The 257,454-nt window shown below is 45.6% G+C and overlaps 2 protein-coding genes across 2 annotated transcripts; one reads left to right on the plus strand and one right to left on the minus strand.

Annotated features, from left to right (window-relative positions):
• Positions 1 to 467: 467 nt before the first annotated feature.
• Positions 468 to 768, plus strand: LOC130487185 (NEDD8-like). The gene has a single exon (XM_056860614.1). The coding sequence runs from the start codon at positions 515 to 517 to the stop codon at positions 752 to 754; it is 240 nt and encodes a 79-aa protein (XP_056716592.1). The 5' UTR covers positions 468 to 514; the 3' UTR covers positions 755 to 768.
• A 44,937-nt stretch (positions 769 to 45,705) lies between these two features.
• CDK5RAP2 (CDK5 regulatory subunit associated protein 2) lies at positions 45,706 to 243,167 on the minus strand. Its single transcript, XM_056860248.1, has 38 exons — positions 242,998 to 243,167; positions 236,772 to 236,839; positions 233,331 to 233,398; positions 223,172 to 223,282; positions 213,147 to 213,223; positions 212,549 to 212,672; positions 210,007 to 210,161; positions 208,231 to 208,381; positions 207,320 to 207,373; positions 206,354 to 206,473; positions 203,456 to 203,548; positions 201,400 to 201,618; positions 184,014 to 184,187; positions 165,563 to 165,660; positions 159,413 to 159,540; positions 154,743 to 154,858; positions 153,295 to 153,423; positions 134,803 to 134,898; positions 131,798 to 131,976; positions 123,511 to 123,973; positions 120,274 to 120,517; positions 108,101 to 108,199; positions 104,454 to 105,045; positions 98,923 to 99,155; positions 95,389 to 95,437; positions 93,272 to 93,390; positions 88,298 to 88,423; positions 87,825 to 87,827; positions 79,737 to 79,853; positions 77,995 to 78,184; positions 75,881 to 76,002; positions 70,904 to 71,152; positions 66,319 to 66,399; positions 64,261 to 64,493; positions 61,581 to 61,727; positions 52,579 to 52,717; positions 48,620 to 48,666; positions 45,706 to 45,765 (listed from the first exon to the last, which is right to left on the minus strand). The coding sequence occupies exons 1-38, from the start codon at positions 243,048 to 243,050 to the stop codon at positions 45,706 to 45,708; spliced, it is 5,526 nt and encodes a 1,841-aa protein (XP_056716226.1). The 5' UTR covers positions 243,051 to 243,167.
• Positions 243,168 to 257,454: the final 14,287 nt, after the last annotated feature.

A 257,454-nucleotide genomic window follows, 5' to 3' on the forward strand; every position in this document is an offset into this window, starting at 1 on the left:
GCGGTTGTCGTCCCTGACAGCATTTCAGCAGTTGCAACACGGACGGTCAGGAGAGACAGTCGGGTTTCTGCTTCAGCTAGTTTTGCTACAATCTTCGGCAGGAATCAGGAGTTGTTTTCTTATCAATATAGCTAATTCGCAGGGCGGCCAGGTCTGCAGATAATTAAATCCACATACTGGGGATGTGAAAGACCGATCTTTTCTCAAAATGAAAAAATCCACAAATTCCCTTTCTGGAAGAAAGATCAGGAAATTCAGTACTCCTAAATCCAGGGAGGCCCTGACCTGGGGGAGAACTGGATAAGATAACCTACAATGATGACAATTTTACCCCAGTCTCCAATGAAAATTGACTAGAAACTAGCATGGCCTGGCAGGGTATCCACCGCTGCCTCTTAGACCATCTCCTGGTGGCAAAAGCACCTGCAGCAGCAAAGAAGACAGAGATCACTAGAGATTTGGAACTGTCTCCGGGGTCACAGGTGGGCGTGTGGTCCATGAAGAGGTGGTCACGATGCTGATCAAAGTGAAGTCCCTAACCGGCAAAGAGATCGAGATTGACATAGAACCCACAGACAAGGTGAAGAGAATGAAGGAGCACGTGGAAGAAAAAGAAGGCATCCCTCCCCAACAGCAGTGGCTGATCTACAGTGGCAAGCAGATGAATGACGAGAAAACTGCAGCCGACTACAAGATCCAAGGTGGATCGGTGCTTCATCTGGTCTTGGCACTGCGAGGGGAACGCCTGCGATGATGGACCCTCTGCCCCATACCGCTCTCACTGACTCTCCCCCAAGCCCCATGAAAAAACAGATCCCTCCCACCCCGTCTGCGCATGCCAGAAGCCGTTAGCGACCCTCCTGCACCTCTCCTGGTTCCAGGACGATGGGCTCTTCCAGGACGGTGGACTCTCCCTCCTGGGATGCTTCCACAAGCTATTTGAGGCAGGCGCTGTTGAGGATGGTGTGCCCTTTAGGGGGGCACTGCCCCCCCCCCCGTGGCCCCAATTCTCTTCCATCCCAGCAAGTTCTTAGGAGCTGCTTGTTCATCTTCTGTTTTTTGGCACCCATGTTGAAATGACACCCCCTGCCCCACATTGGAATGGCTGAATGCTCAATAAAAGTCTTTCACAACCTCAAAAAGAGAGAGAGAGAGAGAGAGAGAGATCACAAGAGAGAGAATCTGATCACTTCTTCAGTTGCCCTTCTTCACTCTGCAAGGACAGAGTGGAAGGACGCTGTGATAGGGGCCCATTGACACCCTGTGTCTGTAGGCCATGAAGGAGCTAGAAAAGATTCTTAAGTGTAAGGATGTGTCAGTGGCAACCAAGGTCAAGTTAATTCATGTCATTGTATTCCCTATTACTATGTATGGGTGTGAAAACTGGACAATGAAGAAAGCTGACAGGAAGAAAGTTGATTCCTTTGAAGTGTGGTGTTGGAGGAGAGAGTTACGGATACCGTGGACTGCCAAAAAAACAAAAACAAATCAGTGGGTTATAGATCAGATCAAGCCTGAATTGACTGTAGAAGCTAAAATGACTAAACTGAGGCTATCGTACTTTGGTCACATTATGAGAATACAAGAGTCACTGGAAAAGACAATCATGCTAGGAAAAGCTGAAGGCAGCAGAAAAAGAGGAAGACCCAACAAGAGATGGATTGATTCTATAAAGGAAGCCCTGGCCCTCAATTTGCAATATCTGCACAAGGCTGATAAGGATAAGACATTTTGGAGGACATTGATTCATAGGGTTGCCATTAGACATTTATACCCTGCTTTTCTCCCCAATGAGGGACCCCAAGTGGCTTACAATACTGTTCTCCCCTCCTCCGAGAGAGAATGGCCCAAAGTCATCCATTGGGATCAACCCGGATAACCTACAAGAACCAATCATCCATTGGGGTTCCCTGGCAAAGGACAGATTGGAACCTGGGCCTCCCAGATCCTAGTCCAACACTGTGATCACTACATTGAGGCCAGAGTGACTGGCCCAAGGTCACTCTGTGAGATTCTATGGCAGAGTGAGGATTCGAACCTGGGTTTCCTGGATCCTAGTCTGACAGTCTTACCACAATACCACACGGGGTCTCAATATGCAGCCCAACTAGAGCGGGGAAACTCTGAGCAGGCAAACGTTGTCACTAGATGTGGGTCAGCAGCAAATGCCTTGATCCAAGATGTCTCATTTGGGCCTAAAGGGGTGGGATCTAGAACCCAGAAGGTTCTTCTTCCCTACACTGACCCCTGCAGTATCTGCCTTGACACCGTGTCTCTATCTCTTTTCCAGGATAGCCACCGAAGAGGGTGTTTCTCCACGTTTAAGTAAAATATGTGCTATGTCTAAATCATTACTAGAAAGTGACCTAGATCTGGCATTCGGGGAGATTAAATTAACCCTCTGCAATAGCTCCATATTAAAAAAAATCAGTTAGATGTTAATAAATGGAAAGTGATAACGGCGTCAAAAGCCGTCCAATCTCCCTCTTGTGAGCCTTTATTGCTGGAATGCTTCTTTCCAGCTTGTTGCTTCTCTGGGTTTTATTAGCCCATCCGCATGGAGTAGATTTGCTCTGAAGTGATAAAAGCTGACTGTAATCAGTAAGCTTTTGTTATCGGCGGGCAACCAGTGGTAAATGCCACCTCAGAAGGCCTCCGTTCAATGCCTTTATTACAGTGATTAGTCTAAGACGCTAAGATAGCAACAAACTTCAGGCTTAACTGATAAGACTTTGTTAAGAGCACTATAAAAACCTTGCACGGGGCTGGCTCTCAAAGAGAAGGAAGTGATTATGGGGAAACTGAACTGCCACAATCTCCAGTTCAGCATCAGGAGGACATGGTCAATGCATGTTCTCTCTCTCTCTTTCTCTCTCTCTCTCTCTCTCTCTCTCACCTGATTTCCTCCTTCAGTCTAGTTTCTGTATAAAGCTGCCTGGCACCAAATCAGACCGAGTCCCTCGAGTTCAATAATCATCTACTCAGACTGGTGGCAGCTCTCCTGGGTCTCAAGGGGAGGCAAAGGTCTTTCCCAACACCTGCTCCCTGAGATCCTTTAACTGGTGATGCTGGGGGTTGAACCTGCATGCAAATCATGCACTGTACTATACCACTGAATAGGGTTGCCAACCTCCAGTTGCTAGCTGGAGATTTCCTGCTATTACAACTGATCTCCAGCCGATAGAGATCAGTTCCCCTGGAAAAAATGGCCGTTTGGGCAATTGGGCTTTATGGCATTGAAGTCCCTCCCCTCCCCAAACCACACCCTCCTCAGGCTCCACCCCAGAAACCTCCCACCGGTGGCAAAGAGGGACCTGGCAACCCTACTACTGAACTGTGGGCCCCAAATGAAAGCAACTTAAATCTATGTAACCCAGAATTTGTTTGAAAAACTTAGCATGAGCCATGAAGTTGATATATAGGGTTGCCAGGTGCCTCCTCTCCTCTGGCGGGAGGCTTTTATTTGTAATTGTGCTTGCCCAGTCAAACTAAGAGGTAAAGGCCCCTCGCAAGATGGAACTTCTGGTTCTAAACTGGAAGTGCCGCTCGCCGTATGCACACGCGTGTGCACGTTTGCCAGGTGGTCAGCGGGCAGAGGGGTAAATGGCCGGGGGTTTGCCTGCCACCAGCAGGCTCCTGGCAACCCTATTGATATATGAATGCTTCGAAAACTCTCCCTGGATTTGTATGTGTATGTAAAGTGCCTTCAAGTCACAGCCATCTTATGGAGACCCCTTTGGGGGGTTTTCATGGCAAGAGACTAACAGAGGTGGTTTGCCAGTGCCTTCCTCTGCGTAGCCACCCTAAACTTCCTTGGTGGTCTCCCATCCAAATACTAACCAGGGGTGAGCCTGCTTAGCTTCTGAGATCTGACGAGGCTAGCCTGGGCCATCCAGGCAGGGCCGTCTTAACAGCATTATGGGCCCCTGGGCAAACCAGTGTGCTGGGGCCCCTACGACAACCACTCACAGGAATAAAAAGTAAATGGTTAATAATATTAAACATATATTTATTTTATCGGCACTTCAACAAAACTGGTGTTAAAACATTAAAAACATGCTGTACAGCAGCAACTAATCAACATGATAAACATTTGAACAATACACAAGGCTTGAAAAACACAATAATACTCAGTAAACCACACAGATTAGAGTATGCAATTACTACGTACTTCTTATTATAACAAGCATTTGTGGCATTTCTTTTCAGAGAATTGCTTTATTATTGGCTTTGGTCTTCAGGATGTCAATGGACTTCAGGATGTCATTTTCCATGCACATGAGTGAAAGCCAGTTCAAACGATGCTGCCCCATTGTGCTACAAAGCAGATTTTTTATAAGTTTCAGTCTTGAAAAAGAACGTTCTCCTGTACAGTTGGTCACCATCATGCACATGAACACTCTGAGTGCAATTTCTACATTCGGGAATACAGATTTCAAATTGTCTGAAATTATTTTTCTGTACAGTGCAGGGAGAGTCTCACAATTTTCATCAAGAGCCATATAGTGCTTGAGATGCTCACATTCATTTAAAAGGTCATCATAATTCAGGTCTTTGTGATACATATTAGCCAGATGTTCACACTTTTTCTTTAGTGCATCAGAAGCAATGGTTTTCAATTCACTGAAGAAAGAAAACAGATTCCCAATCTGTGAATAAGCCTGTGCACGTTTTGTCAGTTCAAAGATTAGAGTGTCCAGAATAGGGAGGAAAGTTTCCACCCTGAACTTTTCAGTTTTACTGAAAAGTACCTCTTCTGATCCATCATATCTACTAAGACGCGCACTTCTTTTTCGTTCCCGTTTTTTCCCATCACTGTAATCTGTATCTGGACACTGGCTTTGAATTCATATTCACTAAATTTGTCTCTAGTTTCCAGAAAATAGGTTTTCATAGACTCAAAAAGATTCGTGGCAACAAGGATGTTCATATCCTTTGATTGCAGGACCTTGCTTGTTTTGTTCATTCTTTCTAGCATGTCATTCCAAAGAATTGTGAGAAAAATAGTTTCCAGGTTTTCCATTTTTTTGCTCAATCCTTCTGCCTCTCGCCTTGTATTCACTTGCTGTTCATTGTCAGCTGATAGAGAATCCAGTGCATGTTTTATTTTCTCGAAACCCCCATACAGAGCATGAACAGCATCAAAATGTGCTGACCATCGTGTGTCAGACAGACGCTTGACCACAAAATCTTTTCCTACAGATGATGTCAATACGTTCCAGTGATGAGTAGAACCAGCAAAAAATGAATACAGATGCTGAACAAAGTCAAAGAATTTTACAGTCTGTAGACAGCACTCTGCTGCTTTTACTCCCACCAAGTTCAGGCTGTGTCCAGCACAGGGGACATAGATGGCAAACTCATTGAGTTGATGAATCCGTGTTTGCAATCCAGTATATTGTCCAGACATATTTGAGGCGTTATCGTATGACTGACCATGGCAGTTTAATAGTGGAATGTTGTTCTCATTATGAAAATCCACAACAGTGTCTGTTAGATCCTTTGCTCCACGAGAAAAGATGGAGATGAACATCAAGAAACATTCCACAGGCTCACAGCCTTTAATGTATCAGACAGTAAATGTCAGTTGATCTGTGTGTGAGATGTCTGGAGTGGAATCTAAACTTATTGAATAATACTTCAGAGTAGTAACACTGAAGGACAGTGTCCTTCAGTGTTACTACTCTGAAGATGCCTGCCACAGTTGCTGGCGAAACGTCAGGAAAGAAAATTCCAAGACCACGGTTACACAGCCCGGATAACCTACAAGAACCAATGAACTCTGACCGTGAAAGCCTTCGACAATATTATTGAATAATACTTTGACTCTTTGACTCTGACTTCTTCAAGAATAGTACAAAGAACCTGTTGTCCCGTTAATTCAATAAATTCCTCACAAATATTTGCAAATAAATATGATGGATTCCCTTTTCCAGGATTTCCATACATTTTGAGATGTTCTTCCAAGAAAGGGTCAAAATCACTCAGCAGCTGTAGCATACCTAAATAGTTGCTATTTTTTGCTGACCCAATAATCTGATTTTCTCCATGAAATGACAAATCTCTGGAGGCAAGAAAGCGAATTACAGAAACCACACGTGTCAACACTTTATGCCAATATACTTACTCTGAGTGATGTTGCTCAAGTAATAAAGAATCTACACTTCCAGTTTCTTTATGCCTTATCAAATATACTGTCATGCACTTTTGATGTTCTTCTCCATTTTCATGTTCTACAATAACATTGTGGTGCTTCCAGTCATTGAACCCTGATGTAGCAAAGGGAGATTCTTTCTTGGACAATAGGCGACATACAAAGCAGTACAAATGACCTTGGGATGGTGAATAGAGTAGCCATTCAAGTTTTACACACTCGCCATTCCGCAGTTCACGTTTGAACACATCGTTTGATAAATACCTTGCCTTCATATTCTCTACTCCAGCTGTTTTATACACTCTCGTGAGTTTGAAAGGTTGCTATCATGATTCTGACATGATGAGGGCCCACTACGAATCCAGTAATCTATTGTGTTAGTATCATTAATGTTCCATAGCCCTGATCTGTCTTGGATTGCAAACTCCTTTACTGTTATAGATTTGGGTATTTCCTCTTGTAAAATGTCACCAGCAGCAGCAACAGGCAATGATGGTATGTGTGCTGAAACTGGATGATTGGTAGCAGGAATGGATGTAGATATGGATGCTATATCTGAAGGACTGGTATGAGTGGCTGTTGTTGCACCTGTGTTGAGCCACGATGTTAATTTTGAAAGTTTTCCTATTTTCTCCTTCTCCTCTGCAGCTCTCTTCCTCTTCTGTGCTCCACTCAAAACATTACGTTTCATTTCTGCTGAAAGGGTTATTCACCTGGAAATATATATCTTAAATATTTAGTATTTAGTCCCACACCAGTCCGATGTAGGGTTATATTATATAAGTGTGCTTGCAAGTTGCAACAAGACCTAAATATTTAAACATTCTGCTACCATAATGAACGTGTCATTCCTTTAATTGTACGAACAGATTTTATTCTTAATACAAACTCTCTACTGTGTGCTGATTCACAAAACTGCTGGACAAGACCTAGATCTAGCTTTCTGGCATAGCTAGGGTGTCTGGCACTGATCTAGCCTCATCTATGTATAGGTCTACCAGACTACATTCAACAATTTTCTCAACTTGCACAATTAAAAAGCTTATCCATTCATATATTCACAAACTATCAATACCTGGTTATTAGTACTGCATCATAAATTCATAATCTTAAATAACCACTACATGATTACCATACAAGTGTTCAATGTTGTGATTGAATCTCAGGTTCAATCACTAATAATCTATACATAGACCTATACCTGGGCTCATATACAATGTATAAATATAGCTAATAATCATGTCATTGCTATTAATAGTACTACAGTAGGTCTAATGTTAGTAATGTCAACTGAGTTTAAGTGACGTAACATATACGCTAAATTACGTTATACAGCACGAGATCCATACACATAGGCCTACATGCAAGTGAGGTGGTGCTGTGGCAGAGGTGACTGCAATACTAACCCAGGGATACTAAATCAGAGACAAATCACAATGTCCATTTGTAACACAATAGGGTTGCAGCAAATATGATTTTATAGTTTAGTATAGTCTAGACTACTGTGTAGTAGTATTTATTTATGGCAAGTCAGTTAACATACACAGATTAGCATAGGACCCCTAGTCTCGTGGAGCCCCCGGGCAAGTGCCCATCGGGCCCATGCGTTAAGATGGCCCTGTCCCCCTGAGTCTAAAAAGATGCAACCATTTCTGGACATGCCACCACGAGCAGGGATATTTGGACCTCGTGAAGATGGACATAGTAATTCCACATCTTGATCCACCGAGTCACAGCTGTGTAGTCTATCTATATGATTATCGTTTTTAACTTTAGGTGTGTTCCTAGTGGGGTTTATAACTTCCAGGGTAGGACATTTCCATATCACCACCCAACAAAAGGTCGACAGAAGTTCCATCCATGTTGGGGTTAAAGGAAGCAGCGGAAAGCCCATTTAAGGAAGTGATAGTGCAATTGTCCTTGTGCATATCTTGTCCATTCTGTCTTGTCAGACCAAGAATCTCAGCACATCCATGCCGCCCCTTGACACTGGCTTAGGGTTGCCAAGTCCCTCTTCACCACTGGCGGGAGGTTTTTGGGGTGGGGTTTGGGGAGGGGAGGGTCTTCAATGCCATAGAGTCCAATTGCCAAAGCAGCCATTTTTCTCCAGGTGAACTGATCTCTATTGGCCGGAGATCAGTTGTAATAGCAGGGGATCTCCAGCTAGTACCTGAAGGTTGGCAACCCTACACTGACCCCAGTCATCTGACCTCCCCTAAGGCATATGGTCCTTCAGCACCCTTGCTGTTCTCTGCATTCAATCCTGCTTTGCGGGCTTCAGCATTCCTGGCGGCGAGCGCGGCCTTCCTAACGAGCACATTTTGAAGAGTCGAGCATATTCTTAAGGCTCATCAGCTTCCATCTGCTATTTCTGACTTGTAATTTCAAGCAACCTCTCGAAACTCCTGCATGCCACAGCCATCTCTGTCTCTCTGTCTCTCTCTCTTTCAACCAGGGAGTGGTACTTAACAGGCGAAGAAAAGGGGGGAGAGAGCTAATGAGACTAATGCAGATGGCGACTCAGCTCGTTTGCATGCTGAGTCAGCCGGCAATTGCAGCGAAAAAAGAAAACGGCTCTGTGGTCTGTCCACAGGATACGTTTGAAAGTGCAGTTCTGCGGTCGCAGACGTCCAGTCTCAAAAGAATCATTGTTTATTAATGGCTCTTGCGGTTCCTTCTCTACCACGAAGGTCAGAATACGTTTGATCCTCAATTCCAGACAATGTCCAAGTACTCTTGAGCGCACAAAATGAAGCCATTGCTGCAATGGGTAGGCAGCAGGTTTTGAGAGCCAGGGGGACATAGTATAGGTTACAGCGCTGTGCTATGGCTAGGGTTGCCAGTAGGGTTGCCAACCTCCGGGTACTAGCTGGAGATTTCCTGCTATTACAACTGATCTCCACCCGATAGAGATCAGTTCACCTGGAGAAAATGGCCGCTTTGGCAGTTGGACTCTATGGCATTGAAGGCCCTCCCCTCCCTAAACCCCACTCTCTTCAGGCTCCACCCCCAAAATCTCCCACCGGTGGCAAAGAGGGACCTGGCAACCCTAACCCTCTTCACTACCGGCAGGAGGTTTGGGGGGCAGAGCCTGAGGGTGGGGTTTGGGGAGGGGAGGGACTTCAATGCCATAGTCCAATGGCCAAAGTGGCCATTTTCTCCAGGGGAACTGATCTCTATCGGCAGGAGATCAGTTGTAATAGCAGGAGATCTCCAGCTAGGACCTGGAGGCTGGCAATTAATTTCACAACTTTTGACTTGTCTCTTGTCTTACACTGTTGATGTATGAGCCTTTCCCTGCCATTATTTATATTTTGTTGCGTACCCTAAATGTCCTGGTACATACCCCTGAGGGGTATGTGTACCCCAGGTTGAGAATCCCTGCCTTAGAGGAAAAGAATGTGCTGTTGAGTTGCAACTGACTCATGGCAATCCTAACCACAAGGTGTACCAGGCAAGAGACAAGGGGAGGTGTTTTTCCATTGCCTTACAGAATCATAGAGTTTGAAGGAGCCATACCGGCCATTTAGTCCAACCCCCTGCTTAATGCAGATCAGCCTAGAGCATCCCTCACAAGTGCTTGTCCAGCCTCTGCTTAAAGACTGCCAGTGAGGGGGAGCTCACCACCTCCCTAGGTAACTGATTCCACTGTCGAACAACTCTTACTGTAAAAAAATTACTCTGCATAGCAACCCCAGTTGATGGGCTCCCATCCAAATACTAACCAGGGCGAACTCTGCTTAGGTTCCAAGCTCTGGTCATCTTGGGCTAAGCTGTGCTATTCAAGCTGTTCCTTAGAGCAAGGGCAGGGTAGTACCCGGCGGTTGGCAACCCTAATTACAGCTGATCTCCATACAGCTATGGGTGTCCCTGAAGGAAATGGCAGCTTTGGAGGATGGTCTCCATGGAACAGGTAGGTCAAGTCTCCCACTTTGGCAGGAAACCTCCTGCTGATAGCCCAATGACCACACTGCCACTTGCTTGGACAGCCGGGGGGGGGGGGTAGGGTTGGGAAATACTTGGATATTTTTGGGGTGGAGCCTAAGAAGTGCGGGGTTTAGAGAAGGGAGGGACTTCAATGCCATAGAATCCAACTGCCAAAGCAGCCATTTTCTCCAGGGGAACTGATCTCTATCGCCTGGAGATCAGTTGTAATAGCGAACCAAATTCTGAATTAGATATATGATGTATATTATAGAAGATGTGTGCACATGTTTGGGGGCGGGGGGGGCTGGTCCATTTAAAAAAAAGGAATAACCATTTTCATTGACAAATCTTCTGTTCTCATTGGTTTCATTTGTGGACTTTTTTATTTAGACGAGTATGATGCAAAAACAAGCAACACATTTTAATAACATTTTAATAACATTATTTTGTCAACTGGTCGAGAGAATAGGATGACAACGCTTTCGTTCCGAGTGTGAAGAAACAGTAAAAGAACTTTCAAATCAAACCAGTCTTGGTCACAAAACTTGGTAAGGTTAGTTTTTATATCTAGAGAGGCATGCGTACAACCTGCTGGGGCTCTTTATTCACTCCTGCACTCCGCAAAATTGGCAAGCACAGTTTCTGGGATAGTCCAGTTTAAGCCCTTATGGTGTCAATAATTTTGGATTTCCACACGGGTCACAAATGCCTTTTTTGTGGACTGTTAATTACCAGCAGCCTCATTACTAATGTCAATATATAATGTTTATTTCCTTCATAATAGATTTTTTAATTTTTCCTTGGATGGGACGAAACCTCCATACACATAAAAATAATGGCAAATATTAAAGTTGCCAGGCTAATGGAACCAGATCGGTCTTCTAATCCTAAATTTAAATGCATTACTGATCCCTGAAACATTAAAGGTCTGATAAGTTAAATTAGGTTCCTTGTAAGCATAATTAGTATCCTCTCTCAATGGAGATATTACAAGCCAGTTAATTTGAATTCCCCAAAGGCATTTCGAAAATTGAATTATAAGATAAAGCAAATATTTGACTTTTTACAGATAATTACCAAAGGGGGGGGAATCAATATGCAAATGAAAGCAGGCTTATTAACTCGTTTGGTACAAACAGTGTCCATGTATACACATTAGCACACAACATTGTTTTTTTATATATTGAGTCAGGCCATTGGTCTATCAAGCTCCATATTAACAACTTTGATTGGCAATGGCTCTCCAGAGACCCAGGCAGACGAAAGTGTTCCCCAGTATCTGTGAACTGGGACCCTTTAACCCAAAATGTCAGGGATTAGATCTGGAACTCTTCTGCATCTATCTGAAGCTGCCTCAGATCCTTACACCATCTGGTTCGTCCTAGTTCAGGACTGTGTGCTAGGGTTGTGTGTGTGTGTTAAGTGCTGTCAAGTCGCTTCCGGCTCATGGCAACCCTATGAATCAACATCCTCCAAGATGTCCTGTCTTTGACAGCCTTGCTCAGGTCTTGCAAACTGAGGGCCGTGGCTTCCTTTGTTGAGTCAATCCATCCAACTCTTGTTGGGTCTTCCTCTTTTCCTGCTGCCCTCAACTTTTCCTAGCATGACGGTCTTTTCTAGTGACTCTTGTCTTCTCATAATGTGTACTAGGGTTACCAACCTGAAGATGGGGCCTGGAGTAATTACAACTGATCTCCAGACTACAGTGAGGAAATAGCAGCTTTGGAGTGCAGACTGTACAGTAAACCATAGAAACAAGGAAAAACTAAAGGGGTTGCCGTAAGTCAGTTGTGAGTTGATGGCGCATACGTTAAGTGCGTCCTACCATAGGTAAGAAAACAGTGCCATTACTGTGTAATATTGGTTGTAGAATTTGCACTAATTCTCTGGGGAGCTTGCTTGTTCTTGGGATAAACAGCATCAAGTATACAAAAAGAAGCAGTAGGGGTCACTGCGGGGGGGAGGTAGTTGTGAATTTCCTGCATTGTGCAGGGGGTTGGACTAGATGGCCCTGGTGGTCCCTTCCAACTCTGTGATTCTATGATTCTATAAGGGGCAGCAAATAGTAAAGCTAGTCCGAATGATACTAGCCTTCTTTATTCTGCTAAATGTTGTTTCCTTGTTTTTCCCCAGAATACAACTCTCCAGTTTGCTTCCTGCTTCTTCGCATTCGATCTTTCTCTCTTCTTGGAGATAGAATTCTTAATGCCCACTCTAGCTAATAGGGATGCCGTATTCCCACTGGGGACAGATCTCCCATTCCCAGCTCCTATTGCTTGCTGCCACTGCAGTGGCCAGAGAGAGAGAAAAAATCACCATGGGTGCAATGGTGGCATGCCAGTTCCTGGGAACACCCAGCAGTGATGTCACTGTTCTCTAGGAATAACAGAAGACTCTTATCGTTTTACCATAGATTTCCAGCAATAGCTAGTGCAGAGTGGCATCGCTTCCAGGTTTCCCCAAGAGGTAATGTAATGCTGTCACGTCAACAATGCCCCTATATCCCTGCCCCACCCCAGACTCCACCAGTTGCCACGCACTGGCTGGCTACCCTAGCTATCTAGTAGCATAACTTTCCTAAATAAATACTTAGTTTTCTTTAACCTGCTATGCCTCAGAGTTAGGGTTGGCAGTCATAGCTGACAACCTAGGGGGCCCATCTGAGGGACAGAGACAATTTTGCCACACTAACATGTGATGTCACTTCCAGCACAAAACTGGAAGTGATATTATTGTGTCAGGGTGACACTCTAGGATTCATCCCAAACTCTATGGTTAGATCCTACAGTTTGGAGTGAATCCTAGAAACTTGTGCCAACACAATGATGTTACTTATAGTTTTGGTATAGCAGGAGACCTCCCCTTCTCCACAGTGTGGTTTTTTATGAATGAAAACGCACTTTGCTAACCCATCCAAGCCTTCAATCACACTAACAGGGCAGGAAATGCATCATCATTTCATCGTCTATCTTAATAATAAAAATCCTTAGCACTATCAGCATTCAAAGCACTTCCCATAATCACCTCATTGTGGTCCTGGCAACAGCCCTCAATACTATGCCAGTGTTGATATATTACTGATTATGACCGGGGGATCTGCATTGAGTTGCTCACCAAAGCCAACTAGTGAGTTTGTGGAGGAAGTGAAATTTGAACCAGGGACTTTTCATGTCAGAGTTCCTTCCCTTAGCCATTACGTTACACTAAGTATTCGGATATTGGTCAGGAATTCCAATAAGAAATAGCTAACCAATTCCAATAAGGAAGAGCTAACCAAGAAGAAGTTCCAGGTCAGGGGCAGAGCACAAGGTTTTGCACGCCAGAAGCCACAAGTTCTGTCCCTTAATGGGATTTAAGGCAGTGGGCAAACTTGCCTTGCCTCAGAGCTGCTGCCAGTCAGAGTAGAGAATACACAGACCAACGGCTTGACTCAGTGTACAGCATCTTCATACATCCAAGGAGTAAGGTGGGAGTTCAGGCATGTGGTTGAGCTATGACTCCACTGATTCCTGCTGGGAATGGCAGACAGTGTGTCTCCAGCTATGGGTCACAGTGACTGGGTCTGGCCCTTGCCAGTGTTGTACATAACTGTTCAATTGCCCTGTTGCATTTCTGATCTTCATGTTTGTTTTGCCCATCCGGGCTGTTGTGTGAAACAGTATTCTTGAGTAGGTGGGCCACTGGCCTGATCCAGCAGGGCTCTACTTAGAGTCTTATGTTCATCCTTGGCCTTCCACATTCGAGTCCAGGACACTGAAGAGCCAGAGTGGTTAAGAGCGGCGGACTTTAATCTGGAGAACCGGGTTGGTTTCCTCACTCCTACACATGAAGCCTGCTGGGTGACCTTGGGCTAGTCACAGTTCTCTTCGAGCTCTCTCAGCCTCACCTACCTCTCAAGGTGCCTGTTGTGGGGAGAGGAAGGTAAGGAGAGTGTAAGCCAGTTTGAGACTCCTTAAAGGTAGAGAAATTTGGGGTATAAAAACCAACTCCTCTCCTTCTTCTCGAATCCTGCCCATAATTCCAAATGTCAATCCAATCCCCCCCTTCCATCAGCCATGACAATTTTTAAAACCAGCATTGTTTAATTTTCTCTTCTTTCAATGACTTCTCTGCTCCCACCATGAGACCAAGGTCAACACCCAGCCATTGCGGCAGCTGTGTGTCAAGAGTTGTGCTTTTTCATGTACTACAGAGTCAAATATTCTCTTTTCCTCTTTCTTTTTATAGAATTCATTTCTGCAGATTTGGGCCAATTTGTCGCTCATTAGTGCAGACTCTAGAAATTTGTATTGGACGGGTTCCAGCCATAAAGTGCCTTCTTCGCAAGGAGTTTTTTTTTTCCTGGTATAAATCACTATGGGGACTTCTTTTCAGTCCTACTGTTCAGTCATTGTTCCAGAAAGCTCCCAGAGATTAACCCACACAGACACACACACAAAGATAAACTCATAAGCTGTCCCCGATTAAAGAAATGAGAGTCAATTAATTGGATGACTTTTAATGAATGAGTGAATTGAATCTGCATACATTTGCATAGAAGCAAAGAAAACATTCTTCCTTGGTTTCCTCGCTAATGTGCACATTTCATAGCAGGTACTTAGATGAGGCATTCCCTCGTATGTGAGATGGAAGGAGGAATGCCTCTTCCTCCAAGTAATATTAACAACTCCAGCTTGGGAAATTCCTGAGGGGAGTGACATGGGAGGGCAGAGACTGGGGAAGCGAGAGAGGTTGGGGGATTGGATGTCATTCTATGACTTCTGTTTCAGCCCTCTGAACCTGCCATTTCCTCCAGGGTCTCCGTAAGAGAGCCAGCATGGTGTAGTGGTTAAGAGCAGTGGTTTGGAGCGGGGGACTCTAATCTGGAGAACCGGGTTTGATTCCCCACTCCTCCACATGAGCTGTGGACTCTAATCTGGTGAACCGGGTTGGTTTCCCCACTCCTACACATGAAGCCAGCTGGGTGACCTTGGGCTAGTCACAGCTGTCTTAGAGCTCTCTCAGCCCCACCTACCTCACAGGGTGTCTGTTGTGGGGAGGGAAAGGGGATTGTAAGCTGGTTTCTCTACCTTAAGTGGTAGAGAAAGTCAGCATATAAAAACCAACTCTTCTTCTTCTAATATGGACTTCAGTTGTAATTTTGGGAGAAACCCTGGTTACTGCTAACAGTTCTTCCAAGATGGCACCCGCCACCTGCTACCCATAATTTTTTTCAGTCTGCTGCATGATTAATTGGGTCACCTTTTTCATGAATTATAACATTATTATTCAGCTGAACATTGCAGTTTTTTCTAATTATGCCTACTGTCACAAATATTTAAGCCAATTATGGATTTAGCCAGATTGGATGAGTGGGCCAATCACAAATCAACAGAAAGAGCATGTAGGCTTCAGAGCAGAGCTCTTCCAACTTCAGGTAATAGTTCTTTTTTCTCCTCACAGTGGATAGGCCACATACTCATGCTCTCATGAAGTCACCTGAGCCAATCCTGGCACTGGATATTGCTAGGCAGCAGTGTTATAATAATTTAAAGAACGTATTATAATCTGTTAAACCCTTGAAGGCATAGATATGTTAACTCACCACTGTATGACTATGCTGTCTGCTTGCTAATAGACAGGGATGGTTGGTGTCAGCGGTGGGATCTTGTCTCCTTGACAGAAAGGGTGATGGAACAAATCATAGCACTCTTGAAGGAACTAGAAGCATCCGAATGGGAATTTCAGCAGAAAAATTAAGAACTGTAAAGCCAGCCTGAAAGAAAAGGCATTGGGGTTCACTCAGGAAACCTTTTAATAGGCTCTTGCTCCATATCTATTGAGCTAGTATATATTTATCCTGACCTTCCGGCCATGAACTGAGAATGATCTCTTTGGTGCTCCCACTCTCATTCTGTCCTCACAACAGCCCTTTGAAACGGAGAGAGTGACTGGCTCAAGGTGGCTTCATAGCTGAGTAGGGATTTGAACCCGAGTCTCCCAGAGCCTAGTCTGAAACTAACCACTGTGAAACACTGACTTCCATACATCTCTGGCACACTCTCTCATCCAAAAGAAAGTAAATACTGGACTTAGGGTTGCCAGGTGCCCGCTGGTGGCGGGCAAACCCCCGGCAATTGCCCCCTCTGCCCGCCGACCACCTGAGGGTCGGCAGGCAAATGTGCATGCACACATACATACCGTGCGCAGCACTTCCGGTTTAGAACCAGAGGTCCCGCCTCGTGAGGGGCCTTTACCTCTTAGTTTAAGTGGTAAAGGGTCGCTTTACCACTCAAACTAAGAGGTAAAGACCCTTTGCGAGGCGGTACTTCCGGTTCTTAAACGCGAAAGCCTGCCGCCGGAGGAAAAGAGGGACCTGGCAACCCTAACTGGACTTCTCATTCATCAGGGAAGTGGATACCACATGAAGCTGCCTTATACTGAATCAGACCCTTGGTCCATCAAAGACAGTATTGTCTACTCAGACTGGGAGTGGCTTTACAGGGACTCAGGTAGAGGTCTTGCACATCACCTACTTGCCTAGTCCCTTTATTTGGAGATGCCAGGGATTGAACCTTACATTATATATGTGGAATCAGCTACCTAGGGAGAGGGTAAGCTCCCCCTCACTGGCAGTCTTTAAGCAGCGGCTGGACAAACACTTGTCAGGGATGCCCTAGGCTGAACCTGCATTGAGCAGGGGGTTGGACTAGATGGCCTGTTCGGCCCCTTCCAACTCTATGATTCTACATTTTTTGCATATTATCTGGCACAATATTTAACAACATACTTTTTGGACCTCAACACAAACTTGATTTTCAATATTCTTTGCATTTCATGTATAATTTTCCAATATTGGAAGGGCAAGTGATTTTTTTTCAATTAAAGCAGAAATGTGGTTAAAAGCCCACTGCGAAGGAACCCCTGTGTCGGCACTATGTTGGATTCAGGGAGACAGGAGGGTCACGGCTGCAGCTGGACAGCAAGGCATCTACAACGGCATGAGAAAAAAACTTAAGCACAATTCAGAATAACACCCTCCCCCCCTCCCAAGAAGTTCTTTGTTATTGTACAGACAGCACTGAAGGGCAGACACTGAAATGGTGCCGACCCCTCCCCTACGGCAGAGCCGAAGGGTTTCGGTTTCATGCCCCTGATCTGCATTTGACGATACCTTTTGCGTCTCACGCTGCCATTGCAAAGCAGCAGAAAATCTTGTTGTCAGAGGTCCAGCAGCTTTCGGTGATACTTCTCTCTGCATGACAGGATTGCTTCCTTCTGCTTGATGGCTATCTTTCATGCATGAAGACGTCTTCCTCCCTTTGTCCTTGGCAGGGCCTGATGAAGATAGGGAGGCATCGTCAGGTTGCTGAATGTCTGTTTTTGTCAGAATGCTGTTGCGGCGGAGGCTAACCCCAGAAGCCCGGGGGAGTGTTGTGGCTACGGGGTAGAGCACATGCACCTTGCATGCACAAGCCCCCCCCCCCATGATCAGTCCTCAACACCTCCCATTAAAGGACCTCAAGTAGCAAGAAAGGCTTTTCTCTGCCTGAGACTAGGGATGCTTGAACACCCACCAGTTTGGCTCACGTTCTGTTCGCCAGTGGAGACTTTTTTTTGACAGACGGTCCATCAGTTCTTCAACCGTTCAGGGCTGCCGGGCCCATGGCTTCAGCCGTTCCTTCCTAACAATGCAGTAGAGCGTGGACGGGGTTTTTGCGCATGCGTGTCTTCACACAGCGCAATGGAGCTCAACTTCTACATTTGGTTGTGATGCTTCTCCACGCAGCAGACAATTATTTAAACAGACCGATAAAGCAGTCGCTAGCGACATCAATCAGGCATAAACACCGTGATGAGAAATAATCTAACCGCTCAGTAATTGTCTACTTGTTTCTAGTCATGTTCGTGTTTAGTTATGTCTAGTGTTTTTGTGTGTGCGCTCTTTTGTGAAAATCTGATGCAAACTTGGTCACAACTTCAAAGTGCATTGAAAGTGCATTGAAAGTGCATTATTCGGCATGTGTGAGGTCTAAAACGCATGGTCCCTTAGCCCACTTTCTTCCCTGTTCCAGCCCACTTTCTTCCCTTGAAGGAGCAGGAAATCTGGCCACTGTGGTGCCTGTCATGGTTACATCTGGACTATGGGCTTTCACACAAACTGAATAACGCACTTTCAATCCACTTTCAGTGCATTTTAACGATGGCTTGTGAGTGGATCTTGCCATTTCACACAGTAAAATCCGGCTTCAAAGTGCATTGAAAGTGGATTGAAAGTGCATTATTCGGCATGTGTGAAGTCTAAAACGCATGGTCCCTTAGCCCACTTTCTTCCCTGTTCCAGCCAGGATAAAATGAACCCGGGATGGGGGGCGGGAACTGTACGCATTACTTTGAATGATCCGGGGCATTCAGCCATTCAAGAGTCAAGCGTCAGACCAAACAGACCAGTGATTGGCTTGGGACTGACTGGAACAGTTAAACATGATCAGTTTGACTGTCAAATACACTTGCCATGAAATTCAATACAGATATGGATGGAACTGTGGTATGACAACAGAAGTCAGTTTTGTATGTAGGAAGGGGGAAACCTACAGTACAGATTCTCTCAGCTTCTGCTGAGATAACCTGATTGTGTCTTGTTGCTAGCTAGCTTAGTAATAAACACACGAACCTGCCTTATAACACAATTGCTCAGGCCCATTGCAAGCATTCATGGGAAACTGAGTTTTCCAATGATTCTTGTGTACGGTGTGGACATTACAGACTGTGCAAAGTAAGTACTTTTAAAATTCTCCTGGGGGGCATTTTTCAAGGTAGAGTCACCAAATTTGCAGCGTAGCTTCATGAGACCCTCCTTGCGTGAACCCCAAAGTTTGGTAAATTTTGGGAGCTAATTTTATGAGCTCCAGAAGGGGTCATGCCCCCTTCTCCATAGAGATGTATGTTAAAGTTTACAATGCTTCTCTATGGAGGAGGGGGCAACCCCTTCCAGACCCCATAATATTGGACCTCCTGACACAATCTTCACCAAATTTTTGGTTCATGCAAGGAGAGTCCCTTGAAGCTACCCTGAAAAATTGGGAACTCTACCTCCAAAAATGGCTCCCCCAGAGCTGGTTAAAAAATTCCCATAGGGGAAAGCCTGGGGAAAGCCAAAGCTGGAAAAAGCCAATTACCTATTCGGCTAATTCGGCTATCCGGCTTTGGCTTTATTCCCAGATTTTGGTATTTGGTAAAATCAAAACCCGAATATAGCCAAAATGGCTAATTTTAGGTTTATTTTCGGTTCGGGTTTATCAATATGTACAACCCTACTCCTGCTACTTGGTGGAATGGCCTGCCTGAAGAGGTCAGGAAGACTCCAATGATCCTTTTGTTCCACATAAAGTGAGCTTGTGACTTTCTGCATGCCAAGCAGATGCTCTACCACTGCCGTGCCCTTTGTGACCCGGTCCAGTCAACATCCTGGCTGCAGCATTCTGCTCCAGTTCAAAAGTTTCTGAACGTTTAAAGGGCAGACTCATGCAGAGTGTGCTGCAGCAATATGGGGCACTTTCAGGTCTAAAACGCATGGTCCCTTAGCCCACTTTCTTCCCTGTTTATTCCCTGTTTCACCCAGGATCAAATATTCGTGAACGGACGGGACCTGATTTGCTGTTGGCTCAGCCCTGTGTCGACGCCAAACGAACCCAATTTTTGCAATTCACGAGTCAAAACGTTATTCCTGGCTCATCTCAGATAAACATGGGCTGAGTCTTCCTGTGTCACAACGGCCTGCCTGACTCCAAACCCCTGCTCTCTGCCTTTTTTTTGCTCTCGAAAGTTTATTTTTTATATATTGAAATATCAAAAGATCGAGAAAACGTTTTGATGAAAATTAACCCAAACCTTGTGTGGATAGGGACCGTGGATGCTCCCCTTGCGAGTGAGCAAAGTGAAAAAAAGAGTATTTTTATTGACAGGGGCTGGTTTGTTGAGAAAGTTCAACTGTCCCAGAAGGGGGGCATGGAAACGTCTCCTGCATTTTCTGTTTTCGTGGACGGATCAGCACACAGTTTTGCCCCGGATCATTCAAGGTAATGCTTACAGTTCCCGCCCCCCAGCCCGGGTTCATTTTATCCTGGCTGGAACAGGGAAGAAAGTGGGCTAAGGGACCATGCGTTTTAGACTTCACACATGCCGAACAATGCACTTTCAATCCACTTAGGGCTGTCAATTCGGTTTGGTCCGAACTGAAAATCAACCGAATTTCCCCTGATTCGGTGATTTTCTGTTCGGACGGATCCGAACTCAAAACTGGTGGGCAACCGGGGGGGCTGAATTCAGCAAGTTCAGGAGTTCGCGAATAAATCCGGCAAATTCGGGGCCCCCTTCAGGGGAGCCTGCTGAAAGGCGCGGGCTGCCCTTTAAACTGATCTGTGCCTCCCGGCCGGGAGGCGCAGATCAGTTTAAAGGGTAGCCCGCGCCTGTCCAGCGGAGCCCGCTGAAAGGTGCGGGCTGCCCTTTAAACTGATCTGCGCCTCCCAGCTGGGAGGCTCAGATCAGTAAAGGGCCCCCGCGCGCCTTCAGGGGAGCCCGCTGAAGGGGGGCGGGCTGTCCTTTAAACTGATCTGTGCCTCCCGGCGCAGGTCAGTTTAAAGGGCAGCCCGCGCCTCTCCAGCGGAGCCCGCTGAAAGGTGCGGGCTGCCCTTTAAACTGACCTGCGCCTCCTGGCCGGGGGCGCGCAGGAGCCGAATTTTCCCCCGAACTCCGGATCCCCCCGAATTACCGGGGATCCGAAGCGGGGGAGTTCGGACTTCAGCACGTACCGAACCCACAAGGGTCAAATTCGGCCGAATCCGAACTGTACCGAATTTTTTTTTGACAGCACTAAATCCACTTTCAATGCACTTTGAAGCCAGATTTTACTGTGTGAAATGGCAAGATCCACTCACAAGCCATCGTTAAAATGCACTGAAAGTGGATTGAAAGTGCGTTATTCCGTTTGTGTGAAAGCCCATAGTCCAGATGTAACCATGACTGGCACCACAGTGGCCAGATTTCCTGCTCCTTCAAGGGGAGCATAACCCCATCCAGGTTGGGTGCCACCTTAAATGCGTCCCTCCTCGGCAAGGACATATCATAGGAGCTGGCCATTGAGACAGCATGCCGTCTTTGTTAAATTGGGGTTTAAAGTTTTTGTTATATGTTTTAAATGCTGTCATATTTATGTGTTTTATGCTTATTGCATTATCTATGGGAAGACGCCCTGAGCCTGGCGATGCCAGGGAGGGTGGAGTATAAATTTAATAATCAATGAATAAAAATAAATAAAACAGAACTGTTCAGGAGAGTATTTTTATAAAGTGGATAAGGCTGCAGTTAGTGTCTGTTAAATTTAAGGTAACTTAATGTAGCCCCGTGGCACAGAGTGGTAAACTGCAGTACTGCAGTTCAAGCTCTGCTCACAACCTGAGTTCGATCCTGACGGAAGTCGGTTTCAGGTGGCCGGCTCAAGGTGGACTCAGCCTTCCATCCTTCCGAGGTTGGTAAAATGAGTACCCAGCTTGCTGGGGGTAAAGGGAAGATGAGTGGGGAAGGCACTGGCAAACCACCCCGTAAACAAAGTCTGCCTAGTAAACGTCGGGATGTGACATCACCCCATGGGTCAGGGGACCTTTACCCTAACCTTAATGTAGGGGCTTGCACAGGGGACCCTTACCTTAATGTAGCTTCATTAGATTTTCCTATCTTGTGATCCTGTTTTACCATTTTTATTACATTTTTAGTGTGGAGTTCTCTAGTTTTGTAATACAGATTTATTTTTTTGTCTGTTGCCTGCTCTTGCTACACTGTTTGAGGTGTCGTCCTCCTTGACTCTCAGCATAGTAAAAAATAAATAAATTAAAGTGCTGCTAAGCCGGTGGCTGTCGCCACATCTCATGGCTGCAGATCCCACCGGTGAATTCTGTGCTGTGCGATGAAATACTTCTTTTTATCCATCTTGAATCTACTGCCTATGAATTTCACTGGATGATCCTGAGTTCTAGAGAGCTTTCTGGAAGAGGGAACCCACAAGCAAACAAAGCTGAAGTCCCACCAATTAGCCTTTTGGGAGGCGGAGCCTGGGACTGGATGGCACTATTCATTTTCCTCTTCTTCTCTAAAAACTGTGCTTGATGAACTTCCAGGTTACTTAGCTAGTGCTCAAGTGAGTCTACCTTACATACGGTTGAGTAGGGTTGCCATCTCCGGGTTGGGAAATACCTGGAGTTTTTTGGGGTGGAGCCTGAGGAGGGCAGGGTTTGGGGAGGGGAGAAACTTTATTGCCATAGAGTCCAACTGACAACGCAGCCATTTTCTCCAGGTGAACAGATCTCTATAAGCTGGAGATCAGTTGTAATAGCAGGAGATCTCCAGCTAGTACCTGGAGGTTGGCAACCCTACTCATGAGTCCTCTCTTCATTTGGGGCTGCTGCCTCTTACTTCAACCTCAGCTGACTCCATTTTTCCCCTGCTATGAAAAACATTTAAATAGTCTGCCACACCGTCCCTTTCTTTTGTCATTATTACATGAGTGTTTTCTTTCTTGAGATGAGATGAGAATTGAATCTGGTTGGGAGAAATTGAATCTGTACAGTTCCCTAATCAAACCATCTTCAAACACTAAACTTTTCTCGTAGCAATTACCCTGCCCTCTTGAGAGAGAACCTTGTGGTCACTAGGGGAACAGAAGCCCACGCCTGAAAGGGATCACCGATTTATAAAACACGAAAGCACTCTGCAGGAATTTATTTCTTTTCTTGTTCCAGTAGGTAGAGTATGTGGCATTTTCTGTAGCTGAAATGCCTTCCGTTTGGTTGTTGCTGTTTATGTTTGCATCACGAATACTCAAGCTCACATCCCCTCTCCATGGGGTTGCCAGGTCCCTCTACACCACTGGCAGGAGGTTTTTGGAGAGGAGCCTGAGGAGGGCAGGGTTTGGGGAGAGGAGGAACTTCAATGCCATAGAGTCCAATTGCCAAAGCGGCCATTTTTTCCTGATGAACTGATCTCCATCAGCTGGAGATCAGTTGTAATAGCAGGAGATCACCAGCTGAGGGGGGAAGGAATTTTGAAAGTCCTCATTAGGGTTGTGCATATCAATATTCCAGAACTGAAAATAAATCCTAAATTAGCCACTTCGGTGATTTTCAGGTTTTGCGTTTACTGATCACCAAAACCTGGGAATCTGCCCGAAGCCGAATAGGCAATTCCTGAAAAAGCCAAATAAATATTTGGCTTTTTCAGGTTCGGTTATTCTCCTTTGCTCAGGTGCACGGCTGTGTGCTTTCTCCCATTTTTCTATCTTTTTTTTAACTGGTTTTGTTAGGGCTCTATAATTGGGGGCCTTTTGAGGTAGGGGTCATGTAATTGGAGCCACCTTGGAACCATCCAACCACACAACCATCCATCCACCACCATTAAGTGGGTTAATTTGGATAAAGCATAAGGGTTGTTTAAAAGATGGGGCTCACCAGTCCCGGACGGAGGGATATACCCTCCAACTAAAAAGAATCGGCTTCAACAGCTGCTCATACCACCAAGCTTCTGAAGAAGACTTCCTCACCCACACAAATGAGCAATCCCCTTCAGACAGCCCCCGTGGTTGAGACTTTGGCCGGTTCCAATTATCACACACACACACTCTTTCCACCAGTCCTCGGCAATGCTGAACTTCTGACCCTGAAAACCGATGGACAGCTCAGCTTGCAAATGCCTGGAGGATGGGGCGACCCCTTTGCAGGCCCATAAAATTGGGCCCCCTGGGTGTCTGTCTAAGGAGAGGCCCTTGCAGCCATGCTGCAAATAAGAGAACTCTACCACCAAAAATGCCCTCACAGGTGCTTCGGAAAAAATCCCCATAGACTATAATGGGCCCGAATTTTCCAGTAAACCTGATAATAAACTGAATACTGTTATTTACCAGTATGGGTATTTGGCCTATTTCAGGTTTACTGAAAAAAATTGAGCCCAATTAACCCGAACCCAACATTTACTGTTGTTGTTGTTGTTGTTTGGCACAACCCTGGTCCACACAGGCCCAGTTTGGCTGATGAATCACATGGGGGGGGGGGGTAGGGCCTTCCTCTCATGCCATTTTCCCAAGTTGAAATGGCCCCAGATGGGAGTAATTGGTGCCATTTTGGAGCTGAACATGCAGCCAAATTGGGAATTTAAAAATTCCTTCCCCTTCTGTGTGACTACGGGAAAAGCGACTCAGATCCAGAAAACCCATCAAAAATTTGTAACAAGTAGCTTGGCGCCAAGTCAATAAGTGTGGCCACAGCAGGCCTCCCTACAGAGTTTTATGCATGGCTGTTTCACTTGCCGTCACACCTCTGATGACTTCGCATCTTTGTTTGGATTATGCATGCCATTTCCGACCATCAGAGGCCACCTTGCTCTCCCCCTGCGTTTCCCCGCATTTCCCCGACATTTTCAGAGACCTGTTTTATCTCAAATTTGAAAATGCTGGCGAAACGCAGGGAGGAAGCAAGGCGACCTCTGATGGTTCGAAACAGCATGCATAATCAACACAAACACCTGAAGTCGGATGGGTGACTATGAATGAAACAGCCATGCATAAAAGGCCTTTGTGTCCCATGGTTTTTGGTTTTGAGTCACAATGCAGAGAAAGGTTTCTGGTGCGCCACCAGTTGTAAGTAATCATCTGATACTTGTGCCAGCATGTTCATCTGATGCCCATTGCCAGCATGTTCTTTTAGCATCAAGGGGTGTGCAAATGGAGAAAATCTACGAGGGTATTTTGCAGGAGGGACTCCTTATAAATACATATTAAATAAAATCTCTGTGAGTGATAGTGGCAATTACAATTTTGCTTACCGAGGCTGTCGAATTTATTACTGTAAGCTTCTGGTTATTTATTATATTAAAAATAAAGAATGGGCTCATGGATGATGAATGAACCCAGTTAATGAAAATAGTAACGATGCTAATTTTGCAGGAGACGTCTTGAGCCATTTGACATCGGAGATACACAAAGGAAAGCTGTTCAAATCCCTTGGCCATGGCTTAAAGCACTGCGCTTAACAGCAATGAGCATTTTCCGAGTTTTACTTCCAAGTGTCCAGCTGTTAAATGACCAGAATTTCTGTGAAGTGGGGGGTGGGGGTCGGCCCTTTTTTAGATGGTTGCTGCTGCCATCTGCATTTTTACACAGGGGTAGATTTGCCAGGTCCCTCTTCACCACCGGCGGGAGGTTTTAGGGGTGGAGCCTGAGAAGGGAGGGGTTTGGGGAGGGGAGAGACTTCAATGCCATAGACTCCAATTGCCAAAGCAGCCATTTTCTCCAGGTGAACTGATCTCTATCGGCTGGAGATCAGTTGTAATAGTGGGAGATTTCAACTATCATCTGGAGGTTGGCAACCCTACACAGGGGAGAAGTTAATTTAATCTACAGATCCTGTGCCTCTTAGATCTCTTAGGCTGCTTTCGCACACATTGGATAATACACTTTAGCAATCATTTGCAACCGGATTTTCCTGTGCGAAACAGGGCAATCCACTAGCAAATATTTGCTAAAGTGCATTGAAAGTGTATTATCCAATATGTATGAAGGCAGCCGTAGACTCAGAATACACAAGACACTGGAATGTCCACATGGTCTAATCTCTACCATATTTTCAGTGTAAATAGCAGCTGTGATTCAGATTAGGATCAGAGGATGAAGGAAGAAGGGCCTTCCTAGCACTTGAAGCTGGTATTTGACCCACTGGGGTGAAACATATAGGCTGCTTGTATGTTTCCTCTAACATTACACGTAGCTGCTTTGAAAGCTGTTGGAGGTTGAGAAAATGAGGCGGTGAAAAGAGTTAATTGTCCCTCACTGCCCATGATCTGATCTGTGGCTAGGGTTGCCAACCTCCAGGTACTAGCTGGAGACATCCTCCTATTACAACTGATCTCCAGCCAATAGAGATCAGTTCCCCTGGAGAAAATGGCCACTTTGGCAATTGGACTCTATGGCATTGAAGTCCCTCTCCTCCCCAAACCCAGCCCTCCTCAGGTTCCACCTCAAAAACCTCCCACCGGTGGCGAAGAGGGACCTGGCAACTCTATCTGTGACTCCTACACCAGGTTGCCCGCCAGTGACTGGCACCCAGTGGGAGACTAGTGGGGGTTTGTGTGTGTGTGTTTGTACATATGATGTCCATCAACGTATGTATAAAGCAGGGAGTGGTCAAACTAGATAGGACAGGGTGTGTATGTGTGGCAGGGGGTGGATTTCAGTCAGATCCCCCCTCTGGAGTCCAGAGAAGGCCAGCAGGGTGGATCTAAAAGCAATCCAGCCCACGCTGCCTCTCCAGAGCCCGGAAAAGCGGAGTGGGCTGCTTTTGGTCCTTATTTGGTCCTACTTTGGTCATTGAATGACTTCACATCAACAGTGTATGAGTTTCATGTATTTATTGATTTTGAATGACACGCCTATGATATAGGCCTTATGTTTTTAACTTTACTCTGCACCATATTAAAATTTATATATTTGTAATTTTAGTATTTTTTAGCTCAACCTTTTCAGTTTGGATTCAACATTTTGGTTGTTTAATTTGTCCCCCCCCCCCATTTTGTTGTTGTTTGAGGTTGGGAAGAAACCCTGCACAACCTCTTTTGAAACATAGACTCTTACTGCCACTGGGGTTTGGCAACTGAATTTCACACAGTGCCAAATGCGAAGCATAATTTGATGGTCCTGGTTAACATTTGCGGTGGAGATTTATACCTAGGGTTGCCAGGTCCCTCTTCGCCACTGGCAGGAGGTTTTTTTGGGTGGATCCTGAGGAGGGCGGGGTTAGGGGAGGGGAGGGACTTCAATGCCATAGAGTCCAATTGCCAAAGCGGCCATTTTATCCAGGTGAAGTGATCTGTATTGGCTTGAGATCATTTGTAATAGCAGGAGATCTCCAGCTACTACCTGGAGGTTGGCAACCCTACCACCCTGGCCAGCTGGTCTAGAAGAATACTGATACAGAACACTGCCAGAAAGTCCCAGAGATCCAGCAAGGGTGAGCTCCTAGTGTCTATTGACTGGCATAGGCCAACCAAAGGGGTTTCTATCCCATAACCACCTTAGATCCCGGCATGAAATTGTTCTAGATAGAGTGGTGTGATCCGCAAAAAGCAGGATATGCAAAGCCACAATATTTTCCAGAACTTTGCCTAAAGCAGGAAAATATTTAAATCAGTTGCCTCCAATATATTTTTTCGACAGAGGTCTCACTGCTGCCATTGAAAGTGAGAGGGGCTGACCCTTCTGTCTATGAAGAATTAATTATTCATGGCGCCAAATTAGGACAAACCTCGCTGCGCAGTCTACCTCTCCATTGCATAAAGAGTTGATACAGGGCTAAGGTGGCTGCATACAGCATGAAAGAAAGGGAGAATAGATGTAGGACCCTGAGCTTGGGTTACAAGTTCCCTCTTCACCACCAGCAGGAGGTTTTTGGGGTGGAGCGTGAGGAGGGTGGGGTTTGGGGAGGGACTTCAGTGCCATAAAGTCCAATTGCCAAAGTGGCCATTTTCTCCAGGTGAACTGATCTCTATCGGCTGGAAAACAATTGTAAGAGCAGGAGATCTCCAGCTAGTACCTGGAGGTTGGCAACCTTATCGCCACCAGCGGGAGATTTGGGGGGGCAGAGCCTAAGGAGGGTGGGGTTTGGGGAGGGGAGGGACTTCAATGCCATAGAGTCCAGTTGCCAAAGCGGCCATTTTCTCCAGGGGAACTGATCTCTATCAGCTGGAGATCAGTTGTAATAACAGGAGATCTCCAGCTAGTACCTGGAGGTTGGCAACCCTATTTATACCAATTCCTCTGACTGACTGATGAAATCCATTTTTTATTTAAGCCACATTCCACGACAAGAGCAAACCATGCGCCGGTCCTTACTGAATGGCTACAGTCTCTCTTTTTTTCTGTGTGTCATTCTCACCTGAGCATGGTATGGATTTTGATTTCCTTTTTTTCTTTTTTTGTAAATCCCCAGATGCTTAGCAGATGGGAAACTAGAAAGGGGGGAGAAATTCCCAAACCTCCAAAGCCAGCAAAATCCTGTGTTCACGAACCCTCCTATTCATTTCAATCTGCTGTTTTGCCTCGCGACTAGACTAATAAGCAATTACGCCAGCATCTTGAATGCTTATCTGGTGTAAGTGCATCTGTCAGCCAGATTCAACATCATCAATAAAGCTGCCAAATTGCTTTATAATTCAATGATATACGAGCCAAACATCTTTTTGGAATATAATTTAAAGACTGCAGTTCTATGATTCCGATATTACTGCGTTTGCGTTTGAAATACCTCCAGACGGGAGCCAAGCCCGGACACCCTGGCATTATCTTGGCTGCGGGCTACCAACCTCCGGCTTTGCGTGCAGCGGGCTTAGCTCAAACCGCTGTGAATTTCTGTTTCCACCCCGTTCAGTCTACGATTGCCAAGACGATTGACCCCTGTGATCAGACTCAGTTGTGTGTTCCCCCCCCCCCCATAAGGGTTATTTTCAGAAAGCCTACATCACAGACAAGAGCATGCCCTTTCTAGAAGAGGCAATCTGCAACGGCAAAGATTTACTCCCAACACAATCTTAAATTTCAAACACACACGCATACCAGTACTCTGGGATTTCTAGGAGAATTGCTTTTTGGAGTGTGGGAGATAAGATATAATCATATAGAGCTGGTAGCTATCTTATACCGTTAGGCCATCAGATGATCTAGTCCAGCGTCCACCTTTTTGGGCTGGCAATAGTTCCTCAGCCACAGGCAGAGACAGGTTTTTCCCTGCTCTGTTACCTGTGATCCTTTTAACTGGCAGGACTGAACCTAGGGGCTTCTACACAGAAAGCCTATGCACTGCTCTGATTGTCAATAAGTCTGCGAGGGTTGCCAACCTCCAGGTGGGGCCTAGAGATCTCCTGGAATTATAATTGATCTCCTGACTACAGAGAGAATGGCTGCTTTAAAGGGTGGGGTCTGGGGCCTTATACTAGGGTTGCCAGGTCCTTCTTCGCCACTGGCAGATGGTTTTGGGGGCGGAGCCCAAGGAGGGCGGGGTGTGGGGAGGGGCTTCAATGCCATAGAGTCCAATTGCCAAAGTGGCCATTTTCTCCAGGTGAACTGATCTCTATCAGCCAGAGATCAGTTGTAATAGCAGGAGATCTCCAGCTAGTACCTGGAGGTTGGCAAGATGCAGGGACAAAATTCTGACAGCCCTAGTGATTCATGGTAAAACTGTGATTTCATATCATGTTTGGGTTGGGTCCAGGTTGCATGAGGGTGGGCCAGAGGGAATCTCAGCCTGGAGGCCCAAGATGACTCTTGGCAGCCCTGCTCTCAGACAGAGACAGGTCATCCCCAATACCCGCTACCAAAAATCCTTTGCATGCAAAGCATGTGATCTCTCACTCTTGCACCAATAATCAACTTGGGAGGATTCTTTGCCCAATTTGTAGACACCAAAATCTAATTGGTGCTTTTGGTTCTTGTTTTAGCAGAGAGACTAGAGCTTCTCTTCTTCTGTTTCCAATTATGTAAACTATTTGATTTACATATTAGCCACCCGGTGAATCCCAAATATACAATTGTTTGTTCGGTTGCCTGAAATATATGTTCACAATGAACTTGTTGTCTTCCGATGAACTCTATGAGTTGCTCTCCTACTTCACTTCATGCTCCCAGCCCAAATCTTCCAACAGTATTAGATTCTGCTTTGTTTCCTACTTTTGCATTCCAGTCACCTATGATTATCAATACAACTTGTTTAGGTGTGTGATCAATTTCTTCCTGGACACTTGCATAAAAGATTTCAATTTCTTCCTCATCAGCAGTTGGGGTGGAAAAGTAATGATAGTTATGATGGTAGGCTTTCCATGAAGTCTGATTGATATGGTTGAGTCAGGCCTTGCATTTGTAGCCCCTGACTGCTTGTGCTACATCTCACCTCACTATTAGAGCTAATCCATTTCTTCTGTGTTTTGTCATTTCCCAAGAAAAACACTGTGTAATTCTCTGACTGAAAATGTCCTAATCCAGACCACTTTAGTCCACTCACTCCCAGGATTGCAATGTTTAAACCTTCCATTTCACATGTTATGACTTCACTGTGATTCATATTTCTCATGTTCCATGTTCCTATTATATGCATTGATCAGCTTTGGACTTTCCTTTTGCATCCATTCATCGTCCTTTTGGCTTTAGTCCAGTTGTGTCATTAAGAATAGTGCTGTCGTAGTTGTCCTCAGCTCTTCCCCAGTAGCTGATTGAGGGAAGGGGGAGGGGCTGTGGCTCAGTGGTAGAGCATCTGCTTGGCATGCAGAAGGTCCCAGGTTCAATCCCCGGCATCTCCAGTTAAAGCACTGGTTCCCAACCAGGGGTCCGTGGACCCCCAGGGGTCCACGAGAACTAAATTAAGGTCCTCGAAACAAAGTTATAAACCCATAATAAATTAATATTTTCAATTAAAAGTTCTCTATTATAATATATATATATTCAAATATTATTCTAAGTTTAATGTTTAACTAACAGTTATGATTAAAGTTTATTTTCAAATTCTCTGAATTTTTATTTTGAACCTTGGGGTCCCTGCACCGAACAAAAAAGTCCTAGTGGTCCCTGGTCAAAAAAAGGTTGGGAACCACTGAGTTAAAGGGACTAGGAAAGCAGGTGATGTGAAAGACCTCTACCTGAGACCCTGGAGAGCCGCTGCCGGTCTGAGTAGACCATATTGATTTTGATGGTCTGATTCAGTATAAGGCAGCTTCATGTGTTCTTTCTTTATTAAAAATACGGCTAACAGCCATACATATACAGAAGCACAAACAAATACAAAATACAATATGAATCACAGTGAAGTATGAATCACAGAGAAATATGAATCACAGTGAAGTCATAACATGTGAAATGGAAGGTTTAAACATTGCGATCCTGGGAGTGAGTGGACTAAAGTGGTCTGGATTAGGACATTTTTTATTATGGACAGGGAGTGAGCAGTATGATACAAATGGCTGAATATTGGGGTGTGACCCCCTCAATAATCTGAGTTTATTGGGCAGAACATTCCAGATTTCCTCTAGGAAATATAAATGACCTACCCTACTAAGGAGACACACTGTTTATCAAGGACAGGTAGTGAGCCATATACTACAGTTAACAGAATATTGGAAATATACATGACCTCCGTGTTAAGGAGGAATCTTCCCTGATCGGATATCATTTCCACAAAGCAATCTCAAGGAGGGGTACATTGAGTTGGGTCCCATTCTGTACCTATTTATTTTGTGTTTGTAGAGTTCTGTTCTTATCTACATTTCTCCCTCTCTCTTGTGAGGAGGTAAAAGCACATAATGAAGACAACACAAGCAGAATACTGCTATGAGCAGATGAGAACTGGACAACTTTGCTTTGTGTGCCTTGTGAGGTAGGTGAGGCTGAGAGAGTTCTGAGAGAACTGTGACTGGCCCAAGGTCACCCAGCAGGTTCCAATAAGTTGGTTTTTGTATGCCAACTTTCTCTACCACTTAAGGGAGAATCAAACTGGCTTACAATCACCTCCCCCTCTCCACAACAAACACCCTGTGAGGTAGGTGAGGCTGAAAGAGCTGTGACTAGCCCAAGGTCACCCAGCTGGCTTCATGTTAGGGAGTGGGGAAACCAACCCGGTTCACCAGATCAGCATCCGCCGCTCATGTGGAGGAGTGGGGAATCAAACCCGGTTCTCCAGATCAGAGTCCACTGCTCCAAACCACTGTTCTTAACCACTACACCAAGCTGGCTCTAAACAGGCACACTGAGATACTGCTTCACACATATTGGGAAATGAGGTGGCAATGAGCTGACAATGTCAAAGATTTGCAAGAGCCCCATGGAGCAGAGTGCTAAGCTGCAGCACTGCAGGGAAAGCTCTGCTCACAACCTCAGTGTGATCCTGATGGAAGTCGGTTTCAGGTAGCCGGCTCAAGGATGACTCAGCTTTCCATCCTTCCAAGGTCGGTAAAATGAGTACCCAGCTTGCTGGGGGTAAAGGGAAGATGACTCTATAAACACAGTCTGCCTAGTAAATGCCGTGATGTGACGTCACCCCATGGGTCACTAATGACCCGGTGCTTGCACAGGGGACTACCTTTACCTTTTTACCTTTATCAGACATTTCGGGACTGCTTAGTTGGCTCTGTTGCTTGGTGAGCTTCAGATGTACCATTCATGTGCTTCCAGGATTTTGAGGGACTGAAAATGATGCCAAGGGCAACCATCTACCAGGATCAGCAACTAACCAGTTTCTGTAAGCCTGCCATATAAGTAAGGTAAAGTCTGCCGTCGAGTCGCAACGTTGCAGCTCATGGGGTTTTCAAGGCAAGAGATGAGCAGAGGTGGTTTGCCATTGCCTTCCTCAGCCTAGCAGCCCCAGTCATCCTTGGTGGTGTCTTATTCAAATACTAACCCTCTTTAGCTTCTGAATTCTGACAAGACTGGGTTAGTCTGGGCTGTTAGGGCTGCTACAGCACAGAAATAGGGATGTACAACACTGTATTTTTTTCCCCCCATTTCATGCCAATTTTGTTTGGAAAATTTCCCATTGTTGTTTCTTCCTTTTATGCCATTTTTATGTTGTTGATGCAAAAGCAGAGGTTGCTTTGAACGCCCATCTCTATTGTCTTTCATTAACATGGTGAGGGAAAAGATGACGGTAGATTGTGAAGAATCGAAAAAAGAAAAGCCCCAGAGTTGTCACAAAAACAAGCATTATACGTCAATGGCAAAGAGAATAGGAGAGCTCTATCAATTTAAAGGGCCAGCCAGTGGCAAATTGCTCCCAGCACTGTTAAATCATCGATCGAAGGCTTAAGGCTGTGCAGAAAAACAATATATTTTCTGACCATTTCAATGGCAACTCAGGAAAATTGTTTTTTTTTCATGTTGGCATTGCAGGTAGGCCAAGGGCAGATCAGTTCGTACAATGTGGGATTGCTCAGTAATGGCACAATTTGGGCTTGATATCTGTGTTCCGTATCGACAACTCTCCCAAGCCTCATTACCACTTACCTCCAGGAATCTCCTAATGGCCTTTCACTCCAATACTATGCAACATTCGTTCAAGCCATGCCAAATGGATCCTACGTGCTGCCCTAATTGTAAAAACAATAGTCCTCCAGAACTGGAAACACACCATCCTTCTGCCAATAAGTGAGTGGCAGGAAGCAGATGCAGAGCAGAGCACTAGACAAACCCATCATGTATTAATGGCAGGGCTGTTACTTTGAGTTAATCAATTGGTTATGTTACGTGATTGACAAGTTTTTTGATTGGTTAAAACAGTAGCCCTGATTAAATCAGGCAGCAGAGGGATTTAAAAAAAAATATAAGGAATTAGAAAAAATGTAAATGTCATCTGGGAAGAGCCAGCGTGGTGTAGTGGTTAAAAGCAGTGGACTCTAATCTGGAGAACCGGGTTTGATTCCTCACTCCTCCACATGAGCGGTGGACTCCAATCTGGTGAACCAGGTTGGTTTCCCCACTCCTCCACATGAAGCCAGCTGGGTGGCCTTGGGCTAGTCACATTCTATCAGCCCCACCTACCTCACAGGGTGTCTGTTGTGGAGAGGGGGAGGTGATTGTAAGCCAGTTTGATGCTCCCTTAAGCGGTAGAGAAAGTTGGCATATAAAAACCAACTTATTGAAGCCTGCTGGGTAACCTTGGGCCAGTCACCGCTCTCGCAGAACTCTCTCAGCCCCACCTACCTCGCAAGGTGTCTGTTGTGGGGAGAGGAAGGCAATTGTAAGCCGCTTTGAGTCCCCTTAAAGGTAGAGAAAAGCAAGTTATAACAACCAACTCTACATGAAAACTTGGAAGCTGTGGTCTCTTTTCTTATATAGATGAAAAAGTAGATTTCTTCAGCTCTCCCTAAAAAGTTGTGGAGTGTTTTATTAATTTTAATCAAAATACTTTGGGGGAATTGAAGCTGGAAGGTCTTTCAAAGTATATAAGAGGTGAAGACCGGGCATTCATTTTCATGATATTAATTTTCCCCCATAGGCTAACCGCTTGCTTTCCAACACTCTAAGTCTGCTATTTGATTAATAAGAGAGATCCATATTTAATTTGACAAGTTGTGTGATATCTTTGGGGATTTTTAATACCTAAATAGATAATCTCTTTGGCTGCCATTTGCTGGCTGATGTTTAAAAGACCACTTGTCGGGAATTTGTTCTAAGGGGGCATTGCTCCGGTTTAGTCCAATTCACAATATATTCAGGCAGATGTAATCGGCTTCCTTTTTATTAAAAAAAAATGCCTAATCTCACTATCTGGTTGTGCTTAGTCTACTAGGGCAGCTGCAAGCAACTCAGAGACATTTAGCAGCATTTACTATTTTGACAGACAAGTTAGGGGTAGGTGTACAATCTCAGGGTCAGGCAATAACCAATTAGGAAACCCCTTACTCAATTGCATAGTAGCAAGACTGCTAAGCTTGAGTGAAGGGTTGCCAGCTACGGGCTGGGAAATACCTGGAGATTTTGCAGGTGGAGCCTGAGGATGGCAGGGTTTGGAGAGGGGAGGGACTTCAATGCCATAAAGCCCAATTGCCAAAGCGGCCATTTTCTCCAGGGGAACTGATCTCTGTCGCCTGGAGATCAGTTGTAATAGGAGGACGTCTCCAGCTAGTACCTGGAGGTTGGCAACCCTGGTCACAGATCAGATAATGGGCAGTGAGGGACAATAAACTCTTTTCACCACCTCATTTTCTCAACCTCAAACAGCTAGTTTCTCAATCTCCAGCTAGTATCTGGAGGCTGGCAACCCTACTCATGAATCCTGTTTTCATTTGACGACATGGGAGGGATTGAATGGTTGAACCCTACTCATGAATCCTCTTCTCATTTGCTGACCTGGGGGGAGGGTTGCCAGCTCCAGGTTGGGAAATACCTGGAGATTTTGGGGCGGAGCCTGAGGAGGGTGGGGTTTGGGGAGGGGAGGGACTTCAATGCCATAGAGACCAATTGCCAAAGCGGCCATTTTCTCCAGGTGGACTGATCTCTATTGGCTGGAGATCAGTTGGAACAGCGGGAGATCTCCAGCTATCACCTGGAGATTGGCAACCCTTCATGGGGGGAGGGATTGAATGACTTGAGAATGTTTCTCCCCGCACTTGCCCCATGAAGCATTCCTCTTGCCTGCTGCTCCTGGTCTATCTCCTTCTGTGGCTGTTTGTCTGAAGCCACTGCAGCCAACCCCTGGCTCAGAGGTTGTCCCTGCTCTGGGACGTAAAGCACGGGTTTATTCTGGTGGGAAGTACATGCTGAAATTCAAAAAATCTTGAAGTTTAAATTTGCAATGGCCCCTAAAGTCATGTTGTTAGGAATTTTGCCATGGGTAAAAGGGAAGCGCATGGAAGGACTGTTCGGATATACGGTGCTATTGCCATAAAGTGGAAACTGGAAGAATGTCCAGATGTAGAAGGTTGGAAAGACAAATTAGCAGAGTATGCAGTGATAGCTAAGCTGATGAACAATGTGAATAAAAGACCCAGCGAAGAGTTCAAGAAAAAACTGGAAATAATATAATGCATATGTTTCGTAAATTATGTAAAACCTGAAATGAAATTGTTTACTCGTATTACTATACAGGAACAGTATATAATAGAATCTAGAGAATATAAACTAGTTTTTGAGGGCCAGAGTCATGCGATGAGCACAGCCCGGGAGCTTGCAAACTAGGATAGCATTCTAATGCCATCTAGTGGGAAAAGATTTGTGGTGGGACCAGGAATCTGCATAACATTATATTCTTGGGCCTTGCTGTCATGGCTCAGAAGTAAAGCAAGCAGTAACCAGGGTGAGGGTCTTTCCCATGATTAATAAAGTTGCCAACCTCCAGGTAGGGTCGGGTTGCCAACCTCCAGGTACTAGCTGGAGATCTCCTGCTGTTACAACTGATTTCCAGCTGATAGAGATCAGTTCACCTGGAGAAAATGGCTGCATTGGCAATTGGACTCTATGACATTGAAGTCCCTTCCCTCCCCAAACCCCGCCCTCCTCCGACTCCACCCAAAAACCTCCCGCTGGTGGCCAAGAGGGACCTGGCAACCCTAAGGGAGGGCCTGGGGTTCTCCTGGAATTACAACTGATGTCCAGACTATGGATATCAGTCTCCCTGGACAAAATGGCTGCTTTGGAGGGTGGACTCTATGGCATCACAACCCTGCTGAGCTCCCTCCATCCGCAAACTCTGCCACGCTCAGGCTCCACCCCCAAATCTCCAGGAATTTCCCAAGTTGCAGTTGGCAAGCCTAATGATCAATAGGGTTGCCAGCTCCGGGTTGCGAAATACCTGGAGATTTGGGGGGGGTGGAGCCTGAGGAGGGCAGGGTTTGGAGAGGGGAGGGACTTCATTGCCATAGAGTCCAATTGCCAACGCAGCCATTTTCCCCAGGTGAACTGATCTCTATCGGCTGGAAATCAGTTGTAACAGCAGGAGATCTCCAGCTAGTACTTAGAGGTTGGCAACCCTACATGGGGGGAATCCCTATTGGATCACCATAAGTCGGCTGCGACTTGGCAGCACTTTCTACCACCAAGAAAGGCAGGCTAAAAACTGAGTAATAAACAAACACTTGATGAGTAAAACTTTGGAACAGGTACTGAATGAGCTACATTTGTGTAACTCTATGGTAAAAAAGGGAATTAGACAAATTCATAGAGGAGAAACAGTCATGGTGGCTCAAGGAAACCTCCAGCTTCAGAGGCAGTCTACCTGTAATACCTGTTGCTGAGGAACACAGCAGGAGAGGGCTTTTAATGAAGTCCAGCTTGTGGGCTTCATGGTGGGGCATCTGGCTGGCCCCCGAGGAAATAGGGTTGTGGATTAAATGGTCTGATCCGGCCAAGTTCTTCCGTCCACCTCTGAACACTCTGCAAATGGAGGTTGGACTGGAACAGCCATAGTCCAGCTATCAGATAAGGGCGCATCTGTTCGCTATTCTCTCACCATGATTATTTTCTCAGCAGCAGACATTTTTCTGGGTTTGATGCCTGGTGGTCTTTTTCAGCTTTTAATCATGGCCTTAATTGTGCATTTTGTCTATATTGTTTTGCAAGTACCCTAAGCTGTTTTGGATACTAACAGTGGGGAGAAGGGATAGAAATAATTTTGAAACTGCTTGCTTGCCTGGGGGGTGTAAGAGATATTATTTGTTAAGTGTAGCCAAAGCTGTCCTCACTAATAAGTGGCATGCTAATGGAATCCCTTCAGAGGCTTGATAGTCAGCTAAAGTTTGGGATGAATATGGCAAATTGACCAAGAAGCATAAGCCAGCGGCATTTGTGAGGGTTTGGTTACTGTTTGTAGCTCCTGTCAAAGTCAGATTCATGTCAACACCATGTGAATATTGCTCATCTTGTGCTTATTGGTTTGGAGTGGTGGACTCTGATCTGGAGAACCGGGTTGGTTTCCCCACTCCTACACATGAGCGGCGGACTCTAATCTGGTGAACCGGGTTGGTTTCCCCACTCCTATACATGAAGCCAGCTGGGTGACCTTGGGCTAGTCACAGCTCTCTTAGAGCTCTCTCAGCTCCACCTACCTGACAAGGAGTTTGTTGTGAGGAGAGGAAGGGGAGGTGATTGTAAGCCAGTTTGAGTCTTCCTTAAGTGGTAGAGAATAAGAATAAAAAAGAATAAAAGCAGATCCCAGGTTGGAGTTGGCGGTAAAGAACAAATGGCAAGTTGCCTGCCATCTGAGCCTTAAAAATTAACCCCCTTGGGGGATGTTTGTTTAGTTCTATTGGAGCTCAGATTCTTGTGTTGAAGACTCAGGCTAAAAAGAGGCTTATGTTTCAAGTATGTGCACATAAAATGTATAGAATGCTAATGGGGAAGTCTCCGTACAAAGTCGAGCCGCTCGTTCGCTTCACTTTAGCGTGGAGTGGGAACAACAACAAAAAAGTGTCTTTCTTCTTTGCATCCCTAATCGGGCAAACTTGGAAAAGCATCCCTAGCGGATCGGGCTGGCAGTAGGAAACCTCTATAGATTCACAGCAAGCAGGGCTGGCACTGCGGAGCCCCACTCCATACAAGGCAGACAAGATTACACAGTGTAGGGGTTTTTCCCCCCCTTAGTGGTGCGTTCTTCTTCAGATCAGATCAAGTTTACTGTATAAGGCCATAGGCCTTACCAATCTAAAACCATATAACAACAAGTTAAAATATACAAAACCAAAATCATTAAAAGAATATGGAGATTAAGAAATTAAAATACGCCCGTTCGGCTCTATCCAGCTTTACCACCTTTTGTGATTTGCTTTGGCCTGATTTTCTTGGCCGCTAGGCCAAACAGTGCCATTTTTCGGGAAATATAAGGGTCCATATCTGATAACAAATAGATTAATCTGTCAACATCAGATGATAATTGCAACGCTGAAAGAATGTTTGCAAAAACTTGTTCCGGGGCTCAGTGTATAAAGGACAGGCCAGAACATAATGGGGGAGATCTTCTACTGAACCACCGCATATATAAATGCGTTGAGCCAGAGGTTTTGTTTTGTTTTTTAAAGACAGTTTGCAAGTAGCTCCGTGGGCACGGTTTGGAAACGCAGCGATGTAAGGGCTGCTCTGAGGCTGTATGTTGTGATGTCTGCCAGGTAGGGGGCTCTAAAATGCTCTTTTTTATCAGTTTGAACCATGGGGCGAATTTCATATGGGCAGCTAGATGGCTATCGATTAACGCATCTTCTTTATAGACCCATCCTCGTAATTCCATGCAAGGCAGACAAGATTACACAGCGTAGGGGTTTTTCTCTTAGTGTGTAACTTCATTTCCCATCACAGAGGACAGGTGCTATCCTTTGACACTTGGGGCCCCATGCAAATCCACTTAAAAGGCCAACTTTCAAGCAACTTTTAACCTAAGTGCCAACAGCCTCATAGATACTTCTAAGGACTGCAGAAGCATCTGACTGAAGCCAGTGTTTGTATTTTAAAAGAACCTAATGAAGGTGAAGTTTAATTTTAGATTTCAGCTCGTCCAAGAGATAAAATAGTCAGTGTAGCACTCCATATTCTTCACACATTGTCTTCTCATCTTGTTATAAGTTCATTTTACTAAGTACCTAAATTATAGACACTCAGAGGTAATCAAAATGATGTAAATTCCAACTTTGAACATTAATCATGCCTTTTTTTTTTTGAGCTCCCAGCACCTGAAAGAAGTGGCTGGATCGCTATATATAGAGCTCGCCAATCTCACCCTGCTTTCCTGCATCCTTTATTCATACCATCTGTATTTCACATTCGCCGTGCTTGTCAGAGGCTGTGTTTTCTCTTAAACCTTTTCCCCATCCCAGCCTTCCAAAATACACACTGCTTCCCTCGCCTTCGGCAGACGTATCACTCATATGGCCTGAGTGACCATCTTTTAAAAAAAATGTATGGGAAGGGGAACCCTCCACTGCAACTGGGCCAGCCAAAGAGAGCTGTTTTCTTTCAAAGAAAAGAAGGCAAAGAGAACAAAGGGAACTCTTAAGAGGAAACTCTTAATGAAACAACCCATTTTGAATGCACAGTATATACCGAAAGCACCTTGCAGATGGACAAGCTGGCACAAAAAGACTTCCTCCTCTCCGGCAAAACTTTGATCCAATTAGTTTAAATAGATCTTTAAAAACAATTAGTGCACTAGGCAAAAAAAAAAAAGTAGGTTGTGCGAAGAGGAACATATGTCTAATGAGTACTAACCTGGAGTTATTTGATGTTTGGAGAACACAATGGTGCAATTACTTAGTGGGTTGCTCCTGGAACTGGGTTTGAATCTGGCTTGAATGGGGAGTCTGAAGCCTCAATTTGTTATCAGAATCTGCCTTATCACATGGTCATCACTGGCTGCCTTAATAGATGCTCCTTAAAACTGGCATGTATTGGGGCTCCTCCACTGTAGCCTTCCCCTGCCTTCCATCTGTCTGGCTCCCTTTCTACCAGCCATATAAATGTAGGGCCTCCATAGAGCCATATGAACACATTACGCTGCCATCAAAGTCGGTATTGTCTACTCAGACCGGCAGCAGCTCTCCAGGGTCTCAGGCATGGGTCTTTCACATCACCTGCTTGCCTAGTCCCTTTAACTGGAGATGCCGGGGATTGAGCCTGGGACCTTCTGCATGCCGAGCAGATGCTCTACCACTGAGCCAGGGCTCTTCCCCAGCACAGCCTGCTATGTATAGACAGGGCAGGAAATAGGGAGGCCCAGTGGATACGATGCAAGGGCATCTGATACAAGAGACCCTGTGCCACATGGTAGCCCATATCCAACAACCCATGGATGTTGCAGATTGGGATTTTCCTGCTTTCCCCTTTTGAGAGCCAGCATGGTGTAGTGGTTAAGAGCGGCAGACTCTAATCTGGGGAATGGGATTTGATTCCCCACTCCTCCAAATGAGCGGTAAACTCTATTCTGGATAACTGGGTTTGATTCCTCACTCTACATGAAGCCTGCTGGGTGATCTTGGGCTAGTCACAGCTCTCTCCGAACTCTCTCAGCCTCACCTACCTCACAAGGTGTTTGTTGTGGAGAAAGGGAAGGCGATTCTAAGCCGGTTTGAGATTCCTTACGGTAGAGAAAAGTGAGGTATAAAACCCAACTGTTCCTCTTCCTGGTGATCAGCAGACCCTGAGAAACAGAATGGAGGCCTGGGTGGGGTCTTAAGTGGGAGGGGGAATTTGGTGGGAATGGCCACCCTCTCTTCCAAAGGAAGCCTTTAGAACTGCTTGGCTGGATGCATGACAACATAAATAAATCCCATGTATCAACATAAAAGAGGCTGTCCTGAATGGTAAGAGAGCCAGTGAGGTGTAGTGGCTAAGAGCGGTGGTTTGGAGCGGTGGAGTCTGATCTGGAGAACCGGGTTGGATTCCCCACTCCTCCACATGAGCAGTGGAGGATAATCTGGTGAACTGGGTTGGTTTCCCCGCTCCTCCACATGAAGCCAGCTGGGTGACCTTGGCCTAGTCACAGCTCTGATAGAGCTCTCTCATCCCCGCCTCCCTCACTGTTGTGGGGAGGGGAAGGGAAGGTGATTGTAAGCCGGTTTGATTCCGCCTTAAGTGGTAGAGAAAGCCGGCATATAAAAACCCAATCCTCTTCTTCTTCTGCTTCTAAACCCTGAAGGAGGCACAGTTCTAACTTTCAATGGCAACCTATTCAAACGCTTCAACGTGATTGCCGAAGATCCCCTGGAATGGGCCAAAACGGACTGAACCTTTCTATGAGATGGAGCTGTAAGAGGGGCAGAAATGCAGCATGAGAACCTTCCGGGGAAGCATCTTTTAAAACGCCTTCATAAGACGATATGGCAAAGATGCTTTTGCTTTCTCAGCAAAAGTGGCAGGTGCAGATTGACAGGTCTTCCCCTTGATCCAGCGGGCCAAGGAAGCATGGACTTGTTCCCTTTTCTGCTTAGACTGACTAGAGCAGGGGAAATGTCAGTGGGTGTGAAGAGCCAAAATGCCAGACAAAAGCAATTCTGGTGATAGGGATGATTCTCAAAGAGCTTGCGAGGGGAACCTCTCCGAAGAAAACCAACGTAATAATTATAATGTGGTGGAAAGTGCTGTCAAGTCACAGCCAACTTGTGGCAACTCCATAAGGGCTTTCAAGGCAAGAGACGAGCAGAGGTGGTTTGCCATTGCCTGCCTCTGCGTAGCAGCCCTGGACTTCCTTGGTGGTCTCCCATCAAAGTACCAACCAGGTCTGACCCTAGTTACCTCCCAAGATTGGACTAGCCTGGAACACATGGTGTAGTGGATAAGAGCAGTGGACTCTAATCTGGAGAACCTGGTTTGATTCCCCACTCCTCCGCATGAGCGGCGGACTCTAATCTGGTGAACCGGGTTGGTTTCCCCACGCCTTCACATGAAGCCTGCTGGGTGACCTTGCGCCAGTCAGTTCTCTCCGAACTCTCTCAGCCCCACCTACCTCACAAGGTGTCTGTCGTGGGGAGAGGAAGGGAAGGAGATTGTAAGCTGATTTGCTTCTCCTTAAAAGGTAGAGAAAATTGGCATATCAAAACCAAGTCTTCTCCTTCTTCAGGGCAATAATTACATCTGGCATTTATTTCAGAATGTTCAAAGAGCTTCACACATGCTATCTGACTGCACATACTATCTTATTGCGCTTCACACATACTATCTTATTGCAGCCCTACATCCTGTAAGGTAGGTGGGTAATATTTCCCCTACATAGCAGATGGAAGGCTACAAGAGTGAAGTTCAGGGCAGGAGTGAAATATGAACCAGGATTTCCTGGTTGGTAGCTATGAACCACAGAGTAACTCCATCTTCAAAGTTCCTTCTTCCTTGCCTACGCATCCAATTCTCCCTGGCACACCGAGGAGCTCAAATTATGCACCATTTCCTTTTACTGGAGAGGCCATCGTAGCCTGGCGTCTGCCCACAGTCTTAGGCTAAATTCCCGAGCTTTGCGGAAGCCTCAACTAGAGAATGTCACACAACTGCTGATCCCGTTGGACTTCTCCTGGCATACAATTTGAAATGTAGAGATCCAGACATCTGTGGCTTTGCAGCAGCTCACAAGTTAAAAGGAGAAGAGAGTATGAGCCAGACGGAGGCAGAAATGGGCAGCAGGGGAAGACCGCACTGAAACAGTGTTGTTGTTGTTTTTAAATAAAGGGATCAATTTATTAAATCGGTATTTTGATCAGACACACGACATCTCTTTTGATTCAATTTAGGGTTTTTTTTTACATCCAACATCACATTGATATATACAACATGTCATGAACATCAGTTCCCACTTAACAAAACAACCACCTGTGACCACAGCAGCAATGCATGTACCGTATAATTCAACCTGATAAAGAAAGCTGGAGAATCCAAAACACACCTTATGAATGGTTTCTGTTAGGATGGTCATTTCCAGAGCCAGAATCCAAGAACAAAAACACCTGGTAGCTGATCTGGTTTATTCTACCTGACGCTTGCAGCTTGTGTTCTGCATCAGGCTATTAGTTTTTCTTTAAGACTAGATAACTCAAATTAGAGAAATCAATACTGGGCAAAAAGCAAAATCTTGATGACTGTTCTCTTTGTAGCATCTGCCTTTTGTTGATGAAAGATTTGGTGCCAGTTACGATTGGCCAGGGAATCACTGGATTAATCTTTTTTGTGGGGAATCTGTCTGCAAACCTCTGAGTAACACAGGACTTTGGTGTGATGAAAGAGTCCTGTGCATAGAGGATTTGAGCTAACAGAAGACATCAGGTTGGCTCCAACCAGCTTTTTTTCCAGTACAAAAGAGAGGAGGGGTCCCGTTTGACCCACCAAAAAGGTTACGTTGGGGATTCGTAGGAACTGGATGGATAGGGACTATAATATTGGACAGGTGCTGTAGTAAGGAGACAAAAGGTGAGTTTGAGACATAAAGCTGGCTGGATCCAACCCAGGGTTGCTTGTGTGCTTCTGGTTTCTACAGTAAAAACCCAGGACTTTGGGCCAAAAAATTAGAGAAGAATTCCCATCCACAGACTACTCCCTGTGTTTAGAAATTTGGGGAATCCAGCCTAGTAAACAGACCTTTCTCACAGGGCAAGCCCTAACTGGTTGGCAGTACTCGAGCACATTTTTATCCCAGTGCTTAAATCCCTTTAATTGCAGTGGCCCTTTTCCTAGATAAAACCTTCCAAGATCTAAAGGGACCACCAGTTTTAAGGCTACATCAAGATCAAGTCACTCTTTCTCCTACAACTGATCTTATAGTTAAACCATGAACACTGTGTTATTGTTAATTCTTGTGGATATGAACAGTCAACGGGTTCGCCGCATAGGACGGTCCCAGGCCAGACTTCTTCCTGGCCTTCCTCGCCCCGCTGCTTAGAATTTATTCTCTACTCTCGTGTAAAAAGTGCATGTGTGTATGTGCACCTGACCAAATGGCCTCAAACATTTCTGCTCCAAGAAATCTCTTCTGTCTCTAAGATGCCCCAAGCATCTCATTCCTCGGGGGTGCTTCACATGTTACTTTTTCCAAGCGTGATCTGAGATAAGAAAAGTGAAATGGGGGGGGGGGGCGGGAGTGGACGTTTCTGTAAATGTCAGTTCGGGGAAATATGCATATTCCCCAAAGTCTCCTATCTTTAATTTCTAGAAAAATTCTCCTTGGGGTGGTTTCAACAACAACAAATCATTCATTCAAGTTACATAAATGTAAAACACATGTATTAGACGTTTCATACTGCAGAAATATACATCTGCATTAGGCGCTGCAGCCAGCAAAAAGCATTGCTCACACCTAGTGAAAACTATGATAAAAGTCGGTTTGTAGAATTTATAAACAGTCTCTAAAAAGGACATCTAAAAAGCCTGCAAGTACACAAGAACTCCCTGGGTGAACCGTCCAACTTTTGGGGATCCATAGTTAAGAAGCGACTCCCCAACAACATTTCTCTGGGCCTGAAATAATCTTCTAATACTGGCCCCAACCTCCCCAAGTCCTATCCCATACCTATAACCGCAAAACTCATGAAAGAAAAAGTTCTGCTTTATTTCTGAAAAGTCAGAAATAGATCATACCGTGGTAATGGGCCTGTAGCCCAAGCAGGGACTCTCCTGGACCCTGATAGAGTGTACCTGTTTAAGAAGGTTCTATTACCTTCCCTCTCCAGCTGCATACCCATTTCCAGACGAGGGCAACCGAAGCGGCAACTCCTGCAGAGCACCACCCTCTCAAACTGAATTTTTTTTCCTAGTACTTTTTTTTTTTTTTTTAATCTGCTATTTCAAAATAAGCATCTGGTTCAGTTAACATTTTTCTAGCCCGGCATCAGATTGTTGTGATGATCTGGATTAGAAACTCGCCTGCCGCATCCGGCAGTTTTCCACTAAACCCTTCAAGCAAATAATCACAACACTTTAAAATATTATTCAAGGTTCCCCACATTCCCAAAAAAACCCATCCAGGCACAACAGACCTAAATTAAATTGCTGGCGCGCAGCTTTTGCTGCCGTTTCGTCGCACTGACAAGAGATCTGTGGTTTGCGCTGCAATTGCCAACATTAATAAACGTCGTACCTCGGCTTAAAAGAAAACCCCAAGAATCTTCTAGAGCAGGGGTTCTCAACAAGGGGGGAATTTTAGGGTTACGGGGGTGTGTGGAATTGGGACCACTATTCAGCAAATATGCATATTATTTGGAACGCACCTTTTGAGTTAGACTATCTTGGGAAGGGGGGAATTATATTCTGAACAATGGTGAAAGGGGGGAATGGAGCGAAAAAGGTTGAGAACCACTGCTCTAGAGGTTTTATTTTAAAAAATAAGAAAAAAATCAGAGCAGTTAAAAAAATCCTAAATAACCATATCCTATTTTAAAATCTTCTTGTCATCATTAACATCTGAATCCCAGTTTTTTTTAAAAAAAATCCGATGTAAAATAAGTTATTTTTTTCCCAAACGCTTCTCGCCGCACCCACAAAAGTGTAGGATGCAAATGTTATTCTGAGTAAACCAGTCTGAAAGATAATAAATTACAAGGCCCTGAGAGAGAGGAAACATCAAAAGGAGAGGGTCAGCGTGGAATAATGGCCTTTATTGGGGGCAGCGCTGCCTTCACAAAACCCTTTTCGTGCTGAAGCAGGCGGTCGAGATTTTGTTCTCAGCTGGCTGAACCTGGGGAAGAAAGCAACTGCTGAAATGGGCGGAAATGACCGCTACGATGCAACGCTGCGGGAGATGCTGGATCACTAGGGTTGCCAGTCCCTCTTGGCCACCGGAGGGAGGTTTTCAAGGCGGAGCCTGAGGAGGGCGGGGTTTGGAGAGGGGAGGGACTTCAATGCCATAGAGTCCAATTGCCAAAGCGGCCATTTTCTCTAGGGGAACTGATCTCTACCGGCTGGAGATCAGTTGTAATAGCAGGCGATCTCCAGCTAGTACATGGAGGTTGTCAAAAATCAACAGCACTATGGCCTTAACCTAGTAATTGAAGGTCCTACTTAATCTCAATGTATATTCTACAGTGAGGTTACAGTACATAAATCATATATTTTACAGCACGATTGCATTTTGCATAATTTGTTAGTACACAGAAGTTGGCAACCCTATGGATCACTTCAAAACTACAGCCTCACGCGAGTGGGAAACTCGTACTATTTCAAGACTCCAGGAGGAGGCTCTCATGAGTCATATGCAAAATGTCCCTCCACATAGAAAACTATCATGGCAGGGTTCTGGCCTAACTTTCTCCCTGACCTAATAGCTTTCAAAGTGCAGTGATTTGGGGGGGGGGGGAATAGGAGAGGATTTCATCATGAAATCCCATGCAGAAGGTCCCAAGTTCAGTCCCAGGCATCTCCAGTTAAAGGGACTAGGCAGGTAGGTGATGTGAAGGACCTCTGCCTGAGACCCTGGAGAGCCGCTGCCGGTCTGAGTAGACAATACTGACTTTAATGGACCCTGATGGTCTGATTCAGTATGAGGCGGTTTCATGTGTTCATGTGAGATTCCTGATCTGCAAACAGAGTTGGTACAACCTAGATATAGGTATGTCATGTCAGGGGGTACTCAATAAGAAAATATGAGGGGCCCAGGCCTATACCTGATCAATAGGGCTGGAAGGCCATTCTCTTCCTGTGCGTTTTGCCTACATTTTCCAGATTCTGGCTAAAACAACATCAGGAAAACACGGGCAAAATGCGCAGGGAGGCAACCTCTGACTGTCAGGAATGGCATGAATAATCCAAAGGAAGCCCCAAAGCAGTCGGTGGGAGTGACTGTGGGGAAACGTCCCTGCATAAAAGGCCACAGTTGGGAAATGGGAGATGTATTTGTCATTTTTCCAGGCCCATTTCCAGTGAGTTGGGGTGCCTAGGGGAAGGAGTTGACTGTGGTTCTCCCACCCTCCTTCAAGTCCCACAGTCAGAGCCAAAGAACCTCCACTTCACTGCACTTCTTCTGGGGGGGGGAGGAATGCACCCACACATAGGGAGGCTCACAGGGGGTCATTTTACCCAGGGAGCCAGCCTTGACTGGATGAAGATGACAGATGCTGACAAACAACTGCTTAGACTTGGACCAGCAAAGGAGAAGGTACACTGGGATGGGTGACTGAATCAAAGAAGTGGGCTTTGAAGTGTAACTGGAAGCAGGAAGGAGAAGCAGCTTGACCAGTTCAGGGAGAGGGTCCAACTTCATCTGCAACTAGGGTTGCCAACCTCCAGGTACTAGCTGGAGAGCTCCTGCTATTACAACTGATCTCCAGCCGATAGAGATCAGTTCCGCTGGAGAAAATGGCCGCTTCGGCAATTGTACTCAATGGCATCAAAGTCCCTCCTCTCCCCAAACCCCGCCCTCCTCAGGCTCCGCCCCCAAACCTCCCACCAGTGGTGAAGATGGACCTGGCAACCCTATGTGCAACAGAGGCTGCACTGCCCCCTTTCTCTCCTCTCCCGTCCCAAGAAAGCTCAGAGGTTATACCCTGAAATAATATTAGTGGCTGTGGGTAGGGTTGCCAGCTCCTGGTTGGGAAATATTTGGAGATTTTGGGGGCAGAGCCTGAGGAAGGAAGGTTTGGGAAGGGGAGGGACTTCAATGCTCTAGAGTCCAATTGCAAAGCAGCCGTTTTCTCCAGGGGAATTGATCTCTATCGGCTGGAGATCAGCTGTAATAGCAGGAGATCTCCAGCTAGTACCTGGAGGTTACCATAAAGAAACACCACTGTACTGTTACCATAGATTTAGGTGGCTGCTACACTTTGTATCCCTTGTGGCCACAGTTGGGAAATGGGAGATTGTATACCTACTGTAAGACGCTGTGTTTACCTAGCTTCCACTGGCATATTTGAGTCCTTTGAAACTATTGATTATTGCAAAAAGTCATTGTGCAGCTACAACTTGTATCCCTTTGAGGAACTTGTTAATTCCCCTTGTGGGTTAAGACTATGAGTTGTGATTGAAACAAGTGCATACACTCTTGGTGATATAATTGGGACTGAAGAAGACTTCGAAACGATCATATCCCATCTTTCCATCTTATTCTTCAGCATGATGATTACCATCTTGGACATCATTTGACATATAGTATGGACTTATATAAATTGTTGTATATATTGCATTGACCATTCACCTTTTGTATATAGCACTTCAGTATTATTTGTCTTCCAGCATTTAATACAATTGTTTTGCATTGTTAGTACCTGGAGGTTGGCAACCCTAGCTGTGGACAAAAAAAAAATCCCAATGGGCCACAGGGAGACAGGGAAAATAAAAGGCAGAGCCAGTTGATCTGGACACAGCCATTAAGGAACTCATCAGACTGCAATGTGAACATTAAATATTAAGGCCCGTTTGTTACTTTCAATGGGTAGAAACTGAGCTATCAGTGAAATGCATGCCCAGCCAATGCCCAGTCATTTTGCAAAGTATATGATTAACAAGGCTATTTATGTCGCTCGTATAAATGAACAGGCCGCAGCAGGAGGGAGGGAGAATGGCCCGAGCTAATTAACAGACACGGAGGTTTTACTCACTTCCAGGTTTCCTCTTGCCTTCTTTAAAACATCGTGAGTTAAGGCCACTGCAAAGAGAAAATACGGGGCAGAGAGTTTGCAGGCTGGTTTTCTCTTTAGCGGGGTTCTGCGCGCAGGGAAAGGACTTGAGGCGGAAAGAAGCAGGCCAGGCATGACGGTTGCAACCAGCCAGGACGTGCATGATTAAATTCAGGGCCCTGACACTGTTCCTCTGGGCCCAATACAAACTTGGAATATGTCCCGCGCCCCTCAGTATCACATCCCACTCATAAGCACAATTCTTGTGTGCAGTGGGGGGGGAAAAAAGGTATATTTCTGTCATGACAGCAGGCATGCAGCTTGTACGGTCCACCCACCCATTTCCCTCCCCCACCATGCTCATTTTGCATAATGTGCAGCCCCAATCTTATGCATGCATATTTATAAGGAAGGGAACTTCCTGCCTGTAAGTGTGCGTACCACTATGTTCTTTCTCTGCTTTTGTGTCTCATTTCAAGCCCCTGAACAGCCCTGGTTGGAGTTCTAAACCTTTTCTGGGCACTGGATTCCAGCATGTTCTGGTAGCTCCATTGATTTCCAATTGTGTCCAGCCCCAATTGTTTTGTACATCTCTATGTCACTGCAGTACATGTAAGTTCTCACTTATTTTCTGTCTGACCAGCTTCTTTCAAAACCCCTCTCTCCATATACTCTAACATACTGCTGAACTGGAGTTCCCACTCTGATTCATGAATCTGCAGGCCCAGGAACCTCCTTCCACAATACTAAGGGCCCTGGGAAGGGAGAATGGGGGAGGGAGAGAAGGACTCTTGGTAGAAAACACTTGACCCAGGGAGGATTTGTTGCCTTGGCCAACAAGAGAGATTCAAAACAGATAAAATGAAGCATTTCTTCACACAACACATAGTTAATTTGTGGAACTCCCTGGCTCAGGATGTGGTGATGGCTGCCAAATTGGAAGGCTTTAAGAGGGGAGTGGACATGTTCATGGAGAAGAGGGCTAGTCATGATGCATACCTATTGTCTCCAGGATCAGAGGAGCATGCCTATTATATTAGGTGTTTTGGAACACAGGCAGGATAATGCTGCTGCAGTTACCTTGCTTGTGGGCTTCCTAGAGGCCCCTGGTTGGCCACTGTGTGAACAGACTGGTGGGCTTGATGGACCTTGGTCTGATCCAGCATGGCCTTTCTTATGTTCTTATGTAAGAAAGTCCTTCACAGAAAGCATCCAATTACCCACCTGTGCAGTCTAACTCTCCAGGGATTAAAGAGTTAATACAAGGCAGAGGTGGCTACATACAGCATGAAAAAAAGTGAGAATAGACGCAAGACCCTGGGCCCACGCAGGGCTGCTTTAATTTCTAATTAGTGTTGCCAGGTCCCTCTTCGCCATTGGCAGGAGGTTTTGGGGCGGAGCCTGAGGAGGGCAGGGTTTGGGAAGAGGAGGGACTTCAATGCCATCGAGTCCAATTGCCAAAGCAGCCATTTTCCCCAGGGGATCTGATCTCTATCGGCTGGAGATCAGTTGTAATAGCAGGAGATCGCCAGCTAGTACCTGGAGGTTGGCAACCCTATTTCTAACGCTGGTGCGGTGCCCAGTGATTTGGGGCTCTTTTGAATAACAAATCATCACAATAAACAGGCCGCAAAAAACTCAAAAGCTCCTCCCCCATGCAGGGATGGAGATGGAGCCAATGAAGCCCATTTTTTTGAGCAGTTTGTTAATGGAGAAGTTCCTCTTTAAAAATAGGCTCGAAAGGACAAGCGGATGGGAAAGGATGCGTGTTAACCTTTAAAAATTGTATATTTGCAAGGTTTCGTGTCTAATAATTGACATCGAAAGCAAGGGCATGTTTCATTTCAGCGGCTTGAGTAACTTGCGACATTTATGCAGTTTCATTTCCGACACATTTCAGGGGAGGGCGCAAAGATGGCATTTTCAATTCCAGATTAATTACTCCTAAGAACGTAATTGCATGCTGGGCGAGTTCACTAAGCCAGTTTGTCCCTTCAAGCAGATGCCTTTGAAGAAGGTGAAAAATTCCTCCTATATTGCGGGGTGGGGGTTAGGAATGGATTTACTTTTTTTATCAAAGGGGTGCGGGAAAAGGAGCCCCCTTCTCTTCCAGACAACAAGCTCAGTGCCATGCTAGGCCCAAAGAAGGGATATTCGGCAGCAGCCTCTGGAATTCCTTGCCCCACAAAATCTGCCTTGCTCTACCTTTCCAAAAACCTATGCAAATAATTGTATGCAGGAAAGAGTTTTCTGATGAGATTACCTGACATGTCCATTTCTTTTTTTTGTACAGAAGAGGATGAAGATGAAGAAGAAGAGTTAGTTTTTATATCCTGACTTTCTCTACCACTTAAGGCAGAATCAAACCGGCTTACAATCACCTTTCCTTCCCCTCCCCACAGCAGACACTCTGTGAGGTAGGTGGGGCTGAGAGACCTCTAAGAGAGCTGTAACTAGGTCACCCAGCTGGCTTCATGTGTAGGAGTAGGGAAACAAATCTTGTTCACCAGATTAGTGTCCGCCACTCATGTGGAGGAGTGGGGAATCAAACCCGTTTCTCCAGATCTGAGTCCACCACTCCAAACCACCGCTCTTAACCACTATACCATGCTAGCTCTCAATATAATTCCTTTAATCTTTTTTAAAAGTCTTTTCACTGCTGCCCTATCATAAGACCATAAGAAAAGCCCTGCTAGAGCAGACCAAGGCCCATCAAGTGCAGCAGTCTGTTCACACAGTGGCCAACCAGGTGTCTCTAGGAAGATCACAAACAAAACGACTGCAGCAGCATTATTCTGCCTGTGTTCCACAGCACCTAATATAATAGGCATGCTCCTCTGATACTAGAGAGAATAAGTATGCATCATGACTAGTATTCATTTTGACTAGTAGCCATGAACAGCCCTCTCCTCCATGAACATGTCCACCCCACTCTTAAAGCCTTCCAAGCTGGCAGCTATCACCACATCCTGGGGCAGGGAGTTCCACAATTTAACTATGTGTTGTGTGAAGAAATACATCCTTTTATCTGTTTTGAATCTCTCACTCTCCAGCTTCAGCAGATGACCCCACGTTCTAGTATTATGAGGGAGAAAAGTTTCCCTGACCACTCTCTCCATACCATGCATTATTGTATAGACGTCTATCATGTCTTCCCTTAACCGCCTGCTTTCCAAGCTAAACAGCCCTAAGCGTTTTAACCATTCCTCACAGGGCAGTTGCTCTAGCCCCCTAAATTATTTTGGTTGCTCTTTTCTGCACCTTCTCAAGCTCTGCAATTTTTTAGGTGCAGTGACCATAACTGTACACAGTATTCCAAGCTTGGTCTCACCACAGATTTGTACAAGGACAGTGTGATAGCAGCAGTTTTATTCTCTAGTCCTTGTCTAATTATGGCCAGCATGGATCACTGATTTTATGCTCGACTGTACTTGTACTGTTGTTAGCTTCTGTTTTTACATCGTTTCAGGTGAGAGCTGTGTTAGTCTGTAGCATCGGGAAGAAAAGAAAGTCCAGGAGCACCTGTAAGACCAACGCAATTTTCCAGGGTGTAAGCTTTTGTGAGTCAAAGTTCAGCTTTGACTCAAGAAAGGTTATACCCCAGAAGTTTTTGTTGGGTCTTTAAGGTGTTATTGGACTCAAGTGCTAATTTTAGATCTTTGGCTTCTGAACTGCAGTTCAGAATGGAGAAGTTAACCTGCCTTTCAAGACTGGCTTTTGGCTGAATGGTCCTTTCTCAGGGAGTAAGATGTCCAGAAGCCGTTTCCCCCGATTTGTCCATTTCTTTGTTTCAGCATTGTTGTTTTGTTGTGCTGTTCTATTTTAAAGTGTTTGCCTCGATCTGCTGATGGTAACTGTAATTCGTGCTGAATATCGGGAAAGGGATTTTTAAACGAAACAGCAAATAAATAAAAGGGGAATGCGAGGGGAAGCTCACTCACGCTGGTTGATGATGACTTTCTCCATGTTCTCTTTGAGCTGGTTGGTCGAGCGCAAGCGCATCACCGTGCTGTGCAACGTCTTCTCCTGATCGGCCAGTTGCCTCCGGAGCTGACGCAGCTCTGCTTTCATGTTTTCATCCTACAGAAGGAGTAAAGACCAATGTGAACTTTCAGCCCCATGTTCCCACTGCAGGGTCTGCTGATGTATGTACACAGAACTCTGGGCAAATGGCGCTGCCCCACTCGCTTCAGTGCTGAGTCAGCCAAGCCGCAAGGGGCTAGAGCAGTGGTTCTCAACCTTCCTAATGCCGCGACCCTTTAATACAGTTCCTCATGTTGTGACCCCCAACCATAAAATTATTTTCGTTGCTACTTCATACCTGTAATTTTGCTACTGTTATGAATCGTAATGTAAATATCTGATATGCAGGATGTATTTTCATCACATAGGGAGACATTTTAGATGTTACGTTAGGTTTGCGTAAGGCAGCTAATTGTGCTCATGAACATTCAGCAATTCAGGGGAACCATATGCTCCGCCTGGGATCATTGGAGAAGCCAATACAGTAAATAAAAACAAAATACACCAGTAGGAAAGAAACACCCAACCCCAATTCGTTCACAATCAAAATCTCCCTGCCCTTGGAAGGAGTGAGCTGTGGAAGGTGAGCTGTGACTCACGAAAGCCCATATACCCTGCCAGAAATGTTGTTAGTCTTTAAGGTGCTAGATTCTTGCTCTTTTCTACTGCTACAGACAGACTAAGACCCATCCCGATCAATCTCCTTGGAGGTTTTGCAAACGCACAAACCTGCCTTCTACTCAATCAGATCCTCAGTATTGTCCACTCAGACTGGAAGCGGCTCTCCAGGGTCTTAGGTCAAGCCCTTTCACATCACCGAAATTCTGATCCTTTAACTCAGCTGTTTCCTAACTGTGCTTCATGGAGCACTTGGTGCTCCGCGAAACATCTCCTAGTGCTCCGTGAAGAGACTGGAAAGAAAAATGCTACTGTCATTGCTAGGTGAAAATTAATGACTAATTTCTCTCCTGAAAAGTGCTCCATGATGCAAAAGGTTTGGGAACCACTGCTTCAACTGAAAATGCCGGGGATTGAACCTGGGACCTTCTGCATGCCAAGCAGATACTCTGTCACTGAGCCATGTTTGCTCTTCCTTCCTGAAGTACCAAGACTTTGAACAGAATGTCCTGAGGGGTTGCAACGTCCCCTTTTGTGAATGCTGCCATCGCCCCCCACCCCCAAAGGCAGTTTTCAATGCAGAAACCGCGGCAGGGAAGGCAGAAACCAAGCACAAAAGCTGAGCCCGACCTAAGCCTCTCTCACGGAGCCCGCAACGGCTCCCCCTCAGACAAGAGACCCTGGGGAGGGGGAGGAAATGCCGGAGGGCTCCAATTTGCCCGTCTGAGCCGCCTCAGGGGGCAAAACTCATCCCCAGCGTCCCCAGCGCAGAGCAGCCTCCCGTCCCCCACGTTGCGTGAGGAAGAAGCCACCGCGGATCCAGCCAACTGTGCGGGAAGGGACGAGGGAGGGAAGGGGGGGAAAGGAACGTTGGCCTCACGTGACGCGGCGTGGCCAATGGCGAGGTGGGTTTCGGGCCTGGTGAGGCGGGAGGGGGAAAGAGTGAGAGAGCGAGTTGCTGACTGAGGCGGCTTCCTCCCTTTCCTCATCTGGGGAGCCTGAGAAGGGGGGGTGGGAGGGGGAAGAGCCCTATGCGGGGTCTGAAGGAGTTTTCCAATGGTCTTAGGTGACCCCTGTGAAAGGGTTGTTCGACCCCCAAAGGGGTCGCGACCCACAGGTTGAGAACCGCTGGGCTAGAGCAACTGACCAATAAGAAGTGGTGTTGGAGGAGAGTTTTACGGATATCATGGACCGCCAAAAAGACAAATAGGTGGGTTCTAGATCAAATCAAGCCTGAACACTCTCTAGAAGCTGAAACGACTAAACAGAAGCTATTGTACATTGGACACATTATGAGAAGACAAGTCGCTGAAAAAGACAATAATGGTGGGACAACGTGAAGGCAATGTCTCTCTGTGCGATTCCCAAAAATCACTTGTTCATTCAGAAATGTTGAAACAAGGTTTCTTTATTGGAAGTCACAATAGATACAGTCCACACACGTATAGAAAGTTGCAAGTGAGTTAGTCTGTAAAACTACCTGATTATATCCCCTACAGGGTGGCAAAAGGTCACACCTATTGTTATGGGAAGCTACAAGATAGATGGGCATAGTATAGACATCAATCGCCCCCAGAGAGTCAGTTAGGGTTATCTACATCCCAAGGCCGGAATTGGCAAGAGGGAGTGAACCAGAGCGCGGCCGGGGAAACACAGCAGGGGAGGCACTTGTGAGACATACCAGTCAGGTCTTGACAGATATGGTGCCTGAGACCAGGAGAGGCCAAACGGGCTGAACTGCTTTTACGAGTCCAGAGCAGAGAGGGGTGGGGGGATTGTGATAACAACACACAAGGCACACAGACTCTCACATTCTGCCCCCCTTAAGGCCCCCCTCCACCAAGGTCGGGCGGATGGGGCCGATCAGGATAAGCAGAGTGAAATTCCCGAACCAAACGGGGGGCGGCTACATGGGGAGCTGCCACCCACTCATCCTGAGCGGAGCCCAGGTGTTTCCAACGAACTAAATAGAACAATTTTCCCTTTTTCAGTTTCGAATTCAACACCCGAGAGATTTCCAAATGCGTCTCCCCTCCCACAACAGTAGGAATCTCAGGCTTAGGGAGGGGATGGAATTGAGGCGCTGGAACGTACGGTTTCAGCAAGCTGATATGAAACACAGGGTGTACTCCTCGAAGAGACTTAGGGAGTTCCAATTCCACAGTAACATCATTGATCACCCGGGTGATGGGGAAAGGGCCTACGTACTTGTCACTCAGTTTTTTACAAGGTCGCAGGGAGCATAGGTTTTTTGTGGAAAGGTATACCTGACCCCCCACTTTGAGTTCCCACCCCGGAGACCGATGTTTATCGGCTTGATCTTTGTATTTACGTTTGGCCCTTTCTAGATTTTCCTGTAACCAGGGCCAAGTGGTTTGTACAACCTGTACCCATTCCTGAACCTCCTGCACCCCTTCGAGCTCGGGGGTGATATTAGGAGAACCAAAGGGTCCAAAGTCTTTCCCATAGACCACACGAAAAGGACTGAAACCTGTGGAAGAATGGGGGGCATTATTGTACGCATATTCAGCAAAAGGCAACAAGTCCACCCAATCGTCCTGGTGGTAATTGACATAACACCTTAAATAGCACTCAACCACAGCATTGACACGCTCGGTTTGACCATCCGTCTGGGGGTGGTAAGCTGAAGAAGGTCCCTGCTCTTCCACCCCCATTACTTTTAGAAAGGCTCTCCAGAATTTGGCCACAAATTGAGCCCCCCTGTCGGAGAGGACCTTCCTCGGAATCGAATGGTGTTTTACCACGTGATTAACAAACAGTCTAGCCAGCTTCTGAGCTGAAGGTAGTCCCGCACAAGGTACAAAGTGAACCTGTTTGGAAAATAAGTCAGTTATTACCCACAACACAGTTTTTCCCCGACTAGGGGGTAAGTCAGTAATAAAATCCATAGCAATCACTTCCCAGGGCATGGTTGGAGTTTCAAGCGGTTTCAAGAGTCCGGGGGTTTTCCCCATTCGTCTTTTGGCAGTGGCGCAGATGGGGCAGCTGCGCACATATAGCTCCACATCAGTTCTCATGCCGGGCCACCAAAATTGCCGCCGCAAAAGATGCAAGGTCTTGACAAACCCAAAATGCCCCGCCAGTTTGGCCCCGTGAACCATTCCCAGGACCTCTTTCCGGAGTGCCTCCGGAACATAGATTTTACTCCCCTGTACCCATAAGGAGTTCTGTTGGGTGAGTTGTGCGGGGAGGACTTGCTGCTCCGCTTCCTTTAGGGAAGCATCTTGGAGCCGCTGCAGAAAAGCCTCCGGGATCCCTTTGGGGGGAGGGACTTGCTGGCACTGGGACTGGGAGCGGGTGGTGACTGCGAGTCCCGAGACTTCCCCCCTCTGCTCAGGGGTGAATAAGGAATCCACTGGACGATCGAAGTCGTTGCGGTACTGGGGAAGCCTAGAGAGAGCATCCGCTAACGCATTGTCTTTCCCTGGTACATGTTTTAGAACGAAACGGAACTTAGCAAAGAACTGAGCCCAACGAATCTGTTTCGCGTTGAGCTTTCTAGCCCCTTTTAAAGCCTCGAGGTTCTTGTGATCGGTGCAAACCTCGAACGGGGAGTCCGCCCCTTCCAGAAAGTGTCTCCAAATGGTGAGGGCATGTTTGACAGCAGCTGCCTCTTTCTCCCAAATGGCCCAGTTAATCTCTGACTGGGAAAACTTTTTAGAGAAGTAGGCACACGGTTTCAAATGGCCGTTCTCGTCCCGTTGTAAGAGAGCCCCTCCCATGGCAACATCGGAAGCATCCACTTGGACTACGAAAGGCTTATTACAGTCGGGGTGGGCAAGAACGGGCTCGGACGAGAAAAGTAGTTTGAGTGTATAGAAAGCCTGCTGGCAGTCTGAAGTCCACTGCAATCTAGCTGAAGGCAGAGCAGCGTTTGCTCCCTTTCCCTTAGTGCGCAGGAGCGAGGTGAGTGGGAGTGCTACCTGGGCAAAATTGGGAATAAAGTTCCGGTAAAAGTTGGCAAAGCCTAAAAATTGTTGCAAATGTCTACGCGTGGTGGGGGGTTCCCAGTCCATTACTGCCCAAACTTTTTCGGGGTCCATTTCCAAGCCTTGATGGGAAATTACATAGCCCAGGAAGGTGATGGAGGGTTGGTGGAAATCACATTTGGACACTTTAGCAAACAGTTTGTGCTCGCGCAGCCGCTGCAGCACTTCGCGCACCAGTTGGACATGCTCTTCCATGGTTTCAGAATAGATGAGTATGTCATCTAGAAATACCACCACCCCTCGAAACAATAAATCATGTAGGACTTCATTAATTAGTTGCATAAAAACACTCGGAGCGCCCGAAAGTCCGAAGGGCATCACTAAATACTCAAACATTCCAAAACAACAAGAAAATGCAGTCTTTGGTTCGTCCCCTTCTCGTATGCGTACTCGGTGGTAGGCCTCCACCAAATCCAATTTGGTGAAGATTCGGCCCTCCTTCAATAGCGCGAGAAGGTCTGGAATGAGAGGGAGGGGGTATGCGTTAGACTGAGTGACCGCATTCAGTCTACGGAAATCAATACAGAGTCTTAAATCCCCCGTCTTTTTCTTGACAAAGAATGCGGGAGCCGAGTAAGGAGCTTTGGACGGGCGGATGAACCCCCGCGCCAGATTGGTGTCCAAGTACTCGCGCAACACAGCCTTTTCGTTAGGGCTCATGGGGTATACCTTCCCTTTGGACAGTTTGCTATCCCCCACTATTTCAATAGCACAGTCCGTTTCTCGGTGGGGGGGGTAATTCGTCGCATTCCCACACATCAAATACATCGGTGAACTGAGAGTACTCACTGGGGAGTTGGGGCAGAGTAGTCTCGGGAAGGGGGGCTCCGACGAGGGCGGCTGCAGGGTTGCTGAGTGCCCTTTCTTGGTCGTGGAATTCGCACGGGTGGCGTGGAAAAGTGAGTGTTCGCTTCATCCAATCTATGGAGGGATTGTGCCCCAGCAACCAGTTCATTCCCAAGACTATAGGTGCTACAATGGGCGCAATAGTAAAATAAAGGCGTTCCCAATGCTCCCCTACAGACATGATAACTGCCGCGGTGCGGTGGGTTACGGGTCCCCGTTTAAAGTCAGTGCCATCCATCTGGGAAAAACGGATGGGTTCGGGCAATCGTTTCCGCCTAACTTTCAACAGTTTGGCTGCTTCTTCACTTATCATAGTACGGGCGCACCCCGAATCCACTAGGGCGGTGAATTCTAAAGTGGGACCCCCCTTGGGTAGTGAGAGTTTAACTTTTACATAAACATTCTCTTCTTGGGCGCTTACCATCAGCGGAGCTCCTTGCACAACGTTCGGTGCGGTCTGCTGGGGAGCTCCTCTTACAGCAGACCGGCGGCGTTTTTTGCCGGCAGGTCCCAGTCATCCTCCTCACTGGAAGAAGTGGTGGGGAGACTGGTAATCCGTGACTCCGATGAGTCAATGGTCCCTATGGTACTCCGTGACCCCGATGGGTCGGCGGTATCCGAGGTATCAACTCCAGAACGGGCGTGCAGGGCTGAGGGTGCGCTGCGTCGGTTTGGAGGAGGCGCGCCGCTCTGGCGGCGGGGTTGTCCTTCGGGAGAGGGTTTCTCCGGTTCGATGGTGGCCGGACGAGTCGGTGCCGGGCGTCCGATCCGAGAAGGGCATTGAGAAGCATAGTGACCTTTCCCCCCGCAAACGAGACAGGCCCCACTTTCGAAACGTCTACGACGTTCGGCCATGGAAGATCCGCTCCCGGAGGGAGCACGAGAGTCTTTTGGCCCTCCGGGCCTGTCTCCACGGGGTTTGATCTCTCGTCCGGTACGTTGCCGGGACAGGAGCAGCAGTTGTTTACGGTTCTCGATGTCGGCTGCATGTCAGATCCAGCCCTCCACGTCGGGTGGGTTGCCCTGCATGAAGGCCCAGTGTTGCAACTCCGGGTTCAAACCTTCGCGGAAACACTGCACTCGGGTATTCTCGCTCCAGTCCATAACCCGACTCGAGAGCGATTGAAATTCGCTTGCATACTGCGCAACAGTTTTAGTCCCTTGGCGCAGTTGCTGTAAAGCCACCTTCGCTCGCTCACCCAAGTGCGGGTCCTCGAAGCGATGTCGAAGGGCAACCATGAAGTCGTCAAGGCTCCGCAAAACCGGGGAGCGTAGTTCATACTGCTGGACCATCCAGGCGGCCGCCTCCCCTTGAAGGAGGGAAGCGACATACTGGACCCGGGAATCCTCAGAAGTAAAGGTCCGTGCCTGTTCACGCATAAAAACATCCACTTGCACCATAAAGAAGGTTAATTGGTCACTCGACCCGTCATACGTGGTTTTCAGGTCTCTGCGCGGTGGCGGAGCGAGGGGTACCAGAGGGTTGGGCGGCGGTTGTCGGCCTCCGTCCGGTGGAGCCGTGGGTGGGGGCTGGATCTTCAGCGCATCCATGGCTCCGGCCATCTCCAGCATTGCTGTCTGCATCAGGTCCATTCCGTCCAGTAATTCCTGGCGTTCCAACTGCCAGCGCTGCCGTTCTTCCTCCATTTGATGAACGAGTACGGCTTCCTTCCGAGCGGGATCGTCCTCGAATCCTACTCCGTGTAGTACAGTCCGCCTTGACTGCAGGTCGCCCTTCGGTAGCGACCAATGCTTGGGGGTTTCCAACCAGCTTTCCAAGCGGGTCTTCTTTGCCTTAGTCCCCAAGTTGGGTCGGTTGTCGGGAGCACTTGGTGTCTTCCCCGGTGATTTTCTGTCCGGCGGGGGTACGGTCGGCTCTGTGGGGACAGTGCCGTTCTTCTGGTCGCCCTCCTCCGGCTTGTCGTTGGAGTCCCCGTTGCCAGCCATAACTGTCCAGAGGCGGTACAGGAGCTGGACAACGTGGTAATGACTTGCAACTTAATGTGAGGGTTCCTGGTCTCTCTGTGCGATTCCCAAAAATCACTTGTTCATTCAGAAATGTTGAAACAAGGTTTCTTTATTGGAAGTCACAATAGATACAGTCCACACACGTATAGAAAGTTGCAAGTGAGTTAGTCTGTAAAACTACCTGATTATATCCCCTACAGAGTGGCAAAAGGTCACACCTATTGTTATGGGAAGCTACAAGATAGATGGGCATAGTATAGACATCAATCGCCCCCAGAGAGTCAGTTAGGGTTATCTACATCCCAAGGCCGGAATTGGCAAGAGGGAGTGAACCAGAGCGCGGCCGGGGAAACACAGCAGGGGAGGCACTTGTGAGACATACCAGTCAGGTCTTGACAGATATGGTGCCTGAGACCAGGAGAGGCCAAACGGGCTGAACTGCTTTTACGAGTCCAGAGCAGAGAGGGGTGGGGGGATTGTGATAACAACACACAAGGCACACAGACTCTCACAGGCAGCAGCCAAACAGGAAGCCCCTACATGAGATGGATAGACTCTAAAGGTAAAGGTAAAGGTCCCCTGTGCAAGCACCAGATCATTCCTGACCCATGGGGTGACGTCACATCCCGACGTTTTCTAGGCAGACTTTGTTTGCGGGGTGGTTTGCCAGTGCCTTCCCCAGTCATCTTCCCTTTACCCCCAGCAAGCTGGGTACTCATTTGACCGACCTCGGAAGGATGGAAGGCTGAGTCAACCTTGAGCCGGCTACCTGAAACCGACTTCTGCTGGGATCGAACTCAGGTCGTGAGCAGAGTTTGGACTGCAGTACTGCAGCTTACCACTCTGCACCACGGGGCTCCTGGATTGACTCTACAGAGTGGTATAGTGGTTAAGACCAGTGGTTTGGAGCGGTGAACTCTGATCTGGAGAACCGTGTTTGATTCCCCACTCCACATGGGCTGCGGAGGCTAATCTGATGAACTGGATTTGTTTCCCCACTCCTGCACACGAAGCCAGCTGGGTGACCTTGGGCTAGTCACAGCTCTGATGGAGCTCTCTCAGCCCCACCTACCTCACAGGGTGTCTGTTGTGGGAAGGGGAACGGAGGGTGATTGTAAGCCAATATGATTCTGCCTTAAGTGGTAGAGGAAGTCAGCATATAAAAACCTCCTCCTCCTCCTCCTCCTACTACTACTACTACAAAGGAAGCCATGGCCCTGAGTTTGCAAGACCTGAGCAAGGCTGCTAACGATAAAGTTTTGGAGGACATCAATTCATAGGGTCACCGTAGGTCAGAAGCGACTTAACACACACACACACACACAGAGCTTTGGTTATCCTTTTGCATGTTGTTATTGTATGCCATGTCGGCACTTTGGTGGAGAGTTTGGGATTTAGAAAAAGGTTTTCAACAAAGAAATAAGGATGGGCAGCTTGCACTCTCAGCTAAAGTGGTCCGCTGCTTTTGTTCCCCATACCTGAAGAGAGTAAGCGGTTTTATGGACAACTTTCATAGGCAAGGAGACTCTCCAGAGGAGCTTCAAGAGACCAGCCGCTTCTTCCAAGTTGCGCCGCGCAGCACAGATGGCTGAAGAATGTCTGTCCAGAGATGCTTGGCATGCAACCTGCATTGCAGAATTAAAAAAAGAAAAGTTTTCTATTTTATCCTAAAAAGATTATGAAAACATAGGCTTTAATTAATGGCATAAATCCAATTTGCTATGAATGTTGGATTCATTTTGATGAACAAGTGTATTGTGTGCCAGGCAAAACTAATTTATTAGGTTAAAAAGGCTGCTGAATTATACATTATTCAAGAATTTGGTGGGGGGGGGAATGGATGGCAACTTTGCCTAATCAATAATGGTAATTAATAAAAGGTTACATTTACTACATTTGCTGTGCCACTTGGAAAAGACTTTTCCTCATCTGATTTGCATTTCATGGCATGCTATTTGAAATTCAAATGACTCCCAACATTCATTTAGGCAATATAGATGTTTCCTCCTTAGCAGGCCCTTTAAACTGTCCCGTTTAATGTTAAGCTAACTGTTGGGGCCAAGGCAAAATGTTTTCTTATGCCGACAGATGAGAAAACAAATGGGCAAAGCTGCCAAGATGAGGAACGGCGAGGAGTGCACAGAGAGAAAATGTGGAGGGGGGACCAGGGCGGACTGGGATATATGGGGTGGGATTGCTTTTACAGGAATAAGAAACACCCTCTTTTTTCCCATGAGCCACTGAGAAAGTGAGGTTGCAGTCCGCAACCTTCAAGGCATTTTACTTTGATAACATTCTAAATTTTTCTTTGGATTGACAAAAAGCCAGTTGTGAGATGCTGATGTGAGATCCTTAAGCAGTGGCTGGACAAGCACTTGTCAGGGATGCTCTAGGCTGATCCTACATTGAGCAGGGGGTTGGACTAGATGGCCTGCATGACCCCTTCCAACTCTATGATTCTATCCTTTAAATTGGTGACAGCATGGATTCAGCCTGTAAGTGTAACCAAGCAATGGTTAAAGTGGTTAAAACGCTTAGGGTGTTTCGCTTGGGAAGAAGGCGGTTCAGAGGAGACATGATAGAGGTCTATAAAATTATGAATGGTACGGAGAGAGTGGACAGGGAGAAGCTTTCCTCCCTCTCTCATAATACCAGAACGTGGAGTCATCTGCTGAAGCTGGAGGAGAGATTCAAAACAGATAAAGTATTTCTTCACACAACGCGTTGTGAAATTATGGAGCATGTCTATTATATGAGGTGCTGTGGAACACAGGCAGGACACTGCTGCTGCAGTGGTCTTGTTTGTGGGCTTCCTAGAGGCACCTGGTTGGCCAGTGTGAACAGACTGCAGGACTTGATGGGGCTTGGTCTGATCCAGAATGGCCTTTCTAATGTTCTTATGACCATTGGTCCATTGTAATCCACTGTCATCTGTTCCGACTAACAGCACTAACACTCGTGTGTCTCTGGTAGTTTCAAGATTCTTGGAGATGCCAGCAGTGGAACTGAGCCCTTCGGCATGCAAGGCATATGCTATTCCACTGAGATATGCCCCTTCTCCAATGGCAAACGGGTGCACTTAAGGAGATTGTTGGGGTGACAATTAATCCTGGCTGCTGACCCAGTGGCAACAATTTTGGGAGAGAGAACATTTTTCACCTTCCCCTTCAACACTGCCAATCACAAACTGGGTCAGAACAATTGTTTTCTAATCCAGTATTTGGAGATAACGTTGATTAGAGATAACTCTCCAGGGCCTCAGGCAGAGAAAGGTCTGTGCCGGTGCCTCCTAAGATCCTTTGCCTGGAGATGCCAGAGGTTGCTTGAATGTATATCTGCACCTCATCCTATCCCCCCATCCCACTGTGGCTTCCCTGGATTACAACACAGCATGTCTGAGAAAAGGGGGCTTCCTATTATAATTCTCACCCATCTGGAAGGATAGTTGGTTGGGGCAGGCATTTCAGATGCTCTATCACTGCAGCACTTGGAACATATAAACACATGAAGCTGCCTTATACTGAATCAGACTCTTGGTCCATCAAAGTCAGGATTGTCTACTCTGATTGGCAGTGGCTCTCCAGGGTCTCAGGTATACGTCTTTCACATTACCTACTTGCCTGGTTCCTTTAACTGGAGATGCTGGGGATTGAACCTGGGACTTTCTGAATGCCAAGCAGATGCTCTACCACTGAGACACAGCTCAGAATCTTTTTTAAAGATTCTTTTTTAAAGATTCTGTTTTTTTCCCTCTTTTTAAAAGAAGGCTCTTCTCGTTTACTATGTAATCTAGTTACTCAGGGATCAGCGTAACATCACAGTGCCGTGTAGCCAATCCAATATGGCTACGTGATGACATCTCAAAGCAAAGTCAGGACAACGGTTGATTATTGTTTATAACAAGATTTTGTTTTGATATATTCAATAATCTACTAACCATCTAAAGAAAATTGGACACTTAATCTCCTCTCTCTTGGTCTCCAAATCTCCTGTCTTTAACTGTGTTGACACACTCTACTTTTAAAGTTGTGAGACATAATTTATTTCTGAAATTTATTTCAGAAAACTGGCTCAGTCACATTTCTCTGTTAAGTGCTTTATTGAAAGCACAATTAAAGGGCAGTCATGCCGATTCATGCTCGCAACCCTGCTGTATACCTTCACTCCAAGCTCCTGATGTTCCAGAGGAAGCTCCACTTCAGACAGCAGCTTTCGCGTTCCAGAGATCTGCTTCCGTAAAGAGTTATAGTCCTCAACCAAACCAAGGACATGCCTGCCATTTTTGTCCGCCCACACGCAATGGCCAGGAACAACACAAGGCTCATGGGATTGGCTAGCTGAGGAGCTGCCCTGGGAAGATCTGTCCGAATCATCCAAAGATAGCTCTGCATCTAATGCACAAGAGACCAAAGGTCAGATAATGTCTGCAGTCCTAAGCAACATGGCTAGCTGATGAAACCTGTAGCTCCAGTTCAACTCTTTTCTCCATCCCATTGTTGTTTCCCTGGCTTGCAACCCCTCCCCTCTGTTTGAGAAAGGGGTGTTCTATTCTCATAATTCTCTAAAATCTGGAAGAACTGTTGGGTGAGGGGGGCATTGCTATAGCTCCCCCAGGGGTATGCATGGTATGGAGTGGACAGGGAGAAGCTTTTCTCCCTCTCATATACCAGAATGTGTGACCGAAGGTAAGCTGCAGCAGCCATTTTGTGGCCAGCTCCTCCTCCCACAGCAGCCATTTTGACAGAAGTCACAGAGTTGGAAGGGTCCACCAGGGTCATCTAGTCCAACCCCCTGCACAATGCAGGAAATTCACAACCTCCCCCCACTTACCCACCCACCCAGTCTCCATGTCCAGAAGATGGCCAAGATGCCCTCCCTCTCATGATCTGCCTAAGGTCATAGAATCAGCATTGCTGACAGATGGCCTTCTGGCCTCTGCTTAAAAACTTCCAGGGAAGGAGAGCTCACCACTTTCCGATGGTGAGGGGTCTGGAGACCAAGTCCTATGAGGAAACGTTGAAGGAGATGGGTACGTTTAGACTGGAGAAGAGAGGACTGAGAGGTGATATGATAACCATCTTCAAGTACTTGAAGGGCTGTCATATAGAGAATGGTGCAGAGTTGTTTTCTGTTACCACAGAAGGTCGGACCAGAACCAATGGGAAATTAAACCAGGGCTGGCCCTGATTAGCAGCCAAGATCTGATGAGATTGGGCTGGCCTGGGCCACCCAGGTCAGGCAATGTGCCTTTAAGCATCCGAAATCATGCCTTTGGTAGGGAAGCCGCTCCAGGCAGAATTTTGTTCTCACCCAAGATTATTTATTTACTCGATTTTTGCTCTGTCATTCAGGCAAAAACGACGACTCTCAAAGAGTATAGAATTTAAAAAAAAAGAAAAAATAGAAGCATCAATTAAAATATCACTTTGAAAGCAACAGGAGGAAGGGGTTCTTAGTTATATCTTGCTTCAGGAGAGATGATCAAGCACCCTGCTTCCACCTCATTCCACTCAGGTGCTACTGGTGCCAGGTAGGAGCTGGGAGCTCACAGCTGGAATTGGATCCTGGCATGAGGGAGAGATGCCTGGCAGCTTTATGCCCTCTCTTTAATAATCTCTAGGATGGAGCTAGAAGGAGAAGGATTATCAGTTGGGCCTGGACCCTGGCTGCTTTTGTGTTCTTTCTCTGATGGGCTCATTAGAATTCTTTCTTCCTCCTTATGTTTCCAAAGCACAGTTTGAAAACGACTGAATTCAGCAGGCGCTTTCCAGGAGGCTCCACTACTGGTTTTTCCCTCGTTCATACTTTCCTTGCCCTTTCCGTAAGTGACATTCAGCAGTAAGAAAACTGCCTCATTCTTGGATTGTTTCTACGAGTGACCAGAGTGTAGATTAGCCAGGGTGGGGCTACATAATAAAATTATTTGTATTAGAAAAAGATGAGTTGGTTTTTATACCCTGCTTTTCTCTACCTTTAAGGAGTCTCTAAGCAGCTTACAATCACCTTCCCTTCCCCTACCTACAACAGACACCTTGTGAGGTAGGTGGGGCTAAGAGAGTTTGGAGAGAACTGTGACTAGCCCAGCAGGCATCATGTGGAGGAGTGGGGAATCAAACCTGGTTCTCCAGATTAGAGTCTGCCACTCTTAACCACTATACCATCTGACAAAATGGAACATGCGTTAAAAACTCAGAATTTTGCTATCTGTTGCAGTACCTGCTTTCAATGGCAACGTGCAGCACCCGTATTTCTGCTGTAAGGCAAGGACATTGCTGTCGGCCGTGGGGAATCTGAACTCTAGTTATCAAAAGAGAAGAGTGTCGGTAAGAGGGTAATGTCACAGCTGTGTGTATTCTACACATTCATAATTGTGTCTCAGGATAGTGGTGAAGGGCACAAGAACCTTGCAGAAAGCTGAGCGAGAGTGGATCTGGTCAGCACCTGGGCAGATCTCACGGGAACCCCACGTACAGCACCTGGAGTTCCATGAAAGGCAGGACAGAAATGCAACCAAATTACACACTCATTTCAAATGTGGAGAAGTTCATAAATCGAAACAGAGCTTGAGATCATTAGCTCCCTCTCTCTCGTTCTTTAAAACAAGCTCTAACCTTCATGGGCTGGAGGGCAAAGTCTGTAAAGGGTGGATAATATGAATTATCTGAGGTAGTTCAGGTAGCATTTGTCCTGGTTAGAGGGGTAAATCGTGCAAATCTCTTTGCGGCCTATCTTCAAAGCCTCTATACAAAAGAAAGGATCGCGATCCACTGTGAATTCACATTGACTTCAGTGGAGGAGTTAAGTATGGGTTTAAACTCCTTCGACTGAAACTGCTGGACTTTTAAAGTGCAGCCCTAAGCAGGTTTACTCAGAATCCTACTCAGGTCTATTCAGTGGTGCTTACTCCCAGGAAAGCATTCATAGGATTATGCTGTAAAGGGCTCAACTTTGGCCTGATATGTACAACATCTTTAAAACATTCACAATCTTTAAGGATGGCTCGCCTTACTGAAATTGCTATGTTACAATGAAATGGGATCATTGTTGACAAATGCTTTTTCCCCTGCTACACTCAGTGAGGAAACTGGCTCCCTTTTTGCACAATCTATGTGGGGTTGCCCTTGAGGATGACCAGGAAACTGTAGCGGGTACAAAACGCAGCAACTTGATAATTATCACAGGTTAGCTGGCAGGACCGTGTTAATGCTATTCTAAGATCCTTTCAGGAGCCCCATGGCGCAGAGTGGCAAGCTGCAGTACTGCAGTCCAAGCTCTGCTCATGACCTGAGTTTGATCCTGACGGAAGTTGGTTTCAGGAAGCCGGCTCAAGGTTGACTCAGCCTTCCATCCTTACGAGGTCAGTCAAATGAGTACCCAGCTTGCTGGGGGTAAAGCGAAGATGAGTGGGGAAGGCACTGGCAAACCACCCCGTAAACAAAGTCTGCCTAGTAAACGTCAGGATGTGACGTCACCCCATGGGTCAGGAATAACCCGGTGCTTGCACAGGGGACCGTTATCTTTTTAAGATCCTTTCACTGGCTGCTGATTAATTTCTGGGTACCTTTCAAGGCCTTCATAGTCTGGAGCCCACATATTTGAACAACTGCCTCTCCCTGCACATTCTTGTGAGGAAGCCTCATTCCTCCTAGCAGTGCCTAATGTTGGTCCTGGATTTGTCTAAGGAGCATCCTGCAATGGTGTGGGCTCAGACTTTTCAATAGCTTTTCCATGCTTGTGGAACAGAAGTCAGGGAGGTTCTACTCTTTGGGCTTTCTGGCAAGGCTACAAAACAGTTACTCCTAGGGTTGCCAACCTCCAAGTGGTGGCTGGAGATCTTCCACTGTTACAGCTGATCTCCATTAGACAGAGATCAGTTCCCTTGGAGAAAATGGCCACTTCGGCAATTGGACTCTATGGCACTGAAGTCCCTCCCCTCTCCAAACCCCACCCTCTCTTCAGGCTCCACCCCCAAAATGTCCAGATATTTCCCAACTCGGAGCTGGCAACCCTAGTTACTTCAGAGAAGAAGTGGTGTTGGTTTTCATACGCTGATTTTCTCTACCTTTAAAAGAGAATCAAACTGGCTTACAATCAGCTTCCCGTCTTCTCCCCACAACAGGCACTTTGTGAGATAGGTGGGGCTGAGAGAGTTTGGAGAGAATTGTGACTAGCCCAAGGTCACCCGGCAGGCTTCATGTGGAGGAGTGGGGAAACCGACCTGGTTCTCCAGATTAGAATCCACCGCTCTTTACCATTATACCACGCTGGCTTTTGGGGCAGCCTGAGTCTGGGCAAAGGGAGAATACTCTGCTGGTTGGGACACAAGGTATTTTAAGCTAGGTTATAATATGATTTTAATGTATGTTATATATGCTATTTTATTCTATTTTTTATACTGTTTTTACATTGTTGTTACCCATCTTGGGTCCTGAGATACTTGGGAGAAAGGCAGGTATTAAATATTACAAACAAACAAACAGGATTTTCCAAAAGGACAGTCACCACCTGTCTGAAATAATCTGATGACAAAAGAGACTTTCCCCACTGCTTTGAGGTATCCCAGCCTGGTCCTCTCCAAAGACTGAATCTAGTTCTTACAAACAAACCAAGTTTGTAATGAGAGACAAACCTGATTTGCCTCAGGCCGGCACGCTTCATCTTTCTTCCAGCGTGGTGCGGTGGTTAAGAGTGGTGGTTTGGAGCGGTGGATTCTGATCTGGAGAACCGGGTTTGATTCCCCACTCCTCCACATGAGCGGCGGAAGCTAATCTGGGGAATTGGATTTGTTTCCCCACTCCTACACACAAAGCCAGCTGGGTGACCTTGGGCTAATTACACTCTCTCAGCCCCACCTACCTCATAGGGTGTCTGTTGTGGGGAGGGGAAGGGGAGGTGACTGTAAGCCTGTTTGATTCTCCCTTAAGTGGTAGAGAAAGTTGGCATATAAAAATCAACTTTTCTTCTTCCTTTGTGCACAGTGTTGAGAGTAAAGACATCCTGACTTAGGAAGTCTTCAATCTAACCACAGTCAGTTGTGATGTCCAAATCCTTCCACTTCAGCAAAATGGAATTTGCTTCTTGCCCACAAACCGGGAGGTTTGCCATTATGATTTGTGGACAAGAAATAACATCCATTTGTGTATGTAAAGCACCGTCAAGTGGCAGCTGACTTATGGCAACCCCTTATGGGTTTTTCAGAGCAAGAGACTAACAGAGGTGGTTTGCCATTGCCTTCCTCTGCATAGCAACTTTGGACTTCCTTGGTGGTCTCCCATCCAAATACTAACCTGGGCTAACCCTGCTTAGCTTCCGAGATCTGAGAAGATCAGGCTATACCATGCTGCCTTCCCTCCTTAACACCATTTACCAGTGCTCAATTCAGATGTTGGGGGTTAGGCTGAAAACTTCCCAAATCCAGAAGTCTTTGAACTCGGTTCTGTGCTAGGACATAAGGAAGGTGCTCAACTGTGGAATAAACCAGGCTTCCTTTCATCTGATTACAGTCCAATTCTACTGAATAATTCCAAAATCAAGGATTAGCAAAAATACTCCCCCTCCACTGGCCCTTCAAACATAAACATTAGCGCCATTTGCCAACACCAGAAATATCTGTTTTCAATGCTGGAATTCCTGCAAAGGAAATTAAATTTTTACTGCAAATTTGAATTTTAAGATGAAACTGAAATGTCACAGGGCTGAAACAGCCACAACGAATTCTGCTCACATTTCAGCTATCTTAAGTGTTTCAGCTTAACCCGACAAAATCAAGCATATGAAAAGAAAACAGCAAATAGAGCTGTAGTATTTGTTTCTGTAGCATTTGGAGCTAAGAAGCATCCATTTATGTTCCACAGTGCTGCAAAACTCTGGATGTCCCCTTATGAGGCAGAGTTCCATGGCATGCAAGTATTTTCTGTCTTCCTTTACGTTTTAAATTGCTAGCGTCCTTCATTTAACAGCAATGCAAATAGAGGGAAAAATATTCCTCTGGGGTACAAAATTTATTCTGCTGATTTATTCACAGACCATCCAAAGCACATATTGATCGTTGGTGAGTAATGCGCTGCCTCCTGCAGCAAATGCTCTATACTCGTGCATTAAATAAACCATTCAGGTAAGCATAAAATGTGTGGAAACGTAATCCAACTGTGCTGTTAGACACAGTCTGCAAAACCGCCCCACCCCCAGCCCCCTTTAAGCAAATGGAACAAACAGTTGCAGGTTTCTGAGATAAAGACCAGCGAGTCGTTCTGAAAATATTGTCTCAACAGAGTTAAATTTGAGGAAGAGGAGGATGAAGAAGAAGAGTTGGTTTTTATATAGCTGCCCTGAGCCTGGCCGTTGGGCCGGGGAGGTCAGGGTAAAAGTGTAATGAATGAATAAATAAATAAATAAATCTTTCTCTATCACTTAAGGAAAAATCAAACTGGCTTACAACCACCTTCCCTTCCCCTCCCCACAATAGGCACCTTGTGAGGTAGGTGGGGCTGAGAGAGTGTGACTAGCCCAAGGTCACCCAGCTGGCTTCATGTGTAGGAGTGGGGAAACCAGTTCCCCAGATTAGCCTCCGCTGCTCACGTGGAGGAGTGGGGAACCAAACCCGGTTCTCCAGATCAGAGTCCACTGCTCCAAACCACCACTCTCAACCGCTACACCACGCTGGCTCCTGCACAATACACACACTGGCACAACAATCTATGGCACGCTCAAGTTCTCTCCTTGCCAACCTGCTTTTTGGTGGACCGGCTACGAGCAGACCCCTTTAAAGCAGTCACCCATTCAAATGTGTACTGCCCCGTACCATTGATCCCAGTGTAATGCTGCAGTTCTTGTTTCAAAAGGTAGTTGATATTCACAGTCGACCCTGAGCTGGCTTTCTGTCTCCTGCCTCTTGAAAGCTGCTCTTCGAGTTTTTCGTGCAACGTCCTGTTTGCCTGGATGCTTCTTTCAAGCTGTGCTCTCAAGTCCCGTATTTCAGTTAATAGTTCATGCAAGTCAAGTGGGCTGTTTTGATCTTTCCAGCACTCGTCTGATCCGTCACGGCTGAGATCTGAGGACGTTGAACAAAAATAAATCACCGTTGCGAACAATTATAATCGTCATTATTAAATGCTGAACGAGCGCGTTTGAGCCAGATATTAAGAACTAACTACAAACAGTAGGTAGATAATGGCCTGGGGGGAGGGGATCCACCAATCTTAATTGCTTCTACCCTCCAAAGATTTAATAAGAGCCAAAATTATTTTTCAATTTGTCTATAAAAGCTAATGTTGCATACCCAAGGCAAAATTATGGATAATATGGGACTGGAACAAAAAAAAGATTTGTAAATTCTGAAGGGCATTTGAAAGCATCGTTTAGGTGGGAAGGAAGAAAGAAAGAAAAGAATGGGGGGGGAAAGAAAGAAAGAAAGAAAGAAAGAAAGAAAGAAAGAAAGAAAGAAAGAAAGAAAGAAAGAAAGAAAGAAAGAAAGAAAGAAAGAAAGAAAGAAAGAAAAAAAGAAAAAAAGAAAGAAAAAAAGAAAGAAAAAAAGAAAGAAAAAAAGAAAGAAAAAAAGAAAGAAAGAAAGAAAGAAAGGACAAACTTGCACTTAATAGATGAAAATTAACATTGATTAAAAAGGTAAAATATAACAATATATCTGTTTGTAAAATATTCCAAGGAATGAACATTGATACCAATGTTAGCAAAAATATCCTATTTGAAACTGAGGGGAAACAAAGAGAATGTTTTCGCAACATGACTAAACTGCATGAGTGCTAATCATAGCAATCAACCCGTTCCCCTCAAATTTACCTACTCAGCGAATTTATATGCTGCCTTTCCATTTAAAAATGCTCAAGGCTGTTTACAAGCTAAAGGTCCCCTGTGCAAGCACCGGGTGATTCCTGACCCATGGGGTGACATCACATCCTGACGTTTCCTAGGCAGACTTTGTTTACGGGGTGGTTTGCCAGTGCCTTCCCCAGTCATCTTCCTTTTACTCCCAGCAAGCTGCGTACTCATTTTACCAACCTCGGAAGGATGGAAGGCTGAGTCAACAACAATGTAAAGTACAAAAAAGGAATAATATATACACAAGTGGGGACCTGCAAGCAACTTGCAGGGCAGCCATCCCATTCCTTTCATCTGTTTCCTCCCTCTCTTCCCCCACTTCACTCAGAGTCTCTCTCTCTCCCCCTCACATCCCTCTCCTTTCCAAGCTAAATAAATTAGGGCCATTTAGCTTGGAAAGAAGGCGGTTAGGGGGCAACATGATAGAGGTCTATAAAATTATGCATGGTATGGAGAGAGTAGACAGGGAGAAGCTTTTCTCCCTCTCTCATAATACCAGAATGTGGGGTGATCTGCTGAAGCTGGAGGGAGAGAAATTCAAAGCAGATAAAAGGAAGTAATTCTTCACACAACACATAGTTAAATTGTGGAACTCCCGGCCCCAGGATGTGGCGATGGCAGCCGACTTGGAAGGCTTTAAGCGGGAGTGGACATGTTCATGGAGGAGAGTGCTATTCATGGCTACTGGTCTAAATGGATACTAGTCATGATGCATAACTTTTCTCTCCAGGATCAGAGGAGCATGCCCATTATATTAGGTGCCTTGGAACACAGGCAGGATACTACTGCTGCAGTCGTCTTGTTTGTGGGCTTCCTAGAGGCACCTGGTTGGCCACTGCATGAACAGACTGCTGGACTTGATGGGCCTAGATCTGATCCAGCATGGCCTTTCTTATGTTCTCTCTTACTTTCTCTCTCTCCACCCGCCCCCCATGTCTACTGTCACTTGCCTTGATAGCAGCCACTCCTCTCTCACCTGCCAGCAATTTTGCAGCCTCAGTTGGCAGGGTTGATGGAGGAGTAACCTGAGGGGTTACCCAAGTTTGCAGAACTATCTGTTTTTGGTCGGTATGGTCCTGATCTGTGGATTTACATATGCGCAGACCACACTTGACTATTAGAATATATTTATTTGAAATCATGAGAAAACAGAGCCAGGGTGGGAAATGTTCTTAATGTGGCAGCTCCACCCCTGGGAACATCCTGGAAATGCCCCCCCCCCCCCAGCAGTACAAGCTTTCCCAGGAAAGCCCTGGCGGAGTAACTGCACTGGTGTCGGGTGCTGGTGGCACCTACGCCAGCATGGGGTCTTGCCAGCTCCAAAGGAGCTTTGGATCCCCTTCAGGAATGGGCTGTTGAACAAAAGACCCCTAGGGGAGCTACAAAGGAAATGGAAGCCTTACTATGATTATGCACAATTGTAATTTTTTAACTAGGCATTAGAATATCTAGAGCAAATACGTATTAGTTATGGATTGATTTCTGAATTACTATTTCTTGCTATAGATAACTCCATTAAGGTCTATACTGTCTTGTATTTTGCTAATACATATACTTAATATTAATGTTATACTGTTATTTAGTAAAAGTATAAGTTTTTGTACCGCTGATATGTTAATCATTTTGACTAGACTAATAGGAGGTCAGTCTAATAAAATCTTAGACCAGCTTGAAGGAGTAATATAATAAGAAATATATGTTTTAAAAATTATTAAGAGGTATACTATTTTTTAACTAAGGGATATTGTTGTTTTTTACTTCTTTTTTATTTAGTCCTTTCCAGTAATTTAGCTGATATCATAGAATACAGCAGTTAAATGGTGCTCTTTAGAAGGTCAGATATACTGTATGTATGGTTTTATGTCTGATACTGTGTTTTTGTATTGTCTTTTGTTATATATTTAATAAAATATATATTTTTTAAAAAAGGAATGGGTTGTAAAAAGCACTTTTTGTGCCTTGACTCCTGCTCTCCCCAACAAGTTCAGTGCCTCTCCACCATCTGATAAAAAACAACTAACAATCAGCATTATAAACCTGCTCTAAGATGACATTACAAGAGAATACCTATGCTATCCCTTAAGTTCTCATAGTTTCTTCCTCCTCCTTTTCTTCCAGTGGGAAAATCACCCAAACTGAAAAACAGGGCGGCAAATCACTAGAATTAAGCTACACCATAGCCTTGAAAAGAAGTCCACTAAAGTAAGAAGCCTACAAAAATTTTACTAGCAGATGTGAGTCATTTGTATCCTAAACCAGCAGATGCTTGTCATCTGGAAGAACCAACATTTATTAGCTCCCAGACGAGTGGCTATATTCTTAACAGCATGAAGAAATGTTAACTTGGAAAATGGTTTCTCTCAAGTGACACCAGCCAAATGTTACAGAAAGGCTATACCTAAGGTTGCTGTGCCCCAGATCAAACCTCTTACACTGGCATGGCTTCCTCCCATGAAGCAGAATAAGAAGAGTTGGTTTTTATATGCCGACTTTCTCTGCCACTTAAGGAAGAATCAAACCAGCTTACAATCACCCTTCATTCCCCTTCCCACAACAGACACTCTGTGAGGTAGGTGGGGCTGAAAGTGTGCCTAGCCCAAGGTTACCCAGCTGGCTTCATGTGTAAGAGTGGGGAAACCAGTTCACTAGATTAGCCTCCGCCACTCATGTGGAAGGGAATCAAACCTGGTTCTCCAGATCAGAGTCCTCCGCTCCAAACCACCGTTCTTAACCACTACACCATGCTGGCTCACAACTGAGGTAGCAGACAAACTTTGCGCAGCTGGGGATGATGGAACTGGGGGAGGAAAGGTCACAGGCGATGGGGATATTTGAGTAGAGAGACAATGGCAAGCAAGGCCATAGGAGACTCAGAAGGTAATGAGCAGCCTTGCTGCATCCAGGAGCAGCCAAGAAGTGGTTTAAAGATATAAGGTCTCAAATGGCTAGAATGACATGACAGAGGTAAATGACTTGGGTGGCAGAAACCCAATTTCAACACTCCCAACCCCCACTCAGCCATAAAGCTCCCTGGATGACCCTGGGCCGGTTCCTCTGTCTCAGCCCTAATTCACCTAATTCACAGGGTTGTTATGAGGCTAGTGGGGAAAGGGAGAACCAGCTAAGCTATCCTGAGATATGCAAAGGAATGGCAGGATATGTGATTGATATTGTAGGTGAGAGGGCCAAGAGGTCAGAATGAAAGCCAGAAAGGAGAAAGTTTTAGTCAAGACAATTATAGCATGAACAAGAGTTTTTGGAGAAGAGAGATGAAGAAGAGTTGGTTTTTATACCCCACTTTTCTCTACCTTTAAGGAGTCTCAAAGTGGCTTACAATCGCATTCCTTCCTCTCCCTACAACAGACACCTTGTGAGGCAGGTGGGGCTGAGAGAGTTCGGAGAGAACTGTGACTGGCCCAAGGTCATCCAGCAGGCTTCATGTGGAAGAGTGGGGGAATCAAACCTGGTTCTCCAGATTAGAGTCCACCGCTCATGTGGAGGAGTGGGGAATCAAACCCGGTTCTCCAGATTAGAGTCCACCACTCATGTGGAGGAGTGGGGAATCAAACCTGGTTCTCTAGATTAGAGTCCACCGTTCATGTTGAGGAGTGGGGAATCAAACCTGGTTCACCAGACTAGAGTCTGCCGCTCTTAACCACTACACCATGCTGGCCCACGGCCAAGGACCACCCATGAGTGGCTGGAAGGAAAACCATGCCAGCCTTAGGATCCTCTCTCTTCTTGGAACATCATATGTGCCCCCAGGCCCATTTAAAGTGGGCCGACCTCACAATTTCAAAGCCCCTGTGTTGAAGGCTGATCCAATAGCCATTATTTTTTCCAGTTAGGGGAAATGAAGCCAGCAACTGAAAACAGAGAACGGAATCCAGAGACAAGGGGGCTGCAGCAAGAAAAGCTATGGGCAAGATCCCACTGTTCATACCTTTTTGACTTTTGATTGTTTCGTCTAACTTTTCGTACACCTTGAGCTCAAGTTGCAGCGAGTGCAGCAATTTGTCGTTCTCCAACTGCTGGCGCTGTTTTGCGTTCAGTTCTGTCTGCAGCCTGTGACATTCCAATTCAGGAGATTAGTAAGTGCTTAAGACCCTGGCAACCTCCTAAATGTGATCTGGCTGTGCAAACGCCACAACTGTAACCCCTTTGGAAGGAAATTAGAATGGAAAGGCTGGAATTGACCGGGTCATACAGTTACACCTCCTGCCCTGAAAGGAGATCGTCATCGCAGCCGTCCCACACCACAGAAACCCAGATCGTGATCCCAACCTGCAGAAAAAGCATGATGGAGCACAGGGGCATCCCTGCAAGGCAGACAGCTCCAGAAACATACTGTAGCAGAAGATAAAGCCCCCAACGGCCCTAAAGGTAAAGGTAAGGTAAAGGTCCCCTGTGCAAGCACCGGGTCATTCCTGACCCATGGGGTGACGTCACATCCCGACGTTTACTAGGCAGACTTTGTTTATGGGATGGTTTGCCAGTGCCTTCCCCAGTCATCTTCCCTTTACCCCCAGCAAGATGGGTACTCATTTTACCAACCTCGGAAGGATGGAAGGCTGAGTAGACCTCAAGCTGGCTACCTGAAACCAACTTCCGTCGGGATCGAACTCAGGTCATGAGCAGAGCTTGGACTGCAGTACTGCAGCTTACCACTCTGCACCAACGGCCCTAGCCATTATGATCTCAAGGTAGTTTCAGATGGGTAGCAGTGTCAGTCTGCAGTTGAAGAGCAAGATTTGAGTCCAGTAGCACGTTAAAGACCAGCAAAATTCCCAGGGTGCAAGTTGAGTATCCCTTACCCAGAATGCTGGGGACCAGAAGTGTTCTGTATTTCGGATCTTGGAATATTTGCATATACCTAATGAGATACCTTGGGGATGGGACCCAAGACTAAACACAAAATTCATTTATGCTTTATATATGTTTTATATACACTTTATTACACATAGCCTGAAAGTAATTTTAAACCATGTTTTTAATAATGTTGCATGCATTGAACCATCAGAAAGCAAAGGTGTAACCGTCTCACCAGAATACCTGTATCAGCTGTTAAACAAGAGCAACAACAAACAAACAACGGCAGGCTTTCATTGTCCACCTACAATGCTGGGTTCACTGTATTTTGTTTTTTTTAGGTGAGAAGAAACACCAGAAGCAGTTGAGGGACCAGGAAGTGGGTCCTCTAGGGATGAGGAGGCATTCTGCTGGATGGGAGCTTGGAATGTTTAGTCTGGAGGAGGTTGAAGAGGGGACATGATTGATCTCTTTAAGTATCTGAAAGGCTGCCACTTAGAGGAGGGCGGGGAGCTGCTCCTGTTGGCAGCAGAGGATAGGACTTGCAATAAGGGGTTTAAATTGGGGGAGGAAAGGTACCGGCTGCATATGAGGAAACATTTTTTTTACTGTAAGAGTTGTTTGACAGAGGAATCAGGTACCTAGGGAGGTGGTGAGCTCCCCCTCACTGGCAGTCTTTAAGCAGAGGCTGGACAAGCACTTTGTCAAGGAGTCTCTAGGCTGATCCTGCATTGAGCAGGGGGTTTGACTAGATGGCAGGCATCGCCCCTTCCAACTCCATGATTGTATGGCTTTTTAAAATGTTTCCTCCAGTGTCATCTGCCTCATTAATGACATTTTTTGTCTTTAAAAGGTAAAGGTCCCCTGTGCAAGCACCAGGTCATTCCTGACCCATGGGGTGACGTCACATCCCGACGTTTTTTAGGCAGACTTTGTTTCCCTTTCCACCTCTTCCCCCATGTCTTAGGTAGATTATCTACTCTGTGTGTGTGTGTGTGTGAAGAGCCATCAAGTCGCAGCCGACTTATGGCGACCCCTTTTGGGGTTTTCATGGAAAGAGACTAACAGAGGTGGTTTGCCAGTGCCTTCCTCTGCACAGCAACCCTGGTATTCCTTGGTGGTCTCCCATCCAAATACTAACCAGGGCCGACCCTGCTTAGCTTCTGAGATCTGACGAGATCAGGCTAGCCTGGGCCATCCTACCTGGCTCTTATCAACAGAGACGATAAGCAACGATAGGATTAATACCTATTTAACTCATTTCTGATGTTATAAACTTCATGCGTCAGCTGCCCGTTTTCTTCCTCCCTCTTGCCCACTTCTTTTTGCAGCTTCTCGTTTTCTTTTTTCATGTACTCGAAGTCCTTGTGCAGGCGCTCAACAATAATATGCTTCTTTGAAAGTGATTCACGCAACTTTTCGTTTTCCTTTTGTTTGTCTGCAAGGGGAAGAACCTCAAATTGTTCAAAAGGGCCATGGTTGATCTTAAGCAACTCTTCTTGGGGAGTTCAAGATATGCTATGGACCTCCCCCAAGAAAACAAAAACCAAATCAAGGAAGGAGCAGCTGAAATGAGATACTTGTCTGATGCTTACAATTTTGGCACTCCAATTTTCTTGTGCACTTTTGAAAGAGAAAGTTGTCTGATAGAAACAGAAAAAAAATTAAACCCCCCCCATGGAATGCCTCAACTACATGAAGCCTTGTAGCTTGTAACACACTCTCTGTTGGAATAACTCAATTAGGTTCTCAGAAGGGAATGTCCTTTATCAAGAAGACTGAAAAGATAATCTTAGTGTTGGTAAACATCAGTTTGTGAGAACAGCTCATGGACATCAACTCCGAGTTGAGGCACACAACACTCAGGGCTAGTCTATAACTGACGCTCTTCATGTGGAATGACTGTGGATAGCCTTCACGTGGAAGCAATCCCTAAGTCTTCAAGTACCTGAAGGGCTGTCATATAGAAGATGGTGCCGAGTTGTTTTCTGTTGCCCCAGAAGTTTGGACCAGAACCAACAGTTTGAAATTAAATCAAAAGAGTTTCTGTCTAGACCGGGGTGTCAAACATAAGGCCCGGTGGCCGGATCTGGCCCCTTGAGAACTCTTATCCGGCCCATGAGCCAGCTGAGGCAGCCACTGCCCCACACTCTCGATTGGGCTGGCGAGGCATGGCCCTGCCTGACCAAGTGGCATTATTGTCATATCCGGCCCTCGTAACAATTCAGTTCGACACCCCTGGTCTAGACATTAGGAAAAAAATTCTAATAGTTAGAGCGGTTCCTCAGTGGAACAGGCTTCCTTGGGAGGTGGTAAGCTCTCCTTCCCTGGAGGTTTTTAAGAACAGGTTAGATGGGCCTCTGTCACCAATGCTGATTCTGTGACCTTAGGCAGATCATGAGAGGGAGGGCATCTTGGCCATCTTCTGGTCATGAAGTAGGGGTCACTGGGAGTGTGTGAGGGGAGTTGTGAATTTCCTGCACTGTACAGGGGATTGGACTCGATGACCCTGGTGGTCCCTTCCAACTCTATGACTCGATGATTCTACAGTTACTACCAGCCTCACCTCTGAAGGCTAGGAAGCAAAGAGCAGGGATTATTAGGGGGGAGATCAAAAGTGGCAGGGTATGTGGAGGCTGGAGATTATGCCATTCTGCACATTGGGGCAGAAGTGACCCCTTCTCCAACAGTGTACTATCTGTGCCATGGGGCTCTGTGGGACTGCTGATTATGCCAGCAAACGGGCGGGTGCACTCACACGACATGAAACCAAGCCTTTGAAAAAATAAATAAAAATAAAAACTGGTGTGCTCAAGAATCTATTGAATACAGCAGCTGCCATAATGCTTAACAGTAAAGTAACAAATATGCTGTCCTAAACATGCTGTTGAGAACTAAAACATCATGCTCTCATATTCTGTCTTGATTCAAATGATAAGCCTCCTCCAAATTTTGTCCCATCCCTTTAGTGTTGCATTTTCTTATCTTACCTCGAGATCCGTTCGCCAGCATTATGTTCAGCAGCTGATTTTGCTTCCTCAGGAAATGAATTTCAGAAGTCAGGGAATCATGTTGCTCTGAGCCATGGATACAAACGTTTGCGGGACCTATAAACATATACATAAGAAATGATTTATGAGTAATCTCCAGGTCACTAAAGATTAAACTTTCCTAGACAAGAACAATTTAAACAATGCCCGGCGGGGGGAGGTGGAGAGAAGAACACTGCACACTATGAAAGCTATTTATCCTTTATACATTCTGAAGGTTATCATCACTACAGAGAGAGGTAATTCAGGTGGACTCTGAGAAAGCCATCCCAACGTCGCTTCTGACGCCAGGCTAATATCAACAAAATTGCAAATTATCCCTGGCAGATAATAGCTTTGGGTACCGACACTGCCACCCTTATCTTGGGCCTCCAGCCAGAGATTGTGGAGAGACAAATTGCAGGCATTTTCAATACCTTGTAAATTACTGCGTTTTCAAAGCAGAATGCGAGTTCCGTGCTTCCTAAGTCCCGGCCGATCTCCCTGCTGAAGTGGGATTGTGTCTGCTCAGGCGGCGGCTGGACAGACTTTGAGCGGAGCGTGTCCCTGGGTGAGAGATCCCCTGCTACACTGCTAATGAGGTGATCTTCAGCATGCTGGAGCCGCTGACTGGTATACAGCTGTCAAACCAGTGGCTCCAGCATGGCAGTACCCTCAGTACCAGTTTGATTCCCTGCTCCTCCACATGAGCGGTGGACTCTAATCTGGTGAACTGGGTTTGTTTCCCCCCTCCTCCACATGAGCGGCAGACGCTAATCTGGTAAACTGGATTTGTTTCCCGGTTCCTACACGTGAAGCCAGCTGGGTGACTTTGAGCTAGTCACAGCTCTCTTAGAGCTCTCTCAGCCTCACCTACCTCACAGGGTGTCTACTGTGGGGAGGGGAAGGGAGGGTGATTGTAAGCTGGTTTGAGTCTTTCTTAAGTGGCAGAGAAAGTCAGCATATAAAAACCAATTCTTCTTCATAAATCCTGTCTGATCTCCCTGCTGAAGTGGGATTGTGTCTGCTCGAGCAGCAGCTGTACAGACTTTGCGTGGATCGTGTCCCTGGGTTAGGACTTGAGAGATCTCCTGCTACGCTGCTAATGAGGTGATCTTCAGCATGCTGGAGCCAATGGTATCCAGCTGTCATACCAATGGCTCCAGCGTGGCAGTGCCCTCTTATGGCAGTACCCTCAAGCATCAAGAGGGACTGTGGAGAACATGGTTTGTCCCTGGAGTCTCCAGTTAAAGGCTACTGGGTTAGGAGAAAGGCAAAGACCTCTGCCTTAGACCACCTCTGTCCGAGTAAACAGTACTGGGCTAGATGGCTCAGTGGCAGAGCTCATGATTTGCAGGGGATTCTAGTCTCATCTTAAAGGATTTCAGGTATCAAAGAGTGAAAAGGCTTCTGTGGGAGACCTCAGTGAGCCAAGCAGACCATCCTGGACCAGTACCATGATTTAGAATAAAACATCTTTATATGGTAGGGGACATGGATCAGCTGTGGAGCTTAGAACCCAGAACATCCCTGGCAGAATTGATTGCATCTCCAATTAAAGGCTCTCAAGTTGGAAGGCTAGGAAAAAAACTATTTCTTAAAAGCCCAAACAGAGAAAAGCTGATGCCCATAAATTATAGGATGGGCCATAGCTCAGTGGCAGAGAAGAGTTGGTTTTTCTATGCCAATTTTCTCTACCTTGTAAGGAGAATCAAACCGGCTTAGAATCTCTTTCCCTTTTCTCTCCCCACAACAGACACCTTGTGAGGTAGGTGGAGCTGAGAGAGCTCGAAGAGAACTGCGACTAGCCCAAGGTCACCCAGCAGGCTTCATGTGGAGGAGTGGGGAAACCAACCCGGTTCTCCAGATTAGAGTCCACCGCTCTTAACCACTGCTCCACGCTGGCCTTTGCTTGTTTTTGTATCTGGGTCTTCTGACTGGGCCTCAGATTTGGTTGAGCCCGTCAATTAAGTTCTCCCTTCCTTTTTCATCTCAGTCCTGAATACTGCCAGGTGCAATCCACCGAAGTCAGCTGGAGTGGTGATTATCCTTGAAGCAGCTCAAACTCTTTTTTTTCCCCTGACTCAGTTTGGGAGCCTTGGTCGGTGATAAGTAACAGCTGACGATTCCAAAGTGCCGAGACGCCCGGCTTTTATTTATAACAAGCGAGCCAGTGTCTAGGCTTGCAGAGATGTTTGAAGATATTATGGATGAAAGTGACAGTGGATCAAACTGGGTCCAAGGAAAAGCAGCTCACATTCACTGTGTTTTTCAACTGTCATTATTTCAAAGGGCAGTTTCTCAGCTGTGAGCTTCAGCGGTGGAACAACTTCTGAAAGCCCAGCTTGTATTTAAAACTGCGTTCTAAGACAGATAGATAACTCTGTGTGCATGCATGCATCTGTCCTTACATGTGGGAATGATGCAATTACAAGAAGCCTATTCTAGATTCTGAGCATCTTCACATTTGGCATAAGAGGAGGAGGAGGAGAAGAAGAGTTGGTATTTACCGTATTTTTCGCTCCATAGGACGCACCGCTCCATAAGACGCACCTAGTTTTTAAAGGAGGAAAACAAGAAAAAATCTTGTTTTCCTCCTCTAAAACTTGTCTTATGGAGGGTGCGTCAAGATGGCGCGAGCCCGCGTTCCCCGCGCCGACGGCCAGCTGGGAGGTGGGCAGGGCCACGCAGAGCACTTTCCAAGACCTCCCCCACCCCCGCCCGGCTTCTAGAGACTCCCTGGAAGCCCGGCGGGGGGGTCTTTAAACTCCTCTGCGCTGCCATCCCAGGCAGCACAGAGGAGTTTAAAGATCCCCCTGCCCGGCTTCCAGGGACTCCCTGGAAGCCCGGCGGGGGGGTCTTGAAAGTGCTCTGCGCTGCTATCCCAGGCAGCTCAGAGGAGTTTAAAGACCCCCCCGCCGGGCTTCCAGGGACTCCCTGGAAGCCGGGCGGGGGGGGTCTTTAAACTCCTCTGCGCTGCCATCCCAGGCAGCACAGAGGAGTTTAAAGATCCCCCCGCCTGGCTTCCAGTCCCTGGAAGCCGGGCGGGGGGGTCTTTAAACTCCTCGCTGCCTGGGATGGCAGCACAGAGGTGTCCAAGCCGGCTCCCGGGGCTGCCTGGCTCTGCGCCACGTTGCCACTACGCTGGGTGGCTGGGAGCCCCGGGAGCCGGCTTGAACGCAGCCAGCCAGCTGGGGGGGGTGGGAGGCCCCTCCCAGCCGCCCAGCGCAGCGGCAGCGGGGCGCGGAGTCAGGCAGCCCCGGGAGCCGGCTTGAACGGCGTCCCCAGCTGGCTGGCAGCAGCCGAGCCGGCACCCGGGGCTGCCCGGCTCTGCGCCCCGCTGCCGCTGCGCTGGGCGGCTGGGAGGCCCCTCCCACCTCCCCAGCTGGCTGGCGCCATTTAAGCCGGCTCCCGGGGCTGCCCGACTCCGCGCCCCGCTGCCGCTGCCAGCCAGCTGGGGTGGGTTGGAGGCCCCTCCCAGCCGCGCAGCTGGCTGGCTGCGTTCAAGCCGGCTCCCGGGGCTCCCAGCCACCCAGCGTAGTGGCAACGTGGCGCAGAGCCAGGCAGCCCCGGGAGCCGGCTTGGACACCTCTGTGCTGCCATCCCAGGCAGCGAGGAGTTTAAAGACCCCCCCGCCCGGCTTCCAGGGACTGGAAGCCAGGCGGGGGGATCTTTAAACTCCTCTGTGCTGCCTGGGATGGCAGCGCAGAGGAGTTTAAAGACCCCCCCCGCCCGGCTTCCAGGGAGTCCCTGGAAGCCCGGCGGGGGGGTCTTTAAACTCCTCTGAGCTGCCTGGGATAGCAGCGCAGAGCACTTTCAAGACCCCCCCGCCGGGCTTCCAGGGAGTCCCTGGAAGCCGGGCAGGGGGATCTTTAGAGGGGCACGGAGCCGGGACGCCAGGGCCGGCATCGTGAGGCCCCTCCCAGCCGTGCAACGGCAGCAGGGTGCAGAGCCGGGCAGCCCAGGGAGCCGGCTTGAATGCCGCCAGCCAGCTCCAAGCCGCCCAGTGCAGCGGCAGCGGGGCACCGAGTAGGGCAGCCCCGGGAGCCGGCTCAGGTGCTGCCAGCCAGCTGGGGGGGTGGGAGGCCCCTCCCACCTCCCCAGCTGGCTGGCGCCATTTAAGCTGGCTCCCGGGGCTGCCCGACTCCGCGCCCCGCAGCCGCTGCGCTGGGCGGCTGGGAGGGGCCTCCCACCCCCCAGCTGGCTGGCAGCAGCTGAGCCGGCTCCCGGGGCTGCCCTACTCGGTGCCCCGCTGCCGCTGCACTGGGCGGCTTGGAGCTGGCTGGCGGCATTCAAGCCGGCTCCCTGGGCTGCCCGGCTCTGCACCCCGCTGCCGTTGCACGGCTGGGAGGGGCCTCACGATGCCGGCCCTGGCGTCCCGGCTCCGTGCCCCTCTACCGCTGCGCTGGGGGGCTGGGAGGGGCCTCCCACCCCCCCAGCTGGCTGGCGGCATCCCAGCCGGCCCGGCGACCCAGCTCGGCACCCCGCTACCGCTGCATTCGCTCCATAAGACGCACTGACATTTCCCCTCACTTTTGAGGAGGAAAAAAGTGCGTCTTATGGAGCGAAAAATACGGTATATGCCGACTTTCTCTACCGCTTAAGGAAGAATCAAACCGGCTTATATTCCCTTCCCCTCCCCGCAATGGACACCCTGTGAGGTAGGTGGGCCTGAGAGAGCTCTAAGAGAGCTGTGAGTAGCCCAAGGTCACCCAGCTGGCTTCATGTGTAGGAGTGGGGAAACAAATCCAGTACACCAGATTCGCGTCCGCCGCTCATGTGTAGGAGTGGGGAATCAAACCTGGTTCTCCAGATCAGAGTCCACCGTCCAAGCCACCGCTCTTAACCACTACCAGCTCTTAGACCAGCTCCATCCACTCTGGTTCACTGTTTCCCATAGTGGCCAACCAGATAATGTATTTACTTCAGAACGTTTACATCCTGCCTCTCTGTGAAATTTTTATCAGAGGTAACTTTCAATGTAAAACAATCGAAGGATTCAAAGAAGCACAATCATTAATTTTAGAACTAATGACAATAGGCAACATTAAAATGAGAAGGTCATAATTAGCTTTAAAGTCAGTCTAAAATCACAAATAAAAAATATTAAGAAAGGATTTTTTTTTTTTGGCCATCAAGATGAGGGTACTTAAAGGACCATCTTTTCCCATATGAGTTTCCTCATCAACTAAGTTCAACTTCAGAGGCCTGGCTCTGTGTTCACAGGTAAGCTGGGTGAGCACCAGAGCACCAGGCCTTTTCAGCTGTGGCCCCTCAATTATGGAATCCCCTCTTATACTGATTCACCTGGTACTAGGCAGAAATATTTTTATTCTCCCAAACATTTTGTTGATATGGTTTTGGTTGGTTCTCTGCTGAGCTCCCACTACCTCCTTGCCCTGGATGAATTGTTTATTTTATCTTATCCCCTGTGTTAGTTCCCCTGGCTACTTTCCCATTCAGTTAAATATGGGATAACTCTTGTTGTCATGACCGCAAAAAGCTTTGTACTTCTCACCTAAATAAGCTTTTTATTTCTACTGAGAATTAGGAAGAGGCACTTACAATAAATGATGGCTGAAAATACCAGGTGCCACAATGAAATTTCTGGGTGCTATGGTGCCCAGACACCTGCGATTTGCTGAGCCCTGCCTTAAGCAAATAAATAAATGGTCTGGGACCATCTCAAGGGCTACCTGCACATGAATGATCCTGCTTGATCACTTATGCCATTTTTTGAGGCACTGCTGTACAATCCACCACTATTCCCAGCATTTTTAAAATGCTATTATGTCATTAATTTGCACAGAACACTTCTGTCAGAAATGGTTGATTGATTGATTGATTGATTGATAGAGCTCGTTATCTGTGGCTGAAGGCCATCACAAATCACCGTACAAAACATTAAAATAACATTAAAATATTATAAAATAACATTAAAATAACTTTAAAACAGTCTGACCCACAAGAAACTAATATTTAAATATGTTAAGATTTCTGGTTAAAAACAGCTTTAGCTCGGATTTTCTCAGCTGCTAAAGCAAAGAGTGACACTTTGTAGGAAACATGTGGATTGGTGTCTGATAAGAGAAAGAGCAGCTTTTCTGGATCTGGAGAAAGATTTAGGCCCTTTAGACTTGCTCCGAGGAATTTAAGTCTGGGCTCTGTATAAAGAGGACAGAATAAGGTGTACTGAGTTATGTCAGAAATGGGTAAGCGTAATTTTTTATTCATTTTTTGCTGGTCAAGAAAAAAAAACGTAAAAAACAACAACAGATGAAACAATAAAAAGCAGTTGCAAAGCTATGAGCTATCTAGCTTAGGGAGCTTCCCAGACCTTGACCAGACAAGCTCAGGGACTACACAGCTTCCGCTCCTCCCAAGGCTCCAATGCATCCTTAAACATGTCCTCAGTTTTCACCTGGGCCTTAAAAATCTCCTTGGGTATCTTTGCCTAATTTTGTCTGAGCTTTTATTTCTGTCCAAAATGGGGGGAAAGAATTACACTGAAAGCAGATTCTACAGATGGGCTAAAGCGCATTTTAAATTCCGAGTGGTAAAAGAACATCCCAGGAAATAGGGGTTGATGAGTAATTCATCCAAAAATTATGAGCTACATAAATTCCTATTATACATTTCAGTGACATCACTAGCTTTCTCGTGTGGCAGTTACTCCTACATATGCAAGAAGGTTAGCAGCCAAATTGAGGTCAAACACATTACTGCACTGGAACTGGAACCACACATCTGCTACTTGATCTAGCCACATGCTCAGAGCAAGAGGGTCGTCTCTTACTTATCATTAGTAGCCCTGTTCCTTTTCCTCTCTGAATTTTTTCCCATCAAACAGTGATAAATCTGCTAAAGTAACAGAGAGATGGAAGCAAGGCATAAGATAATATACGCTTGCTGCATTAACAGACGTTTTTACCCGGAATCTTTATGAAGCCATAAAGCAGCTGGAACCATTTCAGGTGTGGTCATTTTGTGAGAACCGTGTGCCTTTCCAACAGCGTGTAAATACTTCACGAATAAAATCAGGGGCATTTATATATACTTTTCCATCAGCGTAAATTATTCCTGTGAGGAACTGTCATTTGCAGGCAGCGACCATTTAAACAACAAAAAAATTGGAGAGGCGATGCTGAAGGGCTGCAATTTTTTTTCAACATCAGTAGGGGTAAAATAGGATAAGAGTGGGGCTCACTTCTGTATGCATTTGGGCCCCTCCTCCTGCTAAGGGGTGCCATAAAGGCCAAAGGCTGGCATAAGAGCAAGATTCTGCTCCCCACAAAGTGGACGCCTCTCAGAGGTTTTTGGGATCCATCTTGTGTATCAAGCCTGGGCAGGAAGGCGGTTGACCACTGAACTTTTCCCCTGGCCCTAAGGTGTGCCTGGCTGGACAATGGGGCCAGCTAATTTCCATTGTGTCACCCTAAGGTGATTCAAGCAGTGCTCCAAGAAGACCATTACTTACCCTATCGGCACCCATCCCAGCAATCAATCAGTATTCAGGACAATAGCCCAGGCATTCTCTTGGGTCCTGATGACACATCAGACCTCTCCTATCTTTTTGTTGGATCTCCAGAAAAGCAATCAATTCTTTGTCTTTCCTGCCAGCTTACCTCATACCCCCTCAGAACCCATTTTGGGGTATAAATATTGGCCCTTTGGCCATTCATAGTGTGTGTGGGTTCTGGATCCATGCGCACATCCCCACTTGAATGGGGACTCTTTCCTTTGCTCCTGGAAACACATCATTTTCCTCTTCAGTGCTGCTTTCCCTGGACTTCCCTTCAAGTCTGGTAATCCCTGAAACCCTATCCAACCCTATTCTCTTAGTCAGGTCTTGTATGCTTTGTGTGTTCATTGTTACAATATATTTCTTGTTTTGCTATTTTTATTCTTTAATAAAACCAATTTTAATTATACAACAGCCTGCTCATTTGAGAGTTTTCACCCAGGACTATCCTAGTATACATAGGTTGTCAATCCCAGTTACTCCCTCTCTGTCCTTCACCAGCTAATTCCCTCAACCAAAGTGGAGACTGCCTACTTAGGGTAACACTTCTGTCTTCTAATGTAGGCAGGGTTGAAAAATCAGTTTTCCCTTAGGCATTCCAATGGATGTATTATTGTACCACTCCAATAAAGGGGTTAAAATTTCTGCCCTGCATTATATGGTCGCAACAGGTGACAGTACTTTGGGACTAAACATCCCAGGCCCTTAACATTTATTTTAACGCCATTTGCCTGCCCACCTTTCTGTCAAGCAGCTCAATGCAGCATGCATAGAGTTTCCCACTAGTTCCTCATCCAGGCAATGACCAGATCTGAACCTATTATTTTTGTAAGGGGGCTGCATCACATGCTTTCTGTCCATGCCCTGGGTCCTTACTAATTTGACTCTGGCACCTGTACAGCTAACACTGTACATTCTGAAACAGGCATTACATTTTATCTCTCCGGGAGCCCATCCTCTGCATAGCTCTGCTTCATGCCATGGTCTTGAAATGTGTTACCTTGGTCCGGGGCGGAGTCGGCCACCTGCTGCTCCAGCTGCTTCCTCAAGCGATCGTTGGTTTTAATGGATTCTTCGAGCTGGTGCCTCAGCATTCGAATTTCTTGGAGATGCTCCATTAACAGTTCTAAACGACAGCAAACACATCACTTAATGGCAGACAACTATTTCCTGTCCTGAAAAGTATATATAACGCTTCTTTAGCACCAGCTTGTGAATTCCAGTTGTACATTCAGTTCTCCAAACCTCTCTCAAGGATTAGACTATTTGGGAAAACAGGATTCCTGTGAATGGATCTCCAGGCTCCTGCAATCTCCAGTCTCTCCAAATTTGTATTGTGGCACTGTATGCATATATGTTTAACCCTTTCCTCCTGCACTCTTTCTGCAATCTCAGTTGGCTCCTGGGAGTCAGTTTGCCCAGTGGGGAAAACAAACAGGCACCCATGTGGTACATGTATTGCTCCCCACCCACCCGGAACAGGCAGAAGCCTGAGATTGTGAGTGTTTTTACCATCAAGTTGCAGCCAATTTATGGCAGTCCCATAGGGTTTTCAAGGCAAAAGACGTTCAGAGGTGGTTTGCCATTGCCTGCCTCTGCGTAGCAATCCTGGACTTCCTTAGCGGTCTCCCATTCAAGTACTAACCAGGGCTGACTGCTTAGCTCCCAAGATCGGACTAGCCTGGGCTATCCAGAGAATAAGAATGGTACATGGGTTAAACCCCCACCCCCAGCACTGAGCTTAACTGCCCCCGCCCAGTCATTCATGGCAATGCATCGCTACGTTCATACAGAGCCTTCCATTCCCACGTTATCCTTACAACAGCCCATCAGTTAGGCTGGGCTGAGAGACTGACTGATCCAAGGTCACTCAGTGTGTTTTGTGGTTTAGCAGAGATTTAAGCCCACAGCTCTAGGGTCAAAATGCAGAAATCTAGCTGCTACACCATGCTGGCTCATAACCACGCAGCCTTAGGCTAATTCCTGCTTTCATGGAACTTTTTGCATGCCTACATAACCCAAGGCCTATTGTTGATCTCTTTCAGATTTTTTCCCCAGATTTAGAATTTGCACATAAAATATCCTTGTATTTAACGAGTGTTTCTGATAGAACCTTCCAGGTTAAATGTACTTCTTGTGCACAATTTTCATGAAGACATTTCCATGAAACGCTTTGGTTTAAAAAAGAGAGAGAGAAATACCAATAGAAACCCTGCAAAAGGAAAGCAAAGGAAGAAGGTGAAAACCCTTCTAAACAATGGACGGTGCATCCTACGTGCCCACGAATTCTTCCTCCGGCCCAACCATGCTGGTAAAACAGTCAGCTGCGGAGACAGCTTACTTTCTATACTAGGTAAGTCTCTGGTGTTGTCCCCACGCCCAGTGACCTCCCTACTTCTCCCTGCTCCGAATCCCTTGGAGGCACAAAGGGAAGAAACCAGCCCCTGACAAGTCCAGCCACCGGCCAAAGCCCAGCTTCTTCTGCTGAAACTCTGGCTCATTTCCCATCCTGGTCGCTGCCATCTCCTCCTCCCATTATAGTCACAGGAACACATGAAGTTGCCTTATACTGAATCAGACCCTTGGTCCATCCAAGTCAGTATTGTCTACTCAGACCGGCAGCGGCTCTCCAGGGTCTCAGGAAGGGGTCTTTCACATCACCTACTTGCCTAGTCCCTTTAACTGGGAGATGCCAGGGATTGATCCTGGGACCTTCCGATTGCCAAGTAGATGCTCTACCACTGAGCCACAGCCCCCTCTCCCCAGTCCTTTGGCCTCAGAACTCCGCTACCCAATATTTTTGCCACTCTCATCTTAGACCATGTGACAGCCCCCTCCAATCCCTTCACTGCCTCAGATGCAGATCCCTTAATCATTTTTATATCACTCCACGGCATTTTCCATTCTGCCTGTGACTGTCCTTGGCCACCTACAAGTCCCCTTCTCTTTTAAATGGCTCTGTCTGCTTCCCTATTTTTGGAACTCCCACTTGCACGGTTACGTACTAGCACCTCCCTCTTTCCATCCAAGCCTGGCTTTTCTGTGAACCATTTGGTTCAACCGTCTACTCCTCGTCTCCTACCATCTCAAAGCAAAAGCACATGTATAAAAGTACCTTGCAACGTCTCCATTCCTTCCCTCTCTGTCCATCACACTTTCTTCTTCCCCCCATTGAAGTTTAATCTGTAAGATCTTTGGCATAGGGGCCTATTTGCTTATTTTACTCTGACAGAACTATAAAAACTAACAGGTTTAAAAATAAAAAACAATACATATTTGATTTGCATAATAGCCAAGAATGAACTTTGCAGAAGAAAGCCTGCTCTACCGGGTTTCTGGAACATACCTGCAATCTTCCGTTTGGTAGGCCTACAGGTTTCCCCCCACCTGTTGTACATTTCTGCATCGCTCAGGAGCTCATCTGTTCTCTGCCCATTCTTATTTGGCAGCAAAGCTGGTGGGGAGACGGCTGCTTTACTTTTAATAGTGCTTTCGGAACGCTGCCTGCTTTCAGCTGAGCCTCTAGCAGAACAGACCGGCAAGCATCAATTGCGCAGAAAGTGTATTTCCAGGTCAAACCTCACTCCCTCTATTAATTATGTAGCATGCGCTAATCCCAAGGAAACTCTACACCTGCCTTTCAAAAGCCAGAAATCAGGTAATTTAATCATCACTTGCCAGTGGTCTGTTCTTCACGTCTTTTGTTTTTCTTTTTAAAGATCACCCAGAAGACTGGTTTTAGAAAGAGAGAGAGAGCATGAAAGAACAAAGGTGTGGGATGAAAAACTGGCCTTAACACATATTTTCTTTCTGATTGGAAGAAAAAGGCGGGGGGGGGGGGCAGGGTTGGCCCCCCTCCTACTTGAGCAACAGAGCCTCAGGATAGCTCAGCAGAAAGGAGAGATCCTCCCTGCTTCCAGGTGTGACGCCAGCTTTTTTTGCACCCGAGAAAACAGCAAACTGTGCAAACTTGCACGTCAAAAAGTAAAGAGAACAAAAGACACGGGGAGATAGGGAGAAGATATCCTTAGGAGCAAACTGGCTTGCTGCCTGATCTACTGTCTGTTCACCCTTTGCAAAGCAAGGAAAAATAGGGAAGAAGAAGAAGAAGAAGAAGAAGAAGAAGAAGAAGAAGAAGAAGAAGAAGAAGAAGAAGAAGAAGAAGAAGAAGAAGAAGAAGAAGGGGAGGGGGAGGGGGAGGGGGAGGGGGAGGGGGAGGGGGAGGGGGGAGGTTTTTATATGCCGACTTTCTCTACCACTTAAGAATCAAACCTGCTTACAATCACCTTGCCTTCCCTGTGAGGTGGGTGGGGCTCAGAGAGCGTGACTGGCCCAAGGTCACCCTGCTGGCTTCATGTAGAGGAGTGGGGAAACCAACCCAGTTCACCAGATTAGCCTCCACAGCTCATATGGAGGAGTGGGGAATCAAACCCGGTTCTCCAGATCAGAGTCCACCACTCCAAACCACCGCTCTTAACTACTGCACCATGCTGGTCGACACTTCACAACCAGAAAGGAAAATTCACAACATATCCCATTGTCCATTCTCTACGGGTGGGAGGTGGGCAAGTGGCACGCTGCCTGGGGTGGGGGGATTTGGGGCAGTTGCAGAAGCAGCTGCAATGTTTGCTTTCCCAAGGAAGCCTCTGCTGAGACAAAAGAGTCTACACCTTCGTGCTTGACAAAGGTGTCTACTGAAGACCAAGCAGCTGCCCCCACAGCTAACCTCGATGGGGATGCTCCTTTGGCCTAGGTCTTGATGAGTAAATTGTATCTGCAATTTGTCACATTAGACTGTAAGTGATCAGTACTCTTCCCTGCAAAACATGCCTTGTGCACAGAACGTGAGCAATCAGGGAGAAAGCTTGGATTCTTTCCCCTGACAACTAGGTCAGCTCATCCTTGGACAGAGAACAGGCAGCAGTGTGCTAGATGAACCAATGGCTTATCTCACTATTGCCCAGATTCAGATGGTCATATAACTCATTGGGAAGGGCTACGGCTCAGTAGCAGAGCACATGCGTCGCATGCAGAAGGGACTAGGTGCGTTCCTTGACATCTCCAGTTAAAGGAGCTTTGGTTGTAGATATTAGGAAAGACCTTTTCTCTACCTGGAAAAATCAGAACAGACAATGCTGAGCCAGCTGGACCAGTGGTCTTACTTGGTGTGAGGCTCTTATGTGGTTCTGCCCCTGTACACAGTCAAAGCTCAGGGTTTCCCAAAACATGGGCTGAGCCTTGTGGGATGACTTGTCCCAGATCATTCACTGCTGCAGGCCCAGATGCAACAGGTGGAGATTATGTTAAATCGAAAGAGTTTCCGGCTAAACATTAGGAAGAACTTTATAACAGTTAGAGCAGTTCCTCAGTGGAACAGGCTTCCTCGGGAAGTGGTGGACTCTCCTTCCCTGGAGGTTTTTCAGCAGAGGCTAGATGATCATCTGCCAGCAACGCTGATTCTGTGAATTTAGGCAGTTCATGAGAGGGAAGGCAGGAAGGTTTGATTCAGTGTTTGACTCTCATGGCCCTTTCTTGCATACCACGGGTAGTGCCGATTGCCACATTGGGGTAATGAAGCAATTTTTTCTCCAGGCCAGATTGGCCAGAGATCCTGGAGAGATGCTTTTTGTTTTTTGACCACCTTCTGGGCATGGAGTAGGGGTCACTGGGGGTGTGAGGGGATGGTAGTTGTGAATTTCCTGCATTGTGCATGGGGTTGGACTAGATGACCCTGGTGGTCCCTTCCAACTCTATGATTCCATGTATCCAAGGACCCAAGCAGTTAGATCCAATGTGGATGAGAGGTGGTATCTAGGAAATTCTGAAGGCATCCTGGAGCATAAGAAGCCGTAGTTGAATGAAACCTGAATCGAGAGGCATCGTAAATCTGCAGTTCAAAATGACAGGAATTCTCAGTCGGCTCCTTCCTGACCTCCGCGTGTACCACTCGACCTTCAGTAGAAACAGTAGTTACCTGGGGGAAACTTGGCTGGCACAACGGCCTGCTGCTCCCTTGCCTGCTCGACACCTTCTTGTTTACGCTCCAGTGAGTTCGAAATGGGCGACTTTTCTGCCATCTCAAAGTTGGACAGGCTAAGTGGGAAAAAGAGAGAGAAGTCCTTACTGTGCGTTTCCATACTGCTTAGTGAGAAGGCATTCTTGACCCCTTTGGGAAAGAACACTACCATGGCACAAGAAACAAGGCCCAACCCCGGTATCCAGCTCCTCCAAGGCTTCCTGTCCTCCCAGAGCAGACTGGAAAAAGTAGCAATCTCATCTACGATGCCTCAGTAAGGAATGAAGCCAGCATGGTGTAGTAGTTAGACTAGGATCTGGGAAACCAAGTTAAAATCCTTACTCTGTCATGGAAGTTCATTGGGTGACCTTAAGCTTTTTCTCAACCTAACCTACAGCATGGGGCTGTTATGAGGATAGGGTTGCCAGGTTCCTCTTTGCTACCGGCGGGAGGTTTTGGGGGCGGAGCCTGAGGAGGGCGGGGTTTGGGGGGGGCTTCAATGCCATAGAGTCCATTTGCCTAAGTGGCCATTTTCTCCAGGGGAACTGATCTCTTTCGGCTGGAGATGCGTTGTAATAGCAGGAGATCTCCAGCTAGTACCTGGAGGTTGGCAACCCTATATGAGGATATAAGGAAGGAGGGGAAAGTGATTTTGTAAGTCGCTTGGGATCACCACTGAGGAGCAAAGCGGGGTCCGTATATTTAAGTAAAAGGAAACAGAAACCATGCCAATGTAGCAATCATTAGTCGATGAAACGTTGAGTTCCTCAACCTGGTAGAGGTGATCACCCTGTCCTTAGGTATGCCTTGGAGTTTGCGAAAGGAGAAATTGATTGCCCCAACTAGGAGGAAGAATGCAAAAAAACAACTAGGGAAGTGGGTGGGGGACAGACGGACATGAATCTTAGCGCTTGGCTGCATGTGCAAACCATCTCCTACAAAGGCTAACTGTGATACTCCATTAATCCTCCTGGGGGGAAATGAAGCCCTCTGGGTCTTAGAGCTGACTGGTATCAGGAACACTGGAGCTTATCGACTCAAAAAGCAGAGATTGGTGCAAAGGTAAAAAACCTATTTAATAGGTAACGGGGCATGTTAACTATTATATAAGTTTTTTTCCCTTGTGTCAATCTCTGCCTTTTGTTTCCATTTGTTTTTGGTGCAGCCCTCTTTCTTGTAGCTTATCGACTCCCCCAAGCAGACTAGCCCGCTGAAGACCGTGTGATCCCTTTTGGATCAAGGCTACATCAGAGCCCAATTTTTCACAGCCAGCATTTCTATGCAAAAAGGGACGAGGACATGGCCGAAGTCCCTTTTGACCACTCTCCACTGCTTGTGTCATTTGCTCCTGCTCACTACTACTTTGGGCATTTGCTTCCGCCCTTTTTTTTTTTTTTAAAGAAAGGGTATCTCTTCCCACAGCTACATGATCCAGCTCATCAAGTATCATGATATCATGGTACCAGATCTGATTTTGCATGGTCTCATGCAAAATCAGATCTGGTGGCACGATGAAATCATTAAGCCAAGTTAAAGCAAGGGCAACGCTTCCTGTGCTCACTCTGAAAGGGAGAATGTCTTCTATTGAACGGTGGTCATGCAGACACAATCTCCTATTGACCATGATATTTCTATTATTTTAATGATATATTACCTTTAAATCCAGCCTTTTTTTTCACCTTGAAACTCAACGTGGCAGACACCGGGCTCTCTGGAGCCCTCCCATAGGAGCACAGACCCAACCCAAACCTTCCGATCACACCCTGTGATCCTGTCTCATTTGTTATCCAGATCTATCCCTTCAGAGTCTGCAATCAGAGGGCACAGAGGCAGTGATCTGTAGCATCCAGGAATGTGCTAAGAGTCCAGGGTCAGCATGCCCTGGAGGAATCCTAAATGGCTGGAAAATGACGGTCAGTAAAAGGCAAGCTGTGTGGTCAGTCTGCAGGCTGACTCTCCATCCCTTTCTACCTTTTTGTATTCAAAGTGCAAATGCTACAATACACCTTGAATTCTAAGAGCAGGATAGGCTGTCTATCGGAATCACTATTAGCAAAAACAAACAATGCGCTTACCTTCGGGCAACTCTGCAAAGTTTAGTCATTTCATCATCTAATGACTCTCCTGCAAAAAGGGGAAAGATGGATGCCCTTCAAAACAATGTCAAGATGATAGATTGTTCATGGAAGTGACTTCAGTTAACAGAGCAAAGAGGAAAAGAAGGGCTGGCGAGTGACCACCAAAGCACAGCAGCCACAAAAGAGGGACTGCTAGCCAAAGGGTCATAGTCTCCGGCAGGATTATAGGATCTGGGGTCTAAAACTGACTACGAGGTTGCCCATAAAAGCAATGCACAGAAATAATCCACGAACACATATTGTACCAGCACAACGTATGTGGCAGTTCCATGGCAATATCACTGTGAGCCTTAACTCTATTGCTGAGCTTGGTGAGTGTCAGCATGGACAACCAAGGAAGGAAATTTGGGAATTGGGGTTGGGTTTGAAATAGAAACATTGGTGAACAATGGGCAGTATTATCACTGACCCCCAAAATGTTTGCCTACCCTTGCTTTAAATAGGGAGAATTGGGGGGTTGATTGGGGACCCACAAGTTCCCTCAGCAATGAGTTGTCCTTTGCCCTGGACAACAGCCCCTGCCACGTTTCGCCTTGCGTTCGATCCTGGTTGAATCCTGGCTGAAACAGGGAATAAAGGAGGCTAAAGAGACCATGCGTTTTCGCCCATTGAGGCTTTTTTAAAAAAAATTGTAACCTTTCTCATTAGGAGGACAACGGATGTTCAAAAGAAAGGAAATCAGAGCCCAATCTGCACCTCCAACAAAAATTTCTAGTAAAACGTTGGGCCGGCGCTGCTCTTCCTTTACAGCCTAATTTCATCGAATTCTTCAATATTCTCCTCAAGCGCTCATTTTATTTTTAACTTGCGGTTCAATGCAACCCTGTTGTGCAAAGATATATTGAATTGTCTCAGTTGTCAGCAACTTCATTAGTATATATGATACCATCTGCTGATCTGAATGGAAAGGCATTTTAATGTTTATTTGCTCGAGAAACTTATTTGTAATGCAAAGAATTTGATATATGATAATTGAATACACTCAGCCTTTTGAGGATATTGCTAGGACATGCTAGCGGTAATATTGTTTTGCAAATTGAGCTCCCTTGGTATCAGCAACCCAAACTACCTCAGACCTTGAATCATTTGCCCTTAACGTCATCCAGATTCTGTGGACCCAATGGGGAGTACTGTGGAGTACACATTCTGTCATGTTGCTACGTGATGGAATTACTCCACACGATGTAGCCGGGGTCCTGCCCACCACCACCATTCTGTGCTACATGAATATGATTATACTATCCTGCAGTAGTGAAGGAAAAGACCCTCAGGCTTCAGATGCCAGCAAGAAAATGAAGAGAAACTGGGAGGAGATACCTCAAAAGCATCACAGCAAAGGGGAGACACTCCTGCCTCCAGCCGCTGGACTGAGAATCATAGAATCACAGTGTTGGAAGGGGCCATACAGACCATCTAGTCCAATGCCCTGCACAATGCAGGACCAGCCTAGAGCATCCCTGACAAGCGCTTGTCCAGCCTCTCCTTAAAGACTGCCAATGAGGGGGAGTTCACCACCTCCCTATGAAGTTGATTCCACTGTTGAACAACTCTTACTGTAAAAAAAATTCTTCCTAATGTCCAGCTGTTACCTTTACGCTCATAATTTAAACCCATTATTGCAAGCCCTAGTCTCTACTGCCAACAGGAACAGCTCCCTGCCCTCTTCTACGTGACAGCCCTTCAAATAAAGAAAGCAATCATGTCCCCCTCAACCTCCTCTTCTCCAGACTAAACATTCCCAAGTCCCTCAGCCTTTCCTCGTAGAACAAGCAGCTGCAAGAAGTGCCCCTCCAACGCCATAGGGTGGAGCCATTGGCTCAGTGGCAGAGCATCTGCTTGGCATACAGAAGGTCCCAGGTTCAATCCCCAGCATCTCCAGTTTAAAGGATGAGGTAACAGGTGATGTGAAAGACCTTTATTTGAGACCCTAGAGAGCTGCTGCCAATCGGAGCAGGCGAGGCTGACCTTGGTGGGCCGATGGTCTGATTCAGTATAAGGCAGTGCCATGTGTTCATGTGCCCCATTGCCAGAAAGAACTCTGCTCCAGCTGAACTGCACAAGCAAGAATGAGCAGGGACACTCATGCAACAGCACTCCAAAACAACCCCGATCTTTAGGAGGGGAAAGCAGTAGCCAGTGGGGGATAGTGGTTAAGAGTGGAGGTCTCTAATCTGGAGAACCGGGTTGGTTTCTCCACTCCTCCACATGAAGCTAGCTGGGTGACCTTGGGCTAGTCACACTTCTCTCTGAACTCTCTCAACTCCACCTACCTCACAAGGTGTCTGTTGTGGGGAGAGGAGGGGGAGGTGATTGTAAGCCAGTTTGAGACTCCTTAAAAGGTAGAGAAAATCTGGATATAAAAACCAATTCTTCTCCTTCTCTTTCTTCAAAAGGAAGCCAATAAGATTCCATCACATATTTTAAAGCCATTTTGCTGCTCCACAGCAACAATGGAAGAGCCTCTCTGCAGGCTCTACAGAGCAGTGGAGTGGCAGGGATAAAAAAATAAGACACAAAGAAAATCAAAGCACATGAAGAGAAAGGATAAGGAGAGTTGGTTTTTATATGCAGACTTTCTCTACCACTTAAGGAAGAATCAAACCAGCTTACAATCACCTTCCCCTCCCCACAACAGACACCCTGTGAGGTAGGTGGGGCTGAGAGAGCTGTGAGAGAGCTAAGAGAGCTGAGAGAGCTAAGGGAGCTATGACTAGCTCAAGGTCACCCAGCTGGCTTCATGTGGAGGGTTGGGGAAACAAATCCAGTTCACCAGATTAGCCTCCGCCGTTCATGTGGAGGAGTGGGGAATCAAACCCAGTTCTCCAGATCAAAGTCCACCGCTCCAAACTAGTGGAAGCAAGGCTTTAAGGGAGCTAAAGATACCTCTCTCCCAAACACGATCTTGGGGCAGTGGGGTGTTTTCCCCCTTTCCTCAATGCACTTAACTGCTTCCAAGACAGGGACAGTTTCCATCTATAGAGGCTGTCTTTCTGCTGCCACAGAAAGAGAACGATAGGGGACTAATGCAAGGATGGCTATTCAGCACCATCAGTGCAATCTGGGAAGATTCTAATTCCTAATTTTGTTGGCCTTGGCTGTAAACATCTACTCTGTATGGTCAGTTTCTGTTTTACCTGTTTTATCTGGCATACTAGCCGCAAATAAAATTTATTTATTTATGAGAAGGAGGGCCCCTTGGCCATCTTCTGGGCATGGAATATGGGTCACTGGGGGTCTGGGGGGGGAGGTAGTTGTGAATTTCCTGCATTGTGCAAGGGGTTGGACTAGATGACCCTGGTGGTCCCTTCCAACTCTATGATTCTATGAAGACAGGGGAGAGAAGAGTAAATCCTCTCTCCAACTCATGGCTCAAACAACACTTTTAGAAGAGGCCGCCAGTGATAGATGAGTCGGTGCGCTGCTGAGATCTGTACAGGCAGGTCTAATTTAGAAGAAGCCCCAGCGACCCACCGTACAAGCACAGCTTCTCCAGCCTCTCGAACAGCTGGACGCTCTGATTGAGCTGCTCGCGGAAGCCCTCGGCGACATAGCAATCCACTTCACTGGCCTGCAGGAGTTCCTCAAACGCTTTGATCAGGTCGGAGAGGTGCTGGCGGTAAGTTACACAGGCGCCGTGGCTGTCTTGAAATTGCTGGTGCTGGCCGGAGGACTCGTGCTCCAGCGAGAGGGTCGGAGGGTTGTACCTGAAAGGGGGAAGGGAGGGGGGTTCAAGTGGGAAAGGATTTCTTTCACACTTCGCTTGAAGTTGATCCAAATTCAGTTGGAGGACCTGGGCTCTCTTTTTAAAAGGATCTGACTACACACCCGCTGGGGCTCTGGATCAGCACTTGCACCCTTATTTTATTACAGTAGGCCTGTTTCACTTGAAGAAAAACCCCGTGTTATTCTATCATGAGTGGACTGATTATGAGAGGTTTTTAATTTGTTGATGATGTATAAACTGCACCCATGTGATATATTTTTGAACATATGCAGAAATCATTGAAGTAAGTCATATACTGTGGTCTCTTGACTTTTAAAATTATTTTTTTCCAGTTTTGCATATGTAATCTCAGCCTGTACAGGTAGGTAAAAGGTAAAGGTCCCCTGTGCAAGCACCGGGTCATTCCTGACCCATGGGTTGATGTCACATCCTGACGTTTACTAGGCAGACTGAGTTTACGGGGTGGTTTGCCAGTGCCTTCCCCAATCATCTTCCCTTTACCCCCAGCAAGCTGGGTACTCATATTACCGACCTCGGAAGGATGGAAGGCTGAGTCAACCTTGAGCCTGAAACTGACTTCCGTCGGGATCAAACTCAGGTCGTGAGCAGAGCTTGGGTTGCAGCACTGCAGCTTACCACTCTGTGCCACGGGGCTCTCAGGTAGGTAGGTAACTTAAAAAAAACCCTGTCAATCTGTAATTTTTCTTTCCGACCATGGACTGTGCAATGCTCCTGTAAATAAACAGCAACTCTGCTTGACATCAGTTGGAGGCTATAATTATTTAAACCAGGAGTTCTCCTCCCTCCACAACCTTTTTGAGCCCCCGGGCACCTTTGGAATTCTGACATGGCAAGGTAGGCACAGGCAAACGGCTGCCATAACATGCCTGCCGCAGCTTACCTTCAACCACACAAAGATGATCCTCGTACTGCGGTAGCAGCTGCGGCCAAAGCAGCCTTTTAAAAAATTGGCACGCTTTCTCAAAACACCTGGCGGGTACCAAGAATGGTGCCGGCGGGCGACATGGTGCCCAAGGGCACCATGCGGGGGAGCCCTGATTTATACTGTAAGGGGGCAACAGGGCTGAGATCCAAAGATTGGCTGCATGAGTGGAATCCGCTTCCACTCAAACAAGGACGTCATTGATTTAAACCAGTGGTTCCCAAACTTTTCGGGCTACTGCCCCCTTGGTTCCACAAATTCAACCACAGCGCCCCCTACCCTATCCAACAACACAGTTGAAGGGGCCCATCTCTAGCGCCCCCTGCTGCCCCCTTGCCTCTCAGTCCCCCCCCCAGGTAATCCCACAGCCCCCCAGGGGGTGGTACTGCCCACTTTGGGAACCACTGATTTACACTCTTCTGCCACTCCAGTTGCCAAATGAAAAGCTACTATATTTGAGAAAGGGTTACCAGAAGTACCTCAGAAGGTACTTTTGGGGAGGGGCCCTGGCTCAGTGGTAGAGCATCTGTTTGGCATGGAGAAGGTCCCAGGTTCAATCCCCGGCATCAGTTAAAGGGTCTAGGCAAGTAGGTGATGTGAAAGTCAACTCCCTGAGACCCTGGAGAGCCGCTGCTGGTCTGAGTAGACAATACTGACTTTGATGGACCGAGGGTCTGATTCAGTATACAGCAGCTTTATGTGTTCATGAGTGACATCTTTGATTTACCCTCTTCTGCCACTCCCATTGCCAAATGAAAAGCCCTTGCATTTGAGAAGGGGTTACCAGGACTGCAGAAGGCAACTTCCTTGAGTGAACACAAGGGCCTTCCATTTGTGCAGTGTGATATTTGAAGCCAAGCCAAAGTCTTGCCCTTGTTTTGTTTTTTTTAAAGTCCGTGTCTAAAGATTTCTAAATTCTTTAAAAGCCAAACATTTGTTTAAAAAAGATATATTATCCAGAGTCCAGGATTTGCATATTTAGACTTCCTTGCTGCAGAATTAGGAGTTTTGTTTTGTTTAAACAAAGCATAAGCAGCTTGGTGACATTTTTGAAATTTGAAGAGCAGCCAAGCACAAGAGACCAGTCAGCTCTGGGCAACAACCCGAGCTGCATGTTAGAATTTAGAGAGAAGTAAGTTGCAGCAGGAAGGGATGGGGTGTGTGAGAGAACTCCCAGAGTCCATCACACTGGAGGGATATGAAAGACCACAATTCCCAGCATATTGGGGAGAAGGGAAAATGATGCTCCCCCATATTCCTTGGGTTTTGTGACCATCATGAAATCAATATATCGAAATCTCAATGTGACCAAATCTGTGGATACTTAAATCCAGAGATTGGAGCCACAAACAGACAAAACCATGCTTTCTAAAAAAAAAAAAAAAACCCTGAGAAAAGCCAAGTTTGTAGAAAGATATGAAATCTGAAAACAAATACATTGGGAAATTAAAACCCCCAAAATAATAGAAGCCTTTACCTTTAAGAAAGGTGATCTCAATAGTCACTGTTGAGATTGTCAGGCAACCACAACAGTATTGCCAGTCTTCAAGCCTTGTTTTCTGTTACTAAAAGGGAGAGGGCAGGCCTCTTTCCAGAGCTGTTTTGGCCTTTGAGAGAAGGCTCATGGGGCAAGACTCAGAAGCCTTTTCATCCTGCCAATCCACATAACTACCCTTTTTTGTTCTCCCCTCTCCTGTCAGCTTCTCTTTCTCAACCCTTTCCCTCCTTCCTTCCCTGACAGAAACCAAGGCTTGGAAGGTTTGGCAATATTGTTGCTGTTTAGCAACTTCCAAAATGGCCAACAAGATTTCAAAGCACAGTCACATGATATCTCAATGGACATATGTCTCTTAATGCTATAAATACTGCTTCTATTATTTTGAATGTTTTAATCACCCCAATGGGTATTTTTTTAAACAAAGATTTCAGATTTTTTTATGAACATTTGGTTTTTCTCAGGTTTATACGGGAAAAAATCCCACCTATCTGCCCCTGGCTCCACTGTGTGCATATTTGATCCACACAGTTCAGAATTAGATGTAATGATAACTAGAATGGATGCCAAGAATCATTTTAAAGATTGTTCTGATTTGCTTGATTTTTCACAGAGATTTTAGGAGCGAGACAACTGTGCCTGAAATGATCTTGGGAGATTGCATCATTAAAACCCACTTGATGGCCTGGAGAAAATTCCCTCTAAATTAAACCCTCTAAAGCAAACATCCTCTAAAGTAAAGCCAAATATGTTTTCACTATTCTCTCAATTTTATCAGAAGAATAAACAGAGCAAGATTTGCCAATAATGCATTTCATGAAATATTTTTCACCACCTTATGGACATTTCTGCTATCATTTACAGCAGAGCTTTCCCCCCCATCATATTGTGTTCAACGATTCTGACATATACTAATAAAAATCTAATTTTCCTAAACCTAGATGAAGCAAATAAAAGACTGGTGGGAAACAAAATGGGTACACAGAAGTAGCTGTTAGGTAGATGAGGATTTTTAGAGGATTTTCTTGTCGTCCTTGTTCAAGCTGGGCCCTCTTGCTGGTAGGGAAGTTGCCACAACTAGCAGTGAAGATCCATACACATTTAGGATTCTGGATCACAGCCAAAGTATATTAAAATTTGAATGTTGCTTGTACATTGGTTTAGCACCTGCATACAATCAACCCATAGTATCAGCTTCTCCAGGTTGCAGGTAAACTGCACACCAGCCATGTACCAGCATCTGCCATGGCAACAACCAGTAGATTCAGACCGGCCAAAACCATCTCTTCTGCCAGAATTAGCAGGATTTGGTGTTGGGTTGCCAGCAGATCACCCCTTGCCATGTTATGTTGACTTTAAAAGACACAAAGAGTGGGAATGACACACACTTGATCACCCCTCTAGGTGACCTCTAAAATTTTCCTGTGGCTTAAAGTAAGACACGATTGCTCCAGTAATTTCTCCAGCCCGTTCATCATTTGGTCCACAACCCTGAAGGGTGGGGAAGGAGGTCAAAGCATGATCTATGGATTGGTAGAAAGGGAGGGTTCACTGTCAGTCTGATGATATGTTCCAGCTCAGAGGAGCAGGCCTATTATATGAGGTGCTGTGGAACACAGGCAGGACAGTGCTGCTGAAGTCATCTTGTTTGTGGGCTTCCTAGAGGCCCCTGGTTGGCCACTGTGCGAACAGGCTGCTGGACTAGATGGACCTTGATATGATCCAGCATGGCCTTTCTAATGTTCTTATGTTCTTACCGCTGCTACCTTTGTAAACTATTAACTGTAAGTTCTTGTAGGTTATCCGGGCTGTGTAACCGTGGTCGTGGTATTTTCTTTCCTGACGTTTCGCCAGCAGCTGTGGCAGGCATCTTCAGAGGAGTAACACTGGCGAAATGTCAGGAAAGAAAATACCACGACCACGGTTAAACAGCCCGGATAACCTACAAGAACCAATGAACTCTGACCGTGAAAGCCTTCGACAATATTTTATTAACTGTAAGTCTAGATCTTCATTAATTATAACACATGTAACGGTCAGGTTGTAACCTCTAAATTCTGGAAGCTCCTTCCTAAACACGTTGAGAAATCTACCTCTTTGCTGTGATTCAGAATGGTTACAAACCATTATTTGTCTAACACACATTTGATTGATTTGGGTTCTTTCTGCGAGGTGTAGTTTAATTTTTGTTTGTTTTTTCTTAGTATCATATTTTTAAATTGTGGTTTTACTATTGTAAAACACTTTGAACTATTCTAGAAAAATGGAATACAAATGTTGGGTTGGATCCCATGGTTCCTTTCCTTTAAGTGAAGGAACATTCTTTGGAGGAAGATTTTTATTCTTCCCATCAGGGGAAGAAGTCCTTCCTCCAACAGAGGATTCTTCACTCATTCGAAAGGAACCATTGGCTCTTAAACAAATACATCCATCCATGTAACACAGGGGAGCTGGAAAACACTGAGCATGTATTTTTTAGATGTCCCCTCTACAAGTCAGCCCGCTTCAATATTATTGACCCTTTGGTTAGGGAAATGGGCTCTGGTGATGAGGGTGAATGGACCAAAAGGTTTCTGCTGGGAGACAGCTCACCAATTACCAGCCAGGTTGCAAAATATTGTGCAGTAGCAATGAAGCTACGTCGCCTTAATGTACATCCTTAATTTGTGGAATTGTAAAATTGGGTGATTCCTAATTTTGTTGGCCTTGGTTGTAAACATCTACTCTGTATGGTCAGTTTCTGTTTTACCTGTTTTATCTGGCATACTAGCAGCAAATACAATTTAATTAATTAATTAATTAATTAATTACATCCATGCACACTTCCATACACAACTCACCTCAGTGGCAAAACGCCTTTGAGCTTGCTTTGTAGACGGTACACTTCGTCCAGGAGGTGCATATTTGCAATCTGCTCTTTTTCCAGCTCAGCCTCATTTTCCAGCAGCAGCTCTTGAAGCTTCTCGACGGTGACTTCGTTCTGATTTTCTGTGGCTGGATACGTCAGATTCTCAATGTGGATTTGATAATCGATCTGCTGGAGGCTGCCAAATAACACCTTTGCGTCCGGCCTACCAACGTCTAGCATTGGGAGAAAGTGGCTGTCCTTGGGCAACTCTCCGTCCCCGTGGACGATATTGAAAACATCCCCGGGGAGGAGCTGCTTGGCAGGCTGCAAGTGGAGCAGCAGCGCTCTGTACTTTGCCAGGTCGGCTTTCAAATCCTTAACTCTTTGTCGCAGTTCCTCAACGTCATCGATGGCGTCCCCGTCAAAAGCATCGGTGCTCGTTACGCTCAGCTTGAGGGAGAGCAGGCTCTTGGACCCGGAATATGTAGTAGCTGAATCAACATCGGGTTTATCCAGGAAAGAAACCTCTTGATTTCGCACTTCCAGGGCGCAAGGATAAGGCTCATGTTCGGTAGCTTCTGTTTCTGAGGGGGGGAAACATGCACATGCCTCTATTTAATTAGATATTTATATTCTGCTGTAATTAGATATTTATGTCACAATGGAGAGCCCAAATGGCGAACAACATCACATGAACACATGAAACTGCCTCATATGGGGAGCCAGTGTGGTGTAGTGGTTAAGAACGGTGGTTTGGAGCAGTGGACTCTAATCTGGAGAACCGGGTTTGATTCCCCACTCCTCCACATGAGCAGCAGAGGCTAATCTGGTGAACCAGGTCGGTTTCCCCACTCCTACACATGAAGCCAGCTGGGTGACCTTGGGCTAGTCACAGTTCTATTAAGAGCTCTCTCAGCCCCACCTACCTCACAAGGTGTCTGCTGTGGGGAGGGGGAAGGTGATTGTAAGCTGGTTTGATTCTTCTTTAAGTGATAAAGTCAGCATATAAAAACCAACTCTTCTTCTTCTACTACTGAATCAGACCCTTGGTCCATCAAAGTCAGTATGGTCTACTCAGACTGGCAGTGGCTCTCCAGGGTCTCAGGCAGAGGTCTTGCACATCACCTGCTTGCCTAGTCCCTTTAACTGGAGATGCCGGGGATTGAACCTGGGACCTTCTGCATGCCAAACACTGAGCCACGGACCCTCCCTTCCTCTATTTTATCCTCACAAAAATCCTGAGAGGGAGGTTAGGTTACGTTAAGAGTGTGGTGATTGGCCCAAGGTCTCCCAGCAAGTTTCCACGGCAAAGTGGAGATCTAAACCTGGGTCTCCCACATCCTAGTCTGACATCGTCACTACTATAACACGTTCCCATAGACAAGCAATGCTTTCATTTTATATCACAGAGAAACTGTGAAATTTATTCGTCCATGTTAAATCTTTGCTTATTAAAATTAATTAGCGGCAGCCAACTTGGAACAAAATCCCTTTTTTCCATCCCTTAATTTGCCCATATTCACATTGCTGCAATTCTCTAAACATGGTTTCTTTGACAGAAAAGAAAGCTGAAGATCGCCACTTGGAAGTTATCAGAAGCTTTGCAGCAGTCATTAGTGTATGAGTTAATTTATGGTGTTCTCCACTTATATTTATCATAAACCCACCACATTTAAAGATTTTCAAAAGAAACCCCTCATTTCTGCTATCTAGGGCTAAAACATTCTTACACAATCTCAGCCAAAATCTACAGCTAAACCTAACACTCTCATTATTTACAACCTTCGACCTCTGCTTCACCTAGTTACTTGACCCTAGAAAATCCAATCAATTCTCTCTTCAGTGCCAACCAAAATGGCTTAATTGGGCGGAAAAATAATTATTGAACAATACATTTTGGACTACATTCCATGCATCTGATCAGTACTTGTGGCAATCGCGCTTTATTTTGCCAAGGAGAATGGAAGAATTGCCTTGGTGTTGCCAAAGAAGCCAGCCTGATGCTTCTAAAAGCTCTCAAGCAGGTTGGGAAATGTGATGGTCACCCCCAGTTACTTGTCCCCAACAACCAGCGCTCGCAGGTATACCATATACTACTACCAGAACTAACAGACCGGAACCAACGGGTTGAAATTAAATCCAAAGAGTTTTCAGCTAAACACTAAGAAGAACTTTCTGACAGTCAGAACGGTTCCTCAGTGGAACAGGCTGCCTCGGGAGGTGGTGGGCTCTCCTTCCTTGGAGGGTTTTAAGCCAAGGCTATATGGCCATCTGTTAGCAATGCTAATTCTGTGACTTTAGGCAGATCATGAGAGGAAGGGCAGAAAGGTTTGCGTCAGTGTTTGGCTCTCATGGCATGCCCAGGGTAGTGCCGATCACCACTTTGGGGTCAGGAAGCAATTTTCCTCCAGGCCAGATTTGGCCAGGGTTTGTTTTGGTTTTTTGGCCATCTTCAGGGCATGGAATAGGGATCACTTGGGGTGTGGGGGGAAGGTAGTTGTGAATTTCCTACATTGTACAGGGGGTTGGACTAGATAACCCTGGTGGTCCCTTCCAACTCTTATGATTCTATGATTCTAACTCACGCATGGCGTTTCCATTAAGAGTCATGGCTAATACCAGTTGAGAGATCTAATCTCCAAGTAATTTCCTGATTCCAGTGCCAGTAAAAGACAATTTCATTCAGGCAGGCTGGCAGTATTTCTAGCCTGGTTCAGAAGGAACAGCAACCCACAGTTTGCCATTTAGTGAATAAGCCTATGGGGGATCCTCAGGCTTGTACCCTCCTTCTCCCCCTCGGACATGGCAAGACATTGGTTTATTTCTGGGTTTCTGGAAACCCAGTTTGTCATTACATCTGAACGGGCATGTCATGCTTTGCACTTTCCAGGCAAACCAGAATCCAATCATGTTGTGTAGGGAAAGAGCAAACCACAGTTTATGAAGTTCTCTTGCTGTATCTAAGCACATTCCCAACATGGCAAAGCACTTATATCCCACAGTGACATTCAACGAATCTCATTCATTTCAAGAGGGATTTTACCACGAATATGCAACTTTTTCAGTGTCTCCAGATAAAAAGAACACCGAAGGTTTCACATTAAAACTCACAGCATGGTCATTAAGCTTGTTTATACCTGCATTAAGTGATGCAGTTCCATTTAAGAGACTCAAACAGTTTGAGATGATTCTGATTTGAGGGGGAAGGGGGGTGGGGTGGGGGGAAAGCTGGCGTTCCACGGCTTCAGAAATGCAAGCCATTCCGAATATACTCATGAACATTTTTAATTCTCTGGCAGGATCAGAGAAATTCTGTCGCACTGGGTGAAGAGGGAGTTGGGCACACATCTCATTATTTTTATTACAAACTGTGCACATAAATCCTAGTGACCCTTCCGAAAGAATAACTCTAAAGGGACTACCCTGGGATTCTCGCAGACAGCTCTTCTGAGCTAATTAAGTAAACAATATTTAAAAGTGGCGAATAATGGTAAAAAAGAGGCAATTAACACCAATAAACAGCTAGATGCCATTATTTATAAAAGCAACCAAAAACAGTCCGTTTTGAAAACTTAGACTTTACAAGCAAGGGCTTCCCTCCTCCCTTTTAAAAAAAATGGCTGTGGAGTCATCTTTTACTTTGGGTTCTGCTCTGGTCCTTGCTCGTCTCTTCTTTGATGTCACCACTGACCGAACTATCGCCTGCTTCCGAGCAATCCAGCTGGATCAAGGATTCAGCTAGAAAAAAGAGGGAAAGAACAGAAAGAATAGGATATGCATCTAAGCGATATACATATATACATTTGAAAAAGAGCGCGTGAGAGAGAGAAGCAACTCAGCAATACACAAGAGCAACATTTGTCTGCATAGGCCAGGTTTTTTTTTTTAATTATAGCTATACCATGTATACAGGTTGTTTCCCAGGTTTGCATATGCCTGGGATGATCAAATCCAGAATCCAGAAAATCATGATCAAATCATAAGTGATAACTTGCTGCCAACTACAACACTAATAATTTCACAGCTGTGAATCTTGTAATTCTCGCTCCCAGGGAAATCTCAGTGGTGCCCCTGTTAAATTTTTACTGTTTGGGGCAATCTTTTAAACTACCCTATTGCTTAAGAAGAATTGGGTGAACAAAAACATTTGAAGTTGATATGTTCTAGATCCATGTTGGTGAACCTATGGCACGCGTGCCGCAGCCGGCACACCGAGCCCTCTATGTGGGAATGCGCGGACCTGTCGCGTCTGTGCCATGTTGCCGTGGTGAGGGCGCTGAGGGCGGTGCTCCTTTTCCCCAAGCCCATGCTCCCCAAGCCTGCGCTGGCACCCTCACTCTCCTTGCACCCGGGGCAAGCCCCTCCCTCTCTCTCAGCTGAGCTGCGGCGGCAGCTCAGCTGTTTGTCGGGTGCCCTGCCCGTCTTCAGTTTGGACCGGGAGGCTGTGGCCGAGCACCTTGCCACACACCCCCTCTCAGCTGAGCTGCCCCGCAGATAGATAGAAGGGATGCCAAAGGACAGCACAGTTAGTTCTGAAAATGAAATCCTTAAAGTGTGGAATTCTCTGCCAAATAATTTTAAGTCAATGAAAGCACTTGGGATTGCTTTCCTTACTTTGTTTGGATCATCTTATGCTTGTGAGCAGCTGTTTTCAGCTTTGAATTATATCAAATCTGACACCAGAAACAGGCTAACAGATGACCTGAGTGCTGCATGTGTTGCTCTCAAACTTACAAAGTATGAGCCAAGGGTAGACAAATTATCAGCATGCACACAACAGCAAAAATCACATTAATAGTTCAAAATATTTGACAATGTCCTCAAAGATGTCCAAATTCACAAAAATGGTGAATTACATCATGGCTCGTGCTCTGAATTGTCGACAGTTTCAAGCACTTCTTGAGGAGGTTCAGGCACAGTATAATTGTTTACTTATGTACAGTAATGTCTGGTGGCTGAGCAGAGGATGAGTCCTGGAGAGATGCATGCCAAATGCAAACTTTTACCTTTCAATAAAAAGTTGTTTGTATCATTGAAAGCTCTGTTATTGTGTTTTTCTTTTAACGCAAAATATGTGAATGTATGCGTTGTTTTTTCTAAACCAAAACCTCAGTATTCAGGTTAAATTGCCGTATTGGCACTTGGCGATAAATAAGTGGGTTTTGGGTTGCAGTTTGGGCACTCAGTCTCTAAAAGGTTCACCATCACTGTTCTAGATGGAGGAACTGTCATTAAAATTTAAAAAACACTGTTAGTTTTGCCTCTTTTAACCCCAAACTAGACAAACCATGGTTTGCCATTATGACAACGTTTGAAGTCCGTGGATTTGCACGCTTCCCCTCCTACTAGGAATTTACAACCGAACAGACCAGCTATGCAGCCTTACTGCACTCCGCTTGGGATCTTTCCCCCTCCTTTCACCATTCCTCATTAAACCACGGTTTGGAATCCTAGTTTGCAGGCAAGAGAAAAAACAATTGTCTATCATTTTGTCTGATTCTGACAAATCACCCTCCCCGCCCCCCTGCCCTTCCTCCAAGGAACCCAGAACAGCTGTATGGTTTTCCCCACTTCCATTTTATCCTCTCAACCCCATGAATTTGGTTAGGCTATGGAACACTGGGAAGAAAGGAAGCATGGGACAGCCTGATCTCGTCAGATCTCAGAAGCTAAGCAGGGTCAGCCCTGGTTAGTATTTGGATGGGAGACCACCAAGGAATACCAGGGCTGATATGCAGAGGAAGGCACTGGCAAACCACCTCTGTTCGTCTCTTGCCTTGAAAACCCCATAAGGGGTCGCCAAAAGTCGGCTGCGACTTGACGGCACTTTACACACACACACATGGCACACTGACTGGTGAGCTATATGGCTGCATGCAGATTTTAACCTGAGTGTCCTGAGTCCTGGCCTGACACTCTATTCACTACACCATACAAGCTCTCCATTTAGATTTCACAGCAAACTTGCTCAATGCCATCTAGAAAGTCTTCGATATCCAAGCTGCATGTAAGGGCAAGGGAATACTCAGATTAGGTTTATTTGGACAACACCATACATCCCGCCTTCAATTCCTGGTCATTCCAGATCACGAGTCTTGGCCTACCAGGAATTCAAATACACCTCCCTGAAAACCTGCCAATCAGAATAGACAATACTGAGATTAACAGACCAACTGTCTGACATGGCATAAACCAGCTTTGGCCTCTTGAAGGTATGCATATAGAATGCTAGGAACCTTGAGGCATCCTATAATTTCCCAAGAATCCACATATCAGCTGAATGCTGCAATAGCGATGGTGGTGGATCCTTCAGATTTTCTTTTTCTTTGCCAGTTCTGATGGAGAATGGCTTCTTTGTTTGGTCTCATCTTCAGGCTTGTCTCACCATGGTTTCAGGAAGGCGTGCTAGCCTGGCTTTCAGAATGGCCTTAGGCGTGAGCAGCTTCCCCATTAGTATGGAAGTGATGATTGTTTGGGTTTATCTGAGCCAGTCATGAAGCAACGATCCGGCAGTGCTGAAGGTGTTTTTTCTTTTGCTGCCCATTTTGTTGTGAAATCCAGCCCCTGCCTATTGAAATGACAGCACCCGCTTTGAAGAGGTGGCAGATGAGTTGCCAGGGGGTAAATCCTGTTCCCAGAGAACTGTTTTAATCCAAAAGGCTCTTTCTCTGCGAGCCTCAGAAGTCAACTGTTGGCAGTTTGCGCAGGTAGACACATTATGCCTTTCTCTGAGGCAGATGACACGTTTATGGCGCTTGCTTCATTGGGCTACTTTCCCACCACAGCATGCCGAGAATTCTTCTGTAAAGAAATATCTCTCTGTGCCATTCAGCACTGAAAACAAGCGACTGTCACTCTTCTGGGAACTCAGAGCCCTCTGGCTACAAACAGTATCTGGCTGTGAAGTAATTAGTTCTCAACTGATAAGGAATACACAAAGGAGATAAGATTGGTCAGAAGACCAAATAAACAAGGGAGCAGGGGGAGAACTCATTAAGTAAAAAATAAGATGTTTGTGACTGGAAAATCAAGAAGGATTACTGAGATGTGGCAGCAAAGGCAGACCTGGGCATTAGGGTGCCATGAGGGAAAGAGTGAGGAAGCATCTTTATCTGAGGGGAGGCAGGAAGAGCCTTGCACACTTGAGCTGGCTTGGAGATTCTAGCAGGGGAGCGCAGCGATCATGTACCCTTGACCAAAGAATGGTACACTCCATCTATCTGGGGCGGTCGTCCTCTTCCACCGAGCGGGCAGCTTCGGGAGGGACGCACATGGAGCAGTGAGGGAGGTATGGGACACCCGCCTACCCAGCCAAACCAACCCTGGCTACCAATGGGGTGACAGGTGTCACAGCCGGATCACCCTCACGTCCAGAGCCTTGCACGCTTGAGGGAAGCGCTGGAAGGTTCTGCAGCTGGCCAGCAGCTGTGCAATTTGAAATATGGCCCTGAAGAAAAGCCAGTCATTCTTGTCAGGCACCGAAGGATGGGCACAGTTTGCTGAGTTCCAGGGGCCCATGGCCCAGGCTTCAAGCCGATTATCATTATAGGATCTATTTATGATATTTCAGCAATAAAACTGACAATTTCTTTCTCGTAACTCATGAGACTGTATGCATGGAATGTACTTGTGGGGATTCTACAAGTTGGTAGCAGGCACAGACATGTGAGCCCTGATCCCTGGCCCTTCTTTACATGCCAAAATAAAACAAACACAAGCCATCTTGTGTTGACTTCCTCTTCCTTTCTTTAATGGTCAACTCATTTGACCTAATGTCTCAAATCAGGCCACACTGAATTATTTGTATTTATTTTTATCATCATCATAGGTTTTATTATATATATGTTTCTATATATTGTAAATCCTACTTTATTTCTAAATTAGGAATTAACCCTTTAAAAATTTCTTAACCTCATTATAAAAAAAATAATCTTTTCCTTCCACGTCATCACCACTGAGAAGAATTTTGCCACGGCTGAAGTAATTTTCAAATTCTCATCCTTTAATTAAAATGGTACCATCTTCGTTCTATCAACTGATACTGAATTCCTCAGGATTGGATCTAACCATTTCACTCTATATAGGTCATACCATGGACAATACAAAATCGTATGATCCAGTGTTTCAAGCTTGCACATCCACAATATTTCTCCTGGAATGCGATCTTCACATAGCGGCCCCTTAGAATTGCTGATGGAAGCGCATTCATCCTGGCTAGAAAAAAGTCTCTGTAGGTGGGAACCGTTAGAAATTTCAAACAGGCTGGCAGGGCAAATGGAGGTTGGAGACCAACAGAAAATAATGAACAAACCCTGCATGCTCTAGACTGGATGCGCTTATCCTCTCTATATCTACTATTCTCTTTTTCAGAAAGGAGACTGCTGTAACTTTACCCAACTCTTACAGGTTTCCATTTCTATTCCTAGCATTTGTATTTTTTCATCAATAAGTTGGAACCAACTGCTCCCATATTGGTCTTGCTTTACTCTAGCTAATAGGCCAAAGCCATATATAGAAAAGAGAACCTTCATTCTCATATTCATGGCTTGGAGCCAGGCTCCAGCAATTTCGACCCAAGCAATCTTCCCCCAGAGCAGTACTGGAAATGCAGTTTGGAACCCCCAGAATCCTTTTCACAAAGTGGGTTAGAGGTTGATTGATTTTCTTATTCACTTCCTCAATCTATACATCTGAACCAAAAGTTACTTGTGGAGTTACCGTACTTTTGCCTGAAATAAAGCCAGTGCTGAAGGGTCATAGCATCCTTGTAGCAAAATCTTGAGATAGCATTAGCTGTTATTCTGCCCTTTAGAGCTAATGTCTGATAGTGTTTCCACCTTAAGTTATACCTAAAAAGGATCCCTAGGTATTTAAATTGCTGTACCTACTCCAAAGTCTGACCATCCATTGACCAATTAACTTTATTGAGGCATGCACAACAAGTCAACATCATTACCTTTGATTTATCATGATTAATTATTAATTCCTCATCTTTACAGAATTTTGAAAAAAGACCTTAGAGCTCAGCATAAGCCAATTTCTGTCCGAGAAAGCAAAAACCACATCATCTGCTTACAGCAGAAATGTGACCTCCCGATTGGCTAGTATGGGGAAATGGTGACTCTTATCTCTGAAGTAGCTTGGAAGATTATTGATGTAAAGGGTGAATAATGTTGGAACTAGCATCGAGCTTTGCTGTACTCCTCTATCCTGCATAATCCTATTTGACAGGTTACCATGAAACCCTCACCTTCATCTCATCCAAATACCATTATGAAGTTTTTTTCTTTAGCCGGAAGAGCCTGCGACTAATAGAGGATTTCTCCAACTTATCCCACAATCTCTCTCTTGAGATTGAATCAAAGGCACTATGTAAATCCATGAATGTTGCATATTGGGTATTGACGTCTAAGATGCTCAGACTTGGGGGCATTGTCCTGTGAATATAACAAGGGGGCCAACACCCACCCATCCAGTGAACCGTGAACTCGTCCTGTGGCTTAGTAAGCTCCATCTGCTGATACAGAACATTGTTACACTGTGTAGGGCGCTTATGACAAGAGTCACTGGAAAAGACAGTCATGCTAGGAAAAGTTGAGGGCAGCAGGAAAAGAGGAAGACCCAAGAAGAGATGGATTGACTCAAGAAAGGAAGCCACAGCCTTCAATTTGCAAGATCTGAGCAAGGCTGTCAAAGATAGGACATTTTGGAAGACTTTCATTCATAGGGTCGCCATGAGTCGGAAGCGACTTGACGGCACTTAACACACACACACAGGGCTCTTACTGTCAACAACACAGAGACATAACAGAAATGAAGGCTGATGGTGTGGTGGGGGCAGAAGGGATAGGGAACAGTTCCGGGGAGGGGTTATTGCACAGCAGAGGTGAGGCTACATGAATGCAACAAACAAGATATCATCAAATGTTAAATGGGCAAAGGAAAAGGTGTATTTGGAAAATGCTACTTGTCGACTGAAGGGTGCATGCATATGGACATAATTTGAGCTATACATATTGGGAGCCAGCATGGTGTAGTGGTTAAGAGCAGTGGTTTGGAACGGTGGACTCTGATCTGGATAACTGGGTTTGATTCCCCACTCCACCACATGAGTGGCGGACACTAATCTGGTGAACTGGATTTGTTTCCCCACTCCTACACATGAAGCCTGCTGGGTGACCTTGGGCTAGTCACAGCTCTTAGAGCTCTCTCAGCCCCATCTACCTCACAAGGTGTCGGTTGTGGGGAGCGGAGGGGAAGGTGATTGTAAGCCAGCTTGATTCTCCCTTAAGTGGTAGAGAAAGTTGGCATATAAAAACCAACTCTTCTTTTTCTTCTTAAAGGCCTGTCACGGAAGCACACTCACTACATTTCACATAGATGTACCATCTCCCCAGGACTGAAACTGGGGGAAAACATTCTTTTTCTAGTTGGAATCAGAACTTGGCTGTGCAAAACACTGATTGGCTGGCTTTGGTACCATCACGAAGCCCCATGCCTATCCCCTCCCTGGTGCATTTCTAGTTTTGGGGGGGGAAATACTGCATCCCCCCCCCCCCAGTAGCAAACTAATATTCAATTGAAAATGTTCACACTGTGCTTTAAAAAAGGATATTAAAGTACTGGGCAGCCTGGATGGAATGGGTAAGGAGGAGAGCTTGCATTCCAATCATTGTTCATTTTTCATTTGCATTGTGAAGGCTGGGGCGGAAATTGGTTTGCTCCATTGAAGGAAAGGGCACTGCAGTGCTTGTTTTCAAGTATGGCTGTACACACTCTCAAAAAACCCCAAAAACGTAGAGCAGTGTCATCCCAAAAAGATTTGGCACACCCTTCTCTCTAGCATTTACAACTTGGGGTGATTACCCCCAATCAGTCCCTTTACAGTCAAATCAGTCCCTTTACAGTAGCCAGATCACATCTCAACAACATCGGTACAAATGAGATGTCCTACAAAATAGAAAGCCATCTCCTCAAAGAGATGGCAACCACAGCAGAGGCTTCTCCTCAAAGAGATGGAAAGCACAGCAGAGGCTATTGCTGAGCTGAGTGACCCCAGAGAGACCACAGACAATGAGTCCACGACATGAGGAAATGGCATAGAAAATCATAACATGCAGAGGTGGTCTCTGCCTAGCATCCCAGGGGAACAACTGAAATAAGGAGATGAGTAAGGAAATCTCTTATACCTTCATTTGTTTAGCTGCCGTATCTGGGAGAAGGCCCCTAGGGCTTATGACCATCCTCCTGCCAAGGCCTTAAGTAGAGGCACTCGGCTAGCAAGTTTGTGTGTCTTTCAGCAGCAGGTACACACCCAGGACTGTTCCTTCCACACTCCCACACACTTCTGCTAATACAGGACACCAAGACACCCTTCTGTGATGTTGCGAACAACTTTGCCATTTGTCTTTGCAAGGATTCTGTTGCTCATAGTACTGGCCACGGGGCCCCAATAAAATGAACTTCCAGTATCCAAACAGTCAACTGGGATGAAAAGTAGAAAAGAGCAAGAATCCAGGAGCACCTTAAAGACTAACAAAATTTCTGGCAGGGTAGGAGCTTTTGTGAGCCACAGCTCACTTCTTCAGATACAACTAGAATGTGAGTCCATCTAGCCTTAAGTAGGGACGAGTGAATTAGACACACAATGGCAATGTAAATGTAAAATGCAAGTAAATGAAATAAGCAGGCATGATTGGATTAGATGTGGTATGCAGAGGGGTAGTAGGCGTGGGGAAATTAGCATTGGTAATGAGACAGGAATCCCAGATCTCTGTTAAGTCCAGGAGAATGCATAGTCTTGAGATTCATTATTAGTTGTAACTCATAACTAATAACAACTAATAATGAAGCTCAAGACTATGCATTCTCCTGGACTTAACAGACATCTGGGATTCCAGTCTCATTACCCATGCTGATTTCTCCAGGCCTACTACCTAGGGCTGTTGATTTTAAAAAAATTTGGTAAAATTCAGGTTCAAGTTTATTGGCCATATTTTTCCGGGAAAGCCCGAATGCCGAATTTCCTATACCGATAAATGTAGGAATTCAGCTTTAAATTCGGGTTTCCTGAAAAATTAGGCCTATGGGGGCTTTTTGCAGCTTTCCACAGCTCTTGGGGGGACATTTTTGCGGGTAGAGGTCCCACATTTTCGAGGTTGCTAGAAGGGACTCTCCTTGCAAGAACCCCCAAGTTTGGTAAAGATTGGGTCAGGGGGTCTGGAATTATGGGGTCTGGAAGGGGTCGCCCCATCCCCCTCCATTGAAATGCATTGGCAAAGTGGCTGTGTTCAGATGCTTTAGTGTAATCTTTGCAATGTATCTCAATGGTGGGAAAGTTTGCCCTGCACCTCCATAGAGATACAATGTATAATAATACTACATTCCAAAACATTATATCCCCCCTCAAACCAAATTAATCATATCCCATTTCATAATTTATACTAGAATTCATTCATTTCCCGTAACTGCTATAGAATTAAGCCAAAAATTAATTACAGTATATCATTTTTCAACCAGGAAATAATATCACACCCTACTGTACTTAATAACTTGCAATTAGAAAACTACATAATATCTTAATATAAAAACAAAAACTGGCCACTGTAAACTCTATAGCCCTGCCAGAAACTTGGTTGGTCTTTAAGGTGCTTCTGGACTCTGGCTCTTTTCTACTGCTAATGACAGACTAACACGGCTACCCATCGTGATCTTTCTCTATGGGATGAAAAGGAAAGAAGAAGAGTTGGTTTTTATATGCCGACTTTCTCTACCGCTAAAGGGAGACTCAAACCGGCTTACAATCACCTTCCCCTCCCCATAACAGACACCCTGTGAGGTAGGTGGGGCTGAGAGAGCACTTAGTAGAACTGTGACTAGCCCAAGGTCACCCAGCAGGTTTCATGTGGAGGAGTGGGGAAACAAATCCAGTTCACCAGATTAGCCTCCGCCACTCATTTGGAGGAATGGGGAATCAAACCCAGTTCTCCAGGTCAGAGTCCACCTCTCCAAACCACCGCTCTTAACCACTATACTATTCTGGCTGCTGCATGAAGCTGTTCCCCTGTGATTATAAGCCTCAGCTTAACCTGTCCCCCTTCTTGCCCATCTAAGCACGGGACTCGGGCACTCCCACCTCACCCCCACCACTAAACTGCCTGATCACGAGGTTGCTACTTGGGACCATCGGTTCCCTTTTGGCTTGCTATCCCCGATTCTCAGCACTCCACTCTTCCACAACTCTTTTCCCATTCTGGAGCAGGTGCACATGCATGCATGCGCACGCATACATTCTCACAGAAACAAAAGTTAATACGAACATCTTATTTACTATGAACGTTATCAGGTTCTCCAATGCACTTTCCTCACGGAACAAGTGGTACATGAGAGAATACGTGCAATAAATAAGACAGTTGCGGAACACTAAAACTTTTAAGGAAATGCTTGCCTGAAGGCAGATAAAGTACATCATTTTAACGCTGCAGATGGGGGACAAAGGATTTAATGTTTTCATTCTGCAAGAAGGAATGGAGTTGTTACGTTCAAAAAGTAAAGTGGATGACTTGGGGAGCAGTTGCACGAGCACTTTTTACTGGTGGTTGGCTACACGAATTTCTAATCCCACCGCAGGAGGACTGGCAGTGTTTCCCCAGTCTCTGCTGGGCATTTAATCCAATCTACAGCCCACTCCTAACAAAATTTACATGGACATTTACTGGCAACAGGCAGCTTGTTTCCCACTGCCACATACTGCATAACTTGTGCCACAAGCCCCCTTCTGCCTTACTACTTACTGATCTCATCTTTCAGATTCTGCAGTTTGATCAAGGGACTTCATCGGTGAGCAATCCTGTATTGTGCAAGCAGGAGAATTAAGACTACTGATGTCTCTTCTAACTCTAATTTATGTGGTTTGGGACACAAATTCGAAAGTGTCTCCTCACATCCGTGTTCCTGGAATGCTTCCCCCCTCAAGTGGGGGGGGGGACCCTACTGATGGAAATGAGAACGAAATGTTAAACTGTGAAACACCGTGGCACACTCAACAGGAGCCCTGTAATAACCACAGTCTATGGACCCCTGATAACAAGGATCTAGACCAGGGGTGTCGAGCTCAATTGTTACGAGGGCCGGATATGAAATAGATGTCGCTTGGTCGGGCCGGGCCATGCCTCGCCAGCCCAGATTTAGAGTAGGGGGTGGGTGGCTGCCTTGGCTGGCTCGAGGGCTGGATAAGAACTTTCAAGGGGCTGGATCCAGCCTGTGGGCCTTATGTTTGACACCCCTCATCTAGATCTTAGGCTGCAGGTGCTGAGAACAACCCTTCCCCACCTGAGACCATGTAGATTGAGTACCAGATGGAGCAGAAAATACTGAGCCACATGGACCAATGGTCTAACTCAGTATAAGGCAGCCTCCTAGGTTTGCATTGGATATGATGGGTTTACACAACATGCAACATGGAAGCTGTATATGGAATTCTGCCCATGAACAGTGGCCCAAATAGATACCAGGAACCACCACTACCTCCCCAGTTTTTGTAACCCCCCTCCAAGGCATTTAATCAATGGAACCACACGCCTATGTGCTTTTGTGATCTCTCCACGCCTACTGCCCCTCTGCATATCACAGCTGCTAATGCCATTTTTACTTGCTTTTGACATTTACATGCTATTGCCATTGGATGTCTGAATTCATTCTTCTCTATTTAAGGATAGATGGACTCACATTCTAGCTATATCTGAAGAAGTGAGCTGTGACTCACGAAAGCTCATACCTTGCCAGAAATTTTGTAAGTCTTGAAGGTGCTACTAGACTCTTGCTCTTTTCTACTGATACAGACAGATTAACATGGCTACCCATCGTGATCTATCACACACCTAGTATGTTGCGTGTAGCCTGAGGGGCCCGCACAACAGCAAACAAGAGGAAATATTTTAAAAAGTGAGTTCATCTGCAAGGAACTAATGGTAGTTTAAAGGTAAAGGTAGTCCCCTGTGCAAGCACCGGGCCATTCCTGACCCATGGGGTGACGTCACATCCCGAAGTTTACTAGGCAGTCTATGTTTACGGGGTGGTTTGCCTTTGCCTTCCCCACTGTCTACACTTTACACCCAGCAAGCTGGGTACTCACACACACAAACCTTTATTGGCAGAATTACAATGCCATAATCATAAATCCATATAAAATACACTTAAAGCATAATATAGATTGGACAGATACAATAAAATTCCATATAAACGAAGATATTATAAAATATGCTAATTAAAAGCAGTTTTAATCTTAAGCACTTCTGCGAGATATTGGGCCACCGTCTTAATTATTTCAGGGATCGAATCATTCAAAAGAAACTGAAAGCTGGGTACTCATTTTACCGACCTCGGAAGGTCAGAAGGGTGAGTCAACCTTGAGCCGGCTACCTGAAACCAACTTTGCCGGAATCAAACTCAGGTCGTGAGCAGAGCTTTTGACTGCAGTACTGCAGTTTACCACTCTGGTCCACGGGGCTCTTTTTGGCCTCTTCTTTACCAAGTTAAAAAATAATGTAAAAGACTTACTGACCCATGGTGAGGCTCCCCATTTCTGTCAACAAACTTATGCTATTACATACAGGGCTCCTAATGGTAGTGTACCCATATCAATTTGCACAATGGGGGGTTGGACTAAATGCTTCTGAAGTTCTGCAACCCTAAAAACAAACTTGTTATCCTTGATGTTACTATGGAACCCAAAAGGGATGTAATAAGTCCAGGAAAGGAAAATATCCAGAGGATGCTTTCGTTATCACTTCGAACCATGCAGGCTTCCTTACCTCCTACTAATACCCCTTCTTGTTCAGGTCTCCCATTGGCAGCTTTGCTCATCTGTGAATCGTCTTGAAGTGACTTGGATTGTTCACAGTTGTCGTTCAGATCTTCATCCAAGGTGAGGATGCGATACTGAAGATACATGTCGGGCTTCTGCGTGCGGATGCTTAAGGGAATGTTTCCCAGCGACCTCGACGATTTCAGTAAAATGGGCAAACGGGATTTATTGGCTGGATGATTAGAATCGCTCTGAATGAGACAGTAAAACATGCATGTAAGTTCGAGCAAAAGGGATTTGTAAGTCTATCAGGAAACCCCCCCCCTCAAAAAAACCGTAAATATGCTCCATGGAAAGAGAGTTCTGCAGCATGTTCTAAAAACCACCATCACTGGCTTGTGGTATAAGGCTTAGTAAATTAGGTTTCTAGAGTTATTAAAGAGTAATTCTTACCTAACATTATCTTTCCAAAAACCCTGTAAGGATAATATGGAAAGGAAGTATTTCTTCATGCAATGCATCATTAACTTATGAAATTCATTGCTATATTGTATTGTGATAGCCATGAACATAGATGGTTTAAAAAAATGGGTCACACATTTATGGAATATAGTTCTATCAATGGCTTATTAGCCATAATAGTGAAGAATGGAACCTCTGTAAGTGGAGGCAATATTATTCTGATTGCCATAAGAATATAAGAATTACCTTGCTGGATCAGACCAAGGTGGATCTAGCACAGGTTTCCACCAGTGGGTGGACAGAAGTCCTATCCAGGGTGAAAATAATCTGGAATGACAGTCTCCATCTGGCACAGGGCATCTTGCTAAACATGTTCACTACCTACTGTTAGTCTCAGTAGATCTTTTGCTGATTCAGGATCATTCTTATGATCTTATGAGCTGGGTATGGCAGAGATAGATTGCCTGGCCTTGAGGTCATCCCATGAATGAGCAGAGCTTTGAACCTGGGTCTTTCTTGTTCAAGCCCAACAGTTTTCAACTGGTGGCTTGAGGCCTATAAGTGGGTCATATCCTAATGTTAGGTGGGTCACAGTAAATGAAACTTCCATGTCCAGAGGGACTATATCGGGGTGGGGGGTAACATTAGAGGATGGTGGTCACCATCACGGCCTTCTTGTGACCTTCCCAGAGGCATTTGGTTGTCCACCAGGAGAAACAGAATGCTGGATTAAATTAATCCTTGACCTGATCTAAAGGGGTTCCTGTTATATTCTTATCAGGACCACAGTGCAGGGAAGGAAGAAAAGAGAGTCAATCCTTCTGTCCCACTGGGTTTTGCTAATCATAACAAAACTCGAAAGAAACAGGCAACCATCTTGTCTTTCCGTATCTTTTTTTCTTTTAGGAAAAGAAGAATTGGTTTTTATACCCTGCTTTTCTCTACCTTTAAGTAGAGAAAAGGCTTACAATCACCTTCCCTTCCCCTCCCCACAGGAGGTTACCTCGTGAGGTAGGTGGGGCTGAGAGAGTTCTGAGAGAACTGAGACTAGCCTAAGGTCACCCAGCAGGCTTCATGTGGAGGAATGGGGAATCGAACCCCATTTTCCAGATTAGAATCCACTGCTCTTAACCACTACACCACACTGGCACACAGAGTGGGGAAGCAGTTTTGATTCACAAAACCCTATTGTCGGAGAGTAGTTCCTCCTCTGGTCTCCCCAACATTACAGCCCAAGTCCTAATCAGGAACTCATGTGGCTGCAATTTACCTGTTTTGTTTTTTACATCACTGGGAAATCCAGTCACGGATCTCCCAGTACCTCACCTGTTTTGACCCTAACTGCTGGGAGCTGGAGGTGACTTCAGGCAATGCTACTGTTCTCTAGCCTCCTCAAATTCCCTCCTCTACCATGATGGGGGGAGAGGGAGGGAGGGAGGGAGGAGGAGGAAGAAGAAGAGTTGGTTTTTATATGCTGACTCTCTACCACTTAACAAAGAATCAAACCAGCTTACAGTCCCTTCCCCTCCCCACAAAAGATACCCTGGGAGGTAAGTGGGGCTGAGAGAGCTCTAAGAGAGCCTTGACTAGCCGAAGGTCACCCAGCTGGCCTTATCTGTAGGAGTGGGGAAACCAACCCAGTTCACCAGATCAGCGTCCACCGCTCATGTGGAGGAGTGGGGAATCAAACCTGGTTCTCCAGATTAGAGTCCACCGCTCCAAACCACCGCTCTTAACCACTACATCACACTGGCTCTAGTTGATGATGTTTTAATATTATAATTTCTTTTAATACCATTTCACACAATACCATCAATGGGGATAGGAAAAGACAGCATAGTGAACAGCATCTCCAGGGACCCCATGTTCCAATCTAACCTTCAAGAGCTGCTTTTGACTTGTCCATTGAAATTGTGCAAACTGAGCCAAGACTACGCTGCTTCCCAGCAGTGGCTTGTCAGGCGATTTGGCTGGTAGACTATCATGGTTCACCAGTGAACACCACTGCATGGGGAAGCAGGACCTTAGCAGAGGATACTGCAACAGAAGGGCAGAGGCATGGAGGGAGGAAGTTTGACAGTTTTGACAACTGTTGAATTGATACACAATATGCATAAAGCCACCAAGGGCCACCAAGGAAGCCAGCGTGGTATAGTGGTTAAGAGCAGTGGTTTGGAGCGGTGGACTCTGATCTGGAGAACCAGGTATGATTCCCCTCTCCTCCACATGAGCAGCGGACGCCAATCTGGTGAACTGGATTTGTTTCCCCACTCCTACACATGAAGCCAGCTGGGGGACCTTGGGCTAGTCACACTCTCTCAGCCTCACCTACCTCACAGGGTGTCTGTTGTGGGGAGGGGAAGGGAAGGTGATTGTAAGCTGGTTTGATTCTTCCTTAAGTAGTAAAGTCAGCATATAAAAACCGACTCTTCTTCTTCTATCTGCTATCTAGAGACAACACCCGCTCCCCTCCCCTTCTCCCTGCACTTCCACTACAACTGGATCAGAGAGCAGAAGTTACGTGTTAAATTCAAAGGCCTTTCCTTCCGATTCCCTTGGAGTGGTCGCAACTTCAGCTAACTGGGTAGCCAGCAAAGGACACCACAACCCATGAATACCTCTCCACAGCAGAGCAAAAGTTTGCTGTTGCAATGCACAGCTATCGGCGATATCTCTGACCTCCCTTCTCTTTGGCTCATTTTTCAAAACAACACAGCCCTATTAGAAATTAACTGTTCTTTCATCTTCCAAGTACTGGCTCGACGATCTTCAAGAAACTTACTTTATTTGTTCTGCTCGTGAGTGGGAGGTTCTCCCGTCGGTTGCTCTTCAGATCTGCCGTCTCTTGCCACAGCTCCCACTTCCGGTTTAATTGTGAAGATTTGCCTTTGTCTTCAGAGCCTGCGATATTGCCTTCATGTTTCAGTCCCATGCCTTTACCCTCAACAGCCGTTGTCTGTGTAGCCGATTCTTTCACTTCTGCTTTTGACAATTCAATATTTGCATTAATCCCCAGCTCTGGAGTGGGATCAAGCAGTGCTTTCTCTGCCAAAGTCGGCTTCAATTCCACACGCTGCTTTAAGAATTTATTTACTTCTGTGCAGTGCTGGAGTTCAGCCCTCAGTTGAATAATCAGTTGCTTAAGGTCTTTCTCGTCTTTATTCTCCAGATCCTCACTCAACCTGTCTTGCTCAGTTGTGCTTAGATGATCTAAGAGTTTGTTTGCAGATTTCATTTGTTCTTGTCTGCTGTTACCATTGGGTGGAAATAAAAGAAAAACAACCATAAGAAAACAAGATTACCTTCTACATGAAATACCTTTGTAGAGTCAACATCAAGTATAAACCCTTAATGCATTCTTTTTATTTTCATAATTCCAGACACTGTCATACAAAGCAAATCCAGAAATAGGGAAGTCACAGAAAACCAAACTGATGTGTCAAAGAAAGACACTGTCATAGCACCGCTGCTCCTTTGAAGTAGGAAAGGAGAGAAGGGAGGCTGTTTTGCAACAGGATCAGAAGAGTTGCACTGCAAACCTAAATTATACTTCTGATACCAAAAACGACAGTCAGGTACTACCTTTTTATTTATTTCCTTTTATTAGGACCGAGCAAAATATCACAAAATGGCAAAGGTTTTGAGGTCCATCACACGGGATGTTCAGTAAGTAAGTAAGTAAGTAAGTAAATATTTATTATGGTCCTAGACCAAATGCTGTTAAAGGTAAAGGTCTTCCCCTGTGTAAGCACCGGGTCATTCCTGACCCATGGGTGACGTCACATCCCGACGTTTACTAGGCAGACTGTGTTTATGGGGTGGTTTGCTATTGCCTTCACCAGTCGTCTACCAGCAATCTGGGTACTCATTTTACCGACCTCGGAAGGATGGAAGGTGGAGTCAACCTTGAGCCGGCTACCTGAAACTGACTTCCATCGGGATCGAACTCTGGTCATGAGCAGAGCTTTTTAGTGCATTACTGCAGCTTATAAACACAGAATTAAAAGTGTAACATAGGTTATAAATATCATATCATCAATCAGACTCCATATGATTGATAATCATTGGTCATCACTAAAAAGTAGAATAAAACTAAAACAAATGAAAATGAGTAAAAGAGGATATAATAACTGCTTACGATCCTTCCTGAACCAGTGTAGACCAAGATTTCCTGATCTTTAAGACCAGCCAGCCAAATTTTGCCACCTTAAAAGTCATCTCCTGATTCTTATCTGATAACATAGTATAAAGGCAAGACATTCAATTCTTCCCTAGAGAGCCCTTCATTATAGGAACAATCAAAGCATCCCAAATACGTTTGTAGATTTTACAGTCAAAAACAATATGTTCTAAAGATTCAGCATGCCCTCTTTCACAATCCTCAGAAAAACAAAAGCAAAAAAAAGGGGGGTGCATATAATGGAAAGAGAAATGCCCAGGTGTAGATGGCTTGGAAGAGTAAATTGGCAGATTATGTGGTGATGGCGAAATTGACAAACTATGTAAATAAAAGGTCAAATAAAGAATTCCAAGAGAAATGGAAATTGTATTACCTATATAAAGGTAAAGGTCCCCTGTGCAAGCACCAGGTTATTCCTGACCCATGGGGTGACATCACATCCCGACATTTACTAGGCAGACGGGGTGGTTTGCCTGTGCCTTCCCCAGTCATCTTCTCTTTACCCCCAGCAAGCTGGGTACTCATTTGACCGACCTCGGAAGGATGGAAGGCTGAGTCAACCTTGAGCTGGCTACCTGCAACTGATTCCAGTCGGGATCGAACTCAGGTCGTGAGCAGAGCTTGGACTGCAGTACTGCAGCTTACCACTCTGCGCCACGGGGCTCCTGGTATTACCTATACTCTTCTTGAAATCTGAATTGAAGGCAAAGATGAATCTTAAGAGAAACGTAATTTATTTGTTGAAATTTTAATCAGTTGAGATTAATGTCATAAATTCTGTTCATAAATTGTAAACAAGATGTTCTAAACTTGATGTGAAGGTAATGAAAAAAATGTAGAGGATTGTAAACACAATGTAATACCCTTTTAGATTAAGAAAATCCAAAGTAGTAAGCTGGATCTATTGAAGAATGTGCTGACGGTGGTGGTTAGATAATGTGAGGTTAGTTGTTTAACTGAATATATAGTAATAATATTAACATGCTATATTAACTGTATGTATCATTGGAATCTCAGTTTGATCTCATTTATGGGTCTTTTAAAACTTTTATATTCTTTCTTGTCTTCGTAAGTTTTGTATCTTAAATATTTCTTTTATCTTTCTGTATTTATCATAAAAAAAAAATATGGGAAAAAGGAGGCGCATGCGTGGGAAAAGATGTTTCAAGGCATGTGGGAGAAGCACCAAGTGTTTCCCCTCCTCCCCCTTTGTGTTTTTCTGCTGTGGACCACCAGTCTGTGAAAAATTCCGGGGAACTCAGCAACTTGCTACTTTGTGATGTTTCGGTTATCCTAATGAAAAAAGTATTCCTCAATCTCTACAGACCCACATAGGTCTACAGTGTAGTTCCAAGATACTGGCATTAGATTTCCAAGGGCCAGCCCCTGCAGTGCGTAAGATGCGCTCTCTCACCAGCTTCTGCAGTGCACACGACACCTCCGCTTATCAGACGGCAGCATGGGAAGGACAGCCCAGACGTCAGAAAATAGTACACTGATGCAAGAAACCTCACAGTACATACTGTTTTTCTTTTAACAGGGCTTCTTCCCACTTAGCAATATAGCACCGAAACAGAAATAAAAGAAGAAATCCTTTGGCAAGATGCATGATGGGCTTTGACCGGGGAAGAAAAAGCCCAGAACTGTTTCCATTCCTAACATATTCAGCATAAAGTGGGCAGCTCTCTCCCTCTCTCCTCTCTGCATGTTAACTGACGGTGTTAAGGGGCCAAGGGAGCGCAATGATTCTTTTGACAAAGGCTAGCACACTTCTCTGGGGACTAGGTTAAAGTTCTCTCCCCAGCATGGTGTAGTGGTTAAAAGCGGTGGTTTGGAGCGGTGGACTCTGATCTGGAGAACCGGGTTTGATTCCCCACCCCTCCACATGAGCGGCGGACACTAATCTGGTGAACTTGATTTGTTTCCCCACTCCTACACATGAAGCCAGCTGGGTGACCTTGGGCTAGTCACAGCTCTCTCAGTCCCACCTACCTCACAGGATGTCTGTTGTGAGGAGGGGAAAGGAAGGTGATTGTAAGCCGGTTTGATTCTTCCTGAAGTGGTAGAGAGAGTCGGCATATAAAAACCAACTCTTATTATTATTATTATTCTCACACACTTTCTCCCCCATTAAGCTCACTGGGTGACTTTGGGTTAGACACACTCTTGCAGCCTAACACACTCCATAGGGTTGTTGACAGAATAAAATGGGGTGGGGGGGAATACAGCGTACACCACTCTTAGATCCTTGGAGGCAAGGAGGGATAAAATATATATTTTAAAAATCCAAATGGTAATCACGCACCTTCTGTTTTCAGAAGAACATAAGAGCAGAGCCTTTTAAGTAGCTGCTCCAAGTCTGTGGAATGCTTTCCCCCAAAACTGCAAGTTATCCCACCTTTCGCCTCTTTTTAGAAGCAGATATATCTCTTTTGCCAGGCCTTTGGATAAGCCCCCTCATTTTACTCAATATCCCTATTTGGTATGAATATCAGCACGTTTATTTATACTGCTATTTACTGACGAATCCTGCTATGCTTTATTGTATAGGTATTATATATGTGTTGAAGCCTATCTGAACAGGCAAAACTGCCTTTTCTCACCGTGCATCAATCGGGATGAAACTCGGGAGCATCCGTCAGAACACGACAGCCAACTTTGAAAACTTCCAGCCAGGCCTTCCCATACTGCTAATGGCTCACAGACCACAGCTTGAAAACAGTTTTACAACCCGACAGAAACTAAATAAGGGACGTTACACTCCAAACAAATCCTGCCATTAATTTCACGTGTGTCAATAAAGAAACATTTCATGCCATTTAAAATACAATCTGGCACTGAAAGCAGAGGCATTTAGAAGGCTGGCATTTGAGAGAGAAAATGCTAAGTGTGCTTTTAATGCCTTCTCCCTGGCATCTAATGCCATTTGTGAGAATTAAGTTACCCACCACTATAGCCTTGGCACCAATTGAGCTCGGAAAATTTACACCAAAACATTAGAAAGGACTGCACAGCTGAATGCTAAAAAGAACTGGGGGGGTGGGTAATACTGCTTGTTGTAAAACTTTTACGTGAGCTGGAGAACTAAGAAAAATATTCTAGATTATTAAGATGGTTAGATGGTTAAATAATTAAAGGGTTGGAGCAGTTTCCCTATGAGGAAAGGCATAAGACTCTGGGCCTTTCCAGTATAGAAAAGAGAGTCCAGGGGGAACATGATAGAAGTTTATAAAACTATGCATGGGGTGCAGAGAGTAGAAAGCGAGAACTTTTTCTCCTCTCCCAAAACACAAGAATTCAAGGACATCCAATAAAGCTGATAGGCAGTAGATTTAGGATGGACGATAGGAAATACTTCTCTTTTTTTTTGCCGTCAAGTCACAGCTGACTTCTAACAACCCCATAGGGTTTTCTAGGCAAGAGAAGTTGGGAGATGGTCTGCCGTTGCCTGTCTCTGCATCACGACCCTCGTATTCCTGGGAGGTCTCCCGTCCAAATACTAGCCAGGGTTAGGGCTGAGAGTGTGTGACTGGCTCAAGGTCCCCCAGCAAGCTTCCATGGCGCGAGTGGGGATTCGAACCTGGGTTTCCCGGATCCTAGTCTGACACCTTAACCATTACACCATGCTGACCCTCTACACCACTTCTTTATACAACGAGTGATTAAAATGTGGAATATGCGACCAGAGAAACTAGTGATGGCCGCAGGCATAGACAGCTTTAAAAGGGGACTGGACATTCAATGGAGGACAGGTCCATCAGTGGCTACAAACCATGGGAACTAAAGGAAACCTCCACATTCAGAGGCAAGAAGAAGAGTTGGTTTTTATATGCCAACTTTCTCTACCACTTAAAGAAGAATCAAACCGGCTTACAATCCCCTTCCCCTCACTGGCAGTCTTTAAGCAGAGGCTGGAAAAGCGCTTGCCAGGGATGCTCTTAGGCTGATCTGCATGGCCCCTTCCAACTCTATGATTTTATGATTTTAGCAGCTCTGCTGAGGAAGGTTGAGATAAAAATGTGATAGAGATGTTACCAACAGATGAGAAATGTATGTGAGACTGGGGGGCTCACTCTGGGGATACTTCCAGAATCATCTCCAGCAACTGACAGCTTCCATTTCTCAGGGTTCTGTCAACAGCCATCAGTTCTAACCCAGAGGTGGTCATCTAGGCTTCTCAGCTCATTTTTGCTGAGGTGTTTTTCTAGGAAGGAAACACTCCTCATTTGGACAGGGATGTCTTCGGGCTCTCATTCTGGCAGCTGCTGGAGCATTTGATGAAATTTCGTGCAGGCGGAGAGAACTATACACCCTGACCTGGACAGCCCCAGGCTAGTCTAATCTCATCAGATCTTAGAAGCTAAGCAGGGTCGGCCCTGGTGAGTATTTGGATGGGCGACCTCCAAGAAACAAGAGGGTCGTGACGTGGAGACAGGCAATGGCAAACCACCTCCAAACGTCTCTTGCCTTGAAAACCCTACGGGGATGCCATAAATCAGCTGTGACATGACAGCAAAAAAGAAAAAAAGAAAAAGAACTATACATCTGAGCACTGATTATTATTCTTTGAGAGTTCAGCAACTGACTTTAGTGAAACATACACAGAAAGAATAATCTGGCTGATGTGGTGACAACAACGCGAGAAAGGCATGCCATATAAATGCACACCCACGTGCTTGAACTGTGTGCTGTGATGAATTTTGATGGTTAAGCATTTCCCAGAGGCCGTTTGGCCAGAAAGCAGGGTATAAACCTAACGAATAAATGAATCATGAACAAGTATGTGTGCAGATAGGTTTGTTCACATAAAAGACAATTTGCTTGCGGTCACCAAATGCTGACCCTTCTTTAGAATATGGAATACTTATGCCAGCTTCCCCTTCCTCCAGGAGCTTCCACCAACAGTAACCTGAACAAGCCACCATGAAGAATAATCCCATTACACAAGTCAATAGCATCCATCCTCTCCCATTGGCTTGAGTCCCTTATCCAGCAGCTCCCTCCCCCATTTACAATATGGAGGAGGGTTGTTAGTTTTTTTGCCATCTTCTGAGCATGGAGTAGGGGTCACTGGGGTGTGTGGGGGGAGGTAGTTGTGAATTTCCTGCATTGGACTAGATGGCCCTGGTGTACCCTTCCACCTCTATGATTCTATGAATGCTGGGTTTCCCTGTGAAGAAGAACAGGCTGAAAGAGAGAACACAACTAGGTCACTGAGTGAGCTTCATGGGTGAGTGAGGATTTGAACCCAGATCTACCCTGTCATAATTTGATACCCTAACCATGATATCTGTGCTCTGCCCATGCCCGGACACAACTAATTTAGAATGGGACATGTGAGGGAACATGGAATGGCGCAAACAGGACTAACAGTGCAGTCCTGAAGGGTGGGGCCGAAAGCTCTCAGGAGCCGAGCCCTACGCTGTCGTCCGTGGCACTTGTACCATGCAAACTGGCACAGATGCTGGCGTTGGGGCACTTATGCCAGCCCCCCTGGACCAGGGCAGCAGCGCAGCCCTTGGACGCTAGTATTCTCCCAGCACAAGTCCCCATGCCGGTGGCCAGGGATACGTTCCCGGGGCATTTCGGGGGGCTGGGAATGCATTTCGGGGGCTGGGAACCCCCTAATGCAACAGCGTTGCTGCACCACCTATTTTGGTGAAGCAGCATTGCTGTTTTCAGTAAGGCCTTTTCCTCCATTTTCGGCTTTTTTTCTATTTTTACCCCTTTTTTCGCCCCGCAGTAGCCGCAAAACCGCTCCATCCGTGGCCGCTCCAGCTTTCAGGAATGGGCTGTAACAGCGCTGTCCTAAGCAAATCTATTCATAATCCTACTCAGATCTATTCAGTGGGGCTGACTCCCAGGAAAGCGTTCTTGGGACTGCATGGTAAGGCTCCTTTCAAGGCTCCTTCACCGATCGTCAGACCATTGGCTGACATTACCCTTGAACCAAGCCAATGATACAACCAGCTCCATCCCAAGAGCTTCCTGGCCAATTTCAACCCAGGGCTGCCGTATCCCAACTCAGTATAGGATTTTAAGAAACTCGAGGCTGTTGAAGAAGAAGGAGAGTTGGTTTTTATATGCTGACTTTCTCTACCACTTAAAGGAGAATTAAACCAGTTTACAATCACCTTCCCTTCCCCTCCCCACAACAGACACCTTGTACAGTAGGTGGGACTGAGAGAGCTCTAAGACAGCTGTAGCTAGCCCAAGACCCAGCTGGCTTCATGTGTAGGAGTGGGGAAACCAACCCGGTTCACCAGATTAGCCTCCGCTGTTCATGTAAGGAGTGGGGAATCAAACCTGGTTCTCTAGATTAGAGTCCACCGCTCCAAACCAACGCTCTTAACCACTACACCACGCTAGCTCCCAAAGGTCTAAAAAGACCTTTCACAGCTACAGTAATACACTGGTAAAATGTGATGGCAAAGGGCAGTCAGGAACCAGGTAGCAAAAGAGAGAGACGCCAAAAGGAATATCGCTCCTCCCTGGCTTCCCAACTGATTGCATTATCGTAACCTTGCGGCTCCAACCAATCCAAGGCGACCTTTTTATTTGCTTAGTGAGTATTTGGTGATTTTTACCACGCCGTTTTGTACGACTGCCTGAGCCCTTTTACCCTCCCGAAAGCTCCTTGGCGGAGGAAGCTCCCCATACCTACTGCTGCCAAGGAATCTTCGCTCATAACTGCTTTCTCCCACTGAGCGTTATGTCTCCTAATTACCTAATTGCATGATAGACTGAAAGGGTTGCGAAGGAGGCTTGCCAATCTCCCAGGTAAATTAGAGAGCTCCATTATCTAAATTCACTTTCAAACACAATTGCTTCCTTCTCTCTTTCCACCAGAACTCCTGTCAAAAGGGCTGTGTCTAAGCTGACTGCTTACCGAGAGTCAAGTGCCGATGCTTCATTTTCATTTAAAAGAGACACCAGCGAACTCCTTTCTTGAGCTTCGCATTTGCCCACCTGGCTTCCTCCTAAGCAATCGCCAACAGCTGGATCACGTTCAAACACGAGTTTATTGGAATTCCAACTCTGTCTGTCGGAAGAGTCTGAAGGAATTACCTGCGGGAAAGGGGGGGAAAAGGAGTTGTTGTAGGGTTTAGTTTTTTTAAAAAACTTAACAGGTATGCCACGTTCTGTTTCCTTTGAGGCTGCAACCTGTGCAAAATCAGGCTTGATCGTTTTTTGGAGAGTCTTAATCTACATTACAAAGGCAGCTCCTGCAGTCGTTCCACAAACTATTCATTAGCACATAGAAGAATGAACATCAGTTGGATAAGGTTAATTCCTATTTTTCCTATTACATAACAGTTTCTTAGAAAATACCTGCATAAGAAACATCCCCCCTCCAAATGACAGCTCCAACACTTAGGTGGCATTTCTTCTATCTCTAATAAAACCTTGACAGCTCAGAAAGGCATATTATATGCCTTGCTCATTTTAGGTTTTGTTCAAAATAGGCTTATTCAGCTCAGCCTTGCGTACCCCTCCTGCACAGTCGTTTCAACTGCAAGAAAGTTCAAAACAGCCCCAGCATTTGGAACACAGGCAGGCAGAGAGATGCTGGGCATCATCATGGATGCCACGGGTGCCGAGAGGCGACCCATTGATGTCTGGACTGAATAAAAAAATCCAAGAAGGATGACAATACACTTCAAGTTGCCCTCTTGGATTTTTCTGGTACGCATGTTTGATACCAACATACACTTCCAAATATCTAAAATGATTATTAAAAATTGTTTTCATTTACTTATTGTATTTAGAAGAAGAGTTGGTTTTTATAAGCCGAGTTTCTCTACCACTTAAGGAAGAATCAAAGTGGCTTACAATAACCTTCCCTTCCCCTCCCCACAACAGACACACCCTGTGACGTAGGTGATTCTGAGACAGCTCTAAGAGAGCTGTGACTAGCCAAAGGTCACCCAGCTGGCTTCATGGGTAGGAGTGGGGAAACCAACCCGGTTCACCAGATTAGCATCTGCCACTCATGTGTGGGAGTAGAAAATCAAACCCAGTTCTCCAGATTAGATTCCACCACTCCAAATCACCACTCTTAACCACTACACCACGCTGGTGTAACTAATTAAAAGGAGCAAAACCCCAAACTGTTCATCATCATAAATTAATGGATCAAAATTACAAAATCAAACAGTGAAAACCAAAGGCCCCAAACAACCACAGGTCAACAGAATCAATTATATGGATCCGTTTCGCCCACCAAAGGCTTGTCTGAGACAAATCTGTTTTCACCAGTTTACAAAAGGTCAGCCAGGATGCTGTGAGATGAACACAATAGTCTAGGGAGACAGTTCCCAAGCTCTGAAATGGCCATCAAGGACCTCCCCCCCGGCTCCCCCCACACACTTCAAGCGCAGGCCAATCTTCCCCCTAAAAAAAGAGGGCAGCTTTGCACAGGGCTTCTCTTTCCAATCACAATCTTCAGGGAGATTCAGTTGGGAACAGGCACCAGCACACTTTTCAGAGGACTGAAACAAATGTAACAAAAGCTGAAGTTTGCCTTGATAGGAATAAACCGTGGAAGTCCTGAGGGTCACAGACTGTCCCCCACATCATCTTGCCCTACCAACAGCTGAGAGATTAAAGATTCTCTGGTTCTTAACAGGCAAGTTTGTCATGATGTCCAAATCAGATGAAATGGCAAACTGTGGCCAACCAAGATTCCTGCCAGGATTAAACTGTGGTTTCAAATCCTGGCCTGTATACAGGGCTGTCCCACCACTGAATGCCAGCGGGAGAGGATATCAACTGAGTGGCAGTTGTAAGGGGAAGCAGGACAAACTTTGCCCACAGTCGGGCACAGACCCCAATCTCTGACATGCTGCATGACCGTTAAAAGGATGATGAGGGCCAAGGAAGAGGTGCCCCTTCCGGGTCACTCCTGGCAGCTCAGGCTGATAGGAAGAGGAGGTGTTGGGTGTGATAACCCCGCTCCCCTGCCCAGCTGATGCCACAGAGGGGGTTGGGGGGCAAAGCTTGGGTGCCACCCTCAGCTTGGAGGCAGCAGCTCAGGGGCACAGGAACTCTCATTCCCTGACAAGAACACTGTACTTTCCTTCAAGGGAGGAGGAGGAGAGGAGGAGGAGGAGGAGAAGAAGGAGGAGGAGAAGAAGGAGAAGGAGAAGGAGGAGGAGGAGAAGGAGGAGAAGAAGGAGGAGAAGAAGAAGAGTTGGTTTTTATATGCCGACTTTCTCTACCACTTAAGGAAGAATCAAATCGGCTTACAATCACCTTCCCTTCCCCATTTCTAAGTTACATGTGAAGAGAAGATGGGAAAAGGGAGTATGCCAAATCCAAAGGCTTCTAAGGCTTGTTCCCAAAGTGGCAAATTTGGGTTTCTCTGATTGCAGCCATGTAAACCAAGACACAGGTTAAATTAACAAATAAAACCAACCCCAAGTAACACAGTTTGGACTGGGGTCCCCACCGTGGTGCCTGTGGGCAGCGTGGTGCCCGCCAATGCCCTTTCTGAAGTCCACCAAGTGTTTTTAAGAAGTGGGAGGAGCTAGGCAAGGCTTCTGACTGACAACTGGAGATTTGATTGGCTGTAAAGATGTTTTAAAATGTTGCTTTGGCAGCAGCTGCCACCACAACACAATGATCTGCACTACATTACTGAAGTTAAGCTGTGGCAAATGTTTTGTGGCAGGCTCCGCCTCCTGTGGCAGCCATCTTGTTGCTGCACCCACCATGCTGTGTCAGAATTCCAAATTTCCCCACAGGCTCAAAAAGATTGGGGACCCCTGGTTTGAACGATAATTTAAATGTACACCTTGAGGAGCAGGCCCCCTCCCCAATACATATCACAAGGAACGTTGCTGTCATAAAATCCACCCAGCCACAACCACACAACTATCGACAAAATCCCACCTTACTGTCCTCCTCAGGTTGCTGGGAACTCAGGGTGCTCATCTCTTCGTCATAAGCTTCAGTTTCGGACCTGCTTTCTTCTGTTCTTTTAAGAAACTACACAAAAGTATGGAATGATATGAAAATGTGGCGCTCTCAAAATAAAAGCAGGTGACATGAAACGTGTACAAATCAGTGTGTCTTTTTAAAAAAGAAACGAAAATTTCAAAAGCCTGCAACAGAGTAACAAACGTTCAGTTTAGCTTGTGCCCATGGGGTCCCAAATGATGCAAACACAAAAGCAACGGATTCCGATTCATGAACATTTCTACTGCCTCGTTGGTAGCAAGATCCCCTGACACTCCAAAATGTGATATGAATACATGGCTAGAGGGGAGAACGTGCCGTGCTTCTGCACTCATCCCTTTTCGGAAATTTGTACCAATGTCCCAACAGAACAGAGACCAGGAGCCACCATGCGGAGTGAGGACTAGCTGGGCTATGTGACAAAGTCAGGCCCCTAACACCCACCTGGGCTCACCACAATAATTGTGCTTCAAGAGAAAAGTACCAAACACACATTTCAATTGATAAACATGCTGGGCCCCTGGAGGGAAAAAAAAGTTAAAGAAAGAAGTCAAAAGCCTGCAAGAAGCAGAGGGAGTAAAAATCCACACAAGGGCTAGAGGTGGGAACGTGTCAGTAGAGGAGCAAGTGTGGCGAGAACCAGAGTTTCCCCTACAGAGTTTCCTGAATACAGATCCGTTCTCTGGACAAGGACCTGTGACTGCACCCAGGGGGTCCTTTCAAAAATGCCAAAGTTTTACTGACCAGCTGTTTGATGGGGACAGCAATTAGGAGTTAAAGAATCTGGCTCCCGGCACCTCCTCCTCCTAAATGGCTGGATTTGTTACCCCCCATCCAACCTCCATCCCCAGGGAAAAGTGGGATTTTAGTCAGTTGCCCGGTCATGTCGCTTCAACCTTTTCCAAGCTCCATCTCAACCCCTCTCAGCTGTCCAGTGGTCTTCTGCTCCCACTAGCAGCTTCAGGCCTTGCTGCACCTTATGCCTGGAACCCCTTCCTAGAACGGCGTTAAGCCGCTCCTCACTTCCTTCAGCCAGCGCGGTGTAGTGGTTAAGAGCGGTGGTTTGCAGCGGTGGACTCTAATGTGGAGAATCAGGTTTGACTCCCCACTCCTCCACATGAGCGGCAGACACTAATCTGGTAAACTGTGTTGGTTTCCCCACTCCTACACATGTAACCAGCTGGGTGACCTTGGGCTAGTCATAGCTCTCTTAGAGCTCTCTCAGCCCCACCTACCTCACAGGGTGTCTGTTGTGGGGAGGGAAAGGGAAGGTGATTGTAACCCTTTTTAATTCTCCCTTAAGAGGTAGAGAAAGTTGGCATATAAAAACCAACTCCTCCTCTTCTTCTCCTCTTCCTCCTCCTCCCTTCCAAATGTGAACTGGGGTGAAACTTTTGGTACAACAGCTCAGTCCTCGGACCCTACTGAAATTAAGCCTTGGGCCTGGAGCAAATGCATCCTCCTTCCTTATCTCCCCACTCCTCTTCCTTTGTGGTGCTAATTTTTACATTATAAGTGCCTCTAGGGCAGGACGCTTTCTTCTTGCACTCCAAAGCATCATACATATTGATGGTGCTATAATAATAAATGAAACTATTTTGAAAGAGCTCCCACTATGTGCTCCTTTGGAGTACTAGTCTTTCCCTGGGATAAAGACGTTTCACGGCAGTGGCTGGGTTTTTAATTCCTTCCCATACGTGCTGCTGCTTCTCCAGTCTGAGGCAGCGACCCAATCCAAAGCCCATCCCTTTGGAAGGGCAACCTGCTTAAAATCATCCCACAGAATGAGAGGCACAGGCAACATCTTTGGGGTTTTTTTTGGTTGGGAGTTCTACATCCAGACAATGGGCCGCAGATGTTTTAAACAATGCCATGTTGATGGAGAAAAGAAAATGAGGAGAACAGAAGCGCTCTGATGAAGCAAGTCCTCTCTCCATGGCAGCAAAGAGAGAACTGAAGGAGGAGTAGGGTTGCCAACCTCCCAGTAGTAGTGGGAGATCTCCCGCTATTACAACTGATCTCCAGCTGGTAGAGACCAGTTCACCTGGAGAAAATGGCCACTCTGGCAATTGGACTCTATGACATTGAAGTCCCTCCCCAAACCCTGCCCTCCTCAGGCTCCGCCCCAAAAATCTCCACGTATTTCCCAACTCGGAGCTGGCAACCCTAGGGAGGAGCTGGCAACCCTAGGGAGCCCCGCTCTTGGCTCAAGATGGAGGGGAAAGGGAGCGCTCCAAGCGTTCTGCAGCTTCTGGAAGCTAACTAGTCTGTTCTCCACAGCCGCCCTGCGCCTGTGAAGTCCCCATGTGGGACTGCACTGAAGACGACGATGAAATGTATTTTTCCAAGTCAGGGTTTCCACAAACTGATCACCGCTGTCTAAAGCGGGTCCTGGGTGAAGTCTGGTGACAATCTTATTCAGTTCACTTACTGATAGTGTCAGTTTTGCCTGAGTTCTTCAAATGCCTTACAGCTGACATAGTGAGTCAGTTTATTTAGATCAATGATATTGTTCCTCCCAGTCAGGCTCTTTATGGCCATTCTGAGCCAAAGATACTCTGCAGATTTCACACTTCTCTTGGCAGCTGCATATAAAACATCACTGAGAAATAGTGAATCTTCTCCTTTTGGTGGCCTCATTCTTCCTTTCCTTAGATCAGGTCCCACAAGAAGGTTGGTTAACAACAGGAGTGTGCCATTTATTCCACTGAACTGGTTTTCAGGTTCGGGGGGGGGGGTGATACTTCCTGGGAAACTCAGTTGCCAGCTGGTAGTTTCCAGTGGCGGCAATAGTAATGGGAAATGGTCGTTCTGCTTGGAAACAATCAGGTGAGCAAAAGACAATGTAGCATAGTGGTTTGAGTGATGGAGCGCAACCCAGGTTCCAATCCACACTCAGCAGTAAAGCTGACTGGGTGCCCAATTGACTGAGGGCTTTCCCATCCAGAGGGGTCTGGACCCAGGTCTCTTCTGCTTTTGCCAGCAGAGCTTTTCCTGGGGTATTTCCCTGCTTCTCCCGTCTTAGTGATCCCAGGGATTAGAGCTGGGGTGTCAAACAAAAGGACCGCGGGCTGGATCCGGCCCCTTGAGAGCTCTTATCTTGCCCACAAGACTGCCGAGGCAGCCACCACCACTCCCACACACACACTCTCAGTCTGGGCTGCCAAGGCATGGCCCGGCCCCCACCAAATGACATTTATGTCATATCCAGCCCTCGTAACAAATTAGTTCAACACCCCTAGATTAGAGCCTCCACATGTGCATTAGAGGGCTGAGGGAGGGGATTAACTGCTGCCCCCCTTCTCTCACTAGGTAAATGTGTTTGATTGAGGCACAGTTCACAATATAAAGACGTTTAAGACAAAGTTAAAAAGTGCATACATGGTCCATATACATAGCAAATGATCCCCCTGCATTTATAGCACCTCAACCTTCCAGATATATTGTAGCACCAGCTGCATATTTATACTCCCTGAAAAGGAACACACATAGGCGGGCCTATACACTGGCCAGATGTGCAGCCCTACTATCTGCCATATTAGAAGGGAGATTTAAGAAGATCCCCAGGGTGGAGAGACTTTGCCCGTGTAACACAGGGGAGATGGAAATAATTGAGCATGAATTTTTTAGATGTCCTCTCTACAAGTCAGCCAGCTTCAATATTATTGACCCTTTGGTTAGGGAAATGGGCTCTGGTAATGAGGGTGAATGGTCCAAAAGGTTTCTGCTGGGAGGCAACTCACCAATTACTACCCAGGCTGCAAAATACTGTGCAGTTTGTGCCCGTGGCCGGGGTTAAGAGACTAAAAATTATAAGGAGAAGGAGTGGGGCTAGGGAGGGGAATGGGAGGGATGGAAGGGAATGAGAAAAGTACGCTACACAAACAATGTATGTAGAATAAGAAATATATATTTGAAATTTGTATAAAAAGAAACAATTTAAAAAAAAGCAAAATACTGTGCAGTAGCAATGAAGCTACGTCGCCTCAATGTACATCCTTAATCTGTGGAATTGTAAAATTGGGTGATTCCTAATTTTGTTGGCCTTGGTTGTAAACATCTACTCTGTATGGTCAGTTTCTGTTTTACCTGTTTTATCTGGCATACCTGCTGCAAATAAAATTTATTCATTTGTTTTAATGATGTCACCCGCCCTGAGCTGGCTTGCTGGGAGAGCGGGATACAAATTTGAAGAAAAGAGAAAAAAGTGCATAGCAACTGATCAAGGATTAAAAAAAAGGTGGTAAAAACCACCATCCTCTCTCCCTAACACTGTTCATACACTCAAAGGTGGTTAGAATAGGCTATCTATGCTTGAAGCTGCAAGTTTTGGAAATCATCCATGGTGTAGGTTTTGCCTCTTTATTCAGCAACACATGGTTATGGCTCCCATTGTGATGGAGCTCAGGGATGAGAGATCGTTCCCAGTAAGAAGGCAAGAGAGCTTAGAGAGCTCCCTTCTCATGGTCAGGTATTTTTATCGTCTCTGCCTCTCCTCCCCTTCTTGTTCCCAAAGAAAAGTTGACATTCTATCATTTGGGCCCCCCAAGTTCCGTGGCTCAGGTGGTGACTTTCCTATCCTTTGTTCTTCCCTGGTAAGCCATCCGTATATCTACGGAGCTGGACGGCTTTTGTGATGGGAGGCGAGTCCTACCCACCCTGCTTTCCCCCTGGTGTACATGATAGCCTGCAAAAGGTGCTTTAGCACTCTCTGACCATATTCAGAATGCACACCCTGTGATAATAGTGACACAGGGGTGTAAAGCATTTCGCCACACCTGGCCATAAAATAATTTTGTCAGGCAGGTATGAATTTTTACCATATGTAATCTAATGCTTATAATTTAATCATGTAAACATTTAACAGTCTACCTCCCTAACTAGGTCTCACTGGGCAGCAGTCCAACCAGTGGACATTCTCTGTCCTGCTCACCTTCTTGTCAAACCTCCGTTTGCAAGTTGCTCAGGGCGTGTTCCAAAGAACGTACAGCTGCCTTTCCAGGCCTGATCCAATTTATCTAAGTGACGGTCGATTCAACACCAGCTCCTAAGAGAAGCCCACCCTGACAAGAGGAAATGTTTGCGGCTGCGCTGGAAATTTTGGACGTTCGCTTCTGACTGATGGAGAAACTATCTTGCCCCCCGAGGAGCAGACTTTAATGTTTGAACAAAAATATTAAATGCAAAGTAAGTGGCTCAAGGCCAGGAGAAGGTCTACTGAGAATAAGCTGGCTCTTGCAAATCTTCCCGTGGCGGCGAAAAACCTTGAGAATGTGTTTTTCTTAAATGAACCGCTGATATGCTTGGTTTGCAAAGGTCCCGGGGGCCCTAGAGGCAGGACTCAGCAATGTGGCTACACTGGCTGAAAGCAGATGTTCAAAGGACAGTTCAAAAACAATCCTTTTTATTTCTCTTTTGGAGCCCAGAGCTGCCCCTGACTACTTGGAGCAGCTAACCTAAGGGAGACAGATGCCTTAGAAAGGATGGAGCTTAGCTGGATTTTGTTCCTGTTCCTATCGATGCGAAGGTACAATTTAACAGTAGCAAGGAAACCTTGGGTTTTGTTATACTACCCTGAAGTCCTAGTTGTCCTAAGCTGCATAAAACAGACACATTCCAAGTCGAACACTTGGCAAAACACTAGAATAAGCCCCAAGATCTCCTTACCTGAGCCTCCACAAATCCAGTATTATATTCTTAGTATGTTTTTAGCCTGGTTTTTCAGAGAAAAGGGGATGCTTTCAAAGTAGTTCGCAACAATTAAAATTCTGGAGAACTAAAAACAAAGGCCCCTCAATATCTAAACTATGCCATTTTTTTTCTCCTTCAGATGAAACAGCTTTGGACAGAATGAGGGCAGAACTAGTTCTTCAGGATATGAAAGGCGCTTTTGGCCTTAGGAAGAAGCACGAGGTCCATTCTAAGGACCACCTCATCATCATGAAAAATGCACAGTCCCCTATTTACAGAGAAAGCATGCAGCTCAGAAACCCTATAAGGTGAAATAGTACAGTGCTGATAGTTAATTCCTTGAGTGGACAGGTACCTAAGGGATCAAATGGAGACAGAGTTTACACAGACAGAATGGTGTTCAGATCCAGTGTGAGGCACCTGTGTGGAGTAAGAGGGTTAACAAGCAATACATCTCTCAAGAATCTATGGACTTGACCGAAATGGGGAAAATGTTTGCCCTTACTATGTCCCAATATGGGGGACATCTATCAATTCAATGCAGTAGAGCTGAGATTTTTATTTAAACCATCCTGTGGGAATTCAAGTGGCAAGTCTCTTGGGATCTAACTGCTTAGCTCTGCAATATGAAGAAAATGTTTCCAAACAGAACTGCATATCCTGTCTGAGGAGGGCTTGTGTGAAGTCAGTGTTGGAACATGGGTTGATGTCACCCTATCAGAATATCTTTGCTGAGGTTGCTGCTCAGCCATCAGGTTGTCAGTAGTAGTAGCTCTGGTTGGGGATGTGGTAGTAGTCCCTTCATGGAGAAAGGCTGTAAGGAGATGGCTGAGAAGGTTTGGAAATCACTGTCTTCTTGACCAATATGGTACTATTAGAATTACTATCACTTTCTTGACTATCATGGCCCTGAGGATTGTATTGATGGGGGGTAGGCATACATATCGGCCAATCACATGTTATTTACACTTGCCTGGGGACACCTGCAATAGGTAAATAATCTGGGCAACTAGAGGTTGTCCGGCAATGTAAATTTAGCCATTCCAAATCAATTGTAGATCTGGTTGACTATCAGGAGATGCAACTGCCACTTCAATCTGGTCCAATGTTTTTCTGCTAAATTAGTCCACTGTGATGCCGACTATGAGTTCAGCTCATATGGACTTTGGAAGTTGCTTTGCTTGGGTCAGAATCCTTGAGGCTTCATCATGAAAGCAGTTTGATTTTGTGCCCCCCTACCAGTAAGCTTCTCCTGACATGTTGTCCACATACATCAGAACATCTACAGCCACTGTCTTTAATTGAAATGCTTGCAGTACCAATAGAAGTACTCTTCGTTCCAGCCTATTTATGCTGTGTGTACTCGGCTGCTCTCCAGATGACTTGCACTCTTACTTTTCGGAAGCGAGTTCCCAGTATAAGAATATCGGTGCTGCTGGAGATTGACAAGTGCATAAGATCCCAGACAGGTGAACTCAACAACAGGCAGGCAACTGCCAGCACAGTCTCATGTCAATTGGAATCAGAAAAGGCAGTTGTAGTCTCACAGCTGCTATGCCCTCTGGCTTTAGAATGGATGTAGGACTCTCTGGTGAAGTCTAGCATGAAACCATGTCCACACAATCACATCCCGGTATGACACTAACATGCTAAGGAGTTGAACTAGTATGAGAGTATCCTCTTATATTTTCAATAGAACCTTGAGTTTCAACCCTAGGATTCTCGTTCTTGGGAGAGGAACATCCTGTCATGGTAAGTGTCTATGAACAAACCCAAATTTTGGATTTCCTGGCTGAGAATCAGAGGAAGAGTTGGTTTTTATATGCTGACTATCTCTACCATTTAAGGGAGACTCAAACTAGCTTACAATCACCTTCCCTTCCCCTCCCTACAACAGGCACCCTGTGAGGTAGGTGAGGCTGAGACAATGTGACTAGCCCAAGGTCACCCAGCTGGCTTCATATGGAGGAGTGGGGAAACAAATTCAGTTCACCAGATTAGCCTCCGCCACTCATGTGGAGGAGTGGGGAATCAAACCCGGTTCTCCAGGTCAGACTCCACCACTCCACACCACCACTCTTAACCACTACACCACTCTTATCCCAATATAGCACAAACCTATGAGACTGGAGACACTCCAGAGCAGTCTTCGTATCCTTGAACTATTTGATAATCATCCATTGGATTCACAGGCTACCTTTCAAAGCTTAGGTAAATCACCATTGCCACTAATACACTCATACATTAGCCAAGTTCTTAGGAGCTGGTGAAAGGCTGAAGTAGAGGGCCCAATATCGGAGGTGCCTGCCTGCACATACAAAACAGAAGAATTCTCGGTGGAACACCTGGATTGATATATGCAGATGTCTGTTGATGACAAGAAGTTCTTATGTTGTATCTTTGCCAAAATTGATTAGAATGTCTCCGTCTAGAAATGTGTCTTCCCCCTCCTGCCATTTAGCCACCTGAAGCTGAGGATGCTCCAACACATGAACACATGAAGCTGCCTTATACTGAATCAGACTCTTGGTCCATCAAAGTCAGTACTGTCTACTCAGACCGGCAGCGGCTCTCCAGGGTCTCAGGCAGAGGTCTTTCACATCACCTACCTGCCTAGTCCCTTTAACTGGAGATGCCAGGGATAGTACCTGGGAACCTTCTGCATGCCAAGCAGATGTTCCGTCACTGAGCCTTCCCAGCCCCTCAAACATTCCCGTTATTTTTGATGGTATAAAAAAACCGCTTTGAAAGTTATAAATGCTTTGTTTTAGCCACCTTTAAGAAATCTGTTCTCATTTGGATCCAATGGAAGTAGAGTGCTAAATATGTAAACTGTTTCTGGTTGGATTTAAACTCCCCAAAGACGCTGCTCAACCTGCATTAATGAGCTGCTGGTATTGCTCTCAAAGGAGGAAAATCCCCTTCCTGGATAAAAGGTAAGAAGGCATGCGCCAAATTCATTTGGGTGACTGGCTCCATACTTGAGACAGTGGCGACTTTCCGTGGCTACCCCCACTCCTTATAGTGTCATTGCTGGTTGACTGCGTTGAGTAACCTGGAAGAATTACTTTCGCAGATGTCATGCCTGCCTGGCAGCCAGCCTAAGAGAACTCTAGAAAGCTGTTAAAGTCTTCCTTTAACCATGGGTCAGAGGACTAGGTATGATGGATGGAGGGCTGGACATGGGTTCAAATCTCTGCTTGGGCCAGACACTTGGGTGACCATAAACCAATCTTTGTTTTTTCAATTTACCCTATTTCAAGAATAAATGGGATACATCCTCACATGCTACACTGACCCACTTGGAGCAAATACAGAGACATTCAGACTAGACCCTGCCTTCGATGAGCTGTTGCAAGCATGCACTTCCCACTTCCTTCAGTCTGCAATGGTCGCCAGAGAGCTTCTGGGTGGAATTCAAAAGTGCTGGTCATAAACTTTAAAGCCCTAAATGTTACGGGGACCTTAACCTGGTATTTTTTAAAATGGCCTTTGTCGGTTGTGTGCTCTTTAACGATTTGGCTGGTTTTCCTAACAATGCCAGTTTTAAGTAACGTAGTTTTAAGTGATGTTCGTTTTTACGATGTGCTTAAGGGGAGAATTAGGAGCTGCTTACTGGCCAGCGGGTTTGTTTCTATTAACGTTAATTTGTTTCAGCTAACCCTGAGGAACCGTTTTATGGAGGGAAGGGAAGGGCATCAATATAACAAATCATACTTATGACACAACAGCATCTCTTGGATTTCAGCGTATCCCACTCTGTGCCAGTATAGCTCTATTCAGTACAATACACTAGTTTATCTGGAATCCTGATAAGTGATTCTTCCGAATATCCCCTGGGCTTTTCAGGTAAAAAGGAGATCAGACTGTATTCTCCCTTTTTTAAAAGGTTTAAATAGCAAATATCCTGATGCAGCATTTAATGTATTTCCCGTGCCACCAGCACTTTCCCGGCATGTGAGCTTCCATGTGGGTGGCTGCAGCCTAATGATAGAAAGTTAAATGCGCAGAAGGGATTCTTTACCAGTCCTAATGAGGTTCCGTTTCACAAAGAAACACAAACCTGTGCAAATCTGCTTTTGTGCACCACTTCTGGAAGGGCTGCAACGTGGGAGTGATGTGTGGAGGAGGGGCGCAGAGCAAAAGCTCTCTTCCGAATGTCAATCGAACACCCAGTTCTCCAAGGGAGAGCGGATCTGGTGCTAAACGGATAAACATAGATTGAACGGTGAGCTTGCTGCTCACACTGTTGGCAGGCTGAAGGTTACGCTGACAACCGCTCTCAGCTCCAGGCCCTTAGCACAGAGATCAGAACCTCGGGTCACTGTAGGTGAGCAAGACCAATACTAGAGGATAGTGCTATGAAGGCAGAGCCCAAGGCCCTCAGGGGCATCTGTGCTGCTGCAGTGCAGATTTCCTGATAGTTAACTAGGTTAGTCTATTGCAGAAAATGCAACAAAGAAACCTGTAGTACCTTAAAGTCTATCAGGTTTATTGACAGTCTATTCCAGAGCTGTGCGAGCAAAAGTTTGTTGGAGGTGCGCAAGGGCCCGCGCTGGTGTCTGCACCACATGCGCCAGCGCCCAGGCCACTTGTGCCGCCACGACTGGCACGGACGCCTGCATTGGGCCGCGCATGCTAGACTAATCTGGAGAACCGGGTTTGATTCCCCACTCCTCCACATGAGCGGCAGAGGCTAATCTGGTGAACCGGGTTGGTTTCCCTACTCCTACACATGAAGCCAGCTGGGTGACCTTGGGCTAGTCACAGCTCTCTTAGAGCTCTCTCAACCCCACCAACCTCACAGGGTGTCTGTTGTGGGGAGGGGAAGGTGATTGTAAGACGGTTTGATTCTTCCTTAAGTGGCAGATAATGTCAGCATATAAAAACCAACTCTTCTTCTTCTTCTTCTTCTTGCTTAGGATTGCTTCCTAGGGAAAGGATGCTCTGCTACCAGGATGACATTCAACAGCCAGAGATCCTACAGGCCCTGAGAGGCTCCATCTGCTCCCTCCTATACAGAATACTAAAGCAAAAGGAAAGTCATCTGGGCCACGACAAGATATAAAAGCTTATCCTGTCAGACTGATTTCCATTCCCTCCTCCCCGCTTCCCTCCCTTTGTGTGTCTTGTCTTTTTAGTTTGCAGTCCCAAGGACAGGGCCCTGTGCTTTGGGACCCACGAGTTGTCTGAATAGCGGGACGAAAATATAATACATTTGTCAGATACATGACATTTGCCAACAAGAGGATAATGCTACATGCGTCTGCTGAAGCGGACATTAGGCTATGACAGGCCATGATAAATCTGTTAGCCTTTGCAGGGCTACAAGACCCTGTTGTTTTTGCAATGGTGAAAAGAAGCAGCTCCCAAACATGAGAAGAATAGCTACTGATTTCCATCTTGAGTCTGGGAAGACAGGTTGTTTTCCTTTCCAGGATGGTCATGTCTCTGGTGGCTGAGAGGCTCCAGTAATGGTTATGAGACTAAGCTAGGTACTAGGGACTTATTGGTTCAAAACTCCCCTTGGCCATGCCTGTAGTAGGTAGCTTTAGAAAACCATTCTTTCACAGCCCCTAATCCCCCCATAAGGGACTGGCCATACTGGCCCATTTTACAGGATTGTTGTAAGGATTACAAAACAATATATTTAAAATGCCTTTAATATTATTACTACTACTATTACTTCTACTACTAATATTATTGTTAGTGGCATCAGTGGGGAAACATCCCCCTCTACAGCAAAGTCATGCAAATTGCAACAAAAATGTTCTCTGGATAAGCAGTTCTGTTTGCAGGAACTATTAACCAGTGTTATTGTTAAGCTGTACATGAAGTGGTTCAAGAACAGTTCCCAAAATGACAAGTGGCACACTTTAATTTTTGTAAGAAATCAGTTTGCATTTCTGACTACAAAACAGATCCAGAACCAGAGGTGATACCTCAGCAGGCAGAATTGGAGTAGGTAAAAAGGTAAAGGTAAAGTAATAACCCTGTGCAAGCGCCGGGTTATTACTGACCCATGGGGTGACGTCACATCCTGACGTTTACTAGGCAGATTATGTTTATGGGGCGGTTTGCCATTACCTTCCCCAGTCGTCTACACTTTACCCCCAGCAAACTGGGTACTCATTTTACCAATCTCGGAAGGATGGAAGGCTGAATCAAAGCTTGAGCCAGCTACCTGAAACCGACTTCCATTGGGATTGAACTCAGGTTGTGAGCAGAGCTTTGAGTGAAGTACTGCAGCTTACCACTCTGCGCCATGGGGCTCCTGAGTTGGAGTAGACATGGGTAAAAAAGGGCACCAATATTCTTATACCCAGACATTAACATAGTTGTGGGTTTTTCCTAGAAAGTAGCTGTGTTGGTCTGCCAAAGAAGAACTAGGTTCGAGTCCAGCAGCACTTTAGAGACCAACAAGATTTTGGGGGTATGAGCTTCCGAGAGTCAGAGCTCTCATCATTTTTCCGAAAGTCAGAGCCTTCATAATTTTTTTTTGGTAACACAGCAAGGCTCATGATCCTGTAATCTGCTGCACATAAGATCAGGCAATGGCATCTAGGTTATCAGCACACTGCTGACTTGTTAGAGCACCATGGCTCGATTTCAGTTCCTACAGCGCCACTGGCACCAATGTTTTCACATGGGCCCCTGGCTCATTCGCAGCCCAGCTGCGCCAAGAAAAAGGCTTAACGATGGGGAGGGGATGGTTCTGACTCTGATCTTATTTGATTTCCTATCACTTATTTTGCATCTCACTGGGTTCCAGGTCTAGAATGGTTGGAGACCGCCATTTCAGACCACTAGAAGAGCCAGCGTGGTAAAGTGGTTAAGAGCGGTGGTTTGGAGTGGTAGACTCTAATCTGGAGAACCAGGTTTGATTCCCCACTCCTCCACATGAGCAGAGGATTAGCATCCTCTGGTGAACCGGGTTGGTTTCCCCACTCCTACCCTGAAGCCAGCGGGGTGACCTTGGGCTAGTCACAGCTCTCTTAGAGCTCTCTCAGCCCCACCTGACTCATAGGGTGTCTGTTGTGGGGAGGGGAAGGGAAGGTGATTGTAAGTCGGTTTGATTCTTCCTTAAGCAGTAGAGAAAGTTGGCATATAAAAACTAATTCTTCTTCTTCCTCTTCCTCCTCCTCCTCCAGTCAGGTCATTTGTATTGAAAGAATTCTCAGCAGGGCTTTCCCACTTGATCTAACAGGATGATGTGGGATCACATAGAGAGTTTGGTTCACTGGCTCCCAATTTGTTTTTAGGCACATTTCAAGAAGATGGCTTGACCTAAGAAGCTCAAAATGACCTGGAAACAGGCTAGACAGAGACTGTCTTCTACTGCACGAGCCTGTCCCTCAGCTGAGATCTTCATAGGGGGCCCTTCTCTGGGTTTGCCTCCTTTTGGAGGGTAGCTAAGTGCTCCCAGACTCTGGGTCTTAGAATCATAGAGTTTGAAGGAGCCATGCAGGCCATCTAGCCCAGCCCCCTGCTCAATGCAGGACCAGCCTAGAGCATCCCTGACAAGTGTTTGTCCAGCCTCTGCTTAAAGACTGCCAATGAGGGGGAGCTCACCACCTCCCTAGGCAGCTGTCACTGTCGAACAACTCTTACTGCAAAAAACGTTTTCCTAATATCCAGCTGGTACCTCTCTGCCTGCAATTTAAACCCATTATTGTGAGTCCTATCCTGTGCTGCTAACAGGAACAGTTCCCTGCCCTTCTCTAAGTGACAGCCTCTCAAATACTTAAAGAGAGCAATCATGTCCCCACTCAACTCCTCTTCTCCTCTTCTCCAGATTAAACATTCCCAACTCCCTTAGCCTTTCCTCGTAGGGCTTGGTCTCCAGGCCCCTGATTATCCTTGTTGCTCTCCTCTGCACCCGCTCCAGTCTGTCCACATCCTTTTTGAAGTGGGGCCTCCAGAACTGCACACAACACTCCAGGTGTGACCTGACCAATGCAGTGTACAGTGGAACTATGACATCTTGCGATGTGGATGTTATGCCTCTGTTGATGCACCCCAAGATCACATTAGCTTTTTTTGTCGCTGCATCACACTAGTTGCTCGTATTTAACGTACGGTCCACTCGTACCCCAAGATCTTGTTTCCTTTAGTTGTGCCCTGGCTATGGAATGCCATCTCCTGATAGTTGGAGGACCCTTGACCATTGCGGGATGCGGCGCATGGGGAACGGGGAAAGTTCTCCCACAGACACACTCTTATGTGGACTCTGTGTGCAGAAACTCACACAAACATGAATGGAGATTTCAGCCACTTTAAGGCCCCCTCGCCTCCAGTGCTCTGGAGTGGCTTCACAGGAAACCAGGCGGCTGCAATGGGAAGGCAGAAAAGATCTGCCAGCCTGCACCATTTGCACTTGATTGGATCCCAGCCAAAGGAATAGAATAAGGCTGTTCCTCAATTGAGCGCAACCCCGCAAGGCCTGTGCCAAAGACGCACGGTTGCACTACATTCATTGGAAATGAACAGCGACGACAACAACAATCTCTGAAAACATTCCATTTTCCAGCTCTTTGGGGCAGAAGTCCAATTTAAGAACTCAAGATAGAAACTGTCAATCAGCGGCAGCATTGTTTGCTTTGATTTCATTCGTGTTACGACGCCATGTACACTCAAGGCAGACAGGGGAATTAAAAAGGAAAGGAAAAGAACCAGGAACCAAGTTGGATAAAAAATGAAACGTGGTACGGCCAAGGTCTGAGGGTGACCCTGGGAATATAAACAAGTCTGTGGATTAATTGCAAGATGGCCAAAGGAACCTTAGGAAAAGGGGGATGGCGGACTGTTATGTCCCCGCTGCAAATTCTCTGTTAAAAGGTAAACGGTCCCCTGTGCAAGCACCGGGTCATTCCTGACCCATGGGGTGACGTCACATCCCGACATTTACTAGGTAGACTTTGTTTTACGGGGTGGTTTGCCAGTGCCTTCCCCAGTCATCTTCCCCTTACCCCCAGCAAGTTGGGTACTTATTTTACCAACCTTGGAAGGATGGAAGGCTGAGTCAACCTTGAGTCGGCTACCTGAAACCGACTTCCGTTGGGATCGAACTCAGGTCATGAGCAGAGCTTGGACTGCAGTACTGCAGCTTACCACACTGCGCCACGGGGCTCCTGTGTTACTGGTCTTTATTACAGCCAAGGGCCAACATAAAATATAAAATATACATCCTATGATAAAACTATGCAGATCCTACTTACAGCATCTCATCCGTACTGATTAATCTGAAGATTTACCCATAAAACCTTTATTCATCATTAATGCCTTCCTTTTCCAACAGACATAAGAGCAGAATTTTGCTACAGAGTGGGAAATAAGAGTCACCCTCTCTTCCAGTAGATATTCCACCAAAGAGGTCTCAGAGGTATGAGAATGTACAGACCGAGATAGCCGGGGAGTAATCAAACGATTTCTAGCATGTGTTACTGGTCACTTTCAATACGATATTGATATATACATGGAGTTGCTCCGCAATCCAATCCTTGGAGCACTCCTAAATGACTGGGGTGGGAGTGGGGGGAGGCTGTGCTCTGCTTGCTTCTAGATTGTTTGCTACCCATCTTGTGTTTGCCGCCAAAACTGAAATGGCAGGGTACCGAAAAAGACCGTAATTAAATGGTTCAAGCAGGGCTGATTAAAAATTAGGCTAAACTGGACAAAGTAACAAACCAGATTTAGAGCAGAGCTAAAGGGCTGTTTTCTTCTTCAGCAGCTAGAAGAGAAGAAAGAGGCCACTCTGACCTGTGCTTGGGAACAAAAAAACATGGCTTCAGGAAGTGACTATCCTGCTCACCAGGACAAAAAAGATGGAAACCAAAATTTGGCACCTTTAAGTTTACGTTGCTTCTTTCTTATATACCAGCCTAGAGATCAGTTTGAGATTTAAGAAAAAGTGAAGTGCATTCTCTCAGTAGATATTAAGGGATGTTATTCTTGCTTCATGTTTAGTTACTTTTGTTAGCAGTGGGGTTTGGGTTTTTTTTGGGTAATGACTACATTCTTTTGTATTAAATTGGTCTTTTGATTCTGTGGCCTTTTGAAGAACCCGTAAACCAGCCTTTCTTTCGTTCACGCAAGGTGAGTAAAACATTGAGCAGGAGAAGAACAACTCTCTCCTGGATGTTTAAATCACAAAACATGTTTTTCTCCTACACCTTGGACCTCCCTTGCTCAGCGTGAATGGAGGTTGGGGGGGGGGCAGGGAATGCAGGTGATCATTACAAGAATGGAAGGGCTGGCTGGAAGCACTTGAAGCGAGGTGTTCAGATAAGAGGAGGACGGACATCTATAGATTTCTGCCTCTCCTGCTGGCAGCAGTGGTTAAAAGTGCTTATTTCTGTTGAGGTTGACAGAATAGTGCTGGAGGGGCGAATGTCTCATTTCAGTCCAGTAGTGTGGACAGATGAATTTCTGCACCCCCCTGGTAAAACGGAGGTAACGGCAGGGGCCACTGTATTGCTCATCTCTCTCTTGTTGAACTTGGGAGGGGGGGAGAATGGACTCCAATTATTATTTACTGAAATGTGCACTCTAACAGTATTAGAAAAGATAGGAATGTTTTGAAGTATGTGTGCGCGTATTCGATATATTTAACAAAAAATAAAGTAAACAGTATGGGGGAATCACTCTACAGTGCTTCTTGGGCAAGGAAAAACAGTATACTGCTCTGAAGGAAGGAAAACATGAAGCTGACTTATACAGAATCACACCATTGGTCCATGAAGGCCCGTATTATCTACTCAGAGGCTCTCCATTTTGTAACCGATTGGTACCTGTAAACAGCCTCTACCCATGTCAACCTGCCTGAGGCTTGAGATGGATGGATGGGGCCTTTTTGTGGGAATCTGCAGAATCAGAAGTTAGGCCGGTGGGGACCCGCAGGAAGGCCTTTTCAGGAAACTGTACGGGAGATGCTTGTACCATCCCCTTCATGCCTTCCAGAGTCCATTCAGGTTTTCCTTCCAGAAGGCCATTGCGTGATATATTAGGGTGTTTTATGTTTGCAGCTGCCTTATTTTCATTTGATGGCTGTTTTTACTGCTCTTGTTCTTGCTGGTTTAGGATCTGAATTTTCGATGTGTTCTTACTCATCTTTGGAGTTCAAGCTGCCCTCAGCACTCCAGTGGGCAGAAAGGCAATTATATCAACCAACTAAACTAAATTGTATTGATTTGCCATTGTGGGTGAAAAATTATTTGCGGACATCAATGCAGAGTTTAAATACAATGCCCTGACCTGGATGGCCAGGCAAGCCTGATCTCCTCAGATCTCAGAAGATAAGCAGGGTCAGCCCTGGCTAATATTTGGATGGGAGACCTCCAGGGAAAACCAGGGCCACTATGCAGAGGCAGGCAATGGCAAACCACCTCTGAACATCTCTTGTCTTGAAAGCCCTACTGGGTCACCATAAGTCGGCTGCAACTTGACGGCATTTTACATACACACACACTAAATACATTCCATAATTCTGCATCTCATCTCTCTGATTGAACTGGGGGGGGAATGGACTCCAATTATTATTTACCGAAATGTGCACTCTAACAGTATTAGAAAAGAATGTTTTGAAGTGTGTGTGTGTGTGTGTTCAATATATTTAACAAAAATAAATGAAATAGTACGGGCGGAATCACTCAAGTACAGTACTTCTTGGGCCAGGAAAAACAGTACACCACTCTTACGCTGGTCTTGGACCGTATTAAACTTTCTTTACCTTACCAATACACCACTCTGAAGGAAGGAACACATGCAGCTGCCTTATACAGAATCACACAATTGGTCCATGAAGGCCCGTATTATATACTCAGACTGACAGAGCCTCTCTAGGGTCTCAGGAAGAGATCTTACACCATCGCCTAAGATCTGCTTGCCATCAGAAGGTCCCAGGTTCAATCCTCAGCATCTTCAGTAAATGAAGATGCTGAGGATTGAACCTGAGACCTTTTGCATGGCAAGCAGATGCTTTGTCCCTGAGCCACAGCCCCTCCTGAAAAAAGTTCTCCCCTGAGGAGGTAAACCTTGTCTGGACTAGTGGGGATTCACAGGAAAGATAGTTATAGTCCATAAATCCACAGATGACTAAGTACTGTCTAAGTGACCTTCACAAGTCCACTTGAATAAAACTTTCTGCAGCAATCAATTGGAAAACTTTATTTTCTATAGATCTGAGACTTGGCTAACCTGTCCATTCTGCCTGACAGAGGCCTCATTCTCACAGTAAAAAAACAATGTCTGAGTTGTACCGACTCAAACTAAAAGCACTGGAAGGGGGTTAATGCCTGAATGATTCTCCATGCAAAAAACAAATTCCTGCTCCCATGAAACTTTCAGGAAAAGAAGGTTAGGACCGAACCCTTCTCCATGGCATCTTGCTTTCTGTGTGTGGGGAATGCTTTTAATATGGAGGGGCATTCTATCACAAGAGGCCCCCGCTTACAGGGTGGAATGGTACAGCCCAAATGCAGACTGACAACCTCAGCAAGAATTAAACTAAAGCAGTGGGTATGAAGTTGAAAGGGTAAACATGCCCAGAACAGCAGATGCCAGACCAATGAAAGATGCATCCAAGCACACTCAGTGTTTTCACCCTATGAATTTGCCATTATTCAACAATGTTGGCACATTATTTATTAATAGCACTAAAAACAAACACACACAAAACATGGTTACACACCACCACAATTAGCAGGAACAGGAAACCAAGCCCACCGTTTTCCTCACCTCATTCTCGTCAAATGGTTGCTGTGTTTCCTTTGCCACAGACTCCAACTTGGAACCATCCTGTTGCTTCTGTTTGAGAGCTTGATTTACTGCATGCAGCTCCTTCACCACCAAGAAGAGCTCAGTAATCTAAGAAAGCAAAAAAGAATAACCAGGGTTGCTGTGCAGAGGAAGGCACTGGCAAACCACCTCTGTTAGTCTCTTGCCTTGAAAACCCCCCAAAAAGGGGTCGCCATAAGTCGGCTGCGACTTGACAGCACTTTACACACACACACTCAGAAACTGGGGAATCCATTGTGTTTCTCAGGCCTTTTCACATGTTCTGATTTTTAACAAGGCAGATTACCAACTGGCATCGCTGGACTGTTAAAGCTGATCAGGTTAGACACACACACGCCTCCATGTTTGAAGTACATGCAATTCTTATATTTTTATCCCACCCTTCAGCAATGCTGATTCTGAGAACTTAGGCAGATCATGAAAGGGAGGGCAGGAAAGGTTGCGTCAGTGTTTGGCGCTTGTGGCCCTTTCTTACATACCCAGGCAGGGTAATGCCAATCGCCACTTTGGGGTCGAGAAGCAATTTTCCTCCAGGCCAGATTGGCAAGGGATTCTGGAGGGGTTTTTCTTTTCTTTTTTTGCCATCTTCTGGGCATCGAGTAGGGGTCGCTGGGATATGCGGGGGAAGGGGTTGTGAATTTCCTGCATTGTGCAGGGGGTTGGACTAGATTACCCTGGTGATCCCTTCCAACTCTATGATTCTCCCAAGGGCATCAGGATGGTAACACTGGTTTTTTCTCTCCCCACATTATCCTCCCCGCATTCCCGTGAGATAGTTTAGGATGAGAGAGAACTACTGGCCAGACTCAGCCAGCAAAAAATTCAAGAGGCTAAGGTGGCAACTTAGGAAAGAAAGTGACCAAGTACATGTGAAGATGCAATGCAACAACTTATAACTCCCTGATGTGTGTCACCTACCAAGTTGGTGAGAAGAGATCTTAGCAACATGGCCCGAACATCCCCTATTGCAAAGTCAAAGTAAATAAATAAATCACACCATGGTGGCTGTATTGGCCATGGTAACTAGAATGGAGGGAAGGACTGGTGGGTGGAAGGGATTCTTTAGCCCTCTCACATTCATGATCCTCCCCTGCAATTTTCACCTCTTGGCCATTTGCCCCTTTCCAGGTTAACTTCCGGTTTCAGAACCCTGCCGCAGGTCAACTTTAAAAACCAGTTGGGGGGGGGGGGGTATGTGCGGGGCAGAAATTGTGAATATATGAAGAAGAAGATTGACCGTATTTCTCCTGTCAAATAGCCCCTCCCCCAATATCGTTACCAAGGAAATACAGGTTTGGAACTCCAGAGACCTGATCCCGAAGAGGCCACCCAGACCTGTGCTCCTTCCAACAAATGTGAAAAATAGTCACTGAATAAGAGAGCAATACCTTTTTCTTAAGTTCTTCCAGGGACAGCTGGTCTATCCGCAAATTCAAGGGATCTTGTTCGCCTAAGCAAATGCTCATGTAAGAGGTCTGCTCACCCCAAGAAAACAACGTTTCCTCTACCAAAAAACAAACAAATAGATAATGAATTCAGAATCCATGTTTGCATTGGAAAAGCCTCCCTTCTTCCTCCAAAACTACATTTTGTAACTAATTGGTACCTGTAATCTGAGAGCCTGCGTGGTGTAGTGGTTCAGAGCAGTGGACTCTAATCTGGTGAACTGGGTTGGTTTCCCCACTCCTCCACATGAGCGGTGGATTTTAATCTGGTGAACCGGGTTGGTTTCCCTACTCCTCCACATGAAGCCTGCTGGGTGACCTTGAGATAGTTCTCTCAGAACTTTCTCAGTCCCACCTACCTCACAAGGTGTCTGTTGTGGGGAGGGGAAGGAAAGGGGATTGTAAACCGCTTTGAGACTCCTTAAAGATAGAGAAAAGTGGGGTAAAAACCAACCCTTCTTCTTCTCTATCCATGTCAACTTGAGATGGATGGATGGGGCCTTCCTGTGGGAATCTGCAGTATCGGAAGTTAGGCCGGTGGGGACCCGCAGGAAGGCCTTTTCAGGAAACTGTACAGGAGATGCTTGTACCATCCCCTTCATGCCTTCCAGAGTCCATTCAGGTTTTCCTTCCAGAAGGCCATTGCGTGATATATTAGGATGTTTTATGTTTGCAGCTGCCTTATTTTCATTTGATGGCTGTTTTTACTGCTCTTGTTCCTGTTGGTTTAGGATCTGAATTTTCGATGTGTTCTTACTCATCTTTGGAGTTCAAGCTGCCCTCGGCGCTCCAGTGGGCAGAAAGGCAATTATATCAACCAACTAAACTAAATTGTATTGATTTGCCATTGCAGGTGAAAAATTATTTGTGGACTTCAGTGCAGAGTCTAAATACAATGCCCTGACCTGGATGGCCCAGGCTAGCCTGATCTCCTCAGATCTCAGAAGCTAAGCAGGGTATGCTCTCGCTAGTATTTGGATGGGAGACCTCCAGGGAATACCAGGGCCGTTATACAGAGGCGGGCAATGGCAAACCACCTCTGAACGTCTCTTGCCTTGAAAACCCTACTGGGTCGCCTTAAGTCAGCAGCAACCTGATGGTACTTTACATACATACACACTAAATACATTCTATAATTCTGCACATGTGCAGAAATTTCCCCCGAGCCAGCTGTCTCCTGAAGGATTCTGGAAGCTGTCAGGGAACTGAGCAGGAAGATTTGTTTTGCATTCTTTGAATCAATTCTGTGAATTGATGCTCAACTGCCCTCAACTTACTAGAGGGCAGTGAGTGTGCTCATACCCCATCAGGCTGGCATTTTGGGGGGAAGGGGGAGATTTATTTTTAATTATCGTTTTGCATGCCTAGAGAATCTTCCAGAATAGGCAGAAAACGATACCTTATCTACCCAACTGTCCTACTGAAAGGCACTCAACCACCCTACTGCTGCCCCAAAGAATACAAAGGAATAGCTGACGTGGGGAAGATAAATGATCTGGAAAGTCTTTCCAGCCCCACCCAACTCTCCCCCTTCAAGGATTAGGGCTTTGAGCTGACCCATTTCCTACAATTCCTGTCTGTTCACACACAGATCCTTGTGACTCTCAATTACTCCTTCCGCTCCCCTGGTTAATTTACATTATTACAACGTTTAAAAAAATTAAAACAATTCTATTTGGATATTCATAAATACATTTTGCCTCTTAGCACCAATTCTGAAGATTTGCCTCCCCGTAGGGTTCCTGGTGGTGCAGCCAGGCAGTTAGCTGAATTCCAAAGGCAGCATAGGAGAAATGCTAGGGCATTGTCAGACAGGAATACGGGTATAAAAAGGGGAAGTTCTTGTGTGAAATCTGGCTTGGGCCAAGGAAGCTCAAGAAGAAGAGTTGGTTTTTTATGCCGACTTTCTCTACAACTTCAGGAAGAATCAAACCAGCTTACAATCACTTTCCCTTCCCCTCCCCACAACGGACACCCTGTGAGGTAGGTGAGGCTGAGAGAGTGTGACTAGCCCAATGTCACCCACCTGGCTTCATGTGTAGGAGTGGGGAAACCAACCCGGTTCTCCAGATTAGCCTCCGCTGCTCATGTAGAGGAGTGGGCAATCAAACCCGGTTCTCCAGATCAGACTCCACCGCTACAAACCACTGCTCTTAACCACTGCACCACACTGGCTCAAGCCCTGGGTGCTGAGCTTAAATCAGGCTAGGAGAGAAAGTAGATCAATGGTCTTCAATTAACGGGTCAGGGCATGGAAGTGAATCACAGCCTGGCCCTAGGGAGCCTGCAATACCAGCACTATTCTTTTTTTTAAGGAAGAAATGGAGAAACAGAGGGATGAGAAAAAGAGACCAGCTGTATCTATATATCATTTAGACCAATTCTTGATTAGAATAAGTGTCACAGCTCTTCACAAGCACCACCACTGCCCCCCCACAAAAAAAGATTCCAAGGACTTTAGTTTAGAGTAGGTGCCTTAGATGCAGTTAGAAACCTCTACCCTCATAGAAATTGAAATCCCAAGGTTCCCCAAGCAGAAGGAATAACTATTAAGCCAGTATGTCTGCACTTTAGATATGTTGCAGGAAAGATACTGGCTTATTTCAGACATAATGGCTATTCATGGTTTACCACTACACAGACAAGCCCAGGTGATCCTGAGGCTCTTGGATTCCCCACCTCCTCTTCTCTTTGTGCACAGCCAACCAACGGAGACTTCCAGACTCTTAGAAATCATAATTTACCATGGTCTGAAGTGGGTTGCACTTTCCTTGCAAATCAGGATTCCAAACTGTGGTTTGGACGTAATGGTAAACTATGGCTTGTTGCTAACACAGAAGTCTCTAATAAGCTGGCTGCAAGTAAGGAGGAAGAGGGAAGATATCCTGAAGATCCCCAACATTTATTCACATAATGGCAAGCCAGATATATATTTATTAAAAAGGGGCTCAAGCTGCAAGTTGGGGATAAAGTCGGGTTCTGGGTCTGAAAAGACTGAGGAAGAGCATTTAAAATTATAAATCACATTGGATAAGGATCAGTTTTGCTCTAATCTTGTGTGTACTTTTGGGGGTCGCCTAATAATCATGCAAAATATTTTTTTATAATAAAATGCCAGACAAGTAAATTTGGAAGAAATTACAGCTGCCTGTTCCATTCCACACAAAAGCATTCTCTTTAATTGAAAGAACTTTTACCCTTGGATTTCTTTGTACCTTTTTGACATCTTAGATATCCTCCCTAGTTATCAGCAAGCCTTGTGAATCTAATGCCGAAATTATAATTTGCATATTTAGCGTTGCATTTTTAAATAATTTCAGGCAGGTGCAAAGCAAAAAAAATTATTGGAAGGCATGAATTATTCTGCTGTAGTTGAGATTTCATGAAAATGAACCCTGGGTCTCAAGGGGAAAAGCCAGGTTAAATAACATTGCAGAATTTTTTAGTTTGCTATTGGCACAACAGACTGCAGGAACTGAATAGAAAATAGCAACTTATGTCATTGAACTATCTAATTGTGGGAAGGGATACACTGCAGTCAGCCTGCTCCCGGGGGGGGGGGGGGCTTTGGGGAAACCAAGGAGCATTTTGGTCTGTGACCTCCCCTCAGCCCTGTTGGGCAGCATGATGGGAGCAGTGAGAGAACCCGCAGGGGTAACAACATTCCACCTGGGGGGGGGGGGAGTTCCAGGATGAAGAGTTAAATAAAAGAGCCGAAACAAAAAAGCCTGATTAGGAAGGGAGGGGTCACCAGGGCCCTGCCTTCTGTTATTATTCCTTGTGGGTTCTCACTGGGTTCCCTTTAATAGCAATGGGATGGCTGTGTTCCCATCAGTAATTCAAAGAGTGATGGGGAGGAGAAGGAGAAGAAGAAGAGCTGGTTTTATATGCCGACTTTCTCTACCACTTAAGGAAGAATCAAACCAGCTTACAATCACCTTCCCCTCCCTCCAATAGACACCCTGTGAGGTAGGTCGGGCTGAGAGAGTGTGACTAGCCCAAGGTCACCCAGCTGGCTTCATGTGGAGGAGTGGGGAATCGAACCCGGTTCTCCAGATCAGAGTCCACCACTCCAGACCACCGCTCTTAACCACTGCACCACACTAGCTCTCCAGGACAGGCTGCTTAACCCTTTCCCTGCTTGGTGGATTTCTGCTCAACGCACACACACACACACACACACACACACAGAGATGCTTTTCCTACTGGAAATACTTTCACCTTTACAGTGAAACTCAGTTTGGGGAGGGCGATTCTAAGCAGACAGCTGGGGGAGTTAAGCAGCCTCGTCCCGCAGTGTTTCTCCGCTGGAATTGGCAGCCCCAGCCCCACTTATCTGACTCAGTAGAAGGCCAAAAGTGAACGAGACAGCTAATGTCTCTCCTGCAAAGCATTATGTTCAGCCCTTTGGCTCAACGTATTCACTCTAGAAAGTGCCTTATTCACTCTAGAATTATTCAGTCTAGAACTTATTCACCTTAGAATCCACTCTAGCGTGGTTGCTGCTACTCCAGAGGGGTGCAATTGACAACGTTTGTTTCTTTCCTTAAAGAGCAAACAAAATGAAAGCACTGGCGGGGAAGAAGAAACCACTCCTCCACATCTACCCTTACCTTCCCCTTTGTTCGCCTTGATTTGCTCTTCCAGTTCTTTCCGCAAATTCCAGTTTGCCAAGATGTCATCCTCCAGTTGCTTGCGTAACAGAGAAATGTTGCTCAGCTCTGCTTGCAGGTTATTTATCCTACATTTATATTTAAAAAAGAAGAAGAAGAAGAAAACCAGACGGCTGAAGCTTGAAGCCAATGCGTCTTGGGCTTCGGCAAACGTCGGAAAACATTTTGTCGCCCACCTCCGGCATCTTTTATACATCAAGGCTTCTACAAAAGAACTCATTCCACAGTAGCGAGCGCTAAACTCCCTTTAAAGCCTACATTCCTCTCATCTTGAGATACGGTGTAAACAAATCTTTACATAAGACGGCAACAGAACTTGCATGTCCCCATTCTGGCAGTTCTCGGGAATCATCAAGACACACTTAACTTCAGGTTTATTCCCCTTCCCCCCTGGAAATCAAACTGACGAGCTTTTAAAATTCAACACAGAGATATCCAGTGTATTCTGTTATGGATCTGGGACAACAAAATAACTTAATCTTATCTTCTCATAAATAGCAAATGAGGTTGTAAACCTGTGCTTGGACTGCAGGCCTTCAGGGTATAGGTGGGGGATCTCATGACTGAATACTCCTCCACACAAAATAATAACAAAATCCACACAGAGAAAGCTAGGATATCAAGGGAAACGACGATAGCCTCGCCTAATTGCCAGTAGGCAAGGATTTCCTTCCTTTAGAGAATTGGTTCAAGAGCGATCCAAGATCCAAGATGGCTGTTCCTCTCGCTCTGCAAGTTACTTTGTATGGAAGAGTCCCCCACCTGCAGCATGAAGTACACCCAAGATACAGACCGATCGCCTCAGTGTGAATTAGGTCCAACCCTTTGGGGTAATTTTGAAGACTGCAAAGGCAGAAGGGGAAAAGGGGGATGGGCCATCGCTAGAGCTTAGCATGCTGATCCCGAGGATCTCAGGAAGGCCAAACTATATGCAACATTTCACATGAGTTCACCACGGGGATCGTTCGCCATACTGCAGCTGTGAGTTCCCAGTGGCAACTCTTTTCTCTCTTTCTTTCTTTCTTTCTTTCTTTCTTTCTTTCTTTCTTTCATTCATTCATTCATTCATTCATTCATTCATTCATTCATTCATTCTTTCAATTTCTTGCCAGCCCTCCCCGGCCAAGACCAGGATCAGGGCAGGTCACATCCTTTAAAATATACATCAAAATCATCACATTTAAAACCCTAAAACAGTACCAATCCAATTAAAAAAGACGAGTCTCCAGATGGCGCTCCAATTTCTGCCGACTTGGCTGAGTAGACAGGCAGGCTACCCCCTCCGATGGATTCCGATATACAATTCAGAAGGGGATTTAGAGGCGCAGCGCCAGCCCAATTTGGATCGGGGCTGCAGCCCAAGGGGGACAGGACTCACGGCAGCAGTACGGGGGTCAGACTCCATGGTGCGCTCAAGTACACATTTAGTTTGGCCCTCAGGCTGATAATTTTGGGAACGACCCTTTCCTGAGACTCAGACAACCTCTGCCAGTGAAAGTGAACAATGCTGAGCTGGACGAACCAAGGATCCGCCTTGGTATAAAGCTTTGTCAATTCCAATTCTGGAGCACCGAAAGCCAAATTTGGAGACCAAAACCTGATACAGGAGATAATTGATGCAAATACATTTAGGTTTACGCCTGGTTTGCTATTGCATCCCAAATGCCTCCCTTTCTCAAGTACAAAGTTGTTCTTTGCTCAGCTATGAAAACTGTCACATCTACCTATGGTGGCGGCTTTTAATGGTTAGTTACGAGCAGGCAATTTAACAAGTACATACAATTTGAAAAAATGAAAAATGGGGCAGGAGTCAATTAACTTCAATATTCAACATTAATAATCTGGGAGCTGCCAGCACAGTGCCTTACACCCACCCACTTTCGTACAAAGGGGGAAAAATCCTCCCCCTCGTTTAACATAAATGGAACTTATTTTAATATAAATTAAAGGGGATATACGTGAAGCATTTGAAGACAAGACACATTTCGCAAAAATCTGAATAAAAGGCGGTTGGAGATGACAGGGCAAACAAGAACTCAGACGATATTTGCATGGCTGAAATAGAAGTGCGGGGGAAGCTATCGGCCAAAGCCCTGGCTCGCGAGGTCTGTGTACACATAGGCTGTGAAGTCATTTATGGACAGAACAAAGAGCAAGTAGCGACCAGGGCTGGGACTGTTTGAAGCAATTACCTTTCGCACGCCCCCTCCCTGAATCCTCAAAGCTAGAGAGGCCTCAGTCATCATGAACATGTTGAATGGTCAGGTGGTGGCTCGGGCCAATCATGAAAGCAGCTATTTAGGACAAGGTCCGGGTTGCTACATACTCCCCAATTACTCAGAAAATATAAATTAATCAAAAGGGAGGGAAAAGCAGCCTGGTGAGAACTGAGCATGCTCCAGGAGGCATAGAACAGAGAGGGTCTGGTTAAAGGGGAAACAAATAGGGGAGGGGCTATGGCTCAGTGGTAGAGCATCTGCTTGGCATGCAGAAGGTCCCAGGTTCAATCCCCAGCATCTCCAGTTAAAGGGACTAGGCAAGTAGGTGATATGAAAGACCACTGCCTGAGATCCTGGAGGGCCGCTGCCAGTCCGAGTAGGGGCTGTGGCTCAGTGGAAAAGGCTCTGCTTTGCATGCAGAAGGTCCCAGGTTCAATCCCCGGCATTTCCAGTTAAAAGGGACTAGGCAAGTAGGTGATGTGAAAGATCTCTACCTGACACCCCGGAGAGATGCTGCCAGTCTGAGTAGACAATACTGACTTGGATGGACCAAGGGTCTAATTCAGTATAAGGCAGCTTCATGAGTTCAAATACAGAGGTAGAAGGACAAATTAGCCTGACCAAGCACTTGAAAATTCTCCAGTCCCAGGAGGGGAAGGTTTGCGGGGGTGTGGGGGCATTTCCCAAACGGTTCTGCCCCCAACTCCTCATCAGCCTGTAACTTGTACCACTCAGCTTCTCCAATTAAAACAAGAAGGGAAGATAGCAGTATATTTTTAAAAAATATAAACCACTGGCCTCAATCACTCACTCCCCTCCAAACGCAATGCTTGTACAGGTAAGGTGCACTGATCCCCAAGCGTTCTGCAGGCAAGCACTTGTTCTGACATCCGAGTGAAGGATTATCTCCGTGTCAACATGGAAGAAGGGTAGGGAGGATGGTAGTAAACGACAGCTTGGGTTAAGAACATCTAAAACAAATGGGCCGACAGTCCATTTCCTTAATGAAGGTTATCATTGGACTGAAGGAAGCACATCTAGTACTTGGCTGCCAACAAGATGGACTGGCAGAAATTTATGGCTGAACTCAAGAATGAATCAAACAATGGGTGTTCCCAAAAAGAGTGGTGAAGCAACACATGTGGCCCATCCAGCTGGGTCTAACACCAATTTACCTCTCTCCAATAAGGCAGGACGGATCTGGAAGAGGAGAGCAGGCATCAGACGTTTTGCCATGCATCCAGATCCAAATGGGAGGAATCACCCTCTAATATAGCCAGCGTGGTGTTGTGGTTAAGAGCAGTGGTTTGGAGCGGTGGACTCTAATCTGGAGCACCAGATTTGATTCCCCACTCCTCTACATGAGCAGCGGACCCTAATCTGGTGAACTGGGTTTTCCCCACTCCTACACATGAAGCCAGCTGGGCTAGTCACAGCTCTCTTAGAGCTCTCTTAGCCCCACCTACCTCACAGGGTGTCTGTTGTGGGGAGGGGGAGGGGAAGGGGATTGTAAGTCGGTTTGATTCTTCCTTAAGGGGTAGAGAAACTCGGCATATAAAAACCAACTCTTCTTCTAATAATAATAAGGAGGCCCTCCTCCTCTGATTGCCTTTTTAGTCCCGTTGTTCCCATTTGCAACAGTGTTCAGAAGGAAGCAAAACTGTGCAAGAGTCGCAGATGCGTAAAAAAGTATCTTTCATCCCTGGCACATTTCAAACACAAATCCATTTCAAGGAAGAACTGCTTTACAAGTTAAGCAAAGCAGACGAATCTGCTCACATGCTTCAAACTCAGCTTCTATTGTTTTGTTTCTCGAACTCCTCCCAAGTTAAGGCAGTGCAATGACTCAGGGCAATGTGCACGGTATGAAGTCCTTGCGTCCTCCCCATGTCCACCCTGGTCCTTTCAATCAGGCAGGTGATGGGAGTTCCATGCTCAGAACGTAATTCTGAGGCACACGCAGGCTCAGTTCAGATCGGGACCACAGCTTCCCCCCTCCCCACACCATTTTCCTAACTGGAAATATCTCCAGGGTGCCCTATTTTGCCTTGCTGGGGAGCCAGTGTGGTGTAGTGGTTACGAGCGGTGGAGTCTGATCTGGAGAACCGGGTTTGACTCCCCACACCTCCACATGAGCGGCGGACACTAATCTGGTGAACTGGATTTGTTTCCCCACTCCTACACCTGAAGCCAGCTGGGTGGCCTTGGGCTAGTCACAGCTCTCTTAGAGCTCTCTCAGCCCCATCTACCTCACAGGGTGTCTGTTGTGAGGAGGGAAAGGGAAGGTGATTCTTCCTTAAGTGATAGAGAAAGTTGGCATATAAAAACCAACTCTTCTTCTTCTATATGTGTACTGATGGGCTGCACATATGTTTCCCCATTGGGGGGGGGGGCAAATAGCAGCTCCTTGAAGTCATTTCAGGTCAGAAGAACAGCATGAAAGGGATGATGTCCCCTCTCCCCACTGTCCCAATCCACGTCAGGCCCCATGTGCTTGGCTATTCAGTTATAACCACCGAATGCCCAGTGCACATCTGATCAAAAGGGCCAAAGCAGACACAAGGCCTTTATACAACGTAAATCAGGCCTCAAACAGCCCACAGCTGTCTTAAGTTAAAGAATGACTTGTCAATCTGTGTGAGTAGCTGCACGGCCGTAACTGACCTAGGAAGAGTTTGAGACACAAAAGACAAAAGAGGAGTCTCAAATTAACCAATTTTCTTGTAAAAATTATACATCCATTTTTCTTTTGAGAGGGTTTGTGTTCCAAAGGCCTCAGGAGTGAAGGGTATTATGGGTTTAACACAGTTGGTGTTCTTGCAGTTTATACCTGTATTTTTCCCACGACAGACAAATCATCTTTGTTGCCTTTAGAATACAGTGCCAATTTCCTGGAGATCTGAGCATTTTCTGGTCAAAGAAAGGGTTGACTTCATATGCAGAGTCAGACTATTATCATCTTCTGACTGGCAGCAGCTCTCCTGAGCCTCATCCATAGGGAAGTATTTCCCAGCCTTTCTACCTGAAATCCTTTGACTGGGGATGCCAAGGATTGAGCCTGGGACTTTTGCACACAAACCAAATATTCTACAACCAATCTCTCCAGGGAGAGGGGCTTCCCTGATAGCCCAGGCACATGACCACATGAGGCTGCCTTATACTGAATCAGACCCTTGGTCCATCAAAGTCAGTATTGGCTGCTTAGACTGGCAGTGGCTCTCCAGGGTCTCAGGTAGGGTTTTTTCATATCACCTACTTGCCTAGTCCCTTTAACTGGAGATGCCAGAGATTGAACCTGGGACCTTCTGCACGCCAACCAGATGCTCTACCACTGAGCCAGGGCCCCTCCCCTAATACACATGAACATATAAAGCTGCCTTATACTGAATCAGACGATCAGCGGCTCTCTGGGGTCTCAGGTAGAGGTTGTTCACATCACCTCCTGCCTGGTCCTTTTAACTGGAGATGTCGGGGATTGAACCATGGGCCTTCTGCATGCCAAGCAGATGCGCTACCACTGAGCCACAGCCACCAGGCCCAGATTGGTAAACAAAAACCCTAAATTTCCTACTTAGAAGAGCTCTTGTGCCAGGCTAAAATCTTTTCAATCACCATAAAACCAGCTATACCAGGAATCTAGCACATTGCAGTAAGCAGTAATAATGGGATTTTGACAGAAAAAGAGCATAGCAGGATTTGCTCCAAAGAGGGGTATGCTCCTTTATAGCTGACCCACAGGGCCAGAGTTAAGATTTCTCCTTAGTATTAAAACTCTCGGTTTTTTCTTATACATACAATTCTCCTAATTGCCACACAATTTATTACCATTTACATTCAGAAACTCTCCTAGAATGAAGAATTGGACACTCACCCTTCAGCATCTTTCAGAGACTTTATCAGATCCGAAAAAACATCACGTTCTTTTCGCAGGGCTTCAATCACTGCTGCATATTCAGATTCCTTTGCTTGCTAAATTAAAAAAAAAAACACATACAGATTTACTCGACAGATGCCATGGCAAATTGGTTTGTCTGCAAGTAAGTCACACGCACAGCGCTGGCTTTAAAAGGGGTTAGACCAACGGTCCTCACTCTGCAGATCACAGAGGGCCACCTTCGCAATTCTCATCAACCAAACGAGCCACACGATTACTTTAGGCGGTGCACACCATCCCCCAAGCAAGCACAAACAAAAATATATAACTCTTTTAATTATCAAACTACCTCTTAACATCTAGGGTTGTCTATCCCCACTACTGGGAGTTGTGTTTGAACGGCTAGCATTCCACAGCGATATGCCTCATTCCACCACCTTATTAAGAACATAAGAAAAGCCCTGCTGGATCAGACCAAGGCCTATCAAGTCCAGCAGTCTGTTCACACAGTGGCTAACCAGGTGCCTCTAGGAAGCTCAGACAAGATGACTGCAGCAGCACTGTCCTGCCTGTCTTCCACAGCACCTAATATAATAGGCATGCTCCTCTGATCCTGGAGAGAATAGGTATGCACCATGACTAGTAGCCATGGATAGCCCTGTCCTGCATAAGAATGTAAGAAAAGCCATGCTGGGTCAGACCAAGGCCCCTCAAGTCCAGCAGTCTGTTCGCACTGTGGCCAACCAGGTACCTCCAGGAAGCCCACAAACAAGATGACTACAGCACCATCCTGCCTATGTTCCACGGTACCTAATATAATAGGCATGCTCCATGGATACTAGAGAGAATAGGTATGCATCATGACTTGTATTCATTTTGACTAGTAGCCTAGTTCTCACCAACAGGGGGTCAAACCTATGTCTGATCTTGGGTCATTTCAGAGTGCAGCTGACAGCTCACATATGGACAAAAACTTCCTACAGCAAAGAAACTACAGATTTGGGCTTGGCTGACATGCCAGCCATAACCAATAGTCCCAATGACCTCCTTCTCTCAAAGTCCTTTGTGTGTGCCAGAGAACCTCTGTCTGCCCCCCAAACACACAACATCATGAGAGGCCCAACCCATCGATGTCAAAGTTCTCTGGAACAGACAGTGGATTTGGGAGCATGACTTCAACCAGTGTTTGGTCAGACTCGGTGGCAGTCTCCTTCCACAGCTGCTTGAACAGAACGGCAGCTTTATCGTTTGTAAATTCTCAGAGATGCGTCCAGGGTTCTGCCATAGAAACCCAGGTCATATCACTACTGCAGGAGAGCCAGCGTGGTGTGAGAGTCAGTGTGGTGCAGTGGTTAAGAGTGGTGGTTTGGAGTGGTGGACCCCACTCCTCCACATGAGCAGCGGAGGCTAATCTGGTGAACCGGGTTGGTTTCCGTACTCCTACACATGAAGCCAGCTGGGTGACCTTGGGCTAGTCACACTCTCTCAGTCCTACCTACCTCACCGGGTGTCTGTTGTGGGGAGGGGAAGGGAAGGTGATTGTAAACTGGTTTGATTCTTCCTTAATTGGTAGAGAAAGTAAGCATATAAAAACCAACTCTTCTTCTTTAGCCAAGTAGTTAGCAGCTGTGGTTGGAAAATTGCCAAAGACAGTCAAGAATCCACAGGGACTCATGCATCCTCCCTTGTAAGGCTTTTATCTGCTGTTTGGATTGGGGAGGGGGATTTGCACTGTTTGGATGGGCTAGGCAACGCCTTGTTGTGTTTAGAACAGGAAAAAGTATTCCGTACATTAGTTTTAAGAAGAAGGAAGAAGGAATTGATCTTACAAGAAGTTCACAGCAAGAGTTTGGTAAGCCAGCAGGGGAAGGGCAGGAAGCAGCCAGGCACCTTCTATCGTGCCTGGATCCAGCTCCAGTTCAGACTTTCCCCCCTCCCCCTCTGTTGTTCTCCCAAGACCAGAGGCAGGTCAGCAAACAGGCAACCAATAATCCCATCCCATCCAACATTTTGTTTTGTTTTTTAATTGCCCTATGCGTTGCCTTCTGATCCCTGCAAGCCGCTTTGGACCCCAACATTTGGCTGGAAGAATCATGAATAAATAAATCTTGAAAGGAGAGGAAGCGCTAATGAGGCAAAGCGAATGCTGTTGCTACAGGAGGGATTCCAGCAGCAGTCGAAAGGTAGAAACGGTGTCCTGTGGAGGAGAAGGAAGAAGAATTGGTTTTTATATGCCGACTTTCTCTACCACTTAAGGAAGAATCAAACCACCTTACAATCACCTTCCCCTCCCCACAACAGACACCCTGTGAGGTAGGTGGGGCTGAGAGAGTGTGACTTGCCCAAGGTCACCCAGCCTGTTTCATGTGTAGGAGTGGGGAAACAAATCCAGTTCTCCAGATTAGCCTCCGCCGCTCATGTGGAGGAGTGGGGAATCAAACCCGGTTCTCCAGATCAGAGTCCACTGCTCCAAACCACCACTCTTAACCACTACACCACGCTGGCTCCCACTACACCAAGCTGGAGTAGGGGGGGCGCTGATTGAAAGCTCCCCCTGCCCAGTAAAATAAATGACAAGAGAAGAAGCATTTTCCTACGCCACTATTTGTTTTGAGGTGCAGGGATAGGAGCATGCCTTGCGCTGGATAAGCTCTTGGCTGATTATTCCTGATGTTACACCACTACTGGTGGGAAGGAGGTCACTAGCCTAAGTTCCTCAGTGGAACAGGCTTCCTCGGGAGGTGGCAAGCTCTCCTTCCCTGGGGGTTTTTAAGCAGAGGCTAGATGGCCATCTTTCAGCAATGCTGATTCTATGGAGGAGGAGGAGGAAGAGTTGGTTTTTATATGCCAACTTTCTCTCCCACTTAAGGGAGAATCAAACCAGCTTACAATCACCTTCCCCTCCCCACAACAGATACCCTGTGAGGTAGGTGGGGCTGAGAGAGTGTGACTAGCCCAAGGTCAGATCAGAAGAGGGAAGGCATCTTGGCCATCTCCTGGGCATGGAGTAGGAGTCACTGGGGGAGTGGGGGGAAGTAGTTGTGAATTACCTGCATTGTGCAGGGGGTTGGACTCGATGACCCTGGTGGTCCCTTCCAACTCTATGATTCTATACTCGCTTGAATCAATCCCAGCTAGGGTAACCAAGCTAAGCCTTGTTCTCTGCATGCTGTCGTAACTAATGCTACCTTTGTGGAAAACTGTGCCTGAATTCATGGAAATTTGCTACTTCTTGCTGTACAAGGACTGAACAGCCTGTCATTCCCACCACAACGGTGCCTTTCCAGACTCCATTTTCCAAACGAGCCGCACTACCGCTCGGCCGCCGCTCTCACAAGGTGTGCGTCAGACATCTCCATTAAGGCAGAAACTGCCGGAGGCCACAGCATTCTGCATTCCCCCCTCCCCAGCATGCCCAGACAAGGGGAAAGAATCCTGAGGTTTGTTGACATGCTTGGAATTATTAATCGCAAATATTCAAGCACGCTCCTCGGTGGGAATTATTTCAGCCAAGCGACTCGCACAGCTTCAGCTTGCCAAAGGGCACAAAACAGGAATCCGACTGAGCTCTAGTCTGAACACTCCATCCTGCTCACAGGTGGCTTGCTTAATTCTTCATCTGCTTATGGCTTCCGAAGCCACTGAGTGTGCGTCCTTTCCAGGGGCATCCGACACATCTACACTGCTGTTAACCTCTTCCTCGCTGGCCTCCCTTCTTACCGTCCCTCCAGAGAGCCTCTCCTGACAGAAGTTTACAAAATTATGCACGGTGCGGAGAAACTGGAGAGGGAGAAGGAAAAGAAAACTATTTGCATGCTATGTTAAGAGGTCCAAAGCGCTCTACAGACTCAATCGTGTTGCAATCCCTGTAAAGCCAGCCAGTATTATTATCCCCCTCTTGCAGAGGGGGAGGGCAGAAGCTCAGAGACGAGGGCTGATCTCGTGGATTCCTGATGGAACTTTTTTCTCCCTCATAATACTAACAACCACCCAGTGAAACTGTTTGGCAGCACATTCAGGAACACTTTAAAAAGTGTATTGCCACATGTTTGCATCGCAGAACTGACTGCCACCAGCTGCAGTGGTGACTGTTGTCTTAGACAGCTTTAAACGGGGGTTAGACAAAGTAATGGAAGAGAGGTTGACAACAGCTAGCAGCCGTGATAGGTAAATGGAACCTCCACGTTCAAAGGCAGTGTACCTCTGAATACCAGTTGCTGGAGGGGGAAACTATTGCCCTCATGCCTGTGCATAGTCTTCCAGAAGCACTGGGCTGGATTTGGGATGTGCTCTTCAGCCTGATCTAAAAGGGTTGTTTTGGGATGGACTTGGGAGGTGCCCTTGGGATGTGCTCTTCAGCCTGATCCGAAAAGGAGCCAGTGTGGTGTAGTGATTAAGAGCGGTGGACTCTGATCTGGAGAACCGGGTTTAATTCCCCACTCCTCCACATGAGCGGCGGACTCTAATCTGGTGAACTGGATTTGTTTCCCCACTCCTCCACATGAAGCCAGCTGGGTGACCTTGGGCTAGTCACAGCTCTTTGAGCTCTCTCAGCCTCACTGACCTCACAGGGTGTCTGTTGTGGGGAGGGGAAAAGAAGGGGATTGTAAGCCGGTTTGAGCTTTCCTTAAATGGTATAGAAAGTCAGCATATAAAAACCAACTCTTCTTCTTCTTCTATACAGAATTATGTTCTTAAATGCTCCTTTGTCTCCTCTCAGTGGCATCCTCGACTGTTTACATTGCTTGTGAGAACAAAAGAGTCAAGCACAAGCTTCTAGATCCCAATTATATCTTTTCAGCTTGCTGTCTCTGGTGTGCTTTTTACAGCATCACTGAAACACATGGCACTTGATAGGGCCCTGCCAAAAGGAACTCAGAACACAGATCATGAGCGAAAGGGAAACATAGATGGGGAAAGAATGGAGGCATAAGCAACCAGGAGTTGGGGGTGGAGAAGGGATGTCAACATAGGTGTATGTTGTTCATTAGTGCTGGGGCAAAGCCAGAGGTTTCACTGAAAAGATGGCTTTTCAGAAAGGATTTGGGGGGGTAGAGCTGGAGGTCACAAACAGGCATATGTTAGGACAGGGAGACAGAGAGAACGGAAGGCAGGTCGATGGCGGGTACTGATGGTAAGCAGGGAGAATATGCTACATTTGGAACTGGAAAAGAAGATATGCAAAGATTTGCCGTCCAAGTTGTAAGCATAAAAGGCAACAAAATCAAGAGAGGGGCCTTTATTGTCACATTCAATCCCTGTATGAATTGCTTTTGTCTGGCAGGTACAGAGATGTTCATTTCAGCAAGGAGGCAAAAGGTTCAGCATTCACACAATGACAGGACTTGGGGTAGTGGGGGGGGGGCAGCCTTAGCTGGGCCTCAGATCATGGAAACACCAGAAAGGGCCTTTTAGCGGTTTGCTTCCCCCACCACACTCACACACACTATGGAACTCCCTCCTTCTCTCAAGAGCCAAGAACGGCTGTTTCCCTAAAGGCCTCCTAGAGGGGTCAAGATTTGCCCTTTTCCAGTAGGCATTGGAGTTAGTCCATTGCCGGCCAATTCACGTGCATCGTACACAGTCTCAGTTGAATCTCCACACTGTCGCGGAAGCTTGCTGAGTGACCCTGGGCTAGTCATAGCAGGGCTGTTATGAGGATAAAATGGAGAAAGGGAGATGGTTGCAGGCCATTTTGGGTCCCTCTTGGGGAGAAAAGTGGGGTATAATGACTAAATAAATGAGGAAATACATTACTCCCCCTCAAGTTCAGCCTCTACAAACGGTGCTTTATTTATAATAATCTTAACAGTCAGCCATTTCATTTCATAGAAGTCTTGGGTTGCATTTAGACATTATGATAAAGCACGATTTGTGCATCAGATTCCGGTTAGCCTACAAACTAAGTAACAAATCCTGGTTTGTCGGCTTCTTGCCTCTTTACCATCTCCCAGCAGGAAGGACATCTTCCATATAGGTCACGATGGGTAGCCGTGTTAGTCTGTTTGTAGAAGCAGAAAAGATCAAGAGTCCAGTGGCACCTTAAACACTAACAATATTTCTGGCAGGGGATAAGCTTTTGTGAGTCACAGCTCACTTCTTCCATATACTATCACCCTCAGCATTCAGATGGCTGCAAGGAGCAGTGGTAGAGCATCTGCTTGGCATGCAGAAAGTCCCAGGTTCAATCCCCAGCATCTCCAGTTAAACGGACCGGGCAGGTAGGTGAAGACCTCTACCTGAGACCCTGGAGATCTGCTGCCGGTCTGAGTAGACAATTCTGACTTTGATGGACCAAGGGTCTGATTCAGTATAAGGCAGCTTCATGTGTAAACAAACTATGGTTCGTTAATTCAGATGTCACATCAAATCCCAACTAGTACAAAGTGGGACTAACAAAATTACAACCCCTAGTGAAGATTTCTGGTTGAATAGCATTCCCACACACCGTCTAGCAATCCCCAATGTCAGCATTCAGTTGTAACAAGTAACCCTTGTTCGACACAACCAGTTTATAAAGCATGGTTATTGTGTGTCTGAATGCAGCCTTATTCACAGACACAAATGAGACTCAGTGTGCACATCCACACAATCTTCATTCATAAGTCTCTACAGAGTTCTAGTACATAGTCCATTTCAATCAACTTCTTTCTCAAGAAAGACTATACAGATGTCAGTGTGAGATAAGGACCAGCACTAAAATGGAAGGCAGCTGATTCCATCCACATAGCTGTCAGATGCCACATTTCTTTGCTTTCTTTGTTGTAAACTTTCACCACGATTATTTATTATTTAGCCTACCAGATGGCTTTAGCATAGGAAGGTTGTCTCATTTCTTCTCAAGCATATACTGACCATTTTCATTTCATTTAGCTAAATACGGGCAGCATATCCGTATATGTTCTTTTCGCTGTGCTTTTTTGCTTCAGACGATTACAACGACATTGCAGAGACATCTGCGTTGTTTTTCTGATGCCCATTACTTTAACCTCACATGGTCTGAACAGTAAGTCAGGTAAATAATGCTGAAGCAGAGTTCAGGATACAGGGGACAGGAACAAAATACAACAGTGAAAAGCCAGAGAAGACAAGGTTGCAAAGATGAGAGACAACCAGAACATGAATCAGAATTTCAGATGGATAGGCAAAAATGGTCAGGGAGAAGCAACAAACAGAAGAAGTGATTCACTAAGGTTAATAAGTCAAAAACATTTACAGTATTTTTCCATTCTCTAACACAAAAATTTTCAACTATCCATGAGACAACAACAGATAACATCATTAGATTTTTAGCCCCCAAACTACTATTTGAATTGTATTTCATCAGTTATTGTTTTGGGATTATCTGTCATTTTTACAGTAGGTATTTGCACTGTAACATTATTTGTACACTATTACTACGTTATTTATTTACATAATTTATATCCCACCTTCCTGCCCTCACCAGGGCCACCAAAGTGGTTAACAGATTAAAAACACACGTAATTAAAACTGGCTTTAAAACCGTTAAAACCAGACATGTTGATTATTTGTATATCAGCTATTGTCTGGGGATTTTCTGAAATCTGTATGTTAGAAGTATTTACATTATTTAAAATTATTAGTACATTATGGCGCTTTTTGGCTCAGCCTCCTCTAACTCCCCTTCTTTACAACCGCCCTTTTCCAACAGGACTTTTGCCCGGGCAGGTCCCACCATCCTCAGCATTGCCTTTTTCGATGCTCAAAGGAGACCCTCTTTCCTTTTTCACCAGCAGAAAAGTTGGTTGGAGCCAATCCGACGTATTTTTGATTCGTCATCCCTAGCAATGCACCACTTTCCCAGTTTTAGTTTTTGGGGGGTGGATTCCTCTGTGTTTATGCCCACAGGGAAGCAATGAGATTGATCTCACCACCACCCGGAAGATCGTTTCAGGGGGTAGCTATATTGGTCTGCAGTAGAACAGCTAGAATTGAGTCTAGTAGTACCTCAGAGGCCAACAAGATTTTCAGGTTATAAGCTTTTGAGAGTCAAAGCTCCCTTTGTCATATATCTGACAGAGGCATCTTTGACTCTCGAAACCTTATATTCCAAATAATCGGGTTGGTCTCTAAGGTGTTACTGGCCTCGAATCTCATGGTACCACCTCCTGGGGATTTCTGTGAAATGGAAGACGAGCCAGGGAGTGATGGGTTTGAAGGTAACCACTTTCCTCCGACCTCACAGCACGAGCGCTTATTTGTCTGAAACCATTCCTTACGTGTGAAAAACCACGGCTCCAAAGAAAGAACTACAAACATGCCATGCTTCACCTTAAAAACTAACGTATTTATTGTGTCATAAGCTTTCGCGAGGCACAGCTCATTCCATCAAATGCCAGAAGGGTTGCCCTCAGTTGTTTCATTTTATGCACGCGCAGGCCCGAATGGAAGAGGGGGACTTATTACAAAAGGAGGCCAAGCAATCCAAGACACAGGGACGTTACAAGCACAGCACAAACAAAGGGAGATCCTGATCCAAAGAGTAAACAATCCAATCAGAGTGTATGTGGACCACTTCAAACCGTTGATGAATTGCAAACTAAGATGAATAGTGTGGATAAACTTGGCAGAGAGGACAATTACATTGTGCATTGAACTAACCCCAGTCGCTCCTGAGCCAAATTTCCTCATGTCAAATCTAGGCATGAATTCCAAGCCAGCCATTTCCACTGAAGGCTCCCTTCAAAATTATTCCGCTAAGAGTGATCCCCAACATGGCACCAAGGGCATTCGTGGAACTCTCCAGTTCCCAGGTACTCTGTAGCTTCTTTCCCCAAAGTATCTCATCTCCAAACAAAGAGCCAATCGTAGCTTTCCTCCAACTCCTCAGAGCAGAAGGTGATTCAGAACATAAGAACAAGGCCATGCTGGATCAGACCAAGGTCCATCAAGTCCAGCAGTCTGTTCACACAGGGGCCAACCAGGGGCTTCTAGGAAGCCCACAGACGACTGCAGCAGCATTATCCTGCCTGTGTTCCACAGTACCTAATATAATAGGCATGCTCCTCTGATCCTGGAGAGAATAGGCATGCATCATGACTAGTATCCATTTTTCAGGAGACCCCAGGAGCCCTCATCTTTTGCCTCTGTAGGGGCCACCCATTTTGAATCAACTGCCTCCATCCCTGGGGATGCTTGTCTTGGAATCTTTCCAACATTTTGTGGAATCTCGTCACATTTTGTGATTGGCCCCCGTCCCCATGACAGCTTTCTACGATTGGCTCCACTACCCATGGCCACCATTTTGTGGTGGTGCCCACTAATTGTTCTCAAAATTCCCAAAGAACCCACAGGCTTAGGAATTTTAGGGACATCTGCGCTAAAGCATGGCAACCTTTAAGGCTGTCACTAAGGGTCCCAAAAGTTAAAATGCTGCTCCACACTTGAGAATTTTCATTGTATTAGATTTGTGTTCATTTATTCTCTTGCATAAAGACACTCTGATACGATATAGCCAATGTAAATGGCAAGAAGACAACTATGGTAAGACATTACAGAAGGCGGGCAGGTCAATGTGCCGTTGCTGGTATGGCTGATGGTGTTGGGTCCTGTGCCTCAAGGCTAGGACTGGAACTTGGGACCTTTTGGTTCTTCTGTCCCATTGTTATATTTCTAGAACTTTGTTTGTGGCGCCTTCCAGCACCTGACACATCAACCAACCATCAGAAGTAACATCATCAAGCTTCTCTGCATGCCTTCAGCATTTCTCCTGTGGAAGGCGTAGGAGTGAATTATTCCAAGTAATTCCCCAATGAATTACAAAGAATAAAGGCAGATACATAGCCCACGTGGGCTGTTCTGCAGAGGCAGTTAATGAAACATTCAACATTTTGACATACAGAACCCAGAGCTAGAAAGATTTAACTGAACATTTCCCATAAGAAACTTAAAATGGTGAGAGCAGCTTGGGGGTGTTCTAGATCATGGATGGCGAGAAGGGTAAATCATGATCCAGTGGTAGACCACTGGTCAGTTCTTGGTGGAATATCTAGCTTCTTCTAGTTTGCTGACATTCTAGTAATGAATGCTAGATGAGTTGGCCTTTGGTCTGATCCATCAAGGCACATTAGATATGCCTGTGAGGTAGGTGGGGTTGAGAGCCCAAGGTCACCCAGCTCACTTCAGGTATAGGAGTGGGAAAACCAACCCAGTTCACCAGATTAGCGTTCGCTGCTCATGTGGAGGAGTGGGGAATCAAACCTGGTTCTCCAGATTAGAGTCCACCGCTCCAAACCACTGCTATTAACCACTACTACCCGCTGGCTCTCTTTCCCATCACTTGCCCCTTGAGATCTTTTAACTGGAGTTACTGATGACTGAACCCAGGACATTCTGCATGCTAAGCACACTTTCTATTACTGAATCAGATCTTTCATCCATCTAACCCAGTACTGTCTCCTCCAGCCCAGGCAGAGAAGGATCTTGCCCAGCATCTGCTGCTTGAGATTCTTTCAGCAGAGATGCCGGGCATGAAACCTGAGGCCCTGTGCGTGCGAAGCATAAGCTCTGCCACCGAGCTGCTGCGCTCATCCATAATCACCCATCAAAAAGATATCCCACGTTAGAAACCCCATTAAGCATTCTTAACCAAAATAAAGCTTACATACAAGGCAATCAGTGAGCAATGGGGACGGAGGGGAAAAAGCAATCACAAAAACACAACCACTTTCAGAAAGCGGGCTCGCCTAAAGGAGTCAACTCTGACAAGTGTGTTCCCAAACATCAATCAGCTTTGATAGGCTCACTGCAATCTGCTGATGGCAGTTTTAAAAGTCAGGGTGTGCTTAGAAGAAGAAAAAATGTCCCCCACATAAGTCTGAGCAGTTGAGATGACTCAGCAACAACCGGCGCACTACATCAATTTCAATAGCTCCAGCACGTCAGCAGCGTGGCAACGGCAAACAACGGCATCAATTTCCAGCCCTGGGACACATCAGCTGCAAAGCTCGGACCACATCAATAACTTTTGGTGCACCGCCTATAATTCCTGAACTGCAGCAAATTAAACACCCCAGCTGGATTCACGGAGCTCACCTCCTCGCTACTGCACGGAATTACCTTCCTAAGTCGTTTTGCTCATCAAGATGAGCAAAAGATTTTTTGTGGCCATGTCCAATATAAAAATCTATTTGGCTTTGTGTTTAAAGAGCACTTGCTTTCCTCTGACATGCTGGTCTTCTACACGGAGGGAATTGCTTTGTATGAAAGAACGTTTGGTGCTGGAGCCCCTCCTGCCTGCTAAGCGTTTCAGTCTTCTTCACAGCCAAACCGGAAATTTGCCCTACTTGAAATAAAGTTTTGATGGGAGACTCCATCGTGAAGTTTCCAGGCTGGCAATTACACATATTTCACACTATCAAATCTAGGCTTGATTAGACCGGAGTGGCTGGCTCATTACAAAAACTAAATGTCCTTTTCATTAAAAGTTAGTGCATGCTGCCGCACATTTTGTTCGTCTGGGTCTTCTTCTCATTTATCCTCTGTCAAGTTATATACCACATTCATCCCTTGGATTGCTGGGCCATAGAGTATACTGCCTTAATGCTGATCCTCAACCTCCTCCTCTTTTGTGTCTTATCTGATTGCCCCTTTTTCTGATGTGCATTTTCCTCATCTTGCAATCACACATTTTGAAAGAAGAAGGTTGGTTTTTGCATGCCGACGTCCTACACTTAAGGGAGAATCAAACCAGCTTACAATCTCCTTCCCTTCCCTTCCCCTCCCCACAACAGACACCCTGTGAGGTAGGTGGGGCTGAGAGAGCTCTTAATAGAACTGTGACTGGCCCAAGGTCACCCAGCTTGCTTCATGTGCAGGAGTGGGGAAACAAATCCAGTTCACCAGATTAGCCTCCGCCACTCATGTGGAGGAGTGGGGAATCAAACCCGGTTCTCCAGGTCAGACTCCACCACTCAAACCACCGCTCTTAACCAAAACACCACACTGGCAATAGGTTTTCAAAGGCCCCATAAAAGATTTCAAGCACAACGGCGCATATGGGAACAGAAGGAAGAACTAATTCTGCATGGGATGCAGCCCAGCAAGCCTGAGTTCCTACACACCCACCTCTGGATTTGTTTCCTTACTCCTACACATGAAGCCAGCAGGTTGACCTTGGGCTAGTCACACTCTCTCCGCCCCACCCACCTCACAGGGTGTCTGTTGTGGGGAGGGGAAAAGAAGGTGATTGCAAGCCGGTTTGATTCTTCCTTAAGTGGTAGAGAAAGCCAGCATATAAAAACCAACTCTTCTTCTCTTTCTCTGCTAGGCCTTCATTCATTCATTATAATTTATTGTGGTCCTTGACCAGTATTACAAAGTATTACTGCTAGGCCTGCAGCAGTGACTATTTCATTCTTTGCACCAGTTCTCTTTGAGAGCCAGCGTGGTGTAATGGTTAGGAGCGGTGGAAGGCCATGCTGGATCAGACCAAGGTTCATCAAGTCCAGCAGTCTGTTCACACAGTGGCCAACCAGGTGCCTCTAGGAATCCCACAAACAAGACGACTGCAGCGGCATTATCCTGCCTGTGTTCCAAAGCACCTAATATAATAGGCATGCTCCTCTGATCCTGGAGAGAATAGGTATGCATTATGATTAGTATCCATTTTGTCTAGTAGCCATGAATAGCCCTCTCCTCCATGAACATGCCCACTCCCCTCTGAAAGTCTTCCAAGTTGGCAGCCATCACCACATCCTGGGGCAGGGAGTTACACAATTTAACTGTCCGTTAACTTCCAGATGAGGCGTTTTTACATCTCTGTGCACGTGTGGGTAAGCAAGTGGCAACAGGTTTGCTGGACTCTGTTTTTATGCTGCTAATGAACCATTACTACCCAAGGTTTTAATGCTGCTTCGAATTTTAATGGAGCTACTACTGTTTACTGGTTTTGTCTGTTTTTAATGGTTCCTTTTAAATTGCTGGCTTTATGGCGGGAGCATTTTGTACACCAGGCCTTTGGCAGAGAGATGGTTCACACGCTTGACTAATGGGCTTGCCTGCTGCTTTGGCCTTTTAACATCTTTTACCGCTCTGCTGGCCTTTGGACCATACTGCTCTTATTCTTGGCTGTTTGACTGTTCATCAAGGCTACCATTTTCTTCTTTCTATTGCAGCTTTATAGCCACCATTATTTCCAGTATTTCAGGGTTTTATGGCTGCTTGTCTGATTTGTTTATTGATGATGTTTTATTGTTTCAACACAGATGGTAGAAGCCCCTTGGAAGCTAATTTAGCCGAAAGCAGTTTCAAAGAAATAAGAAGCCACCTTGGGTGCTAATTGATTTTGGAAGAAATGTGGGGTGTTCTGTTTTCTAAATAGAACCAAATGGGCATCTACTTCTTTTTCCAGCCCTGGCAGTGGGAGGTGGGATCTGCTAGGTAACTGAGCGGTTCTTGTGATGTATTTATTTTGTACCCTTTCATTATTGTATTTGGTTATTTATATCCCTCCCTTCCACCCATAAAATGGATAGCCAGGACGGTAAACAAAAAATTGTCAGTCCTGTAAAACCTTAAAAGGCAGCATTGTAAAATCTTTTCACCCACTCTTCCTCCATGGGGGAGAATTCATGGTATTCCCCACCCATGCAAAAAAAAATACATGTGCGAGTGAGGTCAAACAAAGGCAGAGGGAATGACTTTCCCAAGGTCACCCAATGAGAGGAGATGGGTCTCCACCACTTTGAGCCTGACCCTCTTACCACGACACCACAGCGATGCTGGGATGAAACTGACTTGCAAGCACACAAAAAGCAGACCCCATGTAGGAACCTCACCTGAGATGACAGGTGTGACTTGTGTGTTCATATCCTTAACGGCAGCAGGGAAAATGCTCCCAATCAACCTTTTCCATTCTGTGCCTTGTTGGGGCCAGGAGTTTGAGGAGGGGCTGTGGCTTAGTGGTAGAGCATCTGCTTGGCATGCAGAAGGTCCCAGGTTCAATCCCCGGCATCTCCAGTTAAAGGGACTAGGCAAGTAGGCGACATGAAAGACCTCTGCATAAGACTCTGGAGAGCCACTGCCAGTCTGCGTAGACAATATTGACTTTGATGGACCAATCTGATTTAATAGAAGGCAGCTTCATGTGTTCATGTGAGGTAGCATGCATACCCATCCCTGTGTGATTAAAGTAATACAGAAGCAGGAGGACACAGCAGCGGGACCAAAGCGAAGCCAAAGATACTGTCTGCGTTGGTCTCTCATTATCCCCTCTCTGCTTTGCAGATTGCTGGGGGAAAGTGCAGGGAATTGCGTGCCTGGCAGCGATAAGCTGCACTGCATTCATGCACACGTGACCCCAAAACAATCCCCGTGGGCTGACTTACTCATAGAATCTTGTTTCTTCAACTCTGCCTGTGAGTTTGGCAGACGTACTTTCTGGGTGTTCAAAGAGATTTAACCACAGAAAGGTGTACTGTTAAAAGGGGGGGTACTTCTGGGCCAGATAACCTGAAATATAGTTTGGAGAGAGTGGACAGGGAGAAGCATTTCTCCCTCTCTCACAATACTCAAACGCGGGGTCATCTGCTGAAGCTGGAGGGTGAGAGATGCAAAACAGATGGAAGTATTATCTTCACAAAACGCATAGGTAAATTGTGGAACTCCCTGCCCCAGGATGTGGTGATGGCTGCCAACTTGGAAGGCTTGAAGAGGGGAGTGGACATGTTCATGGAAGAGAGGAGTATTCATGGCTACTAGTAAAAATGGATACTAGTCATGATGCATACCTATTCTCTCCAGGATCAGAGGAGCATGCCGAATATATTAGGTGATGTGAAACTCAGGGAGGATGGTACTGCAGGATAATAGGCAGGATAATTTTGCTGCAGTCGTCTTGATTGTGGGCTTCCTAGAGGCAACTGGTCGGCCACTGTGTGAACAGACTGCTGGACTTGATGGGCCTTGGTCTGATCCAGCAGGGCTTTTCTTATGTTATGTTCTTATGTTATGTAATTCTCAACTTTGGTAGGTGGCTTTAAGGATAAACCTTACAAGAAGAGAAGAGCAGATCCTGGCTATGCCACTGCGGGGGGAGGGGGTGTCGGTGCTGTGACTGGGACTCCAAACAGGCTACGGCAACTTATCAGAAGGCAGTGCAACTGGAAAGGTATCTATTAATGTGCCACCAGGGGACTTGAAGAGGTGGTATGGATGTTAGATGCCGGTCGAGCCCTGTGGAGAATGGGCTGTGATTACCTATTTGTCTCCATCACCTGGGAGCTGAAGCATGAGACAATAGGGTGTGATTAGCAGATGAGGGCATGTCATTACTTTCAACAGCATCGTTTGCCACAGCAGTCGTCTGCAACCACCAACGAACCAGGTTGGGAGATCAGAAGAGGCAACTTCGTTTTTTAAAAAATCCAGCACATTTATTTGGGATGTATTCTCCGGGACCCAAATCTGCCTGGCTCTGCACTGAAGGTGCTCATGTTGTTTTATTCGGTGGCCTGTGAGCATAATAAATAATTGGGCAGTTATGTGGAAAACAAGACTTTTCGATCCCAGGCTGTGTTCTTCCAAAGGCAGAAACACATCCATTTTGCATCAGTGAAACAGGATTGAAAAAACAGGCACGGAAGGAAGAACCCTGGGCAGAATTTCATCTCCAGCAACAGGTCTGGTAAACCTTGTGGAATACTATTGGAAATCACACTCTTGTACACAGGAATTTACAGTGGCGGGTTCACATGCTCTATGAGCTTCTCTGGCAAGGGGACAGGACACATGGGGGGAAACCCTCATTTTGCTCTCCTTCTCCAGACATATTGCTTTAAATGTATTGTATTTTTAATCTTGCATTTCAGACTAAAATGATCCCCCAAAGCACTTTACAGCAAGTGCAGCTCATGAATCCTACAGCGTTCCCACCCCTCTATTATTCATCACATTCCCTCTGTTATCCATCACATTTCTACCCACTCTTTCTCCCAAGGGTTCAGGCAAGCATGCACTGATCTCTTTTCCTCCATTTTACCCTCACAACCACCCTGTAAAGTAGGTTAGGAAAGAAGGGAGAGAGATAGAGGCCAATTTCACCCTGTGAGCTTCATGACTGAATGGGGTTTTGCACCCAGATCTCTCTGGATGTTAGCTGCTCTGACCCTGGCCTTGGCTGGGATAGAGAGCGGGACAGAAGTCTAAAAATAAAATAAATAACCACCACAGAACACCGGCATCCCAGTCCAGCACAGTGCACTTCAGTGTATCCTGTGCAACTCATTTCTACCAGTCTCATTGGTGCATGCATGTGTATGAGCACACTCACACACCAAGGACTCCCACCTGGTTCCCTTCTTCATCCTCCCACTCTCGACTTTGCTCCTCTTCCCTGATGCCCAAACTGAGCAGTGAAATTGAGCAGAACCAACCACGTGTCCTCCTGTCCAAGATGCAGATGCTTCCATTGTTCACTTTAGGGGCAGAATCAGATGCACACATACCATGGTCTCACCACTGGAGCAAGGGAAGGGGTGTCTAGGATTCAAAGGAAGTATATGGCAGGCTACATATTCCCCACTCCTCCACATGAGCGGCGGAGGCTAATCTGGTGAACTGGATTTGTTTCCCCACTCCTACACACGAAGCAAGCTGGGTGACCTCAGGCAAGTCACAGCTCTCTTAGAGCTCTCTCAGACCCACCTACCTCACAGGGTGTCTGTTGTGGGGAGGGGAAGGGAAGGAGATTGTAAGCCGGTTTGAGTCTCCCTTAACTGGCAGAGAAAGTCAGCATATAAAAACCAATTCTTTTTCTTCTAACCCTGACAACCTTCACCCAGAGCAAGCACCCAATGCGGACAAAGAACGCCTCCTCCAACTGGCTTGTAGGTAACATACATTCACTACCAGTTTTGGAACTGCAGCAGAATTCCTTTCCCAACACAGCCGACACCCCATAGCTGCTTCCCAGTTCATACACATGGGCAATGTAAGACCTGGCAAACCGGATACACATTAATTACACACCTGAAGGTCCCTTCTGAGAAATACCAGGAAGATTATTTCCAGGGACAGTATTCAAAGTGGTGTCCTTGCTGAACGCACCAGCCAGGCAGGCTGGCTTTGGAGCCAACCAGCGTAATTGTAACGCTAAAACTCTTGACCCCAACCCTGCTGTGACAATGAAGGACATTCTGAGTGACAGCCAGATCAATCTCCCCAACTTCTCATTGCTCCTAGCCCCTCAGGAGACTGCTGCTCTTGGCCGTCCACCCTCCTCAGCAGTCTAGCTACTGCCTCGATTCTCGCCTAGGGTCCAATTACAGCTTATCCATCCTCCAGCCTTGCCACGATGCATACCTTTTCTCTCCAGTATCAGAGGAGCATGCCTATTATATTAGGTGACATGGAACACAGGCAGGATAATGCTGCTGCAGTAGTGCTGTTTGTGGGCTTCCTAGAGACACCTGGTTGGCCACTGTGTGAGCAGACTGCTGGAATTGATGGACCTTGATCTGATCCAGCATGGCTTTTCTTATGTTCTTATGAGCATGCCTATTATATTAGGTGCCGTGGAACAGAGGCAGGATGCTGCTGCTGCTGCAGTCTTGTTTGTGGGCTTCCTTGAGGCACCTGGTTGGCCACTGTGTGAACAGACTGCTGAACTTGATGGGCCTTGGTCTGATCCAGCATGGCTTTTCTTATGTTCTTATGAGCATGCCTATGATCTTAGGTGCTTTAGAACATAGGTGGGATAATGCTCCTGCAGTCAGCTTGTTTATGGGCTTCCTAAAGGTACCTGGTTGGCCACTGTGTGAAAAGACTGCTGGACTTGATGGACCTTGGTCTGATCCAGCAGGGCTTTTCTTATGCTCAGTCCAGGCTACGGCATCCCAAAACACATTTCAGTGCCTCTTGTACTGCTCATTTCCACCAATTTAACAAAAGTCAGCTTGTTTCCCTGTACCTCTCTGCAGACTCTGGTAGATGGAATCTGGAATGGGTGCTTTCTAAAAATCAGCAACTAAACAACTGAACGCTTGTTTATAGTCCTTGTGGTCACCAGAGAGTCTGATGAAGGTTCAGAAACCGAGTCAGAAGCACGTGAACGTCTGCTTTAGTGCTAATTGCATAGTGCAGGAAGCGGCCATTGAAAAAGGCAGCTTCACTTCCTCCTGGGACATTACCTCACCATTAAGCCAGGTGCACTCAGCTGCGCCCAGCTGCAAAGCCCCCTTTGGGTCCCATAATTGTCCTGATCAGCTGCGAGGATGGATGAGGGACCAGTACAGGCTCAAGCCTCCCACAAGGACTGGATGCTCGAAAACAAACCAGGCCATCCCGTCAAAAAGGAGAAGCTCCCACTTGGCTTAGAGCCTCTGGTTATCTCTACCATAGCACATAAATACCAGTGGGAAGGCAACATTTCAAATAATCGTTTTCATTCGGCAAGAGAAAAAGAAAAGAGAGAGTGAGTCAAACCTACCTCAAATCCTTGGAACATTTTGATCTCGGGCTGTTGAGACTCAGCGGCACACTTTTCCTTTGCCAAGGCTTTGTTCTCCCTCTGCAGAATCACTTTATCGTTTAAAAGACTTTGAGACTTTGCAGACAACTCCTCCAGCTCCCTATCCTTTTCTTTAATCATCCCATCTAGCTCCTAAGGAAAACAAAAAGGACACATGACAATTATGTGTGCAAAGTTAATTACCTTGCACAAACAATTTATGATCCTACAAAGCAGGCTTGCATGGAGTCACACCAGTAATTTGTATTTGCCCTGCATGGTCTCCTGGGACTGGTAGAAGCTCCCCAAGATGAGGAACGGTTACTAAGGAGGAGCATGATAGAGGGTTATAATATTGTAGATGGGGTGTAGAGAGTGGACAGAGAGCATTCCGCCCCTCCTATAACACTCGACTTCACAGGTACCCAATGAAGATGATGGGCAGTAGATTCAGGAGAGCCAAAAAGCACTTCCTCATTTCCTGCTACAAAATGTAGTGACAGCTCCTAATTCAGCTGAAAGGGAATTAGAAAAATTCATGGAAGATGGATCCATCAACAGATATAGTAACCCTCTGAATACTCAGCAGCACCAACAGGGGGAGGTTTTGGGCTCTGTGCCCTGCTTGTAGGCCAGGCAGAGGCATCCCGTTGTCCACTATGTCAGACAGGATGCTGGACTAGATGGATCACTAGTATCATCCAGAACAGCTACTCTTATGTTGTTAAGATGGACAAAGTTGCCAGATATCAAGTCAGACTATTGGTCCCCCAAGCTCAGTTAATATCTGCTCTTACCGGCAGTGGCTCTCTATGGTCTCCAATGGTCTACATGGTTGACAAATAAAGGAGCACCTTCAGTGAAGTGGCTGGCTAACAAATTATAACAGGGAGTCTTGCCTTCTTGGCTTTTTTAGGTGAGGTTACAAATCGGGGAGTTACTACAGGTTGCGTATCCCTTATCCAGAAATCCAAAAACTAAAATGCTCCAAAACCCGAAAGGTTTTCAGCCAACATGACGCCACACGGGCATTACTCGTGGCACATCACTTCGCTCTCTGCCTCAGGCAGTAAGTTTGTTGGTGGCCGTGTCTTCCCGCCCCTAAAAGGCGCAGGCTATCGTGGTGCTTCGTTTCAATCTCTGCCTTAGGCAGCCCCGTTAAGTTTGTTGGTGGACGTGTCTTCCCGCCCCTAAAAGGCGCAGGCTAGAAGCTATCGCGGCGCTTCACTCTCTGCTTCATGCGCAGCAGCAGCCCCGTAAGCTTGCTGATCAAGGCAGGAGGGAACAGATCCAAAACCCAAAATAATCTGAAACATTCTGGTCCAAGGATTTCAGGTAAGAGACACTCAACCTGTATGCATAGAAGCACGTGGCTAATCTAAGGAAAGCCTTGGCCAGTCTGGCCGCACCTGCTACAAGCACACTCTCAAGGAGTTGCGCACTCTCAAGAAGATGGGCTCTCAGGAGAAGGTCAGCAGTTGCAGTCACCCTGAGCCACTGCCCAAGGTCAATTACATATGCATACATCCAAACCTGACTGTCACCATCACTGTCAGCCAAGGCTTCTTGACTGCTGGTTGATAGCCTGGCAAATAGAAATTTTGTGCCCTGCTTTGATTTCATTGTAATGTTCTTAAATCTAGTTTGTCATTGTCACGTAGAACCACCATTTAATCCCCTTTAAGGAAACCACCCCAGTAAATCTGAACCAGGATTGTTAAGAAGGAAGGACCGAACATCTGGAATATCCCCCACGGATGAAGTCAGGGGGCTGGAACCGAAGGAGCCTCATTCATGAGCAGAAGGGCTTATTTGGGGAGCAGAAATACCTTCCCTAGCAGCCGACAGGCTCTTCTGGATTCAAGCCACAGTTAAGAATCTTGAACTACCCTTTTAAGTATTGGTTTCTGGGAAGCAAACAAAGGCAGAAAATGTCTGGGAATTTTCTTAACCTATCTTTATTAGAGCAGAAAAAATCTTGATATCAACCATTCTATTGCAGATTACAAAAAAAATCCTAAATTTCTTAGGTTCCAATAAGAGAAATTATGAAGCGTGCCAAAACTCTGCAACAGAATCAAAAGCAATGGGCTGTCATGGAAAAAAAAGAAATCCAATCCAAAATGGAATATTTTCGTTCAAATTCCTAATCAGTTCTTTTCTGTCTTGCTCTGGAGCTCAAGCCTGCCTACCTGGAGCATCTGATCCTGACTGGCACTGTCCATTAAGCGTGTGACAACCAATTCTTGGCTTTGCATTTTCTGATTGCTTTCGCTCAAAAGGGCGTCGTAATCATGTTCCGCTGCCTTGTCTTTCTCAACCATTTCGTCGCGAGATTTCTCAAGCTGATTTCGGAGGTCCTAATCGAGAAAAGCAGGAGGGGGAAAGTAAGCAAGTGAATACAACAGAACGACTTTGTTCGCCCAGATGCACAAAAAGTTTTGAAAAAGCCTTCAGAGCTAAGGTTTGCGTTAAGTTTCGGGTTTCATTGCTTTATGTTACTTATGTTCCACAGTCCTAAAAGAAGCCTGCAAGCTGCTGCAATCTGAAAGCATCTTAAAAAAAAAAAAAACTCTCAAAACCCATTTCCCTGAACAGAATTCTTATTCATAACTTTCAAGCAACCACTGTCAGCTCCACAGACCAGTCAGACAGGGGCATTATTGTCGTGGCAACCTGAACACAAGTAATAGCCGAACTCCATCAACCAAGCCCGTCCCCAAAAGACATGTAGATTGCCCTGATTTGCATTCATTGGGGATTTTTTAGTTGTACAAACAGAACAATTTGAGAGGGGGGGACTATCCATCACTAGAGCACTGAGAAGAAAGTCAATTGGTTTCCATGCATCAACTAACAGAACATCTTGTTACTTGAATTTGTAACATCAACTTGTTACTTGAATTTGTTAGACTTATCCACAATCTGAATTTGTCAAATTTTCTTTAAGCATATGTTTTTTGAACACTACCTGTGGAATTAACAACCTGTATTTGTTGGACAACTACATTTTGGATATTAGCTTGTTACATGAATTTGTTTGATTTATCAATAATCTGAATGTGTGAATTTTCGTTAAGCATACGCTTATTTCAGAACTTTACCTGGTGAATTGACAACCAGTATTTTGTTTAATTTGAAGAGATTTAATGGGATTTTTTTATTAGAGTTACTACTGTATTCTTTTGCATATTTGATATTTCTAGTACCTTCATTCCCCTTGGGTCTATTGTCCACAAACCAGTTAGACAGGGGCACTATTGTCTGAATTCAAGCCACAGCCGAACTCCAACAACCAAGCCCGTCCCCAAATGACAAGCGTATTGCCCTGATTTGCATTCATTGGGGGTTTTTTAGTTGTACAAACTGAACAATTTGAGAGGGGGGGACTATCCATCACTAGAGCACTGAGAAGAAAGTCAATTGGTTTCCATGCATCAACTAACAGAACATCTTGTTACTTGAATTTGTAACATCAACTTGTTACTTGAATTTGTTAGACTTATCCACAATCTGAATTTGTCAAATTTTCTTTAAGCATATGTTTTTTGAACACTACCTGTGGAATTAACAACCTGTATTTGTTGGACAACTACATTTTGGATATTAGCTTGTTACATGAATTTGTTTGATTTATCAATAATCTGAATGTGTGAATTTTCGTTAAGCATACGCTTATTTCAGAACTTTTCCTGGTGAATTGACAACATGTATTTTGTTTAATTTGAAGAGATTTAATGGGATTTTTTTATTAGAGTTACTACTGTATCCTTTTGCATATTTGATATTTCTAGTACCTTCATTCCCCTTGGGTCTATTGTCCACAAACCAGTTAGACAGGGACACTATTGTCTGAATTCAAGCCACAGCCGAACTCCAACAACCAAGCCCGTCCCCAAATGACAAGCGTATTGCCCTGATTTGCATTCATTGGGGGTTTTTTAGTTGCACAAACTGAGCAATTTGAGAGGGGGGGAGGAAACTATTCATCACTTGAGCACTTAGAAGAAAGTCAATTGGTTTCCACACATCAACTAATAGAACGCTGCGGCCCTCGCTGCCCCGGCTCCAAGATGCTTTCTGCCAACGTTCGCCTCAAGGGACCACTCCGAGATTAATAACAGTTGAACTTGGAAAATGGATGGGAAACACTTAATGGACGTGGGCTGAAAGGTCAAAGCAGGTGCCCCCCTCCCTTGTTGAATGGAAACAGGGGAGAGTTTCTCCACTCCTCCACATGAAGCCAGCTAGGTGACTTGGGTTAGTCACAGCCTCTCAGTCCCACCTACCTCACAGGGTGTCTGTTGTGGGGTGGGGAAGGTGATTGTAAGCTGGTTTGATTCTGCCTGAAGTGGTAGAAACTCGGCATATAAAAACCAACTCTTATTCTTCTTGAAAAAATTAAGGACAAAACTTTCAATCAAAATTCAAGAAAGGACGGGGGAAAACAAGTCACAGGTCCAGCCCAATTAATTTTTGCCCATTCCCAACCAAGTGATCAAAGAGGACCGTTCCAGGTATACTCATCTAATTAAATCAGCAGTATTAAGGTTAAAGCTCTAGAAAAGACAGCTAGACTCAGTAGCTTGGAAGAAATCTCGGATTGCAGGATTTGCCTCAGAAATTCTATGACTTTGATGCGCAAACCAAAAGGGTCAACTTGTACACCTGCTACATTCTTTAATACGTTGTCAGAGAAGCTTCATCTCACGTGTGAGGCTGCATTTAGCTCAGTGGTCTCTGGGGATTTCATAAGATCTGCAAAATCCATCCAAAGCCCCGAAACGTTAATGCTCCATAGGAGAAAAAGGGAAATCTTTAATCTGCTGCACAGATGTAGCATTGGAGTCTCAGTTCTCGGTCAAGTCTGCAGGATATGGCTAGAAAGCCTGGCTGGCAAGACTGAATTTGTTGATTTTGGGGCTTACAACTGTGCATATTCCAGGATTAAATTGTACCTGGACTCTCCACACAGTGCCCTTCTCTAACTTGGTACAGTGATCCCTTAGGGCAGTTCCTCATTGATCCAAAGCCAGTGCTTAAGAGTGCCTTGTGTGTGTCCAACTAGTACTGGCTGTCCTATCTGTCCTATCTGTCCTATCTATCTGTCTGTCTGTCCTATCTATCTATCTATCTATCCATCCATCCATCCATTTATCCACTGTCTGTCTGTCTGTCCGTCTTATCTATCTACCTGTCTTATCTACCTGTCCTATCTGTCCATCTATCTGTCTATCTATCTCTCTGTCTATCTGTCCTGTCTATCTATCTGTCCTGTCTATCTATCACTGCTCATACAGCTACAGCCTTGAGCAGAAAATAAAGGAATAAAAATGCCTTACTTAGTGTTATTTTGGTAGTTAATTATTGCCCCTATAAATTTTGCCACAGAATAATTTCTATCTGATAGTAGCTACGTCACCTGTGCCCTCGTACTGCCAGATGCCTCGTTGGATATGTCCATATTTTTAAAGAAAGGAGTAATTAAACTGGCCTTCAGCTAATTAAATATAGGATGCTCCATGATCATATGTTCGATAGTTTCAACTTTGTCATGTGAGCATCTACATGGTCTATTTGAGTATGGCACTTTTTAAATATCTGCCCTCCAGAACAGCCGAAGGAAGGGCATTCATTCTTGCCAAAGTAAAAGCTCTTCTGAGCTTTGGTATTGTAAGGCGATAGAAATACTTTGGCAGTTGCAGCGGAAAGGCCATACCCCAAAAGGAAGCAGAACATACCCTATGAGCCAGTATCAAAGACTGGGAATGCGAAGCATGTAACCGAGTAGATGGAACACACTGAGCCATGGAAATAACGGGTGATGATTTCTTTCCCAAAAGAGAGTGTGGAAGAGCAGAATTATGATTCCAAATGGCTTGCTTGGTACATTTTGAACAATAAGGACAGGATCCTCTCTTGTGGGTCTCCCCACAGCAGGAACAAGTTGTACCCACCCAAAGCAGGGAGCTACCCCACCACCACTACAATTTTGATATTGTTTAAAGTTAGGCCATTGTGCTATACACAGCCTAAGGTAGAAAGGACGTATGATTGAGAGAGACAGAGAGAGAGAAGGACTGACACCTGCTAAAGGACACTAACTGTTGTTTTTTACCTTTGCTAAAAAAAAAGTTAGAGAGAAAACATCAACAAGTACAAAAATTAAGGAGAAATTAGGGGGGGAAACGAAGAGGGGAGAAAATCCTAGGAAACTTCAAGAGAACACAGAGCTGCTAACAACATGGCGGTCAGAGGAGAACCGAGGAGCTCGTTCCTCCCTTTGGGCATTCATAGTGGCAAAACTCTCCCTCGGGGAAGGGGATCTGAGCACCGGTTTCTGGGCTAGAGGTCTAGAGCTTTCCCAAGTGGCTTTTACAGCAGGGCAGAAGCACTAGGTGGTCTTGCAGACGGACTGTGAAGAAGAACAAAGCACGCAGCATCAGTGCACAAAGATCATTGTTAAGCAGCACAGTAGCAGGGGATGGTCCTGATTTACAGTCCCCCAGTTCCACTCTTTCGGAGCACAAACGTCTTCCTGTCGGGCCTAACCATGATCACCTTTACGTGGGCGATGACCCAGAGGACTGCCTCCATCCATATTTATCTGCTCAGAGCATTTTTCCTCTCACCCTCTTGGTAAAAGTACTCCCAAGGTGGCTAATAAAATAATAATCGTCAAGTGATTAAAAGACAGAGCAGCGATTAAAACAGCAAAAGGGGATATCAAAATATCCAAAGGTCAACCGCCGACATCAATAATTATCCGAACACCCACAGAACCAATACTAGCAGACTGCTCTAAAACTCCCTCAGCGCTGTCTTAGTCAACGCCAACCAAATAAACTCAGTTGTTCAAAAAATACATAATGGGAAAGGGGGAGAGAAAGGGAATGCTAACCAGTAGGCCGAGGGGAAAATATTTTTACTGGCTGACTAAAACTCTGCAGGCTTTGCGCCAGACGAATTTCTGTGGGGAGGAAATTCCAACGCTGGGGTGCACCCCAGGAAAGGCCCCGTCTTTGGGGCCCACCCTCATTTCCCAAAGTAGAGCTACACTGGAAGGCCTCTGAAGCTTATCTTAACCACCAGGGCCAGGTCTTGTGGGAGAGGGCATGACTTGCCGGTGACCCTGGGCTTTCTATTGGAGCCCTGCTTCTACACGACACTGTAGGCACATGGCTTAGAGCACTCTCAGCAGGGGTTGGGGACCCCTAATGTAGACTGTGCTAGAGAGTGCACTCAGTTTCATTAAACTTCTGCATTAAAAAAAAAAAAGAAGACGACAACTTAATTTACTCAGTTAGAGAGCCAGCATGGTGTACCGCTTAAGAGCAGTGGTTTGGAGCGGTGGATTCTAATCTGAAGAACCAGGTTTGATTCCCACTCCTCCACATAAGCGGCAGGCACTAATCTGGAGAACCGGGTTGGTTTCCCCACTCCTACACATCAGGCCAGCTGTGTGACCCTGGGCTAGTCACAGCTCTCTTAGAGCTCTCTCAGCCCAACCTACCTCACAGGTTGTCTGCTGTGGGGAAGGGAAGGTGATTGCAAGCCGGTTTGATTCTCCCTTAAGAAAAAGAGAAGAGTTGGTTTTTATATGCCGACTTTCTCTACCACTTAAGGGAGACTCAAATCGGCTTACAATCACCTTCCCTTCCCCTCCCCACAACAGATACCCTGTGAGGTGAGCGAGGCTGAGAGCGTGTGACTAGCCCAAAGTCATGTGAAGCCAGCTGGCTTCATGTGTAGGAGTGGGAAGGGGGAATCCAGTTCACCAGATTAGCCTCCGCCGCTCATGTGGAGGAGTGGGGAATCAAACCCGGTTCTCCAGATCAGACTCCACCGCTCTTAACCACTACACCACGCTGGTGTAGTGGTAGAGAAAGTAGGCATATAAAACCCGACTCTTCTTCTTCTCCCCCTGCTGCTATTCAACCGTCATGGGAAAAGATACAGAATGCAAAAGCAACCCGGCTTGATAGTTTTTGAGTGAAGAAAAACCACTGGAGAAAAACAGCATCTTCTCTTTCCACTATTCCTCTGCTTGGGTTCACAATCTTTTTTTAAAAAATCAACAGGATAAAGAAACATGCAGCTATAATGTAATGGCCAGTTTGGTCCTGTAAGAAGGGAGGCAGCGTGAGTTTCCCACCACCTGGACCCAACCACGGTGAAGCAACTGACAGCATTACCATCGGCAGAAGCCCTATGAGGCTTCCTCAAACCCAGCTACGTGCAAAGGCTGCCATCCTTAGAATGATTTTATTTTTGAGATCATTTCATTTCCCAGCCAGGAGCTCAGATTACATCTCATTCCAAATAGAGTGGGAGGAAGACGAAGAAAAGGAAATTGGGATGGTTCGTTTTGTTAGCTTTATGAACTGGCAAGACAGCAGATCAGCCATCTCTGTTCACATTAATAGAACAGGTTGCAGTTAAGCTCATTCACTGAGATCCTGCGCCAGCGTCCTCGAACGGTTTCCCTATTTGTCAAATAACAAAAATATTGCGGTCTGCTCCTTGCTCCCATCTGCCTACTTAATGGGTAGCAGAGCACATCCACAAAGGTTCTGGGGAAATATGTTTAACTGTATGAGCTGGAAGCAGTTCTTGTGCCGATGCACCAGAAGCAGGAAAGAAGGCCGGAGAAGAGGAACATAACAAGAGCTCGGCTGGATCACAGCAAAGGTCCGTCTAAGTCCAGCATCCTGTTCTCGCAGATGCCAGGCACAGGCCCTTGGACAGCTTGCAAGCCAGGCATGGAGCCTGAAGCCTCCCTCTGTTGTTACCTCCCAGCAGCCGGAGTGCAGAGGGGCATTGCCCATGACGCCGAGGAGCCATTTAGCCACCATGGCTAAAAGACATAACAGAGTTTCACTTACCTGTAACTGTTGTTCATCGAGTGTTCTTCTGTGCAGGCACACATGGGCCTGTGCGCACGCGCAGTTATAAGAACATAAGAAAGGCCATGCTGGATCAGACCAAGGTCCTTCTGCTCCCTTGGCCCACCCAGGCAAGCTTCTGCTTGCTGTCTCTGAGGGTCAGGACAATGACCGCAGCCACAAGCAGATTTTATCAACTTGGTTTCTACCCCTAAGAACATAAGAAAGGCCATGCTGGAACAGACCAAGATCCATCAAGTCCAGCAGTCTGTTCACACAGTGGCCAACCAGGTGCCTCTAGGAAGCCACAAACAAGACGAGTGCAGCAGCACCATCCTGCCTGTGTTCCATAGCACCTAAGATAATAGGCATGCTCCTCTGATCCTGGAGAGAATAGGTATGCATCATGACTACTATCCATTTTGACTCGTATCCATGAATAACCCTCTCCTCCATGAACATGACCACTCCCCTATTAAAGCCCTCCAAACTGGCAGCCATCACCACATCCTGGGGCAGGGAGTTTCACAATTTAACTATGCGTTGTGTGAAGAAATACTTCCATTGATCTGTTTTGAATCTCTCACCCACAAGCTTCAGCAGATGCCCCCGCGTCCTAGTATTTTAAGAGGGAGAAAAGCTTCTCCCTGTCCTCTCTCCACATACCATGCATAATTTTATAGATCTCGATCATGTCTCCCCTTAACCGCCTTCTTTCCAAGCTAAACAGCCCTAAACGCTTTAACCACTCTTTATCGGGCAGTTGCTCTAGCCCCCTGATCATTTTGGTAGCTCTTTCCTGCACCTTCTCAGTCTCTGCAATATCCTTTTTTTAGATGTGGTGAAATGAACTGTACACAGTAGTCCAAGTGTGGTCGCACTATACATTTGTACAAGGGCAGTATGATAGCAGCAATTTTATTCTCTATTCCTTGTCAAATTACGGCCAGCAAGGAATTTGCCTTTTTCACAGCAGCTGCACACTGGGTTGACATCTTCATCAAGCTATCCACTACCACCCCAAGATCCCTTTCTTGGTCAGTCGCTGCCAGCACAGATCCCATCAGCATATATGTGAAGTTGGGATTTTTTGCCCCAATACGTATCACTTTACACTTGCTCACACTGAATCTCATGTGCCATTTTAATGCCCATTCCTCCAGTTTGAAGAGATCCTTTTGGAGCTCTTCACAGTCCAATTTTGTCTTAACCACCCTAAATAATTTGGTGTCATCAGCAAACTTGGACACTTCGCTGTTCACCCCTAATTTCAATTCCATTAGTTTTAAGAGGGGAGTGGACATGTTAATGGAGGATAGGGCTATCCATGTCTACTAGTCAAAATGGATTCCAGTCATGATGCATACCTATACGCTCCAATATCAAAGGAACATGCCTATTACATTAGGTGCTGTGAAACACAGGCAGGATGCTGTTGCAGTCATCCTGTTTGTGGGCTTCCTAGAGGCACCTGGTTGGCCACTATGTGAACAGACTGCTGGACTTGATGGGCCTTGATCTGATCCATCAGGGCTTTTCTTGTTCTTATACCTGTGATACTGCAGAACACCAAATCCTCCAGTACTGATGCCAGATCAAGATAGATTTGAGGGATGCAATCTTTTTTCATTTTTATCCATTTGATGAATTTTTGGAGGGATGGCGGCTCACACACCAGAAAATAAGAATGAAGGGGGGGGGGGAGCAAGAGGAACAATGTCCTGGAAATCCTCTCCAGCGTGGTGTTGTGGTTAATAGCAGCAGACTCTAATCTGATGAACCGGGTTGGTTTTCCCACTCCTCCACATGAAGCCAGCTGGGTGACCTTGGGCTAGTCACAGCTCTCTCCGAACTGTCTCAGCCTCACCTACCTCACAAGGTGTCTGTTGTGGGGAGGGGAAGGGAAGGAGATTGTAAGCCAGTTTGAGACTCCTTAAGGTAGAGATATTTTGGGTTATAAAAACCACCTCTTCTTCTTCTTTCTTGTCAAGCAAGGTCATAGTGGCTGTTTCTAATTTCGTGGCACCCAAGCTCATGGGCAGAGGTGACATGGAGCTTTTCTGGGCATCTTTCTACCACTTCTACAATGGCTGGCGACTTCTGGTAGGTCATGTTTGGCTGCTACTGCCCCCCTGGCAAGCTATAAGTAGTGGTCCAGGTGCTCTGGGCTGCCCAGAGTGGCAATGTTCAAGTGATGCCCAGCCCACTTACAGCCTCTTTGCCCCCTCTCTTGTGGACTAGAGAAAAGAGGTTTGAAGAAGGAGAAGGGATTTGGCTTCTGACTGGGATGAAATCTCTGCGTGCATGCGAATTTTAATTCTAATTCTGTTTTTCTCTGAACCTTGCTATGCAGTTGGTATGGGTTTTTGAAATCTTCTGAGGAAAGACAGGTTGCTTACCTGTAACTTTTATGCATCACTGTTCTAAGTGGGCATGAAACCCATCAGGATGATGCACAGAGACCACCAAGAAAAAACTTATGGATACCCCTGTCCTTCTATACATGAACACATGAAGCTGCCTCATACTGAATCAGACTCTTGGTCCATCAAAGTCAGTATTGGCTACTCAGACTGGCAGCAGCTCTCCAGGGTCTCAGGCTGAGGTCTTTCACATCACCTACTCGCCTAGTCCCTTTAACTGGAGATTCCGGGGATTGAACCTAGGACCTTCTGCATGCCAAGCAGAGGCTCTACCACTGAGCCACAGCCCCTCCCCATAAGGAAGGTAGAAGAAGAAGAGTTGGATTTTATATGCCGACTTTCTCACTTAAGGAAGAATCAAACCGGCTTACAATCATCTTCCCTTCTCCTACCCACAAGATACCCTGTGAGATAGGTGAGGCTGAGAGAGTTCAGAGAGAACTGTGTCTAGCCTAAGGTCACCCAGCTGGCTTCGTGTGTAGGAGTGGGGAAACCAACCCGGTTCATCAGATTAGAGTCCACAACTCATGTGGAGGAGTGGGGAATCAAACCTGGTTCTCCAGATAAGAGTCTGCATCGCCAAACCACCGCTCTTAACCACTACACCATGCTGGAAGAGGATTGGGGATCTAGGGAATGATCCTTCTGCTCAGGAAGGGCTTATAGAGCCCTGCCTACCCAGACTCAAAAGAAAGAACTTCCTACCCAGTCCCGAAAGCTGAATACCCTTCCTATGATAGAAGTTAGTGTCTGTATTCACTCTGATGAATTTCTAAATCTGTTTTTAAAAAAACACCCATTTTACTGTGCTATGTTATTGCAAGCAAGACTTGCACATGAATTAAAGTACTCCCCAGAATGTTTTCAAAATATTGCAGACAATCCCCACAGTAGTTCAAACAATGCAGAGTGTATGGTCACCCCCTCCTCAAGCTGTTAGAATTGGCATGATTTGTCAGAAAAAAAATATGGGTCATAACAAAATATTATCGCAATAAAAAAATGAAAACCCAAAAGACAAAACCCGACTTAAGTCCTTTGTCATAAAAACTGTCAGCAGCACACACGGCTACAAATTTTTGGTGCTCTCTTGCCAGTGCAAAAGCAACCTTTATATGAGCATTTCCATCTCCATCAATGAGTAAATGTTAAAATCTGCTGCTAAATTGGCCAATGGGCCTTGCCATAAAGAGATGCTCTGAACATCTCACTCATAAAACCTCGTAAACAGGGCACTGGAACGTTTAGAGGAGCCCCTGCTGTACTATCAGGGGTTGAAAGGATTTCCCTCCCTATCATAGACCCTCAGAATAGCAGTGGATAGCCACTGAAACTGAAGAAAAGGGTCAGGGCTCCTCTGATTGGCTACACAGAAACGTTACACAGAGAGCTTTCATACTCATGTGTAGTCTTACACTCATAATACCACGGAGCAATCTTCACATCACCCTGACCTGGATGGCCCAGGCTAGCCTGATCTCATCAGATCTCAGAAGCTAAGCAGGGTCAGCACTGGTTAGTATTTGGATGGGAGACCACCAAGGAATAACAGGGTTGCTGTGCAGAGGAAGGCACTGGCAAACCACCTCTGTTAGTCTCTTGCAATGAAAACCCCAAAAGGGGTCTCCATAAGTCGGCTGTGACTTGAAGGCACTTTACACACACATCAGTAAGCTTAGGCTAAATCAGACTGTACAAATGCATTGCTCAATCTAGTTTTAAATTGGATTTTAGCCACTCCAGGTTTAGCGCCATTAAAAATAGGCACACAAAAATCCACAGCATTGAATTAGATGTTCAGACCTGTGGTCCTATGTAACCTCATCAGAAATGCTCTCCAGAGTTTGCTCTACAAGGGGCCACATTCTGGCAATCTGCCACCTCTCCCCAAAAAAACCACTCTAATTTAGCCACGAAAAAATGTACATGTACATGAACCCCCCCCCAATCTAAATGAGTACTATCGCAGCTTCAGATACATCAAGAACAGAGGTTGTCATTTTCCCAACTGACCAGAGGACTTGCCAATTCTCCTGAGCTATGATGACCCTGCAAAGCAACTTCGTATGTAATTCCCCCCTCCCTAATATTTTGAACTGAGGAATAAACCTGTACGGTACTCAAGTATATTTATTCCCATGGTGCAAGCATTGTGGTGGATCCTACCCCATCCTTCCATTCCTGTGAGAAAAGTTTATTAAAACGTTTATACTCCACCTTTCCTTTTGGCTCAAGTTTGAAGCCTTCCTCCAATTTAAGTGGCTTCAAAGCCGCTTAAGTTGGAGGAAGGCTCCTAAGGCTGGAGGAAGGCTGCTTAGAGGATGGTTGGATCCATCCAAGTACCACCAAAGCAGCGTGGTGTAGTGGTTAAGAGCGGTGGTTTGGAAAGGTGGACTCTGATCTGGAGAACAGGGTTTGATTCCCCACTCCTCCACATGAGTGGCAGACACTAATCTGGTGAACTGGATTTGTTTCCCCACTCCTCCAAATGAAGCCAGCTGGGTGACCTTGGGCTAGTCACAGCTCTCCCAGCCCCACCTACTTTACAGAGTGTCTGTTGTGGGTAGGGGAAGGGAAGGTGATTGTAAGCTGGTGTATAAAAACCAACCTTCTTCTTATACCTTGGAAGAAGAGTTGGTTTTTATATACAGACTTTCTCTACCTTTTAAGGAGAATCAAACAGGTTTACAACCTCCTTCCCTTCTTCTCCCCACAACAGACACCTTGTGAGGTAAGTGGGGCTGAGAGAGTTCAGAGAGAACTGTGACTGGCCCAAGGTTGCCCAGCAGGCTTCATGTGGAGGAGTGAGGAAATAAATGACATGACACAAAGCCAAAAATGCTGTGTGTAAAACCTAAACAGCATAGGCTTTTTTGTTCTGCTATTTAAATCCTAAATCTTAATTTCTTGCAGAAGATTCTTGCCCCTTTTCCCTCCTAGAGGAAATGAACTGCCACACGGAGCTCAGATTTTAAATGCCCTGATTTGAATCTGCTCTCTCTGTAAACTCACTAGATGGCCCAAGGTAAGCAGCTCTCTGTCAGCCACACATCTGTAATATGGGAGTAATAATCCCAACCTACCTTACAAAGTTGTTGTAAGGGTTAGAAAATGCATCTTTAAGAGCTTCAGCTCTCCAGCACAAGATACAAACCCCAGGGATTATTATTATACCTAGAAACCCTCAGCAAAGCAGAAAGTACCATTTCCATCCAACTTGGGAGGAAGGGCCATGGCTTGGTGATACAATACCCGCTTGGCATGAAAACAATCCCAGGTTCATCATTGTTTTAAATTCCGGAGATCTTTAAGTTCACAGTGCAATAAATTGCTCGAAGCTTTCGTGCATCTGACGCTAACGTTTCACAGCCTTAAGAACATAAACTGCGAGACGAACTCATACCACCCGTCCACCAACTGTAGCTTGGTGCCTGTGATGCTAAGGAAACTGACACGCCAACTGCAGCTATTACATATGCTGAAAATTAGCTCCAGGTCATGATAACCTCCTCTCAGTTGTCCACACCTGCCTTAAAAGCAGAAGCAATATCTGGCTTTTCTCAGAGGCTCACTCTGAAGAGACAAAAAAAAACAAAAATCCAGAGAACCAGCAGGGATATGAAATGGCATCTGCAATTCAGTCCTATAAAACTGGATTTTTTTTGGGGGGGGGGGAAATGCCGTAGTTGCTGATCTGTGGACAAAGACATCCCTCTGCTGGATTCCAATAATATTGCAAGAGGCCCTCCCATTTAATTGAGACCCCAAGACAAAGCAGATATGAAGGCAGCAGCCCTGATTACTCTTCCCCTTTTGTGTATCAAGCAGAGGGTCGGGGAAAGAAAGGTCTACTTTAAGCACAAACACACAAAAGGAAATATTGGCCATGGAAAGCCGAATCTCCCCCATCTTCTCTCCCCCCCGGTGGCATTCAAATTCCTTCCTCCCCCACCCCACACTCTACTGGGGGGAAAGTACCTGACGAGATGAAGTTTAAAGGGGGAACACTCTGTTCCTCTCATGCAGGCAATCCCTGGTGCTAAAATCCGACGTTACAATTACAAGGAACTAATTTGGAGCCGACAAGGAATCATGTGGAGAATAATTCATTTAAATATTTTCCCCCGATCCAAAATCAATCGCAATACTATTAAGCTCTCAGGGGCTAATTTCCCCATTTGCCTCCTCTTGTCCTCCCCCTGCCCTTAACTGATGCTCAACTGCCTGAAGGTTTTTCTTTCTGGGAGGGGGGTCTTTTTTTCTTAAATTATCAAGTACTATTGTTCTGCATGCCTGGAGACTGTTCAGAGCTTGCAGAATCTGCAACTTCGTTATGGGCAGACCTATCTGAGCCCTGTCTGGACCCTCAAATTTGCTATGAGAAGGAACAAAATGGGAGGACCACGGGGAATCACAGGAGAAAGGAGAAATAAACTATCAGGACTTACCCCCACCCACCCCGATAGTGTAAGACTGCCAAGATCCAGGGATTGAGAAGTTGCTTCCTCCTCATCTTGTCCTAAACTGAACACATGAACACATGAAGCTGCCATATACTGAATCAGACCCTTGGTCCATCAAAGTCAGTATTGTCTACTCAGACTGGCAGCGGCTCTCCAGGGTCTCAAGTAGAGGTCTTTCACATCACCTACTTGCCTTGTCCCTTTAACTGGAGACGCTGGGGACTGAACCTTGGACCTTCTGCATGCCAAGCATGCCAAGCTTTACCACTGAGCCACAGCCCCTCCCCTAACTGCAGCAGTCTAACATTGTAGCATCATTGTCCTACAGAACTGACAGAGGATGCTGGGGCCAAAGGAGCGAGAAGCAGTGATTTAGCCCTGAGCCTAAATGATGCAGTGCAAGAGACAAGGTTCTGCCTCTCTCTCCCCTGAGCTGTGTAGGAGAGGAGGGTGGAACAGGAATTGTACCCCTCACACATTTAAAGGTAATAGAAGCTCAGAGCTTGAGAAGGCCACGGTCTCTTTCCCCTTCTGATGTCTCTTCTTTCAAGCTGCCCTCAGCATTCCAAGCCTCTAGGACAGCAATGAACATACTCGCTTCTCATGGGGTTCTTTTTCTCCTCTGCATACCTGGGCAATCCCCCAAAATGTACAGAAACACCTACCATGTCTGTAAGGGGCCTTTTTGTCACTATCTTGATGGGGTCAGGGTTCATTGCTGGAAATAACAAGCTGGGAGGGCAGGGGGAACAGCACATATCACCCAACTCCCCCCGCCCGCCCCCGGGATTCTATAATCTCTCAGGTTCTACCATCAACGTCTCATTTCTTCCTTTTTAATCCACTTTAGTCTTCAACATTCTGAAGCCCTCGAGCTTGCTCAGTTCTCATCAGGTGTGTGTGTGTGGGGTGTCTTTTGGCTAATCTTTCTATATACTTGAGCATTACAAAATCTGAAGACACCTCAATCTTGTGTGTAGTTTGCTGCTTTCGTGCTTGGCACAAGCCGATCCCTTCACTATTGGATGCTGTAAGGACACCTAGCTAGAGCCATCTAAGCACAGAACAGCTCAGGAGAGGGGAGAATTTGTTCAAGGCCATCAACATGAGGTGTAAGCTTTCGATCCTGAACTGAGGAGGCAGGCTTTCGCCGTGTGATTTTAGAATGAGGTGGGGGGGGGAGAGATATTCCTTTTTCCTTCCTTCCAAGCTCCCATGACCCACAGGTCTTGAGCAGTTAATGGGGAGGTTTTTTATTTTTTCCATTTCTTTAAGGAAAATATGGTAGAGAGATACTTGGCCACTGCTCTTGGATCTCTATCTGCCAGCAAAAAGGGGACTACTTTATCAGGTAATTTTGTTAAAATAGGAGTGATCCATTGGTCATGTTGGAGTTTGAAATGGGGACACTCCAGCATCATATGAGAAAGCGTATCAGTTTTCTTCATATTACATGAGCAAAGTCTTTCAGGGAAGGGGGGGGAGATATTCCATTCATTCTCAACTCACATCCATGTGTAGAAAATCCAGACATTACGTGTGCTATTTTCTATCTGTATCTTAAATGTGGAAGGGAAAAAAAACGGATATTCACATTAATGGCTTTGTCACTTCTGTTCTTCTGTGCCTGGGCTTCCTCAAGCTCCTTCAGCAGCCTCTCCCTCTCGAGCTGCAGGTCGGCCAGCTCTTGATCGGTCCTCTTCATTCTCCGCTGGAGCTTACGGTTCTCCATGTCTTTGGTCAGATTTTCAGAGCGCAGCTCCGCCAGGAGGTTTTCTTTCTCCGTCAAGAGGGCCTGGTAATCTTCGGTGCCCTGGAACAAAAAGGAACAACCTTGGGTGGCACGGGCGCAAGTCACTCGACTGGCCCAGCTTCCCGCTGGTTTGTCCCTTTCATGGTTGTCAGCAGCAGAAAGCAAGACAGTGCAAAAGGCTGGGGAACCCTAGCAGTCCAAACAACGGCTTGCGGAACAGCTCCACCCCAAATACATTAGCGGTTGTGAAAATTTCATTGTATATAGCCACTGGCCATCACAATTTACTAAAACAAATAAATAAAATACATAGACAATAGATTCGCAAGTGAAGTATTAGATAGATAATGGAATAAACTAAAACATTTCAATTTAAAAGAGAGTAGCTGCTTCTTCCGATACCACGTTAAGATCTTATTTTCTTTGCTGCAAGGGCAAACAAAGAGATTCTATATGATGCATATACATCAATATCAGATAACAGAAATAGAATTTTCTCTGCATCCAAGTGTATATTGATACCGGATAATATCCCTGCCAAAAATTTAGCGCTGGGGCCTGCGTACAATGGGCAAAATAGGATGTAATGCGGCAAGTCCTCCGGAGTTGAGTTTCCACAAATACGAACACATTGATCCCTTGGTGTTCGAGAGTAGCGCCCCGCTAATAAAGCTGCTGATCATAATTTGGAAGTGGAAAGATACATTAGGAATGCTGCAGGTTAAACTGCAGTTAGCCCTCACCTGAATAACTACGGAGAACACAACTGCTGTGAGTCAAGCTCCTATTGTTTAAAACAGTGCTTTCTGAAAAACCTTCCAGTCTTAGAATGAGACCCTAAGCCAGGGGTCCTCAGTCTGCAGACGACACAGTTGGGATGTACAGTTTCAGAAATTTGCAGACTATTATTTGGTACAGCTAAATTTTGGGACTCTAAGAGTCTAACAGTTTCTTAGAACCCCATTGTAAGCCCTGCTTCTCAACAACTTAATGGATGCCCTATCCGTATCCTGGAGATATGCTGGTTCCAAGTTGCAGTGGCATTGTGCTAAGCCAGTGTTACTCCTTCCAGCACTCCTTCCAGAATAAGAATAAGATTTGGGGGGGGGGGGTGCAGGTCATTTATTTATGGGTACTTTCACTCATGTTCACCCCCAATTCTTCCATCTCCCCAACATGGTGCCCATCGGTGCCATGGTGCTCATCAATACCTTTCCTGGTGCCCGCCAAGTGTTTTTAGGAAGTGGGTATGACCAGGTAGAGCCTTTGCCTAGCAACACGTCTGATTGACTATGCAGATTTTTTTTAATGTTGCTTTGGAAGCTGCCACAACAGCACAAAAATCTTCGCTGTCTGACTGAAGGTAAACTGTGGGAACTATTGTGTGGCTGGCTACACCACTATACCACGCTGGCTTCAAGAAGGCTGGTTAGAACCTGTTTCTAAGTGGTTTCATGACCTCTCGGCTGTTTTGATGTGGAAGAAGGGTTTCCCCTCCCCACTACAAAGGGGCATTTCCATCAGGTTCTCCTCAATGACTATCTTTAGAACTCAGATAGGAGAACTTCAGTGAGAACCAGATTACAGCTTTTTCCCCCCTGAAAAACCTTATTTCTACCTGTCTCAAAGATACACCTACGTGCACACGGGCCCAGCAGAGCTAGGGAAGCAACAACGACCCACTGCCAGGGAGGTTCAACTTGCCACAAGGATATGGGCTAGCACTGGTCTGGCAAGATACATTAACACTGCCGTTTCCTTGCTGCCAAATAAAGAGCCAGTAGAAAGTCCAAAGTAACGTCGTGGAGCAGCTTTGTCTACAAATAGTGCTCATTCCAAAATCCAAAACACAATTAATATACTTCCAAAAAAGCAGCCATAGCTGTTAAGGTCTTACCTTGAACGACTGCATCTGGGCTTTATGAGTGGCCTCTCTCGCCTTGACCAATGAGGCATTTAAACTTTCCAATTCAGAACTAAGCTCTTCATTCTAAAAAGAGAAGAAAACCCTCCATGAAGCTCCAAGGGCTAAGGAAGGAATGCCACTGGAAAAGTACTGAAAAAAGGAATTTTGGCTCTTACTGTGAATGTTCTCCCTCCTAAGAGCCAGCATGGTATAGTTGTTAAGAGCGGTGGTTTGGAGCGGTGGACTCTGATCTGGAGAATGGGGTTTGATTCCCCACTCTTCCACATAAGTGGCAGTGACTAATCTGGTGAACTGGATTTGTTTCCCCACTCCTCCACATGAATCCAGCTAAGTGACCTTGGGCTAGTCACAGCCCTTAGAGCTCTCTCAGCCCCACCTACCTCACAGGGTGCCTGTTGTGGGGAGGGGAGGGGAAGGTGATTGTGAGCCGGTTTGATTCTCCCTTAAGTGGTAGAGAAAGTCGACATATAAAAACCAACTCTTCTTCTAAGCAGGCAGATGCTCTCAGGGAGGTCATGCCTCTGACTTACCTGGCTACTTGCAGAGGGAGGGCTTATACCAACCTGTCCTTCCCAATGGGAAGAGTACCACCTGGTTTTGTAGCCAAACTACAGCCCAAGAAACACCAATGTAAAAAACAAACAAAAAACAATTCCAGATGTTCCCCTTTTCTGAGCGATTTTGTGATTGTGGATCGGGGAGTTTGGATCGGGGAGGGGCTGTGGCTCAGTGGTAGAGCATCTGCTTGGCATGCAGAAGGTCCCAGGTTCAATCCCCGGCATCTCCAGTTAAAGGTACTAGGCAGGTAGGTGATGTGAAAGACCTCTGCCTGAGACCCTGGAGAGCTGCTGCCGGCCTGAATAGACAATACTGACTTTGATGGACCAAGGATCTGATTCAATATAAGGCAGCTTCACATGTTCATGTGACACTGTTGAGCCTTTTTTGTGTGTTGATTGTAAAAAGTATGATCCCACCTGAGATAAATGGATCACAGTATACATTCAGAAGTGGGGGCCTGCCCTAAAGCCAGAGACAGTTAACATAAGAACATAAGAAAGGCCATCCTGGATCAGACCAAGGTCCATCAAGTCCAGCAGTCTGTTCACACAGCAGCCAACCAGGTGCCTCTAGGAAGCCCACAAACAAGACGACCGCAGTGGCATTGTCCTGCTGGTGTTCCAAAGCACAAATATAATAGGTATGCTCCTCTGATCCTGGAGATAATAGGCATGCATCATGACTAGTATCCATTTTGACTAGTAGCCATGAATAGCCCCTATCCTCCATGAACATGTCCACTCCCCTCTTAAAGCCTTCCAAGTTGCAACGCTATTGGCTGATACTGATTCAAAGGTAACCCTCGCTGTGGCAAAAATATTTACCTATGGCTTTTAATTATACTTCCTTTTTACTGTACACCTCAGATTTTGTATTTCTGTATGTTTGGTTATATCTGCAGTATTGAATTTACTGAATTTGTTTTGATCATGACCTGTTGGTCCGTCAGCATAAAGATCAGAAATAAAGGAAAGGAATTCCAGAAACTTAAGTTGAACCTTGAGGGAACTGCCTACAGACTAACGAGCGATTGCACAACGGCTGGACCTACACCCCAGCCATTTGTCCCCAAGAGAGAACTCATCCCTCGTCCATCTGCTAGAAGAAGACTTGGATACTCTCCTATACACAGATACCTATCTGTGCCAACAGAGAATCTGAATACCTGATTCAGTTCTGCACGAGCTTTTATTCCTCACCCCCAAGTGTGCCGCTTTCCCCCCTGCAGGCTTAAGGTTCAATCCTCTTGTGAGAGAAACCGTGGCTCAGTGGTAGAGCACACAAAAGGCTTAACCCCTGGCATCTCCAGTGAAAGGGAACTCAAGAAGCAGGTGCTAGAAAAGACTGTGCTCAGCATGAGGTCCTGGAAGCCTGCTGCTGGGCAGAGTAGACGGGTGTGATTTGGTATAAGGCAAGTTTGGACCGTTCGTATGACAAAATGAGTACGAAAATCAGTTCCTGTTAGAGGACTGTGCTATTTTGGAATAAAGTAAGAATCGCTGTGCCTACAGAACAGTCAGAAATTCTTTTCTGACTGAAAATGACAAGGTTCGTCTTGCCAAGGCCACTACTACTAGAAATTTGGGTGGGTGGGTGGGTGGGTGGGTGGGAAGCAAGCAAGCAAGCAAGCAAGAAAGAAAAAAAGAAAGAAAGAAATGAAAATATCATTTATTCGAAGCGCTATGTAAAGGTTAGATTGTAAAATCAACCTAGTAGAGCAGCTCTACTAGGTTGATACCTGCACACATTGTATAGGAGAGACATATACAAACCAGTATTACAACAAGAACCAATCTGACCAGATGTTTGAGTAATTGGCAATAGATTTTACAACCTATACACATGTCTGGTTGGGTTTGAACTGTGTGTATATGTATTTATTTATTTATTTCTGTAAATGTGTGCAGGCTTAACATGGGTTTTAATTAACCACTGATGAAGGCCCAATAGGCTGAAACGCGTTTGGTATGTGGTTACAGATATCAAGCCTAGGAAATGCCATTGTGTTATTTTAATGTTTTTAAATATTTTTAACCTTTACATAGTGCTTCGAATAAATTATATTTTCAGTATTTATATACATTCTTTTTCTTTCTTTCTACCCAACCTTGGCTACCCAGCTTCTGTTTTCAGGATGGGTTTTATTCCCCTCTTTTTTCTTCCACTTTCAGTCCCTGCTCCAACAGATTCATATGGGAGCAAGCCTCTACACCCTGAAGGGCTTCATATCAGGTTCAGCCTCCCTTTCCCTTAAAACATTTCCAGCATGATTTGCTCAAAACTATGTTCTGGGTATATTCTAAATACCTCGTCTTCCTTGGTCTTTAAAGCGACTGTTAACCCCTGGATAGTTTTGTCTCGTTTCAAAGCATTTCTCCTTTCCACAGAAAGCTCCCTCTCCCGTTCATGCAGCTCCTCCTGGAGCGACTAAAGAAGAGAATGGAAAAGGGGGACATGATTTTATTTATTTTATTTTTATTCTATCAAACATATATCCCGCCCTCCCCAGCAAAGCTGGGCTCAGGGCGGCTCACCCATTCTTAAAATGCAATTTCAATAAAATCACAATAAATCATATTAAACAATACTCATAAATAAACCGGCCCCATAAAAACCATGAAAATACCAAAATATCACAACAATAAAACACCAGGCACACTGATTGCAGCATAGAGGCTGCAGCAAAGCCCACGGCCAATGACAGCCCCACCCCACGTAATAGCAATTATATTCAGAAGGCAACAGAAAAGGTGGTGGGGTGTAGGGAGGCCAGTGTTGATGGAAAGACCACAGCTGACCTCAACCATTGGCCTGGCAGAATAGCTTTGTCTTGCAGGTCCTGTGGAATTCCTTAAGGTCCCGCAGGGCCCTGGCCTCATTAGAGAGACTATTCCACCAGATAGGGGCCAGGACAGAGAAGGCCCTGGCCACGGCCAGCTGGCCACTCCATGGGCTGAGAACCACCAGAAGATTGTTATTTGTTGAACGCAATGTTCTCTGGGGGACATACCAGTGCTTTAAACACACTGCAACCATTTTGCAAAACCTAAATTGACAGTGGATCTGAGCAAAGCCAAGCAACTCCATTTCCAACTGTTAAGAAAATATTTTTTAAAAATATTTTAAAGCTCTCCTTAGAAGAAAACCATTTGCAAACAGAATAGTCTTCAGCTCCTGCAAAGGACAACCTTTAATTACACCTTGACCTAATAAACAGAATCTGTTCATAGCATGCCAGCAGTAACCAGATATGGACAAAATATTCAAAATTACCTGAATTCGTTCTTCTGATTCATTTTGCTCATTTCGGAGCTCTTTTCTGAGAGCCTGCAAGAATAGAAACATCATCCTTTTATTCCAGGGGAAATCATTAGTCAGACTGAGCAATTTTAGAATTTCACAATTCCAGTCAATAAGACAGCACAAAAGAGATCTGAAGACTAAACCCTTAAAAGTAACCCCCAAGATTCAAGGTTCTATATAAGAACATAAATACCTGGCTTTTGTGCATATAATAAAGCAAACTATGGGAGGGACATGAAGAAGAACAGTTGGTTTTTATATGCCGACTTTCTCTACCACTTAAGGAAGAATCAAACCGGCTTACAACCTCCTTCCTTTCCCCTCCCCACAACAGACACCCTGTGAGGTAGGTGAGGGTGAGAGAGCTCGCTGTGACTAGCCTAAGGTCACCCAGATGGCTCCATGTGTAGGAGTGGGGAAACAAATCCAGTTCACCAGATTAGCCTCCGCCGCACATGTGGAGGAGTAGGGAATCAAACCCCATTCTCCAGATCAGAGTGCACCGCTCCAAACCACCGCTCTTAACCACTACACCAAGCTGGCTCAGCGTGACAAACTCAAAGCAAGGTTTGTCCAAGTGATACCGATAAAGTTATACACTCAGACCACTAGACCATCTGCCTCAGCATTGTCTACTCTGGCAGCTGCTCTCCAAGGTCTCAGGCAGAAACAGATCTTTGCCAACACAGAAGAGCCTTTAACTGGAGATACCAGGGGTTGAACCTGGGGCATTTTCCACGCACTCTCCTACTGAGCCGTGACCTATCTCCGGTGCAAACAGGCATCAGGTCACCGTGGGATTTCTGTTTCAGCTCAAGAGGCCACATAATCTTGCACTGAACAAATGCGAAGCGTTTCTGTACTTCGGACAGTTTCCTCACCTCCAACTCCCGCTCTTTTTCATCCATCAAAGCTTGGGTTTTCTCTGCTGACAAATTCTCCTCAGAAAATCCAGCTTTGGACTGGGCCTCTTCCAGGTGCTGGATGAGAGCTTCTTTGTTTTTCAGTGATAGTCTCAGCTGCTCTATACACCTAAAATTACAAAAGAGGAATATTACAACATTGGTCAGGAAACTTGAGGCGGGGGGGGGGGGGTTGTGCAAAATAATTCCCAAATGTTACACCTTGATTACACATGAACACATGAAGCTGCCCTATACCGGATCAGACCCTTGGTCCATCAAAGTCAGTATTGTCTACTCAGATCGGCAGCGGCTCTCCAGGGTCTCAGGCTGAGGTCTTTAACATCACCTACTTGCCTAGTCCTTTTAACTGGAGATGCCAGGGATTGAACCTGGGACCTTCTGCATGCCAAGCAGAGGCTCTATCAATGAGCCATGGCCCCTCTCCTATGGAGCCTCTTTTTTATTTCAGCCTCTTCTCCGCAACAAGCAATGGTTGGTTTTATTTGTGGGGAGGGAGGATGCTCATTGTGCTGTTCTCCGAGTGCAAGCTATACAAATTAAGCAAGTTTCACACCAGGACATTTAACTGGGATCCTTATTTAGACACCATAACTCCTTGTCCTTACCCTAAAAGCCTACCATGTCCTGTTCCCCTTTCCCTCCTCACTCTCACATGCAGATACACCCCTGCCTGCAACCTTCTCTACTCCAGCCACACTACCCTCAGCAGTCAAAGGTGCTTCTACTCCCTCAAACTCCACCCCTTCTCTCTTGCAGCCTTTTATGCCTGGAACTGCTTTCCCAGATCACCTGAGTGACCCCGCCCCCTTTCCTCCCTCCAAACACTTCATCAAAACCCACTTTTCTCAACAAAACCTTCAGGCCGATCCCTTCATCCACCAACAAAAACTAAGCCAAAGTCTGTACAAAGAGAACAGGCTTGTTTCTCCCCATCTCTACCTCCCTCCCCTCTTTCACGAGAACAGTGGTTAGCTGCAAATACACACAGGCCACAACAACCACTCCTCCTACCAGTAAAGTGGATGGTCCTATGGATATCACTAAAGCAGCAATCCTGGCCACCTACAGACAAGGCAGGTGCTTCTACATATGGGGGCAGACAGAAAAGTACAGCTTTTGTAAATCAACCAAAGGGAAGTGCCCTAAAACAACTAGATGAAGAATTATTCTGCTCAAGGAGGCATGTAATGGTACCGGCTGTTGATAGTCTGTTAAAGGAAGGGAAGAATCTGCTCAAGCTCCTAAGAGCTTATAGGATCTTGGAGGAACAGTTGGGGGGTGAGATTTCCAAGAGCATGCCTATTATATCAGGTGCCATGAAACACAGGCAGGACAATGCTGCTGCAGTTGTCTTGTTTGTGGGCTTCCTAGAAGCACCTGGTTGGCCACTGTGTGAACGGACTGCTGGACTTGATGGGCCTTGGTCTAATCCAGCAGGGCTTTTCTTATGCTCTTATCAGCATGCCTATGATCTTAGGTGCTTTGGAACATAGGCGGTATAATGCTCCTGCAGTCATCTTGTTTATGGACTTCCTAGAGGCACCTGGTTGGCCACTGTGAATGGACTGCTGGACTTGATGGGCCTTGGTCTGATCCAACATGGCTTTTCTTGTGTTCTAAGATGGCCCCACCACACTCACAATTCCTTACAGGCCCCCAGCTTGTTTGGAATATGAACAACTTGAACAAGGCACCCACTACAACACTGCTCATCAGCTATGAAGATCTAACCTGTCTTTTTCTTCGAGTGCCACCACCATGTCCAGATCCTTGGGCGGGATATTTGTAAGCAAAGAGAGCTGATGATCAGCAGCCATCCTTAGAACCCGCTCCCGTTCTGTCACTGCAAATGCTTTTTCTAGTTCTTCATGCGCAGTTTTAAGATCCTGTACTCAAAAGCAAAGACTCACAATGAACAATGTCCACGCCAGAAATACAGTCAACAGTTCTCCAAACAACATCTCACGCACCCAGGATGGTTCCTGCATTCAATAGGCCAGGGATTAATATACAGTCGAACAAAGGAGGAAACTGTCATATTTCTGTGTATTTACTGTGTGCAACGGTACACACGGGGGCCTAATATGCGTAATCCTACAACCTCGTTAAAAGCAACAGGGTGGGAGAGGTTGCCAAAACGGAGACTATATGAATCCAGGCCAGCATGTGGGTACCCGGCTCACGCAACGCTTCACACACAGGATAGGCAGGCGTGCATGCTCCCTTCTCCACAGAATGACAATCCTTGAACATGTGCATTTGTGATCGAGGTTCACGTTTAACCCAACTTTAAAAAGGCTCCACCGGCTCCCAGTTTGCTATCAGGGTGAACTATTCACAAAGGCTCTGTCCCTGCAACAGTGGTGTACCGGAAACACTACAACATGTCTTCCTTAGGTGCAGATACTATACGGAGGATGGGGAGAAGATTCTTGGCCCTCTTTTAAGAAAGAGCACTGGTTATCCTGAATTAGACATCCTTCTTAAGGATGAATTTTCTCAGGTAACAAAGTCAGTGGGCAAGTTTTGTAGAATAGTATTTAATAGCTGAGACACAAGGCGGATTACACCCATACTAGTACAAATAGCATGAGGCATCCAATAAACAATGCAATGGAGCTAGAGCACAAAATCAGAGACAATGCAATAGCCCTATACTGCAACATTGAGCGCCACTTGTTCTTAATTATAAATTAGCTAAACTGGAATTGTTTTTATGTTGTTATATATTATTGTGTTGTACAACGTGACAGGAGTCACTGGAAAAGACAATCATGCTAGGAAAAGTTGAAGGCAGCAGGAAAAGAGGAAGACCCAACAAGAGATGGATTGACTCTATCAAGGAAGCCACAGCCCCCAGTTTGCAAGACCTGAGCAAGGCTGTTAAAGATAGGATGTTTTGGAGGACACTGATTCACAGGGTCACCATGAGTCAGAAGTGACTTGACAGCACTTAACACACACACATCTAATTATAGGAAATCTAAATAGAAATGAAAAATTGTAGAGGGGATTGATTGTTTAAATTTATATTGTTGACAGTTTTTAACCATTTTAAAGAGAGTAATATACCGTATATTGCATAGTGTTTTAACCAAAATGTATTGTTGTATACTGCCGGTTTGGGTAAGGCAATGTAACAGCAAAATTTTTATGTTTGGTCTAAGGACCGTAATAATAATAAACAATCAGGGTGAATTCAAGGGGCTGGTTCTTACCCATATGTACTGTTGGCACCTCCCTTTCTGAAAGACTGCCTTTCCGGTCCATCGACACGGCCCAGCTGATTGTACCTCCAGTTCAACAGATCAGGCATCTAAGGCAAAGGCCTTATTGGAATGTGCCAGTTTTACAGAAAGGGCTACCGAAAAGCACGCAGAGAGCGCTTTTATTGTTAGCATTTCACAGGCATTTCTTTTGCCGGGCATTTTCCACCCAATATTGTTTGACCAATTTTTTTTCACAGTTTTTACTGTGCGTCTCAATTATTTTGATTTAGACTGGTGTTACATTGATTCTTCTTGCCTGTGTTTTTATGTGCCATTGTTGTAAGTTACCTTGAACCTCAGATAAGGCAGGTCATAAACATCTAAATAAACTGGCCAAGATGAGTTCCATCCTTCCCTCTGTCTACAGTATTTCACTGGGCCCAGTATGATCTATACAAAAATGCATCTACAAAAGCCACAAGACGTCCCATAGTGCTTTAAAAAAAAATCTCTGGTTTATTTTTTTTATTTAACCTTTATTGAAGGATTAAGACACAATCCATTTCTAGTTAGCCAGGAAAAAAACCCAACCAAGAGATCTACTACATTGGTTCTTGTAGGTTATCCGGGCTGTGTAACCGTGGTCTTGGTATTTTCTTTCCTAACCAAGACCACGGTTACACAGCCCGGATAACCTACAAGAACCAATGAACTCTGACCGTGAAAGCCTTTGACGATCTACTACATTCTTTGATACCAACAAGTTCTATCTAAGAAATAAACAACCTTTGTAACATGAAACGGGTAACATTTTTTTCTGGCCCATAGTGCTTTGATCGCCTGCATTTTCACACATGATGCTGTCATCAGTCACTCTATCTCAGAGGGACACGCATAGGCTGGATTTCACCAGCACAGAAGGCAAGGGCTGCTTTTCATGTCGTTAAAAGACAACAGGGCTTCTCTCTCCAAGATGTGCCCATGTCAGAAGACACAGAGAAGTGTAACTTAAGAAACAGTCATTAATAGATTTGCACTGTATGCCATGATCTTTAAGGACTTGCCTCTTCCAAAAGGTTTATTCTTCTTGTCAAATCTTCTTCTACTTGCTGAAGCTTCTTATGAGCCTCTTCCTGCACACGCTGGATTTCAGCATCACCACCCTGAGCCAAGCTTTCCACTGCTTTTCTGCAAAGACAAAAGCACTCACTCAGCAGGAACGAAGAGAAGGGGGGGGAATCATTCTGAAGCTATTCACTATCCAGTAATTATGCTAACATTTTGGAGCATTTCACACACACTCTCTCAGACCTTCTTAAAACAACCCTGCAAGATAGGTAGACGTTTCTTGCAGGGCGAGCTTCAGCTCTCTGCAACAAGCAGTGAGTGGCGTGCCTTACTCATGAGCAGACCTGCTGACGGAAAGGTGGCAAGTCAAACTTTTGACATTTGGACAGACATCGCAAGGACAGCGTTGCAAGGAAGTCTGTACCGCTGTAGCCAATTCATTTGGCCTGATCAGACATACCATCTGCAGTGGGCTGTACACTGCATTGGGTGACCTCAAGGACAGAGGCCTGGGGAACAATAGCTATTGCTGATGGAGCATTCAAGATGTAAATAATAATAAATAATCAAAAACAATACACAGGTGATACTTACGAAGCCTTGACGAGCAATCGTTCCCGTTCCTGCAGCTCTCGTTTCAGGCTTTCCAATTCAACTTTGAGTTCAATATTCTAAAGTAGAACGAGAAAAAAGGAACAACATCTCGCACACACCAGAAAGGCCCCAGAGCATTCCCCCTTACCCACCCATTGCCCAAACTGGCAGTTTGTAACTTCAGTATCTAATTAGGTTCAGTGATTAGGATTTAAAAGGCAGAAGGATAAAAAACATTAGTCTTTAGTTTTGCTAAAGGCAAGAGTATACAATTGCCCCTAATTCTTCTGCAGGGAGCATCTGTGTGTGCGCACACACGCCACATAACAAAAGGAGACGACCATGGCAAATGCAAAACAGTTTTCAGGCAATTTTTTATGTTTTAGTTACATCGTTTTATTGATTTTGTTTATCTATTAGTTTTCTATCCCGCCCTCACCCCCCGGCCAAAGCCAGGCTCAGGGTGGCTCACAGCACACAACCCGTACAATAAATCTATCAGCTACATTGAAATCATCATAGATAAAACCATAAAACTATCTAAAGACTTATTGAACACCAACAGGTAAAGTAATAGATGGTGCTCATAAATTAAAAAAAAAACACTGCAGCTTTCAAGCGGCCAGGGCCCCCAAAATAATTTTAAACCATTGTATAAATTTAGTGGGGGGTAGGGAGGCCAGTGCAGATGTAAAACCGTAGCTGTCCTCAACCATAGGCCTGGTGGACGGAGGTTGGAGTGGCATAGGTGATTCTTCGCTCCATGTTATCCTTGCAACTGCTCAGGATTAACCACCCGGCCCTAAGTATCAGTGATTTTCATATAAGCAGGGATTGGAACATAATTTTTCCCAGGCATAAAAAACACTTTAACCGCTACACGACATTGGCTTAGTTACACTTCCCGGGTTTATATTTCATTTTGCCACATCTGGACATTTGTCCAAACGGGCAATGGAAAAGGGCACTTCAAGCAATCCATCCTATGGTGGAATTTCCCTGTAAGTACTCTTTATTAATGGGGCCCAAAGGATTCAACTGATTTATCTGGGACATTTTTACCCTATCTCCAACTTTTAAAAGTCCTCAAGGCAGCATACAGAATTAAAACAAGAAGATAACAATAGTAATCATGCATCAGTAAAAATTACGAAGTCAGACAGAAACACAAAAACCAGCATCGACGGTTTCCATCATGCTGACCTCCCTTCCCCTCCCTGCTTTTCTTTCCAACCGATCTTCTACAGGCTGGTTTTTAGGTCCTGTGTGCAGATAGTTGCGCGCCACCTGTTTTAATTTTTGAAATTAGTGATTTTAATTAAGACTGATTTTTTTCTGTATATTTTATCGTCTGTATTGTTTTTACCTGATGCTAACCTCTCTGAGCCCAGCTTTGGCCGGGATAAAGGGAGGGTTACAAATCCCAAAAAATAAATGAATAATAAATAAATAAAACAGTTTCTGAAAGACCTTAAAATTCGTTCTTGCTACTGGTAAGACTTTTTTTTAAAGGAACAGGCTTAGCCTGGCACTTAAATTATAACAGTCGTGGTATTGGGCACTTCTCCATAGGGAAGGAGCTTGGAGGGTTAAGACCACAGCGGGGAAAACCTCTATATCCAACAGTTACCTGCTTAACTTCAGAGGGAGGAGGAACCCAGGTACAAAATTCCTGAACAGGTTTTCATAGAACAAGAAAGTCCTGAAGATACCCTATGCCAGTGATATTCACTCAGTGGCTTGGGAGCCACCTGTGGCCATTTGACATGCCACCTGCGGCTTTTCTGAGCACTGTTCCAAAATGGGGCACTTGCCCCATATTTCTGGAAATATGGGCGACGCCTTCATTTGGTGGGGCTTGTAGTTGGCAGATGGGTCCCACCTTAAAACAGCTGCCCCTAGAGGAACGAGTAAGCTGCAACTTGTGAGGTAGGTAGGGCTGAGAGAGTTCACAGAGAACTGTGACTGGCCCAAGGTCACCCAGCAGGCTTCATGTGGAGGAGTGGGGAATCAAACCCGGTTCTCCAGATTAGAGTCCCACTGCTCTTAACCTCGACACCATGCTGGTTTCGTCATTTGAGCACTGCATTTCAAATCCATTTTAACAAACCCTCAGTCTAGGGCTGTTCCTTACTTCTCCATTTGTTTGCTTGCTAACAGCATTCCAGCTATAACAACTAGTTTCGCTATCACCTCTTGTGGCTTATTGTTAAAGAGTACCCCTTCAGTGTGCCCAGAAATACAGCAGAATGGGCTCAAAGGCAGCCTAGAAAAAGCGACATGATGAATCATGAGACATCCATCCAACCAGATTTGTTGTAATTGGTCCCTGGCATTATTGTTGCTTTGTTTCTAGAAAGGGTCTGCCCCCTTTAACTTCATTTTACCACCGTTTTCTAGGAGGAAGGCACCATATACACAATACTTGAAAATGGTGCTCTCAAAAAGCAGCAGCAATTGAATGCTTAATCTCTTGTTTATAAAGAGAGCCCTACATAGATTCTGTTATCTCCATTCCTGCTTCCTGAATGAGCTACTTTTTTCATTTTGGATACCTTTCCAGCATCTTATACACTTAATAACATTTCATAAAACACAGATAACATTCGCTTATTGGTTTTGATACCTAAGGATTTCCCCCCTTCCCCAGGAAACTGGTAAAATAGCCTAAAACGGGCTATTATCGCTCACTTTGAGAGCTTAAGCTGGAAAAGGGATCGAAAATTGAGGAAAGACATAAAATTGGATGGTGGGCTAAACAGAATGGCTGTTATCTTAAAAATAATTATTCCACCAAAGGACAGGAAAATTGAACTGTGGTTCCACTATCCTTGCTTTGTACAAATACAAGACAGTCGGCAACATTCTGTTACACAGCAGTGTGACCTGGAAATAGGAAGTACTATGTAAATAAGAAAAGGGCTGATTTCAGCCCCATAACTGTACCCCTTATTTTTTCCTACAAGCATACATATGATCATCATCTGAGGCCTTGTTCCACAAGCCCCAACTTTAGCATGGACATGGGTGGCCTCTAATCCTTCGTCCAGGGATTAAGGACAGGATGAAAACCAATAAATAAATAAATACCTAATACAGTCACCATAACCCTTAATCTGACAACAAAGCTAACTTGGGGGGGGGGGGCTCCAAGCAAAAGCTTTTGGGTTTGCCTAGATGTTTATGAATGGCTTATAATTGGCTCATGTTTTGCTAACTGGTTATGTGTATCTGTGTACTTATTTGCTGCATTTGTTTTATAATGGCTACAAATGGGGCTTTTTACTCTGATTTGAATGCTGTTTCTTCATTAAACTCAATTTTACTGCAATGTATTAGTTTTACGGGAGTTTTTTTGCTACATGGAAACCGCCTCAAGAATTTTACTGACAGTGGTGCAATAGAACCATATTAAATAATGTCTGGCTGCCATTCGGTTTTCCGCAGAAGATGACATAAAATTATTTTGTTTCAAAAACTAAAGTTTATATAAAATTGCCCAACTCTGAAAGGTATCTCAAAACAAATTCTAAGTCTATTAAAATCAGATTGACACTGGTTGCCATTTTGGGTTGCCAATTTTAATTCCAAGGTGTGTGAATTTAAAAAACCACACATAACTTGTGGCCCAAATAATTTAGCATGTGTCACAAAAATGAATAGTTATTGATTGTACTTACAATGCTGTCTCTAACCATTCACTGTAAAAAAGCACAGGATTGATTGCTGAAGGGCTGAGAGGTAGAGACACACCTCAGAAGTACAAGCTGCTCCCATTCACTGCTTGTACATTCCCAGTTTTGCTTTTATTTGTACCCTGGTGTTTTTTGGCTGGAAGAGCTACTTGTCTACTCTGCAAGTGCACATGCAAACAAAGTCTAACAAGAAAACCTGCACCCTTCTTTACATGTTTGTCTTACGTCAAATCTGCTCTAGTCTGACAGTGAGAATGTAGAAAATCTGGCGCTCATTAACCTTGCTAAAAATGTGTCCTTCTTTGACAGAGTGACTTGTCAGATTCATCAATCCTCCAACTGGCTGAGGCATTCCACATCGCTAAATCTGTCATCTACAAATGTTTTTGTGTGTGAAAAAGTGACAAAAAAATACAGCATCGATGCAATCTCAGCCTCTCCTACACAAATCAGACACAGCCAAGTATCACAACTGCCGGATCTATGATGGGGTTCAGAACTGACATGCCACTTTCACCTGTGGATTGGAGCTGCAAGACAGCACCTGGGCCACTACAGCCAGTGCTGAGAGACCTCCCACCACCACCACCACCTGAAATGCCCCCTTGAATTCATCAGGAGCAACTGCAAGGCAGCCTGTTTTATAAGACAGATCACAATGGGTAGCCATGTTAGTCTTGGTAATGAGTTAGCATTGGTAATGAGACAGGAATCCCAGATCTCTAGTCAATCCAGGAGAATGCTTAGTCTTGAGTTTCATTATTAGCTGGAATTACCAAAGCTAATTTCTCCATGCCTACTACCCCTCTGCATATCACACCTAATCCAATCACGCCTGCTAATGCCATTTACTTGCTTTTGACATTTACATTGTCATTGTGTGTCGAATTCACTTGTCTCCACTCAAGGATAGATGGACTTACATTCTAGCTGTATCTGAAGAAGTGAGCTGGCGATCACGAAAGCTCCTACCCTGCCAGAAATTTCGTTAGTCTTTAAGGTGCTCCTGGACTCTTGCTCTTTTCTACCTGGAGAGCTCGTCTGCAAGTGGTGAATGTCACGGTATCGTCTACTCTACTTAGCAATAACCTAGCTCCGCAGAGTGAGTCAATGAAGTAAAGCACACGTTGTTGAAAGAGCGGCGATGATCCTGCTGCTACATGGCATGGATCTGTGTGTGTATCTTCAATTAAGATGCTTTATTTCATGTTTTCTTGCAGATGCCTTTTACTTTACATTACTTTAAATGGAGCTTGCACACTTTAACTGTATTATAAAAACGATGATGAAAAGACATTCAATTTACACTGATAGATCTTTCTGCTATCAGAAGTAGATTTACAGCTCTAATTGGAGGGAGCAGATGAGACCATGACAGGGCGGCTTCTGCAGCGCTTTCTCATATTTCTAGCATGAACTGCTGAAGAGGGGATAACAGGCACAGGTATGATCAATACATGGTTGATTACCTTAATTGTGACACAAATTTATACCATGAGCCTGCGAGGTATAGTAGTTAGAGAGTTTGGACTCAGATCTGGGAGACCCAGGGTGGAATTCCCACTCTGCCGTGGAAGCTTGCTGGGTGACCTTGGGCCAGTTACATACACTCAGCCTAACCTACTGCACAGGGTTGTTGTGAGGATAAAATGGAGGAGAGGAGAATGATGTAAGAAGAAGAAGATGAAGAGTTGGTTTTTATATGCCGACTTTCTCTACCACTTAAGGAAGAATCAAACCGGCTTACAATCACCTTTCCTCCCCCTCCCCACAAAAGACACCCTGTGAGGTAGGTGAGGCTGAGAGAATGTGACTAGCCCAAGGTCATCCAGCTGGCTTCATGTGGAGAAGTGGGGAAACAAACCCGCTCCCCCAGATTAGAGTCCACCACTCCAAACCACCACTCTACGCTGGCAATACACTACACTATACCAGGGGTCGGCAAACTTATTAGGCAAAAGAGCCAAATATCAACAGTACAACGATTGAGATTTCTTTTGAGAGCCAAATTTCTTAAACTTAAACTATATAGGTAGGTACACTGTTTATTAACTTAATAAACTTTAATTAAAGTTTTAAGTCTTAATTAAACTATAGGTACACTGAATAAAACTTGATATCATACTTAATAGTGATCTTATTTATTGATAAACATTAAATTGTAAGTCCCTGCCATTTCCCCCTCCCCGTCTGGAGTCCTTGTCTGGAGGCCTGGTCTACCGTCATAAAAGCCTATTGGTAGACCTGGCCTCCGGCTGAGTCCCATTGGGAGGCCAGGTCTACCCATTGGCTTTCTTGGCATTAGACCTGCCTCTGGAGGCCCATAGAAGCCAATGGGTAGACCTGGCCTCTGAAGGGGGACTTTTTTCCCCTCCTCGGAGTCCAGGTCTACCGCCAAGAAAGCCAGTGGGTCGACCTGGCCTCCCAATGGGACTCAGCCGGAGGCCAGGTCTACCAAAGGAAGCCCGCCCCTCCCAACAGCTGATAGGTGGGCGGGGGGGCAGGAACCGCTGAGCCGCCCGCCCAGTAATTGCGCGGCTAGAGGGGAGGGGAGGCTTTAGCCTCCCAACCATTTAGGGCAAGGGAAAGGGGGACCCGGCCATTCTCCACGGCGGGGGGGGGGAGAGACAGCGCGCCCGCTCACCTGCTCTCTCGCCCGGCTGCCGGCGCAAGCAGGCATGAGAGCAGGGGCTCCGAACCAAGTTCAGAGAGCCGCACTCAACGGGCCAAAGAGCCGCATGCGGCTCGGGAGCAGCAGTTTGCAGACCCCTGCACTATATCAAACCACACTTTGGGTCCCTACTGAAGAGAAAGGTGGGGTATAAATGAAGTAATAAATAAATTTTAGGTGATTTGGGCCCAGAAAAGTTCAGAGGTGTCTGCTTTTTCAAGTTCAGTCCACTTGGGATCAAAATTAGCATCGATGGCTCAACGCGGCCTTTACTCACTTAGATTTTACTAGACTTTGGATACATTTGAGATAGATTTTAGAGTTTGTTTTATACCAAGTTTTTATTACAATACAATAACCTTTATTGGCATATGATGTAAAACAATAGATCGTCTATACAGATAATAAACGGACAGAGGAAACAAAAACATATTAAAAAGCCATCAATCGATAGGCCTTATCCAATCTGTTTTTTATTACTGAGCTTAAAAAACAGCTACTTTTCTAGTTATTTCAGGTGATAAATCATTAAGAAGATGATAAATTTTCAGGGCTTCCGAGTGGCCTGATATATTAGCTAAAATAGAATCGAGAAAATTGGAGCGGATGACATTATACTGAGGACAACGAAGAAGGATATGGGAAACCGACTCGACTGAATTTGAGTTACAGGGACAAAGCCTCCTGAGTATCTGGTTTGGTTATATCTGCCAAAAGTAATAGCTGAAGGAAGGGCATTGCACCTAGCAAGTGCAAAAGCTCTGTGCATTTGCGGGGCATGTAGGTTAGACAAATAAGGAGCCAGTCGACCAGTAGTTAGGGGAATTAAGTTTTTATTAAACGGTTGTTTTATTGAGGAAATATGCTGTACTCAAGAAATGTTGACCTACAATCCCTGCCACTAAGTGACCAAGCTATACCTGAAAGGAACACAGATGGGGAGGGAGGCAGATTTTATAAAGCCATGCACTTTCCATATTGTGTTAAACTACCAATCAATCACTTCTACACTACATTACACTAATGCTATAAGGACAGATTCCCATTTGCAAGGCAAGGTGCTTCTTGGAAAATTCTGTCACCCAAGAACAACAGAAGAAACTCTCCATTATTTTACAAGCAGAGAATGAGGAGGAATATTGTACTATCAAAGCAAGTCTTTGCTCATCTAGGACAAGTAGATTGCTCTTTGTCAAAAGGCTCATCTCAATCATGCCAAACCACCATACAGGAAGCTTAACTAAGATCTGATGCAATGTCAGCACTGACAAACTACAGTCTGCAGTCAGCCAGCAAATCACAATCCAAACCCACAATTCAAAGCTGGTTTGCGAAATATGGTTTCGCACAACGCCTGAATTGACCAACAGTAACTGTGGCAGTCACTTCAGCCCCAACGTTTATTGCATCATGGAGGCAGCAGTGAACTTCTGAAACTAGGTGTTGAGGGGAAGATAAACAAAAGCGGGCAAACCTCTCTAAAGCCCTGGCTTACCTGTTGTCTAGAAGCGCAAACCACGGTCTACGACCTAGTCAAACTAGGGTTTCTGCTTGCCTTCCAAGCCAAACCGGAAAACACAGTCCGACCGTTGCTCCCAGTTTGGTTTCTAGGGGCAAATGCAACTCATAATTTTACCTTTCCCTAGATTTAACAGCCATTGGCTATCCATCAACCACTTCACACTTTAAAGGGGGAAGTGAAATTTAATTTTTCCTTGACACTAAAAAGAGAAAAGTTGCTACATCTCTCATGCAATTGACCAATCTATTTGACAGCAGATAACGCAACAGCCGCTTCTCAGAAAGTGTCTTTAGCTGTCTTATCCAAGAAGCGATATATTTATTTCGTGCAATATTATTTTGTGGACATGCTAAAACAATGTGGGCTAGGAAGTCTATTTGATCTGGACAAAAAGGGCATTTTCATTCTTCTGCAATAATTTTATTGTATCGCCTTTGCGTCTGGGCTGATACTAGGGCATTACATCTCGCCAATAAGAAAGCTCGTCTGAACTTATGAATTTCTAACCAGCGGAAACAATCTGGCAAGGAGAAAGTCCTGTTGAAGGGTATCTGGAAGAAGCAAGGTGAACATTTACGATTTGCATCCTTAAACATTAAGGATCAATCCTCTTTAAGATCTTGTAACTCATAATTTGAGTTTTGGATGGAAGGAAAAATTGCTGCAAAAGGGGAAGATATTGGAGCGTAGGAGGGGAAGAAAGAGTACAAGCCCGAGTGTAGTCAGGTTACACCAATTAGCAGTCTGATGTTGCATGTGAACCAAACCAAAGTGTTGATCGAGAAATAACACCAGTTTCTTTATGCTAAGCACTGGTGGCTACATAAATCACATACGCTCTTGGGTATAGGCAGCTGAAGGGCTGACGTTTTTTAATACTGTGTGCACACATAGCAGCTGACTTTTTTTCAGTGTGTGCATGAAGAGACACAACAGTCATAGCATTCTTTCAAATATTCACTTGATCATAAATATACATGACCTTGCAGAGCAAAGCAGCAAAAACAAACTATTGTAAGAGAAGCAGCGAGCTTAGATTACAGTGCATCATCTTTCTGCCACAGTTAGTTTGATGTGAGAGGATTAGAATGTAATTTCTGAAAGCCTTTGTTTTAGTGATAAAAGAATAAGACTGAGCAAGCAATTTAGATTAAGAAGGAAAAGAAGTGCTCTGATGGGGGGGGAATCCTACTAAGGCAATTGTTTTATGCTAAGTATTGAACCAGAACCATTTAAAAAGTAATCCCACACATCACATAAAGGTCACGCAAACCCCTCATTAATGCACATTTATTTAGCTGAAATATAATGAAGCAGAGCCACTGAAAGCTACAACATCCAGCGATTCTGGTTCAGGCAGGTGTGGAGAGAGCAAAATGATAAAGAGAAGGAAATGCTTGGGGAGGGGGGAATCACAGTAGCCCTGCTCAGGTGTCACCAGCAAGCCTTTGGCCAATGGGGGCATGCTCCAGGCTCCCGCCCCCACATTCCTGCACACGTGTTAATTCATTCCTCCACTTCCTGGTTCAAGATAGCCACAGTTTACTGACCCGACCAAACCAGGCATATTATAGTCAACACTAACTATAGTTTCAGAAGGTGGCAGTGTTAGGCTGCAGATTCAAGTCCAGTAGCACCTTAGAGACCAACACACTATTCGGGGTATAAGCTTTCAAGAGTCAAAAATGGATGGGGCTGTGGCTCAGTGGTAGAGCATCTGCTTGGCATGCAGAAGGTCCCAGGTGCAATCCCCAGCATCTCCAGTTAAAGGGACTAGGCAGGTAGGTGATGTGAAAGACCTCTACCTGAGACCCTGCCCTGGAGAGCCGCTGCCAGTCTGAGTAGACAATACTGACTTTGATGGACCATTCAGCATAAGGCAGCTTCATGTGTTCAAAACTCCCTTCGTCAAATATCTGAAGAAGGGAACATTGACTCTCGAAAGCTTATACCCCGAAAATCTTGTTGGTCTCTAAGGTACTCCTGGATTCGAATCTAGTTACTGAATCAGAAACAAATTCAATGTGTGCGGGTAAGGGAGCGTATGAGCCTGGAGCGTTTTCCCAGCAGCCAACCCAAATTCGGGCCAAGATGTCTGCACTTGGGCCAGTGAGTTAGAAAGATTTCAAATACCTACAATTCGGTAGATCTCTTCACTTGGACCATCAAATTTCTGCTGCATTCGTTCTTCCAGAAAATATATGCGCAGTTTCAGATTGAAGTTCTCTTTTCGCAGCTCAGTGATTTGCTGGGGCAAAAGGGAAAAGACCATGTGAGAGAGACACAACAAATACAGCAGCACAGAGGCGGACACCGTCTAAATTCTGGGCACAGAAGTGTTGTTTCTCTGCCTCCTCCTTCCCCAACTAGCTCCAAATGCTCCCTAATATGTTGTTCCCAAAGGAGGAGGAGGAGGAGGAGGAGGAGAAGAAGGAGAGTTGGTTTTTATATGCGGACTTTCTCGGCCACTTAAGGAAGAATCAAACTGGCTTACAGTCTCCTTCCCTTCCCCTCCCCACAACAGACACCCTGTGAGGTAGGTGAGGCTGAGAGAGTGTGACTAGGCCAAGGTCACCCAGCTGGCTTCATGTGTAGGAGTGGGGAAACCAACCAAGTTCACCAGATTAGCCTCCACCGCTCATGTGGAGGAGTAGGGAATCAAGCCCGGTTCTCCAGATTAGAGTCCACCGCTCTTCACCACTACACCATGCTGGCCCTCAGGAAGGGAAACACCCAGGAACAGCATGAGGGGACACTGAGAGGGCTACCATAGGAGGGAGGAATTGTTCCCAAGACCTCTTCTGCATATGGATCTTTTTGACAGATCTATTCCATGCCGAAATAGATTTTAATTCTATATACAATAGTAAAACTCAAAGCAAATTTGTCTGTTGAGAAACTTCTTCACTACAGAGCGTGATCCAAGACTGATGCATCACCATGTTATATTTCATTAAATGCTATTAGGGTACAACTCAACGATTCTGCAGCTAGTTGCTGTTCCCCACTTAACAAAGTCAGCCTGGCATTGACCACAGCCCAGACTATCCTCACCACAGCTCCCATTCTATGGAACAGGTGAGAGAAGCACCAACTCCAGGGTCATTTACGCAGGGGAAATTTGCGTTTGGTTTGCTGCACAGTTTTCTGCTCCAAATTCTCAAACATCATATGCATGAGGGCTTCCCCCAGCAAAAAAAAATCCAGGAGTACGTTGTGATTAATTAGGCATCCCCATCACGGAGATTCAGGGTCCCTCCCCCTGAAAATGCAGCCTTCTTGCACTTTACTTGGAGGGGGCGGGCCAGCTCTTAAAGGGACGGCGTGTGCTTTTGCTGGGGATTTCTCCCCACCTTTCTTCAACAGCTCCCTGCCAGGAGCTGCCTTCCAACCTTTGCAGCCTCTCTTCAGTGTCTTCCTGCACATTTCATGAAGGTTTCACTCCTTTGTGCTTTGCTTTGAGGGAAGGGGTTGGATGGGAAGGACAGACACGTGGGAGGGAGAAGCCAAAACGGGCGTGAGAGAAACCCGAAGTTAAGAGCTGTTCATGGAATTGGGGGGAATTTGCATTGCTCTTGCCTCGAAGCAGTATTTAAATTAATCCTAAAATAGGATCCTAGAACTGCGGGGGAAGAATGAAGCCACCTCTGAAGGTCGGTAAAATCATGAACAATGCAAAGGAAGCCTCAACGCAGTCCCTGCTGGACTGCGAACTATATACCCCTGCATAAATGACCTAGAGGTTTTTAGGAAGTGCTTCCAGGCCATTTTGTTTGCTGTGGCTTCTAACAGGGTGTAGCCTGTAGGCAGGGGGTTACTGGGGGGTTTACCGTATTTGGTATGTTTTAAATGTGGACTTGCAAGCCACATTGAAGCAAAGCAAACGCAGGATATATATTTTTAATAAATAAATTATAGAATATTTGATGCAGGCATTTAATTGTTTAATTGACAACACTTGACAAGTTGACTGGTGTACCATTCCTCTGTTAGTCACGCTTCTTCTTTCCAACTGTCATGGGCTAAATGGAAAAAGACTGTGCAACTTTAAACTCATGCGATGCTTTACACTTTTCAGCCTTATTTGTCAGAAACACTTAAGCTTTTACAACATATTTAAAGGCCTGCCACCCCAATAAAGCAGACTAAACATCACATCAGTCCAGATTCAGCCTCCAGCAGGGTGAGACCAAAGGGCAGAGAGGCAGCCTGTGACTTGGGAGAGTCATGTATGGGCTTCCCCCCCACATCTGGACCAGGCCAGCCCAGAAAGATGGCACATGGCCTCCTCTCCCTGTTGTCGTGTGAGGCTCAGACACTGCCCTTCTGCCACTGGGTCAGCCTGGCCCCGGGGGTGGAGGGGAAATCAGCCTACCAGGAAAAGTCCCAGTGGCCATAATGGCCAGTCCGCCCTTGAGCCTGCATTCCTTTCCTTTATCCCTTAGAAGCTCCTTGATTCATTGATCTTGAGCAACGTAAATCTAATGTTTGAGTGATATAAGGACTGAAATAAATCTTGCCACTGACAATGTAGCCTTGGGATCCCTGTCACTTAATAAATAAGGCATTATGTCAGACACAGAGGCATTAGATTTATATGTGAAAAGGGGAGAGATATAACGTGATCGGAGTTCCTCATAAAAGCGGCATTCCAAGAGGACATGAGCTAATTAATCAATAGAGCCAGAAGAGCAAGGACAGGTCCTGTCTGGGTATGGTATGAGCCTGGATTCCAGTGCGGCAACTGCCAACTACATTTCATAGCTGCGCATAATAGGGGAAGGGCAGGAACAGCCCCAATCTTCGTCTCAGGTACGGTCGTTGGTGGCAGCGGTTGTTATCCTCTTGTTTTTGGTACCCCTGGGGAGTGAAGGGGAAGGGTGGTGGTGCCATGCACAGCCTTGGGACACCTGCAGGGTTTTCTGGCTTCCTGGGGCCCAAGCTGAAGGAAGCAAGAGGGCTTGTGAGTCCATTCCTTCACAAAAGAATTAAACATGGCAGGGATATTATCACTGAGACAAGGATCTTGAAGACAACCTTACCCCCTTGAAAATTTAAGATGGCAGATGAAGGGCGGGTTTGGTCACCCTCATTTTGTCTTTTTTTTTCCTTCCAGGGCAAAAAATAGCAGGAGGGTCAAGTCAAAGCCACAAGGGCAAGGATTGAATTTAATAATCCCCCCTCCTCAAACTATGGTCTTTATACAAATCAGGGCCCTGTACAGCTTCCTTTAAAAAAAAAAAAAAACCCTGGGAAAGATCCATTCATTGTTATCCCAGGACCTCATCTAATGCAGTCTTCAGTCTTGAGAGCCAGCATGGTGTAGTGGTTAAGAGCAGTGGTTTGGAGCAGTGGACTTTAATCTGGAGAACCGGGTTTGATTCCCCACTCTTCCACATGAACGGCAGACACTAGTATGGTGAGCTGGAATGGTTTCCCCACTCCTCCACATGAAGCCAGCTGGGTGACCTTGGGCTAGTCACAGTCCTTTCAGCCCTACCTACCTCACAGGGTGTCTGTTGTGGGAAGGGGAAGGGAAGGTGATTGTAAACCAGTTTGATTCTCCCTTAAGTGGTAGAGAAAGTCGGCATATAAAAGCCAACTCTTCTCCTTCTTCTTCCTCCTTTGATAACTTCTGATGTCACTCTGAACACAAGGTGTGTCCAATTGTCCTTCAGCATGAGGTACATTTACCTTCCCACAGGAAGAGGGTGAAATATTTTGAGAATTCCACGTGAAGAGGAGAAAGGCCTTTTAAATTTTTAAAGCACGCCAGTATTAAACATTCATTCAAATGAAACCGCCAACCTCCTCTTCCCGCACAGTCTGCCAGATGCTTTCCAAATGGAGGGAATCGAATACACCAATGAAATATTTATGTCCATCTCTTTGTGGAATGAAAGGGCTGGAACAGGTATAGAGGTTACAGGCAAGCCAGCTTTATTAGAACGAACAACCTGAGTAGTTCCCAACGCTGCATGGGGGAGCCTGAGCTTTGCCGCATTCAGCTCTCCTCTGGAGTAAACTCAGCCGCAAAATGTTCAAAACAGGAAGGGGCTTCAGTTCCTTTTGAGAGCCTTGTGCCCACAGAACTGCAACTAAAGCAGCAATCCTGTCAGCTGTTACCGGCTGGGAGACAGCACGGCAGGGCAGCAAAGGGAAGGAGCTATAGGGCAAGAGTCGCCCAGTTCAATTTTCGCCTCTGCCACAAACTCAGTGGGTGGTCTCAGCAGCCTACTGCCTCTTGGACTCCCCCCTCTCCCCATTCCTAATAGAGGGATAAAAATACTGTCTTATCTTGTAAGGGAGAGCCAGCGTGGTGTAGTGGTTAAGGGGTCAGTATAAAATTATAACTTATCACAGATCCTAATAATATAATCATATCATAATGGGCAGTAAGAAATATGTAAAAGCCCTTCTAGTACAGTGAAGCTGCCTATAAATTTCTTTACTTCTTATATGTTAAAACCTGGCTTCACTGTCTCACCTTCTGTTGTATGCCAGGCTCTTAAGGGTGTGTATACATCAAGCAGTGTATTAGGATACATCAAGCAGTGTATCAGGTTTCCCCCCACACACTTTTTTTTAATATAAATATTTTTATTGATTTTTCAAAATAAAGTAAGTTTAACATCCAATTAACAACATTTATGAAACAAATCATGAAGTAAAATCCTTATAGTGTTGTTAAAAGTACATAGTAACAAATTATATACTGGCTTCCCCATCACCTCCCTCTACTTCAAAATATATTCATATATTTCTTTCGTTTATAGTACTGACCCTCTTTAAGAATCTAAATTGAGACTAATAAATGAATACATAATGGATCAGATCAATGAATAACCTTCTAATTTCCCCAAGTGCAATTTTTGTTCACAATATATCTTCCATGCCTCCCATTCTCTCATAAATTGTTCATTATCTCTTTGGCTTATCATTGCAGTTAATTTCGCCATTTCCACCAGTTCTAGCATTTTTAATATCCAGTCTCTTTTTTCTGGAATGTCCGTCGATTTCCATTTAGCTGCATACAACAGCCTTGCAGCCGTGGTGGCATAAATTAAAAATGTTCTTTGGGTAAAAATGTTATCTGGTAACATGCTAAGTAACATCATCTCTGGTGTTTTAGGTATATTCTTTTGAAGAATTAATCTTATTTCATAATATATCATGTCCCAAAAATTTTTGGCTTTATCACATGTCCACCACATACACTTTTCTTTTCTTTTTTTGGTGTTTTTTCAAACTCTGTGGGGTTGCCATAAGTCAGCTGTGACTTGACAGACAAAAAAAAATTTGTACAAGCAGATAATCCATCTGAAATACTTGGAACACTGAAAGGACTATACAAATGCAAAATATTATTATTACTTTGGAGTAAATCCCACTTAATTCAGTGGGTGATGAAAAGTGCCGTCAAGTTGGTGCAGACTTATAGCAATCCCACAGGGTTTTCATGGCAAGATAAAAGAGAGGTGGTTTGCCATTGGCTGCCGTTGAGTAGCAACCTTGGACTTCCAAGGTGGTCTCTTTCCAAGTGCTAACCAGGGCCCACCGAGACCCGATGAGATCAGGGTAGCCTGGGTCACCCAGGTCAGGACTTAGTGGGGCTTACTTCTGAATAAATCAGAAAAGTGGTTTTCGCAGGATATAAGGCCCCTGGTGCATCACAAACCACCATTGCATAGGCTGAATGGCAGCAGCCTTTCCTATCCCTGCTGTTCAGGGGGAAAGGTGGACTACAATAATAAAAATAAAAATGAATAAATGAACAAACACCTTTAGAGCAATAATAAAAATAAATACACAAACACTTTTAGAGCAATAATTTATCTGGGGATTTATTTTCCTTCCAGCATTTGTATATCACTTTTCAGTTATCTCAGTTACAGATCAGTTTGCAGCTTTACACCCCATTAAAAAACCAAAAACAAACAAAGAAGCAATTAACAAGCCAGAAGATCAACTGCAGCAGAATTGTTCCTCAATGCAAATCAATGCCAGTGAAAGACTAGGAATCCTGTTTTTATGGCCCTGTTGAAACAGAAGTGTTCTGTTGGGTTTCTGGAAGGAGGCAAGTCGCTGGGGAAATGAAATTCCTGGATTTTACAAGATCAAATCAGATCAGAACCAAGTCGTGCTCCTAGTGGATCACAATCTCGCATCTTCAAAAGAAAAAGTATCCTGAATAGGGCTTCAAAAGCAGCCCTTAAAACACTTGGGGGGGGGGGAATGTGTCCATGGTAAAGAAGAATCTGGAAGTTTCAGACAACACAAGAAAACAACTAGCAGTCTAAGGAACCAGCAGATGACTTTGTGTATAGACTTTAAAAGGTTAGGATCTTAATCTCATTTGCCTCCTAACAACCCCAGTTTATACAATATCAGCAATCAGTCAGTCACTTGGGAATGCTAATTATCTGTAACAACCTCTTAATTTTAAAGTGTCTGATTAGCAGGCGCCTTTAAATAATGTATGTAATTTGTCACCTTAAGAAAGCCATGGATCTAAGAAACACTCAATTGACTGGCATAAACGCAATCATCTGGGAGCTTTACCAAGCACCTTACTTAGGCAGCACTTGTGAATCTCACGTATTCTAACTCTAGAGCCTAAATGCTGTTCTTTTGCACTGCTTGCCTTTTGTGACGACTTTGTACAATGTGAGGTTTCAGTATGATATATTTCTCAGCAGGCTTCTGTACTGTGTGGATGAAGAAATAGTGTACTTCTTGGTGGGAGGCACTTCGAGCAGAGGAAGGGTTGGATGGGAATATGGGAGGTACTGAATTGACATCCATTTTCCAAACCCCCCTTGCCAAGCTATGCATGTGTACACTGGGGCAGGGGGAGGGAGAAAGGGAATTATATGCAGCCTTGTGGAAACTGTCTCCATGCTAGAAGCTATGCACATGCAGGGGAGCATTTCATCTTGGGAATATCTTAAATCCAACCACTAAGAACATAAAAACATAAGAAAGGCCACGCTAGATCAGACCAAGGTCCATCAAGTCCAGCAGGCTGTTTACACAGTGGCCAATCATGTGCCTCTAGGAAGTTCACAAACAAGACAACTGCAGCAGCAGCATCCTGCCTGTGTTCCACAGCACCTAATATAACAGGCATGCTCCTCTGATCCTGGAGAGAATAGGTATACATCATGACTAGCATTCATTTTTACTAGTTGCCATGAATACCCCTCTCTTCCATGAACATGTCCACTCCCCTCTTAAAGACTTTCAAGTTGGCAGCCATCACCACATCCTGGGGCAGGGAGTTCCACAACTCTTCTTCCAAAGAGTGGTAGTCCAAAGGCAGTATTCACATGAACGCTCCATAGAAGCCATGCTGGACAAAGAGCAGCACTGCCAGGTAAATGGATCACTACTCAGGATGCCCATTGTACAGGAAGCTAGGCTAGAATATTTGCACCCTCCTTCACCAGAGGCAGTTTACATAATATTCGTGGATGCTTTTTCAGGACTGTCTGTGGCAAAGCACACGTTTAACAAGCAAAAGGTCCCCAGTCAATCCCTGGCATTTTCAGCAGACGTTGCGAAAGACCTCCTGGAGACCTTGAAGGGCCACTACCGGTCAGAATAAGGGGCTATTCCAGGGGCTATTCAGGTTTTTAACCTGAAAATTACCCCAATTATCCTCTTTGGTGTTGCCATCTGGATTACAGTCATCAATGAATCTATAGATCGTCCACTGCTTCAGTTCTTACGAAAACTCCTAAATGCCCCTCGATGTGTTGCTGGCGTTACTCTTCGTTCCAAGTTTGGCCAAATGTCACTTGAAGCTAGGGCGTGGTTGGCCGCCTTTAAACTACACCTTAAACTGTGCTTTAGCACTGAGGAGTTCCTAGCTTCTCTGAAGCATGACCCTTTTAAATCCTCATGGCAAAAAATCTTAGATGAGAAACTGGCGTTGTTGGGCTTCTCGCAGGATATGTTATCAGATCTTGGGAAAACTGAAGCTTTTGCCAAAATTAAAAAGCGCATTAAAGAACTCAATTATAACAGCACTACTTTTCGTGCTCGTCGTGTCTGTTCATCCCAGTTCTTCGGAATACCCCCTCCACGTGGTCTGCCTGCCTATACATATTATCTAACAGCTCCTCGTCTCTGTAGAGCTTTTTGCTTGGCTAGATTGAATGCTAACCCTTCTATGGTAATGCAGGGCAGAATTCTGAATATACTATACTCAGACAGGATCTGCCCTTGCTCTTCTGGCTCTGTTGACTCATTAGCCCATGCCCTTTTGGAATGCCGCTTTTACGAGGAACTTCGATCGCACTATATTTCCCCCCTTTTAATATACAAATCCAATGCCTCTGTGACTGACATAATGCCTTTTTTACTTCTATCGCACTATATTTCCCCCCTTTTAATATACAAATCCAATGCCTCTGTGACTGACATAATGCCTTTTTTACTAAGTGATAGCGACCCCAAGGCTGCATTGTCAGTGGCAAGATTTGTTTCAGTCCTTATATCCCTCCAACACTAGATATATGCTGCTCAAGATCAATTGATCAAGGAGCTTCTAAGGGATAAAAGGAAAGGAAAAAGGAAAGTATTGAACTAAGCGGCCAACATTCTGAATTGATAAGGTAGCTTCAAAATAATAAGATACAATTAAACTGAGACTGTTCTTGGACCTAAGGGTATCATTTAAGAATACATGGTCCTAAGTGTATCATTTAAAGCAACCAAAAGTCCGCAATTCTATGACCTTATAAAGGAAGCCGCCCTGACCTGGATGGCCCAGGCTAGCCTGATCTTGTCAGATCTCAGAAGCTAAGCAGGGTCAGCCCTGGTTAGTCTTTGGATGGGAGACCACCAAGGAATACCAGGGTTGCTATGCAGAGGAAGGCACTGGCAAACCACCTCTGTTAGTCTCTTGCCATGAAAACCCCAAAAAGGGTTCGCCATAAGTCGGCTACAACTTGACAGCACTTTACACACACACATAAAGGAAGCCACAGCCCTCAGTTTGCAATACCTGTACAAGGCTGTTAAACCATAGGACATGTTGGACGACGCTGATCCATAGGGTCGCCATGAGTCAGAAGCGACTTGACAGCACTGCACTTAACACACCGATTGTAATGCCTGAAATCATTATATGCTATGGGAAATGTATTGGAAATGTATTCTTTGATTTGAAATATATTTTTTGTACTCAATAAAGTATATCTGCACTCATGAACATGCCACACTCCGCATATTAGAGGTGGCTTGTATAGTTACACCAAGCACTTGCATATGTTACATGCTTCAAGTATAAGAGGCCCAGTTTTGCTCCTTAGTTAGAAGCTAATTAAAGAATCCATAGATGGCCTTAGTATGTTTTCATAAGCTGGTTTCCCACTCATAAGAACCAGCTAGAGACCTCATTAGTTAGCCTTGGCAGGCACCAAGGTCCAAGATAAGGTTAGCCATGATTTAAGATCAAACAGAGAAGCACCTGACACTGGTGGGTCTTCTCGGCTCATTAGAGAGAATTAGATCACCACTTTCTCTGCAACGCCTCCGATTCTCTAATAGGGTATGCTAATCCGGGGGTCCCTAGTATCGGGTATTTGGGTCCTTACGTTATGTATTGCGTCTTTGTACCACCCATTACCAAAGATTATATCCGTGCTTGCAATCCTTTGATGTTTGTGTGAATTGTCCTGCGACTTGGGCAATTTTCACCAGGTGTTTTTGTGTATTGGCCAATAAACAAACTGCTTCGAATCTTCAACCTCCTGCTGTTTTATTGTCATTGGGATTTGATACAATATAAAAGGCATTTCAAGATTAATAATTGTATCAAATCCACCACCCCTGATTTAAACCATAAGCCAAAGCAACCATTTTCTCTCAACTACTATTTTAGACAAAACCTGATTCCACTGCAAACTATCAACAAAGGAAACATTGTTGCTCCACAAACACATTTGGATTTATACGTAGCTGACTAGAAGAAGTCTCCAAGCACAAGGTGTGGTTTCAAAACACTGTCAGTTCAATCCTATGGAGAGTTGCTCCAATCTAAACCCATTGAAGTCAATGGGCTTAGACTGGAGTAGCTCTCCATTGGATTGCGCTGTGTGACTCCTAAAAGCAACAACAGAGACTCTTGTTTAGAACACAGTAGAAGATGTATATGCAATCTCAGGGAGGAGCGGGAAAGGTCCAGATTAATCATTTAACTGCACATTCACAAATACCTTTTCCAACATGTTGCAAATAATCCAATTAAATCTGTAACGCGCTACTCAAATTAGACATGTTTCACTTACATTTTCAAAATCCTTCATGGTCCGTGCTCTGGTGGGTGAAACTGTGTCTTCCGCCACATCTGGTAAAGCTACAAATTTGAGAAAGCAATTGAAAAGGTTTCTGACTCTAGAAACTGCAGATTTGTTCATACTTTGCAGAAAATGGCTCCAAAATTAAACACTGTCACTTCTATGGCTAAGAACAGTTTTTCATATTTTCCCCCAAACCACAAACTATGGTTTGCTCGCATTCCTCTACAACAGAATATCAAAGCAGGATTAAAATGTGTCTTGGAATCTTGATCTGGAAGGAAGAGAAAAAAATTATAGATTGCAATTCAGATGAAACAACCGAACTCTGGCTCACTACGGAAATGTTTAGTTTTCAAGCAAAGAGAGACAGGTATGTAGGGATTCCCAAGGCTTGTTCATGTAATGTTAGTCTTGCTGTGGTTGGCTTTGTTGTAAGCCACTTTGGGTCCCCACTGGGGGAAAAAGCAGGATATAAATGAATAAATTAATCCACCACACTGGTCTCTGCTCTCCCTGTACGATGTATGGGTCATTGTAATTTCATTCTCTTATTCCTCTTAGAGCAGGATTCTTCCATACGCAAGCAGAACTGACAGCCAGTAAAACGCAAAGAACATATCCCAGTTATGGAGGATCATTCAAAGAAAAGTCACTTAAGGCAACCCCAAATTCTCGTGCTATGATAGGCGCTCATACATCTGATAGGAAGAAAGTAGATTCCTTTGAAATGTGGTGTTGGAGGAGAGTGTTACGGATACCGTGGACTGCCAAAAAAACAAATCAATGGGTTATAGATCAAATCAAGAGTGAACTGACCCTAGAAGCTAAAATACTAAACTGAGGCTGTTGTACTTTGGTCACATTATGCAAAGACAAGAGTCACTGGAAAAGACAATCATGCTAGGAAAAGTCGAAGACGGCAGGAAAAGAGGAAGACCCAACAAGAGATGGATTGACTCTATGAAGGCAGCCACGGCCCTCAATTTGCAAGACCTAAGACTGTTAAAGGTAGGACATTTTGGAGGACATTGATTCATAGGGTTGCCATGAGTCAGAAGGGACTTGACAGCACTTAACACACACACATACACATCTTTGTTTCTGCAACACCTAATTTCATCTCCCAGCGGGTGCAGCAACAGAGCAAAACAGCATTGAAGAGTTACTCAAACTGAAGTAGCTGTACAAAGCAGCAGCAGTTGGTAATGTACAGGTTAGGTTGGGGGTGACCAAATTTCAAATCCCCACCCAAGAACAAAGCTTACTGGGTGACCCTGATCAATCCTCAAGGCCTAAACTGCTTCTGCAAGGAAAATGAAGAATAGTTTTGTACCTTAAAAGGCTACAGAATTGATGACAGTAAGAATATGCCCCCTAATAATCACACCAAAGGCTGGAAAAATCTAAGAAACATAGACAGGTCAAAATATTGTTGAAGGCTTTCACGGTCAGAGTTCATTGGTTCTTGTAGGTTATCTGGGCTGTGTGACCATGGTCTTGGTATTTTATTTCCTGACGTTTCGCCAGCAGCTGTGGCAGGCGTCTTCAGAGGAGTAACACTGAAGGACAGTGTTACTTCAGTGTCCTTCAGTGTTACTCCTCTGAAGATGCCTGCCACAGCTGCTGGCGAAACGTCATGAAAGAAAATACCAAGACCACGGTCACAGCCCGGATGACCTACAAGAACCAATAGACAGGTCATTCTGTTAACTGGAAATCTGAAATATTTTTACACCAGTACTAGTGAAAAGCATTGGGTCTGTTTTGGATAGTCCTCCAAAAGAACAGGAACACACATTCCTTCTTCCTCTCTGGCTTGGATTTCCCTATTACATAGTGCTAACATCTAAACCTTCATTTGAAGTTTCAGAGCTTAATGTTAACCCCCTGTATTCAGACATCGTGGTAGATGATAGGATAATCTGGTAGTTGCATAAGGAATTACTGAACAAGGGGAGCACGTACGCCTGTGGCATATGGAACACCATTCAAACTGCTCAATTCTCTTCTCCTTTTTTTCAGCCTTGAGGGATGCATGCCAGGCTCTGCTCTGGCTTAGCGCCTGAATGAAAGACCTTACACTTGCAGTTATTAGATAGCAGAATACGTCTCGGTGCATCTGAGAGGTTCATAAATAAATTGTTCTGGAAGGAGACTAAAAGGCAGCATTCAAGAGTCAAGGGCTTTGGTAACACTGGGAATCATCAGTTATTGCAGGGGGAAATTACAAACTACAAATCACAGAATCATACAATTGTACAGGCCTGGAAGATACCATAAAATCATCTAGTCAAACCCATCGCATGTCACACAAAGTCACTATTACCTGTGGGCCAGTGACCGTAAGAGGTCACTTTGCAAGCTGCCTGCATAACTACTATTCTTCCCACCCCACCCCAAGCCCTAAATACTTAATTCTGTATGCCAGAACAAACCAAGAGGACAGAAGACAAAGGCAATTTGTTTGCCAGGCTGCAGCTTGCTAATTTTGCATGTTGACCAGTTCGGCCTTGAACAGTAGCATCTCAACTGACCAACACTGGTCAAACCAGCACAGCTACAGTAAGAACATAAGAAAAGCCATGCTGGATCAGACCAAGGCCCATCAAGTCCAGCAGTCTGTTCATACCGTGGCCAACCATGTCCCTCTAGGAAATCCACAAACAAGATGACTGCAGCATTAACCTGCCTGTGTTCCACAGCACCAAATATGCATGCTCATAAGAACATAAGAAAGGCCATGCTGGATCAGACCAAGGCCCATCAAGTCCAGCAGTCTGTTTACACAGTGGCCAACCAGGTGCCTCTAGGAAGCCCACAAGCAAAACGACTGCAGCAGCATTATCCTGCCTGTGTTCCACAGCACTGAATATAATAGGCACGCTCCTCTGATCCTGGAGAGAATAGGTATGCATCATGACTAGTATTAATTTTGACTAGTAGCCAGTTGTGTAAGTAAGGATATCTGAAAAGTTTCCCTAGAAAGGACAGTTGTGTAGAGGTTTAATTAGCAGAAGCTTTTCAAATGGACTATCGCATGGCAGATGTATGTTTGGGAAACCAGTGGCTGGCAAAGAACATGAAATCTGGAACAGTGGCCTTGCAATATTATGATGTTTAAGAATCAGTGCATCACATCACACTTGAAATGGCCCTGATTATAGCGAGGGCCACAATTTTTAGAAAAAGGATTTCCTGAGGATTTCCCTGGCATTGTCTCCAACTGCTGCTAGAGGCCACTGTGCTGCCCAGAATGTAAAAACAACCCTTGAGAGCTTTCCAATTGTCCTTTCTAGGGAAACCTTTCAGATATCCTTACTTACGCCAACTGTTAGAGAACTAACATTCCAATTACTTCTTCAGAAAGTTAAAACATAGACACAGCTGATCACTTTCCTGTTTTAAAAAAAGCCTTTACAATGTTCTTACCTCCGCCACCTCCCAAAGGGATACGAATTTCATCCCCTGAGACATCTGGCAGTCGGGAAAAGTTGACACTAGGGAAAAAGAAAGACAGTTTGGCATTGAAGGCGTTTAGAAGACATATGCACCTGTGCAGTATCTTTCTGCGCCTTCTCACATGCATATTTACCAAATCTTCTTGAGATCATTCTAGATCTTACATCTCTGCCACCTGGAGACAGTACACTATCAAAAGTCCCAGCATGTCTGGTCCAAAGATATATCATCTGAACTTATCGTATTCTGCCTCTTGGTTTAGTTTTGGGACTGGAACTGCCTTGCCTGGAGACAGCCACTGAAACATAACAAGGAGCATCCCTAGATCAGCGCTCATTTGGTAACTGACTGAATGGGGAGGAACAAGCTTGAGCCACATGAGATGCAGATGCTGACAGCAGAGGACACGGCTGACGTTGGAACAGGTGGACTGCTTATGATGGAGGCAAAGAAAACGGAAAGAGCGCAGCAGCGGCTTGAAGGTGGCCCTGGCTACCCAAGTGGCATCTGTGGCCAGCTTCAGCTGGTCCAAAACATCTGCTTCCTCTTATGGAGAAGGACGATCAGGCTACTGCTGCACGTGCACTGGTAACTTTACAGTCTGACGACTGCGGTATGCTCGGTGGCAGCCCCGCTACCAAAAGGACCTGGGTGTGAGGGTCACATTACATGAGTGTTAGAAGGACAGAGCCAGTTCTCTGGTCTTGGTTACACACATGAACACATGAAGCTGCCTTATACTGAATCAGACCCTGGGTCCATCAAAGTCAGTATTGGCTACTCAGACTGGCAGCAGCTCTCCAGGGTCTCAGGTAGAGGTCTTCCACATCACCTCTTTGCCTAGTCCCTTTAACTGGAGATGCCAGGGATTGAACCTGGGACTTTCCTCATGTGAGCCACAGCCCCTCCCCTTCTTACATTTAAAGACTTACATGGCCTCGAACCAAAACACCAGAAGGAGTAGGTTCTCCCACAAAAGGCCACCAACTCGTGGGCAGGAAAGTTCTGAATGGCCCCGCTGCCACCTCTCACGAGTTCTCAGGACACAGCGACAGAATGGATCCTAATGCCAGATAGTGCTGGCAGCTGGCAGACCCTGAGAACATCTGTCTTCCCAGCAGCAGTGGCAAACCATTGCTTCCTAATTCTCTGGAGCTGATGGGCAAGCCCCCATGAATGTGTTTTAGAAGCCCCTGCGATGACTAAGATAACAACCTCCCTCCCACTCTCTGCCTGGTGCTGGAGGATGGAAAAGGTAGAATGTTCAAAGACACCCACCAAATTTCTTAAAAACACATCTGACAGTCTCTCTGTATCTGTAATTGATGAGTCAGGATGTGCTCTAACAGGCTTGTAAGTAGACTGTGGTAAGAACGAGCGCCAGAAGAACAGACAAAGAACCTTTCAAACAAACAGGTTCCTTTTTATTTCAGCTCCATATATAGCTAAATTATCATGCATGGTCAGAAGGGTTAGTAGTTTTTGAAGATTTATTTGCAAGGCTGAATCCAAAGCTCATTTGTAGGCGGTGGTAACAGCCAGTTCCTTAACCGGAGGTGTCTTTGTATAGTAAAGCAATAGCATGCCGAGGAGCTGTGGGGAAGGGCTGTGGCTCAGTGGTAGAGCATCTGCTTGGTATGCAGAAGGTCCTAGGTTCAATCCCCAGCATCTCCAGTTAAAGGGACAAGGCAAGTAGGTGATGTGAAAGACCTCTACCTGAGACCCTGGAGAGCCACTGCCGGTCTGAGCAGACAATACTGACTTTGATGGACCAAGGGTCTGATTCAGTATAAGGCAGCTTCATGTGTTCGTATGTGAGCCACCTGCCTTAGTGGACGGAGAGTAAAGCAAATCTTTGTGCTCGATACTCTACCATGGCACATCACTGGAGTTTGTAGGTCAGGCTGCCAACAGGCCTAGAGAAAAATGTCCTGTGCTTTTCATAGAGGTTTCATGTTTGGAAGTGGTCAGAGGAAGTTTTCATGGCATGGAGATAAATAACATCACTGGCTAAATAACTGCCTCTAGTAAAGGCAGGTAGTTGACAATATTATTTGTAGGATGTGGGGAGCTGAGAAAGTTCCAGTTGTAGTTACTCTGTGAAGACACTATTTGGAATTTGCACAGGGAGACATTTATCATCAATCCTCTCCAAAACACCCCACTGCCTTCCAACACCATGTCCCCAAAGAGATGGTAGGGATGATTATTAATCCCACTGTTACTGTGGGTCCCCCAAAAAGAAGGATTCTGAATATGCTCCAGAAAACTAAACCTCTCTCCTCTCCTTTTCCACTTGGTACACCACCCTTTCTTGGAAGGATTATTTATTTCCTTACTTCACTTATACCCTGCCTTTCTTTCCCAATGGGGGCCCAAAAGTAGCTTACATCATTCACCTCTCCTCCATTTCATCCCCACAACAACCCTGTGAGGTAGGTTAGGCTGAGAGTGTGTGACTGGCCCAAGGCCACCCAGTAATCTTCCATGGCAGTTCAGGGTTTCAAACCTGGGTCTCCCAGAACATAGTTCAACACATTTACCGCTACACTACACTGGCTCTCTACAGGTAAAAATTAGATTTAATAGGCTTCAACCACATGGACCTTAAACCAACCAGGCTCTTTTCACATTCTCAGACATCCCTAGGGTTAAAAATATTGTCGAAGGCTTTCACGGTCAGAGTTCATTGGTTCTTGTAGGTTATCCGGGCTGTGTAACCGTGGTCTTGGAATTTTCTTTCCTGACGTTTCGCCAGCAACTGTGGCAGGCATCTTCAGAGTAGTAACACTGAAGGACAGTGTCTCTCAGTGTCAAGTGTGTAGGAAGATATAGTCAGAAAGGGGTTGGGTTTGATCACTTCAGGATACAATGGTTCCATATTAACATACCACACCGTCATTAGCACATTATCTTGATACTTACAGGACAATGACTAGCACATTACTTTTGCAGGACAATGACTCAGCTCAAACCCAACCCCTTTCTGACTATATCTTCCTACACACTTGACACTGAGAGACACTGTCCTTCAGTTTTACTACTCTGAAGATGCCTGCCACAGTTGCTGGCGAAACGTCAGGAAAGAAAATTCCAAGACCACGGTTACACAGCCCGGATAACCTACAAGAACCAATCCCTAGGGTTACTTTTTTCCCCAACCCCCTGCTCCTGTGCCTTTAAGGCAAGCCTGAGACATTATCAGATGAGGAACACTTACCTCCAGAGGTCTGATCTCTAGATATCAGCAAGTGAAACCTTTCTTGGCCTGGAGCTAAACTTTTATCTTCACCTGCTCACTGCTACATAGATATATAGCATCCATCAAATAAAACTTGGATGTACAGCAGCTTAACCTGTACACTGGCCATAATTAGGTCTGCTGAGTTGTTATATTCTAGTATTGAGCAGTCATTTGGAAGTTGGGGTAGTGGGCAGAGCATAAATAGGTTAATAATTAAATACAGTGACCAGCTCAAAAGTTGGTAACCTTAGCAACATATAAGAAGCCTTGCTGGATCAGACTGTGTGTACATCTAGCCAACATCAGGTTTCTAATATTAGCCAATCAGATTAAGGAAAGTCCAAAGCAGGACACATTTTCCCATTTTTTGACATCCCTCCTCTCTCACACACACGACTGATGTTCAGAAGCATGATGGCTCTGAGCAGGAAAGTATCATTTTAATTATCATGGCTAATAATCCTTGAGAGACCTCCATAAATTAATCTGGCTTCCTTTTAAGTCATCTAAATCATTGGCCAACACCTCATCTCAGGGCACCAAATTCCACAATTTAGTTCCATATTGTGTCTAAAAATACTTCCTTTTGTTAATTCGGAATCTACTGCCCATCAGTTTCAAAGACTGGCCCCCGTATATCAGAGTCAGTATATGAAAGGTACAATGCTTCTGAACAAGGAAGCTCTGTTTAGTCCCTAGGACTACTAGATGTTGAAAAATCTCTCCTCCTCTATGAATTTGTCCAGTTGCCCGCAGACTTTTACATGGACTAGCTTCTTAGAATTGTTTTAGCGGTTTTAAGTTGAATGTCTTTATCGTGACTTTGACATGTCTTTTGAGTGGGATATACATTGGACTAAATACATACGGTACATAAGTAAATCGTCTCCTCTGAAAGTCTCTGAAAGCCAGCAGCTACCACTACATGACAGCCTGCTGGAACCAACTAAAAGCTCATTTACAGTGCAATCCTAAACAGAGTTGCACCCTACTAAATCCATTTACCGTAAGTTGATGGACTTTGAAAGGTTTAACTCTGCTTAAGAATGCCGTGTTAGTTCAAACCTTTGCTTCATAACAGTGGCCAAGCAAGAAGCTTGTAAGGAAGACACCACTTTCTCCTGCCTCCCCTAACCTATTTGTATCCAGAGGTACACTGCCTCTAAACATGAAGGTTCTATTCTGCTATCATTGCTGAAAGCTATTGACGAGGCCTCCACCAGTGCTCTGGTTGTTAGGGCCCTGCACTACTAGGGCTTCAATGAAAAACCTGCACTGTAGCTTCAGTGCCATATAAACTCAAAAGCAAGTTGATTGTCTGAGACTACTGAATGGTCCTGAGATACCTTATACTGAACACATCTGCAGACAGGTGTGTTCTTCTGATACAGCTGTGGCCAGGCCTTTTGAGTTGTGGGTCTGTGCTGGGGGAACAACTTACCAGAAGAAAGTTCCCACGTTTCTGTCTTTTTGAAGACTATGTAAAACAGAACTTTTTAGGAAGGCTTTTTGTAAACTGGAATGCTCCATTTAACACTTACACAAAGGTGCTACTGCATATGTTGGTTTTTAAATACTTTAATCGTAGTCTACCTCAAGCCTCTTTGAGAATTATAAAAACTGAAATAAAATCAAACCTTGGGACACCACCAGCAAGAGAATTGTCCCCTTCCATGGAGCTGCCTCATCCCTTTTGAGAAGCCATCCACACTAGTGATGGTTTTGTTCCAGGTTGGGAAATACCTGGAGATTTTGGGGGCGGAACCTGAGGAAGGAAGGAGCTTCAACACCATAGAGTCCGACAGCCAAAGTGGCCATTTTCTCCAGGGGATCTGATTTCTATCGACTGGAGATCAGTTGTAATAGCGGAAGATCTCCAGCCACCACCTGGATGTCAGCAACCCCAGGTGGTTCCCACATCCTGGGTGAGTTCCATGAGTTAACCCTGCATCGCGTCAAGTCTTTCTTTCTGCCTGTATGGGGTGTGTGTGACACACTTCTAGCATTATGTGTGTGTGTGTTAAGTGCCATCAAGTCACTTCCGACTCATGGCGGCCCTATGAATGAAAGTCCTCCAAAATGTCCTATCTTTGACAGCCTTGCTCAGATCTTGCAAATTGAAGGCTGTGGCTTCCTTTACTGAGTCAATCCATCTCTTGTTGGGTCTTCCTCTTTTCCTGCTGCCCTCAACTTTTCCTAGCATGACGGTCTTTTCCAGTGACTCTTGTCGTCTCACGACTTGACCAAAATAAGACAGCCTCAGTTTAGTCATTTTAGCTTCTAGGGTCAGTCCAGGCTTCATTTGATCTAGAACCCACCGATTTGTTTTTTTGGCAGTCCACGGTATCTGTGACCCTCTCCTCCAACGCCACATTTCAAAGGAATCTACTTTCTTCCTATCAGCTTTCTTCACTGTCCAGCTTTCACACCCATACATAGACATAGGGAATACGATGGCATGAATTAATCTAGTCTTGACGAATTAATCTAGTCTTGGTGGCCTAGCATTATAGGGGAGTGCAATAAAGCACTCTACATCTGATGTCTCCACACCTTAAGCAGAAACCTTATAAACTCAACGCAGGTAGTTGAGCCAGGTAGGCTCAGAGACTGCATGCCAGGCCTTTTACACCTTGGTCTGAAGAATCTGTCTTTATCTTTTTTTTAAAACAAAAAACTTTGTAACATCCCGCCTGAGTTCTGGTGAGCTGGAAAGGCTTCCCGTCCTCGGTTTTAGATCCTCCTCAGCCATTCAGCGATCCTAAACCCAGGATACCCCGCAGAAGGGAAGCTTGACTCCTTCCCCTACCCCATAAGTGGGAGATTTAAACCCACTTTCAAAGCCCATCCCTCTTTGTTATCCCCCGCACGGGAAAGAGAGGGTTAACGGCGCGCGCGCGCCTCCCCCCGCCCCTCCCCGGACTTTAACGGTTCTAACGGTCCCCGCCTCACCTGCCGTTGAACTCCACAGGCAAGGTGGGGTCTTCTCCCGGGAAGGAGTCCATGGCGGGCGAGGAGGGAGACGGGCGGGCAGCTGCGACTCCTCCGCCGGTGACACTGGCTGTTATTGTCCGAGTTTGGCGGCGGGGATGGAATTCAAACGAGCGCAGAAGCCTCTCGCCGCCGCCATCTTGGTGAAGCCGAAGAAGCCGGGCTGGAAAAAAGGCGGCGGGCGGGCAGCCTCTAGAGTGATAAGGGGAGCGGCCATTTTTCGTGAGGGCCTCGGCTCCTGAGGGCGTTTCGGGCGCCATTTTGGTTAAGGGAGCGATGTGGCAAGGAAGAGGAGAGAACGGGGCGGAGGGAAGGGGGACGCCATATTTACTCCGGGCACGCGCTTGGCAGGAGGGCGCGGTTATGACTGGGGTGCCAGGTTGGATGCCCGGAAGAGGGAGGGTTCTTTGGAGGGATCCATGTTTACTGTGGGCAAGCAGAAACGAAGGGCTGGAAACTGTTAAAGCGGACGAAGACGAGAAGGCGAAACAAAACGAAGGCGGTTTTTTCGTGGCGCCCTCTCCAGCTGAAATATTGCATTCAATATGCATGTCCTTATTACGTTACATACTTTTTTTTATTATGTTAAACTTCTGGGATACAGAAAACACCGCTTGTTGCAGTTCTGATTATATTAATCGCATGAAAAGCGAACATGGTATTGTGGCCAACTTCCTGCAACACGAAAAAACGCGTGCTTTTGTCAGATTTTTTTTTATTATGCTAACTTGCTAAGGTTGCCAACCTCCCGGGGGGGGGCTTGGAGTTCTCTGGCAATGACAATTGGTTTCCAGACTACAGAGATCAGCTCCCCTGCATAAAATAGCAGCTTTGACAGGTAGACAGTATGGCATTACAGCCCTGCTGAGCTCCCTCCCCCCAGATTCTACCCCATCCAAACTCCACCCCGAAATCTCCAGGAATTTTGCCCAGAGCTGGCAACCCTGTAATCAAATGGCTGAATAAATAAACTGGAATAGTGGCAATAAGACATTCCTTACCAGCACAGATTTTTGCCTTGCAGCACCACAAGAATGCCAACTGTCTGTTTGTCAGAGTTGACCTCTATTTTTTGGTACCTGGCCCTAAATAATCATCCCCCCCCTATTTTTCAGGGGGGGATTTGGGTTGACTTCTCCAAAACTTGCAAAAAGAAGATCAGATAAGTTTTTCTGGCTTTAGCTTTACTCCTTTAGTATCTAAATGTTAATTCTCTAGGGCATTCAGGTACACCTGGAGTCCAGTATGCAATTGTGTAAATATACAAGTCTAAAATGCCAATGTTTCCTTCCCCGTTGCACTATTGCATATAAAGATATTAAATAATAGCTAGATAACGTGCTTGTTTCAGCTGTTCTATGATAAAGTTTCCATTGTGAAATGAAGCATATTAATTGGTTCTTGTAGGTTATCCGGGCTGTGTGACCGTGGTATTTTCTTTCCTGACGTTTCGTCAGCAGCTGTGGCAGGCATCTTCAGAGGAGTAACACTGAAGGACAGTGTCTCTCCGTGGAAGCATATTAAGTTTTGATCTTTTTTTAAAGTAAACATTTGCAATCAGTTTAATATAGAATAGGTAGAACTGTCAACTTCCCAATCTCTTAGAATTACAAATGATCCCCAGATTATAGTTATCCATCCCCCTGAAGAAAACAGCTGCTTTGGAGAATGGTATGGCATTGTATCTGGCTGAAGTTCCTCCTCTCCACAAAACCCATCCTCCCTAGGCTCCACCCCAAAATCTCCAGGATTTTCCCAACCTGGAGTTGGCAACAGGTTAAGAACAACATTCAGACTGTGTAAGCAAGAAGTTCAGGGAAGGATCCTTTGTGGAACAACCTGGGTTTCAAACAGTCTTATATGGTACTTATGTACAAGCATTCAAATTCACTAGAATTCTTTGGGGGGGTTATATAAGGGGGGCAGGGTAAAGGTGTACCAGGTTTTCATCCACATCCCATTGAATAGGTGGTGTTGCACAGAGTTGGTATCCTTGCACTTTTGGTCGTCTAAGAGGAAGGAGAAATGGCAGCCATATAAAAGCCAGCTGTTGATCAAATGTCTCTTCAGCACCAAAAGGAACACACACAGGTCCCTTAGAAGGTTGAGAGCAGAGGAAAAACGTGGTAGCTGTTTTATTTACAAAACTGGAAATTAATGTAGACAATAATTAGGTAAAGAGTCAGTAACAACCACTTGGTAGTATTACTTAGTGGGAGGAGACAACCCACATAAGCAGTTGAAGAAGCCCTTCCTTTGATGGCTAAGTTCAGTATATCCAAAACAGATTGTTTGGGTTAGTATGGCTTCCTGAAAAATCTCCAAAACAAAGCCTTTTCATAGGACCAACCACAGCATAGTATAAAAGCTCCTGAGTTCTTCAGAACTTTTCTTTGGGTTGCATGTAAATGAGGAAAACAAGATCTCTCAGGTCAGGAACTTTCTTGTCGGTATCCTATATAGAATTTCCTGCATATTTGAACAGATTGGGGTGTATTTGGATGCAGCTGGTATTTAGCCTTCTGTATTATTGGTAATCGACCTGGAGGGGAAATATCCTGTTCCTTTAAAAAGGTAAAGGTCCCCTGTGCAAGCACCAGGTCATTCCTGACCCATGGGGTGACATCACATCCTGACGTTTACTAGGCAGACTTTGTTTATGGGGTGGTTTGCCAGTGCCTTCCCCAGTCCTCTTCCCTTTACCCCCAGCAAGCTGGGTGCTCATTTTACCGACCTCGGGAGGATGGAAGGCTGAGTCAACCTTGAGCCGGCTACCTGAAACCAACTTCCATCGAACTCAGGTCGTGAGCAGAGCTTGCACTGCAGTACTGCAGCTTACCACTCTGCGCCACAGGGCTCCTGTTCCTTTAGTAGAGGTTTAATGTGTGGAAATGGGCAACTGAAGCTTTTCATAGCCTAGAAGTAAATAATATCTGGTGAATAACATCCCATTCAAGTGAAAGGACTCTATTAAAGTAACAGGACATTTTTTTTCTCTCCAGGCAGTTGGCAATCCCTTCCCTTCTAGTAAGGACAAATGACAAGCGATTCCACTTAAAAATATGAATACAAAAGTACCCTATCCCTATTTTCCTGTCAAATGCTGGAAGAGACATTAGGGTTACCAACCTCCAGGTACTTGCTGGAGATCTCCTGCTATTACAACTGATCTCCAGCCGACAGAGATCCATTCACCTGGAGAAAATGTCCACTTTGGCAATTTGACTGTATGGCATTGAAGTCCCTCCCCTCTCCAAACCCCGCCCTCAGGCTCCACCCCAAAAACCTGGTGAAGGTTGGTGGCGAAGAGGGACCTGGCAACCCTAGGACACATTTTGATCATCTAAAACAAATTGCTCTGTTTTAATTATCAATTTACATACTGGTTTAATCAGGGGTCCCAACAGCTTTCTGATTGTGCCCAATAGTGAGGACTGCATAACTTGAGCCCTGAAAAAGCCGTGCGGTATGGATGATACTATATGTCCCTGCCTTATAGCAAAGGGTTCTTCTCTTCCAGATTCTTGAGTCTTCCAGTACAGATGGCATCAGAGGGCTGTGGAAAAGGTGGGGGAATGGTATCCTTTTGAGGCAGTTAAAAGACCTGCCTTCCAGCTAATCAGATTAGCATTGTTTAGCCTTGACTTAATTAGTTATACATTGCAAAAGATTAAATCATTCTAATTCCTTCTACCAGCAAATGGTTGTTGGCAGCTTTCCAGCATTTGCACACATCAGACCTTACCCTTGAAACATCAGGGCAGTGTTTTTGGTTTCTTTAATAGCCACCTGGCCATTAGACCAGCATCACATGCAAACTTTGAAGATTTATACATTTGAGCTACGGAAGCATGCTTTTAGGATTAGCCCTGCTCTCTAATGTGCTGGACAGAAGTGCTTTGGGTAATGCCTGAAACTAGGGTGAAGGTTACTCTCGAGTCTTTGAGGGGGGTGGGGGTAGGGAAAAGGGATTCCCTGTTTCTATTAACAAGCTGCCTAGTAGAGAGAAGTTCCAAATGGAGTGCTGTTGGCTTTCCTTTCCTTTGGATGAGAGAGAGCCAAATTGTGGTGTCTTTGTAGTACTTGCTTCATATTTACAAACTGGAGACACAGACTGCATCAGAGGCAAAAGGGGCATTCTTTGAAGCAAGCATCAAAATCCCAGAGAGCCATTGGTGCAATTCCTGCCACCAAGCTTCATTCTCCAGCTTCAGCTAACTCCTTTGGGAAACATTCAGCTTTCCCCATTGCCTCTGTCCATTCGAAGCTGCACTGGCTTCACCCTCTCTGATCGGTTTCTCCTTCCAAACACTTGAAAGAGGAATCCCACACAATCATCTCATTTCATTGTCTCCCTTTGAAGAAACTGCCAACCATCCTGGGCTATTAGCCGCTCATCAACCTACCAAAAAGAGGTCTGTTTGGAGCATACCACCAATTCTCTATTTATTTATTTATTTAAAATTGTTCTATCCTACCTTATCTCCTCAGACTCAAGGCAGCTAGGAATGCAACACAAACTGTACCAGTCCAACTAGCAAGATACAAATGCACAAACTGCAAATGAAAAAAGACTCTGCTTCCTACCATGCAGGGAAGATGGATGGCCAAGGCTTGCCTGATTTTGTCAGATCTCAGAAGCTAAGCAGGGTCGGTCCTGGTTAGTACCTGGATGGGAGACCACCAAGAAATACCAGGGTCGCTATACAGAGGAAGGCAATGGCAAACCACCTCTGTTAGTCTCTTGCCTTGAGAAAACCCTACTGGGTCACCATAAGTCGGCTACGACTTGATGGCACTTTACACACACACACACACAGTTCCCAGATAAGAGTTCCCTGTACTCCACTACTCTAGTTGTTGCCGCACTTGTATTCCCACCGATGTATTAAGTTTGAAAACGTTATAAAAAATACTGTTCGCACTTTGTTTGGCCCCTTTAGCTGTGAAGACGTCTTCCAACCATTTATAAGCCATGGTATCCAAAAAACCTTTTAAAACGATGTTTTTTACAACATTTTCAAACTCTTAATACATCACTGGGAATACAAAGTGCGGTAACCCCCTCAATTCTCAAACTTTGAAAGTGAGAGCTAGGAAGCTTCTGAATTGGCAAAAGGGAGTTCATCGCCACCAGTGTGTGTTAAGTGCCGTCAAGTTGCTTCTGACTCATCTAGCAATAGATGAGTCACCTAGCGATAGCTAATGAAGGAAGTTTGATGCTTATCCATTTCGGCCTCAGTTGCAATAATGGCTTTATCTCAGGTGTTCAAGTAGCTTAACAAGTCTTGTAAGACTGTGTTATCACTTACTAGTCACTGCTTTTGTGAGTGGTTACTGTGCTTATCTTGAGTATGTTCTAGCACACATTGAAATGTTGGTTTGTACCTCTTGTATTTTACTGCTCTTTGTCCACACTATTCCCATTTTTCTCCCTCTATGTACCTGCCAACTAAGGGTTCTATTGCGCAGAGTCTCTAGTCTATGACAGATTATGCCATATATATTTTAGTCTTTAAGATGCCTTTGAATCATGCTGTGGAATGGATGCTGTTCTAAAAGGGCTTTCCTTTCTACTACCTTGAGGCCAGGTTCTCCGCTTGGCCCCCTGGCATTACCCCTTTGAGGCCTCAGTATCTATTTGGAAGCCTCAGAACGAGCCCAGAGTTGTCTCGGGGATTTTCTCTCTTGTGGCATTCCACACTCTGGCAGCTCCAGTGGTGCTTCCCCTCCTGTTTTTGAGTGAGGAGAGAGGTCTGGTGAATGCCTTGGATGTAGAGAATTTGTAGGTGTAGGCCCAGCTCCAAGTGTGGTGAAGTGGTTAGAAGTGGTGGACTCTGATCTGGAGAACCAGGTTTGATTCCCCACTCCTCCACATGAGCGGCGGAGTCTAGTCTGGTGAACCAGGCTGGTTTCCCCACTCCTCCACATGAAGCCTGCTGGGTGACCTTGGGCTAGTCACAGTTCTTTCCGCTCTCTCTCTCAGCCCCACCTACCTCACAAGGTGTCTACTGTGGGGAGAGAAAGGGAAGGTGATTGTAAGCCGGTTTGAGACTCCTTAAAGGTAGAGAAAAGTGGGGTATAAAGACCAACTCTTCTTCTCCTCCTCCTTCAAGTCTTGAGAGCCCTCAGGAAGAAGCTCACCAAAGCCCCCCCCCCCAATTAGGTGGGGCCTCGTCTGCCTCCCCATCCTGCACCAGAAAGCAGACACACGTACCACTAGCTAATGATGGCTCAGCCCTGAGAGAGATGGAAAAGCAGGGAATAAGCTGCACTGCTGCTTCTTATCTGCCATGCCATTCCGTCACTCATGCGCCAGTCTGAATGAGTGACCGGTGGTGGCCTGTAGGAGTTGTCATCACTGCCGCTTGCTCATAGAATCATAGAGTTGGAAGGGACCAACAGGGTCATCTAGTCCAACCCCCTGCCCAATGAAGGAAATTAACAAATCCCTCCCCCCCCCACATCCCCACATCCCCAGTGACCCCAACCCTCCCCCCACCATGCAGGATCCCACAATCAAAGCACTCCCGACAGATGGCCATCCAGCCTCTGCTTAAAGACCTCCAGCTCATCTTTCTCAGAGCTGCTACACGGTGGCAGATCAGGGCTGGATCATGAGATCTGTTGACTCTGGGCCCTGCTGGAGCCCCAAAGGCTGCCCCACAATGCTGTCTCCTGACACCATCCGGCATGTGCAAAAGTAAACCATCAAACGTTAATTCTGCAACCAAACTTTTTTTTTTCAAAATCCAAGGGAACATTGACTTGCCCCCCCCCCCCCCCCCGCAAAAAAATATTCTGGGGAATAAAATTGTCAGGCCCCTCTCCCCGTCAGCTTTAATTTCTGTGGGAGGCGGGCATGGCCCATCCACTTAATTTATAAAAACCAAAAGCCAAAGCCAGACTGGCATAGATACAAATTATATACATTTATTTTTTATTTGTTTTAAATAACATTCTTCTGTATAAATTCCAACATATATTCTGATCATACACCTTTTCATTTTTCAAACAAATGCATTTCAAAACTTAACATATGCTTGGGACACTGAGTGTAAAATATAACCGATGAACTATATTTGGAAGAATGCAAATTATCTTCAAGTTGTTACCCCCTGTTGATGTCATATGAATCAGAGATGTCAGTGGCTTTAAATTTAGAATGCAACGTTAAAACAGATTTTTGCCCCAAGATTCGTTCTCAGATTATTCCTTTTTTACAAACAAAAATCAGTGTTACATGTCATGTGGGATAAGGCTGTAGGATAAGACCTCCTTTGGACCATTCTGCTGGGTTGTTAAAATCATCATACCTGCTTAAGAGTAGTATATTGTTTTGGATGATCTAATGCTTTACCTTTTTCACTACACGATTCATGCTGTCTCTCTACAGTTAAAACTTTATGCAGGTATTTCTAGCTATGATAGTTCAGGAGATTTAAGATCCTGAACACGCTATCTCACTGTTTCTCTTTGCTACAGAATGGAGCCACTGATTTAAAACTAAGCTGGTCCATCTCTCAGGATCACAGAATACCTGTATGGGGAAAAATACTGTTGTGGAGGCAAAACTCACCACTTGCATGGATCATTCTATTTCTGGATTGAGATTAATTTATTGTCATCCTGATTTGAGCGCATGGATTCAACAAACTCAACATTCCCCACAGATGTGTTTTAAGATCATAGCTGGAGCAAGCTGTAAGGGCCATTTTGTCTTTGGCAGCCATGGATTAACCATCTCTATTTCAATTTTCTCCGTGTACACATGGCAGCCCTACTGTTTCCTTACATATTTCTCTAATAGCATCCCTTAAAGTACGCATCTGCACCACAATCCAAATGATTGAACATGTCACGGCTTTCCTGGGGGAAACTGGGAATTTGGAGAGGATGCAGAGAACAGAACAGAAATAATGAAACACCTCTGTAGCACTAAAATGTGCCGTCTACATTCTGGACCTCCGTCTTCTAGAGTCTTTACCTGGTTGCCACTTATGCTGAGTGAGGCCATTGTTGTTCAGTGATTTAAGGGTCTGCATTACGCGACAAACCTTTGTTGGTTCCTGCTGGACATGATTGTTTTGTTTGCCATCCTCACGTGCTCGGGTGGCAGCTTCAAACCAAAATCCAGTTAGCAATGGCGTCCAAATGCTTGCGACCTGGGCCAACTGAAGTTAGTTTCCTCTCTACATCCAGGCTTTGAGTTGAAACAGTTTAGGATCCTGGAAACAAACCGCCATTTGCCTAAGCACCTGCCTTTGTACATCACAGACAACTGGAATCTGAATGGAGGCTTCCCAAATCAAGAGAGCCTCAACTGTACACACACCAGCAAGGCAAACAAGCCATGCCCTGCCTGTCTGAACTGAGGTTTGTCACGATGTCTGAATGTGGCCAGTGAGTCTTGCAGAGTCAGATAATCTCTGTGTGAAACTTTCCATGTACATTTTTTCTTCTTTCCTCTGAGCTTTTAATGCTTTTTGGTAAACATTTGCTGGGTGCTTTAGCATCCCTCCTGTATTCAACAGACAAGAACAGAAACACACTTGGAACATCCTAATTCTTAAATCAAATAACAATGCAAGCCAAAACTTCTCCAACTATTACATAGCATTAAAAATACTTCACCATCAACTGGGTACCATATTTGTTTATTCTTTGTGAGCCAATCTCCCACTGATAGAAAAGCCAAGAGGGTGTTTATTGTGTATCTTTCATTAAGAAGGAACATAATTGTCCTACACAGTATGTTACCAACAGTTCAAAATATACCTCGACAAGTGCTGTGTGCAAAAGGGCAAGCTGTGCACGGCACAGTGCATCAGTGTTCATGCGCATGTATTTGTCCACATGTGCTCCGGAGGCAAAATGCATCCACCCAAGATGCAGAGGTTGAGCTTCTAGAAACTCCTTAGCAGAGAGAGATCAAGAGCTCAAGAATGCCAACTCAGGCAATTCGCTTACAATTTGTTTTACCATGCACCCCCAAAAAGCAAAGATAGGGACAAAATGGCAATTTATGAGGTAAACAGCATAAGTTCTCTGTTAAGAGAGTAGTTTCCAAATGGCCTTCCTAAGAACCTATGGCTTCCTAAAATCTTCAGTAATTCTTTTACCTTCTGAAACTAGTGCTCCAGTTTGACAGCCATTGGTGGCCGTCCTCTGAAAAGCACTGCCTTAGATAAGAGCTTGTGGTACGTTCTTCAGGCAAACATTTAAGTTGTCAGGTAGACCCGACAAGCCAGTTGGTACCCATGCTTAATTTGGGGGTGGGGGAGATAGATGCTGAGACTCACACTGCCTGTCTGATCTAGAGGCTCCTTCCCTCAAATCTGATTTTGTCACTCTTCTTCACACTGAAGAAAATGTTCTCTGAACATTTTCATTTATTCTTCGTTTCACCAGCGTGGTGTAGTTGTTAACAGCAGTGATTTGGAGCGGTGGACTCTAACTTGGAGAACCAGGTTTGACTCCCCACTCCTCCACATGAGTGGCAGACGCGAATCCGGTGAACCGGGTTGGTTTCCCCACTCTTCCACATGAAGCCAGCTGGGTGACCTTGGGCTAGTCACACTCTCTCAGCACCACCCACCTCACAGGGTGTCTGTTGTGGGGGGAGGAAGGGAAGGTGATTGTAAGCTGGTTGGATTCTTCCTTAAGCGGTAGAGAAAGTCAGCATATAAAAGCTAACTCGTCTTCTTCTTTATGTTCCTATATGACAGTGAAAACATATGCAAGTCGTGTATCTTGACATAACTGATTAGTAACTGTGCAGTAACACCTAGTTCTTATGTTCTCCTTCCAACAGATGGGCTGTGGGACTCTGCACTAACCAAAGCTTTTGAATTCCTTCCAAACTAGCCCAGCTGAGGGCATGTTACAGCAATCCAGCCAAAAGGTTATCAAATGGAAGAATGAAAAACAGAAGTGATTCCTTCCCCACCCTACCATCCCTCCAAGGAGTCCAGGGCAGCAATGCATTGTTCTGCTTTTCCCTATGTTATCCTTGCAACAATCCCATAGAGGTGTGTTAGGCTGAGTATGTGGGAATGGCCCAAGATCGCCCAGACAGTGGGCAGCAGAGTATGGATTTGAACTCAGGTCTCCTAGCTCCTAATAAGAAATCACACTGGATGTCTAGCATAGTGAGCAAATCAGGAAGGCCCCCAGTTGGAATCTTGCCTCTGTGAAGGAGTCACTAGGTACTGTTTAACTTCTCTCACACACCCAAACTACTCTGTCCGTACTGGCCTACCATACAGGGTCATTAAAGGTTACCTGTGAAGTGCTGTGAGTATTTTTAAGTGCTATACAAATGCCAAGTACCATCAGGAAAACATGAGGCAGCTTTAAAAATGGAAAACCAACAATGAACATTTCAGAGACTTTTAAAAAAATGGAGAGCAAAGTGCTAGAAACTGCAAAGTATATTGGCATGCAGGACTAAAACACTGCCTTTACTAACATATGAACTTCTACTGTGTAGATTATACTTGACAGTTCTTTTCAGAACCGATTTGTCTCCCTGCCTTCCCATCCCTGCCAATCTTTATCTCTGTCAATGAACCAGAGACATACTTCAAGTCCAGTATCACCTCAGAGACCAACAACATTTTCCAGGGCATAAGCTTCATAAGATACCATGGAGACATACTGGTTATGACTTACTCAGATCTGGCCTGCCAAGTCCATTTTGGGAGACAGAATCTTTTGTGATATAGGCTGTCCTACAGGAAAAGAAATGTTTCAGTTTCCTGTATCTAAACTTGTTTTGAGCCACAGGTAGAAAATGGGCTTGTGCATTCCTTCGAAGATATATTTCTTCTTGGTATTTAAAACATTAATAAGCTTTGTTACCTTGGAGGAGGGTACCCAGCTGCTGCCTGTCTTTTGGGGTTGCCCCAGTTTTGTTGATTTGTGGCTCTGGAGGCATGGAGTTCTTCTCGGGTTACAAGTTTTACTTATGAGCTGAGGCCATCTGCGCCCTTAAAAAAATCTTCATAGGGTCATTTAACTCATGAGTCCTGCTATGGCTGATATACACACACACAAAAGCATCCATGAGAACATAAGAACATAAGAAAGGCCATGCTGTATCAGACCAAGGCCCATCAAGTCCAGCAGTCTGTCCACAGAGTGGCCAACCAGGTGCCTCTAGGAAGCCCACAAACAAGACGACTGCAGCAGCATTGCCTGTGTTCCAAAGCACCTAACAGAATAGGCATGCGTCTCTGATCCTGGAGAGAATAGGTATGCATCATGACTAGTATCCCTTTTTACTAGTAGCCATGAATGCCCCTCTCCTCCATGAACATCTCCACTCCCCTCTTAAAGCCTTCCAATCCATATGCAGCACCTTTCTAGGTTCTCAGGCAGAGAAAGGTCTTTCCTTAACACTTGGCATTCTTTTAACTGGAGATACCAAGGATGGAATCTGGGGCCTTTGGTGTGCAAAGGAGGAGCTCCACCAGAGAAGGCGCCTTTTCTTCTAGATGCTTCAAAAGCATAGGTGGTCAATATTATATTGTATTTTTTGAGATGTTTTGAGCAAAGGACTTTCAAAATACGTCCTAAACCAATCCAAAAATAACCTGCTTAAATAAAGGCCTGGTTCTTATTTTATGGTTGTTTTCTCTCTTCTTGAACCCTTATATCAAATATGTTTCATTCTGAAGATTAAGAGACATGCACATTTTTGCCCAAAAGGCTGTCTAAGGACCAGATTAGCAAGGAGAACCCAATACCTGGGTTGGAAAAGACAAAGTTGTCTCCGGTCTTAAAGCAGTTCTCAGTGAGAATTTATGTCGGGAGGACCTTTGCAAAGGACCTTAGTAACACTTTGCAGATACAGGGGTTGGGTAATAATCCTTGCTAGTAGATCAAGTTGACGAATGGGATTAAACTCAACCTTTACTCCAATACAAGTGCGCCTCAGAACTATAAAGGCTGTAGAGGGGGCAGCATCAAATTGTGAGAAGCTTTCTCATGTACTCTTGTGGATTTTACCAATTGTGCAGCCATGAAAACAGGAACATTCTAGTCCAGGTGGAACAGAACGAATTGATCATGAGTGGGTGTGGAAACGCACCGCAAGGTCAGGCAGGGTAGTTCTTATAGCTGTCAACGGGTGTTAAATGTTCAGAACAAGGAGTGTTTCATGCTCCAAATTCAAACCTCCTAAAGCAAACACATGAACACATGAAGCTGCCTTATACTGAATCAGACCCTTGGTCCATCAAAGTCAGTATTGTCTACTCAGACCGGCAGCGGCTCTCCAGTGTCTCAGGCGGAGGTCTTTCCCATCACCTACTTGCCTAGTCCCTTTAACTGAAGATGCTGGGGATTGAACCTGGGACTTTCTACTTGCCAAGCAGATGCTCTACCACTGAGCCACAGGCCCTCCCCAAAGACACAATAAAAACACTCCTCCTTGCTGTCCTCCAGCCTGTAGCTACGAACTTGGAACTCCACAGCAGATTATTCAAGTCTAAATTACATTCAAGTCCAGTAGCACCTGAGAGACCAACACGATTTTGGAGGTAGACATTTTTGAGATTCAAAGCTCCCTTTGTCAGATATCTGATGTAGTATCTAACAAAGGGAGCTTTGACTCTTGAAAGCTCATACCCCAAAAATCTTGCCTGTCTCTCAGATGCTAGTTGGATGCAAATCAAGGTGTTCTACTGTAGACCGACATGGCTACCCTCTGAAAAAATTTATCTTACAATGTCATCCTAAACCTCTTTACATCTTCAATATTTCTGGCAGATCTCATTTCAAGGTTGTGTAATGGCAAAACCCTTCACAAGTTCATGGATCCTCTCAGTGCCAAGAATTTCAGTTCGACATAAAGTCAGCATCAAGTTTAGAAGGCAAGCTACCAACATGAAGAGGATTGGAGAGCTATGTAGCATAACCCTGACAAGTGGGAGACGGAAGCACCGCAGGCTCCTCATCTGGGTCAAATTGAGCTCAGCCTGGATGTGGGTCCCAGCTGAACACAGCAACAGAGGTATCAATGTACTTCCTCGGCCAAACCCTGTTACCAGGCCAGTGGTTTTACTATCTAGCTTATGCCTTCTTTACACACCCTAGAGATGGTGAATAACCCAAATTACCCACCACCACCCATCCGTGAATGCACACTTTAAGGGTGGCTTGGGACACACGGAGGAGGAAATGGTGGCAGCTGAGAAGGACATTTCCCTAACAGAACTTGCAGGGAAAGATTTATAGTGGGACAATGGCATGGGGGAAAGATGTGCACATGCACACAGAGACACATCAGTACCACAGTCCTGTCTCTAACTGCTTTCTCCCCTTGAGCTCCTCTTGATCCAAGTTTAAAGAGGCAGGCAATCAGAGCACAGATTTCCATGGACTTGTCTAGTGGAAACTCAGCAACAGAAAGTACTCCAATCCTACCCTGGCAGGGGCATCGTATGCTCCCGATAGCACTTCTTAGCATCCTTTTCATATTCGGAAAAGTATCCCTGCATTTTGTGTAAGCATCCATTTCCCAATAATCGTTTCTGGTGGCCAAAAACCCACCAATGCCTCAACGATAAACATATCCGTAGTGAGGAGAAGAGGGGCAATGAGGAAAAACATGATGCAAACGAGCAAGGGAAATGATCCGTTTAAAGACAAAAAGTAAATTCGTATCATCAGAAGAGGAACAATCAGCAACGAACTGTTGGTGGAGACCCAGCTCCAGCCATATTGCTATCTACATTTACAACTCTTTTAAACAATACATGTTTTTTCATTGGTTTGGTTTTTTTTTTTTTTTTGCCATGAACTGCTGTACAGATAAAATCTAAAGGAATAAAATATGACTCATGATATTTTTGTACAAATAGTTACAGATACAATGTCTGGGAATCCTTTGTTACATCCTGTATACATACTGCTTCTGCTTGGGACAAGGAGACTCACGAGAAAGCTGCCTCTGCAACGTCGCACTTTCTTGAACTCGATCCAAGTTCATTAAAGCTAAAAAGGGGAATTCTCGCATTTTAAATAGCATCATCACCTTGGGAGGAAGGTCGCAGAAAAGGAAGAGAGACTGAGACACCTCGTCGACTTCTTCATAAACAACCCCTTTCTTTTCTGCACAGGGTGTCGAAGGAGAACTAAAATCCTTGATTGCTGTCTCGTATGCATCGGGATGCCTTTAGCCATTCCTTTAGCCACTCCTTTTCCTTGTTTTGTTTTAAATAGTAAAATTATCAGGACATGACATACCCTCCCCCTCCCCCCCAAAAAAATCAAAGATCCGTCTCCAAATTCACTAGGTCACCATCCACTTTTCAAAGCAGGAGTTTAAAAATTAGATTCCAGAGCAAACATCACTTTTGATCAAGAACGAGATGACGTCTTGGTATGCCTCCGTTGTCATTTTGTACAAAA

This window comes from Euleptes europaea, chromosome 14 (assembly GCF_029931775.1).
Source record: "Euleptes europaea isolate rEulEur1 chromosome 14, rEulEur1.hap1, whole genome shotgun sequence".
NCBI lineage: Eukaryota > Metazoa > Chordata > Lepidosauria > Squamata > Sphaerodactylidae > Euleptes > Euleptes europaea.

Coding starts and splice junctions, on each gene's coding strand:
- CDK5RAP2 (XM_056860248.1), bottom strand. CDS start 243,050: ATGGACTCCTTCCCGGGAGAAGACCCCACCTTGCCTGTGGAGTTCAAC. Junction 206,474..207,319: donor AATCAGAAGAACGAATTCAG/GTAATTTTGAAT, acceptor TCTCTTCTTTAG/TCGCTCCAGGAGGAGCTGCA. Junction 52,718..61,580: donor AAACCGCTTACTCTCTTCAG/GTATGGGGAACA, acceptor CTCCTTCTGTAG/GATGAAAACATGAAAGCAGA.
- LOC130487185 (XM_056860614.1), top strand. CDS start 515: ATGCTGATCAAAGTGAAGTCCCTAACCGGCAAAGAGATCGAGATTGAC.